The sequence below is a fragment of the Schistocerca serialis genome, chromosome 8 (genome assembly GCF_023864345.2).
Source record: "Schistocerca serialis cubense isolate TAMUIC-IGC-003099 chromosome 8, iqSchSeri2.2, whole genome shotgun sequence".
Classification (NCBI taxonomy): Eukaryota; Metazoa; Arthropoda; class Insecta; order Orthoptera; family Acrididae; genus Schistocerca; species Schistocerca serialis.
Window position 1 is genome coordinate 139126446 of NC_064645.1, and position 288358 is coordinate 139414803.

The 288358-nt window shown below is 42.3% G+C and overlaps 1 protein-coding gene and 1 pseudogene across 1 annotated transcript; one reads left to right on the plus strand and one right to left on the minus strand.

The window, feature by feature from the left end:
* Window positions 1–42450: 42450 nt before the first annotated feature.
* Window positions 42451–192541, minus strand: LOC126416873 (cytochrome P450 4C1-like). Its single transcript, XM_050084756.1, has 6 exons — window positions 192330–192541; window positions 161973–162174; window positions 122110–122337; window positions 67126–67353; window positions 54983–55183; window positions 42451–43965 (listed from the first exon to the last, which is right to left on the minus strand). Exons 1-6 carry the CDS (start codon window positions 192539–192541, stop codon window positions 43525–43527), a joined length of 1512 nt encoding a protein of 503 aa, XP_049940713.1. The 3' UTR covers window positions 42451–43524.
* LOC126417391 (5S ribosomal RNA) lies at window positions 92301–92418 on the plus strand (annotated as a pseudogene).
* Window positions 192542–288358: the final 95817 nt, after the last annotated feature.

Below are 288358 nucleotides of genomic sequence, written 5' to 3' on the forward strand. Positions count from 1 at the left end.
TTCCATAAACAAACAACACCCAGCTGCAGGGGGTGGTAGGATAATGGAGAAAGAAAGAAAGATAGAATAGAAGAAACTATTCATTACCTATAAACTACCAAATCCTAAAGCTATTACATAAAAGAGAAAATAATACATTATAACATTTGCATCACCTTCAAGGGGTGTGTGAAAGGAGGTGCTTACCATTTACCAAATCATGGGTAAATGTAAGTGTCCTTACGTCAAGTCTGTGTAATGTAACATCATGACAGATTCTCTGTTTGTGTTCTGACTATTCATATGACTAAGTGTATTATACATTAACAAATCCTTGCATGAGTAAATCACATAGCTGCTCAGTACTTCCTCGATATCTCCACTTCTTGTGGATACCATCTATAGAAATGGAAAATATATCTCACAAAGATTGTCTCTCTCATAATGTGTATTATATAATAACATATCAAATTTCCTCTCAAGAGTTCAACCATGAACTTTCTTCTACTTTAGTAAAGGTTAAACATCATGTGTGTGGTGTATATATATAATTTCTTTCTATAAAACATAAATAAAGAACATAGTATTATAATTGACAGTAAAATGTCCGTTGCTCGATGTTGCTTGCACAGGTGGTCACTGCTACTTTGCGCTTACCTTGCTTTACCTGAAAAGTCAAATGTTATCTTCAAAGTAGATGTAATTTTGTCATCTGTTCGCTTAAGTGGAGGTGTTGTACGAGTCGAAAAAACGGCCTTAATAACTCTCCTATCTTTTGCTTCCTCAGGGTTTTCTGTTGTGTGTAAGTATAATAAAGGCTAACATGGCACTAAATTTCACTTTAGTAAAAAAAATTTTTTTACAAATTTATTCACATGAGGGCTGTGTGAAAACTATATTTCAACTTAATTTCCTTCAAATATCATTCTCCTGTCTGAACATGAACCATAAATGTAAGCGTAGGCTTCCGCGGCCGTTGTCTTCTTCAATAAAATTCTTCAGGGTATCAGACCGCATCGTCATAATTTAAAATGTGCCAACGTTTCGGCCAGCGTTGCAGCTAGCCTTCATCAGGGCCTTACGTTAACTGCTAAATGGACACACTTGATTCCCTAAATAGCTGCACGAGAAAACCGTGTCGTTGCTTGATTGGCTGTAAAAGGAGGAGGAGGAGGGGTGAAAGGTTTACTTTATTGGTGTTTCCTTTATTATCTTTCATTGGCTGAAATCGCTGTTTTCTATTGGTCTTTATATTAATCTATCCCATTGGAGGAGACGGGCGAATAGCGAACAGGTGATGGCTGTGACGTCACACTGTTTCCATGCTGTCCAGAAGCCGGCTGCGGCGTGCCATTGCTTTGTGTACTCGCGACCACTACTGCGGCTCTCCGCGTGTCTGCATGGGCCGCCACGGCTCTGCCGCCGCTCCGTAGCCCTGCTATTGCAGGCAGCCAAGACCTCGGAAGCTTGTACCCGTCCTCTCTATTCATGTTGGCGGGTCTTTTAGCTATTTCTATCGCCTCTCTAATTTTTCTTTTGAAAGTGAGAGGCTGTTTCGCCAGGACGCGGGCTTCTTGAAAAAATATTGGTTTCCCGCACTCGTCTCGGTGTTCCGCCACTGCTGACTTAGTGTGTTGTTTCAGGCGGATATATCTTTCATGTTCCGAGAGCCTTGTGCTAATCGGACGTCCCGTCCCACCTATGTAGACTAATCCACACGCACAACCAATTTCATACAAGCCAGCTGTGTGTAGTTTGTCAGCTGCATCCTTGGTAGAACCGAGCATGTCTGATATTTTGTTTCTGCTTCGGAAAATTGGTTTGATGTCGGCTTTTCGTAGAATTTTCCCAATACGTTCGGTGACCCCTTGTACATATGGTAACACAGCAATGCTCTGTGCCTCCTTCTCCTCTTCCCTATTAGTCTTCTCCCTTGTCGACATGGTGCTGTCTATCATCTGCTTCCCATAGCCATTAGTTCCGAAGATGGACCTGAGGCGTTCAAGTTCTGTCTTCAGATGTTCTTCGTCGCTTATCCTGTACGCTCTCTTCGTTAGCGTGTGCAGGGCGGACTTCTTCTGCGTGGGGTGATGGTGGGAGGAGGCGTGAAGGTACCTGTCCGTATTGGTTGGTTTCCTGTACACTTTGTGGCCAAGTTTACCATCAGGTTTTCGATAAACTTCCACGTCGAGAAAAGGCAGCACCCCATTCTTCTCTGTTTCCATTGTAAACTGAATTTTCCTATGCTGTTGGTTAAGGTGCTTGTGGAAGTTCTGTAACTCCTCTTCTCCGTGGGGCCAGATGACGAAAGTATCATCGACATAGCGAAGCCAACAATTTGGGCGTAATGGTGCGGACTGGAGGGCTGTTTCCTCAAATGCCTCCATGAAAATTTCTGCTGCGATAGGCGATAGGGGTGAGCCCATAGCTACACCGTCAGTTTGTTCATAAAATTGACCTCTCCACTTGAAATAGGTGGTCGTCAGACAGCGGCGCACAAGCTCACATATATCAGGTGCCACGCGTTCTTCTAGGATGTTCACAGTATCTGACACTGGGACATTTGTGAATAGGGATTTGACGTCGAAACTAACCATCAGATCTTGGTCCGTAACACGCATTTCCTTTAGGAGAGACACGAAGTGAGTGGAATTCTTAACGTAGGACTCGGTTTGGTGCACTAGGTGTCGGAGCCTAGGTGCCAGTTCTTTCGCTAGGTAGTAGGTCGGCGAATTTATACTGTTTACTATGGGCCTTAAGGGGAAGTCGGTTTTGTGTACCTTCGGTACACCATATGTCCTTGGTGCCTGTGTCACTTGCGGGATGAATCTTCTGGCCTTGTCGAAGTTGATTCTAGAGTGCTTGAGCAGTGCCTGCGTCGTTTTGATTACCTTGGCCGTCGGATCTCCCTGAAGTTTCTTGTAGATAGGTTCTGCGAGAATATCTTCCATTCGTTTGTTGTAATCAGTTGTGTCCAAGACTACAGTGGCGTTGCCCTTATCTGCCTGTACCACTACTAAGTGGGGGTTGTCCCTGAGTTCCTTGATGGCATGGTATTCCTCAGCGTTGATGTTTTGCTTCGGTGGCTTTGCTTTATTCAGAACTCTGACCGTTTCCTGCCGGATCTTCTCCGCCTCGGCCTGTGGCAGATGACGTACCGAAGCCTCTACGGATTCTATGATATCTTCTTTTGGAACTCGCTTAGGTGCGACTGCGAAATTCATCCCCTTGGCCAGAATTGCTGTGGTTGCTTCGCTCAAGGTGTGGCTGGAGAGGTTGACCACTGTCCGTCGCCTGTCCAGCGTCAATGTTTCGTCCGTGGCTTTCTGTTGTAGTTTGCCGTACTTTCTCATCTGGTGGTTAGTAATACTATTGCTGGTCCTTGATGCTTGCTGAAAGGTTAACCTGTCGACTTTATCCCAGTCTTCCATCTGAAGTTTTCCGGCCAGAAATAGGTGCAGATCACACAAATTCCTGTTGTGAGCATCGAGACTTATGCGGATGTGGCGGATCCTTTCCCGTAGCAATGCTTTACTGGCTTCAACACAGATATTCCTCGCCTTGTTCGTTTTTATGTGAGACGTCAACCGCAAAGAATACGGCACAACACTCGTGTCTCTGCATCTCTTCAAAAAAGCAAGGTCATTCAGCAGTTTACATCTTTTTAACCGCAGTGCTTCTAACTTCTTGATGTTTCCGTGGATTTCCTGCCCATACAGGTCGGTTAAATGAGGACGGGTACAAGCTCCCGAGGTCTTGGCTGCCTGCAATAGCAGGGCTACGGAGCGGCGGCAGAGCCGTGGCGGCCCATGCAGACACGCGGAGAGCCGCAGTAGTGGTCGCGAGCACACAAAGCAATGACACGCCGCAGCCGGCTTCTGGACAGCATGGACACAGTGTGACGTCACAGCCATCACCTGTTCGCTATTCGCCCGTCTCCTCCAATGGGATAGATTAATATAAAGACCAATAGAAAACAGCGATTTCAGCCAATGAAAGATAATAAAGGAAACACCAATAAAGTAAACCTTTCACCCCTCCTCCTCCTCCTTTTACAGCCAATCAAGCAACGACACTGTTTTCTCGTGCAGCTATTTAGGGAATCAAGTGTGTTCATTTAGCAGTTAACGTAAGGCCCTGATGAAGGCTAGCTGCAACGCTGGCCGAAACGTTGGCACATTTTAAATTATGACGATGCGGTCTGATACCCTGAAGAATTTTATTGAAGATGAACCATAAATGTTTTCATCCACACCGTGGCTTAACAAAATTTAACGAAAGGTTACTAAGTTACACTTCTGAAATAAATTAAAGCTAATGTGTTTCCAAGTTACATTCTTATTACACTTCTTTCCACAGCTGTAATCATCATTATGTTCACTCTGCTTTTCTTGCATTCGTTCATTTACAAGGGCACTGAAAATAGATTCACATTTAACGTCTTGTACTCACGTGTTCTAACTCATCACAAATGTTTTCTTTCAAACTGAAATTCTTATGTAATCTTAAAGATGTAGACTGTTTACTCACTTCTCTATGTAGCACAATATTACCAAAACATTCTCACTCATTCCTTACTCACATATTCATCATAATATATATATCCTTAAACATTAAACTTATTCCTCATCAAACATTAACATATCACATACGTGGGGCCATCTGGCACTTCCATTCTCATAAAACTCCAATAATATTTTCCTCAAATAATCTCTTGTCTCCATCAACTACTTCACAGTAACTTACCTTCTCATATTAACTTAAATATTAACTCATTCATACTGAGCATTCTTTCTTACATCCTCATTCATTCTGCTACATACCTATGTCATTACTGATCTCAATAGCTATTATCTCCTGTCATTAGAGTGCCTTGAAATAACTAACTAATTGTTGATTCACCTTATAATTTACAATTAACAACAAATGTAACCTGTGTAGATCTCATTCCTATATGAATATCTTCTCTCATTCAGTAAGCGTACTCACCTGGGTTTACATTCTCTTCATAATTATGTGTACAAGTGTAATGCAGTATATGATTTCCATAAATTAACGTTTGTGTTCTTAGGCTGTATAACTTAATGTTCATGTATTCAATACAAATATTTATGATCTCGATTTCACAGCGACTTGCTCATGTTCAAATTAGTTGTCATTATATTATGTTGTTTTAGTGCACAAAGGGTTTCAAATGTCTGTGGGGATTCAGCCCCCTCGGCTTGTGAGATAACGGGTATTCTAGGGAGTAACAACCTGGGTGAGGTATGCTTGCTATTCTGATAGGACCTGAGTATAATAGCTGTCATTTTCTGTTCAGTTGTTTTAATTTTGTAGACTTGGGATGTGATCGCAAAAGAACAAGGTCATCAACCTGATAGATTTGTTAATTCCTGTTCTACTGTCAATTTGTCGACGTACCTGAGGAAACAAACCGTCTCAGCCGTTGCGCTCTTACAACACCTCACGACCGAAGCACGAGCGCTTAGCTCGGTCGTCGACTGTTTTCCGTCGTCTGCTGTGTTTGGCCGGGTTCATTGACCAGCTCCAATATGTTTACATTCCGGCCGGTTGGCGCCCACGCGTCAGCTGATGGTGCGCCGCGATTGTTATTGCTACTTCGTGGCGGGGAGTGCATAACTGCACTGGGGAACGGCGGCGGTTTCCGTGGAGGGTCATGATTTGTCATGCGTGAATTTGTGAATTTTGTGTGTTCCACATATTCTGTCGGTGATTGTTATTGTTTTGGTGGTAATTATATCTGTTATATGGCATGTACCTGTCAAAGTAGCCCGGGTTGTACCGGTTTTTCTCACGTCTCCTATTGCGGTTGTTGTTGTACTGTCTGTGATTTTCATTTTGCATGTAGTTACCATTTTGATATGGGTGATAATTATTGTTGTTATTATTATTCCACGAATTTCTGCGGCTGTTCCTACCGTCATACACGTTTCCATTTGAATGTGTTTCTCGCGCAGGCATCGTATTGTGTCGCGGCGTGGACGGATGGTTCCACCAACCACCGTCACTACGGTTCCTTTGGGGTGGGTGCTGATATTGGTTACTAATATGAGTAAAATTCGAATGGCGTGAATCGCCTCTGTAAACTACGTCCATTTGATCTAAGAAGTTTAAGAAAGTCTTAACGTCATTCTCCGGTACTCCTACTAATCTGTCTCGGTAGGGAAAGGGTAAGTGGCTCTTTAAAGTGTCAATTATCGCTGGCAAGTCGGCTGGTTTGGACCAGTACAGTGTCTTGTCTGGGTACCTCTCAAAGTATTGTCTTAATGTTTCTTTTTTAGGGTCATAGGTCTCGGGGTTGCACACTTCTCTCCTTAGACTCTGTTGCTCATTCTCGGACCAGAATTCGTCCAAGAAGGCTCGTTTGAACTGTTCAAACGTAAGGCACCGCCGTTTCATAGCGGCACCCCACTTAGCTGCTCGTCCTCTCATGAGATTGGTGACGTATCTGATTTTATCGACTTCTGACAAACTACGTGGAAAAGCACCGTCAGATGATCTAATAAACACAATAGGGTGGACTTTGTGCTTGTCCTCACTGGAAAATGTCTGGAAATACCCATGCCTTACAAACGTGTCATCGGCCATGCCGGTTGGCGGAACTGTATTGATGTGATTTACGTCACCTGCTACTCTAGGTGTCGTACCGTAATATTGCTCGTTTGGTGGAAAAGAAAGCGGCACATTGTAATTTTGATTGGAAATAGGTGATTCCACAATAGGTGTTCTGTCTGTGTCATTAGCTGTGGTTTTAGCTGTTTTGTCTTTCCCTGACGACGCGTTTGCACCAATCGCCAAACACGACACAACATTCTCTCGTAATTTTGTCACTTCGTCTTCTATGTGTTTTGTCTCGTCTTTAACACGTGTCTTTGTTTTGAAAGTATGTCCTGTGTAATTGTTTCAAGTTTTTTGTCCAGATAGTCGTCACACAATTTGCATTCATGTACAATTCTTTCGGCTATGTTGGTGTCGTTGTTTAGTGACGGGAGGTCCGCTCGATCTTCTAATTTTTCTATCTTTTCTTTGAGGTGGGTTTGTTCAAGAATACCATTGTGAGCTGTTGGGTAATATTTCCCACTTCTTCAGTCAGCTTTTCTTGGGTGAGCTAGTTGAAGTGTGGGCCTGAGCTAGCTCTTCCACACGAGTGTTCACTTCCTGCTGCACATTAACTATTTGAGTTAACTGACTCTCGCATCGGGTGATATTGTTTTTTGTTTTCTGTGTGAATGTAACCAAAGTTTCTTCCTGTTTAGTGACTCGGTCGGACGATGTGTCAAAACGCTGGCTGAGCTGTTGAGTGGTGGTATTTAATTCTGTCATCTGTTTTGTCGCTCGTTCAAACTTTTCGGTCATAGTATGGTTTAATACGTCAATTTTCTGAATAACGTCTCGTTTCATGTCTGCAAGTAACTCTAATAGTCGGTCCAGTTTGTCAGTTTCCTGTGTCCGATTTGTGTCACATTGCTGAATTTGTCTCATACTCGGTTCTGACATTGATGTTAACAATGGCGCTGACGGTCTAGTCTCGCGTCCATTCCACATTTCGTCATTTAAAGTCGCCATCTGTGTATTATCACGAATGTTGCGAGATTGAGGCAAAATCATTGCATTGATCTGTGAACTCGTCCATGGAGGAAACGCGAACTTTCTTGGTGGTTGAACGATGAATCTACTTCACTTAACTCATCTGCCGAAACTATCTCTACCTTACCGCTTTCCATTGTAATAGGATGTATAATCGTAAGTCAAAAAGGGAATAATATAAGTCTGATTAATAAAGATTTGACTCAAATTTAGGTTGAAATATTTTTTCGTCAATGTAAATGATTGCTCTATTGCAAACAATGGTTGAGAAAGATGCAGCAGGGCGGATAAAATTTTTCGTAACAAATGACTGTTTGGCGGTCAAATTCACGATCTTCATATGCTACAACAATACTATAATTACCACAAACTACAACAGAGATAGATAATTTTGAAAAAATCTAGAAGAAAACTAGAGGATGTGTGGAAAGGGAAAAATGGATTCTGCAGTTGGCTATTGAATGCTTGAATGAAACATAATTGTGTGACTCACCATTAAATTTTCTGTCTTGCAGCGTCTGGTCAATCACTTCTGCGTAAATCGTATTCGTCAAAATATGGATTTTCTTAATACATCTCCATTGGATAATCACCAAAAGGTCTCAAAACAACAGTTTTGCATCAATATATGCCATGCAAAGAAAAACAGATTGAATTAGTTACAAAAGTTCTTTACAATATTGTTGTATGATCATTTGCTTAGGTATAATAAAGATGGTCTTTTAGTTACCATTTCAATTTCAGGATTTTTGGTTATTCTCTGTTGGGAAAAAATACAAATTAAAGTTTCAAATTTGCTCAAAAACGACACACCCGAAAATTGCGTCCTGTCGCGGGAGCCAGTTGTAGTGGTTAATAAAAAAAGAAAAAGAGAAGAGAAGAAAAGATTGAAAATGTGGGAAGAAATCGTGAGTAAAAAGGGGTTTTTAAAAATCGTAAATGACCGTGAAAAGGGAAAGAATGAAATGCAAATCGGACTTCGTATTACAGAAAAGTTTTCGGACTTCGTGATTCGGAAAAGCTATTGTTGGGGTGGTCCTTGTGGCGTTTTTGAGCAACAGTTAAACCAGTTTCCACTACAAAAATTATTGAAAAAGAACAGAGAATAACAAAATGTAACTGACAGGGGGAAATGGCGTAGATAAGAGTTCATCCTCTACCATGTTAACATGTCTTCTTCGTGCGGCGTCCAGGTCTTCAAAAATCTGCTACTTCATTTCTGCGTGAAAAGTCTGCTCCGAAATCTTGCAATAAGTTTCATTGTACAGGAATTTCTAATGTACACTAAACCGTCTTGATATTAAAGGCAATTTATTTTACGTTGCTTCCCTCCTCCAAATTTCATAACAACTTCCTCAATATGTCTACACATTAAAATCAGATCAAGACTAGCTAAAAGTTTTTTATGTCTGCATTAAGCTTCCGCTCTCGAGAGACAAAAGAAACGGATAAAAAAAGAGTTACAATTTGAGTAATTTCACTGCCTTCGATCGCTCATACCGCTGCGACGGTATGATTTATGTCTGAGGGAAAGAGTGTAGCGCGGCGAAATTCACACTCCCGCTACATCGCCCCTTCGACTGTCGCGCTAAAACATTTAGCGTGGCAGGCTAGCAAACAATATAATAGATATACCTAAATGTCAATATATACATATTTTCATAGGAAAGGCCACGTGCATTCATAGGGGATAATCTTTGTCAATACTTACTTTCTAAACCTATATACTAAATACAATTGTTACAGTTTTGATCCCTTTTACAAAATTAATATACATATATTTACATAGAGTTTGTTTGAGCAAGCTGCTCGCCAGCGCAGTTCATGTGTTATATATATGGTCGAAGTTCCAGCGTTGGTTTCCCAATGCATCTCTGGCAGCACGTAGTCTTTGCGCATGCGCAATAGCATCACTGAATTTCGCATGCGGCAGTTTCAAAATCGCTGTGTTATGACAGTCTTGAACAGTATTCACTTTCACATAGTGTTCATTACAAGTTGTTATTCCAGCATAAATGGCGTGTTAAGTCCGGTGACACCATAAGATTGAGCGTGTGCGTGATCTGAAGCAATGTCCATGTCGTCTGTTACGACACTACACTCCAGGCCCTTGTGCGTTTTCATGACTATTGTTCCCAGGGCATATGTGGTCGATGTAGTTTTAGCCTCCACATCGCCTACGACAGGTACTGAGTTTTTTTTGTCTCCAAAGCATCTGAAGGCAACCTAGGAACAACGGCGTCGATGTTCGCAAAAGTAGGTGTATCATCACGTTGTTTACACTCGCCAACAAACGTTCATTTGCAGTGTGAAAATCCTCATTATCGTCGAAGTAAATTGCAGTTTATATCGATTTACAAACAGTTATTTGGTTTATGCACCATAAGTTTCACAAATAACACAAAATTCTTCGTTTATAACGTTCACAGTTTAACACAGTTTGCAACACTTTTTTACCATATTTCCATTTTATCAAAGTTCACTGTGTCCTAGCATGTTTACATCGTTAATTACGAAAGCTTACATTTCGTGGTCACATTTCAAAATATGTTGACAATATGCAAAGTTTTAACACATATACAAATACATATAAATTTACAAGAATATGCATGTGAAATATTTACACTAAAGAATTATACTAAGTCCCATTGGCTTTCTTTTATTGGGGTTTATGGTCATTTTGATTTTCTTTATTAAGGTCTGGGCGTGCCAAGGGGTATCAGACTTAATATTTAAAGCACGGGCTTTCCTTCATTTATTATGTATTTCTTTCTTTTGATTCCATATATTGGCTAGTGGTTGACCAGGCTTGTAATGCCATCGATATTCATGTCTTTTCATTCATACCTGAAAGTTTACTGTCACAGAATATATTCTTACACATTCCATAAACAAACAACACCCAGCTGCAGGGGGTGGTAGGATAATGGAGAAAGAAAGAAAGATAGAATAGAAGAAACTATTCATTACCTATAAACTACCAAATCCTAAAGCTATTACATAAAAGAGAAAATAATACATTATAACATTTGCATCACCTTCAAGGGGTGTGTGAAAGGAGGTGCTTACCATTTACCAAATCATGGGTAAATGTAAGTGTCCTTACGACAAGTCTGTGTAATGTAACATCATGACAGATTCTCTGTTTGTGTTCTGACTATTCATATGACTAAGTGTATTATACATTAACAAATCCTTGCATGAGTAAATCACATAGCTGCTCAGTACTTCCTCGATATCTCCACTTCTTGTGGATACCGTCTATACAAATGGAAAATATATCTCAAAGAGATTGTCTCTCTCATAATGTGTATGATATAATAACATATCAAATATCCTCTCAAGAGTTCAACCATGAACTTTCTTCTACTTTAGTAAAGGTTAAACATCATGTGTGTGGTGTATATATATGTAATTTCTTTCTATAAAACATAAATAAAGAACATAGTATTATAATTGACAGTAAAATGTCCGTTGCTCGACGTTGGTTGCACAGGTGGTCACTGCTCCTTTGCGCTTACCTTGCATTACCTGAAAAGTCAAATGTTATCTTCAAAGTAGATGTAATTTGTCATCTGTTCGCTTAAGTGGAGGTGTTGTACGAGTCGAAAAAACGGCCATTATAACTCTCCTTTCTTTTGCTTCATCAGGGTTTTCTGTTGTGTGTAAGTATTATAAAGGCTAACATGGCACTAAATTTCACTTTAGTAAAAAAAATTTTCTTACAACTTTATTCACATGAGGGCTGTGTGAAAACTATATTTCAACTTAAGTTCCTTCAAATATCATTCTCCTGTCTGAACATGAACCATAAATGTTTTCATCCACACCGTGGCTTAACAAAATTTAACGAAAGGTTACTAAGTTACACTTCTGAAATAAATTAAAGCTAATGTGTTTCCAAGTTACATTCTTATTACACTTCTTTCCACAGCTGTAATCGTCATTATGTTCACTCTGCTTTTCTTGCATTCGTTCATTTACAAGGGCACTGAAAATAGATTCACATTTAACGTCTTGTACTCACGTGTTCTAACTCATCACAAATGTTTTCTTTCAAACTGAAATTCTTATGTAATCTTAAAGATGTAGACTGTTTACTCACTTCTCTATGTAGCACAATATTACCAAAACATTCTCACTCATTCCTTACTCACATATTCATCATAATATATATATCCTTAAACATTAAACTTATTCCTCATCAAACATTAACATATCACATACGTGGGGCCATCTGGCACTTCCATTCTCATAAAACTCCAATAATATTTCCTCGAATAATCTCTTGTCTCCATCAACTACTTCACAGTAACTTACCTTCTCATATTAACTTAAATATTAACTCATTCATACTGAGCATTCTTTCCAACATCCTCATTCATTCTGCTACATACCTATGTCATTACTGATCTCAATAGCTATTATCTCCTGCCATTAGAGTGCCTTGAAATAACTAACTAATTGTTGATTCACCTTATAATTTACAATTAAAAACAAATGTAACCTGTGTAGATCTCATTCCTATATGAATATCTTTTCTCATTCAGTAAGCGTACTCACCTGGGTTTACATTCTCTTCATAATTATGTGTACAAGTGTAATGCAGTATATAATTTCCATAAATTAACGTTTGTGTTCTTAGGCTGTATAACTTAATGTTCATGTATTCAATACAAATATTTATGATCTCGATTTCACAGCGACTTGCTCATGTTCAAATTAGTTGTCATTATATTATGTTGTTTTAGTGCACAAAGGGTTTCAAATGTCTGTGGGGATTCAGCCCCCTCGGCTTGTGAGATAACGGGTATTCTAGGGAGTAACAACCTGGGTGAGGTATGCTTGCTATTCTGATAGGACCTGAGTATAATAGCTGTCATTTTCTGTTCAGTTGTTTTAATTTTGTAGATTTGGGATGTGATCGCAAAAGAACAAGGTCATCAACCTGACAGATTTGTTAATTCCTGTTCTACTGTCATTTTGTCGACGTACCTGAGGAAACAAACCGTCTCAGCCGTTGCGCTCTTACAACACCTCACGACCGAAGCACGAGCGCTTAGCTCGGTCGTCGACTGTTTTCCGTCGTCTGCTGTGTTTGGCCGGGTTCATTGACCAGCTGCAGTATGTTTACATTCCGGCCGGTTGGCGCCCACGCGTCAGCTGATGGTGCGCCGCGATTGTTATTGCTACTTCGTGGCGGGGAGTGCATAACTGCACTGGGGAACGGCGGCGGTTTCCGTGGAGGGTCATGATTTGTCATGCGTGAATTTTGTGTGTTCCACTTATTCTGTCGGTGATTGTTGTTGTTTTGGTGGTAATTATGTCTGTTATATGGCATGTTCCTGTCAAAGTAGCCCGGGTTGTACCGGTTATTCTCACGTCTCCTATTGCGGTTGTTGTTGTACTGTCTGTGATTTTCATTTTGCATGTAGTTACCATTTTGATATGGGTGATAATTATTGTTGTTATTATTATTCCACGAATTTCTGCGATTGTTCCTACCGTCATACACGTTTCCATTTGAATGTGTTTCTCGCGCAGGCATCGTATTGTGTCGCGGCGTGGACGGATGGTTCCACCAACCACCGTCACTACGGTTCCTTTGGGGTGGGTGCTGATATTGGTTACTAATATGAGTAAAATTCGAATGGCGTGAATCGCCTCTGTAAACTACGTCCATTTGATCTAAGAAGTTTAAGAAAGTCTTAACGTCATTCTCCGGTACTCCTACTAATCTGTCTCGGTATGGAAAGGGTAAGTGGCTCTTTAAAGTGTCAATTATCGCTGGCAAGTCGACTGGTTTGGACCAGTACAGTGTCTTGTCTGGGTACCTCTCAAAGTATTGTCTTGATGTTTCTTTTTTAGGGTCATAGGTCTCGGGGTTGCACACTTCTCTCCTTAGACTCTGTTGCTCATTCTCGGACCACAATTCGTCCAAGAAGGCTCGTTTGAACTGTTCAAACGTAAGGCACCGCCGTTTCATAGCGGCACCCCACTTAGCTGCTCGTCCTCTCATGAGATTGGTGACGTATCTGATTTTATCGACTTCTGACAAACTACGTGGAAAAGCACCGTCAGATGATCTAATAAACACAATAGGGTGGACTTTGTGCTTGTCCTCACTGGAAAATGTCTGGAAATACCCATGCCTTACAAACGTGTCATCGGCCATGCCGGTTGGCGGAACTGTATTGATGTGATTTACGTCACCTGCTACTCTAGGTGTCGTACCGTAATATTGCTCGTTTGGTGGAAAAGAAAGCGGCACATTGTAATTTTGATTGGAAATAGGTGATTCCACAATAGGTGTTCTGTCTGTGTCATTAGCTGTGGTTTTAGCTGTTTTGTCTTTCCCTGACGACGCGTTTGCACCAATCGCCAAACACGACACAACATTCTCTCGTAATTTTGTCACTTCGTCTTCTATGTGTTTTGTCTCGTCTTTAACATGTGTCTTTGATTTTGAAAGTATGTCCTGTGTAATTGTTTCATGTTTTTTGTCCAGATAGTCGTCACACAATTTGCATTCATGTACAATTCTTTCGGCTATGTTGGTGTCGTTGTTTAGTGACGGGAGGTCCGCTCGATCTTCTAATTTTTCTATCTTTTCTTTGAGGTGGGTTTGTTCAAGAATACCATTGTGAGCTGTTGGGTAATATTTCCCACTTCTTCAGTCAGCTTTTCTTGGGTGAGCTAGTTGAAGTGTGGGCCTGAGCTAGCTCTTCCACACGGGTGTTCACTTCCTGCTGCACATTAACTAGTTGAGTTTACTGACTCTCACATCGGGTGATATTGTTTTTTGTTTCCTGTGTGAATGTAACCAAAGTTTCTTCCTGTTTAGTGACTCGGTCGGACGATGTGTCAAAACGCTGGCTGAGCTGTTGAGTGGTGGTATTTAATTCTGTCATCTGTTTTGTCGTTCGTTCAAACTTTTCGGTCATAGTATGGTTTAATATGTCAATTTTCTGAATAACGTCTCGTTTCATGTCTGCAAGTAACTCTAATAGTCGGTCCAGTTTGTCAGTTTCCTGTGTCCGATTTGTGTCACATTGCTGAATTTGTCTCATACTCGGTTCTGACATTGATGTTAACAATGGCGCTGACGGTCTAGTCTCGCGTCCATTCCACATTTCGTCATTTAAAGTCGCCATCTGTGTATTATCACAAATGTTGCGAGTTTGAGGCAAAATCATTGCATTGATCTGTGAACTCGTCCATGGAGGGAAACGCGAACTTTCTTGGTGGTTGAACGATGAATCTACTTCACTTAACTCATCTGCCGAAACTATCTCTACCTTACCGCTTTCCATTGTAATAGGATGTATAATCGTAAGTCAAAAAGGGAATAATATGTCTGATTAATAAAGATTTGACTCAAATTTAGGTTGAAATATTTTTTCGTCAATGTAAATGATTGCTCTATTGCAAACAATGGTTGAGAAAGATGCAGCACGGCGGATAAAATTTTTCGTAACAAATGACTGTTTGGCGGTCAAATTCACGATCTTCATATGCTACAACAATACTATAATTACCACAAACTACAACAGAGATAGATAATTTTGAAAAAATCTAGAAGAAAACTAGAGGTTGTGTGGAAAGGGAAAAATGGATTCTGCAGTTGGCTATTGAATGCTTGAATGAAACATAATTGTGTGACTCACCATTAAATTTTCTGTCCTGCAGCGTCTGGTCAATCACTTCTGCGTAAATCGTATTCGTCAAAATATGGATTTTCTTAATACATCTCCATCGGATAATCACCAAAAGGTCTCAAAACAACAGTTTTGCATCAATATATGCCATGCAAAGAAAAACAGATTGAATTAGTTACAAAAGTTCTTTACAATATTGTTGTATGATCTTTTGCTTAGGTATAATAAAGATGGTCTTTTAGTTACCATTTCAATTTCAGGATTTTTGGTTATTCTCTGTTGGGAAAAAATACAAATTAAAGTTTCAAATTTGCTCAAAAACGACACATCCGAAAATTGCGTCCTGTCGCGGGGGCCAGTTGTAGTGGTTAATAAAAAAAGAAAAAGAGAAGAGAAGAAAAGATTGAAAATGTGGGAAGAAATCGTGAGTAAAAAGGGGTTTTTAAAAATCGTAAATGACCGTGAAAAGGGAAAGAATGAAATGCAAATCGGACTTCGTATTACAGAAAAGTTTTCGGACTTCGTGATTCGGAAAAGCTATTGTTGGGGTGGTCCTTGTGGCGTTTTTGAGCAACAGTTAAACCAGTTTCCACTACAAAAATTATTGAAAAAGAACAGAGAATAACAAAATGTAACTGACAGGGGGAAATGGCGTAGATAAGAGTTCATCCTCTACCATGTTAACATGTCTTCTTTCGTGCGGCGTCCAGGTCTTCAAAAATCTGCTACTTCATTTCTGCGTGAAAAGTCTGCTCCGAAATCTTGCAATAAGTTTCATTGTACAGGAATTTCTAATGTACACAAAACCGTCTTGATATTAAAGGCAATTTATTTTACGTTGCTTCCCTCCTCCAAATTTCATAACAACTTCCTCAATATGTCTACACATTAAAATCAGATCAAGACTAGCTAAGAGTTTTTTATGTCTGCATTAAGCTTCCGCTCTCGAGAGACAAAAGAAACGGATAAAAAAAGAGTTACAATTTGAGTAATTTCTCTGCCTTCGAGCGCTCATACCGCTGCGACGGTATGATTTATGTCTGAGGGAAAGAGTGTAGCGCGGCGAAATTCACACTCCCGCTACATCGCCCCCTCGACTGTCACGCTAAAACATTTAGCGTGGCAGGCTAGCAAACAATATAATAGATATACCTAAATGTCAATATATACATATTTTCATAGGAAAGGCCACGTGCATTCATAGGGGATAATCTTTGTCAATACTTACTTTCTAAACCTATATACTAAATACAATTGTTACAGTTTTGATCCCTTTTACAAAATTAATATACGTATATTTACATAGAGTTTGTTTGAGCAAGCTGCTCGCCAGCGCAGTTCATGTGTTATATTTATGGTCGAAGTTCCAGCGTTGGTTTCCCAATGCATCTCTGGCAGCACGTAGCCTTTGCGCATGCGCAATAGCATCACTGAATTTCGCATGCGGCAGTTTCAAAATCGCTGTGTTATGACAGTCTTGAACAGTATTCACTTTCACATAGTGTTCATTACAAGTTGTTATTCCAGCATAAATGGCGTGTTAAGTCCGGTGACACCATAAGATTGAGCGTGTGCGTTATCTGAAGCAATGTCCATGTCTTCTGTTACGACACAACAGTCCAGGCCCTTGTGCGTTTTCATGACTATTGTTCCCGGGGCATATGTGGTCGATGTAGTTTTAGCCTCCATATCACCTACGACAGGTACTGAGTTTTTTTTGTCTCCAAAGCATCTGAAGGCCGCCTAGGAACAACGGCGTCGATGTTCGCAAAAGTAGGTGTATCATCACGTTGTTTACACTCGCCAACAAACGTTCATTTGCAGTGTGAAAATCCTCATTATTGTCGAAGTAAATTGCAGTTTATATCGATTTGCAAACAGTTATTTGGTTTATGCACCATAAGTTTCACAAATGACACAAAATTCTTCGTTTATAACGTTCACAGTTTAACACAGTTTGCAACACTTTTTTGCCATATTTACATTTTAACAAAGTTCACTGTGTCCTAGCATGTTTACATCGTTAATTACGAAAGCTTACATTTCGTGGTCACATTTCAAAATATGTTGACAATATGCAAAGTTTTAACACATATACAAATACATATAAATTTACAAGAATATGCATGTGAAATATTTACACTAAAGAATTATACTAAGTCCCATTGGCTTTCTTTTATTGGGGTTTATGGTCATTTTGATTTTCTTTATTAAGGTCTGGGCGTGCCAAGGGGTATCAGACTTAATATTTAAAGCACGGGCTTTCCTTCATTTATTATTTATTTCTTTCTTTTGATTCCATATATTGGCTAGTGGTTGACCAGGCTTGTAATTCCATCAATATTCATGTCTTTTCATACCTGAAAGTTTACTGTCACACAATATATTCTTACACATTCCATAAACAAACAACACCCAGCTGCAGGGGGTGGTAGGATAATGGAGAAAGAAAGAAAGATAGAATAGAAGAAACTATTCATTACCTATAAACTACCAAATCCTAAAGCTATTACATAAAAGAGAAAATAATACATTATAACATTTGCATCACATTCAAGGGGTGTGTGAATGGAGGTGCTTACCATTTACCAAATCATGGGTAAATGTAAGTGTCCTTACGTCAAGTCTGTGTAATGTAACATCATGACAGATTCTCTGTTTGTGTTCTGACTATTCATATGACTAAGTGTGTTATACATTAACAAATCCTTGCATGAGTAAATCACATAGCTGCTCAGTACTTCCTCGATATCTCCACTTCTTGTGGATACCGTCTATACAAATGGAAAATATATCTCACAGAGATTGTCTCTCTCATAATGTGTATTATATAATAACATATCAAATTTCCTCTCAAGAGTTCAACCATGAACTCTCTTCTACTTTAGTAGAGGTTAAACATCATGTGTGTGGTGTATATATATAATTTCTTTCTATAAAACATAAATAAAGAACATAGTATTATAATTGACAGTAAAATGTCCGTTGCTCGACGTTGGTTGCACATGTGGTCACTGCTCCTTTGCGCTTACCTTGCATTACCTGAAAAGTCAAATGTTATCTTCAAAGTAGATGTAATTTTGTCATCTGTTCGCTTAAGTGGAGGTGTTGTACGAGTCGCAAAAACGGCCTTAATAACTCTCCTATCTTTTGCTTCCTCAGGGTTTTCTGTTGTGTGTAAGTATTATAAAGGCTAACATGGCACTAAATTTCACTTTAGTAAAAAAAATTTTTTTACAAATTTATTCACATGAGGGCTGTGTGAAAACTATATTTCAACTTAAGTTCCTTCAAATATCATTCTCCTGTCTGAACATGAACCATAAATGTTTTCATCCACACCGTGGCTTAACAAAATTTAACGAAAGGTTACTAAGTTACACTTCTGAAATAAATTAAAGCTAATGTGTTTCCAAGTTACATTCTTATTGTACTTCTTTCCACAGCTGTTATCATCATTATGTTCACTCTGCTTTTCTTGCATTCGTTCATTTACAAGGGCACTGAAAATAGATTCACATTTAACGTCTTGTACTCACGTGTTCTAACTCATCACAAATGTTTTCTTTCAAACTGAAATTCTTATGTAATCTTAAAGATGTAGACTGTTTACTCACTTCTCTATGTAGCACAATATTACCAAAACATTCTCACTCATTCCTTACTCACATATTCATCATAATATATATATCCTTAAACATTAAACTTATTCCTCATCAAACATTAATATATCACATACGTGGGGCCATCTGGCACTTCCATTCTCATAAAACTCCAATAATATTTTCCTCAAATAATCTCTTGTCTCCATCAACTACTTCACAGTAACTTACCTTCTCATATTAACTTAAATATTAACTCATTCATACTGAGCATTCTTTCTTACATCCTCATTCATTCTGCTACATACCTATGTCATTACTGATCTCAATAGCTATTATCTCCTGTCATTAGAGTGCCTTGAAATAACTAACTAATTGTTGATTCACCTTATAATTTACAATTAACAACAAATGTAACCCGTGTAGATCTCATTCCTACATGAATATCTTTTCTCATTCAGTAAGCGTACTCACCTGGGTTTACATTCTCTTCATAATTATGTGTACAAGTGTAATGCAGTATAAAATTTCCATAAATTAACGTTTGTGCTCTTAGGCTGTATAACTTAATGTTCATGTATTCAATACAAATATTTAAGATCTCGTTTTCATAGCGACTTGCTCATGTTCAAATTAGTTGTCATTATATTATGTTGTTTTAGTGCACAAAGGGTTTCAAATGTCTGTGGGGATTCAGCCCCCTCGGCTTGTGAGATAACGGGTATTCTAGGGAGTAACAACCTGAGTGAGGTATGCTTGCTATTCTGATAGGACCTGAGTATAATAGCTGTCATTTTCTGTTCAGTTGTTTTAATTTTGTAGACTTGGGATGTGATCGCAAAAGAACAAGGTCATCAACCTGACAGATTTGTTAATTCCTGTTCTACTGTCATTTTGTCGACGTACCTGAGGAAACAAACCGTCTCAGCCGTTGCGCTCTTACAACACCTCACGACCGAAGCACGAGCACTTAGCTCGGTCGTCGACTGTTTTCCGTCGTCTGCTGTGTTTGGCCGGGTTCATTGACCAGCTGCAGTATGTTTACATTCCGGCCGGTTGGCGCCCACGCGTCAGCTGATGGTGCGCCGCGATTGTTATTGCTACTTCGTGGCGGGGAGTGCATAACTGCACTGGGGAACGGCGGCGGTTTCCGTGGAGGGTCATGATTTGTCATGCGTGAATTTTGTGTTCCACATATTCTGTCGGTGATTGTTATTGTTTTGGTGGTAATTATGTCTGTTATATGGCATGTTCCTGTCAAAGTAGCCCGGGTTGTACCGGTTATTCTCACGTCTCCTATTGCGGTTGTTGTTGTACTGTCTGTGATTTTCATTTTGCATGTAGTTACCATTTTGATATGGGTGATAATTATTGTTGTTATTATTATTCCACGAATTTCTGCGATTGTTCCTACCGTCATACACGTTTCCATTTGAATGTGTTTCTCGCGCAGGCATCGTATTGTGTCGCGGCGTGGACGGATGGTTCCACCAACCACCGTCACTACGGTTCCTTTGGGGTGGGTGCTGATATTGGTTACTAATATGAGTAAAATTCGAATGGCGTGAATCGCCTCTGTAAACTACGTCCATTTGATCTAAGAAGTTTAAGAAAGTCTTAACGTCATTCTCCGGTACTCCTACTAATCTGTCTCGGTATGGAAAGGGTAAGTGGCTCTTTAAAGTGTCAATTATCGCTGGCAAGTCGGCTGGTTTGGACCAGTACAGTGTCTTGTCTGGGTACCTCTCAAAGTATTGTCTTAATGTTTCTTTTTTAGGGTCATAGGTCTCGGGGTTGCACACTTCTCTCCTTAGACTCTGTTGCTCATTCTCGGACCAGAATTCGTCCAAGAAGGCTCGTTTGAACTGTTCAAACGTAAGGCACCGCCGTTTCATAGCGGCACCCCACTTAGCTGCTCGTCCTCTCATGAGATTGGTGACGTATCTGATTTTATCGACTTCTGACAAACTACGTGGAAAAGCACCGTCAGATGATCTAATAAACACAATAGGGTGGACTTTGTGCTTGTCCTCACTGGAAAATGTCTGGAAATACCCATGCCTTACAAACGTGTCATCGGCCATGCCGGTTGGCGGAACTGTATTGATGTGATTTACGTCACCTGCTACTCTAGGTGTCGTACCGTAATATTGCTCGTTTGGTGGAAAAGAAAGCGGCACATTGTAATTTTGATTGGAAATAGGTGATTCCACAATAGGTGTTCTGTCTGTGTCATTAGCTGTGGTTTTAGCTGTTTTGTCTTTCCCTGACGACGCGTTTGCACCAATCGCCAAACACGACACAACATTCTCTCGTAATTTTGTCACTTCGTCTTCTATGTGTTTTGTCTCGTCTTTAACATGTGTCTTTGATTTTGAAAGTATGTCCTGTGTAATTGTTTCATGTTTTTTGTCCAGATAGTCGTCACACAATTTGCATTCATGTACAATTCTTTCGGCTATGTTGGTGTCGTTGTTTAGTGACGGGAGGTCCGCTCGATCTTCTAATTTTTCTATCTTTTCTTTGAGGTGGGTTTGTTCAAGAATACCATTGTGAGCTGTTGGGTAATATTTCCCACTTCTTCAGTCAGCTTTTCTTGGGTGAGCTAGTTGAAGTGTGGGCCTGAGCTAGCTCTTCCACACGGGTGTTCACTTCCTGCTGGACATTAACTAGTTGAGTTAACTGACTCTCACATCGGGTGATATTGTTTTTTGTTTCCTGTGTGAATGTAACCAAAGTTTCTTCCTGTTTAGTGACTCGGTCGGACGATGTGTCAAAACGCTGGCTGAGCTGTTGAGTGGTGGTATTTAATTCTGTCATCTGTTTTGTCGTTCGTTCAAACTTTTCGGTCATAGTATGGTTTAATATGTCAATTTTCTGAATAACGTCTCGTTTCATGTCTGCAAGTAACTCTAATAGTCGGTCCAGTTTGTCAGTTTCCTGTGTCCGATTTGTGTCACATTGCTGAATTTGTCTCATACTCGGTTCTGACATTGATGTTAACAATGGCGCTGACGGTCTAGTCTCGCGTCCATTCCACATTTCGTCATTTAAAGTCGCCATCTGTGTATTATCACAAATGTTGCGAGTTTGAGGCAAAATCATTGCATTGATCTGTGAACTCGTCCATGGAGGGAAACGCGAACTTTCTTGGTGGTTGAACGATGAATCTACTTCACTTAACTCATCTGCCGAAACTATCTCTACCTTACCGCTTTCCATTGTAATAGGATGTATAATCGTAAGTCAAAAAGGGAATAATATGTCTGATTAATAAAGATTTGACTCAAATTTAGGTTGAAATATTTTTTCGTCAATGTAAATGATTGCTCTATTGCAAACAATGGTTGAGAAAGATGCAGCACGGCGGATAAAATTTTTCGTAACAAATGACTGTTTGGCGGTCAAATTCACGATCTTCATATGCTACAACAATACTATGATTACCACAAACTACAACAGAGATAGATAATTTTGAAAAAATCTAGAAGAAAACTAGAGGTTATGTGGAAAGGGAAAAATGGATTCTGCAGTTGGCTATTGAATGCTTGAATGAAACATAATTGTGTGACTCACCATTAAATTTTCTGTCCTGCAGCGTCTGGTCAATCACTTCTGCGTAAATCGTATTCGTCAAAATATGGATTTTCTTAATACATCTCTATCGGATAATCACCAAAAGGTCTCAAAACAACAGTTTTGCATCAATATATGCCATGCAAAGAAAAACAGATTGAATTAGTTACAAAAGTTCTTTACAATATTGTTGTATGATCATTTGCTTAGGTATAATAAAGATGGTCTTTTAGTTACCATTTCAATTTCAGGATTTTTGGTTATTCTCTGTTGGGAAAAAATACAAATTAAAGTTTCAAATTTGCTCAAAAACGACACATCCGAGAATTGCGTCCTGTCGCGGGAGCCACTTGTAGTGGTTAATAAAAAAAGAAAAAGAGAAGAGAAGAAAAGATTGAAAATGTGGGAAGAAATCGTGAGTAAAAAGGGGTTTCAAAAAATCGTAAATGACCTTGAAAAGGGAAAGAATGAAATGCAAATCGGACTTCGTATTACAGAAAAGTTTTCGGATTTCGTGATTCGGAAAAGCTATTGTTGGGGTGGTCCTTGTGGCGTTTTTGAGCAACGGTTAAACCAGTTTCCACTACAAAAATTATTGAAAAAGAACAGAGAATAACAAAATGTAATTGACAGGGGGAAATGGTATAGATAAGAGTTCATCCTTTACCATGCCAACATGTCTTCTTCTTTCGTGCGGCGTCCAGGTGTTCAAAAATCTGCTACTTCATTTCTGCGTGAAAAATCTGCTCCGAAATCTTGCAATAAGTTTCATTGTACAGGAATTTCTAATGTACACAAAACCGTCTTGATATTAAAGGCAATTTATTTTACGTTGCTTCCCTCCTCCAAATTTCATAACAACTTCCTCAATATGTCTACACATTAAAATCAGATCAAGACTAGCTAAAAGTTTTTTATGTCTGCATTAAGCTTCCGCTCTCGAGAGACAAAAGAAACGGATAAAAAAAAGGTTATAATTTTAGTATTTTCTCTGCCGTCGAGCGCTCATACCAGTGCGATGGTATAATTTATGTCTGATGGAACGGCTGTAGCGCGGAGTAATTCAAACTCCTGCTACAAACCCTCTCACCTTCACATCAACGGTGCAACACAGAAATTGCGTCGCGGTTGAATACTACAGCTCCAAGACGGGATCTCTCCGAGAGACTCACGTCTCTACGGTCACCAAAAGAAACCTACTCTGGGAGACCTTTAGATTGTTCCGATGGAGTCAAAATTGTTTATTGCAACCCTCTCACTTACACATTGACGGTGCAATACCTACATTGAGTTGCGATTGAATACTACAGAGTTTAGACGACTTTCCTAAGAGAAAAACAGTGGGTACGGATACCGCAAATCACCTCTTTCGGTCCATCAGCTTGCTTACGATGGAAACCAACGTTTGTACGGTACCCCTCTCAGCTTCACATTGACGATGTAACACAGAAATTGCGTCGCGGTTGAATACTACAGCTCAAAGGTGGGATCTCTCCGAGAGACTAACGTGTCTACGGTCACCAAATGGTACCTACTCTAGGAGTACTTTAGCTTGATACCGATGCAGTCCAAATTGTTTATTGTAACATCTACACCTTCACATTGATTGTGCAATACCTAAATTTACCCACGATTGAATACAACAGTGTCCATGTCAACTTTTGTTCGAGAAAAGTAGTGACTATTGTAACTGCAAGTCTCCTCTCTTGGAATTCCATTAGCTCACTTCTGAAGGAAACCAACGTGTTTACGGTAACTCTCACACCTTCACATTGACGTTGCAACAAAGAAATTGCTTCGCAGTTGGATATTACAGCCAGAATTAGGCATCTCTCCGAGCCACTAACGAATCTACAGTCCCTAATTTAACCCATTCTGGGAGTCCTTTAGCGTGTTTCAGATGAAGTCGAAAATGTTCATTGTAACCCTCTCACCTTCGCATCGATGGTGCAAAAGTGAAATTGGGTCACGGTTGAATACTACACCTTCCAAGGCGGTATCATTCCGAGGTACTCACCTGTCTACGGTCACCAAATGGAACCTATCCTGGGTGACATTTAATTTGTTTCCGACACAGACCAAATTGTTTATCGTACCCCTCTCACCTTCACATTGACGGTGCAATACTGAAGTTGTGTCGCGATTGAATACTAATGAGTCCATGACAGACTTTCTCCGAAAAAAAGCGGTGGCTAAGGTCACTCCAAGCCACCTGTCCTTGAAGTCCATTAGCACGCTTCTGATGGAAACCGCCGTGTTTACGGTAGCCATCTCAGCTTCACATTGACGATGCAACACAAAAATTGCGTCGCGGTTAATACTACAGCTCCAAGGCGGCATCTCTCCGAGATACTAACGTGTCTACCGTCACCAAATAGAACCTACCCTGGGAGTACTTTAGCTTGATACCGATGCAGTCCAAATTGTTTATGGTAACATCTTCACCTTCACATTGATTGCGCAATACCTAAATTTACCAGCGATTGAATACAACAGAGTCCATGACGACTTTTCTCCGAGAAAAAACGGTGGTTACGTTCACCGCTAATCACCTCTCCAGGACGTCCATTAGCTTGCTTCTGAAGGAAGCCAACGTGTTTATTGTAACTCTCTCACCGTCACATTGACGGTGCAACACAGAAATGGCGTCGCGGTTGAATACTACTGCATCCAAGGCGGCATCTCTCCGAGAGACTAACGTGTCTACGGTCACTATGTTGAAACAATACTGGGAGTCCTTTAGCTTGTTTCCGATGCAGTCCAAATTGGCTATTGTAACTCTCTCCGCTTCACATTGACGGTGCAATACTAAAATTAAGTCGCGATTGAATACTACAGAGTCCATTGCGACTTTACTCCGAGAAAAAGGGTGGCTACAGTCACTGCAAGTCACTTCTCTTGGAAGTCCATTATCTAACATCTGATGGTAACCAACGTGTTAACGGTAACTCCCTCACCTTCACATTGACGGTGCAACAGAGAAATTGCGGCCCTCTTGAATACTACAGCCTCCAAGGCGGCATTTCTCCGAGAGACTAATCTGTCTACGGTCACCATGTGAACCTATCCTGGGAGTCCTTAAGCTGGTTTCTGATGCCGTCCAAATTGTTAATTGTTACTGTCACACCTTCACATTGTCGATGCAACAGAGAAATTGCTTCGCAGTGGAATACTACTGCCTCCAAGGCGGCATTTCTCCGAGAGACTAACGTGTCTACGGGCACCAAATGGCTGGTTCAAATGGTTCAAATGGCTCTGAGCACTATGGGACTTAACATCTGTGGTCATCAGTCCCCTAGAACTTAGAACTACTTAAACCTAACTAACCTAAGGACATCACACACATCCATGCCCGAGGCAGGATTCGAACCTGCGACCGTAGCAGTCGCGCGGTTCCGGACTGAGCGCCTTAACCGCGAGACCACCGCGGCCGGCAGGCACCAAATGAAACCTATCCTTGGAGTCCTTTAGCTTGTTTCCGATGCAGTCCAAATTGTCGATTGTAGCCCTCTCACCTTCACATTGACGATGCAACAGAGATAAATACGTTCTGGTTTGAAAACTACAGCCTCCAAGGTTGCACCTCTCCAAGAGACTAACGTGTTACGGTCACCAATTGGAACCTATCCTGGGAGTCATTAGGTTGTTACCGATGCAGACCATGTTATTTATTGTAATAATTGCACCTACACAATGACGGTGCACTCCGAAATTGAGTCGCGATAGTATTCTACAGAGTCCATGACGACTTTCTCCTCGTAAAGACGGTGGCTACGTTCACCTTGAGTCACTTCTCCTGGAAGTCCATTAACTTGCTTCTGATGGAAACTAACGTGTTTAAGGTAACTCTCTCACCTTCACGTTGACGATGGAACAGAGAAATTTCGTCGTGGTTGAATATTACAGCCTCCAATTCGGTATCTCGCCGAGAGATTAACAAGTCTACGGTCACCCAGTCGATCCCATCCTGCTAGTCCTTTATCTTGTTTCCGATGAAGTCCAAATTGTTTAATGTGGTCCTCCCACCTTCACATTGACGGTGCAATATCGAAATTGAGTCGCTCTTGAATAGTACAGATTCCATGACGACTGTTCTCCATGAAAAGACGGTGGCTCAATTCACCTCTCCTGAGAGTCCATTAGCTTGCTTTTAATGGAAGCCAACGTGTTTACTTTAACTCTCTCACCTTCACATTGCCGATGCAACACATAAATTGCGTCGCGATTGAATAGTACAGCTTCCAAGGCTGCATCTCTCCGAGAGCCTAATATGTCTATGGTCACCAAGTGTAACCTATCCTGGGAGTCCTTTAGCTTGTTTCCGATCGAGACGTGCTTCTGTCCGTCTCGTTTAAACACGCGCCCTAGTTACGCCTTTGCTTTCCCTCCTGCGCTTTTCCGCTTGGCGCCGCAGTCTGTTCTCCTCGTCTCATGCCCCGCCCTCTAGGTCGGTGGAGTGGAGTGACTGAGTCGTGAAGCGTGGCAATACGCCATCGAATCCGGAAGTGTTTGTTTGTGTTACTTGCGGTGGTTTTTGTGGTGTCGGGCGGCTCATTCCACCGTGAGCTTCTACGGCATAGCGTGTCTGACTTGGAGAAGCCGTTAGCTCCGATTATGCTTGTTCTTGTCGGAAGAGAATTGAAATAAGGAGCTGTGATGTTGCTGTTCCGGGGAATAGTAGGAGTCGGCGAGGACGATTGCTCCGGGAATGTTTTAAGCACTGAGGGCGGCAGGTTTTCCTCCGGGACAGAAGTTGAGTATACTTCGCTATTGCCGTTGGTGCCTCGTATTAGAGTGGTGTTTGCGACTTCCTTTATGTTGCTGCCGCCGACCTTGTGTGTTTTCCGTCCACCGGCTTAGCTCGCCGGTTCTGAACTTATGAAGGAAAATGTTGAATGTTAGTTCTGCACTGCGTTTGCGGACTTTGACTTCGAGTGTGTAGTTTGTTCTTGTACTGCAGGGGCTGGTTCCTCGGTTAGGTGTCGACGTGAGCCTGAATTGCTTGGTTAAAATTTGCAGTATGCACTCCGGGCATGGTCGATGCTGTACAACGAGGACAATAGAACATGTTGAATCAAAAGCTGTGAATGTGAACTGTTGCTCTGTCTTGTCACACTAGGAGACCGTCTAATTAGGTACTGATGTTTTGGTGGCTATCTCTTGATTCTTGAGACCAATTTGGTAGTCAGTTCCAAGCCTACGTGTTCTATGTATGTGAGAGAAAGAAAAGAAATTTGTAAAGTACGTGGCTGTGCACACCTCAAAGTTATTGGTGCATGTGTTTATCTGAAAGATTGTTTTTATACCGTATGTTATTATCAGCCCCCTTTAAGACTGAAAATTTAATGGGGTAGAGAATTTTATTTGTATGTTTGCCTATATGAACAGGTTCGATTGAGCTGGTGCTTTTACGCCAGTTTGTGAAATATGACAGCTTTACGCTGCGGTTTAATTATTTGTCAGTGAAGGGCGTCATTTAATTCCTCTTTGGGGCTCGCCTTGTATTTTTCCTGTTTCGTACTACCTGAAGATTGTAAATCATGATATTGGGGCACGATGACTGATTGGTAGCCTTGCAGCTGCTTGTATTTCATACTCAGCAACTGTGGTTAAACTTTTGTAAATTTGCTGGCCATTTTGGTGTGCGATTGTTTGCATTTTAAATTTAGATTTTATGCAAGTTTACCTTTTAGAAGTATATGCATGTATTGTTGTCCCTAGGTTTTAAGCTGGATAGTGTCAATTGATTTATTTAAAGTTGCTAAGTTTTAGGGAATTGCTTGGCTGTACGATAGTTCTTAATGCTTGATGTGGATTCTAAATGTACTGTGGCCCTTAAGGCTCGATTACTGATAAATTTGTTGATTTGCCTTCTATTTTTGAGAACTTGCCTAAACTTAACCATCGGCCAGCCCTTCAGGCTGAGCTGTTTATTAAGTACCTTGATGAATTGGCCATTCAGCCCCCTCCCCCTATTTTGGAAGCTCTACAGCCCTTAAGGCTTTGAAATCCAGTTTTAATGCTAAACCTCCCTTGTTAGTGTACTGGGGCCCTTAAGGCCGGCTTCCTGATAAATTCCTGGCCATTTCTTACTTATTGCAGAATTTGTTTGACTAATTTCATTTGTTACCTGGCCCTTAAGGTCGAGTTGTTAATAAGCACTTGTTATTTTCCAGTTGATATTTTTAAGATTTTCTTATCTTGTTAATTTGGCCCTTCAGGCCCCTTACTTGGAAGTTGCACGGCCCTTGAGGCCTCTTTATTGTTTCGCACTGCCTTGCCTAGACTGTTGGAAAATCTGCTCTTTAACTAAAGTCTAGTTAACTATTTTGGTGGCCCTTCAGGCTCAAACCTTCTGTTTATACGTTTATATTTGCAAATTTACTAGCCCTTCAGGCTGAACACGTTATATGTATTCTTGCTAAATTTGTCCTTCAGGCTTTCTTTGCGATTGCAGCCCTTAGGGCATACGCAGTACTAAGTTGCATGGTACAATATTAAATTGTTGATGAACAAGTTTCTTAAGGTTTGATTCGCCCTATTTTCATTATCTTGGCAGATTGTATATTGTATTTTAGCTAGTTTTAATAAATGCATTAGAAGTAAGGTGTTGTGTTACTTCTACCAGCACTTGGCCCTGCTTCCTCGCCCGATCCTAGTGGCTCCTTACTTCCTTAATTGTTATAATTTTTGCCCGTTATCCACTATTATCGGTTTCACCGATGCAGTCCAATTTGTCTATTGTAACCCTCTCACCTTGACATTGACGATGCAACTCAGAAATTGCGTCGTAGTTGAATACTACAGACTGCAAGGTGGCATATCTCCGAGAGACTAACGTGTCTACGGTCACCAAGTGGAACCTATCCTAGGAGTCATTAGCTTGTTTCCGATGCAGACCAAATTATTTATTGTAACAATATCACTTTCGCAATGACGGTGCAACACCGAAATTGAGTCGCGATAGTATTCTACAGAGTCCATGACGACTTTTCTCCGAGAAAAAACGGTGGCTACGTTCACCGCGAGTCACCTCCCCTGGAATTTCATTACCTTGCTTCTGATGGAAACCAACGTGTTTGAGGTAACTCTCTCACCTTCACATTGACGATGGCAACACATAAATTGCGTCGCGGTTGAATACTACAGCGTCCAAGGCCGCATCTCTCCGAGGGACTAACATGTCTATAGTCACTAAGTGGAACCTATCCAAGGAGTCTTTTAGCTTGATTATGATGCAGTCCAAATTGTTTATTGTAGCCCCTTCATCTTCACATTGACGGAGCAATACCGAAATTTACCCGTGATTGAATACTACAGAGTCCATGACGACTTTTCTCCGAGAAAAATCAGTGGCTACTGTCACCGTAAATCACCTCTCCTGGAGGTCCATTTGCATGATTCTGATGGAAACCAACGTGTTTACGGTAACTCTCACACCTTCACATTGACGTTGCAACAGAGAAATTGCTTCGCGGTTGGATACTACAGCCGGCATTAGGCATCTCTCCGAGAGACTAACGAGTCTACAGTCACCAAATGGAACCCATTCTAGGAGTCCTTTAGCGTGGTTCAGATGAAGTTGAAAATGTTCATTGTAACCCTCTCACCTTCACATTGACGGTGCAACAGAGAAATTGGGTCACGGTTGAATACTACACCTTCCAAGGCGGCATCATTCCGAGCGAATGACATCTCTACGGTCACCAACTGGAACCTATCCTTGGAGTTTCGGATGCAGTCCCAAATGTTAATTCAACCATTTCACCCCCCCCCCCCCCCCCCCCATTGACAGTGCAATACCGAACTTGAGTCGCGATTTAATACTACAGAGCCTATGACTACTATACTCCGAGAAAAGAATAATGTATAAAAAAATAGGAGTGCGGGTTAGCTACTACAAACAGCATAGTGAACGCATTACTGTGGCCAAGATAGACACAAAGCCCATGCCTACTACAGTAGTACAAGTTTATATGCCAACTAGCTCTGCAGATGATGAAGAAATTGATGAAATGTATGACGAGATAAAAGAAATAATTCAGGTAGTGAAGGGAGACGAAAATTTAATAGTCATGGGTGACTGGAATTCGTCAGTAGGAAAAGGGAGAGAAGGAAACATAGTAGGTGAATATGGATTGGGGGGAAGAAATGAAAGAGGAAGCCGCCTTGTAGAATTTTGCACAGAGCATAACTTAATCATAGCTAACACTTGGTTCAAGAATCATAAAAGAAGGTGGTATACATGGAAGAACCCTGGAGATACTAAAAGGTATCAGATAGATTATATAATGGTAAGACAGAGATTTCGGAACCAGGTTTTAAATTGTAAGACATTTCCAGGGGCAGATGTGGATTCTGACCACAATCTATTGGTTATGAACTGCAGATTGAAACTGAAGAAACTGCAAAAAGGTGGGAATTTAAGGAGATGGGACCTGGATAAACTGAAAGAACCAGAGGTTGTAGAGAGGTTCAGGGAGAGCATAAGGGAACAATTGACAGGAATGGGGGAAAGAAATACAGTAGAAGAAGAATGGGTAGCTCTGAGGGATGAAATAGTGAAGGCAGCAGACGATCAAGTAGGTAAAAAGACTAGGGCTAATAGAAATCCTTGGGTAACAGAATAAATATTGAATTTAATTGATGAAAGGAGAAAATATAAAAATGCAGTAAATGAAGCAGGCAAAAAGGAATACAAACGTCTCAAAAATGAGATCGACAGGAAGTGCAAAATGGCTAAGCAGGGATGGCTAGAGGACAAATGTAAGGATATAGAGGCTTATCTCACTAGGGGTAAGATAGATACTGCCTACAGGAAAATTAAAGAGACCTTTGGGGAGAAGAGAACCACTTGTATGAATATCAAGAGCTCAGATGGCAACCCAGTTCTAAGCAAAGAAGGGAAAAGCAGAAAGGTGGAAGGAGTATATAGAGGCTTTATACAAGGGCGATGTACTTGAGGACAATATTACGGAAATGGAAGAGGATGTAGATGTAGACGAAATGGGAGATAAGATGCTGCGTGAAGAGTTTGACAAAGCACTGAAAGACCTGAGTCGAAACAAGGCCCCGGGAGTAGACAACATTCCATTAGAACTACTGATGGCCTTGGGAGAGACAGTCATGACAAAACTCTACCATCTGGTGAGCAAGATGTATGAGACAGGCGAAATACCCTCAGACTTCAAGAAGAATATAATAATTCCAATCCCAAAGAAAGCAGGTGTTGACAGATGTGAAAATTACAGAACTATCAGTTTAATAAGTCACAGCTGCAAAATACTAACGCGAATTCTTTACAGACGAATGGAAAAACTGGTAGAAGCGGACCTCGGGGAAGATCAGTTTGGATTCCGTAGAAATGTTGGAACACGTGAGGCAATACTAACCTTACGACTTACCTTAGAAGAAAGATTAAGATAAGGCAAACCTACGTTTCTAGCATTTGTAGACTTAGAGAAAGCTTTTGACAATGTTAACTGGAATACTCTCTTTCAAATTCTGAAGGTGGCAGGGGTAAAATACAGGGAGCGCAAGGCTATTTACAATTTGTACAGAAATCAGATGGCAGTATAAGAGTCGAGAGACATGAAAGGGAAGCAGTTGTTGGGAAGGGAGTAAGACAGGGTTGTAGCCTCTCCCCGATGTTATTCAATCTGTATATTGAGCAAGCAGTAAGGGAAACAAAAGAAAAATTCGGAGTCGGTATTAAAATTCATGGAGAAGAAGTAAAAACTTTGAGGTTCGCCGATGACATTGTGATTCTGTCAGAGACAGCAAAGGACTTGGAAGAGCAGTTGAACGGAATGGACAGTGTCTTGAAAGGAGGATATAAGATGAACATCAACAAAAGCAAAACGAGGATAATGGAATGTAGTCAAATTAAATCGGGTGATGCTGAGGGAATTAGATTAGGAAATGAGACACTTAAAGTAGTAAAGGAGTTTTGCTGTTTAGGGAGTAAAATAACTGATGATGGTCGAAGTGGAGAGGATATAAAATGTAGACTGGCAATGGCAAGGAAAGCGTTTCTCAAGAAGAGAAATTTGTTAACATCGAGTATAGATTTAAGTGTGAGGAAGTCGTTTCTGAAAGTATTTGTATGGAGTGTAGCCATGTATGGAAGTGAAACATGGACAATAACTAGTTTGGACAAGAAGAGAATAGAAGCTTTCGAAATGTGGTGCTACAGAAGAATGCTGAAGATAAGGTGGGTAGATCACGTAACTAATGAGGAGGTATTGAATAGGATTGGGGAGAAGAGAAGTTTGTGGCACAACTTGACTAGAAGAAGGGATCGGTTGGTAGGACATGTTTTGAGGCAGCAAGGGATCACAAATTTAGCATTGGAGGGCAGCGTGGAGGGTAAAAATCGTAGAGGGAGACCAAGAGATGAATACGCTAAGCAGATTCAGAAGGATGTAGGATGCAGTAGGTACTGGGAGATGAAGAAGCTTGCACAGGATAGAGTAGCATGGAGAGCTGCATCACACCAGTCTCAGGACTGAAGACCACAACAGCAACAACAACATCAATGTGAGGCTGCGAAGTAACAGTAAACGGGTTGTGGGGCGTCGGAAACAAGATACTGGACTGCCAATAGAGGTTCCATGATGTGAACGTAGCCACTTTAGTCTCTCGGAAAGTAGTCGGCATGGAGCCTGTAGTATTCCATCATTACGCAATTTCTGTTTGCATTGTCAATGTGAGGGTGCGAGGCTTACAGCAGACGGGTTGGTGCATTGGAAACAAGCTACTGTAATCCCTGCAGATGTTCCATCTTGTGACTGTAGACACGTTATTCTCTAGGAGATAAGTTGGAGTAGTGACTGCAGTTTTCAATCACAACGCAATTACTGTCTTGCGTCGTCAATGTGAGGGTGTGAAGGTTATAGGAAACAAGTTGTGGTGCATCAGAAACAAGCTACTCGATTCCTTGGAGAGGTTCCACGCAATGACCGTAGCCACGTTTGTCTTTCGCAAGGAAGTTGGCATGGATCCTGTAGCAATGTTTCACGACGCATTTTCTGTGTCGTATCCTCAATGTGAGGATGCGAGTGTTACAGTAAATGGGATGTAATGCATCAGAGACAAGATAATGGACTCCCAGCAGCGGTTCCATGCGGTGACCATATCCGCGTTAGTCTCTCGGAGTGATGTCGGGATGGGGTCTGTAGAATTCAATCACAATTCGAGATCTGGGTGGCATCGTCAATGTGAGGGTGTGAGGGTTAAAGTAAATGGGTTGTGGTGCATCATAATCAAGCTAATTGACTGCCAGCAGGGGTTCCATCTGGTGACCGTAGACATGTTAGTCTCTCAGAGAGAAGTTGTCATGAAGAATGTAGTATTCAATCGCGTCGCAATTTCTGTGTTGCAAGGTTAATGGGAGGGTGCGAGCGTTGCAGTCATTATGCTGTGCTGCATCGGAAACAAGCTAATGCACCACCATACTAGTTTCCATGCGGTGACCGTATACAAGTTGGTCTCTCGAGGTCGACACGTATCCTGCAGTATTCAACCGCGGCGCAACTTCTGATTCACATCGTCAATGTGAAGGTGCAAAGATTATAATTAAATGGGATGAGGTGCATCGGAAACAAGCTACTGGACTCCCAGGAGAAGGTCCATGATGTGCACGTAGCCACCTTTGTCTCTTGGAGAGAACTTGTCATGGACTTTGCAGTAGTCAACCGATACGCAATTTCTGTGTTGCTTCGTCAATGTGAAGGTGCAAGGTTTACAGTAAACGGGATGTAATGCATCGGAGACATGATACTGGACTCCCAGGAGATGCTCCATGCGGTGATCATATCCATGTTACTCTCTCGGAGAGATGTCGGTATGGACCATGTAGTATTCAATCGCGACGAGATTTGTGTGTTCTATCATCAATGTGAGGCTGCGAAGTTACAGTAAATGGGTTGTGGGGCGTCAGAGACAAGATGCTGGACTGAAAGTAGAGGTTCTTTAGTCTCTCGGAAAGAAGTCGGCATGGAGCCTGTAGTATTCCATCATTAAGCAATTTCTGTTTGTATCGTCAATGTGAAGGTGCGAGGCTTACAGAAACCGGCTGCTGCATTGGAAACAAGCTACTGGATTCCCTGCAGCTGTTCCATGTCGTGACTGTAGACACCTTATTCTCTAGGAGATAAGTTGGAGTGGTGCCTGCAGTTTTCAGTCACGACGGAATTTCTCTGTTGCATCGTCAGTGTGAGGTTGCGAAGGGTATAGTAAACAAGTTATGATGCATCAGAAACAAGCTACTGGACACGTTACTCTCTCCGAGAGAAGGTGTCATGGAGCCTATAGTATTCAATCGCGACGCTATTTCTATGTTGCATGTTGCATTGCAATATAAGGGTGCGGTGGTAACAGTAAACGTCTTGTGGTGCGTCGGAAACAGGCTAATGGACTCCCAGGAGTGGTTCCATGTGGTGACTGCCGACACGTTAGTCTCTCCAAGAGAAGTAGTCATGGAGCCTATAGTATTCAATCGCGACGCAGTTTCCGCGCTGCATTGTCGATGTGACAGTGCGAGAATTGCAGTAAACATGTTGTGGTCCACCTTAAACATGTTAATGCACTCCCAGGAGAGGTTCCATGCAGTGACCGTAGCCACGTTAGCCCCTTGGAGAGAAGTCGGCATGGAGCGTGTAGTATTTACTCGCGAACCAAATTCTGTTTTGCATCGTCAATGTGAGCTTGCGAGGGATACAGTAAACGGGAAGTAATGCATCGGAAACAAGCTAATGTACTCCCAGGATAGCTTCCATGTGGTGACCGTAGCCACTTTAGTCTCTCGGAGAGAAATCGGAGTGGTGCATGTAATTTTCAGTCACGATGCAATGTCTTTGTTGCATCGTCAGTGTGAGGGTGGGAGAGTTACAGTAAATGGGTTGTGGTGCAACGGAAACAACCTACTGGACTCCCAGGAGACGTTCTATCCGGTGGCCATAGCCACATTAGTGCTTCGGAGAGAAGTCGTCATGGAGCCTGTAGTATCAATCGCGAACAAAATTCTGTGTTGCATCGTCAATGTGAGGGTGCGAGGGTTACGGTAAACGTCTTTTGGTGCATCGGAAACAAGCTAATGCACTCCCAGGAGAGGTTGGTCTCTCGGAGAGAAGTCGTGATGGATCCTGCAGTATTCAATCGCGACGTTATTTCCGTGTCACATCGCAATGTGAGAGTGCGAGAGTGAAAGTAAACGTGATGTGGTACACCAGAAACTACTAGACTCCCAGGAGAGATATAATACAGTGACCGTAGCCAAGTTTGTCTTTCGGAAAGAAGTTGGAATTGATCCCGTAGTATTCAGTCGCGACGCAATTTCTGTATTGCATCGTCAATATGAGGGTGTGAGGTTTACAGTAAATTGGTAACCTTTGATCTGCACTAAATTCGGTGCCGTATTTCTTTGAAAAAGAAGCTAGAGTGCTACCTTCTACCAACAAAATAGCGATTCTCTAAAATTTACCATATAGGTACGTCCAGTTCCCCTCTCCGTGAAACAGTAAAGCAAATGCTCCCATCTTCACTCAGTTACGCTTCCTACAGTTTTCTTTTCTCCGTCCATCGCACCACTTTCTTCTCTCCTATCGGCATCAATCATTACTTGCTTTTTTATTTTACATCCGTTCCTCCTTCTTCCACTCCTTCTTCCATGTCCATTGCTGCTAGCGCTTGTATTTAAATCTACATGTCTGCAACACGCGCAGATGAGCGCTGTCTACGGCTGCTGTACACTGAACCGGCGAATTTCGTTGACATTCCACACTGGGCAGCCATTGCTGGATTTTGCCCAACGACTTTTCTTCCATCCCACAAACCAGTGAAGTTTCCCTTTGTTACTATCATCTAAGTTTTTACTTTATCCAGTGTCAGTTCTTGCTCTTGCTTCCTGTGCTTTTCATTGCCTTCCAAATGCAAAACACTCCGACGCTCAAGCCACACTATATCAACGTTGTCGTCACCGCACAACACGCAACTACGAGACCGCATTCACTCTTGGCGCAGCACCTCATGCCCTAAATCCCTCCCTCCCCCAGCTAATTATTCATTGTCCACATCTCCTCCCTCACTGAAAAAGACTCTGGCTAGAACAGTCGGAGTCAGCGGTCATGTATGTGTGAGTTTTATGTGTATGATTGCATGAGTATATGTTCGTGCTTTGCTTCCTTCCTGATGAAGCAACGCCCAGAAAGTTGTGTGAACATTCTTTCCACCGTGGCTGCCTGCTGCTCGGCTTGTGATAGCAATGTATCCACTTCACGGCATAGTTATTCCTTCATGAAGTCCGCTGTAAATAATTCACAGTACTTCAACAGGCACAATGATGTACATAGTTAATACCATAAGGAAACAATGACCTTTATTACCACACAATATGGTTGTCTGTAGCACAAACAGGAGTTCACAATGCTGCAACCAAAAGTTTTGATCAGTTACCCAGTAATATAAAATTTGGAACTAAACTGAAAACGTTTCTCTTCGACAACTCCTACTCAGCAGAAGACTATCATTCTAATGTGTAAATGGCGATGGAAAGGAATTACTAATTTAATATCTGTTTGTCTTTAATTTAAAAGCGAAAAGCTAATAAATGATCAGCAAAGAGGCACACACACACACACACAAAGATTGATGTTAATCATAATTGACTCATTCCATATCATTAAGATTTATCATGCAAATGATGCATGGAACATGAAACTAACTTCTAATAATTTCCGGGTATGCAGCCGGATCCCGTCGACATTCTGCCACGATATTAGAACACTTGGAGAAGGTTTTCAAAGAGAATGGCTACACTTCTCGCCAAATAAGGAAGGCCATGCGCAACTATCATAACAAGAAGCAACGCACTGAGGACGCAGATGATGACTTTAAATCAACTGCGTTCCTTCCATACGCCGGGAATGTGTCGTCGAAAATAGGCCGATTACTGAAGAAAAATAAAATCAAGGTTATCTTCCGTCCACCAGCAAAGAACCGGGCCCTGGTTGGATCCGTTAAAGACGATTTACAACTGAAGAAGGCAGGCGTCTACAAAATTCCCTGTGAATGTGGCGCTGCATATATTGGCCAGACGACAAGAACTGTCCATGAACGATGTATAGAACATGAAAGATACACCCGTCTGCGGCAACCGTCAAAATCGGCAGTAGCAGAGCACTGTATTTCTTTGGGACATTCAATGGAATAGAATGTAACAAAAATTTTATCCCCGGTTTCCGGTTTTTGGGATTCCGTAATCAAGGAATCAGTGGAAATACGTCTTGCCAATAATCTTATAAATCGTGACAACGGCTTTCAGCTGGATAAAAATTGGAATCCTGTTATTAAAATTATACAATCACAGCGGAATCGACAGTGTCATTCGATACTCAATGACTAGATGAACCTTTATTTCCACCACCGAGGGCAGCACGTACAACTCGGCTATGCTGCGCATGTCAACACCTGACGCATGCGCTGTAGGATGCCAGTACATTTCACATGCGCGAGATTCGGCATAAATACTGCGACTGCACCTGGGCTCTTCAGTAGTTGTGTACTCATCTGATGATGGCCGGACGTCTCTGAGCCGAAATATCGTGGCAGAATGTCGACGGGATCCGGCTGCATACCCGGAAATTATTAGAAGAAGAAATACGCCGGGAAAATTTCAGAAGTCACATGAAACTAACTGTTGGTATATCACACAGCGTGGGATCGGCTTATTTAATTTGAAAAACTTCGAAAAGAAATTTTAAAGTAAAATAAAGCGAATAACCAAAGTAGACGTACATTCCAATATGATAGGTTTGCTTATTCGTGAGAAACTGACAGTGTTACGGCGGGAAATATTCCGGGGAAATAACTAAATAGGCTACTGCTGGAAAGATAGGCCTACATGTTACACAGGCTAGGCTGTCAATGCTAAGAATGACTTACATACATGTTAAAGCAAAATAGCGATTTTACAGAGTCTAAGCGTTTGAGATAATTCCCATATATATATATCCCTATATGCTGGAACAACTTTTAAAAAATCATATCTTTTTTTACCCTATAAATTGCTAGTATCGGCCACACTCTGGATGTTACATCATAAATTAGGTTTCAAAATGAGATGTGTAAACTACGGTGAGATTAATGTAGTGATAAAACTAGTACAAGTACTCGATTCCGCATGCGGTTCTATGTCTTTGACATTTCAATCATCGTTTACGTCGTTGACATACAGAATATGCTATAGCATGTCCTGCTTCTTTCCTCATTTTGCAAGTTTACGGGCTAAAGCCGTTGCCTCACGGACCGTGCTGCCTGTCGAATTTCATCGTTGAGCGTGCCGTGTTCAACGTGCTGCTGAACGGTCAGGAACGATGCGACTTGCGCATACGATACACTGGCCACATCGTGGATGCGCGATCGCAGCGCCCTCCAGTCACACTTGTCTGCAGTATGCGACTCGTAGATCACACTGTTTACGAAATGGAGGGGCGTAAAATTCCTATATTAGGTCTGTTAAAACGTACTTTTCTCCTTTGTCCATATGCTAGTCAGGTTGTTCTATGTTTAGTATAGGTAAATGAAAACTTCCATACATGTGAGAATTTTATAAGGCAATAAGGAAATTATCTTGTCCAGTCAATGGTTACATTGGCTTATATAAGTTCCATTACAAATAGTGCCATAAAAATTTACAATAGTCCTCCACATCAGATAAAAATTATTTCACCATTCTCCCTTTTTAGTGAAAACCGAAGGACATTCTTATTTTATCACTGTTTCTACTTAGTAGCAGAATCTCTTCATTTGAATTAAAAAACTTTTAAAAAAAGAGCAAAATATCTTACTGCAAGCAGTGCAAGGTGCCCTGTAGATTAAGCCAATCGAATGAACTCACCTCTCAAAAGCGGTCCCTTGTATTTACATTACATCGACTATTATAGTATATACTTATATTAAACTAATAAGAAAGTATCAGAACCTATTAAAAAAGCGAAGATTAGAAGAAAAAATATTTGAGTTTTGTGGGTTGCGAACCACCAACTCATCTAATAGTATAACAATGACACTGGAACGCTACTTTCTTTTTTTGAACAATATCGTAAAACATTATTTCTTGTAACAATGTACAAAGATAACAATGAGGTATAAAATTTATGAATTTCATCTGTTGTTTCAATTTTCCCAAGTAGTAAATTTTCCTTTTACATTTTCCTTTTGTTGTTTGTCTTCATGTCAAAAGTTCATCACATAGCTCCTCCGTGTTATTTGCTTGTATTCAGTTTTAGGTACACAGTTCGCTACAATCAATGTCAATTTTGTTAATTTTGCGGCATGGCAGTAAATACAGTAACAATAGTGGCAAATATATAGTACAAATTATTACAATGAAGGGTTACTATGTTTATCAAAGGTTACATGGGGCTTAAAGCGAAGAGACACAACACATATTAATGTCACAAAAAAGGGGGAAAAGGAAGGAATTTAAATAAGAAAGCACTAAGTCACACACGAAGTAATAAAATTAAATATGAAGGGTTACAGGGGTAGATGGGTTTGGCACGATTTTTATTTTCGCCGAATCGAGTTAAACGGCAGAGAGTGGCACAGATTTGAGATTAGCACTTCAGTACGCTAGCGTAACCTCGTACGTTGACAGGTCATATCTAGCTTGTTACTGTGCACTAAGAGCATTAACTGTAGCAATATTACTAATTGAAGTTTAATTATAACAAATGGTACCAAGAACAATGCATTTTTAATGGATCCTCAACATGCTGTTGATTTCAAATGCCCTACTCTTATAATACGCAAGTTATAATAATTATTTCACCACGAATATGACGTTTCTTGTCATTTTATTACAGCCAATCGCAATAAACGGAGGGTTTTCGAGAGCTCCCCAGTTTTCTAGTGCTCAGAAACGGCATATACACATGCGGACTTCAACTGGAAGCCATTATGGGAGCTTAAAACTCTGCACTGAAGGGAAATGGCGTGAAAGCGACGTAGGTGGCGCACCTCCATCTTATTGGTCAACGTTCAACCGCACGTTCGGAATATCTGACATGCTAGATACTGCTTTGCACGTTCGGAAGGACTTCCCAACGTGCTGTTCCACGATATGACGTCAGAAACTCGGGACGCTCAGTGTCCAACGTTCGAAAGCATGGTCCGTGTGCCCACGGCTTAACAAAGAACTCGCTGCTACGGTATGTTTTCTGCAAATGTGATCGTTAAAAATGTTGTGCATATGAGCCGAATGCTGAAAATGTAACGAACAAGAAGCAGTACTAGTAAGCAAACAAGCATTGTTTTCAGGGTTCCAGTTTGATTTGCTATCGATGGAAATAAAGTTAAAGTGGAATGACATGGATTACGAAAGCATCCTTTTCACAAAACAATCTTCTCTGCTTGGTTTTTCGAAAGAAAGAAAAAAAAGACAAGTTACATTAACGCGGAAAAATGTGTCGTAATACTAGAGCAAATACTCAGTCAGCAACAGCAAAAGTTCGAAATTGCCTCCCTCATACTGTGTTACTCACCATACTGTGCTATTCACGTAAGCAGTGTAGTTTTTAGTAGATATTGCGTGCAGAAATAGTGAACAAAAAGCAATCGTAAACAAGTAGTCTGCTAATGTCTTGGGCTATTTAAGATGGCGGCAGGCGCCACCGTGTCTGCTTCAAAACAACGTAAGTTTGCTGTACCACTTCCCTTCTTTTTTTACCTCCATGTTTATTGAGCTGGACGAATTAAGAATGCAGAAGGTTGACGTCTTCGGCAACTGCCGATGTTTCGACACGTGAACACCCCGTTATTTTCAAGGCACAACTGCAACGAGAGATGGCTGTGCAAGGAAATTTAAACCTTCGTTACGCCGACCAAAAACATAATACAAGACGTTTCAAAAAGAATATACGTATTGCAAACTATTTTGTCGTCAACGCTATCGATCGCTGCGCCGCGGCTCGGCTGTTCTCCATTTCATATTCATTGGCGCTGTATTTTGGTTGTCTTATGTTTCCTTGGTTGCTGTCACACGTTGCAAAATGGCTACTCTGCAGCAGAAAACATATTGTACTCTCGCGTTTACGAAATTTTATTCTTTTCAGGTTGACATAGCAAACAGATCGTTCGAATGGATGAAACATTCGCAGATGGTATCGTCGGTCTGTGTGGTGTGTAGGTAGGGGAAGGAGTCCTAACCGCTCTCGTGTTTCCGACGGAAATGCAGCACGAACTCGTAACGCATTCCAATTTAGTCTTAGGAAATCAACTCGTCGTGCTAGTCGTGAATTGCAGCTGCCTACAATAACAATCTGGCCTGTTTCGAGACGTCGATTGATTATGAAGCCGTGCAAGCTACAAATGTTACAGGCTCTACGTCATGACGACAAACGCAAACGTGTCGCATTTTCTGACGAGCTTCAGAGGTTCAGAATACTATTGTCACTGAGAAGACTTCCTCGCTACACGTCATGTTCATTGATGGAGCGACTTTCCATCTTAGTAGAAAAGTAACACCCATTTACACACTGAACATGTAGGTTAGGAGATTCACCCAAAGCCAATGCGTTTTTTACGAAATCCCACTCATCTGTTTACCGCCCAATTTTCTTTTGTGGAAACACGGTAACGGTCAGGCGTATTGTGGTTTGTTACAAAACTGGTTGTTTCCGAGACTGAACGAGGACAACTACGTTTTTCAACAAGAGGGGTCTCCCCCTCACTGGATCGCAAAGTGTGTGAATATCTGAATGAAACTCTGAGGAGCAGTTGGATTGGTCGTCACACAGATGGTGGCTTACCACTTCTCAGCTGGCCTCCAAGGTGACCGGATTTGAAGTCCTGTGACTTCTTCCTGTGGTGTTTCATTTCAACTGAAACATCAGTGACGATGGAAATGTTTATCCGAGTATGGAAGGAGTTAAATTATCGATGTGAAATGGTTCGTATATCGAACATCTGTAATCTAAACACGAGGGATTCGTAAATATGTAGCTCAAATGTCATAGTTGTATGTCTCACTGTTTAACCAATGGCCTTGCCGCAGTGGTGGCATAGGTTACCGCCAGATCACTGAGTTTGAGTGCTGTCGGGCTTGGATGGCACCTGGATGGGTGACCGTCCAGTCTACCGAACAGTGTTGGCAATCTGGGTGCACTCAGCCGTTGCGAGGCAAATTGAGGAGCTACTTGACTGAGAAGTAGCGGCTCCGGTCTCGTTGACTGTCAATGGCAGGGAGAGAGGTGTGCTGACCACAAGCCCCTTCATATCCGCATCCGACGACGCCTATAGTCTGAGGATGACGCGGCGGTCGGTCAGTACCGTTGGGACCCACGAGGCCTGTTCGGACGGAGTTTAGTTTAGTATGTCTCACAGTTTAGTAAATATATGAATTCGAAATACGTGCTTTCTTTTTGAAACACTCTGTAAAGCATATGCGAATGATTATAACCTCTGTTTTTTGAGCAGGAAGTCGGAAGGGAGCAGGATTCCAAGCAACAGACGGACGGAGTTAACGCTACTTTCTCATTCGTTGTTAATTAATATTTGTTATCGATAATGTCAGACGACGGCCATCTATGTTTGGGTGGTGGCATTACTTTTTACTGTTTATTTTATTTTTGTTTTCTTTTCCTTTCTTTTTTTCTTTTTCTGCGTATGCCATATTACGATTCTATGTTGGCATAGCCAGACTTACCCAGGGTTGAAATTTCACTACACGGCTATCTCGCGACGCGTTTATGTCTTGAAAATGTAAGGATGTTCACCTAGGTCGAAATATCGGTGACTGTCGAAGATGTCATCTGACTGCATACCCACAAGTTGTTTGAATATCTATATCATTGCTAGTTTCTTAAATCTGGAAGTGTATTCCGTCTTTTTGTACCACGGGTGGTACCTCGCAACCTCACTTAAATAGTTGGCCATTGGGCAAAGTGCAGCAACGTTATGTTGCTGCTCCGCTAGTGTAAAAACACCATCCATTCACAGTGACGTCACCATCCGTACAGTTGTTCAGTGTGAACTGACCTTCTAAACTTAAACAGCAGCTGAAATTTTGCAGCTATGCAATTTTCCAGCACAATCCACTCTTACACCGAATTGGAAGGCATGTTGTCTCGTGGGACGCAAGTGACTCTGAAACCAGTGACTGGATGTGCTATTATTGAAAGCACACTCTCTTCCAGCTGCTGCCTGGTCGTTCCGGGCAGTATGCGGAAGCGCCGTAGAACCGTCACCAGGAGGACCTTCATCTGCAGAACGGCATATCGGGCGCCCACGCACTTGCGCGAGCCGACGCCGAAGGGTATGTAGCTGTAGGCTTTCCTGGACGTGGCGCTGCCGCCCTCCAGGAACCGGCCGGGGTCGAACTTGTCCGGCTCCGGGAAGAGGTCGGGGTGGCGGTGCACCAGGTAGTAGGAGATCATCACCGTGCTGCCCTGGGGAACGACGTGCCGGCCACCAGCCAGCGGTGTGTCCTCGGTCACCAGGTACGGCATGAAGGGCACCGTTGTCATCAGCCTCCCACTCTCCTGTCAACAAGACAGCCACATATATCACAGGCGCAGATCCAAGGGCGAAGTGATTCATTAGGGTTGTGAACCTCCGACAATTTTCCACCGTGTACAAACTCAAGGAACTGGTCGATGAGAGGATACGGCACAAGGAAGGTCTAATCAACTTGTGTCTGGAAATGGATGATTACCCTGCTAGAGACCATTTATCCAAGCACCCATTGTAACAGGGGCTGAGGTCTAACACGAGCTGTACCATGCAGCCACAGTTACAGTAGTTGCCTCAACGCATGCGTGTAGGCGCCCTCATACGTCCACATCGGGCAGGCTGCATCCGAACAGTGTCAAAGGCAGCATGAATACATTGCTTCAGTGTCTCCACATTTGGAATGAGATCTGCATATATGATGGTTTTGAACTGGTCCGATAACCAGTAATCGCCCAGGTTGAGATCCAGTGAATGTGTAGGCCATGTAACAGGTTACCCTCGTCCGCTCCATCAACCAGGGAAGACACGACTGAGATGTGTCTAGACGTTAACGGTGAAGCGAGCTGGAGCTCCAGCATGTAGGAGCCACATAACGCTTCGAATCATCAATGGCATTTCTTCCAGTAAGGGAGGGAAACTCACCGGTAGTTCCAGCCTCCCAGGCGACATGGGAGGGAGACGGGTCCCAAAACATGGTTGCCAATTATCCCAGCCCACACATTCTGGCTGCAACGATGCTGATCATTCGCTGTCATAATACCATGGGTGTTCTGCATATCTATCCCACAGATGAGTTTATGAAAGTTGAAGATACCACTCTGCATAAAGGTGGCCTCATCTGTGAATACTATGGTGGACACAAATTCCAGAGCAGTGGTTCCCTCGTGGGAAAAATTGCTCCCGATGAGGAAAGTCTGTCGCTAATAAGCCCTGTGCACGCTGCAAGTGACGAGGTGACGAGGATAGTAACAGCTGTCATGGAGAATAAAACTTCCTGGCAGATTAAAACTGTGTGCCGGACCGAGACTCGAACTCGGGACCTTTGCCTTTCGCGGGCAAGTGCTCTACCATCTGAGCTACCCAAGCACAACTCACGGCCCGACCTCACAGCTTCACTTCAGCCACTACCTCGTCTCCTACTTTCCAAACTTTACAGAAGCTCTCCTGCGCGCAGGAGAAGGAAGTTTCATATCAGCGCACACTCCGCTGCAGAATGAAAATCTCATTCTGGAAACATCCCCAGGCTGCGGCTAAGCCATGTCTCCGCAATATCCTTTCTTTCAGGAGTGCTAGTTCTGCAAGATTCGCAGGAGAGCTCCTGTAAAGTTTGCAAAGTAGGAGACGAGGTATTGGCAGAAGTGAAGCTCTGAGCATGGGGCGTGAGTCGTGCTTGGGTAGCTCAGATGGTAGAGCACTTGCCCGCGAAATGCAAAGGTCCCGAAGTGCAACAGAAAATATAAAATTCTTTCTCCTCTCGCCTCAAATAGTGGAGTATAGTAGTATAAAGTGTTTGTTCTTAGTGAAATCAGTGATACAAAGTGCTTCTCACCAAACAACTGTCATGCTCGCAGCCAAATCAGTGTCAAAAGTATGCCCAGTCGTACTAACAGTGTTTTTTTTCGTTATTTGTACTATATTGTCAAGGATACAAGCATTACTTAGTGTAAAGTGCCAACTACTCACAATTTTTTTTAGTGATTTCCTTTGCTATGTGCCCCATACTCACACTTTCCTCTCTGCTTCTCTTATATAAAATGAGATAATTTTTCTTTCTTCTTCAATCTTATGTATAATCTGTAGTATGTATAAAAAAGTTTTCTTCCACTTCTGCTCCACCTATCATGCTGATGTTTCCCTCATACTGTCCCACCTAACAGTGCAAACTAGAGGAAGAGATCAAACCAGAAGGCACAATTGTGCCTATGGCATCACAACTGAATGACATACAGAAATTTGAACTCAAAATCAATGTTTTACCCAAAAAAAAGATGACAAATTGCCATGTGAAAGGGTTCAAGGAACAACAATTACAGAAAAACGAAAAAGAAAAGAATATACAAACGAAAACCTATAAAATGACAGTAATGTTAACCAACACTAGGAATATAATACGTTAATAGAATGAAATGTTGTTTTCTTAGATGTGTCGTTGTTAATATATTTAAATAAATATATATGGTTACAGAAAAGAAGTTCGAGTCTCGGTCCGGCACACAGTTTTAATCTGCCAGGAAGTTTCATATCAGCGCACACTCCTCTGCAGAGTGAAAATCTCATTCTCGTCATGGAGAATGTTCTACATGGTCGTCTGGCTTACCCTGTACTGGGGAGCCAACTGCCTGGTACTGACATGGCGGTCGCCTTCCACAATGTTAATCACATTTTCCTCTATGTCTTGTGTCCAAACATTTTGGGTACGTCCTTCATGATTTCCTGCTTCCTGAAACGAGCCTATCTCAGACAAAGGGCGAAACACTGATGCAAACATTGAATGCTGTGGTTGTTGTCGGTGGGGATAGGTCTCCTCATACAACCTTGCTGCCCGCCACCTGTTTCCATTTCCCTTTCCGTATGTAAACACCATGGCAGCAAGCTTTTGGTTTGAATACGGAACCATTGTGTACAACGCTGTATTACAACCACTACAAGGTACGTCAGCAAGAGAAGTTAATCAGACCCAACATTACCAATTACTATGCTAGGAGACGGCGTTAGGGCCTCACGTCAGAGGAACAGTATCACCCTCTAGGAGGAAACCATGCATACTGTAACCGTGGCTGCATGGTACAGCGCGTACTGGAGCGCAGTCTTTGTAACGAAGTATGATTGACTAAATGGTCTCTAGCATGCAAACCGTGCATTTGCGGACGTAAGTTCATTAGACCTTTTTTGTTGCGTATCCTATCATCAATCAGTCCCTAAAGTTCGTACGCGGTGGAAAAGATCACCCTCTATATTTACATGTGTGAGTATTAATTTGCAAAACTATATGCTAAATTTCTGATAATATAGCAACGTGACAACTATGCAGCTAACACGACAATAATTAAAAAATATATCAAAAGCTTCGCTTCACGTAAGGCACTCTTCAGCTGCGATCTATATATACGTACATATGGTGAATCATCTAAAACTTTCACCGCAATTATTGCGGAAATCCAAAGGGCTACAGACGTGCCGTTTTCACAGAGTGACTGGTAGTCAGTGGCCCACATTGTTGGACAACAAACGGATTATAATGATACGTAGAAAGTGTAGTTTTTGTGCAAACATACATTTCTTTAAATGGAACAACGCCTATTGACATTAACATACTAAAACTAGGGTAAATTAGAGCGTCCTAAACATTCTCCATCGACATAGATTCCATCCCTGTCACATCTCTCTCCATCAAGAGCTGCGTGCAAACGATTGTGAGACTCGTGTTAACTTCTCTGTACGTGGGTATTAAGACAAGATAATACTGATGTAACATGTGTGTTGTTTAGTGATGAAGCCACATTTCTGGGCGCTAATGACCATTGTAGTTGTGCGCCCTAAAACAAAAAAAAAAAAAACAAAAAAAAGAAGCCACATTCAGAAATCATGGGCAGGTAAACCACCGAAACATGTACTATTGGTCTGTTGACAACCCCCACTGGCTTCTTAAGGCAGGACTTCTGCGTCCATGGGGTGTAAACCTATGGTGTGAAACAGTGAACCTTCAGCTCATAGATCCGTTTTTCATAGAAGGACCATAGAATGCACACAAGTATTGCAGCCTCCTAAGAGATCGTTTTCCATGGATTCATGGAGACTAGTACGAACCTGTGGTACCAACATGATAGCTGTCCAGCTCATAGCACACGAAGTACTGCAGGAAATCTTGACGAATTGTTTCCAGCTCTTTGGGTTGGACCCAGAGGGCCTGTACCACGGCTGGCCTGTTCCCCAAATTTGACGCCTGTAGACTTTTCTTTGTGGTAAGAGCTGAATGAAGTTGTCTACGAGGACATAGCATCTATAGCTGACGATACGTATTACTGCAGCCTGGACATCTCCGCTGAAACGCTAGCAAGTGTGCAGCAGTCGTTCCACACCAGACTGGAAGCGAGTACTGCCGCTGCCAGTGGTCATTTTGAACACAATCTGTCATGATCAACTGTCTTTAGTGATCAGAAGTCACATAACTGGCGTATAAAGTTGTTCTTTAGTGTATGCTATCACAGGTATAATACGAGTGCCGGTGTGGGAACATGCACGTCGCTTGCACTAGAATCCTGCAAGAGACACCACTGACATTCTAATGTAATTTTGGTTTGTTAATGTCAGGGGCATTATTCCATTTACAAATATTTGTACATATATGCTATCACCGTCATCACTGAGCACAGAAGAACTTTGTGATACGAAGTGGTACGTCGCCCAGGTATGACATTAGACCCTGATAACCTGCCCCGCGATCTGGACTACCTACGCAAGGTCTTCAAGAAAAACGACTACAAGGATCTTCAGAGAACTGAACAGATCCCAAGTAAGAAGTAAACGTACATCCACATGATGCCTTTTTTATGTGCAAAATGGAACATGTGCTTACGTTTCAAACAACCGAGCTACGCATGGACATTTGCACAAGCATAATTGCTCAAAATGGAGGACGTATTTAAAAGTATATTGCTTCCCGTGTTTGGTGGGAATCTCTTGCGCTGTTTAGCAGATGACAGGGTGCAGGACCCATGTGTATTTTCTTGTATAGTGTGTTTAGATTATGCTTTAAGGCGATCAAGTGCAATAATATCTGTTGACTCCAAAGAAATCACGTTGAAATTTGTAGGTGATTACAGAGAAAGAGAAGTCATATGGCACGCCGCTTCTGAAGATTATTTTATTATAAATTTGTGACCTTGTGCGCTGAGCGTCAAATATTAGATAAAAAGGCTTCGATCATATCATTGTAAAGAATAAGATGGGTCTCTATGTAGGAAAAGAGAGTAGAAGAAGTCAACAAATTAATGTAAAGTGCATATGCAATATGTAGGTGAATGACAGCAACGTTCCGGCCATATCATAATGTTCAGAGCCAGTCACAATACATCGTGTATGCAACAGTATACGAATTATTAATCATTGCTGGGCCACTGCTCTAATAGTTCGTGTGTGTGTGTGTGTGTGTGTGTGTGTGTGTGTGTGTGTGTGTGTGTTTGTATTATTGAGAAAAACGGTAGTATTATTTATTTTGAATGTTGTGATATTCTCTCCCAGAATAAATATGAATTAAAACTCCTATATATTTGGAGTCGTCAGAATATTTTGCATGCAGTATGAAGTGATACACGTGGTGTAACCTCCCCAAAAAATAATTTACCGTAACCTCCCAACAGAAAATATTAACATAAATAATATTCACGTTTAGTGTAACTTCAAAACAGAAAAATTCCTAAACCTCTCAACAGTAAAAAATTATAATTATGTCATTCACATTCATGTGTAACGTCCCAACAAAAAAATAAATTCACTGACCTGGTAACAATACAATGTAATTAACCTCTCAATTAAATTGTCGCTCACTTATGACTTTTCAATAATTGACTATGAATTTAACCTGGTAAATTTTGGACGTCAGCAGTGCTGCGTCATGGCCCTGAAAGATCATTCTGAATAAAAAAGAGAAAAAAATTCTCGCCTCAATGAAGTCGCCGGATAACGCAAATATATATGCTCTTACAATAAATTTTTCTGACACAGCCCTGTGCAATGATGGCCGATATATTTGTCATTTATGAAAGGGAAACAACTGATTTTTCTTTTGCAATAATCAGGATGATCATGGATTGGAGAAATTAGTAAATTCTTTAAATTGAAATGAATGGTTATTAAAATTACATTATATGAGAAAGATTATTATTATGACATTTTTAAAACATTTACATAGGACTTCAGATAACATTACTAGATATGCGCGAGGCTGCTTTTTACCTTATACAATAATACTCAGGCTCCGGCATCGCTGCACCGCGACCGGCCAGCCAACACGATACACCAGAGCAGACCAGAGCAGACAGCAGACTAGCAACAACTTACTGCTACAGCTACACAGTTCCTACTGCAGTCAACACTGCTCTCTGGTCAGAGATTCTCTTATACCTTGCATATCGCAGGCAGCGCATGAGCAATACATCGTAATTACATCTGCTCGGACCTCTTACAGTGGATCACATATTGACCTTAATGTGGACGAAACTGGGAGAAGTCTGTTGATCACAGGCAGCAACATTTTGTCTACGTGATGGAGAATTTTAAAACCATTTATTCTACATTTAATCTTTTTGCTTTCCAGTTATTCTCTCAGGCAGTATAAATCGTGGGAAATATTCTACTTTCGACCCATATGTAACTGAGTGTTTTGAAGAAGGGTGAACACATATTGGAGAGATAGACGTTTGAAGATGCAGTCAACACAGATAATGCTTCTTATCCCATTGCCACATTGTCGTAAGTTACGTCTCTTCTGTCACGTTGAACGATTCTCTTCAGTCGTCGTTACTCCCGTTCTTGCAGGGTCTTTTTCTGGCCGCAGCGATGTCGGAGAATTGATGTTATACCGGATTTATGATATTGTGCTATTAAATTGCCATAACATGAATATTCGTCCAGATTTCATAAGCACTTTTAATAAATTTTCGAACTACTTCTCCTTTGTTTTCCTACTTCGAGACTTATCTTAGTCTTCACACTGACATGATCGAAGCCTTTTTGTCCAATACTTGACGCTCAGGCTTTCACATTTCAATTTTATAGCCAAGTAATCTTTAGAAGTGGCATTCCATATGATTTCTCTTCGTCTGTAATCATCTATAAATATCAACGTGCTTTCTCTGTAGTCAACAGCCATTACTGCAATGCACAGCGAAATACACATGGGCCCCGCTGCTTGTCATCTGCTGAATATTGGTCGTAAAACCCAGGACAGGCACCCAGAATTCCAATCATTAATCACCATTTCAAATATCCCGCTGTGCCACTACATCCACATCGCACCTTCCATGCATCCTCATGCCTTGTCCGTTCTCTCCTGTTGGTATTTCAACCAGCAACTCGCCAACTTTGAACGGGATATTCACCTCTTTCGAATCCTAATTACATAGCTCGACATCTCGTGACACTTCCACTTTTATTCCTCCTGCTTCCACCACCTTAGTGACTTTTAGTCGCTACCTGCGATCCATAGTCACAATGTCATTTTATCTCCGTCACAAACCTTGATCATTTCATGCCTCATTACACCATAGCATCACTCACATAATGAAAAGTGACCTTATTTTAACTGTAACATAAAGTCATCAATAATGTTTTAAAAGATCGTCAATATTGTCCACCAACGCGGATTTATTTTTTTAATTTCAGTTATCGTATCCGTTTTTACGTAAAATCGTAAATATCTTACACCAGTGTGATCCGTAAAAATCACGTATTTCCTCTCGTGTTTATTTTTAAACATCTTTGAAATTTGTGTAGCCTTTGGCTTGAGAGCAGTTTCATCCGCAGTCAGTCCGCCCCTTTGTGGGGAACTGAAATAACAGAAAAAAGTGGCAGCAGTCATTCCACTTGACAATGGTCGAGGCGAACTTGTTCGAAAGAAAGCTCGTGGCATTTTAACCACTTGACGCGGCATGAAGCGTTAGATCATTTTATTCTATACGTCTTATATTTGTCTAACGAAACCAAATAAAGTAATATTGATCTCATTTAGTAAGTTTGTGCAGGGTGTTGACTCCAGTTTGATAACATCTCTTATTGCCTTATTTGGAAATTCTACATAAATTTACACGGCAAACAGAAGAAGATATTTACTGGCTCCACCACAAAGATTTAAACACGGCTGCTTGTTTCAGTGGACGTTTATGAATTAGTGGTGAAACAAATGAGCCCTCGGTCACAATTTTTGGTCTTATTAACCAGGTTTCAACACTTCTAAGAGTACCTCCATCAGAATTTAAATTTTTAAAGTGGCCTATAACGTAATTACAAATTTATTTTCTCATTAATTTGTAATTATGTTATAGACCACTTTAAACATTTAAATTCTGATGAAGGCACTCTCCCGGCCGGTGTAGCCGAGCGGTTCTAGGCGCTACAGTCTGGAACCGCGCGATCGCTACGGTCGCAGGTTCGAGTCCTTCCTCGGGAATGGATGTGTCTGATGTTGTTAGGTTAGTTAGGTTTAAGTAGTTCTAAGTTCCATGGGACTGATGACCTGAGAAGTCCCATAGTGCTCAGAGCCATTTGAACCATTTGAAGGCACTCTTAGAACTGCTGAAACCTGGTTAATAAGACTAAAAAGTGTGACCGAGGACTCAATTGTTTCAACTTTGGTCTCCACCGCCTATTATGCAATTCTTTTGTTTAACGGCTCATTATTATTATCTTGTTTAGACCTTTGTGCTATCTTTGCTGTATTTCGATCGTTCTTAATACTGCTTCTTAGAATACAATCCGTTTATTACTTCCCAGTAATTCTTACGTTCTTAGAAAAGCAGAGTTATGACAACCTTTGTTATAGAATTTTGCTAATCTTTGACTTCGTTAATTACGTCTCTTCATACAAGCTTGAAATTCTGTGGCTAATATGCTATAGTACCAACGTGCTCTCTCTATATGTGCCTGTTATTCTAGTTTTTTTTTCACAAGGACATCAATCTCATTTTACTGATAATGTCTACATCTTCCTCACATATGCAGAGACAATGAAGATCTTTTTCTTCTCTTGGCTTTCAAGAAAAACAAACGATTGATCAGAGGAAAATTCGTTCGAACAACACCATATTGTCATATTTCATTGCATAATTTTTCTTACGAGAAGCCAGTCGTTGAATTCATATGTACAATATGAAAAGAACGCCGTCCCCCCCCCCCCCCCCCCTACCACCCGAATGGTATTTTTGCAGACAATAACAGTGCTACCCATTAGAGACACAGTGATCATCCAGTCACGGAAAGTGCTAAACAGGAAAAAAGAAACGTATGCAGGTGTTCATTCATTCAGTGCCTCGAAGTTCAAATGTTGTGATAGCAGCAATGGAAGTTTTCACGTTATACAGACTTCTCAAAGTTATACATTGTCAACGGTTGTGTCATAGTGAATACTACTATTCTGCGGTTTAATTAGTGAGTGACGCACAGTTACATGTATCCTTCTTGAAATTGCAATTTTATTTGGTGACGAGATACAATGCATCTGTTAGTTTTATATGCTTCAAATAACATTGGTAAGCTAGAAAGCCATATTCTACTCATTATACTGTATCTCTAATCAATGGAGAAATGTAACAACTGTTCATCTCTTTCAGATCAGGTATTTTTGCTGTATATTGTAGTCTCTGTAAAAGACGGAATGTTGAAACATGTAAAGCGATTTTGGAAATAAGAAAAGGTATGGTCAAGACATCTCAAAGCTTTTAAAATGCATCCAAATGGCCGCTTAGTCTTATAGCGTATTCATGTCAATTCCATATACACTACTGGCCATTAAAATTGCTACACCAAGAATAAATGCAGATGATAAACGGGTATTCATTGGACAAATATACTGGAACTGACATGTGATTACATTTCCACTGAATTTTGGTGCATAGATCCTGAGAAATCAGTACCCAGAACAACCACTTCTGGGCGTAATAACGGCCTTGATACATATGGGCATTGAGCCAAACAGAGCTTGGATGGCGTTTACAGGTACAGCTGCCCATGCAGCTTCAACACGATACCCCAGTTTATCAAGAGTAATGACCGGCGTATTGTGACGAGCTAGTTGCTCGGCCACCATTGACGAGATGTTTTCAGTTGGTGAGAGATCTGGAGAATGTGCTGCCCAGGGCAGCATTCGAAAATTTTCTATATCCAGAAAGGCCCGTACAGGACCTGCAACATGCGGTCGTGCATTATCCTGCTGAAACGTAGGGTAGAGCCACGGGTGGTAACACATAGAAATGTAACGTCCACTGTTCAAAGTGCCGTCAGTGCGAACAAGAGGTGACCGAGGCGTGTAACCAATTAACCAATGGCACCCCATACCATCACGCCGGGTGATACGCCAGTATGGTGATGACGAATACACACTTCCAATGTGCGTTCACCGCGATGTCGCCAAACACGGATGCGACCAACATGATGCTGTAAACAGACCTGGATTCATCCGAAAAAATGACGTTTTGCTATTCGTGCACCCAGGTTCGTCGTTGAGCACACCATCGCAGGCCCTCCTGTCTGTGATGCAGCGTCAACGGGAACTGCAACCATGGTCTCCGAGTTGATAGTCCATGCAGCTGCAATCGTCGTCGAACTGTTCGTGCAGATGGTTGTTGTCTTGTCAACGGCCCCATCTGCTGACTCAGGGATCGAGACGTGGCTGCACGATCCGTTACAGCCATGCGGATAAGATGCCTGTCATCTCGACTGCTAGTGATACGAGGCCGTTGGGATCCAGCACGGCGTTCCGTATTACCCTTCTGAACCCACCGATACCATATTCTGCTAACAGTCATTGGATCTCGACCAACTCGAGCAGCAATGTCGCGATACGATAAACCGTAATCGCGTTAGGCTACAAAGCGACCTTTATCAAAGTCGGAAACGTGATGGTACACATTTCTCCTCCTTACACGAGGCATCACAACAACGTTTGACCAGGCAACGCCGGTCAACTGCTGTTTGTGTATGAGAAATCGGCTGGAAACTTTCCTCATGTCAGCACGTTGTAGGTGTCGCCACCGGCGCCAACCTTGTGTGAATGCTCCGAAGAGCTAATCATTTGCATATCACAGCATCTTCTTCCTGTCGGTTAAATTTCGCGTCTGTAGCACGTCATCTTCGTGGTGTAGCAATTTTAATGGCTAGTAGTTATACTAAATTCCCACACATATTTAGCAATATCGCGAAGCATTGCTGGGTTCGCCAATGAACAACAAAGTGCAGTCGCCACCGCTGCCAGAAACCTACCTCTGAAATAAACTTCTAAACATTATTCAGGGGAAGAATTACTAAAATTAGAGAATCTGAATCGACGAGTACCTTTATAATGGCGTCGATGACTTTAAGCTGGGAAAGATCTGCAGTGGTAACAGGTCGTAAGTAGTCGCCGCCAGTTCCGAAATGCTCGTCCAGTTCCCGCTGCGCCAGGTCTTGCCACTCTGGGTAGAGTCCCAGCAGGCACAGCATGTAGCCCATCGAGCAAGAAGTGGTCTCGACGCCAGAAATGGCTAGTGTTCTTGCCTACGAGGAAAACAATACGAAGATTTGCACTACCACCTAAGTGGGACATCATTTCTTGAGATCGAGTAATGTTACAAACTGACAAATACACTCCTGACTCATGTAACAGTGATACAACTGTCAATACGTGTTAGCCTTCGGAACTCATTTGCTTATATCATATTTAGTAACAAGAAATGTTCAGTTTCCCGTTGTAGACTGTAATAGTAACTGCGTGAGGAGGATACATTGGTAAGCAAGCTGGTCTTCATTTGATGCAGTGCACCTCACAATGGGACCTCTCAAGTATTAGTGACAACTGGGGATAGATTCAAGATTCTAGAATGAAACAAGTCAAAGTAGCTTTTTTTATAAAAATCATCAACTGATCGATAAAATGTTTTCTACTGGCTTACAACATGATCTGTTGGGTTATGGTGAAATTTTCATGCTAAATGTTGTTAATTTTTATAACAGAACATGTGTAATTTTATCACGGTTGATACTGAGATTCAGGCTAGCCAAATACTGTAAAACCGATTTTGTTAACATAGGCCTCTAGATTTGTAAGTTTTACTAAATTTCACTTTGCTTTGTGCCGTTTGTCGAAAAATTCTTTCTTTCACTGTTTTACAGTATGCGAACTGAGCAGTTTGTAATGGTTCTTTATTTATGTGACCATTACGGCACTCCTACCCCAGTTCTCAATACCAGTAATATCGCACCACTTTTCTGCGAAGTAACAGACATATTTTTGTGTCAATATTCACATTTGGTTTTATTAATGTGCAGGTACTCTGATGTATCGATATATTACAGTGATATGGTTCTTGCGTGTATTCATTTCTGTGAGGCTGTCAATAATCTTTGACTTACTTGTAACCGTTTTGCTGCGAATGCGCACAGAGCAGTCTTCGTTTCACTTTGCAGATGTTAAGTTGTTATTTCGCTTTGTAAAAGAACAGTCAAGTCTTGTGTTTGGTTAAAGTGGAAATTAAATCTATGAAGATTGATACAAAACTGTTTTCTTGACGATGTGACAATTAAGAAGAAGTATTATGTGAATTTACAAGAAGTTTAATAAAAATGTGGATCGTGAACACCAAGTCAAAAATTATTTCTACCATACCATTGTTCTGATCTGGGATTGTTTGATCATTAAGAATTTCCAAAAAAACGCATTTCTTAGGTCTTCAAGTATTGCTAAAATACAGATCTGGACTTTATAGCAGCCAAAGTGGAATCTCCCTAGAATCAACAAGATGAGCCACAACAACTTCGACGAAATCTACGTGGGAATTCATTCAAGATAAGTGCCAAAATTAATGACTTTTTTACAGTGACTTTATTATTTCCATTCTGACGATACCATCCACAGTCAATAACTTTGTTGTTGCCCGATAAAGCGAACATATGCTCCGTGAGCAGCATTATTAATCTCATTTCTAACCGACTTTGCAAGTGGTCGTATTGTTAGAAGTTGTTACAAGATTATTCTGTTTGAAACTACCTTATCAAAAGTTTCCACATGGAGGAGGGAGATCGGTCTATGATGAGAGGTCACTTGCTCATCTCCTCTTTTGTATACTCGTGTTACTACCGCACAGCTCAGTCTTTCAGTAAATACACTTACATTCATCGATTGGTTAAAAAGGAAACTCAAGGTCGTCGCTACCGAGTCAGCGCAAAATTCTAGTACTTCGGTTGAGAAACAGTCATAGGCAGAAGAGTTAGTGATGTTTGGAGGTGGAGTGTACAGTATCTGCTAAAGTAAACCTAAAGGCTCAGTTTTTGATGGACGATTTTTGTTCCTTGTGTTTTCAGCTACTACTGAGAAGAATTCATTTAATTTAGTGGCCAATGATTTCAATTTAATAACATCTCCTGCCATTAACGAGTTCATTCATTTGTGCCAAATAATGCTCCAGATTTTTTTCTGACTTGCTTCGGAATTTACAATTTTTTGTTCACGCTACAGAATTCCTACAATTTTGATGAAAAGGTTACGAATTTTGCAGTACTGCGTGTAGTGTATTTTCGTGTATTTTTCACTAGAAGAGGTCATCTGGGTTAAATAAATCTCTTCCTGCCTAACCAAAGCTATTCTGTTTCTCGGTGTCTACTGTAATTTTGTCTTATTTGTTGTAAACAAAAACAGGATTCAGCGTGCCGTAAGAATATTTTAGGAAGTAATCAAATTTTTCATCTTATTTGTGTCCTTGATAAGCTGCTTCTCATTTTTCTCCCTGTAAGTTGTTCCTGAATAGTGCATCCGAGCCAGCAATTCCGGTTCTGTGAAATTTTACCTTTTTCCCCTTAGTTAAACTTGATTAGTGCCATTTTACCATCATGGAGCTTTAAATCGTTCTATAATTTCATGAAGCATAGACGGATTTAGAAATAAATCAAATATCACAGGTGCACTATGGCTTGCTATTCTTGTTGGGATTATTGCTGTGTGGATCAAACCAAAGTTGAACATCAGTGTCGCTCTAAGTATACTCCATCAGAAGTATTCGAGATGGAATCAGTTTTGAAATCTCCTCATACAATGGCTTCCTTGTTGTTTCTACTAAGACTTACTAGTATCCTCTGTAACTGTTTCGGGAAGTTAAAAAACCATTTTATTTTCCGTTTGACGTTTGTAGACTGTCAGAACCACCAGTTCCCAGTTAATTGTAACTTGTAAGTCTTACTAGTACCTCTTCAGGTGCTTTGTGAAGTTTAATATATATCTGCTGCAGTTTTATTAGAAGGGCAAATAGGTTTTAGAAAAGAACGGTCTCACTCTCATGGCATTTTTAGTATAAAACAACTGGTGATGAAAAGGAAAGAATTTAACTGGCAGGAGCACATTGAGATCGTAGGCTACGTAAAGGCTTTCGACAAAATCAGTCGACGCCCACTGCGGAAGATTATTGGAAAAGGAGGCTTCCAAACGCATCTACCTAATGCTGTAAAAGCTCATTAGAAAGAGAAAAACCTGTAATCGAAGATGGAGGCAACTTGTCTGAACAACAAGAACGAAAACAGTGATACAAGTAAACGTTAGTCAATATTTACGTAGATGATCAAGTCAGGGCTTCGAAACAGAATGTCACCTACTGTATAAAAATCACCAGAGAGAAATGTTTTGACACTCTGGTACACGCAGATGGTCAAATAATAATTCAAGAGGGACCGTTGACCTTAGCAGTTTGGTCCCATAAGACCTTACCACAAATTTCCATAAAAAATTAATTCAAGAACGTGAAGATTATCTTCAAGGAGCCGTTTATCACCTTAATTAGTTTATTTCTAAATATAACATTACAAAATCCAGTAATAAAACAACAGGAATGGCATTCAAGAGAAAGTGACGAAACAAAATTACAATAAATAACCTGGTGCTGGAGCCTCTAACCCACTTTCAGTATCTCAGCTGGTGATACAGGACGAAATGTCGACCATGAATTTATTAAAAACGATATTAACGTAACATTTAAAGCAGTCTGTTGAAAAGTTAGAAATATTCTACAAAAAAAAGGTACGAAAGAGATACAGATAAAGTTTTACAATGTAATGGCATACCTACTGTGCAACTGAATCTGAAATCTGTGTTCTCACACAAAAGGATGTAAACAGGATCCAAACTGCGAAAATCAGATTTATCTGTAATGTTAAATGGTGTACCAGAAAGATCGCTTACAGAATGAATACATTAAAAATGAATTGAAAGATTCAAAGCACAAGAAAACAGATCTAAACGGGAACAGATGGTGGGAACATGTGAAGAGAACCTACATCTTCATCTACGTGACTGCTTTGCAGCCAACACTTAAATGCCTGCCAGAGGGTCCATCGAACCACTCCCACACTACTGCTCTACCGATGAACACTCTAACAGCGCGTGGGATAAACGAACAATCGAATCTTTACACTTTCATTTCTCTTATTTTCATTATGATGATCATATCTCTCTATACAGGCGGGCATCAACAAAATATTTTCGCGTTCAGACGACAAAGTAGGAGGTTGACATTTTGTGGAATGATCTCTGCAGAAAAGGAAAAAAATCTTTGTTTTAATGTCCTCCACCCCGGCTCACGTATCATATCCGTGACACGTCTCCCCTATTTCGCGATAATACAAAACGAGCTGTCCTCCTTTGAACTTTCTGGATGTCCTCCATCAATCCTATAAGGTACGGATCCCATATCGCACAGCAGTACTCCAACACAGGACAGGACCTGTGTAGCGTAGGCAGTCTGTTTAGTGAGTTTTTTGCGTTCTTCTTTCAGTTCAGCAGGCTCCGAATATATATGTTATTACTCCCTGAAAATTTGAATACCCTACTCGAAGTGGTTTCTGAGATTTAGGGAAAAATGCAACAGAAAATGTAAATTTTCAAATGGTTCAAATGTCTCTGAGCACTATGGGACTTAACATCTGTGGTCATCAGTCCCCTAGACTTAGAACGACTTAAACCTAACTAACCTAAGGACATCACACGCATCCATGCCCGAGGCAGGATTCGAACCTGCGACCGTAGCAGTCGCGCGGTTCCGGACTGAGCGCCTAGAACCGCTAGACCACCGCGGCCGGCTGTAAATTTTCAGGAATGGCTTCTAAAGTTTCAAGAGACTGCAACTCACTTAATATACGCTTACTTTTTTTTTATTTTTAGTCACTCAGAAGCACTCTGCACCATACTGTATATCATCCCCTTGATGTTTTTCCGAGTGTTTTCTTCTTTTCGTCTTTATGGACTCCCTAGTGGCCAACTGTCCTACTGCACGTTGTTGTTGTTGTGGTCTTCTGTCCAGAGACTGGTTTGATGCAGCTCTCCATGCTACTCTATCCTGTGCAAGCTTCCTCGTCTCCTAGTACCTACTACAACCTGCATCCTTCTGTATCTGTTTAGTGTATTAATATCTTGGTCTCCCTCTACGATTTTTACCCTCCACGCTGCCCTCCAATGCTAAATTTGTGATCCCTTGATGCCTCAGAACATGTCCTACCAACCGGTCCCTTCTTCTTGCCGTGTTGTGACACAAACTCCTCTTCTCCCCAGTTATATTCAATACCTCCTCATTAGTTATGTGATCTACCCATCTAATCTTCAGCATTCTTCTGTAGCACCACATTTCGAGATCTTCTATTCTCTTCTTGTCCAAACTATTTATCGGCCATGTTTCCTTCCATACATGGCTACACTCCATACAGATACTTTCAGAAACGACTTCCTGACACTTAAATTGTTGTGGCGTATCAAGCTAGCTACGCCACATTGAGAAGGGAGCCGAAAGGCACGCGTACACACACGCCGACTGGGGTCAAGTCTGGAACAGGATAACTATTGAATGGTAGCAAGAAAAGTACGTAGCTGCTTTATACTTAACTTTTAATCTTTGTTGGTTTACAACGTTCTTCTTGAGACATTTATACGATAACTCTCAAAGTAGGTAAGGCTAATGGCGCCTTGCGAGGTCGTAGCCATGGACTTAGCAGAAGGCTATTCTAACTGTCTCTCGGCAAATGAGAGGAAGGCTTCGTCCGTACTGTCGCTAGCAATGTCGTCGTACAACTGGGGCGAGTGCTCTTCCGTATCTCGCGACCTGCCTTGTGGTGGCGCTCGGTCTGCGATCACACAGTGGCGACACGCGGGTCCGACATGTACTAAATGGACCGCGGCCGATTTAAGCTACCACCTAGCAAGTGTGGTGTCTGGCGGTGACACCACATAAATCTATACTCGATGTTAACAAATTTCTCTTCTTCAGAAACGCTTTCCTTGCCATTACCAGTCTACATTTTATATCCTCTCTACTTCGACCATCATCAGTTATTTTACTCCCTAAATAGCAAAACTCCTTTACTACTTTAAGTGTCTCATTTCCTAATCTAATCCTCACAGCATCACCCGATTTAATTTGACTACATTCCATTATCCTCGTTTTGCTTTTGTTGATGTTCATCTTATATCCTCCTTTCAAGACACTGTCCATTCCGTTCAACTGCTCTTCCAAGTCCTTTGCTGTCTCTGACAGAATTACAATGTCATCGGCGAACCACAAACTTTTTACTTCTTCTCCATGAATTTTAATACCTACTCCGAATTTTTCTTTTGTTTCCTTTACTGCTTGCTCAATATACAGATTGAATAACATCGGGAAGAGGCTACAACCCTGTCTCACTCCTTTCCCAACCACTGCTTCCCTTTCATGCCCCTCGACTCTTATAACTGCCATCTGGTTTCTGTACAAATTGTAAATAGCCTTTCGCTCCCTGTATTTTACCCCTGCCACCTTCAGAATTTGAAAGAGAGTATTCCAGTCAACATTGTCAAAAGCTTTCTCTAAGTCTATAAATGCTAGAAACGTAGGTTTGCCTTTCCTTAATCTTTTTTCTAAGATGAGTCGTGGGGTCAGTATTGCCTCACGTGTTCCAATATTTCTACGGAATCCAAACTGATCTTCGCCGAGGTCGGCTTCTACCAGTTTTTCCATTCGTCTGTAAAGAATTCGCGTTAGTATTTTGCAGCTGTGACTTATTAAATTGATAGTTCGGTAATTTTCACATTTGTCAACACCTGCTTTCTTTGGGATTGGAATTATTATATTCTTCTTGAAGTCTTAGGGTATTTCACCTGTCTCATACATCTTGCTCACCAGATGGTAGAGTTTTGTCATGACTGGCTCTCCCAAGGCCATCAGTAGTTCTAATGGAATGTTGTCTACTCCCGGGGCCTTGTTTCGACTCAGGTCTTTCAGTGCTCTGTCAAACTCTTCACGCAGTATCCTATCTCCCATTTCATCTTCATCTACATCCTCTTCCATTTCCATAATATTGTCCTCAAGTACATCGCCATTGTATGGACCCTCTATATACTCCTTCCACCTTTCTGCTTTCCCTTCTTTTCATAGAACGAGGTTCCCATCTGAGCTGTTGATATTCATACAAGTGGTTCTCTTTTCTCCAACGGTCTCTTTAATCTTCCTGTAAGCAGTATCTATCTTACCTCTAGTGAGATAAACCTCTACATCCTTACATGTGTCCTCTAGCCATCCCTGCTTAGCCATTTTGCACTTCCTGTCGATCTCATTTTTGAGACTTTTGTATTCCTTTTTGCCTGCTTCATTTACTGCATTTTTATATTTTCTACTTTCATCAATTAAATTCAATATTTCTCCGGTTACCAAAGGATTTCTACTAGCCCTTGTCTTCTTACCTACTTGATCGACTGCTGCCTTCACTACTTTATCCCTCAAAGCTACCCATTCTTCTTGTACTGTACTTCTTTCCCCCCCTTTCTGTCAATTGTTCCCTTATGCTCTCCCTAAAACTCTGTACAACCTCATTTAGTCAGTGTATCCACGTCCCATCTCCTTAAATTCACATCTTTTTGCAGTTTCTTCAGTTTCAATCTACAGTTCATAACCAATAGATTGAAGTCAGAGTCCACATCTGCCCCTGGAAATGTCTTACAATTTAAAACCTGGTTCCTAAATCTCTGTCTTACCATTATATAATCTATATGATACCTTCTAGTATCTCCAGGATTCTTCCACGTATACAACCTTCTTTCATGATTTTTGAACCAAGTGTTAGCTATGATTAAGTTATGCTCCGTGCAAAATTCAACCATACGGCTTCCTCTAATCCTCAATCCATATTCATCTACTATGTTTCCATCTCTCCCTCTTCCTACTCTCGAATTCCAGTCACGCATGACTATTAAATTTTCGTCTCGCCTCACTACTTGAATAATTTCTTTTATCTCATCATACATTTCATCAATTTCTTCATCATCTGCAGAGCTAGTTGGCACATAAACTTGTACTAGTGTAGTAGGCGTGTGCTTTGTGTCTTTCTTGGCCACAATAATGTATTCACTATGCTGTTTGTAGTAGCTTACACACACTCCTATATTTTTTTTATCCATTATTAAACCTACTCCTGCATTACCTCTATTTGATGTTGTATTTATAACCCTGTATTCACCTGACCAAAAGTCTTGTTCCTCCTGCCACCGAACTCCACTAATACCCACTATATCTAACTTTCACCTTTTTTAAATTTTCTAACCTACCTGCCCGATTAAGGGATCTGATATTCCACGCTCCGATCCGTAGAACGCCATTTTTCTTTCTCCTGATAACGACGTCCTCTTGAGTAGTCCCCGGCCGGAGATCCGAAGGGGGGCTATTTTACCTCCAGAATATTTTACCCAAGAGGACGCGATCATCATTTAACCATACAGTAAAGCTGCATGCCCTCGGGAAAAATTAGGGCTGTAGTTTCCCCTTGCTTTCAGCCGTTCGCAGTACCACCACAGCAAGGCCGTTTTGGTTAGCGTTACAAGGCCAGATCAGTCAATCATCCAGACTGTTGCCCCTGCAACTACTGAAAAGGCTGCTGCCCCTCTTCAGTAACCACACGTCCTGGCCTCTCAACAGGTACCCCTCCGTGGTGGTTGCACCTACGGTACGGCCATCTGTATCGCTGAGGCACGCAAGCCTCCCCACCAACGGCAAGGTCCATGGTTCATGGGGGGAGGCTGCATACTCTGCTTTATCGATCCGAATCTTGTCCATGTGTTCAAATTCTCTGATGCAGTTTGCTGTAACACTTTCACCCTACCAATGTTGTCATCATTAAAAGCAATAATAGCATCACTGACCTCCCCACTTTAGTGTCTTCATCCCAACAAAAACGTTTTTTTGGTAAGCGAGTCTACATAAGACTATTGAAGGACTCATTGGGATTTTGTGACTATGCAGACACTTCTTCAGTAATTCAGGATTTGCCAGGTCGCTGTAAATAGGTTTTATGATATCGATGCCTACTGCTCGGATAGAATGTTTATGGCTGTATGAACTGTTTGAGTACTGGGCATTGCGGTAACTGCACCATGAATCAGGTCCAGGCAGGCAATAATGTTGTACTGGTTTTTCATCAGTTGACAGTCTGTGAAAGAAGGTAGCCCATACTGCCTGCTTCATTTTCAACAAATCCTCAGTATTATTTCTAATGGTCATCCCATAATGCTGCTGTAGTTCCTCAATAATTTTGTCTGTCAACCTGCATCTTATGGTTTTAGCATCAGAAAATTTCTTGTCTCTCAAACTTTGTTTCAACTTCCTCAACCTGATGGCCATCCTCTTCTGGACATGAGCAACACTGTTAACCTTTATAACAGATCAATCCACATCCTTCTATATAAAAAATACCGATTCTACTAGATCTTGAAGTAACGCACGAACAGATTTTAACATTTTCAACTGGTGTAGATTATATTTTTAAAAAATAAAATACTTCCCATGTGGGTTTACAAGTGATATGCACGTTATTATTAGGCTTGGTAGTGACTGATAAGAGTTGTTGGATGTCGTAAAAAATTATGTCCAGTTGGCGCCTTCGATCGTCGAAATTCCGAGATGGTTGTAGGGCCCTGCCTGTAATGTTCCAAATGTTCTCAAACAGGGACAGATCTGCCAACCTTGCTGGCCAAGGGAGGGTCTGGCAAGCACGAAGACAAGTAACAGAAGCTCTAGCCATATGTGGGCACGCATTATTTTGCTTAAATGTAAGTCAATGAGGGCTTGCCATGAAGGACAACAAAGCGAGATATAGAATATCGTCGACGTATCGCTGTTCTGCAAGGGACGTCGAGCAAAGATGTCCTGCTATGAAAAGAAATGGCACCCCAGACTATTCCTTCTGGTTGTTGGGCTGTATTGCAGGCGACTGTCAGGCTGGTATCCAACCGCTATGTGGGGCGTCTCCAGACACGTCTTCTCTGATCATCGGGGCACAATTCAAAGTGTACTCATCGCTGAAGAAAATGCTACTCCAGGCAGTGAGATGTCAGGCCAAATTACAAATCTGGTGGAAGTCCCACTGGCTTTCCGTAACACTTGCAGGCAAAATAACACCCCACTGCATTCTTGATGCATAAAGCTGGAGATGGTAAAGACGTCCTCGATCCATCCGTCTTTTGCAGCGACACTTCTGGTGCCACTTGCAGAGGCTGCAGTCGATGTCCTATATGCTGGTTGGTACTGAGCAGTAATGAAGGACTCCTGTAATGACAATTTTGACTGTCGATATAGAAAATAAAATTCAAATACAAGTCCATTCATGAGTGATAACAGATCTAAAGTACACACAAATAGTCTCTCCTCGACGTTGCCTGTGATGCATCTACATGACGAAGCCCTCGATTTGTGGTAGGTGGTGAAGCAGGAAGTGCTGAGGATGAATTGCTTTGAGATTTTACCTGGCCCCCCAGAGTATACACTTTAGTGGCCGATTTATGCAGCAGGCAGATCAGCATCCATCATACTAGTGGTGAGGCAGGTCTGTAGTTCATCACCATATGGGTGGATGCATTAGTATGGCAGGTGGGTACCAGGTGCTGGTCCAATGTTCCATCATGAAAACAGACGTGTTAAATAGACAGTCATGCCAAAAATAATGCCTGTCAGCCCCCAAAGGCACGTGTGGGGCTTGGTTAGCGAAATTTGCTGAAGTAAGGAAGCGGCCTATTCGCACTACCAGCATGCAGTTGCTCCAGGACAGTGGATAGTGAGGTGGGATGTCCAGCACTCCAGAAACAGCACTGAGCATGATACTACAGCACAGTGGACACCGAGAGGCAGCATAGGCAGCCGAGATGACAGGCTCTCAGTGCGAGGTGCACTGAGCTGCTGTCCCCAGTGTAGTCTGTGGTGCCTCAAAGCAGTTACATGTTACCATGCAAGTGATTACAGATAGCAATAGTGTTTACTTCGACAGATGGTGACAGACAGGAAGAGCTGGATGACCTAGTCATGAAATCTAGACACTCAGAGTTGGTAGCTGACCACAGATGGAAGTTAACCAGCAGATGTCCCATCAGTTGGAAGCATTTAGACTCACCTTGGGCAGAAGGACTACAGCTACTGAAGGCAGACTCTGGTGGCAGTAATTTGCTAATGAGTGTTGTTTATAAAATTTGAATGATGGTAATGCTTTTTTAACATACTATAATGGAGCATACTAAAAAAGTGACGAATGAGGCACTTTCATTAAACGTGTTTTTCAGTCTTTGGGCTGAGTAATTCGAATGAAGAGATGAATAACCATATCTGGCCAAACAGGTTAACAGATGTGTGAACACATCCTTACAAAACTTTGCAGAATACAAGGGGAAAGTTCTCGTCCCCCACTCCTCCTCGGTGTGGACACTTAGATGCTAGCCTTCACATGAAGTACTCCACATCTAAGCCCCAAGTAAAGCATTTCAACATTACCTGGGAAAACATACACAAAATTTTGCTTGTGCACATGGAATTGGGGAGTTGTAGGTGACTGTTGTCTAATCTTTTCCATCTGGTTGCCATCTCAATAGCCTTCATGCATACTGACTGGCAACATGCTACTGTCTGCAGCATGCAGATTCATGTATCCTCATCAGAAGCCCATGCATGTTCTTCCATCATAGCCTTTCTACCACTGTTATGTCTGTCCCCAATAACAACAAATAAATCATGAAAAGTGACCCTCAAAGATTTTTATTAACATATTAGGCATAATGTAGTTTTCCTGTTTTAATTGTAGCGATATTTCACAGTTGCATTTTCTAAGGGAAACTGAAAAGCTGTGATCCAGACAGAACATTCTGAGCATAAAAATTACTGTAATGTAATCTCTCAATGAATCAGGCAACTAACACATCTAATCCCTTTAATTATTAAATCATGTGCAAATGGCACACTTACATACTTTTTTAAACTTAAAAACATAATTAAATTTCATATGCATGCTGCCTTAATTTTGCAAACGTTCTGTGATTAGAAACCTATCAAATACAATTTTTGATATCTGATTCTGTTCCCTAGTGGATAAGTACTTTACAATGATGACATCAATACTCAATGGTGTAACAACTGTAACAACTATAGAAAACGTATCTTCATGTCTAGAAAGAGGATACTCACTTCATCATAAATTTCCTTATCAGTAAATAGTGCTTTTGAATTATTTTCTTTAAGACAAGCCAGTAGTGATCTTTCATTGCCCTTTAAGCCACTGAGTTTTTTATTGGCTAAGAGGAAGCCATTGTCAATGATATATCTGCAAACATTATTAAATCTTGTCAGCACCCGACCCTCTGCAGTCATCCACCTCATCACATTGATCATTTTCCATGGATGGTACATCATTTCCTGTCAATGAAGATACAAGAGGTTTAGTATGAGGAAAGATCTATGAAAGTTGGCAACCACATTGTTCATAAGTTATCAATATACAAAAAAGCAAACAATTATAACTTGTGGAGAATTATAGCACTAATGATTTCAACATTGAAATTATTATAAGGAGTATAAAACATAACTGAAAATAATATTCTAATTGCGAGAGAATTATACAGTGATACACAATAAAGAAATATGGGCTTCTGCAAACAAATATATATTACAGAGGTTGTAAAACAGAAGTAATACTGTGAAAGATGACCCTATTTTTCCCCAGATTATAACACTACAGCAGCTTTCATTTTGGTTAGGCATGGATAACAGCAAGCAAGTTGTGATTTCTATTTCAATTAAGTGATATGTAGGCCTTACATCTGTATTTGAGGTGGATTGAAAATCAGTCATATTTACACCAACTGAATAGGTAAATTAAACAAAGTTTTGTATACTTCTGTAATATACCTATAATTATGCATTTGACTGTATTATCTACTTTTTTATATGTAACCATATTCAGTATAGCCTACAGGAATCTTTCTGCAGAATGTCACATAATGTACAATTGTTTTAAATAATTCTTGCTTTGAGTTAGTTGTGGTTGTTGGTTCATGAGTTTCTGTAAATTTTCCTAGTCAATGCTCCAGTCACAAACATAACAAATAATATTTACATCAAACACATGTCTGTAAGTGGGTATGTAAATTTACTGAAACTAGTGAGACTGCTACATATATACAATTTCGATGTTTTTGTGCGTATACAACCAAGATAAACCCAAGTGTAAAACTTTGCTAAAGTGCGTTAGTTACAACATATTTCATTAAAATTTGCCATTAAACTGTTATAATGAAATAAATATAATAACTAAGCCATTGTTATATAAAACTCATCTGAATATGTTTTTTAAAAACAAACTGATTGTAAGATTCTGTTTTGTGTAACATATTTTCTAAACTAATGTAGTAATATATTGATTTCTTATGCTCACTTTGTTGTAAGTTCCATCCTTCAAACAAACTCATCTTGACTGGCTGAAGTAATAATAAACAATGGATTTTGTGAAAAAATTTAAAAAGCAATATATAGGTTTTGTTAGTGTCTATTGACTTAAAACTTCTGCAATATACTTGTTTCTAATAGTTATAACTTACAACATTTGCGTTATGTTTGTCTTCACTTTATTTCATTTTTAATGTACAAATGTTAATTAATGTTACACTTCAGAAAAGAGTTCTAAACAAAAGGTTTACATTCAGAAAAATGTATCTGAGCTCTGTAATATCTTGTTTATCACATGGTTTGCATTGCCCCAAAATGCATATTACAATTTTTTATATAAATCAATCTAATATCTCTCTGTATGTATCACACTATATTTCCATAATGGTTAAATGAAGTATATTTATTGTTTGACATATCATTTTATTGATTCAGTGTTTATCAACACTGAAAATATCACACTTAACTATTTTAAAATCGTCAATGGTCACTTATGTATACAACTGGCTTCCTCTCTTTTTCCAACTATCTACGTTTTAAGCAATGTAATGATTTTAATTTTTAATTTTTATTAATCTACATTCATATATACAGTTCCTGTAAAGGCTTTGCCAATGAGTCTAGAACACCACAAGTAGAAAATTAGAAATGCAGAAATAACGATTTTTGTAGTTATTCGGTTTTTCAATTTCATAGCAGTTTGATTTCATCAGTTGTCAGTTTTGATTACATGATTACTTTTCCACAATTACTACTACAATATTTTACTATTTTCAGTCATCTGCATCTACATCTTTCACCTCGGATTTCTCCTATAGGAAAGCTAACTAGATCCTATACCTCTTTCCATTATACTGTAGCATGTCGCTGAATGGCAGTTACTGTGGACTGGCAGGTAGTATGAGCCATTTGTCGATCCTCGTGTTTCCCACAGAACAGTGGACTCATACACTGCTTGGAATAAAGTGCAGACATCACTCTGCCATTTGCTAGAACTTGTGTGATGCAACTGTAGAGTTTGTGTGACAAGGAAATTTTACTTCTTTTAGACTGTCAAGTTCGTGAACGATATCCTTTCCAACATCAATTCATACTTTTAAATGTAAGAAGTAATACTGTTATGAATATTTAAGCAGTGTAATGTAGATTGTATAGTAATAATTATATTCTGCTCACTCAAGCCTGTTTCTCTTTATGCCATGTTTTAATATGAACTGGCAATCGGGTAGTATGGACCAATCCTAAGTCGAATGGTGTGGCAACATAAGTAACTTTTTTCTCGTTTTTAGGGTATGATGTCAAGGTTCAAGAAAAAGTGTGCCAATACAGGCTGAGGGAAGTGGTCCAAGAATGCAATGACGCATGCAGTTTCAAGTGTTTTGGGAGACGAAATCAGCAGACATCTATGACAGCGCAGTTGAGGTTCTTCAAGTCAGCATTTGAAGAACATTAGGAGGAAAATCTTTTAGCACACTTCAGAGATTTTGGTTAGTGTCATAAGTTAATGTACAGGTTCAAGGATATAACAGAGAAAAGAAATTAGCAGGTAAAAGTTTGTATGGAACCTTTATGAAGGACTATGCAGAACTCTCTTAAGAATAATCCTGAGTCCACAAGTTTAATGCGCTGTCTCAGGTTGATTCGACCACAAGTGGAAAGGCATTTTAAGCAACTGTTTTTTTTCAGTATCTTCTCTCTTTGGTAACTAAAAAGACTAATTTTGTTTGTGAAGCACGAAAATATCTTTTATACTTAATAACCTGCGTTTTTTGTATGGCTCATAATATCCCAAACTTCATAACATATCGAATTGTAAGTTTTACAAAATCTGTTCTTACTGTGTGTTGTTGACGTTAGAAATCTTTTTTTTTTTTCACGTTTTACACTGAAATAAATCTTCAAGCAAAAGTTTTATGCAGCTCTATCTTATTTCAAAACAACAACAAAATTTTTGTACGACTTTTGCTTAAGGGGGCCACACTACCTGCCGTTCCTTTAGTTGAAAAAAAATCATTATGATCTCTCAACTGGAAACAAATATCAGTTTATTCCCCTATTAGCATGTGTAGGATTGGACTGTCTAGAGAGATTTGATAATCAAGAAAGCACTGAAAACCAACGAACAAGTAACATTCTACAAGATTGAGTGTGAGCTTCCAGAAAACAGAAAATGGTAGGGAACCTGGAAAGTGGTCTAGATAGAGAAGGACTCGGTGAAGTGAAATGGAAAGATCGTTAAGATCTCAAGTCAGATGAATATAGGACAAAATCAGGAGCGGCCAATCATGATATACTCACGTTCATCGTGAATGTGGAGGTAGGGGAGAAAGCGAATTACTAGGAAGAGTACAATGTTAGGATTATTCTCATCAGAATCAACAGTAAATCAACCCCAAGGTCATATCGCGAGGTGTTTTATAATCTTATCCATACAAGGTTTTACGTGGTGTGACACGTTTATGGCACATGTTACATGCTGTAAGTAAACTTCCATATTTGCTACATGCCCTTTATTAACGATACTGCCAACTTATGAGAATCAATCCGCCACATTCAGACAGTTGTCAGTCAAAATTACGTTTATGGAAAGGTCTAGTCATAATTACATGAAGTAATCAAAATTAAAATTAATGTCATAACCGTAAAATGTCTGCATGGGAATATAATTAACTTCAGCATGGACAATTGGAGTCATGCGGAAAAGGATAAACTACTGTCCTCCCATTCAGATAGACCACAGTAGCACAATTAACTGTGCCGCGCATTATTCATTGCATTGCACAATTTACTGTGTAGTAAAAATCACATATTGAAAAGTCTGGCCTGTGAGCCTGAAGGCGGGGTATAGATGCGTCTTACGGACACTTTGGACGTATTCCATGAATAGCTAGAAGAAGTACCCTGGTACAAAATTAAATTAGACTACATTTCCTAAAAAAAAAGGTCCCATTCACCTTATCTCTTGAAACAATACTTTGTGTGCAGATGGTGAGGAAATATCCTATCGAAAATCTCGAGCACCGTGTATGCACTGCAGCTTAAGTGGTTTTTGAAGGCCAATTTGCGATATTTTCCCTACTTGATGGGTCACCACTGTTCGTCTCGACTTCCTCTATATCGCTGTGGTACGTTGTAAACCATTGTTGTTCATGCCCCATATATTTTGAAAATGAAATGGAGCCTCATAAGCTTAGGCCTAAATATAGCCTGTGCATGAACTACAACAACCTATTGCAAACCCATGACCAGCAAGTACATTATTGCTAAAGTGAAACTCAAATTCTCATTAGCGGACAAAGAGGTTTACCATAAAGGCTGGTGTGCACGTAAATGAGGTGTTATAGATCCTAAAGCATCGTCAAACCTTATAGATGTCAGTTTGTTCGACAAACCTGAAATTAAACACCTATATGTGGATAGGGATCTGCAGGTCAACACATACCGCAAATATGTCAATACTCTCAGGAAAGATATGTGTAAGACGTCAACCATTCCTAATGCAATGAGGACCTATTTTTACTTATAACCTGACTATATTCTGCAAGAGACAAGGAACCGCAGCCCTGTATAGTTCAAGCAACTATACGCTGAAAATGAAAACACCTAAAGTTGTGGTCGTCGTACCAGACACATACAACACTGGTCAGTTATTATGAATTCGAACGTAAGAAGTTCGTTGGGAAATTGGAGTTGACCATGAACGTACGTAGTGTAAATGCAGTACACTGGCGGCTAAAAAACCGTAATACTAAAAAGTGATTACTGTAAAGCAATGAAATTTAGGGAATACACTTATCTGGGTAACATATTCAGGTGATAAATATTGCGGTATAACAGGTTAATTTAAGAGCGAGATAAGCCATTGCAAATGTGAAATGTTGGTACATTAATAACAGGTGTGACCACCAAAATGTCGAATGCAAACATGGATTGTGTTGTACAGCTGCCAGATGTCAGTTTGTGGGACAGAGTCCCATGTCTGTTGCACTTGGTCGCTTAATACAGGGAAGGTAATGCTGTTGGTCGATGACGCTGGAGTTGTCAAATAACGTCCCATATGTGCTCGACTGACAAGAGGAGGTCGCCAGTCGGGGCACGCCCATTTCGCCCAAATTGCGTGTGTAGAAGGAGGTGGGTCTCCACAGCACGTGCATTAAATATTTCGCCTGAGTGGGCCTTAGGAAAAGAGAAAATGCTCTCAAAAGTATTCCGACAGCACTATATACCTTATTCAGCGTTCTCTTTGTCATCAACGGCGTAGCGTAATAGTCAAGACAATTGCTTTCGAAACAGGCGACCTGAGATCAATACCAGATTTCTTCTCATTGTTATTTTATTTCGTTTCTTCAGATTGTTCAACTATTTACCGTAGAGCTTAAATAAATTCAAGCTTTCGAATCACATGTTTAACAGTCATATCGTAAATGACGTACAGAAAGGTTAGAAAATAAAATATTATTCTTATTATGTATATGACGCTAACAGACGTTACTCTGGCTGACCCCTTGAATCGCAAGCATCGCGTCAGCTATCAGATGGTAATGGATTTCTCACGAGTGTCGCGACTGTACGTATCAGACTGTGCTTCTATTGTCAGTTCACAACGATTCGTGGAGCTGTTGCGTATCGTCGCGCCAAAATCAAACATGGCAACCCAACAAAAAGTGCCTGTAACCTCGTAACGTTTGATGAAGATTCCAAAGCAAACTTCACCAGTGCTCTCTCCTACGCTTTTTCAATTTATGAAGAAAAGGGATGGTCACTGACAATCCTCCTTCGTCCTTCAGTCCTACAGTAACATCCTTTAATGACAAATAGAGTGCTGAATAAGATATATAGTGCTATCCGAAAAACTTTCGAGAGCATTTGGTCCTTTCCTAAGGCCCACTCAGGCGAAATATTTAAGGCACGTGATGTGGAGACCCACCTTCTTCTACACACACAATTTGGGCGGATTCGGCGTGTCCCGATTGGCGACCTCCCCTTGTGAGACAGATCTGTTGATCGCCACTGCAACATGTTGACACTCTGTAGAGCGCACTGGGTCACAACAGTCGTATATGAGCGAGCGTTATCCTGTTGGAAAATACGCCCTGGAATGCTGATCACAAACAACAGCACAACATGTCGGATGAACAGACTGACGTACAATTTTGCAGTCAGGGCGTGAGGGGTAACCACGACAGTGCTCCTGCTGACGTACATCCAGCATGTCGTAGCTCTGTTACACAACCTCGTTCCAACTCAGTGGGGTGTTAGTAATAGCGTCTTCGCCGTCTTAAAGGCATTCTTGACTAACATCGACTCATTAGGTCCTGTCTCAAACGTAACGAAATCACACTTCAGTTACAAAAAAATGGTTCAAATAGCGCTGAGCACTATGGGACTCAACATCTTAGGTCATAAGTCCCCTAGAACTTAGAACTACTTAAACCTAACTAACCTAAGGACATCACACACACTCATGCTCGAGGCAGGATTCGAACATGCGACCGTAGCAGTCCCGCGGTTCCGGACTGCAGCGCCAGAACCGCACGGCCACCCGGCCGGCTCACTTCAGTTACAGCGTGTATTTAAGGTAAACCCTATTTGTATCCTCATAGATCTGCCATTAGCGCCACTCTTATGCGATTGGTGCGAAATCTGAGTAGGCGAAATGTTTCAAATGGAGAAACACGCCTACCAACTTTCGTAAATTTCGCACAACACCATGGTGCTACAATTCTTCTTTTTTCTGTCAGGACATATCGTGGATAAATAGGCGAAGGGGGCATTACTGTTCGGTTAAGCTATTGCCAAAAGTCACTGGGAACAGGAACTGTAAAACGCCTAGGAGCACTGTTCAGAGAGATCTCAAGTCAAATGATCACATTAATGTGAGTGGAGAAAAAGTAAATGTCAGGCTGAAATTCACCCAAGAAGCTCAAGTAAATGCAATTCATCCACGAAAGGTGTTGGACTAAAGATAGTAGACGAGTTTCGTCAGGCGGGATGGCCTAGTAAACATGAGAGCGTTATGGACACACCCAACCAAGTCCAGTGGCACACGAAACGAGAGAGTCGTTGTGTTTCACGAAGAAACTTTCTGTCGAAATTCCGAGAGTACGTTGGAAGAAGAGTCGGAAACACTACTTCCTTCCTCACACGTAGCTCGAAATAATTACGACGATAAAATGAGACAAATTAAAAAAAAAAAAAAAAAAAAAGGGCTCTGAGAACTATGGGACTTAATTTCTGAGGTTATTAGTCTCCTAGAACTTAGAACTACTTCAACCTAACTAACCTAAGGACATCACACACATCCATGCCCGAGGCAGGATTCGAACATGCGACCGTAGCGGTCGCACGGTTCCACACTATTGTGCCTAGAACCGCTCGGCCACGCCGGCCGGCAGAGGAGTTTACAGACAGTCGTTGCTCCAACTGACCATTTGCGAAAGGAACAAGCAAATGAGATGGAAGAGCTTCATGACACACAGTAAGTAGCCCTATGTGTTAATGTAGGATTACATAGTCTTACACCATCCGTACTTGACGTCGGCATAGACGAGAAATCCAACGGCATGAGAGACAGTGGCAGTGCCACATGGGACGTGCAGGGTAACGTGATTTGCGCTCTCAGCACTCTCCAGTGCCTGCTCTCGGCTGTACCTGGTTCGCAAACCACACAGTTTGTTTGCCAAAAGGGTCCCACACAAATTTCGAATGTTGCCTCTGTTAAAACACACAGTTATTTCCTTGTCCATATGCTATACATGTTGTTTGTCTGTAGTCCACGTAAATAGTCCGCGTCCTTAGCTGAGTTAACGATGCGTTTGACTGCCATGCAGAGGGCACGGGTTCGATTTCCAGCCCGACAGGCGACTTTCTAAGCTTGGAGAGTGGGTGTTGTGTTGTCCTCATTATCGTTTCATTATGATCGACACGCAAGCTGTCCAGTGTAGCGTCAACTGAAAAGTCTTGCTACTCGGCGGCCAAACTACCCCAGGTGGGAACTCACGGCCATCAATGCCATACGATCATTTCATTTCTACATGAAGAACAGAATACCTAGAACGACTGGAGATAGGACATTCATAACCACAGGAGATGTTCATTACTACGTTCTGCAGAAAGAGTTAACATTTCAGTCACGTTGGTTCAGCATGCATCCTGTTTCCTAGTAGACATGGGGTCCATGTTCCATAGGTTTATGCCATCGAAGCGTGTAAGGCGCGATTGGCGTCCCGTGGCGTAGCCATACGTACTGCATTCACCTGGTTCCAAAGTTCATCTGTCGTGGTTGGTGGTGGCGGTGGTGGTGGTTAGTGTTTAACGTCCCGTCGACAACGAGGTCATTAGAGACGGAGCGCAAGCTCGGGTTACGGAAGGATGGGGAAGGAAATCGGCCGTGCCCTTTCAAAGGAACCATCCCAGCATTTGCCTGAAACGATTTAGGGAAATCACGGAAAACCTAAATCAGGATGGCCGGAGACGGGATTGAACCGTCGTCCTCCCGAATGCGAGTCCAGTGTGCTAACCACTGCGCCACCTCGCTCGGTGTCATGGTTGGCATCGGGTCACAGTACTGCACCTGTCATTCCACCATATCTCACCCATTTTCGATTGGCGAAAAGTCTGGTGATCTGGCGGCTAACGGCAAAAGGCTGACATACTGTGACACCAAGAAGCCTCGTTTCCGTGCAGCAACATGTGGTTGTGCATTGCCATGCTGAAAAATGGATCCTGGGATGTTGTACAGAAAGGATACGTCTAGGGGTCGCAGGATGTCATTCACGTAGATCACACTGGTCGTAGTGCCTTGCACACGCACCATCTGTGATTTGCAGCTGTATGCATTAGCCACCCCGCACCACAAGGCCTTGAGCTCACGCTGAATGTTTTGTGCGAATGACGTCACTGAGATGCTGCTCCCCCTGCCTGCGGCAACCAAAATGTGGTCATAATTTTCAATCATACAGAACGTGTATTCGTCTAAAGACACTATCTGATGCAATCCCTCCACCCAGTGATGTAGTTCCATACACCATTGCCGCCTCGCATGTTTCTACACATTTCTCAAAATAACTGCGAATTCCTAAGGGACCAAACTGCTGATGTCACCGGTCCCTAGACTTACACACTACTTTAAACTAACTTAAAATTACTTACGCTAAGGACAATATGCGCGCAGGAAGACTCGAGCCTCCGGTGAAAGAGGCCACGCAACCAGTGACATGGCGCCTCAAACCGCGTGACCACTCTGTGCAGCTGCACATTTGGCAAAGGTAGGTGGAGAAAGAACAACGTGCACATAACCCTTGCTGTAATAAACGGCGACGGACTATCACCCCTGATTGTGTATGATATGTTACACTGTCGCACCAGAGCCGAGGAGGACGCAATTCAGAATTTAGACCGGGGGGGGGGGGGGGGGGCAGCCTGACCAACCTCATCATTTTCTACTGTCTCCCATGAACATCGTGCACACACCCGTTGCACTGCCCAAACACTTCGTCCCACACGAGCAGCAATTTCCCAGAATAATGATCACATTCTCTCATGCTAAAATTGAACATCTTTCAAACTCACTGATTTAACGATATAGTTCGTGCATACGTCTGCGAGACATCCTGCTCATCTGCTCAAGTCACTTTTTTTCTCCTTTATTATAATTTCCATTCCCCATCAGGGGCGGGCTGGCAGCAGCATTAGCGCTGTTCTTCAGCCGAGAGACATAAATACACATGAAGACATTTAAAACAATATAAAGAAGAAAACATGGAGGAATATAGAAACAAAAAAGGCGGAACTTAGGAAAAGGAAGCATATAAACTGGTGACTAAATCGGAGACAAAAATCTAAAAAAGTATGTTACACAAAAAACATACACTAGATTAAAAGATACCAGGCAAAGTACGACCGGAGCATAAAAAGTCGTAGAACGATTAAAGCAGCCACGTGACAACAGTGTAGCACGAAACAATCGAGAACGATAAACAGATCTAGCACACAATTAAAACCACATCACTAGACGACACTGTATTACGGCACCGAAACACAACACTAACGCAGCACGAATAAAAACCTGGGAGGATCTGCCAGAGGGGGAGAGGGGGACAAGGGAAAATGGAAAGGGAAGCGAGGAGGAGGGCAGAGAAAGGGGGATGAGGTGGCGGGAGCGCCGAATGAGGGCTGGGGAGGGAAGGGACAGGAGAGGAAAACAGCCGAGGAGGGGGTGCTGGGACTCAGGGAGGGAAGGGGGAAAATCCGCTCTGGGAGAAGGTGCTCAAGTCACCTTCGATTTATAGCGACAAAGAGAGTCGCAGGCACATTTTATCGGTATGTGGTATTGCGTCGCGATATCGATGTCGACCTTGAACTGGCGTGCCGACGTGGCTCAAATTCTAGTCATTTCTGCAGAAGAAACTAGTGTACATGCCCAATGAATATGAACGTCCTATCTCTAGTCATTTAATGTGTTCTGTTTTTTTCTGGACATGAGTGTAAAAATTTCAGTACCCGTGTACAAGTTGTAAGACAAAAAGTAATACCAGTATTCCGCGCACAGCCAGTAAGGACATCAGATTGTAAAAGTTCATGAAATAAAACAAACTCATTCCTGAACGAAAACGCACTTACAGAAAATATTTCTACCAAAATAAGAAGAAAGACTTAAATTCTCATAGCAAATGCGAAGGTGGATAAAAGAAATTGCCTACAGAAAGACATGAACACACTGCGTATTACTTCGCATCTTGGCACCTGTGTCCACTATGCTACCCTGACTCTGTATGACATAGGATCTTGTATTTTATGTTACTATCTCCAGAAGGCTTTAACCAGTGGTATGTTATTAACTGACAATTAATTATAACGAATCCCACAAAGAAAAATGCGTTGTAGATGATTCTCCAGTGTGCAGTTGCCTTACGGCGGCATTCTTTCATTACACGCAATTTACAACACGAAAAGCCGGCCGAAGTGGCCGTGCGGTTAAAGGCGCTGCAGTCTGGAACCGCAAGACCGCTACGGTCGCAGGTTCGTATCCTGCCTCGGGCATGGATGTTTGTGATGTCCTTAGTTTAGTTAGGTTTAGCTAGTTCTAAGTTCTAAGGAACTAATGACCTCAGCAGTTGAGTTCCATAGTGCTCAGAGCCATTTGACCCATTTTTTGACAACACGAAAACAGCTAAACATGAAAAAATTTTAACCAACCTATGACGTTTCCTGTCATTTTATTACAACAAATCGTTCCAATAAGGACGTGTTTACGAGGAATCGTCAATGTGCTATTGCTCTGAATCAGTATATATTCATAAGACGTAAGTTACAATTTAAAACCAACCTAGTATGGGCTTTAGTGTTGTAAGAGGTCCATGACTGAGGAATTTATTGTTAGCACACTCGAGCAGATGTAATTTCGATGGATTGCTCACGTGCTGACTGCAATATGTAAGCTGTAAGGGAATCTCAGACCAGAGAGCAGTGTTGGCTGCAGTAAGATCAGTGTCAGTAGGAGTAAGTAGTAGCTAGCAGTCTGGTGTATGGAGTTGGCTGGGCCGGTCGTGGGGAGCGATGGCGGTGCCTCAGGCTGAGGTGTACAAATTCCCCTTGCAGCCTGCTTGCCCCTAGCACCTCTGCAACCATTCATGCAGGTCAGCCTGCCGCGATGTAAACACAAGAGTGCGCGTGTACTGAGGCATAGTGGGCAATGCGGGCGATACGGGCTCCCGCAAGCCCGGGCTACCTGGGTTCCCGCAAGCCTGCCAAGCTTCACGGGACCCGCTCAGCTTGCTGCGCCTGACAACAGGTTGCGCTGTCAAGCTACCGTGACTAGAGTAGCCAGGTAGTTAGCCTGCAGTTCATTTATCGCAACGGTGGAGGCAGCACAATGAATAGGTCGAACTTTAGTGAGATTGAAAAAAAATTGACAACTGGCGAATACATGCTGGTAACGAAACAGAGCACAAGTGCCGCATGGGAAACGTTTTCGTGTGTTTATGAGGCCGCTTCAAATAAATCGGTAGGTGTGTCTCAATGCAAACTATGTAAAAAGCTCTTAAGTACTTATTTGGGAACCTCGAGTATGTTACGACATGTGTGCAAATTTGACAAGCAGTTCCCTCATTCCGTAAATATCTTGAAAGAGGACAAAGATTTAGTGGCCGAAAAGTGCGTCGAAATGTGTGCTAAGGACCTGAGACCATTTAGCAGTATAGAGGGAGAAGGATTTCTTAATTTAGGGCAGACACTGATCGACATAGGTAAAAAATATGGCTAAGTTGATATTAAAAATGTTATGCCTTCCCGAGTGACAGTAGCTAGGAAAGTTCAAACCTTAGCTGATAAAGTGCGCAGCAAAATGCTCCCAGATATAGTGCATGCGATTCGTTCTGGTATATGTGCCAGTACAATTGATCTATGGACAGACAATTACAAAGGGGTGCATTACATGTCCGTGACAATGCATTACATAAATTCAGACTGGCGTTTGAATAAATATGTACTAATGTGCTCTGCGTTTCCTGACTGCCCAAAAACTGGCTCGAATATTCGAAACGAGTTGGAAGATGGCTTAGAAACTATGGGTGTTTCTCGTGAAGACATTGCCAAAATTACGTTTGTCACAGACCAGGGCAGTAACATTGTCAAAGCTCTCGAAGTATATCAGCGTCTTCCATGCATGGCTCATAGTACAAACACAGTCTTGAAACATGTTCTGAGCGAACAGTTTTTGAAAGAAAATGTTCCAAATATATTAGCCATTCTTAATACAGTGCGGGCTACGGTTTCGTACTTCAAGAGAAGAGGTCTCTGTGTGAGACTGAACTCATCTTTAAAGCAGTGGGTTTCAACTCGTTGCAATAGTTATTTTGACATGCTTGTATCAGTCCATTCTCAGATTGATTCAGTGAAGACTGTTTTACATAATGAAGGTGCCTCTGATAAGATGCTGGGTTATGACCACCATATAACTGGCCAGCTTATAGAATTTCTTAAGCCGTTTAAAGAAGCCACAGTTGATCTAGAGAGTGACAAGGATCCAACCCTACATTTAGTTCTACCGTGGTTTTACGCCTTAAAAACTCACTGTACCGTACGGGATAACGATGAAGAGGTTTGTAATTTTATTCCATCTGAATATTATAGAACCACTTGTGAAATATGTATGTTGAGAAAATGTATTTTCAGGACATGAAACCTTTGAAACAAGCCGCTGATGCCTTCCTAGAACAGAAAATGTGCGTTAGTATGTTGCATAAAATTGCAACGTTTATGGTGGCTAACTACCGCACATTAAGAAAGTTAACCGAGGATGAAAAAATTGAAGTTTACCAAGCAGCACGACAGGTGTGTGCTGAAGGTAAGCTCCTAAGATAATGCATATATTCTTCATCTACATGTACATGGTTACTCTGCAAGACACACGCAAGTGCTTAGTTGAGGGTTCATCGAACCACTTTCAACTTATTTGTCTCCTTTTCTCGAATTTCGCGCGGGATAGAACACCTACAGCTCTCCGTCTGAGCGCTGCTTTTTTGTATTTTATTCTGATGATCATTTCTTCGCCGGCCGCGGTGGTCTAGCGGTTCAGGCGCTCAGTCCGGAACTGCACGACTGCTACGGTCGCAGGTTCGAATCCTGCCTCGGGCATGGATGTGTGTGATGTCCTTAGGTTAGTTAGGTTTAACTAGTTCTAAGTTCTAGGGGACTAATGACCTCAGCAGTTGAGTCCCATAGTGCTCAGAGCCATTTGAACCATTTGATCATTTCTTCCAATGTATATGGGACTCAACAATATCTCTTCGAATTCGGAGGTGTAAGTTGGTGATCGAAATTTCATATATAGATCGCGCCACGTCAAAAAACGCCATTGTTGAAATGATTACCACCCCAACTCTTGTGTAATTTCCGCGACACTCTTTCCCCTGTTTTACGATAATACCAAACCAGCTGCCCTTATTTAGACTCTTTCGACCTCTTCCGTCAATAGTAAGGCTCTCCAACTTCGTAGCAATGCTCCAAAAGAGTGTTTGTCATTAAAACGCCTACAGCATTTTCTGTGTGTCCATTCCTATTTAAGTAGGTCGTAATTGTAATCAGAGGTATTAAGTAGAATCTACAGTCTTTAGATTTGACTGGTTGATCTTGTAAACGAAGTTTAACGGACTTAGTTTAGTACACACAGGGATAACCTCGCTCTTGTCGTTATTTATTGCCAACTGCTGATTTTCACACCAAAAATATATACCTTATTTAAATCGTCCTGCAGTTAGTTTTGATCTTCTGGTGACTTTACAGGACGATAAATGATAGCATCATCTAAAACCTATTATAATTACAACTACGTGTAGTACATTATTCTGCAAATATTAATTGGAACCTGTACAGTTTCAGTACAAGTGCCCAATCACAGCAACCAAGAAACAAATCCAGGGCCGTACAAAATGGCGAAATTTGAGGACTGGGCAGAAGAGCCTCCTCTCCTACATGATGAAGTCAGCAGATACTTGCAAGAACACTGTGTGAACGAGGGAGATATTCTACAGTGGTGGAAAAATAACTCCCAACGACTTCCTCGACTTGCGTGTGTGGCAAGAAAAATATTAAATATACCAGCCACTAGTGCGTCTAGTGAGAGAATTTTTAGTTGCGCTGGAAACCTAATTAGCGAAAAACGATCACGTCTTAATGCAGACAGACTTAACGATCTCGTCATAATTAATTCAAACACTAATCAGCAGACACATTGAAAATACAGTAGAACATTAAACGGGAAACAATGAGTTTGAGCGCAAATTTACTAATTAAGAGTGCAGATTTCTTTCTTGTGCTTTCTGGGCGTCAATTTCTAAGATAGAAATTTTGTAATGCATACAGATCATTTTTATTTTAGACTAAAATTTTTTATTTCAATCCTTCCAAGTGACATTAATTATTGTTTGTAAACCATTTTCTGTTACTTGGATTTGCAAAAGTAGCCAAATATTTTTAGGAGTATCTGGTTTGGCCTAAATAATACTTTCAGGGGAACTGAAGGAAAATTTGTAAAGATTTTATGTTGCAAAGTGTTCTGTAAAATAAAATATTCATTTGTGGAGTAAGGCAATACACATTATGAGTTTAAATTACAATTTATTTTGTTGAGTTCCACACACATTGCAAAATGTAATTTTATTCTTGTATTTCTATATTAAGGGGAATCCCACATGCAGAGTCAAGATGCTGAAAACCTAGACACTACAAATACTCCTAAAATGAAGAGCGTCTTTTTCCATGAATGTATTGTAGTAGGAATATAATGGAAACTCTGAGCCACTCTCCACAGCGTCTATATCTGCGTCATGAGGATTCAGACTCGTCGTTTAGGTCTGTGTTATGAGGGTCTAGAGTCGTCGTTTAGATTTGCATCATGCAATTAAACACTCGTCGTCTTAGTCTGCATCATGATGGTCCGAAATATGGTCCCTCATGATGCAGACCTAGACTACAAGTGTGGACTCTCATGACGCAAACGTAGGAGCCGCGAAAAATGGCTCAGGGTCGCCATTGTATTCCCAGTACTATAGTTTTTAGACGAACTGGATACGAAACAAGTCCTTCGATTTTGTTAAAATGCATTTTGGCAATTTAGAATGATTTTTCCAACTTCGAATGAATTCACAGAACCAGTAAAATACATCCTGGAAACGTAGTTAAATATTTATATAATTGGTGTCATACTTGGCTGAAACATACTAAAGTTAAAGAATCTAGACTTCCAAAATCTTAATTTGGTTCTCATTGCAGTACAGTGGTTAATAGGGGCGTAGAAAATTTATTCTTCTGGGGAGGTGACCAAACTTCTTTTTGGGGGGTGGAGGTTCACTTCTTTAGTACAAATATCCATCCGTTTCGGTGTTGAAAAGTGCAGCACAGACTGCATTGCGTTGCCTGGGCATTTATTTATTCCATACTCTCGTAGTCCATCTTCCCTCCCGTATTTTCTCTCTATCCATTTAGTCCTCTCCCACTATCTCTTTGATCACCTCCACCCCCCCCCCCCCACTCCCCATCCCTTGGCCGGCCGAAGTCGCCAAGCAGTTCTAGGCGCTACAGTCTGGAACCGCACGACCGCTACGGTTGCAGGTTCGAATCCTGCCTCGGGCATGGATGTGTGTGATGTCCTTAGGTTAGTTAGGTTTAAGTAGTTCTAAGTTCTAGGGGACTGATGACCTCAGAAGTTAAGTCCCATATTGCTCAGGGCCATTTGAACCATTTTTGAACCCATCCCTTGGCCCATCTCCCCCCACCCTCTATCCTTCTCTTCGTCCTCTCTCTGTTGGATTCCGCCACCTCAGTTCATCTCCTCTTCACCTATCTATGAAAACTCGTATATATCTGTCAACTTTTGTGGTGATCAGTGAATCAGTGTCAAAGTTTATTGCTAGGTAGCATTTATTGTAATACTTTTTGATAAGCAGCATTGATAGTTTTGTTTTCTGGTGCGTAAACAAATGAAGTTGAAGGTGTCCCGACAGGGCAATATGCGACATACAAATAGCCATGTGAAAAACATGATTTTCAAGATTGATGCCACAAACATATAACAACTGCCCCTGCGATTTATCTATCGACATGGCAAATGTAAGCTGCACTGGAAATTATAACCGTTTAAAGTCGAATGGCATGTCGGTCGGAATCTTAGTGATATTGGAATCAAACTGTCCTCACCTTTGTACTTTCCTTTTAAAATTGTGGCTTCGATTACGTTGTTCTTTAACTTCTTCCCCGCAAGCCGGGTGCCATTACAAAGACGTGGCTGGTTTACCTTTCGCAACATGATTGCCGATCCGACTTAATTACAGATTGGGAGGCGGTAATCCGGGGAAATCCAGCGAATTTAAAAATTCCGTAGGGTAGTTGACTACATCATCTTGGTTAGTAACGGAATAAACCGACTTGTATGTCAGCAATTCGCCAGGTGTCATATTTTGAATCTGAAAATTCATTTCGTTAACATCAAGGTTTTTTGCAGCCAATATAACACGTTCACTCAACCAAAAATGGTTTGCAACTGTTAAACGACATTTGCTGTGCGCGAATTGTCCAACACGATGACTGTGAATGTGTCAGACAGCTCTCAAATTTCAAAAAGATCATAGACATTTCGTTTAAAAGAAATGTATATATATATATATATATATATATATATATATATATATATATATATATATTTCTTTTAAACGAAATGTCTATGATCTTGAAGAGAGTACCTTACAAAAGATTTTGACATCGTTTGCGGGTTACCATGAAAGTTCACTATGTACGCATGTTTCCATGGAGAAGGTTTTTGAATATTTACATGTGCATGTATATATATATATATATATATATATATATATATATATATATATATATATATGTGTGTGTGTGTGTGTGTGTGTGTGTGTGTATATATATATATGTATATGTATATGCATATATATATGTGTGTATATATGTATGTATATGTATATATACATATTTTTCTATGAATATATATATATATACTCATAGACATATACATATATATATATATATATATATATATATATATACATGTAAATACTCAAAAACCTTCTCCATGGAAACATGCGTACATAGTGAACTTTCATGGTAACCCGCAAACGATGTCAAAATCTTTTGTAAGGTACTCTCTTCAATGTACTGTCCGAAATATTATGTAGACAGTGATGTTCCTCTTGATGGTCAAGTGTGCAAAATTTCTTCAAGATCGGAATAAAATTGTAGGTTGGTGTAGAAGTGTGTACGTAAAGTACCCTCCGCCATGCACCATTAAGAATTTTAAGCAGGCAACGCCCTTCATCCTGCTTTGAATATCAAGTGTGCCAAATTTCATCAAGATCGGGATAAATACGTACAATTTGTCGAGTTCCGTTTTGTAAAGGAACCTCTGCCATGCACCATACGAAATTTTATGTAGACTGTGACCTTCCTCTTGGTTTCAAGGTATAGTGTGCAAAATTTCATCAAGATTGTATGCAATACAAACACACGGACACAATGAAAACGCACTTTCAGTTTTTGTCAAATTTTCCAATTTTTCGGTCAATTTTCGAAAAATTTTATTTCATAAAAACCTTGTCCTGAGAATTATGAACACAGCAAAAAAAATTTAGCCGAACTGGTCCAGGCGTTCTCGAGTTTTACGCTTATCAACACATTTGGCAATTGATTTTTATTTATATAGATAAGAAGCCCGAAATATACGCGTAAAGGAAGAATATACAAGTAAAACCAATATTTTTTTTACCTGAAATTAATACATATATATATATAATGTTGAGGTTTGTCTTTTGGTGCTCAGGTAAAATAAAAACTTTTGGTTAACGTTCATAATACGATAATGACGCGCGCAGACTAAACGGCTGCGTAGCGCAGCTCAGCAGTAATATGGGCAGGCAAGCAAGTTTCCCGCAGCCTGCCCGGGTTGGGTTCTGCTTGGCTTGGCTGGGAGTGAAGCAGCCTGCCCGTTCTGTTGACAACGAGCGGCGGCCTGCCCGCCTGGCCACCGGGCAAGCATGGGCGGGTTAAAAGCGGGACATGTACACCTCTAGCCTCAGCGATGTAGTATAAGGTAAAAGCAGCCGCACGTGCATGTAGTTTGTTACAACAAAATTTGTACTATTATTATATCAAGTCCCATGTAAATGTTTCAAAAAATCATTTAATAATAATCCTTTTATAAAACTGACTTTTTGACAATCATTCATCTGAATTTAAAGAATTTACTACTTTCTGCAATCCATGGTCATCCCGATTATCGTAAAGAAAAATCAGTCGTTTCCTTTTATGCATGACAAATCTAGCGGCCAGCATTGCACTGGGCTGTGCCAGAAAAATTTCTTGTAGGAGCAGATATATATGCGTTGTCCGGCGACTTCATTGAGGTAAGAATTTTCAATTTATTCAGAATGATCTTTCAGCGCCATGACGCAGCACTGCTGACGTTCAAATTTACCACTTTAAATTCACAGTCAGTTATTGAAAGGTTATAAGTGAGCCACAATTTTATTGAGAGATTAGTCACATTTTTTATTGGGAGATTAGTCACACGTTATTATCGGGAGGTTACGAAATAATATTTTTTTCTGTTGGGAGGTTACAGTGTAAACGAAGCAATCCAATATGGCATATTCCAAGATCTATTTGTCACCAAGAGGTCATACTTGCCTGTTTCGTAGCATTTTTTCACAATATTAATGACTTTATTTTGTAGTTCGCGTGCGGCAACGCCTCCTCAACGTGAAATCAAAGGAAATGTTGTTGTTGTGGTCTTCAGCCCTGAGACTGGTTTGATGCAGCTCTCCATGCTACTCTATCCTGTGCAAGCTTCTTCATCTCCCAGTACCTACTGCAACCTACATCCTTCTGAATCTGCTTAGTGTATTGATCTCTTGGTCTCCCTCTACGATTTTTACCCTCCGCGTTGCCCTCCAATGCTAAATTTGTGATCCCTTGATGCCTCAAAACATGTCCTACCAACCGATCACTTCTTCTAGTCAAGTTGTGCCACAAACTTCTCTTCTCCCCAATCCTATTCAATACCTCCTCATTAGTTACGTGATCTACCCACCTTATCTTCAGCATTCTTCTGTAGCACCACATTTCGAAAGCTTCTATTCTCTTCTTGTCCAAACTGGTTATCGTCCATGTTTCACTTCCATACATGGCTACACTCCATACAAATACTTTTAGAAACGACTTCCTGACACTTAAATCTATACTCGATGTTAACAAATTTCTCTTCTTCAGAAACGATTTCCTTGCCATTGCCAGTCTACATTTTATATCCTCTCTACTTCGACCATCATCAGTTATTTTACTCCCTAAATAGCAAAACTCCTTTACTACTTTAAGTGTCTCATTTCCTAATCTAATCCCCTCAGCATCGCCCGATTTAATTTGACTACATTCCATTATCCTCGTTTTGCTTTTGTTGATGTTCATCTTATATCCTCCTTTCAAGACACTGTCCATTCCGTTCAACTGCTCTTCCAAGTCTTTTGCTGTCTCTGACAGAATTACAATGTCATCGGCGAACCTCAAACTTTTTACTTCTTCTCCATGAATTTTAATACCTACTCCGAATTTTTCTTTTGTTTCCTTTACTGCTTGCTCAATATACAGATTGAATAACATCGCGAAGAGGCTACAACCCTGTCTCACTCCTTTCCCAACCACTGCTTCCCTTTCATGCCCCTCGACTCTTATAACTGCCATCTGGTTTCTGTACAAATTGTAAATAGCCTTTCGCTCCCTGTATTTTACCCCTGCCACCTTCAGAATTTGAAAGAGATTATTCCAGTTAACGTTGTCAAAAGCTTTCTCTAAGTCTACAAATGCTAGAAACGTAGGTTTGCCTTTTCTTAATCTTTCTTCTAAGATAAGTCGTAAGGTTAGTATTGCCTCACGTGTTCCAACATTTCTACAGAATCCAAACTGATCTTCCCCGACGGGCGCTTCTACCAGTTTTTCCATTCGTCTGTAAAGAATTCGTGTTAGTATTTTGCAGCTGTGACTTATTAAACTGATAGTTCGGTAATTTTCACATCTGTCAACACCTGCTTTCTTTGGGATTGGAATTATTATATTCTTCTTGAAGTCTGTGGGTATTTCGCCTGTCTCATACATCTTGCTCGCCAGATGGTAGAGTTTTGTCATGACTGGCTCTCCCAAGGCCATCAGTAGTTCTAATGGAATGTTGTCTACTCCCGGGGCCTTGTTTCGACTCAGGTCTTTCAGTGCTCTGTCAAACTCTTCACGCAGTATCTTATCTCCCATTTCATCTTCATCTACATCCTCTTCCATTTCCATAATATTGTCCTCAAGTTTGTCGCCCTTGTATGGACCCTCTATATACTCCTTCCACCTTTCTGCTTTCCCTTCTTTTCATAGAACTAGGTTCCCATCTGAGCTGTTGATATTCATACAAGTGGTTCTCTTTTCTTCAACGGTCTCTTTAATTTTCGTGTAGGCAGTATCTATCTTACCCCTAGTGAGACAAGCCTCTACATCCTTACATTTGTCCTCTAGCCATCCCTGCTTAGCCATTTTGCACTTCCTGTCGATCTCATTTTTGAGACGTTTGTATTCCTTTTTGCCTGCTTCATTTACTACATTTTTATATTTTCTCCTTTCATCAATTAAATTTAATATTTCTTCTGTTACCCAGGGATTTCTATTAGCCCTCGTCCTTTTACCTACTTGATCCTCTGCTGCCTTCACTACTTCATCCCTCAGAGCTACCCATTCTTCTTCTACTGTATTTCTTTCCCCCATTCCTGTCAATTGTTCCCTTATGCTCTCCCTGAAACTCTGTACAACCTCTGGTGCTTTCAGTTTATCCAGGTCCCATCTCCTTATATCCCCGCCTTTTTGCAGTTTCTTCAGTTTCAAACTGCAGTTCATAACCAATAGATTGTGGTCAGAATCCACATCTGCCCCAGGATATGTCTTACAATTTAAAACCTGGTTCGTAAATCTCTGTCTTACCATTATGTAATCTGTCTGATACCTTTTAGTATCTCCAGGATTCTTCCAGGTATACAACCTTCTTTCATGATTCTTGAACCAAGTGTTAGCTATGATTAAGTTATGCTCTGTGCAAAATTCTACAAGGCGGCTTCCTCTTTCATTTCGTAGCTCCAATCCATATTCACCTACTATGTTTCCTTCTCTCCCTTTTCCTACTGACGAATTCCAGTCACCCATGACTATTAAATTTTCGTCTCCCTTCACTACCTGAATAATTTCTTTTATCTCATCATACATTTCATCAATTTCATCATCATCTGCAGAGCTAGTTGGCATATAAACTTGTACTACTGTAGTAGGCATGGGCTTTGTGTCTATCTTGGCCACAATAATGCGTTCACTATGCTGTTTGTAGTAGCTAACCCGCACTCCTATTTTTTTATTCATTATTAAACCTACTCCTGCATTACCCCTATTTGATTTTGTATTTATAACCCTGTAATCACCTGACCAAAAGTCTTGTTCCTCCTGCCACCGAACTTCACTAATTCCCACTATATCTAACTTTAACCTATCCATTGCCTTTTTTAAATTTTCTAACCTACCTGCCCGATTAAGGGATCTGATATTCCACGCTCCGATCCGTAGAATGCCAGTTTTCTTTCTCCTGATAACGACGTCCTCTTGAGTAGTCCCCGCTCGGAGATCCGAATGGGGGTCTATTTTACCTCCGGAATATTTTACCCAAGAGGATGCCATCATCATTTAATCATACAGTAAAGCTGCATGTCCTCGGGAGAAATTACGGCTGTAGTTTCCCCTTGCTTTCAGCCATTCGCAGTACCAGCACAGCAAGGCCGTTTTGGTTAATGTTACAAGTCCAGATCAGTCAATCATCCAGACTGTTGCCCCTGCAACTACTGAAAAGGCTGCTGCCCCTCTTCAGGAACCACATGTTTGTCTGGCCTCTTAACGGATACCCCTCCATTGTGGTTGCACCTATGGTACGGCCATCTGTATCGCTGAGGCACGCAAGCCTCCCCACCAACGGCAAGGTCCATGGTTCATGGGGGGCATTAGATATGGTCTCCAAACGCAAAATCATCATTTGTGGAGATCTGAAAATTAACACGATGAACCCAGATATGTCGTGCAATAGTTTTCTGAACATTATGTACACCTATGGTATATAACCATTAATTAACACTGCCACTAGGATAACCAGACATTCAGCATTACGTGCTGACCATATGCTAACGGACATAGAGAAAGATAGGTGTGACATTGTCATAGATGACCTTGGCATCTCAGACCATTCCAGTCAGTTATTAAAATTAGGCATAGAATTAGATAATAACACTAAAATACACAACTACAGTAGGGTTTTCTCTAAGTCAAAAAGAGCTCTAGTTGCCTCAATAATTAAGGAAGGATGTTACAAAATTCGTACAGCTCTAAGGCATCAGCTAATTCGTCCCGCACAAGGACGGCTTTACTAGCGGCTCAATTACACTATCAGACTGGCATGCATACAATTTCGTCAACGGAAAATTTTGGTCAAAACATACAGAAGGTTAATCTTCTGACGAATTTAACGATTTAAACTGTGGTGCAAAGAGAGAATGCTTATCTACAAGTACATCCAAAGTGTCATGGTTTTTGGCACATGGTAACTTAGGAAATATTCGTTTGTAATTAACTGTTCCTACGGTAACGGAAATGGAAAGTGTTACACCATGTAGCACCTGTCCGATATTTATCAAATTTATTGGCAGCGTTTATCACATAATGGGTATAAGATCATTTAACGTTCATTACACTCGGAAATGACATCCATAAACACTGTGATCCACACAGAACGAACACACTCTTGTAAGCGTTGTGCCCGGGAAGCTACCAGCCTCCGAATCTCTTACTGAGGAATTTCGCACCATGCTTGAAACATATGCGGTTTCAGTTCATAAAGATTGCTGGCTCGAGGTTGGTATGAATGTATATGTCTCCTCGTCGCTCCCCGAATATGATACCCTGTGGTGATAAATCTGGGGATCACGCAAGACGGTACTGAATCCATACATTACTCAAGACATATGTGAAGTTAGCTCCAGTTTAGAGTCTTGCATGAACCTGCTGGACTACGCCATTTCGTAACCTGGTAATGAGGAGGATGAGAACAAGATTGGAATCCTCATACTGACGGGAATTCAGCTTCCCATCAACAGTTACAAAACCAATCCCGCTGCCACATCCAATAGCTTCCCACAATATGAATTAGGCTTTTGAAGAAGTTTGGGTTTCGAGAATTGTTCCTTCCTGTGGCCTTTCGTCAGGTGGTACGGACACGTTGGCGCCAATTTGACTGCGACAGGCAGCAGCTAGACCCACGCTGAACACCGCAGAATGCAGTGTCCCAGTCGATTCTGCAAATGCGAATCTCTGTGTCTGTGCTGTGGTCCCAACGGTAAACGGCGCATGGCAATTGGAGATCTCAACCCACCCATTAGTCTGCTTGTAACGGTTCGTGGAAATACCCTGTCCCTGGGCTTCAGTTGTTGTCAGCTGTTAGAGCCAATCGAACAGTCTTACAATCTACTCTTTCAGTCTGTACGTACTCTTCATGTTGCTGTGAGGCCATCTCGTCAGTTACCACACTTACATTTCCCCAGCAACAGCTTGCATGTGCCGATCAGCACCAGACGGTGGCCTGCAGAGGAAACGCCCAGCACAATGGCTTGGAACAGAACAGCCTAGAATCTTTGTTCTCGGACATACACTCCCTAGTTTTTTGAAAAATACCATATGTAGGGGACTACCCGCTGCTACTGCTAATGTGACAGATGATAATATCGCTTATATCTTGTAAAACCTGCGAACGGAACAGAAACTTACCACTCTTAGCATATAAGATACCCATCAAGAAACATGACGTTGGTACTTGGCTGTAACAGTGTCTCTTCAATTGGTCGGCTTCTCCGTACCAAGTACACTGGTGGTATGACTCTCTTCCATTGGATGACCAAAATGTTGGAACAAAAGCATTCGTTTTTCTGAGGTTGGCTCTATACCACGATGGCATCTCGACATTTCATGTTCGTGCAGAAAAGACAAAAAAGTCGCACTCAATTATTCTCTGGGAACAACAGTTGCAGCGTGTCAATGGTTTTGCTCACAAAAGCCTGAAGCAGGTCTTACCCTCACTTCGATGGAAACCGCCCATCTCCCTTGGGAGGTTTTCCTCTCCCAATAAGATTCACTGTCTGCCTTCTGCCAACAACGCTGAGACCACTCCTGGAGTGCGCCTTCCCAGGGTGAAAAACGCAGTACCTCCTTCGAAGCCCAAAAGGTCAGTATTCCCAATAAAATAAGCACAAATAGCAGCAGCAAGCGAAAGAATATGACTTAGCAATATGTACAGTGGCAACGGCCTTGCCGCTGTGGACACACCGGTTCCCGTCAGATCACCGAAGCTGAGCACTGACGGGTGTGGCCGGCACTTGGATGGGTGACCATCTGGGCCACCATGCGCTGTTGCCATTTTTTGGGGTGCACTCAGCCTCGTGATGCCAATTGAGGAGCTACTCGACGGCATAGAAAACCTTCAGAACGACCAGGAGAGCAGTGTGCTGACCACACAGCCCTCCTATCTGCATCCTCAGCTGAGGATGACACGGCGGTCGGATGGTCCCGATGGGCGACTTGTGGCCTGAAGACGGAGTGCTGAACTTAATATGTACAGTAATGTCACACTATCCCTTCATCCCTCTTTCAAAAAGAAAAAAAGATCCCAAAAATTGCAATAATCATTCATAATCTGCCTTAGGCATCACAGAAATTAACTGTTTAAAGTAACAATTGGAACCCAAAAAATTCTCTTAAAATTCTAATTTCAGGATAAACAAAATAGCTTGTTTTATTCATGACAGAAAACATGACATGAGGATTTATATGATACCTCGTGTTTTTACACAAATAAAATACATTAGCAAAATCAGACTATAATACACAGAACTTCTGTTGCATGTAACATATATCTGCTATCCATAACAATTACTATTCGTCTTGGTTCACGATGAAGAATTGATGCTTAACTGAGTTAGTCAAATTCTTCTTATGTTACATAATAAGAAATTTGTGTATAACAAGTGGTTCAAATGGCTCTGAGCACTATGGGACTTAACTTCTAAGGTCATCAGTCCCCTAGAACTTAAAACTACTTAAACCTAACTAACCTAAGGACATCACACACATCCATGCCCGAGGCAGGATTCCAACCTGCGACTGTAGCGGTCGCGCGGTTCCAGACTGTAGCGCCTGGAACCGTTCTGCCACTTCGGCCGGCTGTGTATAACAAATCTGTATATTGAGCAAGCAGTAAAGGAAACAAAAGAAAAATTTGGAGTAGGAATTAAAATCCATTGAGTAGAAATAAAAACTTTGAGGTTTGCCAATGATATTGTAACTCTGTCGGAGACAGCAAAGGACCTGAAAGAGCAGTTGATCGGAATGCTCTTGAATGTCTTGAATGTCTTGAAAGGTGGATATAAGATGAGCATCAACAAAAGCAACACCAGGATAATGGTAAGTAGTCAAATTTAATTAGGTGATACTGAGGGAATTAGATTAGGAAATGTGCCACTTAAAGTAGTAAATGAGTTTTGCTCTTTGGGAAACAAAATTACTACTGATGGTCGAAGTAGAGAGGATATAAAATATAGACTGGCAATGGCAAGGAAACCGTTACTGAAATAGAGAAATTTTTTAACATCGAGTATAGATTTAAATGTTTGGAAGTCTTTTCTGGAAATATTTGTGTGGAGAGTGCCCATGTATGGAAGTGAAACATTGACGATAAATAGTTTAGACAAGAAGAGAACAGAAGCTTTCGAAATGAGGTGCTACAGAAGAATGCTGAAGATTAGATGGGTAGATCACATAACTAATGAGGAGGTACTGAACAGAATTGGGGAGAAGAGGAATTTGTGGTACAACTAGACCAGAAGAAGGGATCGGTTGGTTGGACATGTTCTGAGGCATCAAGGGATCACCAATTTAGTATTGGAGGGCAGCTTGGAGGGTAAAAGTCGTAGAGGGGGACCAAGAGATGAATACACTAAGCACATTCAGAAGGATGTAGGTTTCAGTAGTTACTAGGAGATGAAGAAGCTTGCACAGGATAGAGTGGCGTGAAGAGATACATCAAACCAGTCTCTGGACTGATGACTACAACAACAACAACAACATTTCGTGGAGCTACGTTGACCAATTTCTGCTTGTGATACACGATTACTATGACAAAACGAGGATTAGATGTCACACAAAAATTTTCTCCCGCACACGGATGCCAAAATTAAAGTCATAAAACAGCTTTTTTCGTGAATGACTCACAAGGAAATTCAATTTCTAGAAAATTTGGAGTGAAAAGGGCGTGTTGTAAACATTGCAAATTAGTAAGAACACAACAGCATTTAAAACAAAAAAATGGCTCTGAGCACTATGGGACTTATCTTCTGAGGTCATCAGTCCCCTAGAACTTAGAACTAGTTAAACCTAACTAACCTAAGGACATCACACACATCCATGCCCGAGGCAGGATTCGAACCTGCGACCGTAGCGGTCACGCGGTTCCAGACTGCATTTAAAACAACATCAGATATCCTTCATAGTAGAGAAAGTCTACTTATTTGTCCTTACCACTTACAGGTTAAATAATTTATTAATCTGTGTTGCAAATGGCACGAAACTAATGATCAGTTAATTTGAAAATAAACTCTTTTTCCACCTCCTGTCGTTATTTAATAAATATGACCTAGAGAGTAGTAGATATGGGAGTGAGCTGAATCACTAAATGGTGGCATCTGCCACTTGTTTACATAAAAAAATTAATAGTTATGATAAATTATTAACAGTACTAAGAAATTACTTGTGTTTGTAGATCAAAACGTTCTGCACAAAATGTAGTGCTTTTATATGGGCTTGATTTACAGAGTACCATCAAAACTTTGCTTCCTCTGGGACACAGCAGAGACTGCATGAGGCTATATTCGTTTTAAAGAAGAGTCACCTTGGTGGCTTAGAGTTAACACAGTGTCAACACGAACCACGAGTGAACGGTTCCTTTGTGGCTTACCAAGTGAGCCTGTCGCTAACCTCAACAGTCCTTGGGGCAGGAGGGAGGGGAACCTTCTGATTTACCGTCTGCACAAGTCCCTTCTCACATCTGCCAGTAGCTAATCTGCTCCTGCAGCAGCTGTAAGATTCAGTTAGCGAATTTTGCAATTGTACAAAAGCCATACACTGTTCCTAATGTTACTCATTTCCATGAGGGACTCTAGTGTGAATGTGAATGCGAAACTATAGGAAAAAATTTAGTGACAGAGAACTTTAGTTTAATGTTTACTGTTAATTTACATGATGGATCACGCCAAAGAAAGCATAATATCATAGAAAAAGTTGGGTGCAAAGTCTGACTCAGGAAACACCACTTTATTCAAAGCTCGTTACCCCAAAATTTTAACTTCAACCAACTGCTAGTGCTCTGCTATAGGCTTGTCTGTCTGATGAGTTAACTGAGATGTGCTCTGTGCGTAGCACGTCCAAAGAGAACTGTGTAATACAAACTAGACAACATTCTAGTAGTGGAGACTGGTGAATGTACAAAGATGTTATAGAGGAAGATATAATTACTAACTTACGAGGAGCGTTCAGAAACGAATGCAACACTTTTTTCACGGCCAATTTCGGCTGAAAAAAATGTGGAATTTATTGGGACATAGTGGCGTATTTCCTCTTCAGTCCGCGTAGTTTCATGAAATTCCGAAAGAAGCGGCTCTGTATGTAGCCTTCGAAAGGGCGTCTGTAATGGACGTGCGTTCCAAGGAAAGAGCAGTTACTGAGTTTCAATTGGCAAAAACCAGAGTATCGCAGATATTCCTAAGTGCTTGCAGAATGTCTAAGGAGTCCTGGCAGTGAACAAAAGCACGTTGAGCCGTTGGACGAGTTGTTTGTCATCGCCGCAACAAGGTCGCACAAAGCCTGTCCGATTTCCCGCGTGCGGGCCGGCCGCGCAGCTGTGACTCCTTCAGTGTTGGAACGTGTGGAGCCGGCCGCTGTGGCCGAACTGTTCTAGGCGCTTCAGTCCGGAACCGCGCGACCGCTACGGTCGCAGGTTCGAATCTTGCCTCAGGCATGGATGTGTGTGATGTCCTTAGATTATTTAGGTTTAAGTAGTTCCAAGTCTAGGGGACTGATGACCTCAGATGTTAAGTCCCATAGTGCTTAGAGCCATTTGAACCTTCTGGAACGTTTGGACACTCTCACTCTAGGTGATCGGCGGATCGCAATCAAACACATCGCTGCACAACTGGACATACCTTTTGGTAGAGCTGATACCCGAGAGGAGCTCACAAAACTTCATTCGACTGTTCTTCTTCATCAACCCTACAACCCACATCACGCACGTTCAGACTTCCTTCTGTTTGGCCCAATGAAGGATGCACTCCGCGGGAAGAAGTACGAGGATGTTGCAAGACGTTAGCCCCAATGTCTACCAAGACAATGGTACAATGCAGAAATATTCTCAGTACGATGACGTAAGGCCGTCGAATGTTGATAGACACTCTTTTGTATCCGAAAGAGTGGGCAATAATGTAATGTACTGGAACCCTTAAGTAGTTCTAAGTCTAGGGGACTGATGACCTCAGATGTTAAGTCCCATAGTGCTTAGAGCCATTTGAACCTTCTGGAACGTTTGGACACTCTCACTCTAGGTGATCGGCGGATCGCAATCAAACACATCGCTGCACAACTGGACATATCTTTTGGCAGAGCTGATACCCGAGAGGAGCTCACAAAACTTCATTCGACTGTTCTTCTTCATCAATCCTACAACCCACATCACGCACGTTCAGACTTCCTTCTGTTTGGCCCAATGAAGGATGCACTCCGCGTTAAGAAGTACGAGGACGTTGCAAGTCGTTAGCCCCAATGTCTACCAAGACAATGGTACAATGCAGAAATATTCTCAGTAAGATGACGTAAGGCCGTCGAATGTTGATAGACACTCTTTTGTATCCGAAAGAGTGGGCAATAATGTAATGTACTGGAACCCTTAAGTAGTTCTAAGTCTAGGGGACTGATGACCTCAGATGTTAAGTCCCATAGTGCTTAGAGCCATTTGAACCTTCTGGAACGTTTGGACACTCTCACTCTAGGTGATCGGCGGATCGCAATCAAACACATCGCTGCACAACTGGACATATCTTTTGGTAGAGCTGATACCCGAGAGGAGCTCACAAAACTTCATTCGACTGTTCTTCTTCATCAACCCTACAACCCACATCACGCACGTTCAGACTTCCTTCTGTTTGGCCCAATGAAGGATGCACTCCGCGTTAAGAAGTACGAGGACGTTGCAAGTCGTTAGCCCCAATGTCTACCAAGACAATGGTACAATGCAGAAATATTCTCAGTACGATGACGTAAGGCCGTCGAATGTTGATAGACACTCTTTTGTATCCGAAAGAGTGGGCAATAATGTAATGTACTGGAACCCTGAATACGACCAAACTTCTTTCAGAAAAAAATTTGTTCCAATTTTTATTGAACGCTCCTCGTAAATATCGTCAAGATCGCTCAAGCACGCTATTGACAAAAGCGAACACTGACAAATCCTCAGAACATCTGGGCTAGGGCAACACGGCATAACTCGCAGCTGGCGGTAGGCCAAAAACTCATAATAAGATCTCCTGTGTGTTCTATGACCGTGCAGAATATAAAATCCATAAATTATTCTCGTGTTACACACAAGAAAATCACCTCTCACCTCTAAATACTGCTGCCTAAATCCATCGAAACTCTAATAAGAGTGGCAGAAACTAATGGTTTCCCCAAAGAAAGCTTTACCGTCTCACAACAGAACTTATTTCACACAACAAGTGAACTGAGCGTCAACGGAAAATGAGGTGAGGTGCCGCCGATGATTCTTGATGATTATAGCAGCACTTCACTATCAAAAACTTCTGTAAAACAGTCATTACACTCATATAATGTGGGATTATAGCTTCATGTGTTCGAGACTGGTAAATATGGGCCTGCAGACAAGAATGCCAAACACACACAAAACAAAACGAAAAAAATGATTTGCGAAGTGCGTCTAGCTTCACCCCTTCACTCCTTACTTACAACAAGTTTGTGCAAACATATACATAAATTGAAGCAACCACAAGTTTCATAAAAAGAAATTCCATAAATACTTACTGCTAAACACATACAAGAATGTAAGGGTGAGGAGCACATAACTAACCAAGTTACCTAACTGTAACGAGTTACATACTACCCTACAGCACAAATGTTTTGAGATTTGACAAATTATGTGTTTGTATCACCCTCTTCATCTGTAACATCTCCAAACGGCCTCAATTAGCTGAAATCGTGCGTGTTATCCAGAATGGCCCAAAGCACAGAAGAACAAGTAGTGCGAATAATTCTTCACTTTTCAGGAGAGGCACTGGTTTTTCACCCTATTCAGCTGTCAATGAGGTTTCCTGGGTTTCCACACGAGCCAAACTAGCGTATGCTGCTGATGTAGATTAGTTAGTGTGCAAGCTACAAAATAGAATAAAACTGGTTGCTACAACTTTTTGCACCAAGATGAATCTCACTGTGCTGTTCCGCTGCAGGGTATCAAAGAAAACCATAAGTAATATCTTGGATAAGGGTCGCTGTGGAAGTTTCTTAATGACTGACTGTAGTGTACAATGTTCCTGTTTATCACGTCTGAATACTGCAAAGTTGTTAGCCAAATGGCCGGCCGGTGTGACCGTGCGGTTCTATGCGCTTCAGTCCGGAACCGCGCGACCGCTACGGTCGCACGTTCGAATCCTGCCTCGGGCATGGATGTGTGTGATGTCCTTAGGTTAGTTAGGTTTAAGTAGTTCTAAGTTCTAGGGGACTGATGACCACAGATGTTAAGTCCCATGGTGCTCAGAGCCATTTGAACCATTTGTTAGCCAAATGACCATGAAACAACACACAGAAAATTTATAATCCTAGGGAAAATCGGTGAACTCTTCCTTGTCAGTAAACTGATCTATAATCAAACAAGACAAGCGACTACAATACTCATTACCTTCACTTGATAGTAAGTAATTATCGGTGTGTTTGGGCACTGCATACATCAATAATTCTGTCACAACGAGAACCATGCTACATTTATTACATTTATCAATGGCTTGCTTAATCGTGCAGAAATCGAACAATTTAAAAGCTCCTGGAATTTAAATCAAGACTGAGATAAACAGATATTTATTTGGTCTGACTGACAGTAACGTACTAAGGTACTGTCTGGCGCATTTTGTTTGCATTTGTGATCTAAGTCAATGACCTTGCCTAGATTCTGGCGCTATTTGTTTTTATTTATGACAGGTGATGACCTGTCCCTACAATACTGTACACTTCTTTAAAATCTGTGATCCAGGCAACTGACCTTGGGATGAAATAGTTGACCTTTCATAGAAAAACGGTAAATGAATAAAAAAGCAATTAAAGATGGCGATGAACAGAAAATTTAAAAACAAACACAGACCTCCCTCTCCCCTTCTCTCCTTCAATCAGTGTCTTGTATTTTAGGGACCATGAAAATGAAAGAGCCAATTACATTGTATCACCATCTCGTCTGTGTTAAAAAGTATCCGAACGACATGAAATATTTGTGAAAAAAGTATGTCACACACATGAAAACATTTCAGAATTAGGTACATAAAATGATGAAGACATTGTCAACTACATTTCCATTACTGACTTAAAAAAAAGGTTCAAATGGCTCTCAGCACTATGGGACTTAACATCTGTGGTCATTAGTCCCCTAGCACTTAGAACTACTTAAACCTAACTAACCTAAGGACATCACACACATCCACGCCCGAGGCAGGATTCGAACCTGCGACCGTAGCGGTCGCGCGGTTCCGGACTGAAGCGTCTAGAACCGCTCGGCCACACCGGCCGGCTTACTGACTTCAAAATGTCGTTTGTGGACAGGCTAAACAGCAACATCGGTAAATTGCATTGGAACGTATGTGTCGTTCACTACAGAATACCATAATGGGTGTAAAATGTACTCTCCTTGACTAGTTAAAAATAAAAGTTTGGTTAACGAATTATTAAAACGTAGCTGTCAAAGATGATTTTTACTTTAACCAATATTCCGCCAAATGTCAAAAACGAGAAATGATCTACTTGTTTAAGCTCCTGCTGCTGATCATCATCATTACAGGGCGGTATTCATAATTTTACCTGACTACCATATATGGTTTAAGGCACAACAGAGCCTCACATCAGTTGTTTTGCGCATCTGTTATGCTTGTCACAATATTCTTCCCAAGTCTAAAATATCTGAAAAAATATGTCAGCAATGCAAAAAAATGCAATGTTTACACCAAGTTTCGGAATGTTAAATGTTATTTTCTACACATACAGAGTCCACCAGAAAAATGTACACACACTTAGTCAGGCTCTATCGATGTATCGATAATGTCGTTCGATTTGAGTACTAGTGTGTTGTAGTATGGTCTTTGGATCTACAGTTGTTAGTACTTTCATCTCGGTATTGAGAAAACAAGTTGGCTGGAGCACGCTTGACATTCGAGCAACGAAAATGTATTGTGAAGTGGTCTTTCAAATTTGCTAATGCCGCTGAAGTGCAGCGTCAGTGGATGCGGGAGTCTGAAACAGAAACCACAACCCACCAAACAATTAAACGCATCATTGACAAGTTTCAGTTGGATGGGACGATTTGTGATATCCACAAAGGAAGATCAGGAAGACAACGTACAGCTACATGTCCTGCTTCGTCAGCTCTCGTGTTGGAAACATTTGTTAATTCTCCACAGAAGTTTTCTACGCAATGTGCACGTGAAGTTGGGGGTTAGCAGTACAAGCGTACGAAGAATTCTGAAAGCTGCAAGGTGTAAAGTGTACATTCCACGATTACTGAACGCGATTAATCAAGACGATCCTGATTGCTGAATGCAATTTTGCAAATGGTATCAGCAAATTGTAACTGATGACGAACAATTTGTGTCGAAGGGAGTGTGGAGTGACGATAGACAATTTAAACTTAATGGGACCGTGAATCGGCAGAACAGTATGTACTGGGCACCGAAAAATCCGCATGTTTACGTGTATAAAGCCGTCAATCTACCAGGGGTTCCTGTGTGGTGTAGACTATCATCTAGGGTCTTAGTAGGACAGTTTTTTTTATGCTACTGTCACTGGAGAAGTGTACCTGGAAATGTTATGCACATCAGTTTTGACAGGTGTACATGCGCTTTATGGACCTGATGAAGAGGTCTTCTACCAACAGGACAGGGCGTCACCTATCTATCACCTACCTGTACGATCTCTCCTGGATGACAATTTTCTGGGGCATTGGATTGGACGAAGAGGACCCATTGAGTTCCCTCCACGGTCGCCAGATCTAACTCCTATGGACTTTTACTTTTGGGAACTGTGAAAGATAACATTTATTGAAGTAAGCGACCCATGCTGCAGGAATTTCGCCAGGAGATTACAGCGACATGTGCAGCAATCTCCACTGTAACATTGACTGACGTAGTTGCGGCGATCGCTCGTCGTTCTGTTATGTGTGTAGCCGCCAGCGGTGAACATTTTGATTATTAAAAAGGAACCAGGTGCTAAACTGAAGGTTGTACAACATGTGTGGTCAATTATTAAATGTAAAATACACACCTAAGTAATACTTTTTTTTCCCTTAAAGTGTGTATACATTTTTCTGGCGGACTCTGTATACATATTCGCCAAATTACTGCCTAAAAATTATTATCAAAGCAAAACTAAGTACTACAATGCTATTCCCTTGCCTAAATACTTACAAATAATATGTTAAACTAACAGTTGACATCAGAGCTAGTACTAAGAGATCAGTTTCGTGAAACTACCCTGACCAGGTTTGAACCAGTACAAAATATATACTATGGTAAGCTGGAAAGCACACAAACAAACAGGCAGTCTGATTTACTGGAAGAATGCAATTAATTAGACTTCCTCTTGATGTAAGTCAGAATACAGCTCCAAATTAAGTATTCCACTGTCTAAGTTGTTCTCAAACACCAGTTTAGCAGGGACAAAGACAAAGCTTCAGGTTACATATTAGAAAAATATAATCGATGGCACTGATTGGAAATTATTGCTTTTAATAAAACTGTCTAAAGCCTACTAGAGTACAATAACAGCTTTCGACGAAGGTTGCCATGTTCCTCAATCGGAACTACGGTACCAAGGTTTTCTAAACCTTTATCGACTGCTTTTCCTCGAAACAACCATTAAATAACACCAAAATCTAAAAAAGAAACCAAGTGTTTTTTGACAGTAATGTCACATGTTACACTAGTGTGAAAATATTGGAGTAATGGTTCGGTAGCATTTGATCAAAGTACTCATGGCATAACATATTCATTCCCCATCGTTGTATGTTGTTTACTGAAATATTATGGTTATGGAGTAGCGAACAGGTCGGTAGGGCAGAGAGTGTGTTACTGTAAACAGTTCAGTGATAGCGTTGTTCTCATTAGAGTCGACAGCAAACCAACACCGACAACAGTACTTCAGATATACATGCCGACGCCGCAAGCTGAACGTAAAGAGATAGAGGAAGTACATGAGGATACAGAACGGGTAATTCAGTACGTAAAGGGAGATGAAAATCTAGTAATCGTGGCGGACTCAAATGTAGTTATTGGGGAAGGAGTAGAAGAAAGGGCTACTGGAGGATATGGGCTTGCTAGTACGAATGAGATAGGAGAAAAATTTGTTGAGTTCGGCAGTAAATTCATCTGGTAATATAGAATACTCTGTTCAAGAATTACAAGAGGAGGAGGAGTACGTGGAAAAGGCAGGGAGGTATAGAAAGATTTCAGTTAGATTACATCACGGTCAGGCAGATATTCCGAAATCAGATACTGGATTGTAAGGCGTACCCAGGGGCACTTATAGACTCAGACCACAATTTATTAGTGATGAAGAGTAGGGTGAAATTTGAGACTAGTCTGGAAGATCAATACCAAAAGAAGTGGAACACGGAATACTAAAGAATAAAGAAATACGCTTGAAGTGCACTAAGGCCATAGATACGGCGATAAGAAATAACTCAGCACGCAGCTCAATTTAAGAGGTACGAACATCTCTGGAAAGGGTTATCACAGAAATTTGAAAGAAAAACATCTGTACGAAGAAGGTAACTGCAAAGTTCCAAATTAACAATATAAGTGTAGATCAGATGTGACTTGAATTCAAATAAATAGTATCGGCAGTAATTGAGAGATTTATGCCAAATAAATTAACAAACAACGGAGCCGATCCTCCTTGGTACACAAAAATGGTCAGAACGCTGTTGCAGAAACAACAAAGCAAACATGACAAATTTAAACAGACACAAAATCACCAAGATTGGCGATCTTTTACGGAAGCTCGAAATTTAGCGCAGACTTCAATGCGAGATGATTATAACAGTTTCCACAACGAAGCGTTGTCTGGAAACCTAGCAGAAAATCCAAAGAGATTCTGGTCATATGTGAAGTATGCTAGTGGCAAGACACAATCAATGCCTTCTCTGCGCAATAGCAATGGAGAAACTATCGAAAACAGTGCTGCCAAAGCAGAGTTACTAAACACAGCCTTCCGAAATCCTTCACAAAAGAAGATGAGGTAATTCCAGAATTCGAATCAAGAACAGCTGCCAACGTGAGTAACGTAGAAGTAAATATCCTCAGAGGGTGAAGCAACTTAAATCACTTAATAAAAGCAAGTCTTCTTGTCCAAACAGTATACCAATTAGGTTCCTTTCAGAGTGCGCTGATGCAATAGCTCCATACTTAACAATCATATACAACCATTCGGTCGGCGAATGATCCATGCCCAAAGATTGGAAAGTTGCACAGGTCACACCAGTATTCAAGAATGGAAGTAGTAGTAATCCACTAAATTACAGGTCCATATTGTTAACGTCGATATGCAGAAGGATTTTAGATGATCTACAGGGTGTCCCATTTATCTTGACCATTCTAAATAACTGCTTGTCCAGATTCAAATTACAAAATGTTTCAAGCAAATGTTCTTTAGCCATCTGGGTGACATCAATCAGCATGATTGCCTTCGTTGTAGCTTTGTTTTTTTACAAAGATATGAACATCGGTATGACTTTTTTAAATGGCACCCTGTATTTTTTATTCGGTGATTTATTTCCTCTCCTGAAGACCTATTCAAAAATGTATCGCAGTGTACCATTCACTGAAACGCAACGTTATTAATTACATAACTCAACAGTGACGTTGACGCTCCCAGAGCCTAGGGCAGGTACTCGGGGTAATGGAACACATCCACGTGCTGACTTTGACAGAGAACAAATGTAAACATAAGCAGAATGCACACCCGTCATTCCGTCAACCTTCGTCAGTTGGAAATTTGTGTGAATAGAATGTACACAAACGAAGGGGAGGTAGAAATGCTACTCATCTATGGGGAGTGTAAGTTAACAGAACGGTAATCGCAATACTGTTTTCTTATGTACGGAAACATTTAGTACAATTGTTTAGTCCCTTATATACTGTTGTGTACAGTAGGCATACAGTAAAGGCTGTCCTTTCTTCAATCTGCATCAACATAACGTTTGAAACTTCCTGGCAGATTAAAACTGTGTGCCCGACCGAGACTCGAACTCGGGACCTTTGCCTTTCGCGGGCAAGTGCTCTACCATCTGAGCTACCGAAGCACGACTCACGCCCGGTACTCACAGCATTACTTCTGCCAGTATCTCGTCTCCTACCTTCCAAACTTTACAGAAGCTCTCCTGCGATCCTTGCAGAACTAGCACTCCTGAAAGAAAGGATATTGCGGAGACATGGCTTAGCCACAGCCTGGGGGATGTTTCCAGAATGAGATTTTCACTCTGCAGCGGAGTGTGCGCTGATATGAAACTTCCTGGCAGATTAAAACTGTGTGCCCGACCGAGACTCGAACTCGGGACCTTTTCCTTTCGCGGGCAAGTGTTCTACCATCTGAGCTACCGAAGCACGACTCACGCCCGGTGCTCACAGATTTACTTCTACCAGTATCTCATTCTGGAAATATCCCCCAGGCTGTGGCTAAGCCATGTCTCCGCAATATCCTTTCTTTCAGGAGTGCTAGTTCTGCATGGTTCGCAGGAGAACTTCTGTAATGTTTGGAAGGTAGGAGACGAGATACTGGCAGAAGTAAAGCTGTGAGTACCTGCCGTGAGTCGTGCTTCGGTAGCTCAGATGGTAGAGCACTTGCCCGCGAAAAGCAAAGGTCCCGAGTTCGAGTCTCGGTCGGGCACACAGTTTTAATCTGCCAGGAAGTTTCGTATCAGCGCACACTCCGCTGCAGAGTGAAAAATCTCATTCTGGGAACATAACGTTTCTTTTATTGCTGTTGTAGATAGGCGAAAAGCTACGCAAGCAGCGGAACCGTACAGAGAGGGATATCCTGACAAGAACCCACCTTCTCGACGGATGTTTTCTCGTCTTGTTGCGCCGCTTCAGGAAACGGGAAGTTTCGACCCATGACAACGCAACCGTCGTTGCACTCGCACGGACGAAGCTGCCGAAGTTACCGTTCTCGCTTCCGTTGCTATGAATCCACATGTGAGCACACTACAGCTTGAACACGAGACTGGCATTCCTTAAACCAGTGTACATCGTATTCTTACACGTCACCGATTCCATCTTTACCATGTACAACTGCATCAAGAATTGCATGGGAATGATTTTCAGAATCGAACTGTACAGTGGGCGCTGCAGCGAATCCTAGCCAACCCGAACTTCTTCTCCAATGTTCTATTTACCGATAAATGTTCCTTCTGAAACAAAGGACAGGTAAATACAAGGAACACACATTCTTAATCCAGCGACAACCCACGATGGCTTAGACAGGTGGGACAGCAGCGTCAATGGAGAGTTAACGTCTGGTGTGTGTTGCTTGGTACTACAATTATTTGCCCTTGTTTCATCAATGGTAGTCTAAACGGTACAGTGTATGCCATCTTCCTCAGACGGATTCTTCCTCCTCTCCTGGATGAACTGCCGCTTAGAACCAGAATGCTTATGTGGTATCAACACGATGGATGTCCAGCACATAATGCCTTGCGTGCACGTCGTGTTCTGAACCAAAGGTATCGTGCCATATGGATTGGTCGAGGATGGACAGTTAGTTACTTGGCCTGCTAGGTCTCCTGATTTAAATCCTCTGGACTTTTTTCTTTGGGGATGCATTAAAGACGTTGTCTATCGCGATATCCCAACAACTCCAGAGGACATGCAGGAACGTATCGTGCTTGCTTGTAATTCTCTTCAGCAGGCAACACTGGAAGCAGTAAATAATTCTTTCATTCAACGAGTGCACCAGTGTATCGGTGTCCAGGGTCCCCACTTTGAGCACCTTTGTATGTTCTACTCCTGCGCAATGGTACAGGAGAGTCAAAGTCAATTTTGTGTTATGTTTTTACTTGGTTTCCATTTTTTTCTGACAACTCCAGCAAATGGACGAGTTTGTGATCCTGGGCTCAAAGTCAATGTTGTGTTATGTAATTAATAACGTTGTGTTTCAGTAAATGGTACACTGTGATACATTTTTGAATAGGTCTTTAGGAGAGAAAATGAATTACCGAATAAGAAATACAGGGTGCCATTTAAAAAAGTCATAAAGCTGTTCATATCTTTGTACAAAAAACAAAGCTACAACGATGGCAATCATGCTGATTGATGTTAACCTAATGGTTAAAGAACATTTGCTTGAAACATTTTCTAATTTGTATCTGGACAAACAGTTATTTAGGGTGGTCAATATAAATGGGACACCATCTATTGTGTTCGAACATTATGAATTACCTCGAAGAAAATCGTCGATTGACACACAGTCAAATGGATTTAGAAAACACCGTCCTTGAGAAACACAACTCGCTATTTACTCGCATGAAGTGTTGATTGCTATTGACAAGGGATTTCAAATTGATTCCGTATTTCTGGATTTCCGGAAGTCTTTTGACAACGTACCACACAAGCAGCCTGTAGTGAAATTACATGCTTATGGAATATCGTCTCAGTTATATGACTAGATTTGTGATTTCCTGTTAGAAAGGTCATTGTTCGTCGTAAGTGATGGAAAGTCATCGAGTAAAACTGAAGTGATTTCTGGCGTTCTCCACGGAAGTGCTATAGGCCAATTGCTGTACCTTATCTATATAAATGGTTTGTGAGACAATCTAAGTCTCCGTCTTGGATTGTTTGCAGATGACGCTGTCGCTTATCGACTAATAAAGTCATCAGAAGATGGAAACAAACTGCAAAACGATTTAGAAAAGAGATCTATATGGTGCGAAAATTGGCAATTAACCCTAAATAACGAAAAGTGTGACGTCATCCACATGAGTGCTAAATGTAATCGGTTACACAATAAATCAGTCAAATCTATAGGCCATAAAATCAACTAAAAACCTAGGAATTACAATTACGAACAACTTACATTGAAAGGAACACATAAAAAATGTTGTGGGGGAGGATAACCAAAGACTGTGTTATACTGGCAGAACATTTAGAAAATGTAACAGATCTACTAAGGAGACTGCCTACACTACGCTTATCCGTCCTCTTTTAGAATACTGCTTCGACGTGTGGGATCCTTACCAGTTAGAATTGACGGAGTACATCAAAAAAGTTCAAAGAAGGGCAGCACGTTTTGTATTATCACGAAATAGGGGGGAGAGTGTCATTGAAATACTACAGGATTTGGAGTTGACATCTTTAAAACAAAGGCGTTTATCGTTGCTCCGGAATCTTCTCACGAAATTTCGATCACCAACTTTCTCCTCCGAATGCGAAAATATTTTGTTGACACCGACCTACGTAGGGAGAAACGATCACCATGATAAAATAAGGGAAATCAGAGCTCGTACAGAAAGATATAGGAGTTCCTTCCTTCCTTCCGCGCGCTAAACGGGATTGGAATAATAGGGAATTGTGAAGGTGGTTCGATGAACCCATCTGCCAGGCACTTAAATATGATTTGCAGACTATCCATGTGGATTTAGATGTAGAAAACATGGGTAACAGAAGGAATACTCCAGTGACCGACGAATGAAGTAAGCACAAAAATGTTCAAAGAAAATCAGGAACACCGAGATACAAGTCACTTACAAATAAACGAAAGCGGGAGTGCAGGGGCGCTAAGGCGAAATAGCTGAATGAAAAATGTGAACAAACTGAAAAAGAAATGATTATCTGAAAGACTGACTCAAGCTGTACAAAAGTCAAAACAACTTCCTTGATATTAAAACATGACCAGTAACAATAAGAGTGCAATGGGCATTCCAGTGTTAAATGCAGAGGAGCGAGCGGATAGGTGGAAAAAGTACATTCAAGGCCTCTATGAGGGGAAGATTTGTCTGGTACGATAGAAGAAGAAACAGTAGCCAATATAGAAGAGATAAGGGATCCAGTACTACAATGAGAATTTAAAAGAGCTTTGGAAGACTTAAGATCAAATAAATCAGAAAGGTTAGATAATATTCCACCAGAATTTCTAAAGTCATTGAGAAAAGTGGCAACAAAACGACTATTCACGTTGATGTGTAGAATGTATGAATCTGGCGATATACCAATTGATTTACGGAAGAACATCCTCCACACAATTCCGAAGATAGCAAGAGCCTGCAAGTGCGAGAATTATTGAACAAACTGCTTAACACCTCGTGGATTCAAGTTGCTGACAAGAATAATATACAGAAAAATGGAAAGAAAAAACAAGGATGTGTTAGACGACGATCAGTTTGGTTTTAGGAAAGGTAAGGTCAACAAAGAGGTAGTTCAAACGCTGCGGTTGATAATGGAAGCAAGACAAAAGAAAAGTCAGGATAAGTTCATAGGATTTTTCGATCTGGAAAGAGCGTTCGAAAGTATCAAATGGGCAAGATGTTCGAAATTCAGAGGAAAATAGAGATAAGATATTGGGAGGTGCGGGTAACATACAACACGTACTACAGCCAAGAAGGAATAGTAAGAGTGGAAGACCAAGAACGAAACGCTCGGTTTATAAAGGGTGAAATGCAGCGATGTAGTCTTCCGCCACTACTTTTCAATCTACACATCGAAGAAGCAATGATGGGAATCAAAGAAAGGTTCAAGAGCGGAACTGAAATTGAAGGTGAAAGGATGTCAGTGATAAGATTCGCTGATGACAGTGCTGTCCTGAGTGAAAGTGAATAAGAATTCCGTGATCCGGTGAACGAAATGAACAGTGTAATGAGATAGTACGTGGAGTGAGAGTAAATTTAAGGCAGACAAAAGGAATGAGAAATAGTGGAAATGAGAACAGCGGGAAACTTAACGTCGGTATTGATGATTACGAAGTTGACGCAGTTAACGGATCTGTTATCTAGCCTAGCAAAATAACCCATAACGAACAGAGGAAGAAGTACATCAAAAACAGACTAACACGGGCAAAAAGGGCATTCCCCGCCAAGAAAGTCCACTTAATTTGAGGAAGAAATTTCTGAAAATGTACGTTTAGAGTACAGCATTGTACAGTAGTGAAACATGGAGTGTGTGAAAACCGGAACAGAAGAGAAACCAGGCATTTCAGATGTGGTGCTACAGACCAATGTTGAAAATTAGATGGGCTGATAAGGTGAGGAATGTGGAGATTCTCTACAGAGCCGGGGAGGAAGCCGGCCGCGGTGGCCGTGCGGCTTTAGGCGCTGCAGTCTGGAACCGCGGGACTGCTACGGTCGCAGGTTCGAATCCTGCCTCGGGCATGGATGTGTGTGATGTCCTTAGGTTAGTTGGGTTTAAGTAGTTCTATGTTCTAGGGGACTGATGACCTAAGATGTTAAGTCCCATAGTGCTCAGAGCCATTTGAACCGGGGAGGAAAGGAATATATGGAAACACTGACAAGAAGAAGGGAGAGGATGATAGGACATCTTTTGAGACATCAGGGAATAACTCCCGTGGTACTAGAGGAAACTGTAGAGGTTTAAAACTATAGAGGAAGATAGAAACTGGAATACATCCAGCAAGTAATTGAGGTCGTAGGTTGCAAGTGCAATTAGTAAAATAAAATAAAATAAATATAAAAAATGAAAATGGAGACAGTTATTTGACGTTAACAGTTGGCCAAAGTAAAACTGTGGGTTGAGAGCTAATTCTTTTCCATGCCCCTGTCAAATTTTCTCTTTTCTTCTTCTTCTTCTTTTTCTTGTGGCTTTGTCGTATATCAAAACGGGGTGGCATGACTACCGTTGAATTTGTCATCGTTAGTTTGAAGGCGCGGCTGTAAACCCCTCCTGTTGCCACCCCGTTACCCCTTGGTAACTGTCTGTGAGTAGTGTAATCCATGGGAAAGAGTAAAATGTTTTGTAAATGTTTTTGAACCCTGTAACAGATGTGACTTGGGTACCAGCCCAGAATTCACCTATATGGATGTGGGAAACAGCTAGGCTAGCTGGCAGATCTGCCCTCGTCTTTCATCTACATGTAAACCTACACACGTACTATGCAAGTCACTGTACAGTATGTCTTACCACGTCGCCCAACATTTTCCTCGTGACATCTATCACATTCACGCGTTTTCTGCGGGAAACCGTGACGAAATCTGATGGTATTTCTCGGATCTTCTTTAAATCTTCTCTTAATACCATCTGGTAAAGTGTCCAGGATGGCGAACAGTAATCGACATTTGGCCGATTTATCTGTTGCGTGAGACCACTAGAGAAGCAGGTGGTCTAATCATGCATTACCCTCTTCCTACAATAGCATCTAAAATACGTTGACATCTAACTCTCTAATGGCTCCACACATATCTCTGTCCACATTAGAACCACTAGCCACTAACAGTAACAACATTTCAACAGCTGCCATCCCTTCCACATCCAAAAATCCTTCCCGTACAACCTGGCCACCAACAAATGATGTATCCACAGTAATGAGAACTCTGTTGCCTAATATGCTGTAGGCCTCACAAGGGCCTTCACAAATGGCCACAGCGCCAACCTGTTGCCATGGGTATCACATCCCTGTAGCAGACCGAGAAGCATTCCTGCCCAATCCAGTCACCCAACACTTCCTACTCCAGTCTTACCACAGGCTTATGCTACTCCATCAGAGCCTGGTTCAGATGTGAAAGCAACCATGTCATATACCAACTCTGCTGCAAACACTGCACAGCCTTTTATGCTGCTATGGCTACCAACCAGCTGTCCTCCATGATAAATGGCCACCACCAAACTGTTGTCAAGAACAAAGTTGACCACCCAGTGGCACAAGATGCAGCTGAATGCAACACACTCAATTTCAATTGCTACTTTACAATTCAGGCCACCTGGAAATTTCTCCCCAACAGCTTCTCTGAACTATATAGGTGGGAGTGATCTTTGCAACACATCCTCCACCCCCCACAATCGCCCTGGCCTCAGTATCAGGTAAACAAGAGACCCTGCATCCTACACACAACAGTTTCCCCCTACCTTCATACTGTCATACCATCCAAATTCATGTCTCCACATCACCTCCAGTATGTGCCATTTACAACCAGCTGTTAGAATCGTGCCAACCCATGTACCTTTCAACTTCCCCTCTCGCATTCCTAACCACAACCTGGCCTCCTCCCTCCAAACAGCAAGCTGCCCACCTCCATTCCCTCTCCCTTCCTCCCGACTCCTTCTCCTCGATCCACCTCACCAAACACTACCCCCATCACAACCAGTCCACCTGCTGCAAAGGAGCATTGGCAGTATCAGTCCAGCGGCACCATGTAGGGGCATAGGCGTGTGTCTGTATGTGAGTATGCATGTATTTTATTTTGCTGTAGCTCGTCAAAGGGTAAAATCCGAATGGAACGTTTTCTTTCTCTTGTGTGTGCCTATCGACAAGTCAACACTTCTGCTTTTCCATCAGTGTTCTCCTTTAATCAAAAATGGTTCAAATGGCTCTGAGCACTATGGGACTTAACATCTGAGATCATCAGTCCCCTAGAATTTAGAACTACTTAAACCTAACTAACCTAAGGACACCACGCACATCCATGCTCGAGGCAGGATTCGAACCTGCGACCGTAGCGGTCGCGCGGCTCCAGACTGTAGCGCCTAGAACCGCTCGGCCACACCGGCCGGACTCTCCTTTAATCCCAAAGTATTTACATAAGTAATGTTTTAAAAGAAATATGTATCTTCTGTGATGCAAACACCACTGACGATGAGCAACACTTGAAATTAGCCAGTAATTCGAACTACTACCACCTAAGATCTTATGTAAAAAAATTAATTATTAATATGACACAGTTAGAATTTCTGCAAGCTGCAAAGCACTTGTACAAGATTTTCTCATTCTGTATAGGAGTTAAATTTTACAAAACATTTATTCGGCCACTGGGAGGCGAAAATTTTTTCTGTAGATTATAGGGTAACTTTGTGACAGCACACATATCTGTGGAAACGAGTATCAAAACCGGATTGTAGAAAACAAATCTCATTATTGAAATCAGGCCTGTGAATGGTTTATGAGAAAAGAAAAGATCTGTTTTGTATTACAACTTTGTTTCTAAATATGGCGTATAGTTTTTCAGAATATTGTATTAAATATGCCATGGTTTTTCTTCCTCATACCACTGAACTCGTACGTAAGTGTGTAACAGTTTGAATAAATTATCTTGCTTGTAGGATATCGTGTTGAATGTAAGAGTTGTGGCATGGTTTTTACGCACACTGTTGCACTGAACAGATAAGTAAATATGTGGGTAATGGTTTTGTTTAATTACCATGTTTAATGAAGTTAAGTACCTTCTTTTGTATTGGGCCCATAATTATTTGGATTTTAAGGAAAGTAGAAAGGTAAATGTCATCAAATTGGATAACTTTATGGCAAATTCTTTTCTGTGTACTGACAAAACAAAACTCATAAAATGGTTCAAATGGCTCTGAGCACTATGGAACTTAACATCTGAGGTCATCAGTCCCCTAGAATTTAAAACTACTTGAACGTAACTAACCTAAGGACATCACACACAACCATGCACGAGGAAGGATTCGAACCTGCGACCGTATCAGTCGCGCGGTTCCGGAACTGAAGCGCCTAGAACCCCTCGTCCACAACGGTCGGCCAAAACACATACAACTGAGCATATTTATAATAATGTTATTAGTGTATATCTTAAAGAAAAAGCAGTAGCATGGGGATAACTACTTGTGCAGGTTATTTTAGCCTATGTGAACACCATATGTCCACGAGTTGTAACTGACACCACCCTCCAGCAAGAAGCCTGAGGTGTGGGAGCAAATGTGTCGTGGGTGAATGCATTCCGCAACTGGCAGCTCACCAGATGTACGCAATAAATGTATACGCCCACCAGTCGCATACTGACATAGCCTACTTTCATCAACGAAGACAACAGAGCGCCATTCCATTCTCCAGTCGACGTTTTCAAGACACCAATGTAACTGTGCTTTCTGATGTCGTGGTGTCAATGGTAGCTTGGCCAGAGGCACACGTGATTTTAGTGCAGCTGCAAGAGGGAGGTTTCCAAACGTCGCTGGTGACGCAGCAGGAGCAACATGTGCCCGGTTTTCGTCCTCGGATGATGTTCTGTCGACCACCGCTGCTCGCAAAATGCGCATAACGTGAATCGCATTTTTACTACGTGGATGTCCCGAACATGGTCTTTAGGAGTGGGAGTGTTCTACAGATCACTGCTGAAAGCAACGACGCGCGACTGATATACTGCGCCCAATGTGTGCAGCAATCCGTTGAGACGTCCAACCAGCTTACCACAGGAGCACAAAGCTAGCTCTTTCAAATGACATAAGGGGGGCAGGACATCAAGAATTTAAAAAAAAAATCGATTTTTCGAAAATATGACTTCCTGAATAGTTTTATGTATAAAAATATATATTTGCGAGATTATAAGGCACGTTCTTTGGTCTTAAGTGTACCAAGACGCAGCGCCAAAACCCTTTGCACAGCTTTCTTCTGTCATACGTAAGTGCATTTCGCTTTGCTCGAGGTTCAAAATTGTGCTCCATATGGAGATGAGACTATTGTGCAGAAGTTAGAATGTCTGGGAGATGCAAAGAAAAGACTTGTCACTAGGCTTAGAAGGCTGAGACAAGATATGTCAGGAAAAAAATTATCTGTTGGGAAGGGAATAAAAGGGTTAGGGCAACTGACGGACGCAGAATTGACAAGCTACAGACACTTAATGGCTTGGCAATAAGGAAGAAGGGGGACCTGCAAAATATGAAGCAAGCAGTTGGGACCCTACTTCCACAAAATGTCCACAGACAATAACCCTATCCACAACTTGTGTCCAAAAGGAAGTGAACCGTGGTGTGGCTACCAAAGGTCAATTGCTGGCGGTGAAGAATATCATCACAGGAATTCTGTACCAACTGCTGTAATGGAAGCCATCAGACCTATATTCAGAGAGCTTGCAAATGAAAACCTATCGAAGAAATGTCTTCATGGCGGCACCCAAAACCCAAATGAAATTTTTAACCAATGTGTATGGGAAAGATTGCCAAAAATCATTTTTGTAGGAAGAAATGCACTTGCTATTGGTGTTTACGATGCAGTCTCATGTTTTAATGATTGTGTGCAAACCAGGAAATATGTTTTAGAGAAAATGGAAATTAATCCCGGAGTGAACTGCAACAGAGCTTTGAATGCGATAGACGGATAGCGCGTAATTAAAGCAGATAAATCATTTTTGGAGGTGATAAAATCAAGAAGAGTGCATCATAGGAATGTGAATAGGAAGAAAACTGATTTATAAAATGAAAAAGAACTAGCTTATGGTTCTTGACAGTTCTAAAAGAATGCCAAATTCAAGCAGAAACTTTAACGGCCGTTCTCCACAAAACACAAATTTCTATGCTTACGTACATGTAACATCGAAAATAAATATCGTATTGTTTTTAAACTGGTATGCTTATTAAACACAGACTCCTTAATGCAAAACTCTAGAATTTTCCAAATCTATTAAAAACTACGGTAAAAATTGAGTTAATTACCTGTAAAATTTAAATTTTTTCTAAACATGAAGTTTAAAATTTAACAGCTCATTCATTTTTTCATAATCTCAATAAATTCTACAGTTTCATACACCTGTAAATATGGTTGTATGCTCTGCAAAATTTATCAAAGTATCTCTCTTACTTATGAAGAAGAGTGTTCCTATAGCAACAAATACAGCCAATAGTAAGTGAAAAAATGATGAAATTTCACACGTAAAAAAATCAGTTTGTTATGTTTTTGAACTTCCACTTCTATTATTGTGAATCCTGAGACCTTCCTGGTCATGCTGACGAAGTTTTATGCATTTATTTATAAAAGTATAAACAGTGGAAATTAAAATGTCTTGTGGTGTCTCTCCTGCTCCAACTCGGCCGGTTTGACGTCGTACCCGCTTAAGTTGTTACAAACGGTTACGTACCCGTCGGAGTGGCATCGTTATACACTAGACTGAATGCTGCAGACACTGTTCGCCTCTAAGCTCATCACAGTTACTGCCTGCAGAGTCGAAACAGCAGGTGCACAGACAGGCCTCTTGAGGATCATCTGATCGCCGATGACTGCGACAAACAAATCGCTAACATTACAACCCCTCAGTATTCACATACTATGCCACTCGACAGAGTCCTTGAGTGCATTACATTTTCTTTACGGCAGTGTATGGCTTTATTTACAACACCGTTTCGGCTACTACCATCGCCAGATCAAAACCTAGAAATAGTAAACCGCTCAGTAACAAAGTAAATAAAAATTACTCCACTTTAATCACAAAAAAGAAATAACTGATAATACGGACACGTTCTTAGACATTTAAGGAATAGTTAATTTGGTTACGGAGGGGATTTTGTGTGTGTATGAGGAGGAGGGGGGGGGGGGGGGTTGAGAGTCGGGTAAAATTAGAGATGGTTCAAATGGCTCTGAGCACTATGGGACTTAACATCTGAGGTCATCAGTCCCCTAGAACTTAGAACTACTTAAACCTAACTAACCTACGGACATCACACACATCCATGCCCGAGGCAGGATTCGAACCTGCGACAGTAGCGGTCGCGTGGTTCCAGACTGATAAAATTGGAGAGGGGAGCCAAAGTTTGACTACACGATGTGAGTTCGAATGGGTATAAGTTGGAGCTGTTATGGACAGTCACGCAAGATAAATAAAGAAGAAGAGCTGAATCAAATAAGTGTTCGTACTGAAGTGAAGAACAGCAACGTTATGTGAATTTGGCAATTATCTGCATTATGAAGTGCTTTTGGTACTTGCTATTGTCGTGTTATTACGATATCGTTTTATCGTGACATAGTAACGTTTATTCCCAGTAGTAACATTTCATAACTGGCACGAGCGTGTAAGGATTGTAGAGGGGCACGCGAATGGTCGGCTTCGGTTATTGGACAGAATTTTAGGTAATTTTGGAAATTGGTGGTAAGTTCTATGGAACCAAACTGCTGAGGTCATCGGTCCCTAAGCTTACACACTACTTAAACTAACTTACGCTAAGGACAATACACACACCCATGCCCGAGTGAGGACTCGAACCTCCGACGGGGGTGCTGTGCGAACTGTGACAAGGCGCCCCAGACCGCGCGGCTGGGAAAGTTTGGTTCACCTGCAAAGGAGACCGAATGTAGCACACTAGTGCGACATATTCTTGAGTACTGGTAGAGTGTTTGGGATCCTCACCATCTCGGACTAAAGGTAGACTTTGAAGCAACACAGCAACAGGCTGCTATATTTCTTACCGGTGGGTTCGAAAAACGCGCAAGTGATACGGAGATGCTTCGGAGACTCAAATGGGGATCCCTGGAGGAAAGGCAACGTTCTTTCCGAGAAACACTGCTGAGAAAATTTAGAGAAGCGGCATTTGAAGCTGACTCCACAACGATTCTGCTGCCCTCGACGTATATTTAGCTTAAGGACACGAAGGTAAGATACGAGATATCAGGGCTCATACAGAGGCATATAGAAAGTCAATCTTCTCTTTCACTATTTGCCAGAGTAACAGGAAGGGAAACGACTAATAGTGGTACACGGTAATCTCCGCCATGCGACATACCGTGGTTTGGAGAGTGTGTATTTAGATGCAAAAGTAGATTACAAGAAGTATGTGATGAACCAAGGTGCTCAATGAGCCAGTGGAATGCTAGAAACTTCGACAGATGATACGAAAGTTCACAAAAGTTTCAGATTTAAACAAATCACAGTACTGAGAGAATTAACTTGCCTGAGACTGCAAGCAAATGATCTTAACTATTGTTTTAACATGATCAGTTTACGGGATTTCAGCCTCATCTTCATATGTACCTGTCCACAGTAAGGAATTACAATAAGCCTGTGCATACATAAAACAACTGCGTTACTTACTTATTATGTGTTAGAGACTTTCTTTATCCCTTCCGTTCTTGAAATTGATTAGTTACTTCATGTCCAAGTCAGAGGTGTACAAAATATTAAAGTTCGATATACTCATACGTAAGAAATATTTATACACTCCTGGAAATGGAAAAAAGAACACATTGACACCGGTGTGTCAGACCCACCATACTTGCTCCGGACACTGCGAGAGGGCTGTACAAGCAATGATCACACGCACGGCACAGCGGACACACCAGGAACCGCGGTGTTGGCCGTCGAATGGCGCTAGCTGCGCAGCATTTGTGCACCGCCGCCGTCAGTGTCAGCCTGTTTGCCGTGGCATACGGAGCTCCATCGCAGTCTTTAACACTGGTAGCATGCCGCGACAGCGTGGACGTGAACCGTATGTGCAGTTGACGGACTTTGAGCGAGGGCGTATAGTGGGCATGCGGGAGGCCGGGTGGACGTACCGCCGAATTGCTCAACACGTGGGGCGTGAGGTCTCCACAGTACATCGATGTTGTCGCCAGTGGTCGGCGGAAGGTGCCCGTGCCCGTCGACCTAGGACCGGACCGCAGCGACGCACGGATGCACGCCAAGACCGTAGGATCCTACGCAGTGCCGTAGGGGACCGCACCGCCACTTCCCAGCAAATTAGGGACACTGTTGCTCCTGGGGTATCGGCGAGGACCATTCGCAACCGTCTCCATGAAGCTGGGCTACGGTCCCGCACACCGTTAGGCCGTCTTCCACTCACGCCCCAACATCGTGCAGCCCGCCTCCAGTGGTGTCGCGACAGGCGTGAATGGAGGGACGAATGGAGACGTGTCGTCTTCAGCGATGAGAGTCGCTTTTGCCTTGGTGCCAATGATGGTCGTATGCGTGTTTGGCGCCGTGCAGGTGAGCGCCACAATCAGGACTGCATACGACCGAGGCACACAGGGCCAACACCCAGCATCATGGTGTGGGGAGCGATCTCCTACACTGGCCGTACACCACTGGTGATCGTCGAGGGGACACTGAATGGTGCACGGTACATCCAAACCGTCATCGAACCCATCGTTCTACCATTCCTAGACCGGCAAGGGAACTTGCTGTTCCAACACTACAATGCACGTCCGCATGTACCCCGTGCCACCCAACGTGCTCTAGAAGGTGTAAGTCAACTACCCTGGCCAGCAAGATCTCCGGATCTGTCCCCCATTGAGCATGTTTGGGACTGGATGGAGCGTCGTCTCACGCGGTCTGCACGTCCAGCACGAACGCTGGTCCAACTAAGGCGCCAGGTGGAAATGGCATGGCAAGCCGTTCCACAGGACTACATCCAGCATCTCTACGATCGTCTCCATGGGAGAATAGCAGCCTGCATTGCTGCGAAAGGTGGATATACACTGTACTAGTGCCGACATTGTGCATGCTCTGTTGCCTGTGTCTATGTGCCTGTGGTTCTGTCAGTGTGATCATGTGATGTATCTGACCCCAGGAATGTGTCAATAAAGTTTCCCCTTCCTGGGACAATGAATTCATGGTGTTCTTATTTCAATTTCCAGGAGTGTACAATGGTACTGTCCAGTTTACGCATGTTGAGTATCATCTAAAACTGTCAGAAACTACTTGATGTCTTAAATTAACGAACGTATAGAATGACAGCGTGTGTATCGCACTCCAGTGTCGTTGCGAATTTCTGCGACAGAAAAATGTCAAAACATTTTGATTAAAGAAGGTAACATCTTATTCTAAAAGGCACAGTTTTTAACACATAGCCAATAAATTTTATTTAATAAAATTGCAGCCAAACAGCAATATACAGTTACTTTGCTTTACACTTCCCATTTACATTTACATTTCTGCATATTCATTTATAGATTTCACTCCTTTACTGCACATTTCTACGTGATATCATTCACAGTCTTCGTTACACGTTGCACACACACATGTTGTGGTTGGGTCGTGATAAGTTTTTATTTTGCAAATTAGATGATGAAAGCCGTGAATATGGTTCAAATGGCTCCGAGCACTATGGGACTTAACTTCTGAGGTCATCAGTCCCCTAGAACTTAGAACTACTTAATCCTAACTAACCTAAGGACATCACACGCATCCATGCCGGAGACAGGATTCGAACCTGCTACCGTAGCGGAAAGCCGTGAATAGATAATCTAGTTACGACATGTCGCAGGTCGAAGTTTGGTGCTGACCATGGTTCAAATGGCTCTGAGCACAATGGAACTTAACATCTGTGGTCATCAGTCCCCTAGAACATAGAACTACTTAAACCTAACTAACCTAAGGACACCACGCACATCCATGCCCGAGGCAGGATACGAAACTGCGCCCGTAGCGGTCACGTGGTTCCAGACTGAAGCGCCTAGAACCGCACGACTTTACCGGCCGGCCTGCTGTCCATGAGCGGCTGGTCATTGCTTCGGTGCCATAGAACTCCGCCCATACTTTTTCTCACTTATCCTCCGTGATCTTCAGTTGATTTCCGGAAGCCTTGTAGCCAATCAGTAATCAAATTTAGATCAAATTCTTGTCGTGTCATCTGTTGGATCGAACTGTCATCTGCACACAATGTTTCCGCGATCCCCCTGGTCGCCATCATCAGGTGCGAAAAGCTAACCTGCTCACGCCGATAACTAATTCAAACAGTGACCGACGGTACCTTTACATGAAGCGACAAAATGAAAGCGAATGCGCAATGGCTTAATCATTGCTGCTGCCAAATAGTGCAAGAAAAGTTGCAGCGCCTCCAGTGGCGAATACTGTCGAAAAGTGATATATCGTTAAAGATTATTACTCATAGCCAGCCGATTGAGATGCCGTTGTTTCTTCATATCTTAGCTTTTCTCAGCTGGAGCTGGCGGCCAGGTGAACCACGGATTGAGATGCCGTTGTTTCTTCATTGTTGTTGTTGTGGTCTTCAGTCCTGAGACTGGTTTGATGCAGCTCTCCATGCTACTCTAACCTGTACAAGCTTCTTCATCTCCCAGTACCTACTGCAACCTACATCCTTTTCAATCTGCTTAGTGTATTCAACTCTTGGTCTCCCTCTACGATTTTTATCCTCCACGCTGCCCTCCAATACTAAATTGGTGATCCTTGATGCTTCAGAACATGTCCTACCAACCGATTCCTTCTTCTAGTCAAATTGTGCCACAAACTTCTCTTCTCCCCAATCCTATTCAATACCTCCTCATTAGTTATACGATCCACCCATCTAATCTTCAGCATTCTCCTGTAGCACCACATTTCGAAAGCTTCTATTCTCTTCTTGTCCAAACTAGTTATCGTCCATGTTTCACTTCCATACATGACTACACTCCATACAAATACTTTCAGAAACGACTTCCTAACACTGAAATCTATACTAGATGTAAACAAATTTCTCTTCTTCAGAAACGCTTTCCTTGCCATTGCCAGTCTACATTTTATATCCTCTCTACTTCGACCATCGTCAGTTATTTTGCTCCCCCAATAGCAAAATACCTTTACTACTTTAAGTGTCTCATTTTCTAATCTGATACCCTCAGCATCACCCGACTTAATTCGACTACATTCCATTATCTTCGTTTTGCTTTTGTTAATGTTCATCTTATACACTCCTTTCAAGACACTATCCATTCCGTTCAACTGCTCTTCTAAGTCCTTTGCTGTCTTGACAGAATTACAATGTGATCGGAGAACCTCAAAGTTTTTATTTCTTCTCCATGGATTCTAATACCTACTCCGAATTTTTCTTTTGTTTCTTTCAATGCTTGCTCAATATACAGACTGAATAACATCGGGGAGAGGCTACAACCCTGTCGTACTCCCTTCCAAACCACTGCTTCCCTTTCATACCCCTGGACTCTTATTACTGCCATCTGGTTTCTGTACAAATTGTAAATAGCCTTTCGCTTCCTGTATTTTACCCCTGCCACCTTCAGAATTTGAAAGAGAGTATTCCAGTCAACATTGCCAAAAGCTTTCTCTAAGTCTACAAATGCTATAAATGTAATTGTGCCTTTCCTTAATCTAGCTTCTAAGATAAGTCGTAGGGTCAGTATTGCCTCACGTTTTCCTATATTTCTACGGAATCCAAACTGATCTTCCCCGAGGTTGGCTTCTACCAGTTTTTCCATTCGTCTGTAACGAATTCGCATTAGTATTTTGCATCCATGACTTATTAAACTGATTGTTGGGTAATTTTCACATCTGTCAGCACCTGCATTCTTTGGGATTGGAATTATTATATTCTTCTTGAAGTCTGAGGGTATTTCGCATGTCTCATACATCTTGCTCACCAGATGGTAGCGTTTTGGCAGGACAGGCTCTTCCAAGGCCGTCAGTAGTTCTAAGGGAATGTTGTCTACTCCCGGGACCTTGTTTCGACTCAGGTCTTTCAGTGCTCTGTCAAACTCTTCTTCATATCTTAGCTTTTCTCAGCTGGAGATGGCGGCCATGTGAACCACGGAAAGATTGTGCGCAGGTGACAGTTTGATCCGACTGAAGCTCCGACAAGAACCTGATCTGTTAATACGCCGGGAGAGTCTACATAGCCACAAGCAGTAATGAAATTGTATTACGTGTGTAGTGGGTTGTTATATTTGTGGAATGTGAACTGGTTCATGTGAAGATGAGGCTAGAGGTCTCGTAATAGATCTTGTTAAAAAAATTAAAGATAATTTAACAACAGTCGGAGGCTAACTCATTCTTACTCTCAGTTTATCACACGATTGCGTTCTCGCTGTTCTGTCAATAACGGAAATTTTAAATATAAGTTACAGGATATTTCAACAACTTACCGATATAGCTTTTCCGAAATCAGTGAATAGATCAACCACCTCATCCTGTCCACGCCTATCTGGGAAGATGCTTTCCAGGTCGATGTCGTAAATAGTGGCGAACACTGCGCGTACGGTACTCAGCACGAGTGGATGGTATACGTCCACCTCTTCTCCTTTCCTTTCTGCCAGCCGCTCGCCCAACAAGTATGCAATGTGGTTGAATTTCCCCATGAATTTCTCCAGCTCCTGTGGAGAGAGATAGCCAGCGTCAGAGATTCTAATGGAATACTGCTTTCAGGCGATTCATAGACAGTTAGAAACCAGCGGTAAAATGCTCCTATCGGAGCACAAAAAAATGCGAATATGTTCCTGTTTATTTAAAAGATTCTGACTGAAAAATGGAACACCAGATGCCTCATTCTACCTTCCTCAGCACCTTTAAAAATTTTCCCAAAAATTTCGACGTGCGAACATTTTCTCGCTTTTTTTTAACATGAAACTCACTTCAAACTCCGACAAGCTCCCCTAATTGTAACAAACTCACACACGTTAGTTCATCGCTTTTAAGTCGCTCATACACATCTACTCCCAGGTCCTCTATTTCACTCACTCAATCACTCCAAGTCATTGTCATTATCTCTATGTGCTTTCTCTGTCATTGTCTCCTGTGTCACACCCACAATTCCGTTCGTTCTGTCCTGCTACTGCAGTCTGCTCTCACTGTCAGTCTCGTTCTTGCTCTCTCTTACTTCTAAATCTCTTCCTTCCTCCCTACTACCGCTATCTCTTTTCACTAGCAATCTCTCCCTCTTCCTCGTTGTCATTGTCATATACTCTGTCTCTCATTATCGTTGGCTCTCACCCTCTTCCACCTTCTGTTATTCTTTATTACTGTCCCTCTCCCCCCCCCCCCCCCCAGCTCCCCACTAGCACTGTCAGCTTTACTGTTTTCCTTGCACTGTTCTGTAGGTGTATCAACAATGTTACACTGTCACTGTGTTCCTCTCTTTCCCTCGCGCTACTGTTGTCTTCTTCCCTCTTTCTGTAATATAGCCGCATTCCATTATTTCCAATATTTATTACTTCTCCATTTCTTTTGCCACTGCCACTGTCTTCTTATCTCTCAGCATAAAAAAGCATAAATATGTTTGCATGCCAAATTTTTTGGAGAAGGTTTTAAAAGTCCTGAGGAAGGTAGAAAGAGGTGAAAAGAAATGTATTGGTCAGTAACATTTAGACAGTTTACCTATGTGAAACTGATATAACGCAAAACTAATTTTAACATCTCAGATCGGATTTTACGTAAAAAAAAGTATGTGCTTCAGGACTACAAACATGAGGTTAGCAGATGATAATGGAGACACTTTACAGCATACTACTTCGTGCTACGTTACTTTATAAGCTACGTTTTCGACTCACACCGGATTATAAGCGAGTATTTTACTTGTAAAATTAGGATAAATTTGAACCTCCGTGTCCCGGAAATCTGATATGAAGAAAATTTTCGAAGTTTGTAAGTGGCTGTTTATGTTTTTTTGTTGGTAACGCCACCTCTGTATGAAAATCACTGGCTGTGCTGTGTGCAGTCTGTGGCTGTTGTAATACTCGCCATTGTAGTGTTAGGCAGCTGGATGCGAACAGCGCGTAGTGTTGCGCAGTTGGAGGTGAGCCGCCAGCAGTGGTGGATGTGGAGAGAGATGGCTGAGTTTTGAAATATCATGAACTGCTATAGATATTATGACTATTAAGGTAATACATTGTTTGTTCTCTATTAAAATCTTTCATTTTGCTAACTATGCCTATCAGTAGTTAGAGCCTTCCGTAATTGGAATCTTTTATTTAGCTGGCAGTAGTGGCGTTCGCTGTATTGCAGTAGTTCGAGTAACGAAGATTTTTGTGATGTAACTGATTTGTGAAAGGTATAGGTTAATGTCAGTCAGGGCCATTCTTTTGTAGGGTTATTGAAAGTCAGATTGCGTTGCGCTAAAAAAAAAAAATATTGTGTGTCAGTTAAAACAAAGTCATGTATAAATTGTTCAAAGGGGACGTTTCATATGTCGACCCTTAGCCGAGGATACCTCACGGGAATCTTCTGATTTTTTCTTGTAGTTTGTGTAATTACTGTAGCTTTTGTTTATTGCTAGCGCGTAATTATAGAGAGCATCTCCTTTGTAGTTGCAGTCTTTCATTGCTGTACAGTAAAACAATTGTGGCATGCATGTAGATTTGCAGCAAGTATTTCGCAGCTGCGCTTGCAATTAACTAGATATTATTTTCAGTGCTATGTTAATGTGTTCCCCTATTTTTGCTCTTCAAATTGTGTTTTTCTGTGTTGTCGTGTGAAATATTGTGACAATAATGGCGTGTGAAAAACGTAACACTAAGCTCCAAAGTAAACTGAGAAACGACAGCGAAGACGAAAGCAGTGTGTTAGCGCCACTGTGTAATGAATTAACTAATGTTCAACATAGTAACTTGGTAATTGTGCATAGGGAAATGGAGCGGGCGGCAAACAATGGCGTAGGCAGTGAAACAATTAGTGAACAGGGAAGCATTATCGATCGATCGCTCGGCAGCAGCTCGCCTCAGGAATCCGAAATGACAGGACACAATTTTGCAAATACTGTAGATTCAGGATTTGCGTCCTCACCGTTTTCTCAAATAAGTCAAGACACATTTTCTGCTTGTCAAAATGTGAATGTTGCCGGTGCAAATGCACTGCCGAAAAGCGTAGAGGAACAGATTCCAGACACTAATGCGTTGTCATTACAGCTAATGCAACAAATGGAACAACACCAGAGACAAACACAGCAAAAGCTTCAAAAGTTAGACCTAATGGAACAAAATCTTCAAAAGTTAGACACAGTGGAACAAAATCTTAAAAAGTTAGACACAATGGAACAAAATCAGAGACAAACACAGCAACAGTTAGACACAATGGAACAATACCAGAGACAAACACAGCAACAGTTAGACGCAATGGAACAAAATCTTCACACCACACTTGAACAAACACATGAAGATTTAACTACTGAGTTACATAACATTGAATCGAAATGTCAAAAAGTCTGTAATGACGTAAAAACACAATTTTGTGAGCATTTCCAACCTATTTTTTCGCGGCATGAAAATGCATTACAGAATCATGAAGCAGCCATAAAAGAACTGCAAACTATTGTTCATGAAAATCATGAGAGCTTGCAAGCTAAAGTTGACTCAGTTGCATCTACCGATTCGGTTACGCAACTTGCAAAAACTCAAGAAAACTTAAAGGACACAGTAGACGCGATTTCAACACAAATGGACACTCTGAAACTTGGTTCAGAAAAACACACTGAGGAAATAAGTACACTATCGGAGAAAGTAGCCGAACTTTCGAATCAGTTCACTAACTTATCTGCAAAGGTAGATGATGATCTGAATGACACAAGACCTGTAGCCATCACTGACACAGAAGAGTATGAACAAATTAAGAAATTCAAACAAAATCAGAATCAAATTAATGTGCAATAAAAAAGAGAAATCCGGGAAGTACAAGATCAGTTGGCACAAGTAACACAAAAATTTCATATTTCAGAGGATACTCGCGCTCCAACACGGGAAGAGGGACTTAGAAATACGGAACACCCACAAAATAATAACACAGGACACTTCGGAAATTATGAAAGAAATTGGCAAGGTGCACCGAATTTTGAGATGGAACCGCCGACACGACGTAACAATGACCGATATGCTACTCGCCGACACGATGCTTTTGACTGTAAGCTGTTTATTAGTACACGTAAATTCAAAACATTTAAGAATTCTGCCAACGACATTCATCCACAAGCGTGGCTCCATCAATTCTCTCATTGTTTTCCTCCCAACTGGTCACTGGAGCACAGGTTAGAATTTATGTGTGGCTACTTAGAGAATGAACCAGCTGTAAGAATGCGATCGGTCATTCACGATTGTCACAGTGAAGGACAATTTTATCATGCCTTCCTCTCAGCATATTGGTCTCAAGCTACACAAGACCGAGTAAAACATAGCATCATAATGATGAAACATTTCGAACAATCTGAATTTTCCAGTCTTGTGAAATATTTTGAAGACATGTTGCACAAGAAGCAGTATCTGTCAAACCCATAGAGCCCCTCAGAACTCATCCGCATTTGCTTAATCAAACTGCCTGAATTACGACATATTATTTTGGCAGGACGTTGCAAAGACGATATTGAAGCTTTTCAGGGACTCTTACAAGAATTAGAAATTGACACAGACAGTCGCGGGATGCGAAAACAGGAAAACAATCAGTACAGGTCACATCCGTCACAATTCTGTGACGACAGAAACAATAACTGGACACGACAAGGATATTCTTACAACGTAAATCGTGACCAAAACAGACACCACACATATGACAACCGTTGGCAGAGTAAAAATAATTACAGAGAAAGATCGCATTTCCATAGTAATGACTATCACAGAGACTACCATAGAAACAGACAATATGGCAACCAGAACTATTATTATCAAGGGAGACAGAATAACTTCAGACGCAACAGTTCTGTGCGCAGTTACGATTCAGGGAGAAATTCTCCACCACATGACCGACAAACAAGAAACTATGTAAACTACCGACAAAACGACAGACCTAAATTCCATCAGAACTGGCGTGGCTCAAACAGGGCAGGGGCCTCTCGGCAAGGTGAATTTGTAGAAGTTAGGTCTCCTAAGCCCAATAACGACGCACGCCAACAAAGAGATAGCAGACAATGACTTGCACCGCAGGTAGCCGCGTGCACCGGCTGGCTCAGAGAAAAATAACATAGACGCTAACCTTAGGAAAAATTCTAGTATTATTTACCGATGTATACCGCATGATAACTGAGTTGATGTTGAAACTCTGAGTACTATGAAGAGTAAGAGATTGTACCACTTTTCAAATGTAAAACCGTTTATTGAAAGATAATCTGCTTTTTAACTTAGTCTTTACCATAAAATTTTTCACTTCACGCTACTAGTACGCTTTGTCACACTTAGAAACTGTTAACATGCAACAATGTTTTGAAGGTAACTATCCAGTCTAGAACCTAGGGAACATACACTCCTGGAAATGGAAAAAAGAACACATTGACACCGGTGTGTCAGACCCACCATACTTGCTCCGGACAATGCGAGAGGGCTGTACAAGCAATGATCACACGCACGGCACAGCGGACACACCAGGAACCGCGGTGTTGGCCGTCGAATGGCGCTAGCTGCGCAGCATTTGTGAACCGCCGCCGTCAGTGTCAGCCAGTTTGCCGTGGCATACGGAGCTCCATCGCAGTCTTTAACACTGGTAGCATGCCGCAACAGCGTGGACGTGAACCGTATGTGCAGTTGACGGACTTTGAGCGAGGGCATATAGTGGGCATGCGGGAGGCCGGGTGGACGTACCGCCGAATTGCTCAACACGTGGGGCGTGAAGTCTCCACAGTACATCGATGTTGTCGCCAGTGGTCGGCGGAAGGTGCACGTGCCCGTCGACCTGGGACCGGACCGCAGCGACGCACGGATGCACGCCAAGACCGTAGGATCCTACGCAGTGCCGTAGGGGACCGCACCGCCACTTCCCAGCAAATTAGGGACACTGTTGCTCCTGGGGTATCGGCGAGGACCATTCGCAACCGTCTCCATGAAGCTGGGCTACGGTCCCGCACACCGTTAGGCCATCTTCCGCTCACGCCCCAACATCGTGCAGCCCGCCTCCAGTGGTGTCGCGACAGGCGTGAATGGAGGGACGAATGGAGACGTGTCGTCTTCAGCGATGAGAGTCGCTTCTGCCTTGGTGCTAATGATGGTCGTATGAGTGTTTGGCGCCGTGCAGGTGAGCGCCACAATCAGGACTGCATACGACCGAGGCACACAGGGCCAACACCCGGCATCATGGTGTGGGGAGCGATCTCCTACACTGGCCGTACACCACTGGTGATCGTCGAGGGGACACTGAATAGTGCACGGTACATCCAAACCGCCATCGAACCCATCGTTCTACCATTCCTAGACCGGCAAGGGAACTTACTGTTCCAACAGGACAATGCACGTCCGCATGTATCCCGTGCCACCCAACGTGCTCTAGAAGGTGTAAGTCAACTACCCTGGCCAGCAAGATCTCCGGATCTGTCCCCCATTGAGCATGTTTGGGACTGGATGAAGCGTCGTCTCACGCGGTCTGCACGTCCAGCACGAACGCTGGTCCAACTGAGGCGCCAGGTGGAAATGGCATGGCAAGCCGTTCCACAGGACTACATCCAGCATCTCTACGATCGTCTCCATGGGAGAATAGCAGCCTGCATTGCTGCAAAAGGTGGATATACACTGTACTAGTGCCGACATTGTGCATGCTCTGTTGCCTGTGTCTATGTGCCTGTGGTTCTGTCAGTGTGATCATGTGATGTATCTGACCCCAGGAATGTGTCAATAAAGTTTCCTCTTCCTGGGACAATGAATTCACGGTGTTCTTATTTCAATTTCCAGGAGTGTATTTAGACAGTAATTACGAATACATTGTTATAGTGAACAGATGACACAATGTTATAGTGTGTGTACATTCCTGCTTGTTAGTTGCACGATTATGTAACGACTATAAGGCTTACATATTTAGAACATATACCGGTACTGCTAATGACATTGTAATGCAGCATTTTGGTTTACTTGAAACTACATTCTGGATTTAAAGTACTTTCTGTGAGATACCAGACGACAGTGGTTAGTTTATGTGACAACTACACGGTTTTATCACGACGCTACTAATGAGTGACAATTTACAATGTTGCTTTTTCAGTGTTTCTGTTTTATATCTGCACAGTTTTTCTGTGTTGTTCTGGAAAGTAAAACATGTTTTAGTAGTAACTTTTATGGTATAGCTACAAGGAGACAGCCTTTTCCGTAGGACAACAATACGTTACAGCACAGTACTTTCTTCATCACAGCAATAAGCGTAATAACTAAGATATCTATACGCAAAGCATTTCACTTTTGTGTATCATGAGGTAAGTACATTGACTTCTGCAGAACTTAGCTTTCGGAGGACGATAACTACGACATTTCCACAGAGATTATCTTACAACAAGACGCACAGTTTAGCGCTACAGTACACGTATTTGAGTGATTAATTTTGTACTTAAATCACATATTTTTAAAGATATTTGAAGTACAATGATACAAAGGTTTTCCGTGATACATTTCATTCCACTGCTGTAATCCGTAACACCTGAAGGTATAATTACATTAATCCTCAGGGGGGTACATGCTTACTTTGTGTACCATGTGTTTGGCAATTACAAGGAGCCCTAGCTAATATGGTATTTGCTTATACAACTTTACACATCGGTACCATATTTCTCTAACACATAAAGTACACAGCTATCTGATCATTTAATTGAGAGAGACAAACATTTATTTTACTACATCAGTGACAGATGTTTACGCAATTACACAGTTGGATAACTTCACACTTATGAAACTGTATTTTGTATTTACTTTGTGAACTGTTCATATTTTTTCAGAACCATTGTGATACTATGAGAGCTTTGAATGAGGTATTTGGTATGGGATCATGATTTTTAAAGTACGTTTGAGGTAGATGACACTTTTGACATGAGCAGAGAATTTTTGTAGGTTTTGAAATTATTGGAGGAAGCTACGACGTTTTTGAGATTTGACTGAGGTGTTATGATGTTATTATTGCGATGACTATGTGTATTATGCTGTTGAGGTATGTTTATGATCAATAAGCTGATGCTATATGAGGAATTTGATGATGCTACGTATTTATTATGATGAAATATTGAAGAAGTGTCGACGAATATGTATATGTATAATAAAGCAAGGAATGATGAGTAGTGATTAGGGACTTTGGTTTGTGAAAAAGGATGTTGGAAACCGAGAATCGTACTTTAAGACTTATGAAATGTGCGTAAATGCATGAATGTACCACAATGCCGACGAAAATTTTTTGGACACTGTTATATTTACAGGATTTTGTTTCTACAGATTTGTAACGCAAATTTCAGACCTGTGAAATTTTTTATATGAGACTGTCACTGTAGTGCAAACTGGTGTCATAAATATTTCAGTAAGAAAGGTAAGTGACCTTGGCGTAATGCGTTTTGGGCACCCGGCTGAGAGGTAGACGTCTGACAAAAGAAAGCCATTAGGTGCAAAAAAAAAAAAGAGGCCATTATCCTGGCTATTGACATTCCTTTGTAGAAAGCAACGCAAATACGACACACTCAAACTTGAAAACATATGATTATACTGTGGAGCTCTTAATTTATGATATTTACTAAAATGCCTAATGAAACGATGAGAAACATTTTACATCTATTGTCTTTCTAGTTGAGAGATTGCTGTGTTCCAACATTGGTTTTATAAAATAAAATTAATCGCATTTGCTAATATGAACACTTTCTGTCAACAGATCTATTAAATAATTATTTTGTGATCCACATTCTTCGAAAAAGGAGCTCTCGGAATGGAAAGAACAATAAGAAGGGACTAATAACACTAACTGCATATATAATTTTCTTTTCAAGTACTTGGTAATTTGTTGTAGAATTAGTTTTTGTGGTGCACCACTTTAATGACATAGATATTAAGATGTGAATATACATTTCCCTTATCTGTGTTGTTGTCTTTAGTGTACTATTTTTTCTGCTTGTGGGTTTGTCATGTTTAGGTATAAGTTATTTCATTTGCTGCTGCTGTTTGCCAGGCATAGTCCTACTGTATTTTACATTGTATTAACTTAGTTTTACTACTGATGTATTTTTCTTGTTTGCTGCGCATTGCCTTATATTAGTTGTAATATTGATGCTCGAATTGCCAATTTGAATATTTTGTCATCGCTGTTTGTGTTAATTGTTTTGTGCTGCTGCATTGCCTCATCCCTTAGTTTAGCATCTGAGCTCAGTAGATTTAAGTTAGCTTAAGATGGGGTAGGCTATATAAGAGAACGAGTTGTGATGACTTGGAAGAAATGCATTGAGAAGTTATATGACAAAGATTTGGGCCTGAATGAGTATTGTACATTGAGAAATAATTATTTTGAAAGAAATATGAATAGAATACAGAAAGGAGATATAGGTAGGACTTTTTGGGAATAATGAAGAACGAAGGGAGATCTCCAAGAAGTAAAAAATGTTCTTTTTTGCCAAATACTGCAGTAAAACAATTCCTTTCCTTTCCCCTTGTGTTATTACACTATGTGAATTTGTGTTTTTGTTGTCTTTATGTGTTTAGCTGATAAGATTTACGTCGTAGAATTTTTCTGATAATATGTTATTGACTTTGTAAAGATGCTTAGACATTATTTATTCTGTTCTGTTTTAATGCTTATGTGTGAAGTTGATGTTTCAAAAGTTATTCTGATCTTTTATGTAGGTACTTATAATTCCTGTAACACTAATGTATATGTTATTTCGATTCTGTGTTACTACAAATGTTATCTGTATTATTATGTTTTTAATGATGTTTTCTGTATCTTTGTAATTGTATTCTCATGTTATAAAATTGTAATTGTCACCATTCATCATATTATTAACTTGTAAGTTACATTTCACTGCACATGTTTCTGTTGGTCATAGTATATGGACAATACGTGAGAAGTAGGGACTGATAGTGTTTGTACTTTTGTTAATAATTCAGCAAGGGACTGGATAACAGCATTGCTGGTTCTAACGACATTTAAAACAAATTTTTTGTTAGTGCACAAGTGGTGGTTTATGGACTTGCTATATTCTCCGCAAGACTCTTCGATGGTGATTGTGCACCTGCCTAGTCGCAACAGATGGCTGCTGGCCGTCTCTACAAGGACTACAGTGGGTCTGCATCTTTGATGGCCCACCAATACCATTATTTCTACAAGGACTGCAGTGGGTCTGCACCTCTGGTGGCCCACCAATACCGTAATCTCTACCAGGACTACAGTGGCTCTACTCTGTGATGACCTACCTACCAATATTCTTCAAAACTTCGACTGACTCTGCGGTGGGTTTGCTCTGTTGTGGCCCACTACCTGTCTGCATGTCAAGAGTCAGCACTGTCTTTTCGTTGGAAGGACAACACTACTTCTTCAAGACTGCATGGAAATCCACTACTTCCGTGTGCATTTTCTTTTACAGCTCAGACTTTGAGAAAAACACTGCTATTTTATTGTGATGAAGGATCAGGACTGTCTTTATGGACTGTGAGAAAATTTTAGCTTTTGACCAGCATTGTATCAATAAGTGTGTGCATTTGATATCTTTGTTATTGTAATTATGAAAAATTTTATCAAATCATTATTGGCCACTGCCCAAAACAATTTGTAAATTTTTTTGTGGGGAGCATGGGGGCTATGTAAGTAGGCTGTTTATGTTTTTTTATTGGTAACGCCACCTCTGTATGAAAATCACTGGCTATGCTGTGTGCAGTCTGTGGCTGCTTGGCATTGTTTTAATACTCGCCATTGTAGTGTTAGGCAGCTGGATGCGAACAGCGCGTAGCGTTGCGCAGTTGGAGGTGAGCCGCCAGCAGTGGTGGATGTGGAGAGAGATGGCGGAGTTTTGAAATGTCATGAACTGCTATAGATATTATGACTATTAAGGTAAATACATTATTTGTTCTCTATTAAAATCTTTCATTTTGCTAACTATGACTATCATTAGTTAGAGTCTTCCGTAGTTTGAATCTTTTATTTAGCTGGCAGCAGTGGCGCTCGCTGTATTGCAGTAGTTCGAGTAACGAAGGTTTTTGTGATGTAAGTGATTTGTGAAAGGTATAGGTTAATGTTAGTCAGGGCCATTCTTTTGTAGGGTTATTGAAAGTCAGACTGCGTCGCGCTAAAAAAAAAAAAAAAAAATATTGTGTGTCAGATGAAACAAAGTCATGTATAAATTGTTCAAAGGCGACGTTTCAAGTTTTCTGAGATCCAGATCTTAGGAATACGTCGTAAAAATTACAGATTTTTCTGTGGATATTTGTCTTGGAATCCGTGGCTGTGTTTTCCTACCAAAAAAAACAAGTTTTTGCGTTTCTCGATAACTGTTAAAGATTTCTCATAATGGCTCTTCCAGATAAGGGCTAGAGAATCTACCGTTAAAGTATGAGCTATTTGCTGTGGTTATTGATTGTTTGGATTTCACCTCAACCAGATTTTACGTGTTGAAGTAGCGTAAATTTGAAGCTCAGTATCTTGGGAACCGATAAAGAAATTTACAAGATTATCGAGATCGAGATCTTAAGAATATATTGTCAGTATTTCAGCCATTTGCTGTGTATAGCTGTCTTGGAATCCTCGGCTGGGGTTTGGCCCGCTGGTGACTGGGAAAATGTTGTAAAAAATACCCTTTTTGTGAGATTTTCCAAGAAAGCACCTATGAACTAATGGTTCATCCAAAGTTCTCATCATCCTCACCGTAGTTCACATCAAATGTAAAAGGAACCAACCGGTTTTCTCCACTTGCCTAAGCAGGAGAAAATGTGTAATATTGTAAGTTTGATCCAGTACTACAGGAGTGACAGTAGGATGATCACAAAAATGTCCGTTAGCTCAAGGGCTATCCAAAACACTTGACCCTACCTTTCTACCATCAATAGAACCCGAGGTATGAGCTCTGGAAAATCCCGTTTTTATGCGTGACGTTTTGGAACGTATTGACTAGTTACGCTGTCGCTTGTATACCACCTTCTAGTCTTTCCATGAAGGTCTGTCATTACTCTGTTTCACACATTTTTCCAATTAATATTTATTTCATGTTGTATGGGTAGCATAGTAAACATACTAGACCAGTTTCGTAGACTTTTGACGCACAGGCACTACAATACACAGCAATGCGTAACGACTGTTGGGATGAAGTTTATTTACAAAAAAAAGAGCTCAGTATTTGTCACGAATGTACATGTGAAGCACGCCACATATAGAACAAGACTGTGCTGGATTGATATAAGGAATACGCGTACATAGCTTGTAATTTAAGAATGGGTACTAGAACGAAAGTTATATTACATTTTCGATACTGCTCATCCAAAAAAATTATAAACGTATATTGGAATAAATATAAAGGCAATTTTGGGTTTCTTAGATAGGTAGGGTATAAAATGGTTTGTCTGTTTTTGTATTCATCAGAGCTTTGTGCATTTCGGACAGATAGTGAGAGTGTAGTAGAAGCGAGTAGGGGAGATTGAAACAGGAAAATCATCTTAATAAATTTAGGTGTGGAAACGAATGGTTTCCATGATACGATGCACGCACAAGTCATGCCAATGATACAACAATGTTGATGTTAAAGAATGTTAAATATTAATTTATATTCCTTATAGTGAAAGGATAAGTATGTGAGGCATACATTATGGTGCACTGGCACACATCCATGTGACTCTTTGGGAATATCTAGCACGATTCTTCAACAACAGATGTATCAGTTGTGACTCGGCAATACCATGGCCATCCAGGTCTATTTAGGTTGCTTGTGTTGAGACATTTAAAGGCTTTAGAGTATTCCAGCCCTGTTGATAGTGTCAAGGAACTCCTAGAATGCATTGTGAACTATTTTCAATGCACATAGAACACGCGTGGCATTTCTGAACATATACAGGCATCGACAAGGAGTCAGCCTTCACAAAAATGGTGGCCATGTGGAATACTTGTAACGCGTTCGTTCTCAGGTGCACATCTGTAGTTTGTATACTCGAGGACTCTGTTATAAGGGGTTAATGCACTCAGTCATAATATATATGAAACGTATTCGCAGTTGCAAATATAGACAACCATCAGCTGTATAATGGAATGACGAGAGTGAAAATTTATGTTGGACCTGGTTTCGAACCCCGATTTTCCTCTCATCGCGAGCGGCCTTCTCACCATTCGGTTATCCAAGCACGACTGACGAGCAGACCAAAACTTCCATATGTCGTGAACCACCTGTCCACAACCTGTTCTCGTACATAAACTGTGTACCTTCCCGCACAGCGGAGACACTTTTAACTGAAAGTCACTTGCCGGGTATCGGCGAATAAATGCAACATTGCAGTGCCTATGTTGTTCATAATTACGACCCGCAGTTCCTTCTGACATGCATGCACGTATGCATTGCTGATATTTGGATTGTTTATTAGTTGGAATCCGATTTTGTTCTGGTTTATTGTACTCGTGGGCCTGCGCAGAATTCTCACGTGGGGAAGAGTGGTTTCTGCTTGCGTTACGGACTTGTTTGTGGATTGCATTGAGCTCGTGAGGTAGGCTCAAGTGCTGAGTATAGTTTTAGCAGGCGCCAGTTAATCAATTATGAAACTTGAGATTTGTCGTATAGCGTAATGTGCGCTTAATTTGACCAAGATCCTTAACGGCTTACACGAGACTCTGTCCTACCTGATGGAATCATTACTTTGAACTACGTTCAGTGTTATCATATTCCGTGTTATCACACATTTGAAGCATAAACTGCAACGAGTGACCTTAATATGTAACGGGAAGAGTGACAGTTAGCAAAAAAAGACGGACAAATGTGTGTGAAATCTTATGGGACATAACTGCTAAGGTCATCAGTCCCTAAGCTTACACGCTATCTAACCTAATTTATCCTAAGGACAAACACACACACCCATGCCCGAGGGAGGACTCGAACCTCCACCGGACAGTTAGCAGCCAACGCCTAAACAGGAAGAGCCTTGCTTAAATATTTTAATGTTGCGGCAAAAGTGGTTTGGCAGTAGTTGTTTTCTGTTACCCGTCAGATTCCATGTTGGTCAGTGGTCACATTGGCACTCGCTCTCGAACAACGATATTTGTGTGAATAAAAGTTTAAATTAAAGTCAAAATCAAGCTCCCGACTCTTCATTCTCTACAATTATCTAATCCCATGGGTTTAAGACCAATATTAAAGAGAGATTCGTAGCTGTATAAAGAGAGAAGAAATACGCCGAAAAGGAAAACGGTGAAGTTCATTAGTTCAAATGGCTCTGAGCACTATGGGACTTAACATCTATGGTCATCAGTCCCGTAGAACTTAGAACTACTGAAACCTAACGAACCTAAGGACAGCACACAACACCCAGTCATCACGAGGCAGAGAAAATCCCTGACCCAGCCGGGAATCGAACCCGGGAACCCGGGCGTGGGAAGCGTGAACGCTACCGCACGACCACGAGCTGCGAACTTCAATAGTTCCATTATTACATCAAGTGTTTAGGAAGAGAAATATTTCCAGTCTCCGCAGATAGCGGCGATAGCACAGGATGCATCGAAGACTGAATTTCACTTTACAGTCGAGTTAACAAATACTGGCCTAATTCTCATTGAAAAGACTGTTAAAAGAAGACAAATAGTCAATAGTTTGCACTTTTACCCTAGAACACAGATAATTATAAAAATAATTAAGCGAAAAAAGAAGGGAACATAAAGGAAATATATTTTTCGTACATAATAATATTAACAGAACACCACGGAGGCACAATAAGCGGAGGTGAGGCTATAGATTTACGCTGTACGTTACTCTGATGCCGACGTTATCATGTTAGATACCTCAAAACATTAGCAGACTAGCGTTTTCGATTGCTTATTGTTTTCAATTTCTGTCGTGTGGCCACAGCAGTTTGTTTAAATAGTAAATGTTACAGCGCTTTCGTGGATAACACAGTATCAGGAGGTCATTTTCAGACAGTTCTCTGGTTTTACACGCATATTTGACGTAGATGTACGACACATTGGGCCTCGTTAACGTAACTTCCATGTTGTTATGTGTTTACAATAACCAAGAAGAGAAGCATGGGATGTGAAAAGGCTGCTTGTGTAATTCAGCATTTTGCTAACGAAGCTGATGTCTGGCCTATGTCCTCTTCCCGAAACTGCCGAGAACACATTTTGCTCTGTTGGTCGGTTCCAAATTTTCCCTTCTACACCGTTCACCTAGAGAGCTTTCCGAGTCCAACTAGTAGTATATCCAAAGTCAAATGAAGAAATGAAACCTCTACACTAAAAGCAAACAGGGCAACGAAATTTCGTATACGGTATATAAAAGAAAATATCCCTTGAATGAGTCAACTTACGAATGAAATGTGCCTCCGTTACACTTTAGACTATAATCAGAACGATTAGTCACCCATAAATGACGCAGCTGGCATTTTTGAAACAATTCCACGAGAAGCTACGTTTGATGCAACTAGCATGGAGGCTTCTAGTTTGTGACGTCACGACAATTCCTCTCGTTGGCCGTGAACTCCCCTTGTTATACCTTCATGCAGAGTATTGATATTATATCGCTGACTTTGCAGTTAGATAACTCTTTGCTTTCTTGAGAGTAACACTGCAGTACAAAAGGTAGAGAATAATACGTTTTAATGTACATAAGTGATAAAAGTTTTAACGAGATAATTACTATATCAGATTTCTGTTTATGATAACAGTTTCATTTGGAAATAAATTTATAAAACGTTTAGCGCGGAAAGATGCAGAAAAATGTAAATATGAGTTAAGTTCAAAAATATAATTATAGTATTGCTTACACTTAAGTGACGTAATCTGTTGACTTTACGGGCTGTAAACGATCTATAACAGGCGCGTCTCGTAATTAAAGGCCCTGAGACGGAGCCGCGCCAAAATATGTATAAAAATAAATTTTCAATAACGTATTACAGAATTTAAAATATCAGAACACATTTCACATATTTCCCACTTCCATGTAACGAATGTGAGTCACCGTTTTTGGAACTCTTGGTGTGTCATATCATGCTACGTTTTTCGAACCGCGTAAGGATATCCTACCAACTTGCACACAATTTTCGCGTTCCACTGCGTACATCAAAAGGGAAAGAACAGAGTTTCTGAAACCTTGCTATCGAATATGAATCTCGTATATCTCTATTACATTTGATGCGTCATTAATGGTCGTTGTATTATTGTTATGAGAGTGTTATAGATTTTTTTTTTGCCATTGGCTATTTTATACACGTTGGAATAAGTTTGCAAATCTCTCACCAGAGAGCAGTAGAGAACGCTGACAAGTATCAGCAACTAGCGAGAGTTTCACGAATGAATGAAAGAAAATGCATGTGAAATATGTCCCGTATGCGGAATGTGTCCTGTTACTTTAGTTTCACTGTTTGCTGACTGCGTTTGCGGTTAACGAGCGTTATTAGTAAGTTTATGTTTGTGAGTGTATTATGCCGGAATTTAGTGAGTTTTACTGTCTTGCCAATAATTGCAGCATACCGCGAGTTGGAAAGCAACACAATATGAATTCTGCATGTAATTTATCAGATAAAATTTTGGAATATGCGGTTAGGATGAAAGTGAAGGAACTTGGTTCGCTCAGACCCGATCTAAACCTCAACCAAGAACAAAATTGTGTCAATCCAGGCAGGTTATACACACATTTTTAACTGAGAAATGTATAGTACAGCTGAGTGGTTGTGAAGTGAAAAAAAGCATTTTTCTGTTTCACCTGTCTTGTGACATATAGTAATGACACAGTCGAACTGAGAATATAATCACAGACTTAAAAAATTTTCACGGACACACGAAACAACACAATTCCACTGAAAAACATTTGAATAGTTTTATTGAAATCTCAGTGCTTGGGAAAGTGTACAGTATGTGCCCATCAGATAGTGCTTACCGCCTCAATGCGAACACATATAATGAAAATGTCTCAAAAAGCAGATAGTTATCGAGTAAACCGATGACTATTACATTTTGCAGCAAATTCTAGCTAGTATTGTAGGGTCATAACGAAACAGAAAATTCCAAGAACCCAGGAATTTTTCGAGTTTTAGTTTATCTGATGGCAGAAATGGACGGCGTCTTCAAGTAGCATACTGATGAATCAGAAAACCGTTCTTACGCCTGTTCAAAACATTCAAAATGAACTGCTGGAAACAGTTTGTAAAGTATGCCTTAATCTAATCACGAGTGAATTGTCGAAGACAAATCTCCTCGCAATCGAAGTTGACAAACCACTGATTGTGCTGTTTTGTCACAACTGATCGTAATAATTCGATATGAGTTACTTGGGAACAATAAACGAGAAATTTATTTCCTTCTGTTCAATCAACTACAGCAAAGAAATGTTGATGCAGTGAGAACTGCTGAATGTGTATCTCACATTGCAGCTTCTGCCCAGCATGTTTGGGGCTCACTTGACACTGACGATCACTGGGAACAGGAAGAACCAACTGCAAAACTGCAAAACCTGGACGTTTCACTGAATCAAGAATGTTTTGTGAACGAGACGCCTGCGACTGCATCATTACAGATCAGTGACCGATTCAGTTTTAATAATAACTTGGCGATAGCACAACTGTTTGGACCGTCGTTGTTTTCGAAACATAAAACTATGTTCCCAGAAAGAGAACTATTAATTTGTTTAAATTAGTCTTCAGACTTACGTCATGAACTGAATGCATCATACAGCCGAAAGAACTTCATGAAAGCGTCAGATGCTTTTATCTTGTGGAACATTGTTTATGAAAACAATTTGGCAAAAGCCTTTCCTGCTTCTCTTAGTTAAAGCGAGTTGAAACATTCACGCGTAATACTATGAACGAGGACAGACTCTGTAAGCTTGCAACGTGTCTCTCGAAGAAGAACCACCGAATCAGCCAAATTTCATTGCTATGGTCACATACCAGTCGATTTCATTTATATACACTCCTGGAAATGGAAAAAAGAACACATTGACACTGGTGTGTCAGACCCACCATACTTGCTCCGGACACTGCGAGAGGGCTGTACAAGCAATGATCACACGCACGGCACAGAGGACACACCAGGAACCGCGGTGTTGGCCGTCGAATGGCGCTAGCTGCGCAGCATTTGTGCACCGCTGCCGTCAGTGTCAGCCAGTTTGCCGTGGCATACGGAGCTCCATCGCAGTCTTTAACACTGGTAGCATGCCGCGACAGCGTGGACGTGAACCGTATGTGCAGTTGACGGACTTTGAGCGAGGGCGTATAGTGGGCATGCGGGAGGCCGGGTGGACGTACCGCCGAATTGCTCAACACGTGGGGCGTGAGGTCTCCACAGTACATCGATGTTGTCGCCAGTGGTCGGCGGAAGGTGCACGTGCCCGTCGACCTGGGACCGGACCGCAGCGACGCACGGATGCACGCCAAGACCGTAGGATCCTACGCAGTGCCGTAGGGGACCGCACCGCCACTTCCCAGCAAATTAGGGACACTGTTGCTCCTGGGGTATCGGCGAGGACCATTCGCAACCGTCTCCATGAAGCTGGGCTACGGTCCCGCACACCGTTAGGCCGTCTTCCGCTCACGCCCCAACATCGTGCAGCCCGCCTCCAGTGGTGTCGCGACAGGCGTGAATGGAGGGACGAATGGAGACGTGTCGTCTTCAGCGATGGCAAGCCGTTCCACAGGACTACATCCAGCATCTCTACGATCGTCTCCATGGGAGAATAGCAGCCTGCATTGCTGCGAAAGGTGGATATACACTGTACTAGTGCCGACATTGTGCATGCTCTGTTGCCTGTGTCTATGTGCCTGTGGTTCTGTCAGTGTGATCATGTGATGTATCTGACCCCAGGAATGTGTCAATAAAGTTTCCCCTTCCTGGGACAATGAATTCACGGTGTTCTTATTTCAATTTCCAGGAGTGTACATATGAATTAAGGTAAGCAAAAGCGCATTTATAGGTGATAAGAAAGAATTCCTTTGTTGTAACTATCAGTTTAGCTTATTTAGCATTTTTCTACACTTCATCACAAGTAACCACGTTACAGACGACACGTTTTGGGGAAATCTGTAATATGACTTAAAATGCGTGTTTTTGAACACATAACCATAACTACAACAAATACGGTATGTAAATCGGCATGGCGCGTGCTCGGGTTGCTCATGTCAGCCAGTCAGAGCATAAGAGGAGGAGGAGGATATTGGTGTTTAACGTCCCGTCGACAACGAGGTCATTAGAGACGGAGCACAAGCTCGGATTAGGGAAGGATAGGGAAGGAAGTCGGCCGTGCCCTATGAAAGGAACCATCCCGGGATTTGCCTGGAGTGATCTAGGGAAATCACGGAAAACCTAAATCAGGATGGCCGGACGCGGGATTGAACCGTCGTCCTCCCGAATGCGAGTCCAGTGTGCTAACCACTGCGCCACCTCGCTCGGTCAGAGCATAAGATCCGTGACGTCATGGAAACATCACTGTTTCGTCACGCGAAACTATAAACGCCCCAGTTTAAGCAAACAAATCATTAAACATATGAAGTTTAGAAATGAAAACACCAAACACATTAAGAATGGAGTGAAGTTAACATGTTGTTGTTGTTGTTGTTGTGGTCTTCAGTCCTGAGACTGGTTTGATGCAGCTCTCCATGCTATTCTATCCTGTGCAAGCTTTTTCAGCTCCCAGTACCTACTGCAACCTACATCCTTCTGAATCTGCTTAGTGTATTCATCTCTTGGTCTCCCTCTACGATTTTTACCCTCCACGCTGCCCTCCAATACTAAATTGGTGATCCCTTGATGCCTCAGAACATGTCCTACCAACCGATCCCTTCTTCTGGTCAAGTTGTGCCGCAAACTTCTCTTCTCACCAATCCTATTCAATACTTCCTCATTAGTTATGTGATCTACCCATCTAATCTTCAGCATTCTTCTGTAGCACCACATTTCGAAAGCTTCTATTCTCTTCTTGTCCAAACTATTTATCGTCCATGTTTCACTTCCATACATGGCTACACTCCATACGAATACTTTCAGAAATGACTTCCTGACACTTAAATCAATACTGGATGTTAACAAATTTCTCTTCTTCAGAAACGCTTTCCTTGCCATTGCCAGCCTACATTTTATATCCTCTCTACTTCGACCATCATCAGTTATTTTGCTCCCCAAATAGCAAAACTCCTTTACTACTTTAAGTGCCTCATTTCCTAATCTAATTCCCTCAGCATCACCTGACTTAATTAGACTACATTCCATTATCCTTGTTTTGCTTTTGTTGGAAGTTAACATATGCCACATTAAAGATCTCTCCCAAACGCGCCTTTTAGTGCGATTTGTTATGGTTAACAGTCGGAAAATGCGACGTTTGGGGACAAAAAAGCTACTTATGGATTTTACCCTGAAGTTTGCTTTTGATGTTATTTAATACATGATTACGAAACGGAACGAAGATGTAGTACACAAGTGTTTGGCTAGAGTGTGATATTGCCACCTCCGCCCCCCCCCATCCGCCCCCCTCCCCCCCAAACACATATCTCTTCAACTTTTGGAAGCGTTGACCGTAATATAGCCAGAGGTCTACGTTAGTTCCGACCGATAAATGTCGCAGCCTTCCCCAGTATGTCCGCAGCTCGTGGTCGTGCGGTAGCGTTCTCGCTTCCCACGCCCGGGTTCCCGGGTTCGATTCCCGGCGGGGTCAGGGATTTTCTCTGCCTCGTGATGACTGGGCGTTGTGTGCTGTCCTTAGGTTAGTTAGGTTTATGTAGTTCTAAGTTCTAGGGGACTGATGACCATAGCTGTTAAGTCCCATAGTGCTCAGAGCCATTTGAACCTTCCCCAGTATGAAAACTCCGATCTACGCCCTGATCCACAAAAATATTCGTTTGTGCGTTACGTGGGTGGATTAGAGCTCCAGGCTGAGGGTGGTGCATGAGTAACAGTAAATCATCTTGATTAGCACTTTGATACAAAGAGTGCAGCGATCAAGTAAGAGTTGTGATCTCTTGAACTACGTAGACGTTTGTACACCGTATTCCAGAGTTCCTATAATCTACTGACTCATTGTACTTATTATTCAGTATAGCTAATGCCACAGTACTAACAAATAAATTTCAGTGAATGTTATTATATGCATTATATGCTCTTACGGTTTACACATTTATTTAAAATGTGTTAGCCAATATTACAACGCAGTACAGAGTAGACAGAAAATCTACACACTTAGAAGTTAATTTATGTTTAGTGCAACTAGGTAAACTAATATACATACAGCAATCTCTCAAAAGTAACCTGAATTTTTTTTCCCATACAGTTATAAGTCAGACGTTATTGCTTTTAAGACTGCCTGCATGTGCGGTAAATAAAATTTGCACTGTGAAGAAGAGAATTAGTTTCCAATAGAAACAGAAACCTTCAACACAGTGCAGTTGCCAGCGAGTCCATGGGTATACGTCTACCTTCTAGCGCCACCATCTGAGCGTCAGCTTGTTCCACGAAGCACTGGGCAAAATAGGAGGATTTTACTGCCACCGAATGGCTTTTGTCTCATCCCGATCCACCATCTTCCACAAGAGCACACCTGGACTCTCTACAAGCGGTGCGAAAAGTACTTGCGTAGACTGCAATGGTGGTTTGACGTTCGTAGCAGCAAGTGGCAGCAATGGTTACAACATCGGGAAAACACAGGTAAAAACCGACTTCAAGTTATGTAAGGGCCTTTCTGGTTATTTTCTTCTCGTTTCTTTGCACTTGGATACATTGCTACTTCATAATTTCTGGTGGTAATAGACAGCAATCAAAAAGCATTGGGTGAAAAGTTTTCAGCTCAGAAGGCGACTCATCATGTGGTGTATCGGGCTACTCAACTGTGAGTCATAATTTAAAATTACGTAGAGAGCTGAAGGGAGAGCAGGGGTCCTCTGCTAGCGTGTCCCTGTCTGGGCCTCGGTGGTGACTCCTTTTTCAAGTAGAATCGGGTGAAGACATTTTTACTTCTGTAGATAATTCACTGACAGTTGAAAAATTGCGGGGATGGAATGGTGAGCAGTCGCTACAGGAACGTGATGAAAGATAACGCCTCCGAATTTTTTACGTGAAAATTCTTAAAATTTTTTACATAAAACATTCTTTATTAAGATTCTAGATGTTTATTCTCCACGTATACATTTTTGCAGCCCACTGCCACTAGACCAGGGGCGGGCAAACGTTGCACGCGGCTCATGAGCGCACAGCGCTGCACGTGTGCTGCTCGCGCTCAACCGTCGTCCGGGTCAGTGGCGACAGCCGGCAGGTTGCGGCAATGTAGTGCCAGGCTAAGCTGCGGACGTTGATGCGTAGCGATCACTACGTAGTGAACTTTGTATTTCAAGAACCGGAAAATGCAGAGTGAAACAAGGAAACGGAGAATTGGAGATTTGCTGTCTTTTAAAAAGTAATGGGAGAATCATTTTTTCTCTGTGCAAAAACGTGAAAATTCGAAATGTTTAATATGTGGCAGTATTCTCGCTGGTCAGCGGAAGTTTAGTATTGAAGGCCATTACAACAAATTTCACAACGACGAGTACAATTGTCGGATTCTGAGCGGATGGGGAAACTGACTGAGCTTAAGAAGAGCGATCTGACGATACTAGATGAATCTGTCGTAGTTGCTGTGGTCACGAGAGATCTGCGACTTCCTTTCGTCATGTGTCTCGTCTAACTGATTTAACATTTTATGGAGCACTGTTTTCAATTTTTCAGGACGACAACAACAATAGCCCAGCGGTACGAGCAAGTTATAAGATTGCGCTTAATATAGCGAGAGCTGGAAAACCATTTGCTGAATTAGTAAGTGTCGGTTAACAGCAAACATCAGTGATGAAAATTTAAGTAACTGTTTGTGTTTGTCTGTATGTAGAAATTTTGTTCCACTCCACCTATGATAATTAAATAAACCGTATCGTAGGTAATAGGTACTCTTTCAAACCACGATATCTTTCAAGCACTCCTAATCTTATTCCTTCATGCATTAAAGCAAGCTAGGAAAAAAACGCATTGCAGAGGAAGGAGCGGACAGAAGGTATGGTGGGGAGGGGAGATAAGCGGGTGGCCAACTTGCCCCTGTGTGCACGCTGAACACCTGTTAACTGCACACGTGCAAGTGCACCGCACACGTGCAGGATTCCTGCCCGCCCCTGCACTAGACGGATCCGAATTGTAACGCGTAACGTGGCGCTGTATAACATAACTAAATTGATGCATGAGAAAAAACATGCTATAATCAATTTTGAATCCGAAGAGTTCGTCCACCTTCTCCTTCAGGATGACAGTGACAGATCACACACTAGCGCTGTGACATCTGCCACAATCCGACGCCTTTGATTCACTGTCAACGATTAACCTCCATACTGTTCCGACTTGGCCCCATCCGATTTTCATCTGCTTTCCAAACTTACAGAACATCTTCGACAATTTCTCTTTGACGGTGATGAAGCGACACAAGCAGAGTTGAGGGTGTGGCTCCGTCAACGAAGTCGAACATTCTACAGTAATGGTACCAACAAACTGCTCTCTTGTTGGGAGGAATGTGTTCATCGCGATGGTGACTACGGTGAGAAATAAATACGTATGCGCGAAAAATGCAGTTTTGTAACGTTAATAATATTTGGCTTATTTAAGAAGCTTTAAAAGTTTTCACATAAAAAAAATTTGGAGGCATTACTTTCCAGCATGCTCTCGTAAGTATGACTTGGTATACAACTCACAGGGAATCAGACGGCGTATGTAATGTGCCACGAGAAGTTATATTTGTAACATCAGTCTTCTCAGGATCTACAGGAGGAGTTGGTGGAAGACTGCAGAAGGAAAAATAGCGCTATTTTTTTACAGGGAGTAGCTTACTGATTTAGCGCAAAGTCTGGTAGAGTCTACATAAAGCTTTGCCGATAGAATTAGAGAACAGAGCAATAATACTTATGAGTTAACGGATGACTCCAAGGTGTGTGACCCTAAACAACTCTGTAACGACAGCAATATTGTTACCAGAGACACATACAGTGACCAGAACAATGGAAAAATTTTGTCTTTAATGCTGAAGTCGTGTGGTATCATTGTAGTCAGCAAGGTCATATGTGGCAGAATTGTAGGAAACCTCTGTGAGTAGAGTCTACAAAATTTTATATGTGGCGTTTGTTCCTTCAGCTAACGGCCTTGCCACAGTGGTAACACCGGTTCCCGTCAGGTTACCAAAGTTAAGCGCTGTCGTGTTGGGCTAGCACTTGGATGGGTGACCATCCGGTCTGCCGAGCCCTGTTGGCAAAAGAGGTGCACTCAGCCCTTGTGAGGCAAACTGAGGAGCTACTTGATTGAGAAATAGCGGCCTCGGTCTCGGAAATTTACATACGGCTGGGAGAGCGACGTGCTGACAACATGCCCCGCCATACCCGCATCCAGCGACGCCTGTGCACTGAGGACGACGCGGCGGTCGGTCGGTACCGCTGGGCCTTCGTGGTCTGTTCGGGAGGAGTTTTAGCTTTTTTTTGTTATTTGAGACACGTCCAAATAACAGACACCACATATAATTAAGGCGAGAATGGTCAATGATCCCTTCATTGCGGATGCACAACAAGCTTGAACTCTTACGGGAATCGGCGAAATGTTACGAGTAATGAGGATAATGGGCAAGGACCACTGCATCAGCAGTGTGTGGATAAATTGAGAATTTGGGTCTGACGGGAGGTGTGCTAGGGCAATACCTGCAGTTACAATAACCATTGTGTCTGGATGGCGCACAGGTCAGAGAATCTGTCTAGTAATTGGGAGACCAGAGTTCGAATCGCCGGCAGGCGCAAGTTTTCAACCTTCCTCATTGTTTTAAATCAATGCTCAATGGCAGCTAACGTCTTTAACTCCTTTGCGAGTTGATTCATAGTAGCTACAGGATCAAATGGCGTCTTTGTTTGACGATCCCTTCTATGCAGATGTACACCAAGCTCAAACTCTTACGGGAACTGGCAAAATGCCATGAGTATTGAGGGTAATGGGCGAAGAGCACTGCGCCAGTAGTGTGTGTGGTCAAGGTGAGGTTTTGGTCTGACAGGAGCCTTACTAGGGTAGTCCTGTCAGACCAAAACCTCAACTTGGCCACACTTACTGGGGTAGTCCTTGCAGTTACAATAATCACTTTGTCTGGATGATGCAGTGGTCAGTGCATCAGCCTAGTAAGCAGGAGACCCGATTCAAATCCCAGTCTGGCACAAATTTTCAATTTCCCTCATTGACTTAAATCACTACCCAATGACAGATGATGTCTTTAATTCCCTTGTGTCTTGGAGTCTACGAAAGCTGGAAATGCTGAATGAAATTGTCTGCAAAGGTTCCTGCAGCCACAAGGAAGACCATCACAACCTAGAGCTCACACTCTAGCGTTACAGGGTAAAGGGAACGATGTCACCACTGCACAGCATTTCCAGTGAATGTGAGGGCAGGATACCTATCTGCTGAGTCAGTCGCGGACCATTGTTTAACCGGCTTTGGAGGAAGTTCGTGGAAGGGGATCACAGGCATCTGGAGCAAGTTAAGGTATACTTGAGATGAAAAAGTATAATCCACCTAATTAGAGGTTAAGTGAGATGTGTGGCGGCAGTACTCATTCGCTCACTTCGGCATGGATGAACTTCTGAGTGGTAGAGAAAAATTTATGGGTTTGAGAGGACGTATTTCCCTGTGTTGGCGAAAGCTATGATGCCACACTTGGACTGAATTTCCTGTATAAGCATCACATCAAATTCGATGTGGGATGGCATATAGTAGAACTGAAGTTTATGCGACGAAGTTTTAAGGCAGACTCATAAGTCTATCATACTTGGCCACGAAGGCCACTGTTTTCCTGAGAAACACGTAGGAGAAAATTATTAATGGTAAATACACAGCTGAAGACTTAGAACAATATATGAAAAATTGCAGTCCCTGTGTGCAGAGAGCTGAGTTCAACCATCAGCTAATTGTGTTGCAAGGATTGCCAGAGCCAACAGATGGTTCCAGATGATAGATATGGATATCTGTGGACCAATTGGACACAGAGTAACTGGTATGACGTAACTATAATACGTAATTACATGTTCCTGGAGACCTATTCTGTCTCAACTTTATTTTCAATAAGGACAGAAGCTGAAGTAATGGATTAAAATTTGTGCTAAGGCTGGGACTTGGACACAGATCTCCTCGTGACTAGGCACATGTGCTAACCACTACGCCAATCCTTGTATTGTGGCTAACATAGCTGCGCAGAATACTGTAGTCCAGTGTCTTCCCTAACAAAAACTTCGATTCACACCTCAGCCCATTTTGATTTTCTGCATCTTAAACGATCAATATTGACACAGCTCTCCAATATTGAAATCGCACCCGTGCCTGAACCTCAGGTGGAGGTGATCTATTTATCTGACATAATCACGTTTTTCTGGAGACGTACTGAGTCTCAACTTCATCTTCGATAAGAATAGAGGATGAAAAAATAAATTAAAATTTTTGTGAAGGACGGGACATGAAGCCAGGTCTCCTGCTTACCAGATAGATATGCACCCCCCTGCACCACCCTCGTATTCTGGAAAATTCCGCTGATTCGAATACTGTATTCAAATGCCCTCCCTAACACAGACTTCAGTTCACACCTCAGCCCATCTTGATTTTGCCCTTCTTAAATCATCAGTCTGTCAAGGCTCTCTGATACTGGAACAGAACACCAGCTTTGTACGTAATGGAGAAATCCTGCCTGCACCTCAGGAATAAATGATCTATTGATCTGATACAATTACATTTACCTGCAGACATATTGAGTGTCGAGGTGGGCTGAGGTGTGAATTGAACATTGTGTTAGGAAGGGCATTGGACTATGGTATTCCATGGGGCTTTGTTACCCACAATGCCAGGTTGGTGTAGTGGATAAGATGCAGTACACCCACAAGCGATGGGAGAACGGAATGAATGCATGCAACTGTAAGAAAAAAGTTACTACATGAATCGTCACCATAGTGACTGGGGCACTTTGCTACTGTATATAGTAGCAGCCTATAGCTCGAAGGTGCAATAAAGAGCTGGGTTATCAATGTCTGAGGTCAATTATGGTCAGAAGATGCCCTCGCCTTTGAATTATATAACCACCACCTGCAGAAGATGTATCAACGGTGCGGAATTCTGGGAGGAGATTGAGCGAAATTTGCCAGCAGTTTAAAAGAACAATCATGAAATTCCTGGAGCGATAGGAACGGACGTTAAAAAGGAAGGGTAAGGTGCTTAAGCGCTGTACTGGTATCTGCAGATTTTTCCAGGGCCTTCAAGAATGTAGACATCTAAAGGAACTTTTTAGTAATAAAAGAAGTGTGTAAACTCATTTTCCTATATTCTGAAAATATGGAGTACAGATGGCCATGCCCATGGTACAATGAAAGACGGCTGCTGAGTGGAGATGGACATGGTAAGATGTCGTTTTCTTGGAACAAAGTCTGAAAACAATCTAGAGAATGAGAGGAGAGTGTGCATCATGTCTAGCTAGAGGCCAGAACTAGAGAGAGCAACCAATGCTCTCGCTGCATTCTGCAGCCAACACGTGAACTCTCTCATAGTACCAGCCAATAGCACTATGTAAAACGTGAGATACATCGGACCTCAGAATCGATGCCTTATTTAGTTTTCTTCAAAGAGGGAAGGGAGCTGGGGGTGAAGGAAGATAAGACCCGCAAAAAGTAGAGGGACATTCCTGCCTTCACTTCAGTTTATCCCCATGCTCTAAGTTATCACAGGGCTAACAAGTTAAATGAGAAATTCCCTCAAGGGCGTAATATATGTGTGAATTTCATCTGGTTTTTTTACTGATCACTTATAAATGTTATGGCTGTGTTAATGTTTGTTTGTATTAAGAAGTACTGAGATTCAGGTCATAGAAGGTGTTTCATTTACGCAAGAGATTTACGAATGAACGTGAAGGAGACCTGTCGTTGTACTTAAAGTATCTGTTTAGGCAGTATGTGAATGGTGGGATTTCTATTTATGAGGAATATATAATGTTGTAGATGACAGTGGAAACTTAGTGCTTCTGGTTTAGTTTCGTTTAGTTTCGTAGTGCAATATGCTGATTACTTTGTGAAGTGTGTGCCTATCATAGCATCGGTTGTCTGTGCATAAGTGAACGTGCAGGCTTGTCATTGAGCATGGATGTTGTACCTATGTACTTTAGTCTTTGGAATTTAGATCAAAGGTTAAATTTTCTTTTTAGTAGGTTATTTGTTGTGACAATTTATTTATTAAGATCATGAGACTCAAAATAAGTTAATGTAGCTGAAGGTGTACGATGTACCACTGGTCATGTCTGGCAGGAAGTATCATGCGTTACTCTCCACTATGGAGTTATTTCAACGTTGGACCGACTGAGTCACAATATGCCCTACGAAGTTGGTACATACAGCCCATGGTCAGGCGAGCTCGACTTACATGGAGAAAATGTGTATGTTTTTTCTCAGGAAATGATTATGGATACACGTGAATGTTTTCAAAGGGCCGGTGCACACTGTCTCGTTTCAGTGGCACATCTGAGAGCTTTTATCTTCATATGTTATGACCAGGGTCAGATAAATAACGCACAATGATTGCAACTGCATGAGAAGCATCTGGTAATCAATGGCCTCTGTTGTGACGTCTTTGGACCATCTCCCTAGCTATCATTTTTTCTGGAGCCACCTCATTAAACACCACACAAATCATGCTCTACCTATGTGACATTCAGTTCGAAATTCTACCTAGCGAAAATTTGAACTACCTGAATTCGACACTCCTAGCCTCTGTGGACCAAATGTTCGCCACCCAGAGTGATCAAATTTCGATGGAGCAGTTGTTGGATGTATACGACAGCATCAGTGTATGTGGAATCTCAACTTCAGTCACACTCAAGATTTTACTAATAGTAAACACTGTCTGCTAGTATCTAAGACATGAGTCACATATATTCCAGCCCTACCAACCTTCCACCTGCAGGCTTATACCAATAGTGTCAGCACCTGTGAGGAAGGCCCTTTACTGTTGAAATGTTGCAGTAAGCCTCCTATTCAGATTGTTAATAAAGACTAAGTGATGTGTCCCAAATTAACTGTAGAGAATTAGCTAGTTCCAGGTATGACTACAAGGAGAAATCAGAGGACAAGTTTTTCAGAGAGTAGAGGAGTGTAATGGCATGAGCCTTGGCAGGAGGGCATGTCGCCACAAAGAGGGCCACCTGCAGCAATACACTGACATAGCATTGCTCTATGACACATGCTTGGCGCCACTATTCGCTTGCTGGTCACTGTCAAAAAACTGTTTAAATGTGTGTGAAATCTTATGGGACTTAACTGCTAAGGTCATCAGTTCCTAAGCTTACACACTACCTGACCTAAATTATCCTAAGGGCAAACACACACACCCATGCCCGAGGGAGGACTCGAACCTCTGATGGGACCAGCCGCACAGCCCATGACTGCAGCGCCTTAGACCGCTCAGCTAACCTTGCACGGTGGTCACTGTACCAGCAGTTTCTGAAATCAGGGACACCTCGGCACATGGCGTACATGACAGCAGTTAGGCAGCAGTGACCAACCGATACAGACACAGCAACAGGGTAGCAACGGATTTTGTGACTTTCACGAGTTCCTAACTAGGAGTGAATTGTATAATTTCATCTGTGTGTTTAGTTTCTTGAGTTTTGCTTGTTAATTTAATATCTAACAGACAAGTTCTCGCGTTTTCGTTTGTGTCGGAAAGTAAACGGATTTTGTGACATATTACAAGCTCATAATGAAGGGCGAATTATTTAGTCTCACCTGAGTGCTTCGGTAGCTCGGATTTTGAATTCATGCATATTAACCCAATTTATTAGACAGAGTTCCTGCGTTTTCGTCAGTGTCTACATTAAAGTTTTGCAGCAGGTACCGATAGTCCGTTTGTCTTGTTAGTGTAGTTTTCCACGGTTTTTAGTATGGATAGGGAATGTGATTGTTATGTGCAGATGCGAGCCGAGGTGGTGACTGCTCTCAGCTCCAGGCTGTGATGACTTTGGTTACACAGCTTGAAGCTGCAGTGGATGGGCACTACAGCTGTGGACCAGCCGTGCGGATCCAACAAACGTCCAGCTTGTCCGAGTCTTCCGATCGGCCCTTATCGATGGTCACCCCAGTTATTTCTCGCACTGAGGTTGACCCCTCACCTGTGATCGAGTGGGAGATAGTCTCGAGTCGTGGAAGGCGGTGAAACACTTCCCAGGGGGCCGCATGTAAGGCCTCCTCAGTTAATCTGACAAACAGCTTCCATGTGCTGCCTGTGGCTGACACTGTCGCTCAGTCACATGCAGTCGCCTGTCCTGTTTCAGAGGAAACCTCTCACCCTGCAAGATCTGGGCAGTCGCAGAGAGGGATTATTGATATTTGGGAGCTCCAGCGTTAGGTGAGGTATGGGGCCCCCTAGGGACCTGGCTGCCAAGAAGGGGATAAAAGCCAATTTTCACTCCGTGTGCATACCAGGTGGAGTCATTCAAGACGTGTGAAGGGTTCTTGCGGATGCCATGAAGAGTAAAGAGTGCAGCCAACTGCAGGTGGTGACGCACGTCATTACCAGTGATGTGTGTCATTTTGCATTGGAAGAGATTCTCTCTGGTTCTGAGCGGCTAACAGAAGTGGTAAATGATGCCAGCCTTGCTTTCGAGATGAAAGCTAAGCTGACCAATTGCAACATAGTGGACAGGACCGACTGCGGACCTCTGGTACAGAGCCGAGTGGCGGGTCTCAATCAGAGGCTTTTATGAAAAGCCAATGAAAATATTCTTAGAACCTCTACCATCTACAGCCCATCACGAAAGCTGAAGTAGCCACTCACGGGCGATAGGGACCACATTGACTACCGCAGGTCTACAGTACGCTGAAACAGTTGTGTACTGGTGCACCACCTTTTAAGCAGGAATTCCTGGAAGTATCATTTACATCTACTGTCATTCAGCTTTCTAGTTTTATCTATCAGGAGGAAGCTGTACCGTGTGTGATTCCAGAAATCCTCACGTATTGTTTTAATAGAGTCACTGAATGTCATGTCATCTCCTATACCATCTTGTTAAATAATTTTTAAATCTATATTGTCTTGTTTGAATGCTATAATAAGACTTGTGTTATCCCTTTCCTACTGCTTTTGAATGCTGGAAAATGTTTTACTCAAATAAAAGACAGCAGCTTTCATGTAATAGCTAAAACATAAATATTTGTGTATGAGTTCCGGGGTTTCCACTATGATGTCATCAAATACGAATACACTATTTAATTTCACTGTCAGGTGGCGGAATACCACTGATTTTACTGAATGTCCGGTAACTTACCTCATCAGTGCCATGAAAAATTTCCTGCAATAGTTGATATTTGGGTTGAAATAGGACTCCTGAAAACATATATGAATTATCGAAGCAAATCCCCTCGGAATGTGCTAACAGCGACAGAACACAATAGATCTCCCTATAATCAGTGGAGCTGACTATCAAAGCATGTTTCTTTTTATTATTAGGGACTAATGAATAATTTTATATGGAAATAAATAACACACATATAGCTCTTAAACTTTTTTATTTATGAACATTTACATATTATCGGGTATATTAACAAACTTAAATAATAGTTCTGTGCCTACATACGACAAAACTGCTTCACGTATTTCCACCTTCATCGAAGCACAGCATGCATTGTAGAGTTGAGCTATGGTTTCTTCCCATGGGAGGAGAGTTTGGCGAACAAATTCCAGCAGACTACAACAAATGTCTCATAGAATCAGAGGACATATAACTGCCACCTTAGCTGACACTCAGAATCATGCTGCACTGCATAGCTGGTGTACATTAATTGTTAAAATTCTTCTCCTATAGATGTATGCCCTCTCTGTTGCTGAATATTTTAACTGTTCCAGGGAAGTCATCTTCAGAGATCTTATGATTACCCAGTATCACCGACAGAGAGTTCAAATGATTCAAATGGCTCTGAGCACTATGGGACTTAACTTCTGAGGTCATCAGTCCCCTAGGGCTTAGAACTACTTAAACCTAACTAACCTAAGGACAGCACACACATCCATGCCCGAGGCAGGATTCGAACCTGCGACCGTAGCGGTTGCGCGGTTCGAGACTGTAGCGCCTAGAACCACTCGGCCATCCCGGCCGGCCCGACAGAGAGTGAACTTTTCTGTGAAACTAGGCTCATATCTGCCTTGACACACCACATAGTAGGCATCTCTAATTCACAGATAATATTACTTTGATATCACTAAACCGAGGGTTTTAGAATACCGCCAGTGGGTAAAGCTACCGATCTCATATCATACCAATACTAACATACTTATCCATTGATGTTTAAACTCTAGGTTAGATTCGATTAAAAACTTTATTTCCAAGTCAGATGGCTCCTGCTGCAATGGCTTTATTTCACCGGCAAGGCAAAGAAAGAAGAGAATTTAGTTTAATCATGCTTGTTTTTTCGTTGACATGTTTATTATTAGCCATCCGCACTAATACTTACACTACCTTGTGGCAGGGAATGTTGATACATGTTTCAGCATCTTTACAATTTGATGGTTCTCTCATGAGTAGGCTAATTATTTTTCGATCACTGTAAATTTATACTATCACGACTTTTATTTTTTTTTAAGTATCATCTTTGGAATTTTTAACATGTTGCAGCTCCGTCAAAACTGTGGTAAATTAATATGTCAAAAATCTGCCCCAGTTGCGAAATGTTACTGGTCTTTAACCAGGTTTCAGCTAGAGTAATCTAGCCTTCTCAAGAAGCATAAAATAAACTAATACATGCTAGAATAAGACACAGTCAAACATAAAAAGCTAAAGTACCGTGGTACCATGTCAAGCTACGATACTTACAAGCGAACCTCCCCATCGCACCCCCCTCAGATTTAGTTATAAGTTGCACAGTGGATAGGCTTTGAAAAACTGAACACAGATCAATCAAGAAAACAGGAAGAAGTTGTGTGGAACTACGAAAAAATAAGCAAAATATACAAACTGATTAGTCCATGCACAAGATATGCAACATTAAGGAGTAAGAAAGCGCAGGCCGCGTGGTTAGCGTGAGCAGCTGTGGAACCAAAGGTCCTTGGTTCAAGCCTGCCCTCTAGTGAAAAATTTTAATTTTTTATTCACAGACAATTATTATCTGTCCGTCCGTTACGTTTTCATCACTTTTTTGGGAGTGATTATCACATCCACAAGAAATCCTAAATCGGAGAAGGTAGAAGAATCTTTTTACCCATTCGCCATTCGCCAACATATTCCTGTCATGTGACGCACATGCCGTCACCAGTGTCGTATAGAATATATCAGACGTGTTTTCCTGTGGAGGAATCGGTTGACCTATGACCTTGCGATCAAATGTTTTCGGTTCCCATTGGAGAGGCACGTCCTTTCGTCTACTAATCGCACGGTTTTGCGGTGCGGTCGCAAAACAGTCACTAAACTGATTACAGTGAACAGAGACGTCAATGAACGAACGGACAGATCATAACTTTGCGAAAATAAATAAAGTTATCGCTTGAGGAAAGACTTGAATCAAGGACCTATTGTTCCTCACGCTAACCACGGGACCACGGCGTTCCTGGCCTCAGACTATCCTGAATGTTGCCTATCTTGCGCATGGGCTACTCAGTTTGTATATTTTGCTTATTTTTTTCATAGTTCCACACAACTTCTTCCAGTTTTCTCGATTGATCTGTGTTCCGTTTTTCAAGGCCTATCCACTGTGCCAGCTTATAACTAAATCTGACGGGGGTGCGATGGGGAGGTTCCCTTGTTAGCTGAGAAACAGTCCCGGCCCCACTTCGTGGAAAGCAGTCGGTTAGCCGCGGACGCCACATTGGAACTGACTCAGTTTATTTTATGCTTCTGAAGAAGGCTAGATTACTCTAGCTGAAACCTGGGTAAAGGCCACTAACATTTGGCAACTGAGGCGGATTTTGGACGCAGTTTATCACAGCTGCTGACAGGGCTGCAACACGTAAAAAATTCTCAAACAGAAGAATACGTCGTAAACGTTTTCGATTCCTCTAATTGGCACTCCATTTTCCAGCGTCCAGCAGCTCCTCTCACTACCATCAGATGACAAAAGGACAAGATGTAAGCCGGCCGCGGTGGTCTCGCGGTTCTAGGCGCGCAGTCCGGAACCGCGCGACTGCTACGGTCGCAGGTTCGAATCCTGCCTCGGGCATGAATGTGTGTGATGTCCTTAGGTTCGTTAGGTTTAACTAGTTCTAAGTTCTAGGGGACTGATGTCCTAAGATGTTAAGTCCCATAGTGCTCAGAGCCATTTGAACCAATTTGAACAAGATGTAAACTCAGATAGGAACAGTGAACCACAAATAAATAGTGACAACTGGATAAATAAACGTACAGCAACCAGAGAAGCAAAAGCTAGGAACCTAATAGGTGTTGAAGTGACTTTACCGAAAGTTGGAAAAATTTTCTTTCCTAGAGTCAAGCAGTTAAAACGGTGAGATGGGTCTGTGTAGCCTGTGACCATCTGGCGCCCTCTGTGCGGCACACGCCTTCTGCGACCTCTTGCCGCTGCTAGCGAGTGCAGCGCGGTCCGCAGAAGGCGCCGGTGAAGGCCGGCGGGACTCTGGTAAACACCGTGCAGGCAGGGCCACACGTTCCCATCACTTAGCACCCCTCGCCAATTAGCACGCGCTCGCTGCATAGTTTTTGCTGCAGAAATGGCCGTCGCAATGTGTACACACTGCTCGCTGCAGGCAAGCCTCTCGCCTTGTGAGATTTTACTCTGCGGCAGAAGCTTCACTCAGGTACAGTGGCGGTCGTTTCCAGCGTCCCACTTACCAGCCTATTCGTCTCCGTAATGAAGATAGTACGGTATTGTTGCACTTACAAGGAGACCACTTGGCAATCGAATTTTTGTATTTTTACTATACAGAACGAATATTAATAAAACCGACGAACTGCATGGACGGATTCCTGACTGGGAACGCAGGAAAAAAGGTTCAATGACATGTGCCCAGAAATGCTTCATCGCCACGATAGCCGGCGCTGACGAATGGAAGTTCCTCTGCCGAAGAGCCGTTTGTTTCTTGTGTGTTGCAGGCTGTGTGATTGCCGAAATGTACTGTAAGCAGCAGGATGGTCCGGTATTCATGTCAGGAACAAGCCCAGATGGTGTTTGTGTCGGCCAGCAAATACAAACCGTCGAGAAGCAGCATGGCTAAACCGAAACAATTACCGTCACACACACCAATCACATCACACAATATTTCAAGCTCTTTGTGACACTCGAACGTGCATAGAGGTGGCGGACTGTGCGTACACCAGATTTGGAGAACCAGTTCTTGCATGACAATAGTACAATCTTCATGCGAATGGCCCGCATACATGGTGTAACCCAAAGTACGATTATATGTATCCTGCATGAGAACTGCTGTTATACCTATCACCTACAACGAGTGGAAGGATTATCATCAGCCACTTTCTCTCTGCGGGAAAAATTTTGTCGGTTGTTTCCTTTCCAGATGACCACAGTTGTGGGATTTCTGTCATCAGTCCTCCTTTCCGACGAAGCAGCCTTTACCAGAACTGGCAGCATCAATCTGCATAATTGTCATCTGTGGGCTACAGACGATCCTCAGGGAATGGTTGAGGCGTCTCCTCAGCATCGATTCAGCATCGATGTGTGGGCAAAGACTCTTGGCGACCATTTACTTGGAACAGTTATTATTCCACAACGCCTTGACGATGGAACATAATTGATTATCTTGCGGAATACTCTGCCTTTGACCATGCAAGAGTTGTTTCTGTATGATGGAGCATCACACCATTTCCGCATAATGTTTTTTTTTTCAACCTTATGTACTTTCACCTTCGCGTGAATGTTTGTAAGAAATGCACTTTTGTTCAAAAATTTGTATCGGCCACAAATCGAACGCATGGCCCCTACGTGGCAGGCGAGCATTCTACCACACAGCCATGCTGGTACTCGGAAATGTCGACCTTACTTAGACAGGAGTGGGCAATTGTTGCAGCTTGGGGGCGCTTTATGGAAGCACAGGCTGATGGGGGCCGCACCTTTTAAAAAGTTTGCATTCTTTAGTTAACTCTGTATTTCAGAAAACGTCGATTCTTCATTGTACACAAGACATTCATCACTTACCTTACTTTTTTTCTAAGGATGATGGTTTCACTAAAGTTGGACATTTGTATTCTTAGCGTTAGCATTGGAAACAAACCAGATTAACCGGAAAAGCGGCGCGCATCGCAAATCTGCTTCTCTACAGTTTTTCCCTCTACAGCTCCTTCTAGTACCATGGAAGTCATTCCCTCATGTCTTAACAGATGTCCTATCATCCTGTCCCTTCTTCTATCGGTGTTTTCCACATATCCCTTTCCTCCCCGATCCTGCGAAGAGCCTCCTCATTTCTTACCTTATCAGTCCATCTAATTTTCAACATTCTTCTATATCACCACCCAGCTTTCCCACAGTCTATGTCTCACAACCATACAATGATGTGCTCCAAACGTACATTCTCCGAAATTTCTCCCTCAACTTAAGGCCTGTGTTTGATATTAGTCGACTTCTCTTGGCCAGGAATGCCCAGTTTGCAAGTGATAGTCAGCTTTTTACATCCTCCTCGTTCCATCTGACATGACTTATTTGCTGCCTAGGTACCAGAATTCCTTAATTTCAACTACTTCGTGAGCATCAGTCCTAATGTTGAGTTTCTCCTTGTTCTTATGTCTGCTACTTCTCATTACTTTGGTCTTTCTTCCACTTGCTCTCCGTCCATGTTCTGTATTCATTAGATTGTTCATTCCATTCAGCAGATCCTATGATTCTTCTTCACTTTCACTGAGAATAGCAGAGTCTTCAGCGAATATTATCATCAATGTCCTTTTATCTTGAGCCGGCAGCCGTGGCAGAACGGTTCTAGGCGCTTCAGTCTGGAACTGCGAGACCGCTACGGTCGTAGGTTCGAATCCTGCCTCGGACATGGATGTGTGTGATGTCCTTAGGTTAGTTAGGTTTAAGTAGGTCTAAGTCTAGGGGACTGATGACCTCAGATGTTGTCCCATAGTGCTTAGAGCCATTTGAACAATTTGGTTTGCCTACACACATTACTCGACATGAATTCCATCGAACGCTTAACTTTTACAAGAAGTAGTGGCAGCTAATTTTCATGAGTGTAAAAATTGTCTAGTCTTGAATGTTCAGATGAGTCTAAAATCAGCAAAGAAACTCTCGAAACAAACTATAATCAGCGCAACGCATGACGAAATGCGTGCTAGATTCGTGAATATAGTTAGGAATCAGTTCCTGTTTCATTTAAACGCGTCAGTTATAATTTATTTCTCGTCTAAGAGGAATTTTGATAATTGGATTGTGCCTTTGCTACTAATAGCGGCACATGTTGATCTGAGAACTTTATTATTATTCGTTGAAATTAATATGAAACGGAATACACCTTTAAATACATTTTCCAGTTAGTGCCGACACTGAAGTTCCAGCGCAGCCCCAAGCTCTTTCTCGGCTTATCTGACGCCACACATCTGTCACTACAGTCCAGCCGCTTGGAGTGCTATCGTCGCTGCAGGTGTCAAAGGGTTGTATTATTTTGGCCCACACAGTTTCGGTACTCTTAGACAGAATGTTCCTGGTACCGGCGATTCCCGTTTCATTTGATTCTAGGATTGAAGTTATTAGTATCGGAAGTAGAAAATCGGATAACCGCACAAGTGCAGTAATTACATTTTATTTAGTTATATTTGGTTAGTCACACATCATTAATTTCTAAACTCAGAAACACTGTGCCTGTTTGTCCCCCTAAAAAGTCACCAGAAGTCGCTAAAATGGTTTTCCCCTCTAAAATCAGAATTTTGTCAGATAAAAGTTCATAAAATTGGCTAGAACAGCAACCCTGTCTCACGTGCGCGCAGCCCCGTCAGACAGTTTTCAGTCTCGTGGTGGGCAGTGGCCACAAAATTTTAACGAAGTGGTGTGCTCCACGGCTGCTTATGTTTCCCGACAGACAAATTTATACATGCTTCACTAGGGAATTTCCTGTATTTTACAGTGTCTCTATAGTTCGATGCAATGTTCCTTAGCATATGCAAGCATGTCCGACAGACAGATTTATATGTGAGACCTTAACTTTTCCCGGCGAATTGAATGTTCATATAACTCACGGGTTTTCTGCCGGATGACGTCGTCGACCTTCCTTGATGTGTTGGTCAGAAGGAAGATTGATGGTACGTAGGGACATTCTGTTTATAGGAAGCCTACTCACACTGAATTGTATCTGCGAGCTGATAGTTGTCACCATCCAGCTCAGCGCGAAGGAATACTTCGTACCTTGGTTCACAGGGCCCACATTATCTCAGACCCTGAAAGTTTGGCAGCTGACTACCACATCTCGAAGTCACCTTTCGTCAGAATAGTTATAGTGAGAGGCAGATCAAACGTGCGTTGCGCTATCGGCCTTGTGTGCAACGGGTGAGTAACGATAGCAACGAAGTGCCACCTAAGTCTACGGCCTTTTTGTCTTACGCAGGCAGCATTTCCAACAGGATTGGCCGTATTTTGCGGTAATATGATGTGAAATGTGTTTTTCGACCATATTCTAAAATTAAGGCGCTGTTGGCGTCCGTAAAGGTTGATCTTGGTTTGGGTAAGGCTGGCGTCTATCGTATTACTTGCAGCTTGCAGTTATGGCACGTCATACATTGGTCAGACATTCAGGACTGTGGAAGACCGGTGTTTTGAACATAAGCGTCACACACGCTTACATCAGCCGAGAAAATCCGCTATTTCAGAACATTGCCTTGACACCGGTCATCCTATAGAATACAACAACACGGAGACACTATTGGGATAGTGTTATTAAGGAAGCTGTTGGAATCAGACAACCTTATAAACAGAGATGGTGGATTTTGTTTAAATGCTGCTTGGAATCCGGCGCTGTTTCTCGTCAAAAAACAAAGGGGCAGATTTAGTGCTACCTCACCTGTTGATTAATAGTCACTATCGATATTTCTGATGTTGTGTGTTGACTCTACGGTTACTTGTTCTGTGTGTGGTATCTTCCTTGTTTCTCCTCTGTGAACCGAGGTATTAAATTCCCTTGCACCTTGTTTCTTCCTTGCAGTTGGGCCTTGAGAATGGCAGGGTGTGCTCCTGTCGAAATATCGGCGGCGGTCGACGACGTCTCCCGGCAGCAAACCGGTGAGTTATCTGAATATTTATATGTGCTTTACTAGGCCAATGTATGAATTTTACAGTGTCTCTGTATTTCGATAGAATGTTCCTTTGCACATGCACGCACGTCCGAAGGAACATTGCATCGAACTACAGACACACTATAAAATACAGACACTGCCCTACTGCCAAAGCAGGGTAGTCTCAAGAGCAAAACAATGTCTCTCCCTGTGCAGGAATCACCCGGTTTGTATGTGAGCACTATGGGGCGGTGAAGTTCGAATCGGTCCTGGGGGGACGGTAAGGATAGCCGAGATGGTTAAGGAGACGCTCGCGTAAAGCGGGAAATCTAAAGAACAAAAAAGCACTACGGCAGTTCATTTCCTGATGCAAACATCAGAGGTTATTAATGATACGTAGCAACAATACTGATACTCGGATCTGTAGTTTAAAATTAAGGCAAAAATTTGTAGTTCATCAGAAAGGACAAAGCAACAACGAATTGTTTGACCAGTTCCATTAAATGATCCATGTAAATGATCGAAACTCGTAGCAACTTCAAACTGTTTTTGACAACAGCTGATGGTGTAACTGTACAAATGCGTCTTTCATAAACTAGTGAATGGTGATTGGTGAATGGATATTTCACTTTACTCAATACCGAATATGTACTCTTACTGAGTCCGATACTCATCTGAGACTTCGCCCAGACTGGCTTCAGCTTACGGAATAATTCGAAGTAGCCGACTTGAGCCCAACTGAACCAGCAGCTACGACCACAATAAGGAAACAGCTGTCCCAACACGCGCATCGCCAGGTTGGCGAGGAGAGGATATTCAGTGTGACAAGGCACAGGTGCCCTCACGCTGCCGTACTTTCCGACCAAGTAATCACGGCTGAGAAGACTTAGCATTACTATATTTGTTTTTGGATAAAAGAAACCTTCGCCGAATCTGACTTACTTCTGTATGAAAGGCCGGTTCGATTTTCTTTCTGTGCCTTTTCCACTTGTCGCCGTTGACGCAGAGCAGCCCTTCTCCCATGAACGTGCGTAAGAACTGTGCGGCGTGCGGATCGCGTACTTGCGGTTTGCTGGTCACCTGCACCTTCTGCACGTCTTCCGGCTGTGTCAGCACGATCAGCAGCTTCGGGCCCAAGTACAACCTGCAACACGGTGTTCTGCAAATAAGGAATCAAAGTGAATTGGCGAACTGTAATGCATCGTTGTCGACCATACCCAGCAGACACAAATAACAACTTGGAAATGTTAATTACCACTAGTAACCTGATTGCTAGTGTTCCTCTAACCCGCAGATTTGAACAGGATAACAGAAGACTAGTAGACAACATATCTATACGTGAACAGTTCATCTAATGGTTCAAATGGCTCTGAGCACTATGGGACTCAACTTCTGAGGTCATTAGTCCCAAGAACTTAGAACTAGTTAAACCTAACTAACCTAAGGACGTCACAAACATCCATGCCCGAGGCAGGATTCGAACCTGCGACCGTAGCGGTCTTGCGGCTCCAGACTGCAGCGCCTTTAACCGCACGGCCACTTCGGCCGGCAACAGTTCATCAACGATGTAAATAATTTACGTAAAAAGAAAACCACTGGACCAGTTAAATTGTTTTTCATGCACAGCGTGTCGCAGGTGTAAAATGTATTTCCATTTTCAGGAGCTAATTGGATCCGAGTTCTTGTTACAGGTATTATGCGTCTTTCATTATGGAAAATTTGACACACATGCAGAAATCCACACACTTTGTTTCTTAACGTAAGATCATAACCTGGGTCAAAGAGTTTGCGACAGATTTGCTTGCCAGAGAGTTTTGGTACCGTCACAGCTGTTCTGTTTTTGTGGATATTCTTCTTCTTTCGTTTCACCCTCTTTGGGGTGCGCTGGATCAATCATTTCTTTGTGCATTGTTCTTTTTTTAGGGTCCAGTATTTCTTCATTCTTTCTGATCTTCTTTTCGTCTCTTCTTTCGAGATGAAGGGTTTGGACTTTTTGTGTACATTTGTCTTGGAACCTTATGTTTTCATCGTTAGTAATTAATTTTGCTGTTCGATCAATAAGTGAATTTTCTGAAATCTTTAATTCTACTAGGTCCTTCTCAGTTTCTTTAAACCAGTTGCGTTTCATTTTGCGGTTACGGAAAAAGTCAAAGATTTGGAATTTCTTCTGAGAAGATGACCATAAAAATTTATTCTCCTTTTTCGCGTAGTATCTGAAAGTTTTTCAATTTTCTTGTAGAGAGTCTCATTTCTGATGCATATAATCTTATTGTCTTGAAATTTTGGCCCTATGATTTTTCTTAAAATTTTTCGTTACTTTAGCTCAAGTTTCTCCATTTGGCCTTTGAAATTCGTGTTTAGTGTTTCTGCTGCATACAGTGCTTCTGGCTTAATCACTGTCTTGTAATGTGTAATTTTGGACCCCTATGAAAGGTATTTTTTGTTTTATGTATTTGTTTGTTAGTTGGAAGGCCAATTCAAGTTTATTTTTTCTGGATTCCATTGCTTTGCTTTCCCCAGCATTCCAACTAATCGATTCTCCGAGATATTTGAATTCTTTTACTATTTCAATCTTCTGTTCCTGAACTTTGAGGCAGTTGCATGAGTGCTTGATGTTTATAAATGTCTTAGTTTTTTCAAAGGAGATGTGAACACCTATTTTAGCTGCTTGTTTCTTTAGTTCAAGGATTTGCTCCCGTGCTTAGTCCATTGTTTCAGCAAGCAAGGCCATATCATCTGTGGATATCATTTGTGGATATTATTGTTATTATTATTATTAGTAGTAGTAGTGGTGGTGGTGGTGGTGGTGGTGGTGGTGGTGGTGTTAGTAACTGTTATTGTTACAATAATCTGTTAGTTACACATGACTGAACCACAAACATTAACAGAAACTGAGAACGTTATGTAATATTTTCAATATCGGTTGTTTCTGGTCAGATGTAAGAGAGCACCTTAAAGCGCTAATCTCGTCAGGTTACGATACATAAATAAATAATTTACATTAAACTGTCATTTACTATGGACAATAATGGCTATTTAAATTAGCAATTTTGCTTTGCATTCTGTTTCTGTACTGCGTTGTGACAGATGCTGAGACGAATGTATAACGGAATGAAAATATTTATGGACTCACCGTAGTTATTATACGCAAGGGAAACATTCGAAGAAATTAGTCGATACATTATGTAGCTTCTCATTGAAGTTTTTTTCTACCGATTCCTTTTGGTGTACAAAAATTTCTGTCCTCCATTTATCCATTGCATGTGATACCTGTAAGCGATGGTGTCGATGGTACATCTTAAGATCTTCTCTTGGCACAGATTCAAGCTTTAGAAAAACGTCGATTATGATAAACGAAACGCAAAAGATTCACTTTAAGTCAACTACAGAAAAAGAAAAAAGACTCACCATAACTGAATTCTCCGAAATGGAGGGAAATCAGTAGATGTGATGTACATGTACAGAGAAACAATGTCAGAAAAATTGCATGATTTGTTCAGGAAAAAGAACTAGACAAATTGAGCAAGTCAATAGCGCCTCGTTTCATCTCTGGGCCTTATGCAAGCCGTTATTCGGCTTTGCATTGACTGACGAAGTTGCCGGATGTCCTCGTGACAAATATTGTGCCGCATTCTAGATCATCAGAATCCAGAGATGGTTGGAAGGCCCCGCCCATAATGCTCCAGATGTTCTCTAGTTGATGGAGAGAGATCCGCCGTCCTTGCTGGCCAAGATTTGGCAAACACGAAGACAAGCAGTAGAAACTGTCGATGTGTGCGAGCAGGCATTATCTCGCTGAACTGTAAGACCAGGATGACATGCCAAGAAGGGTAACAAAGTGAGGCGTGCGATATCGTTGAGGTACTTCTGTGCTGTAAGAGTGCAGTACATGGCACGAATGGGCTCCTGCTACGAAATGAAATATCACTCCAGACTATCAGCCCCTGTTGTCGGATCTTATGGCGGGCGACAATACCACTGTTGTCTGGGCGTCTCGTGACACGTCTTTAGCCTGGAATCTCGAATGCCTTCATTGACTACTCCCTGTTAGAACAGAACGTCGACCAGCAGTGTAGGCGTATCCGCAGAGGCGCAGACAGCAGTGGGACACCGACCTGTCTGTCACCCGCCATACGGCGGCACTACATCCAGGAGTGATGGCCTCGGGCGCAATTTCGTTTCGTGCCAGGAACCCTTTGGTTGTCACCTGCTGCACATTTAGAACACATTGGTACGTCGAGGATATTCTACGCCCCGTTTTGTTGTCCTTCATGGCAAGCCATCCTAGGCTTACATTTCAGCAAGATAATGCACGCCCGCACATGGCAGGAGTTTCTACTCCACGTCTTCGTGCTTTGCAAAACTACCTTGACCAGGAAGGTCTCCGGATCTCTCCCCAATTGAGTGTTTGGAGCATTACGGTCAGGACCCTTCAACCATCACTCGATTTTAAAGATCTAATGCGCCAATTGCACGGAATTTAGTAAGATTTCCGTCAGGAGAACATTCAGACACACCATTAACCAATACCAAATCGAATAACTGCCTCCACAAGGGCCAGAGTTTGCCCAATGCGTCACTGTCTTGCTCAATTTGTGAAACTTTTTCTCCTGATTAAATCATCGAAATGTTCTGAAATTTTAATCATCTGTTTGTCTGTACAAGCACACCACATCTACCGATTTCCGTCCCATTCGGATAAATCGTTCGTGGTGCATCCTTTTTTTTATTTTGTCTCAGAGTGTGCAAATGATTCCCTAGACGTGAATAGCCCCTTTCATAATTTCTCCGTCGCACGAGGACCGTTGTGGTGGGATGCTCATTTTGTCTACACAGTCGTTGGGAGGGAATTCCTGCGCGGCATCCATCTGTGCATCGTGGAAACTTTGATCTGTGTATTACCGTATTTTAACTGTTTGCACTTCTTTATTTTCTGAGGCAGAAGTTGGGGAAAACTTCAACAGTTGTCTAACGGAGGGTGGGAAACCGTCTAAAAATCACCCCTCTACCTGGCCGGTGAACCACACCAAAGGTTGTTAATCGATTCGAACCTGGCTCACCTCGCATTCTCGTTATCCGGAGCGCTGACCATCAAGCTATACGAGGAGGTCAACCAAGATAAACGAGTAGCAGTAGTTAACAACTAGTTGAAAAGACTCGTTTCACTTGGTAATTGCTTTCATTTGTTTTCTAAATTGGAAAAAAATGTGCAATTAATGCTCTCATTTGTGAACCGAACTTATTTAAAATGTAGTCTTATAAACCACATTCGGTGTTTCGTTTTCTGATGAGAAGACTAATACGTTTTCTTGGTGCACAACATATCAACAAGCTACGCATAGTTGCTCTTGCTAGTAATTCGATCCTTTCATGTTCATTTCGCAGCACTGAAATATTTGCCTTTATAATTTACCAGTAGTTGTGTCGCCAAAACACACGGAACTTTTACTTTTCTGATGTTGTTGATCATCTGGAACCCTGCAACGGGGCAATTATTATGTTTACTGTCCACGTGATACACTGAACGCTTGACTACGTCACGGTATGTTTTTGCGGGGCCTGTAACTGGACAATTTATTTGCATTATTGCCCATGAAACGAATTTATCGGATGAAACTATATGGACCCAGAGACTTCTCCGAGTCCCAAACATCTGAATAGACAAAAGACATGGGCACGAGTGGCCTACCGGAACCATCCGACCGCCGTGTTATCCTGCGAGGAGGATGCGGATAGGAGGGACGTGGGGTCAGCACACCGCTCTCCCGGTCGTTATGATGGTATTCTTGACCGAAGCCGCTACTATTCGGCCGAGTAGCTCCTCAATTGGCATCACGAGGCTGAGCGCACCCCGAAAAATGGTAACAGCGCATGTCGGCAGGATTGTCACCCATCCAAGTGCCGGCCACGCCCAACAGGGCTTAACTTCGGTGGTCTCATGGGAACCGGTGTATCCACTGCGGCAAGGCAGTTGCCCAAAAGACATGGTGCACCTCCAAATAACGTGTCAGGCCACCTTTTCCATGGCGTAGAGGAGCAGCTAGACGTGGCATGGACTCAACAAGTCGCTGGAAGTCCTCTGCGAAAATACTGAGCCATGCTGCCTCTACAGTCGTCAATAATTGCGAAACAGTTCCCAGTAAAGGATTTTGTGTACAAACTGACCTCTCGATTACGGTCCATAAATGGAGCGATCCGAGAGGCCAAATCATTCATTCGAATTGTTCAGAATGTTTTTCAAACCAACTGTGAACAGTTGTTGCCTGGTGACATGTTTGGGAACACGAATTACATTAATAGCTGCAATCGGTTTCCAAGTAACCTAAAATAACCATTTCCAGTCAACGGTCGGTTCAGCTGGACCAGAGGACCCAGTCCATTCCATTTAAAAATAGATCACACTATCGTGGAACCACCACCAGGTTCCACAGTCCCTTGTTGACAATTGCGTCCATGGCTTTAGGGGTCTAACCCCACTATCAGCTCTTACCAACTGAAATCGGGACTAATCCGACCAGATTGCACTTACCAGTCGTATAGGGTCCAAACGATATGGTCACCAGATCAGAAGAGGCACTGCAGGCGACATCGTGATGTTAGCAAAGTCTCTGGTCTCGGTCGTTTACTGCGACAGTACATTAACGCCACTTTTCACTGCACTGTCCTAAACGATACTTCCATTGTACATCTCACATTGATTTCTGCGATTATTTCACGTAGTGTTGCATATCTGTTAGTAAGGACAACTCTACGCAAACGCCGCTGCTATCGGTGTCTGATGTTTAGGAAGAGAGTTTTTTGAGATTGCTCATCGCTTTTTCCCCGAAACCTCTTTAATGCTAAGGAATGCGGCATTAATACACTTCTCACGAAAAACCCTGTACGAAGTGCACTTTGACTACCAATGACTCAGCACCACAGACAACTGGGTTTAACCCAGAGAAACTTGGATGTTGGGCGGTATGCGAAGTAGAGTGATTGCCTCACGTGGTTTCATCCCACAGTGGACGACACCGTAGCAGAAGTTGGATATAACTTCAGCTAAATGGCTGATGGAAAATGACCACCAGCATATGAGGGTCACTCCAAAAGAAATGCACACTATTTTTGTAAAAATACAGCTTTCATTCAGCATGTGTGATAGTTTTACAGAGTGTAGATACATCCTTCCCGCTTGTTTTCAAACTCAGTTCAACTTGTTCCCGTGAGTGGTGCCGTCACAGCATGTCTTCAAGATGGTTGCTACACTTGACATTCGTCAGAAGTAACGTGCTGTCATAGAATTCCTGTGCTAGAAAACGAGGCAGTGGGAAAGATCCACAGGAGGTTGAAAAAGGTGTATGGAGATGCTGCTGTCGATCGAATACAGTTAGTCGGTGGGCAAGCAGGTTACGTGATGAAAGCAGGCACGGCAATGTTGAGGACTGTCCTCGCAATGTGCACAGAGTTATCGACTTTGTGACTGCTGACAGACGCATCACAGTGAACGAATTGTCACGCTACGCTGGGATAGGGGAAGGAAGTGTTTGCAGAATACTGAAAGTGTTGGCGTTAAAAAAGGTTTTTGCCAGGTAGTTTCCCAGGATGTTGACAGTGGCTCACAAAGAAACAAGAAAAACGGAATGTAGCGAATTTTGGAAAAGTACGAGAATAGTAGAGCTGAATTTCTTGGAAGAATTGTGACAGGTGATGAAACATGGCTCCATATTTTTCACCAGAGACGAAGAGGCAATCAATGGAGTGCCATCATGCAAATTCACCCAAGGAAAAAAATTCAAAACCACACCTTCTGCTGGAAAAGTTATGGCTACGGTGTCTTTAAATTCCGAAGGACTCTTGCTTGTGGACATCATGTCAAGTGGAACCACCATAAATTCTGATGCATATGTGACGACACTGAAGAAACTTCAGCTCGACTGAGTCGTGTTCGACCACATCGGCAAAAGCAGGATGTTTTGCTGTTGCACTACAAAGCATGGCCACATGTCAGTCAAAAAACCATGGAAGCGATCACAAAACTCGGATAGACAACACTGAAACACCCACCTTAAAGTCCTGACCTGGCTTCATGTGACTATCATCTCTTTGGGAAACTGAAAGACTCTCTTCGTGGAACAAGGTTTGAAGATTATGACTCCCTTGTGCACACTGCCAAACAGTGGCTCCAACAGGTTGGTCCATAATTTTACTGTGAGGGTATACAGGCGCTGGTTCCAAGATGGCGTAAGGCAGTTGAGAGGGACGGAAATTATGTGGAGAAATGAAAATATTGTTCCTAAAGGCTGTATCTACACACTGTAAAACTTTCAAACATGTAGGATAAAAGATGGATTTTAAAAAATAGTGTGCATTTCTTTTGGAGTGACCCTCGTAGTATGGTCTCAACTGGTGCCCCATCAGTGGTTCCACGTGAGTCTCGAGTGTTCCTGAAGGCTTTGGAGAAAGTTATGTGGATTAAAGTCTTATTATCATAATATGGCGTGCATAATATTGAGAACAGGGGTTACCTCTCATTTTTCGCACCCCAGTGGAGAATGGCTATTGATAATTATGAAACAGTAACTGGAGAGTTAAATGCAAAGTCGTTGGAAAACGAAGAAAGACGATTAGGGTTTAAAGTCTAATCTACTAAAGCTGTTGGCGAAATGGTGATATGACTGTCATTTTCGAGGTTTCGCAGATGACATCAATGTGCAGAATGGACAGTGCTAGTAAACAGTGAGAGAAATGCAATTTGTTTTTATGTCGAAATTTATATCTTGAAGCTAATAAGCAAAAAAAATGAACCTTGTTGTTGATGTTGAAAAATTAAATGTAATGCTTTGTTACAATAAAATTTATATGTAGAATTTTTTGCCGTTCCTTCTGTAATACATATTTTATTTTGGAGCAGTCCTGCTAGATGCAGCAGTCAGTATGTGGACACAAACGGATGAGGAGCTGCCTTGAAATACAAAATTCTTTCACTGTGTTGTTGGTGTGCCTTGTAACTACGCTCTTTGACTTCAGTAGCAGACGCATTATCATTTACGTTAAATGTTAACAATGTTACAATGTGTGCCCACTTCGAATAATGCGACTATTGGTTCAGGAGAAAAGTGCAATATTTGACTCAAACATCTATCATGTTAGGAATATAGTTATACACTCAGTAAACTGGGAGAAACAAATAAATACATAACAATTCAGTTGTAAAGTCAACTGTATCATTCGGCGCAAAAAAAAGAAAACATGGTACCACTGTTTAACAACTGTAAATTCTCTGCACTCAGCTCCGAAAATCTCGATAGAGGAAACATCTGTTCAACTTGTAGCTGCACCTGTATCGCCTCTCCATAAGGCATAGTTACTTTCCTAGCCTTGATTACCGGAAACTTTTGATTTATAGACAGCATCGAAACGTCTGCGAGATGCTTCACATATATGGCTGCACTGCCAATGCTGTTGAGTTTGCATAAGGAACGACTCCTATATTAAAATACAAATTTTATTCTCTCACAGCAATGTTAGTACGTAACTGCATTTAAAATAAATAAAAACTGCGTAAGCTCAGATTTCGTCGTCATCCTCCGAGCAGCAGTACATCAAGCTCCGCGACTGTAGAATAATGGTGATAACGCAACTGCCAGCTTGAGCATATCACTAATCTACCCACGTGTGTGTGTCCTAACAGGTCTGATCCTGCAAAGAAAGTACGACGACGCGGTGATACAAAAGGAACCATCCTGCACTTGCGTAATTTCGGGAACTCGAATCACGCCAACAGCGTTCTCCTTCCGTCAGCTTGTCTATGCGTTGTTTTGGTAACTCGAATCATGCCACTAGCGTTCTTCTTCCATCATCTTGCACCTATCACATATTCCATCTTCTCCACACGTCCTGCGACGAAGAAAGTACGACTGCACTATTCGATGGAAAGCAGCCTGCCCGCATATGTGTAATTTCTGGAACTCGATTCACCCCAGTAGCGCAGTGTTGGGAGCGCGGATTGTTCGGTATTGGCAGCTGCGCGCACATGAATAATTTTGGGGTACTCAGTCACGTCGGGGAACTCCACACGGCACGTGCATTCTCGCAACACAAGCGCTATTGGTTTGAGGCAGGCAGCTCTTGTCCGTTGGCGATCAGTCAGCCTTCAGCGCGTTAACACAAACCACATCGCGCCTGCCAGCGCAGAGCATCTTCTGCATAAACGCTTCTCATTAGTGTCGGAAAGTGTTCTGATTTCAAGACATTTTACAAGTTGCTAACGAGAAACGAATTATCTAGTCTCACCTGTGTGCTTTGGTAGTTAGCTTTTTGAATCTTTGTGCGTTAAGTTATTCTATTAGACACAGTTCTTGCGTTAACGTCAGTGTCTACAGTAGAGTTCTGCAGCGGGTATCGATAGCCCTTGTAATGCAGGAAATGCATATCCTTCTATTTCCATCTATTGTACTATAAATTTTTTTCCTTACTTTGTTACCTGAAGATATGACGTTTCTGTGTCTTTATATATTGTAATCGTTTTACTATTTATATATATATATATATATGCATTTATGTCGATGTATAATTGGTTGTTTTGTAAATGTTATTTGTATTTTTACGCTGGGTCTTGCCTAGGGAAAACTATGCTATCGAACGAATACATCGATAGGCCGTGTGGAGAACCAAAGTGTTTAGGATCTTTGGTAGTGGGAACTCTGCCGCGTGGAGCGCGGGCAGAGGGGGTCTGGCGGGAGTAGTGCAGTGGAGCAGGTGTGTTGTGTGACGCTCCCGCGAGTTGTCGCGCGTTCGGGGTTTGGCAGCATGTAATTGCGCTCGACTTGCTATGATAGTTTCTGACATGGTGTCGCGGACGGGAAGCATTAGCTGGCGCACATCAAGAGCCCGTTTCGCCTGGTGACCGTGTCGAGATGAAGGCGCGCCATCATCCAGCTTCTGCAACAGCGACGGCCGACAATGAGTGACTGTCGCCACCTCCTCGATCGACGGCTTCAAACCTTCAATCAACCAACAAGGAAGACTGAAAGCACGTAAAGTTTTAGAACTGTATGGCAGACCTCAGCTTTTAAAACTGTTCAAATCACAAAATTACAGCAACGTAGCATGAACGTTTGTTGCTCATTGTCCCAATTGCATTACCAAGCAGGGCCCCTTCCTTTTCCGGAATGAACTCGAGTGTCGTTGAAATTCATACGCCAGTATTAAAGTAATATTCCATTTCACTGCTTTAAATTCAAAGTTCAGTTAAAGTATTCATAGCTGGCTACAATATTTAGATTACACAAGCACAAATTAAGAGTGCGAGTTTTGTTACCATATTTTAGCTTACCTGTGACTGCAGCTCAGCTTGGTACGTACTAAATTTTACTATTGTTAATTGTTCAGAAACATTTAATTCAAGCTCAAAGTTAAATCTCTTATTTCTAAATTGCGTAGATTCAAGTAGCTTTTGAAATGATTGTTGAGGTAGTCCAAGACTAACCGTATTTTACTGAATTTCGATGTGCTTCAGAAAGAAAGCTCACTATTAACTTCAGTCACTAAATTAACTTTCGATTTTCCGGTTTTGTTAATTCTTTTGCCAAATTAAGCCAGAGTGTAGCGAAATTTATTACTTCTGACAAACTTTCAGTTTTCACACTACACGTGTCAACCTTCAGTTGCCACGCTTCTAGTGCTAATTATATGTGTAATAACCTTTCTTTTTCAGTTACTATAGTAATTGTCCATAGGACTGGCGACAGTAATTTCCCCCAAATGTCAAATATCTAATTACCGCTAGTTAATTGTTAACGTAACGGCCGCACATTTACTTTCTTTATTAACTTTACCCTTTTTTAAAAATTAATTTCCACCAGTTTCATTTGCATTTTTCCTTTCATTTAGATGTAACCCTTTTCTCCCCCTTTACCGACAGATTAACTTCGGTGACGATTGCTTTTCCCAAATTTCCATTAGGTACACGCGGTTTAATTTTTCACTGTCATTAAGGTCGATAAGTGAGGGGTAGGTTACATCCTTTGTCTGTGTAGTGCAATTTTCCACAATTTTTAGTATGGATACGGGCTGTGACTGCTGTGAGCTGAGTTGGCGATAACTTCACGCTCAGCTCTAGGCTCTGTGTAAGTATCCTGTCTGTATGTTGCCAGCGCTATAGACTGCGTTTATATCGCTGTCAGTGTTGTGCGCCCTCAGCAGGAGATTCTGTGGTTGGACGGACTAGTTGTTAGCGAGTGGATAGATGTCTACGGAAATGTTTTTCTTAGTGTAGACTCTGTATTGTAGGATATGCAATGCAAAGTGAGATGAAATTTCTTGTAAGAAAACATGCAAGGAAAGGTGTGATAATGGATGTATAGTTGATAATGTTTGGTTCAAAATAATGGTTCAAATGGCTCTGAGCATTATGGGACTAAACTTCTGAGGTCATTAGTCCCCCAGAACTTAGAACTACTTAAACCTAACTAACCTAAGGACATCACACACATCCATGCCCGAGGCAGGATTCGAACCTGCGACCGTAGCGGTCGCGCGGTTCCGGACTGAGCGCCTAGAACCGCTAGACCACTGCGGCCGGCTAATGTTTGGTAGTGGAATTACTGATAACTATATAATTTATGGAACTGGATGTCATATGAATAAGGTAAAATTTCCTTTAGACATCAAAATTCGGGAACAAGCAGGTTGGTACTGGGTAAAGAAAGGGAACAACGCGAAAACAGAGAACACCATGGGAATACTGGTAATAGATAAGAGAGAAATACGTAGAAGGGGCGAGGACCTGTGGCAACAGTCTTGGGAAATGGAAGAAACTGGCAGAAGAACCTTTGAGTTCTTGCCAGACGTAAAAGAAAGGCTAGGGATGAAGTACTTTGAGCCAACGCGGGGACTAATACACTTTCTCACTGGTCATGGGCCCTACCCGACATACTTGTGTCGGTTTGGGAAAAAAGCTACACCCGAGTGTGACTGTGGTGCTTCGGAGGGCACTCCCGACCATGTGGTTTACGAGTGCCCCCTTTTCGATGATGTAGCAATGACACTAAGACAACAACTTCCACACAATAACACATATGACCTATTAAGACACAAAGGAACCTTCGACACTTTAAACAAATTGGCAGACGAGGTGTCACGAAAAGTATTGACGGCATATTGACTGACTTTCACGATTAAGACATATACCAAATGTGTCCCATTACGAGATACATGAGGGTCGTTCACGATTAGTGACATTTACCGAATGTGTCCGATTATCCTCATCCTATACCGCCTACGCGTGGACAGGTCGACTTCTTAGTTGCAATCCGCCACGTGCAGGACTAGGAGGATCAGGGTACACCAATGATGACTAAAAAGCACCGGAATTGACGTAGGTTAGTAGTAGTTGTAGCTTTAGATATAGATATTAAGTTAGGAACCTGCAGCGACAAACAGTCTTGGCCAGCCCAGTGTCAGGGGCACGCTCATCGGGATTAGCTCGATGAGCAGGGCCTAAAGCAGTAGGTTTATATCTATGCTGACACACCTGTAACGCTGCAGGCAGTTAGGAATTAACTAGTAGGAAGATATTAACAATTAGTAAGTAGATTTTAGCTGTAGTCTGCCTATTGTCTTCTAGTATTCTGTCTGTAGCTTACAATAATTAACATAGCATAATATAATAACAATAATAAACAGAAATAGCTGCTGAACATCATGTATGTAGATCAGTTAAGACCCACTAATCACTAAGGTAGTGGGTTCTATTGTATAAATATTAATTAATGCTGAATAAAGAATTTTTTTTTAATACATTTTTTGCTCTTCAACAAAATCTTTCTTTTGCTAACCATATGCCACCTAGTAGTTAGAGTATATAGTAGTTAGAACCTTTTTATTTAGCTGGCTGTAATTGTTGTAGTTCGTGTTATGTACATTTTCTATGAGGTAAGTGACTCATAAAAAAATGCGGTTTCCACTATCGGGAATCATGACTGAAATGAGTTTAGGCAATTAATCGAGTTGGGGGTAGTTTTATATTTTTTTAATTTCATATTTTTTGGATTTGTATCATTATTAGGTTTTATTGCAATTCAGGGCCATTCTTGTGAGTTAATGATTGGAAGTCATGATGTAAATGTACAGCAGTCGGATTTCGTTGGGCTTGTATATTGTGGATATCAAATGAATAGGTTAAATTTTAGTTGCCTTTGTCAGGGAAAATTCTGTAGGTCAGTGTTTAAATATAAAAATAGGTAAAGAGATAGTTTCATGTGCTGTCTTCGAGTACACAGCTTGAAGCTGCAGTAGATAGGTATCAATGTTGTGGGCCGGCCGTGGGGAATCAATAGACGTGTACTCCCCCCATGACCGCTGATCGGCACGAGCCGGTGGCCAGCCCAGTAACTGCTCACCCGTGGTCTAGTAGGAGGTTGCCTCGTGGCATGGCAGGTTGCGAAAGACTTCCCATGGGCCCGAATATGGGGCCTCCCAGGTCAGTCTTACAAACAGGCTCCAGATGTCGTCTGTGGATGACACTGTCCCTCTCCTGGATGCAGTCACTTTCCCTTCTTCAGGGGAAGCCCCTCAGCCTGCAACATCCGGGAGTCACTGAGGGTGGGAATATTGGTAGCTGGGACCTCCAATGTTAGGCGCATTGTGGGGCGCCTTAGGGGTATGGCTGCCTAGGAGGGGAAGGAAGCCAGTGTGCAATCCATGTGCATATCTAGTAGAGTCATTCCAGGAGTAAAACGGGTCCTTCCGGATGCCATGAAGAGTACAGGTTGCAGCCAACTGTAGGTGATGGCTCAAGAGTGTCGCTTTGAAATGGAAGAGATTCTCTCTGTTTTCAAGCGGCTATCTGAAGCGGTAAAGGCTGCTAGTCTTGCTTCCGAGATGGATCTTACCATCTACATCTACATGTCTACTCTGCAATTCACATTTAAGTGCTTGGCAGAGGGTTCATCGAACCACAATCATACTATCTCTCTACCATTCCACTCCCGAACAGCGCGCGGGAAAAACGAACATCTAAACCTTTCTGTTCGGGCTCTGATTTCTCTTATTTTATTTTGATGATCATTCCTACCTATGTAGGTTGGGTTCAACAAAATATTTTCGCATTCCGAAGAGAAAGTTGGGGACTGAAACTTCGTAAATAGATCTCGCCGCGACGAAAAACGTCTTTGCTTTAATGACTTCCATCCCAGCTCGCGTATCATATCTGCCACACTCTCTCCCCTATTACGTGATAATACAAAACGAGCTGCCCTTTTTTGCACCCTTTCGATGTCCTCCGTCAATCCCACCTGGTAAGGATCCCACACCGCACAGCAATATTCTAACAGAGGACGAACGAGTGTAGTGTAAGCTGTCTTTTTAGTAGACTTGTTGCATCTTCTAAGTGTCCTGCCAATGAAACGCAACCTTTGGCTCGCCTTCCCCGCAATATTATCTATGTGGTCTTTCCAACTGAAGTTGTTCGTAATTTTAACACGCAGGTACTTAGTTGAATTGACAGCCTTGAGAATTGTACTATTTATCGAGTAATCGAATTCCAACGGATTTCTTTTGGAACTCATGTGGATCACCTCACACTTTTCGTTATTTAGCGTCAACTGCCACCTGCCACACCATACAGCAATCTTTTCTAAATCGCTTTGCAACTGATACTGGTCTTCGGATGACCTTACTAGACGGTAAATTACAGCATCGTCTGCGAACAACCTAAGAGAACTGCTCAGATTGTCACCCAGGTCATTTATATAGATCAGTTGCAGCATAGTCGATAGGACCGATAGTGAAGCTTTGGTACAGAGCAGAATGTAGGGTCTGGATCAGAGGCTCACACGTTTCTGAGACCATGTAGGCTGCAGACTCCTCGACTAGTGCCGTAGGGTGGTGGAGTTCCGGGTTCCGCAAAATAGGTCAGGAGTTCGTTACGCGCAGGAGGCGGCTATACATGTAGTGGGGCCTATGTGGCGTGGACTGGGCGGTATTTTAGGTTAGAGGGTCTCTAGGAAACATAAAAAGGGCCTCAGTGTCAAAGGATGCAGGTTGAACACGGTGCCAGGTCATCCTCATCACTGCTAAAAGGAAATCTTAAGCTTCGGTTACACGATAAATCAATCAAATCTGATGGCTGTAAATTCAACGAAATCCTTGAAATTAAAATTACAAACAACTTAAATTGGAAGGAACACATGAAAGATGTTGGGGGAAGGACACTTTTTTGTAGTACTGCTGCATGACGTGGGATCCATACCCTATAGGATTAACGGAGTACATCGAGAAAGTTCAAATAAGGGCAGCACGTTTTGTATTATCGAGAAATATAGGAGAGAGTGTCGCGGACATGATACAGGATCTGGGGTGAAAGTCATTCAAATAAAAGCCTTTCTCGTTTCGGCGGGACCTTCTCACAAAATTTCAATCACCAACTTTCTCCTCCGAACGCGAAAATATATTTTGACGCCGATCTAACTAGGGAGAAGCGATCATCACAATAAAATAAGGGAAATCAGAGCTCACAGCTGAAGATATAAGTGTGTGTTTCTTCCGAGCGATGTTCGAAAATGGAATAATGGAGAATTATTGTGAAAGTGGTTCAATGAACCCTCTGCCAGGTACTTAAGTGTAATTTGCAGGGAAGCCTTATAGATGGAGATATATATGTAGCCTGCTTTTTCTGTGAACATGGTAAAGGAGTCCAGTGTGTACACATACAACAATCAGACTCAAATGCTAGCTAATTCTGCATACATGATACAGATTCTAGATGATTAATGTGAGTTGTGGTGCAGTGCTATCACAATACTACGAACTACTGTTTTGTACTTTGAATGCGTATCTAAGGTTTCTGATTCAAGGCACAGATTACCTTTTCATACGATATGTACTTTTAGTTTATGTGATTTGACTATCTTTAAATTGGAATGAGAACACACTGCGTCGAGACACTATTGGCCATACGTGCTATGTGAAACTCCTCGTCAAGACTAGCGCCATCTCTGTATGCTTACAGCACAGCTGGTGAACCAAGGGCGTAGCGCCTCGTGAAATGCATGATATCTCTCTTTGTTAGCTTACAGGTATGCGTTGAGATGTGGTTCTGACACTTATATGTGTACAGGGTATTCCACATTATGTTATTTCTTATCCATCCGAGTATCTCAACTGGTAGTTTTGCCAGGCGAGGTGAGTATGATATCAACAACGTGAGTCCCATGCATTTCTTGGGAGTGTTTTGTGACAGGATGAATCACGCTGTAGTAACATGGAACTTTTTTGAAAGTTTTCTTCATTTATCGCTTTACTGTGCGGGATTGTAGAACAGGGTGGTGACTGTTGTTATAGACAACGCAGCAACTATTTGGCGAGTAATAAAAGTTTGTCTCTCATTATAGAGGAGGCAGTGCTCCTAATTGTGTTATCTTAACGTCAGGCTGCTAATTCAACCCTTTTTTTACACTTGATTTTTTGTCTATTCCACCACTATCTTACTGCTTGTTACATATGACAAGCGTGGCATAACATGAACGTGGAAGGCTTTCCGATGAAATCACTTTTATGCACAGCTGTACTCACAGATTTCACTGCCCCACAACAGCAGTATGATTGTGGATAATGGTAAGGTAGTTGGTACTGCCTGTCTAACATGAAACTCCAATCGAAGAGTAAAAGTATAAAATAAATTTGTATGTTCAGTTTGTGAGGTAACAGGCGAGTTGTGGTGCCCTGGAAATATTGTAAGTTCGGAACTGGCGTGGCCACACAGGCTGCTCAGTGGGTGCAGCCCACTCGGTAGGCCGACCACGTGGTGCCAGATGTTGGCGGAAGCGACAGGGGTCCAGCCGAAGCGCGTGGCTGGAAATTCAATGGTGGCGCTGTGTCGATGAAAGAAACTTGCATGCCGAGAGTTCCAAAGATGGCGGACTCTGTGAAACCATCATGGCAGGCATTTCACAGTTCGCATAGAAATTAATTGTAGCCAGATGAATCATGGTAGCTCAAAAAGAAACATGTAAATTACCATTATTTGCACAACGATTCTGATGGTGTAATCAGGTTTTCAATACCTCTATTAGTTTAAAGTTTAGTATCTGACGGTAAATTATACAAGTAACACCCAGCAACGAGTTCCAAAATCTAAGCGGTTCATCCGATTTCGTCGATCGATGTGTCTTTAGAATGCTATTGGTGTACACCTAAATTGGTATGAATTACAGGCATGTAACTTGAATAGTACATCAGTTGTTGGAGGTCAAAGTGGCCAAATACTATCGATCGCGTCAGGCCATAAGTACTCCACAGTTACACGAAAAAACGGTAGCAGCAAGCTTATTCATCTATATCTTTGTTTATATCCGATATATACTATTCACGAAGAAACTGCTCAAATATTTACTGTGTTTTAGAAAGCACAGAGACATTAGGCTACTGGCCTAATTTTCCTTGCTATTCCTTTGATACACTCCTGGAAATGGAAAAAAGAACACATTGACACCGGTGTGTCAGACCCACCATACTTGCTCCGGACACTGCGAGAGGGCTGTACAAGCAATGATCACACGCACGGCACAGCGGACACACCAGGAACCGCGGTGTTGGCCGTCGAATGGCGCTAGCTGCGCAGCATTTGTGCACCGCCGCCGTCAGTGTCAGCCAGTTTGCCGTGGCATACGGACCTCCATCGCAGTCTTTAACACTGGTAGCATGCCGCGACAGCGTGGACGTGAACCGTATGTGCAGTTGACGGACTTTGAGCGAGGGCGTATAGTGGGCATGCGGGAGGCCGGGTGGACGTACCGCCGAATCGCTCAACACGTGGGGCGTGAGGTCTCCACAGTACATCGATGTTGTCGCCAGTGGTCGGCGGAAGGTGCACGTGCCCGTCGACCTGGGACCGGACCGCAGCGACGCACGGATGCACGCCAAGACCGTAGGATCCTACGCAGTGCCGTAGGGGTCCGCACCGCCACTTCCCAGCAAATTAGGGACACTGTTGCTCCTGGGGTATCGGCGAGGACCATTCGCAACCGTCTCCATGAAGCTGGGCTACGGTCCCGCACACCGTTAGGCCGTCTTCCGCTCACGCCCCAACATCGTGCAGCCCGCCTCCAGTGGTGTCGCGACACGCGTGAATGGAGGGACGAATGGAGACGTGTCGTCTTCAGCGATGAGAGTCGCTTCTGCCTTGGTGCCAATGATGGTCGTATGCGTGTTTGGCGCCGTGCAGATGAGCGCCACAATCAGGACTGCATACGACCGAGGCACACAGGGCCAACACCCGGCATCATGGTGTGGGGAGCGATTTCCTGCACTGGCCGTACACCACTGGTGATCGTCGAGGGGACACTGAATAGTGCACGGTACATCCAAACCGTCATCGAACCCATCGTTCTACCATCCCTAGACCGGCAAGGGAACTTGCTGTTCCAATAGGACAATGCACGTCCGCATGTATCCCGTGCCACCCAACGTGCTCTAGAAGGTGTAAGTCAACTACCCTGGCCAGCAAGATCTCCGGATCTGTCCCCCATTGAGCATGTTTGGGACTGGATGAAGCGTCGTCTCACGCGGTCTGCACGTCCAGCACGAACGCTGGTCCAACTGAGGCGCCAGGTGGAAATGGCATGGCAAGCCGTTCCACAGGACTACATCCAGCATCTCTACGATCATCTCCATGGGAGAATAGCAGCCTGCATTGCAGCGAAAGGTGGATATACACTGTACTAGTGCCGACATTGTGCATGCTCTGTTGCCTGTGTCTATGTGCCTGTGGTTCTGTCAGTGTGATCATGTGATGTATCTGACCCCAGGAATGTGTCAATAAAGTTTCCCCTTCCTGGGACAATGAATTCACGGTGTTCTTATTTCAATTTCCAGGAGTGTATATGTTTATTTAATTTGTTTGTGTATTTAATAACGTGTGTTAGAGCGTGTTTATGGTCCAGCCGTAGGAATATTTATTTAATTTCAAGTTATTTAAATGTAAATCCAGTATTTCGAATGTGTTTTAATATGTTTGTGAGTGCATATTGGCTTGAAGACATTTCGGAAGCGCTCTAGCCAATCCCAGTGTTCGATTGAGAGAATGTATGGAAGTGGCGGAGAAGCATGGAGTACAGGAGAGGTCGGAGGGGAGTTCGGAATGGTGCGGCACACTGGGGAGTCGCAAGGACGTGACGGACTCACAGTCACGGTTGAGACTTGGAGAGTGTGGAGCGGTTCGCACCTGGTCGCGGCAGATAGAAATACTTCTTATTGCCGACTTGTGCACTTCTGAGAGTTCCGTGGCTTCTACAGTGAAGACGTAGTGTGCGTTTAGAAGTGAATATCTCATGAGCTCGGTCTAAGGCGCTGCAGTCATGGACTGAGCGGCCGGTCCCGGCGGAGGTTCGAGTCCTCCCTCGCGCATGGGTGTGTGTGTTCGTCCTTAGAATAATTTAGGTTAATTAGTGTGTAAGCTTAGGGACTGATGACCTTAGCAGTTAGGTCCCATAAGATTTCATACAGATTTGAACTTTTTTTTTCTCATGAACTATGTTTTTGTTCATAACTAATTACGTGCAGTAGGAATCTATTGTTTCCCTGTTATTCAACTTATGTTTTATTTAATTGCTGGACCATCGAAACCAATAAGTGTTTTGCAGAAATATACCATATTCCCAAAAGTACTTCTACTATCATACTCATGATTTGAAGTCGTTAAGATAGTACCTGCAGATTCTATTTAATTGCAAATCTTTCATTTATAAATTTCTACATTACATTCGCAATTGTCGAGTGATAGAAACCTTCGACCATTCGATTCATGTGTATATTCATATTGCATACTCTGGATTCGGCAGTATCTGTCTTGTAATGTGGCAACTATGTATCCCAGCCCCTAGACAACGAAACCAGCCAAAACTTTTAATATTTCAACACTGATCAGGGAGTACATAGCTGAGGGCCACCACCAGTATATATTTATTGTGAAAGCCCGCAAGTTACAATCCCAGGAATGAACAAAACTATCGGTAGTCACGTTTTTTACCCTGTACTAGAGTGTGTACATGTTTCTGTAAATGCTAACAAACGATATTTACAACATGGTGTCAGCTTTCGAATAACTCACATAACAACTACTGTGTGTAGTTTAACAACGCTCTGCAGTTTGCCTACTGGTGTACCGGTAAACTGTCATCCAATCATGATTAATATTGTTAACTGTGTTCTGTCTGCATTTATGTTTAACATGCCACATTGACTCCTACAAAAACGACATACATGTGCAGTATTAAAGCGGAAAAAATATTTTCTACTTACGACAATATCTGCAAGAAATATTATTCCGGCAATGTTGCCGTTCTTATGCACATCATTTAGTATTTCACCATCTCGACAAGCCCTCATTACTTTTAGTAATCACCAACTCGGTATAAATGCTTGTGCAGAAGGGGACAAGCTGAGACTTGCAGAAATGCGAGTTAACACAAATATTTAATTTAGATTAACACATAGGGCATTGCAAGACGTAGCAATGGTATCGACCCTGATATCCACAATGCCATTCTCGCAACACAGACGGCAGACTTTGAACGGAGCAACAGCGCTTGGCTGAGAAATAATTCAGGTGCAAAAAAGGGCAGCTCGTTTTGTATTATCACGTAATAGGGGAGAGAGTGTGGCAGATATGATACGCGAGTTGGGATGGCAGTCATTAAAGCAAAGACGTTTTTCGTCGCGACGAGATCTATTTACGAAATTTCAGTCCCCTACTTTCTCTTCCGATTGCGAAAATATTTTGTTGAGCCCAACCTACATAGGTAGGAATGATCATCAAAATAAAATAAGAGAAATCAGAGCTCGAACAGAAAGGTTTAGGTGTTCGTTTTTCCCGCGCGCTGTACGGGAGTGGAATGGTAGAGAGAGTATGATTGTGGTTCGATGAACCCTCTGCCAAGCACTTAAATGTGAATCATGTAGATGTAGATGTAGATGTACTCTTGATTGCAGGCTACTCAGTGAAATGACGATTAGCTCTTCCTCGAGAGCTGTTCGGACGTAGACCTACACCTAACCTCTGGCAGCTAGTCATTTACACTGAACGAATCTTGTTCTCCATTTACATAATAGCCATATACACATACATATACATACACGTCTGCATAAAGAGCTATACTTGTTGACGAGTACATCTGCGTTTCGTCGTATCCTATCAGTTTTACCGTTTTACGGATTTGGCATCCTACCAATGTATTTGTACACCCTATGCTACCAATTTCCAGATTTAGTGTCACCCATTTAACATTTGGCAGGTATGCTATGATATTATTATTTTACACTCCTGGAAATGGAAAAAAGAACACATTGACACCGGTGTGTCAGACCCACCATACTTGCTCCGGACACTGCGAGAGGGCTGTACAAGCAATGATCACACGCACGGCACAGCGGACACACCAGGAACCGCGGTGTTGGCCGTCGAATGGCGCTAGCTGTGCAGCATTTGTGCACCGCCGCCGTCAGTGTTAGCCAGTTTGCCGTGGCATACGGAGCTCCATCGCAGTCTTTAACACTGGTAGCATGCCGCGACAGCGTGGACGTGAACCGTATGTGCAGTTGACGGACTTTGAGCGAGGGCGTATAGTGGGCATGCGGGAGGCCGGGTGGACGTACCGCCGAATTGCTCAACACGTGGGGCGTGAGGTCTCCACAGTACATCGATGTTGTCGCCAGTGGTCGGCGGAAGGTGCACGTGCCCGTCGACCTGGAACCGGACCGCAGCGACGCACGGATGCACGCCAAGACCGTAGGATCCTACGCAGTGCCGTAGGGGACCGCACCGCCACTTCCCAGCAAATTAGGGACACTGTTGCTCCTGGGGTATCGGCGAGGACCATTCGCAACCGTCTCCATGAAGCTGGGCTGCGGTCCCGCACACCGTTAGGCCGTCCTCCGCTCACGCCCCAACATCGTGCAGCCCGCCTCCAGTGGTGTCGCGACAGGCGTGAATGGAGGGACGAATGGAGACGTGTCGTCTTCAGCGATGAGAGTCGCTTCTGCCTTGGTGCCAATGATGGTTGTATGCGTGTTTGGCGCCGTGCAGGTGAGCGCCACAATCAGGACTGCATACGACCGAGGCACACAGGGCCAACACCCGGCATCATGGTGTGGGGAGCGATCTCAGACACTGGCCGTACACCACTGGTGATCGTCGAGGGGACACTGAATAGTGCACGGTACATCCAAACCGTCATCGAACCCATCGTTCTACCATTCCTAGACCGGCAAGGGAACTTGCTGTTCCAACAGGACAATGCACGTCCGCATGTATCCCGTGCCACCCAAAGTGCTCTAGAAGGTGTAAGTCAACTACCCTGGCCAGCAAGATCTCCGGATCTGTCCCCCATTGAGCATGTTTGGGACTGGATGAAGCGTCGTCTCACGCGGTCTGCGCGTCCAGCACGAACGCTGGTCCAACTGAGGCGCCAGGTGGAAATGGCATGGCAAGCCGTTCCACAGGACTACATCCAGCATCACTACGATCGTCTCCATGGGAGAATAGCAGCCTGCATTGCTGCGAAAGGTGGATATACACTGTACTAGTGCCGACATTGTGCATGCTCTGTTGCCTGTGTCTATGTGCCTGTGGTTCTGTCAGTGTGATCATGTGATGTATCTGACCCCATGAATGTGTCAATAAAGTTTCCCCTTCCTGGGACAATGAATTCACGGTGTTCTTATTTCAATTTCCAGGAGTGTATATTGTCGAAGTACCTTACTCAGCTTTTTTTTTTTTTTTTTTTTTTTTTGCTCTGATGATCTTTATGCAATGATCGATCCGAAAAGATCGATCAAGTGAAACCTAATTTGTGCCTTTCTCGCATGAGATCATCAAATCCATAGATTAGGATAGTCTGGTTGATGCAGTATGTCTTGACTTCCGAAAACCGTTTCACTCAGTATCACACGAAAAGCACTTTCACATCGTTTATCAAACAAATTTGCGGCTGGATTGAAGATTTCTTGGTAGTGAGGATACAGCGTTTTACCTTGGACGCTGTGTCATTGATGGAAATAGAAGTAGGTTCAGGTACCAGGGAATTGTGCCGGGACCCTTTTCATTCATTGTGTATGGGCCATTTTTGTTAACTGTATATTATAACGATCTGTCAGAAAATATTAATATTAACATCAGAGTTTTTACATATGATGCAGTTATCTAAGTGAACAAATGCGCAAATAATCTGCTAGATCTTCATAAGAATTCAATGTGGTACAAAGAGTGGTAACTTGTTTTATATTTTCAAGAAAGTTAGGCTGTACACTTCAGAAAACGTAGAAAAGTCGTGTGTTGTAACTACAACATTATCGAATTGTGAATGCAAACGATCGACCCGTACCAACACCTGATTGTCAGCAGCTGGTGGTCCTCTGATTTAGCATTGCTGACTCTCGATCTCAGGGCCGCGCGTTCGATTCCCAGGCCGGGTAGAGGATTTTCGTCGCTCGGTACTGGTTGTGTGTGTTTTCCTCATCATCGTTTCATCATCATCGACTCGCAAGACACCGCAGTAGCGTCAACTTAAAAAAAAGGACTCGCACCAGGAGACAGAATTCTCCAGAGGGGTGATCCCGGTCATAAATGCCCTATCTACACCTCATTTCAGTACCTGGGTGTTGCATTTTGTAGCGAAATGAAATGGAATATCACAAAGGTTCAATCATTGGTAAGGCAGCTGGGAAAATGCAGTCGTTCTACAAAACGAGACCGCTGACATACGACTTGTGGGTCCCATCTTAGAATACTGCTGAAGTATGTGGGAACCACACCAAAGAGGAGTGACAGCGGATACTGTATGTAGTCAATGAAGGACGACACGAATGCTCACAAGTGTGTCTAACTAGTGGGAGAGTGTCACAGAGATGCTGTGAAATCAGATCTGGTACACGCTTGAGGATAGAAGGCTACAACCCCGTGAAAATCTTGTAACAAAATTAAGTGAAGACTCTAAAAATATTATCCGTACCTCAAAGCTCATCGTTCCCGTAGCGAGTGTGAACATAAACTTAGACTAATTACAGCAAGCAGAGAGACATACAGTCATTCGTCCAGCGCGCCGCGCGTGATGTGAACCGGAGGAAACCGCAGAAAATGATTCAGATGGCTCTGAGCACTATGGGACTTAACATCTGTGGTCATCAGTCGCATAGAACTTAGAACTACTTAAGCCTAACTAACCTAAGGACATGACACACCCATGCCCGAGGCAGGATTCGAACCTGCGACTATAGCGGTCGCGCGGTTCCAGACTGAAGCGCCTAGAACCGCTCGGCCACCTCGGCCGGCGAAACCGCAGAATGTGCTATCGTGCTAAGCAACCTTTAACACGTACCTCACAGTGGTTTGCAGAGTATGTGCACAAGAGGAATCGTATACGATTTTGAGCAGCATCTTCTTGACTGTGGTACTGCCTGCGTCCGACGTATGATGATATTTCGGCAGCAGTTTCCCTGAAGCTACACTCGTGGTCTAGGAGTAGCAACTTTGATCAATAATCAAACCATCCTCAGGGACGAGTTCAGACCCCCAAACTGCTTAACCTTTAAATAGAAATCGTCCGTAGTGGTGGCTGCAGACTTGTCGCATAAGAAGTCACCCTAATTCAGCCAACGACCTTGTCAAAGAAGACGGAGAAGCAGACAAACGTTGAGATCAGTCCTTGGCCTGTGGGTAGGAAACTGCCCTAAAGGCGGAATAATCAGCAATGATCAACGGCATTAGGATGCAGAAGGCAATGGGAACCACTGAATTACAGACACATAATGTGTATCCATGTGACATGTGGACTGTAATTAAAAAAAGTGTTGTGATGATCTCTCCATTGGCAAAACATTCCGGAACAGACACCCATTCGGATCTCCGGGAGTAGACTGCCAAGGAGATGGTGACCATGAGAAAAAGACTGGATAATCAAAGAAAGGGATAACGTTCTACGAGTGGGGCGTGGAATGCCAGAATTTTCAACAAGGTAGCGAAGCTAGAAAATCTGAAAAGGCTCAATCTGGGTTTACTTGGCGTCAGTGAACTGGAAAGGATACAAGGATTTCTGGTCAGATGATTATAGAACAATAGCAGCAGAAAATGGTACAATGGGCGTAAGACTCGTTTTCAAAAAATGGTTCAAATGGCCCTAAGCACTATGGGACTTAACGCCTGAGGCCATCAGTCCCCTAGACTTAGAAGTACTGGTTCCTGACTGACCTAAGGACATCACACACATTCATGCCCGAGGCAGGATTCGAACTGCGACCGTAGCAGCAGCGCGGTTCCGGACTGAAGCGCATAGAACCGCTCGGCCACAGCGGCCGGCGACTCGTTATCAGTAGGATTCCCGTCAGAATCAACAGCAAATTAACACCGACTACGATAGTTCAGGTACACACGCCGAAATCGCAAGCGGAAGATGAAAAGTATACGAGGCTATTGAACGGGGAATTCAATACATAAAGGGAGGTGAAAGTCTAATAGTCATGGAGGACTGGAATGCAGTTAAGGGCAAGGAGTAGAAAAAAGAGTTACAGTGGAATGTAATGTGGGCTTGGTTCTATGAATGAGAGAGGAGAAAGACTAATTGATATCTGCAGTAATTTCAGCTAGTAATAGCACAAACTCTGTTCAAGAATAACAAGAGAAGGAGATATACTTGGAATAGGTGGGGGGTACGGTAATATTCCAGTTTGAATACTTCATGGTCAGGCAGAGATTCCAAAATCAGATACTGGATTGTAATGCCTACCCAAGAGAATATATAAAGCTCACGATTTAGTAATGGTGATCAGTAGTCAATACTTTAGCTGATCGGTAAAAGAAGGAAGTTAAAAAAGTTTAGGGAAATTCAGGGATACAGAAATACAAGTCATTTAGGAAATAAATAAATAGCAAATGCAGGAAAGCAAAGACGGAATGGCTACATGAAAAATGAGAAGAAATCGGAAAAGAAATGTTGTAGGAAGCACTGACTTAGCATATATAAAAGTCCATACAACCTCTGATGAAATTTAAAGCATGGGTGGTAACATTAAGAGTGCAATGGGAATTCCACTGCTACATGCAGAGAAGAGAGCGGATGGGTGGAAAGGCTACATTGAAGACCTCTATGAGGGGGAAGATTTGTTTGATGTGATAGAACAAGAAACAGGAATCGATATAGAAGAGATAAGGGATCTAGAATTTAAAAGAGTTTAGGAAGGGATAGATAATGTTCTATCAGAATTTCTGAAGGCATTGAGGGAGTTGCAATAAAACGACTATTCCTTTGGTATGTAGAATGTATGAGTCTTGCGATATATCATCTCACTTGCGGAAAAACATACTCCACACAATTCCGAAGGTTCCAAGAGCTGAAAAGCGTGAGAATTATCGCATAATCAGCTCAACAGCACATGCATCCAAGTTGCTAACAAGAATAATACACAGAATAATGGAAAGAAAATTGAGGAGGTATTAGATGATGATTAGTTTGGTTTTAGGAAAGGTAAAGGCACCATAGAGGCAGTTCTGACGTTGCACTTGATAATGGAAGCAAGAATAAATAAAAATCACAACACCCTCATAGGATCTATCGGCCTGGAAAAACCGTTCGACAGTGTCAAATGATGCAACATGTTCGAAATTCTGAGAAAAGTAGGGGTAAGCTACAAGGAAAGATGGGTAATATATAGCATGTATAAGAGCTAAGAGGGAACAATAAAAGTGCGGCTGTAGTCTTTCGCCCCCACTGCTCAATCTGTGCACTAGAGAAGCAATGACGGAAATAAAAGAAACATTCAAGAGTGGAATTAAAATCCAACATAAAACGATGTCAGTGACACGGTTTGCTGATGTCATTGCTATCCTCAGTGAAAGTGAAGAAGAATAACAGGATGTGGTGAATGGAGTGAACAGTCTACTGACAGTACACCATACAGATTGAAGGTAAATTGAAGAAAGACGAAGGTAACGAGAAGTAGCAGAAATGAGAACAGTGAGAAACGTAAAATCAGGATTGATGGTCACGAAGTAGATGAAGTTAAGGAATTGTGATACCTAGGCAGCAGAATAACCAATGACGGACGGAGGAAGGAGGACATCAAAAGCAGACTAGCGATGGCAAAAAGAGCGTTCCTGACCAAGAGAAGTCTGTTAGTATCAAACACAGGCCTTAAGTGTAGAAGAAATTGCTGGAATTGTACGAATGGAATAGATCGTCGCATGATAGTGAAACGTGGATTGTGGAAAAACCGTAACAGGAGAGAATCGAAGCATTTGAGATGTGGTGCGGGAAATTAATGTTAAAACTTAGGCGGACTGATAAGGTCTTGAATTTTAATTCCACTCTTGAATGTTTTAAATTTAGCGTTTGAGAAATCTTTCACGCAGGAGGATCGTACAAACATACCACCGTTTCAGTCTCGTACAGATTCCCGTATGGAGGACACAGTCATAGACATCCCTGAGGTTGTGAAGCAGCTGAATGGGTTGAAAATAAATAAATCGCCAGGTCCTGATGGGATTCCAATTCGGTTTTACAGAGAGTACTCTACTGTATTGGCTCCTTACTTAGCTTGCATTTATCGCGAATCTCTTGCTCAACGTAAAGTCCCGAGCGACTGAAAAAAAGCGCAGGTGACGCCTGTATATAAGAAGGGTAGAAGCACGGATCCTCAAAATTACAGACCAATATCCTCAACATCGGTTTGTTGCAGGATTCTCGAACGTATTCTCAGTTCGAATATAATGAATTTCCTTGAGACAGAGAAGTTGCTGTCCATGCATCTGCACTGCTTTAGAAAGCATCGCTCCTGCGAAACGCAACTCGCCCTTTTTTCACATGATATTTTGCGAACCATGGATGAAAGGTATCAGACGGATGCCATATTCCTTGACTTCCGGAAAGCGTTTGACTCGGTGCCCCACTGCAGACTCCTAACTAAGGTACGAGCATATGGGATTGGTTCTCAAGTATGTGAGTGGCTCGAAGACTTCTTAAGTAATAGAACCCAGTACGTTGTCCTCGATGGTGAGTGTTCATCGGAGGTGAGGGTATCATCTGGAGTGTCCCAGGGGAGTGTGGTAGGTCCGCTGTTGTTTTCTATCTACATAAATGATCTTTTGTATAGGGTGGATAGCAATGTGCGGCTGTTTGCTGATGATGCTGTGGTGTACGGGAAGGTGTCGTCGTTGAGTGACTGTAGAAGGATACAAGATGACTTGGACAGGATTTGTGATTGGTGTAAAGAAAGGCAGCTAACTCTAAATATGGATAAATGAAAATTAATGCAGATGAATAGGAAAAAGAATCCTGTAATGTTTGAATACTCCATTAGTAGTGTAGCGCTTGACACAGTCACGATGATTAAATATTTGGGCGTAACATTGCAGAGCGATATGAGGTAGGACAAGCATGTAATGGCAGTTGTGGGGAAGGCGGATAGTTGTCTTCGGTTCATTGGTAGAATTTTGGGAAGATGTGGTTCATCTGTAAAGGAGACCGCTTGTAAAACACTAATACGACCTATTCTTGAGTACTGTTCGAGCGTATGGGATCCCTATCATGTCGGATTGAGGGAGGACATAGAAGCAATTCAGAGGCGGGCTGCTGGATCTGTTACTGGTAGATTTCATCATCACGCGAGTGTTACAGGAATGCTTCAGGAACTCGGGTGGGAGTCTCTAGAGGAAAGGAGGCGTTCTTTTCGTGAATCGCTACTGAGGAAATTTAGAGAACTAGCATTTGAGACTGACTGCAGTACAATTTTACTGCCGCCAACTTACATTTCGCGGAAAGACCACAAAGATAAGATAAGAGTGATTAGGGCTCGTACAGGGGCATGTAGGCAGCCAATTTTCCCTCGTTCTGTTTGGGAATGGAACCGGGAGAGAAGATGCTAGTTGTGGTACGAGGTACCCTCCGCCACGCACCGTATGGTGGATTGCGGAGTATGTATGTAGATGTAGATGTAGATGTAAGGAATGAGGGGATCCTACGCAGAATCCACATGGAAAACACTGACAGGAAGAAGGTAGAGAATGATGGGACATGTGTTAAGGACATCAGGGGATAATTTCCGTGGTAATAGAGGGAGTTGCAGAAGGGCAAAAGCTATAGAGGAGGACAGAGATTGGAATACATCCAACAAATAATTGAGGACATAGGGTGAAACTGTTACTCTGAGACGAAGAGGTTGGCACAGTAGAGGAATTCGTTGCAGGCCGCATCAGACCAGTCGGGATACTGATGGTTCAAAAAAAAAATAAAAAAGGTATGTAGCACTTCAAAAATGGTTCAAATAGCTCTGAGCACTATGGGACTTAACATCTGTGGTCATCAGTCCCCTAGAACTTAGAACTACTTAAACCTAACTAACCTAAGGACATCACACACATCCATGCCCGAGGCAGGACTCGAACCTCCGACCTTAGAGGTCACGCGGTTCAGGACTGAAGCGCCTAGAGCCGCACGGCCACACCGGCCGGCTATGTAGCACTAATTATGTAAAATTTTCTTTGTATGTCAGAGATTTCACTTACACCCTTTATTTCATACATTTATTGGTGGAAAGACTATATTACGTTGAAGAGTTGCGTCACAATATTATAAGCAGTGAGCACACTGGTTGCAGCTTTCTTGCCTCCCTCCTCCCCTTTTCCCTTTTTTCCCACAACACTATTTTCTCACAAGAAGCGACTTCTATGTTAGACATATTTCATTTCATATGCAAGCAACAGAAAACGCCTAATGATGAGCAAACCCTGCACAAAACACGCAGCAAAGTATCAAATTAAAACGTTAAGAAATAGTGTTCTTGGTATCAGAACAAACATAACAATCACGATACCCACGCTTAGCGACTACGAGCATAATCAGTCAGCATGAAGAAACAGTGAAAACATGTCAACTGCATTCTGATGAATCCTGAGTACTATTGTGAACCCATGTCCACTTTCTAAACGGCCGAGCGAGGTGGCGCAGTGGTTAGAGCACTGGACTCCCATTCTGGAGGACGAAGGTTCAGTCCCGCGTCCGGCCATCCTGATTTAGGTTTTCCGTGATTTCCCTAAATCGCTCCAGGCAAATGCTGGGATGGTTCCTTTGAAAGTGCACTGCCGAATTCCTTTCGCATCCTTTCCTAATCAGACGAGACCGATGACCTCGCTGTTTTAGTCTCTTCCCCCAAACAACGCAACGCAACTTTCTAAACGCGCAACGGAATCTGTAGGAACCGACTTTACAACGCCGCAACGCTGGTGGTCTTTTGCTAATACAGCAGTGGTTCACAGCAGTGGGCTAGACTCACCTGAAGATGTCTCCGTAGCGACTGTGCAGTTCCGTGAGGCGGCCCACCAGCACGGGCATCTTGTAGAAGCTGAGCGCGTTTCCCAGCAGCGGCAGAGTCGGGGGTCCTGGGATCGACGTCCGGCGGCGGGTGGCCCACAGCCAGGCTGCGACTGCCAACAGCCCGGCACACAGCGAGACCAGCAGCACACAGACGGCGAACACAGCACTCATGGTTCAGCGCGGAAGAGAGCTGCGCCACAACTCCCTCCTCTATTTATACGCCGTCAATGCGGTCACCCCTCCCCCTGCCGCTGTCCTTTGAACTGTCCTTGCAGGACGTCTCCGGCCGCTGACTGCATACAAGTGCAAAACCGGTTGCAACTAAATAACATTACTTCCGTCTCAGGGACGTTTCAGCCAGTTAAGCGCGGGAAAAACTTTGTACGAAACTGGACTAACTCCTAACCGGAGAAGAAACTCGGATAACTTATCCGGTAATTTCTGCCCGGTTAGCGAACTTAACCGGGCAATGACTTTTCAAGATGGCAGGCATAGTGACAGATGCAGACAGCTATGACGATATTTTGGCGCAAGTGTTCGTGAGAATATGAGGAAGGAGAAGAAAATGAGACGACGCCGATTCCGAATTTATATCCAGTTATCGCTTATCAAAGGAAACCGTGCTCCGTGTTTTCAGATTTGTATATAAGAAACTGGAGCATATGACGGACAAGCGAGACTATTTTTCCGTTTTCTTCAATAATGCTTTTCATTTATAGTAATATGCATTTGATTTCAGTACATCGTTAATTCCGTCGTGTTATTTATGTAAGTCAGGCATATTAAAACGACGATTCGTAGGAAAATAATCTTGTTTATCTGGTGTGTGTTAACTTAGAGAAAGCTTTTGACAATGTTGACTGGAATACTCTCTGTCAAATTCTGAAGGTGGCAGGGGTAAAATACAGGGAGCGAAAGGCTATTTACAATTTGTGCAGAAAACAGATGGCAGTTATAAGAGTCGAGGGACATGAAAGGGAAGCAGTGGTTGGGAATGGAGTGAGACAGGGTTGTAGCCTCTCCCCGATGTTATTCAATCTGTATATTGAGCAAGCAGTAAAGGAAACAAAAGAAAAGTTCGGAGTAGGCATTAAAATCCATGGAGAAGAAATAAAAACTTTGAGGTTTGCCGATGACATTGTCAGAGACAGCAAAGGACTTGGAAGAGCAGTTGAACGGAATGGACAGTGTCTTGAAAGGAGGGTATAAGATGAACCTCAACAAAAGCAAAACGAGGATCATGGAATGTAGTCGAATTAAGTCGGGTGATGCTGAGGAAATTAGATTAAGAAATGAGACACTTAAAGTAGTAAAGGAGTTTTGCTATTTTGGGAGCAAAATAACTGATGATGGTCGAAGTAGAGAGGATATAAAATGTAGACTGGCAATGGGAAGGCTAGCGCTTCTGAAGAAGAGAAATTTGTTAACATCGAGTATTGATTTAAGTGTCAGGAAGTCGTTTCTGAAAGTATTTGTATGGAGTGTGGTCATGTATGTAAGTGAAACATGGACGATAAATAGTTTGGACACGGAGAGAATAGAAGCTTTCGAAACGTGGTGCTACAGAAGAATACTGAAGATTAGATGGATAGATCACATAACTAATGAGGAGGTATTGAATAAGATTGGGGAGAAGAGAAGTTTGTGGCACAACATGACTAGAAGAAGGAATCGGTTGTTAGGGCATATTCTGAGGCATCAAGCCCGAGGCTGTTCCAGCTCGTCGGCTCCGTCGTGAGCCGCGGAGCGCTCCCTGCTCCAGGGAGCCGTGTCGCTCGCTGTGGCCATTCAAGTGGGCCGGCACGCCGGCACGTGGCACGGCTGGCTCAGGCAGGCGGCAAGGCGAGCGTTTTGATGTGCCAACTGCGTCTTACAACCTCATTCTCTTAGCTGCTAAGACGTGGTGACATGCTACACCAGGATATATGATGTTCAGGAAATAAATAAGAAACAACTATTATACAAGAAATTGCATACTAAATTTATTGGGCCTCTGTAGCTTGAAATTTCCTTTTCATTACAAGATCGGAAATATCAGGCGTCAAAGTGTTCCAGAGTTAATGTGGAGGATGGCCTTCATTGTTGCATCCCGAAGAAACTATCGTTCCTTAGTTTTTACTCTTTTCATTGCTGAGAAAAGCTGCTCACAACAACATCTAGATCCAAACACGCACATGATCTGAGCGGCATTGTTCTGAAGCTTGGGAAATGTTTTTTGCTGTAATGAATGATACCATTGTGTTGTAGTACCTCTCTTTCAACAAAGTTGAAATCAATAATGTCAAATGGAAGTGACGATGACAAGTCATCAGGGGAAACTGGAAAAGGAGCGCTGAACACCTTAAGTTCCATTTCCAAACTAGTGAGGTCTCGGAATCGTGATCAAACGACGCGATGAGCAGCTTTAACTTTGCTTGGTAATCGCTGAAAGTAGTACCCTCAGGTAATTTTAAAGAAGCAAAGACGATTGAAGAACGTTAAATGTCCATTACTCATCTGCCTCTCAAATAAACGTAACTTTTCCATGAACGCTTGATCTGGTCGTGCATGTCAGCTATTAGCTGCCCTTTGCCCTGCATTGACAGATTTATATTATTGAGATGCATGGTTATGTCAGCTAGGAACGCCAGGTCTGATATCCATTTTATATCTTTCAGACAACGCATTTCTTCCCCTTTCATTTCGAGAAAAAGGGATATTTCCTCACGAATGGCAAAGAGAACATCAAGAACTTTTCCCCGACTCAGCCAACGAACTGTACTGTGGTAATGTATATCCCCATACTCCGCTTCCATATCTTTCAGGAATCCTTTGAATTGGCGATGATTCATACCGTGACGACGCAAAAAAATTCACACACTTCACGACATCTTTCATTACGCCACCTAGCTCTACTGTTTCAGCACACAGTGCCTGTTGGTGAATAAAACAATGAAGAGTCAAAATGTCTTTCCCGAATTCGTCCCTGAGTTTATTTTTCAAACGAGAAGTAAAACCTTGGTGACGCCCGATCATTTGTGGTGCACCGTCTGTCGCTACAGAATGGAGCTTATCCCACTGCAAATTCATATTGTCCACTCATTCACAAACAGCTTAAAAAATCTCACATCCTGTTGCGGTGTAATCGAGTGGTACCACATCCAAGAGTTCTTCAGTTACTTCCAGCTCCATGTCGACACCACGCACAAAGACTGCAAGCTGAGCACAGTCCGATATGTCGGTGCTTTCGTCAGGCGCTAGTGAAAATGCAACAAAGCTTTCCACCTTTTTCATGAGCTGTGTCTCTAAATCCGCTGCCATGTCCAGAATTCGACGAGTCATTGTTTGCTTCGACAGGCAAACCCCTTCAATTGCCAGCACCTCCCTTGGAAACAAACATTCTGCAACTGCTGCCATGCACGATTTTACGAGTGGTCCCACCGAAAACGGCTTGCCACTCGTCCCAATGATGTGAGCGACCCTGTAGCTTGCTCGAATTGCAGATTCAGTAGTGTTTTCTCCACTCTCATTCACCCGAATATTATAAACGCATTACAGAACACGAACTATGTTGCATGTCTTGATACCCTCCGTATTACGAAACCGTTTTTAAACTTACGTCTCCTGGTTTGTCGTTCTTAAGCCTGGCTACCAGTTCTCTGCGTGCAATGCCTTCTACCTGTGCGCTGCATGAAGACGTGTATAATGTCGTTGTATACTGTAGCTCTTCCCAGAATTAAATACTTTATGACATACAAGACACTGCGGACGACCATCCCTCTCAATGAACAGAAAAGTATCACCCTCCACTAGAGATACAGGGCTCCCGCCTCTAGTCATAGCTGTCATCGAACACGGATTATTGCGTCAGTTGCGGCTGCATGCAGCCAGGGGGCAGTGAGTTCGCTTTCCCCCTCCACGCGGGCTCCGAGCTGCCGCAGTGAGCGCTCCGGAGCGCTCCGGCTCCCTGGAGCTCGATTGGAACAGCCTGCACCAATTTAGGGATCACCAATTTAGTATTGGAGGGCAGCGTGGAGGGTAAAAATCGTAGAGGGAGACCAAGAGACGAATATACTAGGCAGATTCAGAAGGATGTAGGCTGCAGTAGGTACTGAGAGATGAAGAAGCTTGCGCAGGATAAAATAGCATGGAGACCTGCATCAAACCAGTCTCAGGACTGAAGACCACAACAGCGGAAAGGACTATCTCATCTTATTTAGCGGATAGTGCCATAATAGTCTTGAGCAAATCGAAATACCACACCAATTATGTGCGCAATTTGCATTAAAAACTTTTTCTGTTTTTGACGAAACATAGATTTTTCGCGTAGCAAAAAGTTTTGACGAAACAGTAGTGTCCCAATCTCATCAATGGCTGAAAGTATTGTTCCACTTTGTTTTCTATTAGAAATTCCCTCTTTTGTTAACACCACAGCTGTGTCAAAACAACTTTCCACCTTTTATTTAAAATATTAGGATTAAGGGCCCATTAATGCTTCAGAGCAAGAGTATTATCTCCCACCTACCATTATTCACTGAAGCCAGTGAACTGTTTGTTCTTACTTAGGCTAAGTTTAACACGTAAGATTAAGAGGAAAGTAAGATTTTTTTCTTAAAAAAAGTGATGCTTCCCCAAATATAGGACGTAGCTGTTGTTTCTTTGTTATTAGTATTATCCAAATAAGCCTACCCATATTTGTTATAAAATAATAGCTGTATTTGTATGCTATAAGAACAGAACAGGAATCTAGTTACCCATAGTTGTAGCATGTGGAGGAAGTGCCTGGAATGCTATGTTTTTAAATTTCCTTGAATAACAAGTTATTTTCGGTGTTCTCCACTATGTCAAGCTGTTGCTAGTTGGAAGTAACTTAAACTGAAATACATTGTAGTTGTAGAAGCACCATTTTTCTGAAATTGATGGCTTACTGTGATTGTTGAATGTATCAAAAAGTTTGATAGCAAACTAATGTCCCTAGTTCACTCAGCCAAATCTATAGCAGAAAATATTGTTCACTCTTATATCCCTTTGGGACAATAGCTTTCCATCTTTTACTGAATGGTTCAGAGCAATACAGTAGTCCACCACCTAACGTTATTTCCACAAACATGTGAATTATTTGTGTTTATTCAAGCTAGATTTAACGTAGTAAAATTAATAGGAAAGTATTTTTTTAAGAATGCTATTGTTGTTGTTGTTGTGGTCTTCAGTCCTGAGACTGGTTTGATGCAGCTCTCCATGCTACTCTATCCTGTGCAAGCTTTTTCATCTCCCAGTACCTACTGCAACCTACATCCTTCTGAATCTGCTTAGTGTATTCATCTCTTGGTCTCCCTCTACGATTTTTACCCTCCACGCTGCCCTCCAATACTAAATTGGTGATCCCTTGATGCCTCAGAACATGTCCCACCAACCGATCCCTTCTTCTGGTCAAGTTGTGCCACAAACTTCTCTTCTCCCCAATCCTATTCAATACTTCCTCATTAGTTATGTGATCTACCCATCTAATCTTCAGCATTCTTCTGTAGCACCACATTTCTAAAGCTTCTATTCTCTTCTTGTCCAAACTATTTATCGTCCATGTTTCACTTCCATACATGGCTACACTCCATACGAATACTTTCAGAAATGACTTCCTGACACTTAAATCAATACTGGATGTTAACAAATTTCTCTTCTTCAGAAACGCTTTCCTTGCCATTGCCAGCCTACATTTTATATCCTCTCTACTTCGACCATCATCAGTTATTTTGCTCCCCAAATAGCAAAACTCCTTTACTACTTTAAGTGCCTCATTTCCTAATCTAATTCCCTCAGCATCACCCGACTTAATTAGACTACATTCCATTATCCTTGTTTTGCTTTTGTTGATGTTCATCTTATATCCTCCTTTCAAGACACTGTCCATTCCATTCAACTGCTCTTCCAAGTCCTTTGCTGTCTCTGACAGAATTACAATGTCATCGGCGAACCTCAAAGTTTTTATTTCTTCTCCATGAATTTTAATACCTACTCCGAATTTTTCTTTTGTTTCCTTTACTGCTTGCTCCATATACAGATTGAACAACATCGGGGAGAGGCTACAACCCTGTCTTACTCCCTTCCCAACCACTGCTTCCCTTTCATGTCCCTCGACTCTTATAACTGCCATCTGGTTTCCGTACAAATTGTAAATAGCCTTTCGCTCCCTGTATTTTACCCCTGCCACCTTTAGAATTTGAAAGAGAGTATTCCAGTCAACATTGTCAAAAGCTTTCTCTAAGTCTACAAATGCTAGAAACGTAGGTTTGCCTTTCCTTAATCTTTCTTCTAAGATAAGTCGTAAGGTCAGTGTTGCCTCACGTGTTCCAGTGTTTTTACGGAATCCAAACTGATCTTCCCCGAGGTTGGCTTCTACTAGTTTTTCCATTCGTCTGTAAAGAATTCGTGTTAGTATTTTGCAGCTGTGACTTATTAAGCTGATAGTTCGGTAATTTTCACATCTGTCAACACCTGCTTTCTTTGGGATTGGAATTATTATATTCTTCTTGAAGTCTGAGGGTATTTCGCCTGTTTCATACATCTTGCTCACCTGTAGTCACCTGACCAGAAGTCTTGTTCCTCCTGCCACCGAACTTCACTAATTCCCACTATATCTAACTTCAACCTATCCATTTCCCTTTTTAAATTTTCTAACCTACCTGCCCGATTAAGGGATCTGACATTCCACGCTCCGATCCGTAGAACGCCAGTTTTCTTCCTCCTGATAACGACATCCTCTTGAGTAGTCCCTGCCCGGAGATCCGAATGGGGGACTATTTTACCTCCGGAATATTTTACCCAAGAGGACGCCATCATCATTTAATCATACAGTAAAGCTGCATGCCCTCGGGAAAAATTACGGCTGTAGTTTCCCCTTGCTTTCAGCCGTTCGCAGTACCAGCACAGCAAGGCCGTTTTGGTTATTGTTACAAGGCCAGATCAGTCAATCATCCAGACTGTTGCCCTTGCAACTACTGAAAAGGCTGCTGCCCCTCTTCAGGAACCACACGTTTGTCTGGCCTCTCAACAGATACCCCTCCGTTGTGGTTGCACCTACGGTACGGCTATCTGTATCGCTGAGGCACGCAAGCCTCCCCACCAACGGCAAGGTCCATGGTTCATGGTTCATGCTATAGCACTCTTTAAATAATAATAATAACAATAATAATAATAATCGCGGGTCTCCTGTAGCTGCTCTGACGAAGTATGTGAAGTTTTTTGTGAATGGAAACTGTTGCATATTTTTTCGAATACTTTATTTGGAAATCTAGAAAGATCTCTTACTGGTCAATTAAAAAATACCTGATCATTTAAGTAAATTCAAGATAGGAGGATATACATCTATGTACCCTAACAATTTAATTAAATATTTTGCACTAATATTTTCACTGAATGAGACCGAAAGAGTGTTCGTGTTTTCTACTATACTCTTGAACTCATTCACAGTATCTACCAGCCTCTAGATACGCTCAAGGCAGAAGTTTTGCGATGTGGAACGTTCATCACTCATGTCTGACACACTATTTCCCCAGCCGACGACTACGTAAATATGAAATGACGTACGCGAAAATAGCCGGAGTGCTCTTAAGTTACTACCAGCTTTACTCGACATGAACGTTATTTCGGGAATAACCAACCGAGGAATAAAATGGCGACATACAACGCGCACTCCAAGTTAACCAGTGATTAGTCTATTCCTCGGATAGCTAGCCTTGGATTTATCCCGAGATTTTACGACTGGCCCTTAGTGCTGAAGTTGTGTAATTCACCTTTTCGCGACGACGTGAACGGGGAACACAGATTAAGGAGATCAGCAAGGCGAATTTACCGAATGCGCAACCAGACGCGACAAGCCACTTCTTTCGTGGGTGAGTTATGTTTCCTGTTGAAAAACCAGTTTGGTTTCCAGAAAGGTTTTTCAACAGAAAATGCCATATATGCTTTCACCAGTCAAATTTTGAATGATCTGAATAACCGAACACCACCCATTGGGATTTTTTGTGATCTCTCAAAGGCTTTTGATTGTGTAAATCATGAAATTCTGCTAGACAAGCTCAAGTATTGTGGCATGAGTGGGACAGTGCACAAATGGTTTAATTCGTACCTAACTGGAAGAGTGCAGAAAGTTGAAATAAGTAGTTCTCGTAACATGCAAAGATCAGCACATTCCTCAAACTGGGGAACTATCAAGAATGGGGTTCCACAAGGGTCAGTCTTGGGTCCTTTGTTGTTCTTATTGTATATTAATGACTTGCCATTCTATATTCATGAAGAGGCAAAGTTAGTTCTCTTCGCTGATGATACAAGTATAGTAATCACACCTGAGAAACAAGAATTAACTGATGAAATTGTCAATACTGTCTTTCAGAAAATTACTAAGTGGTTCCTTGTAAACGGACTCTCACTGAATTTTGATAAGACACAGTACATACAGTTCCGTACAGTGAATGGTATGACGCCATTAATAAATATAGACCTTAATCAGAAGCATATAGCTAAGGTAGAATATTCCAAATTTTTAGGTATGTCCATTGATGAGAGATTAAATTGGAAGAAACACATTGATGATCTGCTGAAACGTTTGAGTTCAGCTACTTATGCAATAAGGGTCATTGCAAATTTTGGTGATAAACATCTTAGTAAATTAGCTTACTACGCCTATTTTCACTCATTGCTTTCATATGGCATCATATTTTGGGGTAATTCATCACTGAGGAATAAAGTATTTATTGCACAAAAGCGTGTAATCAGAATAATAGCTGGAGTCCACCCAAGATCATCCTGCAGACATTTATTTAAGGATCTAGGGATATTCACAGTAGCTTCTCAGTATATATACTCTCTTATGAAATTTGTTATTAACAACCAAACCCAATTCAAAAGTAATAGCAGTGTGCATAACTACAATACTAGGAGAAAGGACGATCTTCACTATTCAAGATTAAATCTAACTTTGGCACATAAAATGGTGAATTATACTGGCACTAAAGTCTTTGGTCACTTACCAAATAGTATCAAAAGTCTGACAGATACCAACGAATATTTAAGAAGAAATTAAAAGAATTTCTGAATGACAACTCCTTCTACTCCACAGAGGAATTTTTAGATATAAATTAAGAAAAAAAAGAAAAAAAATAAATAAAATAAAAAATAAAGAAAAACAAAAAAACACAAAAAATAAAGTTGTTATATTAACTTAAGTATGTTGTTAAATTAACCTAATTATGTCGTGTATTAGAAAATTCGACTCATTCCACATCATTACGAAATATCGTATTCATGATCCATGGAACTAGTATTAATCTAATCTAATCTAATCTAATCTTAAGATTCTTGCTACGGAAGGAACATGGCGTCTGCTCTTCCAACAGTTTAAGTCCTTGTGGATGGTTACTCGTACTTTTTTATCTCGGTGATTATTATTTTCAGTGATTTGTTGTCAACAGTGTAATCGAACAGTAGAGGATTTCTTCGCCTATTCAGGCGTAATATGTCACATTTAGTCACGTTCAGTCTGCCAGTCTTTAATCCATCTGTCGATCTTCTGCATGTCTTTACCGATTCGCTACGGACTCATGGCGTTGCTACAGACTGGTGTATCATCAGCAAACAGTATCGTAGAGGTTTCGACATTATCCACTACAAGATATACAGGGTGACGACAAAATGCCGCACTTGGGGCTCGGCATCTGATTCCCCAGATTCAAGGCAAAAGTTTGTCAAGCAAAATCAGTGAGTGCGTTTAGAAAACATGCATGAAAAAGAGGAGCTGACAACGTTCTCACAGCTTGCAACGCCTTGGAATGCACGTAGGAACGTGTACCACCCCTCAGTACTGTACCAGCCGTTGCAGCTCACCGAGTAGAGTGGTAAGATACCAAACCCACGATCACCGTGGGACTATGTTTGGAATTCTCATCCGGCTACTTTTTTTTTATTTTTTAGACGTGTTTTCCTTAGTTGTCGTCGTTTATAAGCAAGGTACTATTTTGTCACATGGCAATATCCTATCACATAGCAGTATGATCCATTAAACTGCATGCACGCGTCTACTAACTGCGCAGTGCACAAACGTAACTGGGCCTCTCTCACTATCCGAAAAATACCTCGAGCAATTAAACAGAGAACCGACTCTTGGAGATTGTCGGTATGCCTCTGTGTGGGCTCTAATCTCTCTGATTTTATCCTCATGGTCTCTTCGCGAGATATACGTAGGAGGGAGCTTGACTCCTCGGTGAAGGTATGTTCTCGAAACTTCAACAAAAGCCCGTACCGAGCTACTGAGCGTCTCTCCTGCAGAGTCTTCCATCTCCGTAACGCTTTCGCGATTACTAAATGATCCTGTAACGAATAGCGCTGCTCTCCGTTGGATCTTCTCTATCTCTTCTATCAACCCTGTCTGGTACGGATCCCACACTGGTGAGCAATATTCAAGCAGTGGGCGAACAAGTGTACTGTAACCTACTTCCTTTGTTTTCGGATTGCATTTCCTTAGGATTCCTCGAACGAATCTGTCTGGCATCTGCTTAACCGACGATCAACTTTATATGATCATTCCATTTCAAATCACACCTAGTGCCTACTCCCAGATAATTGATGGAATTAACTGCTTCCAGTTGCTGACCTGCTATATTGTAGCTAAATGATAAAGGATCTTTCTTTCTATGTATTCGCAGCACATTACACTTGTCTACATTGAGATTCAATTGCCATTCCCTGCACCATGTGCCAATTCGTTGCAGATCCTCCTGCATTTCAGTACAATTTTCCATTGTTACAACCTCTCGATATACCCTGTAGTTCTCCACGCACGCGACTCAGCAGTTAGTGTGCATGTCACTTTGGCAGTAGTGGTTGCACATGTGTTGCGTGTGATCCAGCAAAAGATGACCCAGCGAGTCACTGTTTGCAAATGCAAGGTGGTCGCTTTGAACATCTTCTCTAAAGTGAACATTGCTCATACGTTTATGTACCGGCTGTGTGAAAATACGCCTACACGTCAAACGTAATTATGGAATTATTGTATGTTGCATAATGTGCAGTCTAGTGTAACCTACCAGCTGTGCATTTTTGCTTCATCCACAACAGACTATGTTACTGGATCTACTATTACCTTCTATTGGCCTCATAAATAAAGTAGGAAGGGGTTCATATTATGTCTCGATGGTTCAATAGAGGTAACAGTTGCGGAAAGAAATACACAAGAGACTCCATTTTGGAGGTGTAAATCGTGCACAATTTTATGCTTTAACTGAAAAAAAATATTTCGGGCAAACGCGGTTAGAAAATCGACGAGTCTGCGAAGTATTCCTCACGACATTGTCTCTTTTCACTGAACTAATGAAACGGCTGCGGCACAGAGCAGAGTTCATATAACCTGTTCTTGGCCACGCTGCACGTGCTTGCAGCCTTGCCGTAGCTTCGTATTTGAAATCGCATTGCTATTAAGCCTGTTGGTGGTACTAGGTTTAGCTAGATACACTTTTTCTTGCATTGGAATGGACAATCGCATGCTGACCGCCAAATGCGGCATTTATTTCTTCACCCTGTACATACGGGGTGAGTCAGACGGAAAGATACAATAAAAGCATCACATAACTGTATCTGACATTCAGCTGTTCGAAAGTCACGGGCATCAGTCGCATGTGCTTCTTCACCAGCAAGCAAGTGAGAATACAACCAAAACTGACAGGCTACGTAGTGTTGCTTGTCACAGGCAAAACCAAGTTTCACCCAAACAGTGAAGCGACATGCGACTACAAAGCTAGCAGTGCAGTCATTTCTCGGGATCACCCAATCTTACTCCATTATTTTATGTTTGTGGGGTTGGCTTAAGAACAAAGTCTACAAGTGCAAAGTGGACACAGAGGAGAAACTTCTAGCCCGTATTTTATACGCCTATGCTCGAGTAAAGGACGGTACGAATGAGTTCAGATCTGCAACACAGCATCGGTCAACAAGAACTGCAGAAGGCGGTACAGTTGATGGTAGACTTTTTGAACGTATTTTGCGAGGAAATGTACACAATTAAAGAAGACATTAGATCACAGTGTTTCAGTTACAATCATCTGCGTTTGTGTTGTTCCCCATACATTTCATTAGTTACCTCGAAAGTGTTGAGAAAAGGACGATAGTTCAATGGCGTATTTTTGTTCAGAATGGCTAATACTATCCCCCCTCAAAGATTGTACTTCTCCTCCTGACTCAGCCATTTTTCTGTGAACAGTAATGCCCTATAACAGTTCCTTGAGGTGCTCCAAAAATTACCTTTACATCTGTTGATTTTATTTCATTAAGAGAATCATGTTGAGATGTTTCTGCAGGGAAGTCCTGAACCAAACCACAAATCTGGTCCGATGCTCGGTTAGCTCGTATTTTGTTCCCTAAACGGCAGTGTAGAACTGTATCGGATGCCTTCTGGAACTCAAGGAACACAATATCAAGCTGGGTGCCTTTGCCTAAGGAGATGTGGATCTTGTGAACAAACAGAGAGAACTGAGTTTTACACGCTATGTAAGGTTTTCATATGTTTTCTGCTATTGTAAATAAATCACCTTTACTGTACTGGGTGTGGCCGAGAGGCTCTAGGCGCTACAGTCTGGAAGCGCGCGAGCGCTACGGTCACAGGTTCGAATCCTGCCTCGGGCATGGATGTGTGTGATGTCCTTAGGTTAGTTAGGTTTAAGTAGTTTGAAAGGTGGCTACACTGAGCCACGGCGCCAGAGATTGCGCCAAAGAGTATTATTCAGCCGCCTCCACTGGCAGTGCCTGTCGAGGACTCGTAGTAGTCAGTGCTTGGGGAGAACTCGTGGGAGTCAGTGCTTGCTGAGATGTGATACTGAAAAGTTCTTGTTGAGATGTGATAGTAGGGAGTCGGTGTGGAGAGATTGTAATGTCTAGAGTGCTTTTCCTCAATATAAACGAAGGTAAAAAAAAAAAAAGTTTCTTTTCTCTCTCATTATTTCAGTGTCCTGAATAATGCGTCATTACAGGTTCAGTCAACAAGCATCTGGCGTGTGTTCTTGTATTAGAGTGTAATTCTTGGTTTCTTGCGCAATTATAGTATTTCTAATTTTTTTTATCACGTCAGTATAGGCGATATTTAAAATTTCTTGTCTTATTGAAGAAGAACCGTGCCAGATGTGTACGTTGAGTCGCACTCCCACACACAGAACAATTATACTTGTGCTTTGGTTTCGTAGGTTTTATAGTTGCTGGGGACTTAATTAATTAATTGTATTAACTGAAATTTTCATTTCATTCTTTGTTGTTGTTCCATGCAGTCAGATTGCGTAATAACACTAGTCAGGGCCAACCGTTTACGAGACACAGCGTAATCGGATATACAGTTACAGCTACGAACGAAAAATAAAAAATTATTTTCAAAGCTATTTAATTAAGCCCCCATGCACGTGGCGACCGCTGCCAGGATCGTCCCTTGGAATTCTTCTGATTGTAAAAATAGTAGACAGTAGTATTGTTGTAGTAATTTGCAGTTTAGTAATTGTAGTCTATTTTGCATGTGTAGATTTGGTAATTGTCATTCTTCTAATGGTATTTTTTCTCAGAATTTGAGTTGTTGTCTTGTATACGCGTTTGACAATTTAGTGCAATTATTTCAATTGTTCGTTAATCGTGTTTGAAGGAAACATTTCGTGTTAATGGTATTGTTGGAGATAAAGTGTCATTGTGTGCAATTTTCATATAGTGACGAGTTTTGTATATTTTGTAAATGATTACGCGATCAATGAAAAAGGCAAAAATGATGAATAGTGAGAATGACGAAATTGTTAACATGGCGAACTCGTCAACACAGGAGAACAGTGTGTTGAATAATGAAGTGGAAAACAATTTAATAAGTCGGGAAAATAGTCCGGAACCATTTCAAAATTTTTCTCAATCAGAAAATTCACAGAATACGAGGTTAACGACAGAAGAAATGGAGCAGTTAATGAGTGCAATATTAAATTTGGGATCACAAATAGGAACAATTAAAACTGAGATGGGAACTTTGAGATCTGAATTAAAAACAGATAGGGGAACAATGGAGCAATTTCGATCTGAATTTAAAACAGAGATTGGAACAATTAAAACAGAGATGGGAACTTTGGAAACACGGTTAGACTCACGAATAGGGACATGTTTCAAAAATATGAAAGATGAATTAAAGAAAGAAATCAGAGAAGAAGTACAACCGATTTTGAATTCTCACAATAATAGATTAATTGCAGTAGAGATTAGACAACGGGAACAGGATAGAGAACAGGAAGAAAGAGATCGCGTGATAGTACAGAAATTTTCAGAGTTAAATTTACAACGTGCAAAAGATAAGGAAGAAATATTTGAGAGAATCGAGGAATCCGTACCAAATGACAGATTAAACAACCTAACACAACAGTATGAACAGTTAACTACTGAATGTGTTAATACTGAAACCCGAGTCGCGACACTTACGGAAGACGTAAATAAACAGAAAGAACAAATAGGTGATTTATCGGAAAGAGTTGAGGAGATTTCAGGTAAACTGACAAGTCTTAGTGGGGACAGAGATTCAGATGATACAGCACCATTGCCATTTGCAGAAACCGAAGAGTATCAGAACATAAATAAGCATGTTGAAAATCAGGGAAAATTTAATGAACGCGTGAAAAGGGAAGTTGAGGCATTACGAAAGCAAGTCAAACAAATCGAAGGCGAAATTGTAGGAAAAGACAGTAGAAGAAATTTAGAATCACAGATAGCAGAAGGGTTTGAAGAAATTAATTTGTTTCATGTACGGGATGCAACAAGAGAGCGCCAGGCGCGTGAATTTAATAATAATCGTCATTGTGACTGGGACAGACGCGGTAGGTCTTTGTCGCCACGAGGCGAAAACTTTGACTATAAACACTTTTTGACTGTTCGGAAATTTAAGATTTTCCGCAATTCTAAGAATGACATACATCCATGTGCATGGTTAGATCAATTTACGTACGCACTTCCGCCAAGTTTGCCACTAAGTCACAAACTGGAAATTATGTGCGGCTATTAATGTCCTCAGGGGATTCACTACTCTAAGTGAATATGTGCCGTAGCGAGCATAGGGCCCCGAGCTGGAGTGGTGCTATTTCCCTTTTAGTTTTCTGCACCGCTGCCTACTCTTTCACTATTCTTTGCATCTGTCAAACCAACTCTTCGACTATCAATCTATCTAGAGAGTAAGTAAACAATAACCGGATATGACTATTTACCCAAAAGTGATTTCGGAAATTACCATTTGGACTTACTGTATCTTCAGCAGCATTCATTCGTAGCTTAAACGAAATTTTACCTGTTTATCTTCGTGACAATATTACTTCATATGTTGACGATATTCTTATTGCTAAACGTTCTTGGAGTGAGCACAACAAAATTTTGGATTCATTATTACGTATCTTTGCAAGAGTTGGCATTACAGTGAACTTAGAAAAATCTGAATTTGGTCGTTCTCAGGTGAAATTTCTCGGTCACATTATTTCTACAGAAGGTATTCTTTCTGATCCAGAGAAACTAGACGCTATTCGTAATTATGCTGTTCCTACCACAAAACGTGATGTTCGTAGTTTTCTTGGTGTCTGTAATTTTCTTAGACGCTTTGTTAGATTGGACAATTTGGCCACACCTCGTTTATGCGAACTATCTGGAAAGAAATCTGATTGGTGTTGGGATGAGGAAGCTCAGTCAGAATTTGAACAACTTCGTGATGCTTTAGTTGCTGCTCCACTTCTTTCACATCCGGATTTATCTAAAGATTTTTGTTTGGCGACGGACTCATCATACAAGTGCCTAGGGGCACACTTATTTCAAGAGATAGAAGAAGACGGCGTTGTAGTATAGAAAACTATTGCATTTGGAAGTCGTCTTCTTTCTAAATCAGAAAAGAATTATTCGATTACGGAACTTGAAGCTTTGGCTGTTGTTTGGGCTTTCAGAAAATTTCGGACATTTTTGTTTGGCAGACATACTAAGGTTTACACCGATCATCGAGCTCTGGAATTTCTTATGCCAACAAAATTAACTCACGGCAGATTGTCACGATGGGCGTTGTACCTACAGGAATTTGATTTTAGTATTGTTTACATACAGGGTTCTTCAAATATTGTTGCCGATGCTTTATCACATGCACCTATGGGTTTGAAACAAAGTGCTGAAGAGGACTGCATAGAAAACAATTATTGTTTGATGTATATTCAAGGTGTTGCGTTTGAGAACTTTATTTCGTCTTCGCTCCAGGACATCGCTAAGGAGCAAAATAAGGATCCAATCTGGAAGGACATTAAGGAGAAGTGGAGGAGAAAGGAAAGCGTAGCGATTAGACAGCGTTATTTAGTTCGCAATGACATTCTTTTTAAACGAAAATCGGTCGACAACTCTGTTTGGTTAGTTTGTATTCCTGATGAGTGGGTCAATAAATTGATTTGGTACACACATTTCAGTTATGCACACTTTGGTCCCAGAAAATGCTTTCATAAATTACGAGAAAATTGCTACTTCAGTAATATGGAAAAACGTATTCGATCTGTTCTGGCTAAATGCAAATTATGTCAAAAGGCTAAGCCGCCAACAATTTCTCACAGAGCACCGTTGTTTCCTATCATTCCAGCGAAATTGAAGGACATGGCTGCAGTCGATTTGTTCGGTCCAGTGGTTCGTTCTACTAATGGTTTTGCGTACATGTTCGTAGCAGTGGAGTTGACATCAAAATATGTGTGTTTTACACCTTTACGCAAAGCAACAGCTCGTTCAGTATCTAATGCTTTCATCAAACATTTTCTTAAAGAAGTGGGTCATGTTGATAAGGTTATATCAGATAATGGATCACAGTTTCGTTCTAAAATTTGGCTTCGTACTCTACGGCGTCGTAAAATTAAACCAATTTTCATTTCACTTTTTCACCCTCAATCTAACGCTTCAGAGAGATGGATGAAGGAAATCAATAAATTGTGTCGTCTTTATTGTCATCAGAATCACAGAACTTGGGATCAGTATCTTCATATTTTTCAAAACATTCTGAATGAACTTCCTAATGACTCAACTTCTTTACCGCCAATACTGATATTAAAAAACAAAGCACCGACAAATCGCATTTCTAAAATCGTTCCTTTTGCGCCTTCATGGAAACTGCGGCATTCTGAAGTTGTGAACATGGCTCTACGAAATATTGCATCTGCGGCTGCTAGAAGAGAGAAATCAGCTAAGCGTCCTGGTCGTTTAAAAATTTTGTCAGTTGGTCAGAAAGTGTTAATTAAGTCTCATCGTTTGTCTCACAAAGGAAAAGGCTTGTGTCGCAAATTTTTTCTGCTTTATAACGGTCCATATAGAATTTGCAAAATTATACATGATATCACTGTTGAAGTAGAAACTCTTAAATCACGACGCTCTAAGGGAATACATCATATATCTAACGTTAAAATTTTTGTGGAATGATATACTTTTGAAAAATTTTTGTGGAATGACATACTTGAGAGAAACTAACAGCTACATGTAAACACGCAGAGAGTACAAGGATACCGCCCTGTGTTTTGGCGGCGGCACATACTCAAAGCAACAGTCAAGTCTGCGCGCCGCACAAGGCAGTCGTTGACCGCAAACAATTACTTCCTACGTCACGCGCCTACAGCTGATCGAGCGCTCAGTGCGAATGCACTGACAGCCGTAAACAAATACACAGTCTTAAAATTTCTCCGACTAAATTCAGTATAAAGCTATAGTGACTTAATGAATTATGTTATTAACGTTCAGGATTTTTCAGGATACGGTTGTATAAGATATTTAAGAACTTCAGGTAAATTCTGTGCGTGTCCGACGTTAAGACGACTTGCTATCGAGAAATTTTCAGGAAGAATGTAATTTCCAAGAGGAAACTAATAAACTAAAAAGGTAACTATTAATTGAGTTTATTTTTTCATGTAACATATTTCCACTTAGATACGTACTTTAGACGTAATTTGCTGCTCGCGATTACGTGATTCATACTTTGTGCTAATTTCATGTTCTATGAATTTACTTGTGAAGCAACGTGCTTGCGTACGTTAGCTGATTTTGACAATGATTATTATGGAACTGGGTTGTAACTTGTGTATATTATGCATCGCTTGGCTGCACTGCTTTTTCACTGATGTCATTTTTTTTTATTATGTGCCTGCTGTGCTTATTTATTTAAATTATAATTGTAACCTGATTAGTTGTGCTGATATGTATGTAAGTTATACTTTGTAATTTATCTGCTTGCGCCTTCATGTTTACTTATTAAGATGACATATGAACATTTATTTGCTTATGCTGATATGATGCTAATGACCTGTTTATTACGTAAGATATATGTTTACTGCTATGCGTATGGATTGCATATTTATACATTTCTGTTTGTCGTCACAACTACTCTTTAATTTGGTATATAGCAATGCTGATGTACAGTGTACGAACATAGAGTTTAGGTTACACTATGGTATTAGTTACAGATTGTTCGCTTGGCAGAGCCTCGTTGTAGGATTTGTGCTGCATCCACTTGTTGACATTCTGTTCTCTACTGGTATATTTACTCGCTATTGCATGTTTTGCTTACGCTTAGTGCCTTATATTTTTAAGATAAGAAAATGAACTGCTATAATTCGACATAAACGACATTAGTACAAGAAACTTCATAGAAGTCACATGAGCTGGAGGTTTTATGGAAGCTGTAGAAATTTATGCTAATAGGAAGGAAGCTAACGACATGACATACCAAAACTAGGTTTAGACCATTGACAGTTATTACACTGCATTTTTCGTGAGCAATTGAAATAGGAAGTGACACTTGACACAAGAAATACTCCACATGTTTGCTTCTGTTTGCCATAATTCTTGAAGTGGTGTACACACTGTGAAATATTATGATCATTCGCACTCCGTAATCGTACTTAATTACTGAGAGTTATTCGAACTAAGTCTGTTAGAGGTCATGTATGCATTTCTTTTGTTTATAATTCATAATGAGTAGAAAATTTGGGTCAGATGGATTACACAGAGGTTGTGTGTTGACAATGTGTCTTCGGATTGTATGGGATGATGAGGTTTGCATTAGAATTTTATCTGTACTTTATCGAGGAGACTGACTAGAGGAAAGAGTTGTTACGGAAGTGAAATGATATTGGCGATAAGGTTTATATGTGTCGACGTATTGAAGAGATATTATTGAGGTATTGAGATTATATGAAGTTGATGATTATTGGAGTTTTGTGGACAAGAGGTAAGGTAAATGATATTGATGATAAGATTTATATGTATCGACGTAAGAGGTATTATTGAAGTATTGAGATAATGTGATGCTGATGATTATTGGAGTTTTGGTGGATAAGAGGTAAAGTAAGTGAGGTGCATATCTTTTTTTTTGTTGGTCTATATGGAACAAGGAGGATGAGGATAGCAGACTAGAACACACAAGTAGAAGGAAGATTGTCTACACACACTTTGTTAAATCAATAAGCAGTACATACTTTTTTTTTTTTTTTTTTTTTGGAGAGAGGAAGTATTTGCATATCTTGGCTCACTGACAGTTGTTCAGCAACCGTACATTTTGATCTGGCTTGGCAAACATTGGTCTTGACATGATGACTATGACATTGACTTAACTATTATTGACTGTTATACATTGCTGCCACTACTACTTGATACACATGATGAACATCAAATTTTGACAGAATTGCATTTACGCAGTTAACACTATTCAATTACACAGTAGTACTTAATATGGATGAAAGATGAGTGAGTGTGTTTTGTGTGTTTTCCTTTGCTAATCCTACCCACCTGTCTCCTAAATATTATTTGTTTGTAGTGGCTTGCACTCACACCCATAAATATTATAGGTTTACTGATATTTGAGTATTTGTAATAGTTAATATTACAATTATCTGATATCATTTGTGTGTTTATTAGAATTTATATGTTTAGTGTGTAAAAGCATTTGTATGTGTATTCAAACTATTGTTCATGCCTGAACTGTCTGATTAGTGATGGTGAATATTATGAACTGTTACCTGCACTTTTTCAACATAATGGGTGACACTTAGAAATGATTAATTTCTGCTGATGAACTGTGTGATTAGGATAGTGAATATTATGGACTGTTACTTGTACTTTTTCTACATGATTGGTGCCACTAGGACATGTTTAATTTCTGCTTATAAACTCTGATGAACAGTGTGATCAGTGATAGTGAATATTATGAACTGCTCTCTGGACCTGCTCGTCATTACTAGGTGCAACTGATGGACTGCTTGTACTGAAATAATGTCACTTGTTGGTTTCTGCACCTGTTCAACATTGCTGGGTGCCACTGATGAACTGCTTCTACTGAAATAATGTCACTTGTTGGTGTCTGCACCTGTTCAACATTGCTGGGTACCACTGATAGACTGCTTATACTGAAATAATGTCACTTGTTGGTGTCTGCACCTGTCAACATTACTGGGTGCCACTAATGGAACTGCTTCTACTGAAAAGAAGTCACTTGTTGGTGTCTGCACCTGTCAACATTACTGGGTGCCACTAATGGAACTGCTTCTACTGAAATAATGTCACTTGTTGGTGTCTGCACCTGCTCATCATTACTGGGTGCCACTGATGGACTGCTTCAACTGAAATGATGTCACGTGTTAGTGTCTGCACCTGTTCAACATTACTGGGTGCCACTGATGAACTGCTTCTACTGAAATAATGTCACTTGTTGGGTCTGCACCTGTTCAACAATGCTGGATGTCACTAATGGAACCGCTTCTGCTGAGAAAAGTGACTTGTTGCTGTGTGTACCTGTTCATCATTGCTAGGTGCAACTGATGGACTGCTTCTACTGAAATAATGACTTGTTGGTGTCTGTACCTGTTCAACATTGCTGGATGCCACTGATGGACTGTTTTTTTACTGAGAAATGTGACTTGTTGCTGTGTGTACCTCTTCAACATTGCTGGGTGCCACAGATGGAACAGCCTCTACTGACATAATATCACTTGTTGGTGTCTGCACCTGCTCAACATTGCTGGGTGCCACTGATGGAACTGCTTCTACTGAAATAATGTCACTTGTTGGTGTCTGCACCTGTCAACGTTACTGGGTGCCATTGATGAACTGCTTCTACTGAAATAATGTCACTTGTTGCTGTCTGCACCTGCTCAACATTGCTGGGTGCCACTGATGAACTGCTTCTACTGAAATGAAGTCACTTGTTGGTGTCTGCACCTGTTCAACATGGCTGGGTGCCACTGATGAAACTGCTTTTACTAAAATGATGTCACTTGTTGGTGTTTGCACCTGTTGACCATCGCTGGGTGCTACTGCTGGAACTAATCATTGAAAGCATTTTATGTGAACATTTGTATGAACTGATTTTTTGTGTATTGTGTGAACAATTATGTAAGTCACATGTGTGAAAGAAGTTGTATTGTTTACTGTATTTCATATATTAGGTTATTGAAAGGTCAGTGCAAACCCAAAATTTTAGCTAATTATGTGATATTTAGGTATTAATATTATCTTTTATTTTTGTCTGTATTTTTGTGGACGAATTTGGTGGTATTTTCACCACCAATGCTGGCAAAAATACCATCAAATTCTGGCCCGTGGAGGAGGGGCATATGAAAGGTGGCTACACTGAGCCACGGCGCCAGAGATTGCGTCAAAGAGTATTATCCAGCCGCCTCCACTGGCAGTGCCTGTCGAGGACTCGTAGTAGTCAGTGCTTGGGGAGAACTCGTGGGAGTCAGTGCTTGCTGAGATGTGATACTGAAAAGTTATTGTTGAGATGTGATAGTAGGGAGTCGGTGTGGAGAGATTGTAATGTCTAGAGTGCTTTTCATCAATATAAACGAAGGTAAAAAAAATTTTTTTCTTTTCTCTCTCATTATTTCACTGTCCTGAATAATGCGTCATTACAGGTTCAGTCAACAAGCATCTGGCGTGTGTTCTTGTATTAGAGTGTAATTCTGGGTTTCTTGCGCAATTATAGTATTTCTAATTTTTTTTTATCACGTCAGTATAAATGATATTTAAAATTTCTTGTCTTATTGAAGAAGAACCGTGCCAGATGTGTACGTTGAGTCACACTCCCACACACAGAACAATTATACTTGTGCTTTGGTTTCGTAGGTTTTATAGTTGCTGGGGACTTAATTAATTAATTGTATTAACTGAAATTTTCATTTCATTCTTTGTTGTTGTTCCATGCAGTCAGATTGCGTAATAATACTAGTCAGGGCCAACCGTTTACGGGACACAGCGTAATCGGATATGCAGTTACAGCTACGAACGAAAAATAAAAAATTATTTTCAAAGCTATTTAATTAAGCCCCCATGCAAGTTCTAAGTTTTAGGGGACTGATGTTCTCATAAGCTAAGTCCCATAGTGCTCAGAGCTATTAGAACTTTTTTTTTCTTTTTACTGTACTGGGATAAATGAGCGCACAGCATGCGTATCGAATAGGATCTTTGACTCTGTGGTTAGTTTTATCTGCGGTTGACTTGCTAGTCAGTCAGTTGTGCAGCGTTGCGACATTCTTATTGGAGGCGTACTAGCGAGCAGTTGAGTTTTTCAGAGAAAGACATCTGTTATTTGTGAATCCTGGAGAAACTATTTGGAATACTTCATTGCAGAGATGAAAACTCATTTGTAGTGGTTTCTTGTTCTTTATATTAAGCGAGAAGATTTTCGAGAAATTTTAAAGGTCGTTTAGTAATTTTTGTAACGAGTTAATTTTGTAATTGTTAGAGTCTTCTTATGTTGTGCTGTCTTTTTCTCAATAATCTGAGTTTGATTTCTCAAGAGCGATTTACTTTGGAGTAAAACCAACCTTTATGATTCATACTTGTAAAGATTCAAGATGTCGCGTGTGCAATACATCTTACAGCACACAAAGTTGATTGTTTCTCACAAACAAATTTGAGTAAATTATGTATATTGAGCAGCAACATCTGCCGATTTGTATTTGCTTTCGGGAATGTCAGTATTCCAGACACAGAACAGTTTGCTGAACAGGAGGTAGGTCATTTTTATTGCAGGGCAGATCTCACCTTGCAGTATGCAGTCAGCGTTGGGAATGCAGGAGGACGGCGTAGGTTATCTTCAGTCTGAAAGATTCCTAACAATTAGCAATAAAATGATATTTATTAAATATGAAGAAATACTCAACTTATATGATATTTCTTCTTGTGAAATGTCCAGCAGGATTAGAAATTTGAAATCATTATATGTCCTCTAAAATATTAAAGTCCTGTGACTGTGCCTCTGAATGGTACCTAGGTAAAGTGCAGAACTTGCCTACAATGCCTGCGGAGCCTAAGTCTGGGAGATGACGGACGAACACTGCAGTTTGCACATTCGGCGGTTACTGGAAACTGTACTCAACTTGGCGCATTGAAGACCACTGTCTGCCGTAGCTCAGTGCTCCGGTATGTAACTTGGCATGAAGCAATCACTATCCACCCACGTAATGCCCATGGGTTGGCAGCTGCATTCACTGGCGGACTTCAATATAGTTCGTACTGCCATCCCAAAGAGTTGCTGTGCAAATTATCTGGAAGACTCGGAATAAAGCCCCAGGCAACAACTTCATAAGCAACACCGATTTGAAACAGTTGCCCAGGAAGCCAACTGTGCTCCTTAAACGAATTTTCAACAGCAGTCTCCTGCAGGGATATTTTCCTACGGCATGGAAGACCTCTCGAATAGTTCCAATCCCAAAGCCAGGTAAAGACCTAGCAGAACCCAGTAGTTACCGGTCAATTAGCCTCTTGCCGACCCTTGGCAAGGTGCTCGAGAGGGTGCTGTTGAATAGGCTCCATGACACACTTAAAGCGCATGATGTTATATGACCGAAACAATTCGGTTTCAAGGACAAGTTATCTGCCGAACTTCAACTTCCGCGGATCACCGAACGGACACAAGAAGGATACAACAAGCAGCACTTCACAGTTGGCGTACTCCTTGACATCGAAAAAGCATACGATAAGGTGTGGCGGCCCAACTTTGTTGTCAAACTACATCGCACTACCCCTATTGCGGATTGTTACATTCGACTCATAGAAAACTTTCTGCAGGACAGGAAACAGTATGTCCGAGTCGACGATAAAAATTCCGAAATGAAACTGGTCTCCGCAGAAATTCCGCAGGGCTCTGTCATTTCACCTCTGCTTTTCAATTTATGTGTAAATGACATCTCAACAGTCCCCCTTGTTAAGGCGAGTTTTTATGACGTCTGGACGACGCGTGGACCAGCTGATCGCTAGATGCAACGGCAACTTGATGTAATGGAACGCTGGGCGCTGCAAAATAAGATAACAATCAATTCGACGAAGACGGCAGCCGTTATGTTCACACTGAGGAATCCAGTTCTGAACGACAAATAGCTGATCAATTTATCCCATGGTCGCCGGGAGTGAAGTACCTTGGTGTCTACCTTGACAAAACATTGCTCTTTACCGAGCATATTTACGACAAGAAGACGGCAGCCCAGAAGATGGCCTGGTCATTGATGCCGTTCCTGAACAGTAGGGATCTCAACCCTAAGACTAAACTCCAATTGCATAAGGCAACGGTGAAACCCACAATGTTATATGGCTCCAAATCGTGGGGAACTACGTGCGTCTCGAACTACAACAAACTCCAAGCGCTGCAAAACATTTGCTACCGATGGATCACAGGAGCACCATGGTGGACACGAAACGTCGCCATGCTCATCGCACTCCACGAGACCACTGTACAAGAGAAAGTCCATGACAAGGCTCTACGAGTTTTTGAGAAAATCGATGCCCTTAGGGACGAAGTTCGACAATTAGAATCGGTACGAACGGCAAACCCTGCAAGATGGCACAATTATCGAGTACCGAAGTCTGTAACTTTTCACCTCCCATAGGCGATCTGTCATAACACGAGGAAGCAGTCACACAAAACAGCCTAGACACATCTCACCCTCCACAGGAGATAGATATCACCAAAGACAGCAGGCTAAAGAATCCATTGAGTGCCCAAGCCTAACTGAATGTGTAATAAATAAAGTGTTTTCCTTTTATCCTCACATCCCATCCTAGAAGAATAAGTCATCAAGGATGATCTCTTCAGCGCACGCTAATATATATATATATATAAGCTGCTGTGCTACGAGTGATTCGAGGGCGTCTTATCGACTGTGGTGCGTTAATCTCTGGAGTCGTGAGTACCGCCACAACAGTCACGATTGTCAGGTGCCGAGCTAGCAAGTACGAGCGTTGCCCAGAAAGTAATTCACCGCATTTTTAATCTTCAACAATTTTCTACTTAACATAATGAGAATTGCACACACAAAAGAATGGTGTTTTATCTACACACCTTATTTTTCCACGTAATCTCCACTGCGTTATATGGCCTTCCTCCATGGTGAAAGAAGGGCGTGTATGCCCTGTCGGCACCAATACTTCTCCTGGTGGCGGAGCCAGTGTTTCACTGCGTGAATCACCTTCTCGTCGTCCTCAAAACCTCTTCCACGAATGGCATCCTTTAATGGCCCAATCAAGTGGCAGTCCGAGGGGGCTAGATCAGAGCTTTAGGGTGGATGGGGTAACACTGTCCAACCCTGTTTTGCGATGTGTTCAGCAGTTCTCCGACTTGAGTGGGGCCGAGCGTTATCGAGTTCTGTGGTGTCAAAGTCGCCGGAAGCGCGTCTTGAGTTCTGTTAATGTGTTGACATATGCTTCTGAATCTGATGCCTCTTGGCATCACATCACCTTCACAATCCCAGAACACGGTGATCATGACCTTACCGGTGGAAGCAGTTGCTTTGAATTTTTATTCTCTGGGGAGTGGGAATGGCGCCATTCCATCACTGTCGGTTTGTTTCGGCCTCAAAATGGCGAACGCAGGTTTCATCACCTAAGACTGTCTGGGACAGGAAGGCCTCCCCCTCAGCTTCAGAACGTTGCAACAAATCAAGACAACTGTGCTTTTTTCTTTCTGTGCGATTTGTGACCACCGTCAGGCACTGTGGGACCCATCTTGCACACATTTTTGAATATCCAAGAGTGTGGATAATTTCATCCAGACTTTCTTTGCTGATTGACAGATGCAGCGCCAACTGCCGAGTCGTAAAGCGTCTGTCCTCGCGAATGACATCAGCTCGCTGCAACATGTCTGGTATGACAGTCGTGGATGGTCTCCCGACCGCTGTAAATCGTGGAGCTCTGCCGAGCCGCCTTCTGAAAACCTCACCCTCTGTGATGCGATGGGGCGGTAAATAAAGAAGTGCAGTTGCAGAGTTCTCACACGAAATGTTCATATACATATGTTGGCTAAAAATTTTTATTGCAGATTCTGGCTCACACGTAAGTCTCATGGGATGATTGTTGCATTAGTACACTTCCACACCAGCGCATTTGTTATAATTTTTGAATTTATTATTTACTCAGACGTAACTAGGCCTACAGTTTATGCTAGGAAACAAGAATTAGGCGATTATTATACTAAAATCAGTTTTTCACGACACAGTTCAATCACTATTTATTGGCGTTGTCCTTTTCTTTCAAACAATGAAATTAGCACTGGTGAGACGGTTTACAGTTTTACTTTAATAATAATTTCACTCCGAGCCCCCAACAGCAGTAATGCAGGCTGCTATAAACGAAAATTACTCAATCAGTTCGAACAGAACCACAAGTCCCACTGTCCTCTTTCTTCCAACAGTTTTGGCGCGAAATCACAGTTCGCCACACGTTCACTTACGACGATGTATACCTCGTAAATTGTACTCACACAAATAATCGTAGCATATATGCTTGCACACTTGCACTATTAAACAATACTCTTTGTCGAAATAAATCGGCGCGAAAAAGAATTCTCAAACGACTACATGGACCACCTTCAAGTGGGCTTGCTCGCCACCCACCCTCCAAAACGACTGACCAACGACTGACCCCTGGCCAATTTATTTAAGGATCGGGCCCCTCCACGCCCACACCAACGTGGTGACCAAACCAAAAGTTCTACTGTCACCTCCGTATAACACGTTAGTTTTCGAATCAGGAGTCACAGGATGCGGGCTGTGATGTTATCCATGCGTCTGGGTAAGATTACTCATTAACGTGGTCCATCAGGAGATAGGAAGTGGACCAAAGCGATCGACGGGTAGCGGTTGTAAGGACAGAGAAAAAAAAGTGCCAAGGCAAGCGCCAAGGGACAAAATCCTCTGCGACAGTAGGACGGGTAGTAAGGGCAGTAGCGGCTTGCTATCTGCGACAGTGCATGCAAGGTGTGGTTATGTTAGTTCGAGGTATCGTGCATCGTTACCTTTGTCGTTGTTGGAGCTCGTTGCGGTGGTTGCTGCAGTTGCTGCGTCCCTGCAACAGTTCAAGGTCGTTGTAGATTAGTGGGCGATCGGTCATAGATCTGCTCACAGACGGTGTAGGGGTTGTGTGTGGCTGGTTTGCGTGCTGTGTACAGTACGGTTTCCCTGCGGTTGCCCGTTTTTCGGCTGGTCGACCATCTGGGGTTTCCAGTAATTACTGCGTTGCAGGGGCTCGCCAGTACTGTCGTGTTAGCGTTCTATGGACCATAGATATTTAGTTCCTAGCCAGTAGTGTTTTTGGTCTGTTATGCTTCCATCTATAGTTGTGGTCGTAGTTACCCAGAGAGAGGATAAACGGGTTGCGCGAGTGTCTCGTGTTATTGTACAGTCGTGTGGAGAGTTTTGGGAATACCTGCAAGATAGTATATAGCCGGTATTCCCGGTGAAGGTCCGCGATGCGTGTGTAGCGCGGAGCGTTGCTTGTGATTTTGAGTACTTTGTTCTGTATGAGCTGCAGACGGCGCAGGCGAGTTGGCGCAGCGTATCCCCAGACAGGGGCTGCGTACGTCATCAGGGGTCGAATAAGTGTCATGTACATGGACCTAGACACCCTTCTGTTCAGTGTGCTACGCCTGTTAAGCATAGGGTAGAGTTGTTTGAACCTCGCGTTAGCTTTGTTGATCACGTGTTGAATATGGTCCCCCCAGAGTAGTTTCCTGTCCAGCCAGACACCGAGGTATTTGAGCTTCTCGCGGAAACGTGTTGGGCGTGTGTGTAGTATTATTGGGTTGCAGTGCTCATGTTTGCGCAGTTGCTTCGGTCTTCTAGTGAACAGAACGGCCTCGCACGTGTCGACGTTTACTCTAACACGTCATTTCACCAGCCAAGACTCCGCCGTTCTGAGTGCAGCCTGTAGTCGTGAATTAATGTTAGACGGCTTCCAATCTTGCGCAAGGATGGCGGTGTCATCCGCGTAGATTGCTACCGTCGTTTTGTGTGTAGCTGGAAGGTCGTTAATGTAGAGGTTAAACAGTAAGGGCCCCAGGATGCTTCCTTGGGTACTCCTGCCTGGATACCATGTCGTGTCGATTGTTTGCCCTGCACGTTGGTGTTGAAACTCCTGTCCGTGAGATATGAGTGTAGGAGACGTAGGAGCCCGTCGGGGAACCCTGCGTCACTAAGTTCGCGTATTAGGTCGTTGTGCCATTGACGATCGAAAGCCTTGTCGACGTCCAGGAACACCGCCCCAGTTGCTTTGTTTGTGTTGCATCCGTGTGTTATGTATTCATCGACGCGGAGGAGTTGTTGTGTTGTTGAGTGGTGATTCCTGAAACCGAATTGCTCCGGTCTCAGGGTGTCGTTTGTGATACAGTGCCTGGTGAGTCGTTTTAATATTACCTTCTGGCCAAGATGGCCGCTCGCTTATATAGGCTCGGATGTCTAACCCCCTAGTTATTTAAGTACCAATCTCACCAGTTAAGGTTTCAAATTTTGATGCATACATCCCTCGACAGAAATAAGTACACCATCGGAATCGCGCTAAAAAGTACATCTGATTTACTATTCTACATTAATTTCTAGGATTATTCTATCGCCCATAAATCAAGTTTTAGTTATTGCAAAATTTCGACACTTCGCGCAGATTTGTTTGTTTACACCTGTGCTGCAAAGTCTTAACATGGAACTGCATATTGCACTGTTTTTAGACGTAATCTATAGCGAACTACACATTGCGCTGCTCAAAATCTTCATATCTATAATAATTAATTAATTATGGGCGATAAATGTTAATAATAATTTGCAAACAATGAAAACTATTGCAAGTTACATGTATATTATAACTTAACGAGTTTAAAATACGTGTGTTGTCACCCAAAATATTATATACTGCCGTTTTTTACGTCATGAATTTTCTATTCAATTTTATAAACAATTTCCTCTCAAACTTTGTTTATTGCTCTTTCCGGGCTTGATCATTTAAGAATCTTAACATATGACTACGGCACTCGATCTGCTATGACGAGACGTTTTTAATGAGTGCTCGCTCATCCCTGTAAGTTGTTATTTACTATTTTTATTAATCTTTCAGTATTCATGATATTAACCAGTTTTGAGGTTACTATAACTTTTGCGTATCGTGCCTTGAAATAAAGATCAATCTTTCAGAAGGTGCATATTGCTGACGACAATCCAATGCCGCATCGCTCTTCACCGTAAGTTACATTGTTTTCGTGAATCACGCAGTATGTATCGCGCTCGCTCTCCACAAAGCAATCCTTGCATACTAGATATATTCATCTAGTAACAGGGGTTTGTACCGTCACAGTGCCCAGCGACTAACTGCAGTTCTACCGACAGCAGATTCTCCATAGACTTTGCACAAGCGTTTGTGAATATTCTCCACACTTCCTTTCTCCGCCGTGAGAAATTCAATGATGGCACGTTGCTTATAACGGACGTCACCTACAGACGCCATTTTGAAACTGTCCTGCAGCTACGCTATCTGCCGGAAGTGACGGAAACTTGCCGCGCTCACTCAGGAGACTTCAGATAACACATACGTACGTTTCCCATTCAGCATTCTTTTCGGCTGAGGAAAAAAAAAATACAGTGCATTACTTTCTGGACAACCCTCGTACATTAATTTTCAGTGAGCAGTTTTGGTAGTTTAAGACGGCCATTTTCTTCTCAGTAGGCGGTAATTTATTTTTGTGGATATTCTTATTCAAACATTGCACTTCATATCACCCAACGTTCATAACGTGCTTCGGTACTGAGTTTTAGTTATATAGTTTTCATTGTGCACATAATTAATTTCTTTTGGCATTTAATCAGATTCATTTTCTTTATTTCAGCCTTTGCATTTCATGAAGTTTTAAGCTTTATTTCACGACGCTGTCCATGTACGTAGCCAATCAACTGTCAGTTTTGCTCAGCAATTGAATACATTATGTAAAGTACTTGTTACATGAGGAGAACGTTTTCGAAATCAAAATATTCGTTTTTCCCACATACAGACAAAATTTTATAGAAAGCTTACATATGAAGGGCTTATTTCAATAGTGGTACAAGTCCATTTTTGTTCATATTGAGATACAGAGTCCTAAAGTTAGATGAGCGCTGAAAAATCTGCAGTTGAGATACCAGAACTATTCAAGCATATGGCTTCTTGCTAGAGATGAACCTTTCTTTTTTTTGTGGCTCATTAGTTTCAGAAACATTATAGACAGAAAAGTGGAGGTAATGGACTTGTACCACTATTGAAATAAGTCTTTAATGTAAGCTATTTGTTGCTTTTGAAGAGGAGATTTTTGTTCTCCAAACACACCATAAGATAGATAGGGGCGGAGCCTCGCTATTGTTACAGCTTCTGCAGTACTTGTTAGCAGCAGACACAGTGGCTGCGCCAAAGACTGAGACGGCGCGGAGTTTTACAATTATTTATTGAACTTTCTCTACAATTTCTCCCTCGTCGTCGCTGCCCAGCCCTGCGGATCCCTCCGCCTGGCTGTTGCTGTGTGGATTCTCCGACAATGCGCGCAGCACGCGCCACTGTTCGCACTCAGAAGCTTCAGGCCACCAGTGCTCCGCTGAAGGCAGGATGCCCTGTGGTTGAGATGAACTCGTCGCCGAGCCGCGTCGCCGTGAGGTCAGCTGCCGACGCCTGCTGCACCGGCGACTGGGAAGCCGTCAGTCGCGATGTCCGCGAGGTCCCGTCATGGACGGTCCACGCACCGTGGGGTCAGCTCGCCGTGAAGTCCGGGCGTCAGTCCCCGGCGGCGCCTGTGACCGAGACCGCTCTGCGACCGGTCCTGCTGGAAGTTCTCGCTGTAGTTAGTCAGCCATGGTGCCGACCGAACCCGGGCCAACCTCCAGAGCTGAAGTTGACATCTGGCAGCGAACGGACGACTCCTGCGAGCTGCAATAGACTTCCGGAATCGTCACCTACGAAGAGTGAACATTCGGACATGGACCACGTCCGTCCTCAGATCCGAACTGCTTCCTAATGGCTTCTGACTGTTGCTGCCTGCGCTCCACTATTTATATCCGGCAGGAGGACGTTTTTTACCCTCGGTGGTAGCTTTTTGTTCTTACTCCCGCAGTATATTGCAGCGTAACTTAGTGTGCTGGCCTCACTTCCCCATACTCTGCACTCTCCAGGCTTCGTTCGGCGCTCGGTCTGTGTGCGTCCTTGCATCAGTCTGTTTGTAGACTGCTGCTGTCAGTAAGGCTATCTGTGCCTGCATATTTCGCAGCGCCTCGGTCGCCGGCGTGCCTCTGCTTTGCCGTTCTCTACAGTGTGAAGCAACGCTTACTACATGTGGCCGCAACACTATTTTCACTTTTTCTAATGTTGTGGGGTGTAAGGATTAGATTTTCCCGCGATTTTTGATTGAAGTCATAGATTGGTTTGTTACCTATAACCCAACCAAATTCCACCTATGTCTCATTATCAATTACAGATAAATTTAAAATTTAGCAAAAAAACTCCGGTATTTGTTCCTTTGAGATAAAAATGGATAAAAAAGGATGCCCGCTTAATTTGAAATAATCTTTTGTAACATTGCTGTATTGTAGCCAACTCGATATTGAACTGAAGTGTCTCGTAAATTTGACATAAACTTTAAAAATTCTTGGGAAAAAATAATACCTTCTTCACAAAAGGAGGATTAGAAGGATGACGTGAAAAAGTTCAGTTAGTGGAGCTAAGCTATCTCGGTACCTTGCAGATAGCCTGCTTTTACAGGTCCTCTGAAAAAGGTATTGCATTATGCAGCTGTGCTGTGTTTACCCATGTGGATTTCGACAGTTTCTCTTCTTCTGTCACAGGAAATTTTTTGACTCCTGGAAGTTATCTTTTTTTTTAAAAAAAGAAAAGAGAACTTCATTGCCTTCCTATTGGTGTACTAAAAATATCTTGGCCAGAAGGAGCTGGAATGAATGTTCGGCTTTTGCATGCACTTCTACTACACCGAAGTCACTGTCTGACAGGGAAATCCGATTCTTCCTTGGAGTCTCAGGCTCTTTTTCTTCTTCGTCTTGTTCTTCGGATACTTCTTCGCCAAACAGTAAACCTGTATTTGTATCTGAGCTGCTGTCATGACATGACAAAACTGAATCGGACTCTGAAGAATAATGAACTAACTGTTTGATCTGTTTTCTTCATTTTTTGGCATTGATGTAATGACATATCTTACGTCAATTTGTTTCTATAGCTCGCTCTTTTCTTTCTCTGGCACGTCTTTCCTTGTGAGCAGCAAGCTTTTCCTTTCCGCTGAATTCTTCTTCAATTCTTTCTTTACTGGGTCTCGAAGTAAGAAATAAAGATTTCAATACTTTGACAGAAAGTTTCCACTAAATCTTTATCTTAGACAGCGGGATTATATCTTCAGGCGTGATAATATCACGCAGAGCGTGTTGAATGTCATCTTTTGCGATGTTGTCATTGAGGCGAAGTTATCACATTGTTGAAGCTGCGGGGATTTACTACAAACAAACCTGGTGGGATTTGCTGTATTTTGCCATTTACTGTCAAATGAGCCACTGTTGATTTTGGGGACCAACTGGAACAATTATTTCGAGGTGAAAGTGAAACTTAAACGCAATAGTATCGACGAGTAATTTTTTGATTCTTTCTTTCAAACCCTACATTACACAAAATTCAAGTAATGTAAGTTCAAGTAAAATATCAGAAAAGTTATATGTAAGTAATAAAAAAAGGCGTACCTCATTTTCTCACTTCTGGAACAAACTTCCGGGACGAATTTTCATGGAACATTAAGTTACAATAAGAGGAACCCGTAAACTTGTGGTAAACTCCTGAATCGATGGCAGTGAATTTAAAAACTCGGTTCGGGTTTTTTTTTTTTTATCCCACGCGTGGCTTTAGCCCCGCCTACTTTAATATGCGAGCATAAAGCAGCTGCCACAATTCTACAAGACACTGTCGTCATCGATATTGGCCCATTATTATGACCATCTGTTTTAACGAACCTTCTTGAAAACTGGAGCGGCATTTTTGTTACACGCAAGGTAAATTCATTGCTCTCGCGACCTAGAGTTTCCTACTGTCAGAAGGATGTCTGTAGAACCTCACAGGCACCTCAGCTGCTCCAGATGTCTTTCCACTACGAGTGATTTCAGTTCATTCCCAATTCCTCAATCACTTATCTCAATTTCTGCCATCTTAGATTTCGCGCGATGATCCAGAGGAGGAACTACTACGATCCTCCGCGGTGAAACAGACATGGAAGACCAGATCCATTATTTTGGCGTTTTCTCTGTCATTTTAAGTTGTGTTGCCAGTATGGTCACTGAGCGATCCTTTTACTGACTTTACGTAGGGCCATCTCAGCATTTTTACTTACACTGATAGCAAAATTTCACTTTCATATTCTATTGTCACTGTTATGCTCTTTTTGACTTCGTTCAGCTTTTGCATCTTCACCAGACTTAGATTTAATCTACATACTCTGGTAATAAGAACAATTCATTCGATGCCGTACAGAGGGACATACATTAATGAGACAACATTACGTACATACAAGGTTAGCACAAGAGACGTTTACAATTTCAAAAATTAACGCAAATGACGAGGTGCATTTTACTCACTTCTAGCCTTAACTTGTTAAGCGAGTATCATTTGAAGTTTTATTTACGAATGGACTCATTGATTTTGCTGCAGGCGTCTGCTGCCGTGGAGTGGCAGCGTAGAAAATGGCAAATACGTCAGGACTGAGGAGCTGGTGTGACCTTCATTTAGCAATAAGGCAGTTGGAAACTGCTCTTCAGAGAGTATTTCGCGATTACCTTCACCACGAGCCGCCAGGCAAAGTCTCAGTTTATGCCTGGTGCAATAATTTGAAAAGAAAGGCACCATTTGCAGTAACAGAAATCCAGGTGGACCTCCTGTATCGCAGCAAAATGTCGATCGCCTTCGAGAAAAATTCCAGCAAAAACCAGAAAAATCAACAAGCCAAACAATCCGTGGGCTCCAGAACCCATAAACAATCGCTTAAAAACTCATGCGCAACTGCACTACTGGCCATTAAAATTGCTACACCAAGAAGAAATGCAGATGATAAACGGGTATTCATTGGACAAATATACTATACTAGAACTGACATGTTATTACATTTTCACGCAATTTGGAACAACCACCTCTGCCCATAATAAGTGCCTTGATACGCCTTGGCATTGAGTCAAACAGAGCTAGGATGGCGTGTACAGGTACAGCTGCCCACGCAGCCTTAACACGATACCACAGTTCATCAAGAGTAGTGACTGGCTTATTGTGACGAGCCAGTTGCTCGGCCGCCATTGACCAGACGTTTTCAATTGGTGAGAGATCTGGAGAATGTGCTCACCAGGGCAGCAGTCGAACATTTACTGTATCCAGAAAGGCCCGTACAGGACCTGCAACATGAGGTCGTGCATAATCCTGCTGAAATGTAGGGTTTCGCAAGGATCGAATGAAGGGTAGAGCCACGGGTCGTAACACATCTGAAATATAACGTCCACTGTTCAAAGTGCCGTCAATGCGAACAATAGGTGACCGAGACGGGTAACCAATGACAGCCCATATCATTACGCCAGGTGATATGCTAGTATGGCGATGACGAATACGCGCTTCCAATGTGCGTTCACTGCGATGTCGCCAAACACGGATGCGACCATCATCATCCTGTAAACAGAACCTGGATTCATCCCAAAAAATTATGTTTTTCCATTCGTGCTCCCAGGTTCGTCGTTGAGTACACCATCGCTGGCGCTCCTGTCTGTGATGCAGCGTCAGGAGTAACCGCAGCCATGGTCTCCGAGCTGATAGTCCATACTGGTGCAAACGTCGTCGACCTGTTCCTGCAGATGGTTGTTGTCTTGCAAACGTCCCCATCTGTTGACTCAGGGATCGAGACGTGGCTGCACGATCCGTTGCAGCCATGCGGATAAGATGCCTGTCACCTCGACTGCTAGTAATACGAGGCCGTTGGGATCCAGCACGGCGTCCCGTACTACCCTTCTGAACCCACTGATTCCATATTCTGCTAACAGTCATTGGATTTCGACCAACGTGAGCAGCAATGTCGCTATACGATAAACCGCAATCGCGATTGGCTACAATCTGACCTTTGTCAAAGTCGGAAACTTGACGGTACGCATTTCTCCTCCTTACACGAGACATCACAACAACGTTTCACCAGGCAAAGCCGGTCAACAGGATTCAAGGGACCAGCAGCAAAGCAATAACAGGACATACAACGGGCAATGTCGATGGAATGACCAATGTACCGAATATGTGGAATTGAGGCCACCTAACCCATCGCAGGTGTCAAGCAGAGAAAATTCAATAAGGAATTGATACACAACCCCTGCGGACTCAGCTCAAAATAATGTCGCAGAAACTATCGAAACGAGCGGTATTAACCTGTTAGAGTACGAAGACAAAAGAGAACTGCCACTGGAAGAGAAGATGCAATATGTAAATAGTCTCCATGGATGAGCAGTTTAACGTAATTTAATGTTGATATTGTGTTGCTTAGCGCAATTTTCCATTTGTTGTATTTCAGTGTTATTTTGATTGTTTGTCATTTCCATTACTTTTCAGCACGAGTCCTTGTTGAACGTGGTCAAATGAGTTACGTATGTGTGACATCTTCACGTCAACATTTACTGGAAGGTGCCAGACTGAATTAAAATTCCGTTGCCAGTTATATGTAATCAGCAGATGGCATTTTTTGTGGCATACCAAACCAGGCACGTTGCAATACTGAGTATTCCAAACAATTGAAAACTGCTGTTATTTCTTTTGGCCTCACAATTGTTGTCCGATTTCCGCAATTGAGCGTCGTACTCAGTCATGGCATTCTCGTAGAAGAGCCTTCACAGTTATCACCATGATCAATGAAATTGTTTCTGTTTGCTTTCTGTGGTTTCTTGTGCACTGTCCAAGGTACGTATGTACGTCAATTTATATTTTTCGTGGTGTCTAGGCTATAAATCGTGCCATAGAGCAAGTGCGACTCGATTTTCGGATGTGTTTCGTATGGTGTTAGCGGTCCACGCTTTGGGTGCGTATCGACGTTAAGACTCCCTGTGATACGAACCATCGCCTTTCGTGCGATGTAGCCTGTCTCGTGGTGGAATTTTGCCAGTGCCATGTGAGCGCCGTCAGCGAAACACTGTGTATGGGAAATTAGCATGGACAAGTGCAAGTCATGGTTGAGTGGTGAACCCCAGACCTGTATATAGGAAGCAGAAATGAAATGATGGACCATGGATGAGACTTGAATTAGAAAAATGTTTATCTGTATATAAGGCAGATGCTTCTGTTTCATATCAGCAGTAGCGATCCTGACAGAGGAGACAGGAGGCATCATTGTAATATGTACAATTACGAGTACAGTGTCATATAATACCATTTCAAAGTTTTGACGCAAATCACCAGCACCTGAGTGAGTAGACGCACTTCCTGGTCACTTTAGCATCAGCAGACAACACCGACGGACATCGAAAAATAAAAAAGGAGTATACAAGGAATAAAATGCATGAAAATCCGCTTTGGTAGTATTAGCAAAGGGGTAGAGTAGCACAGTAAGTTAGTATTTAGTATTGGGAGAAGTCTGCACGTTTGGTGGAGGTATAGACGTAGCGCGAGCGTAAAAAATTAGTGTGCATGACAGGAGTGGAACTAACCAAAAACTAAAAAGAAACACATGCACACACAAACAAAGACACCTCACACCACATAATATACGTCCATACAACGTTAACAGGGCCCTGCAGTCTTTAATTTTTTTTATTTGCATCCCTAGTAATAAAATAAATAAATTAATAAATAAATAAGTAATTATATTAAATACAGAAAATTTTTTGTATTTACTGTTTTTTCTCTTTTAATATAAACGTTTTATATCAGTGTAATGACATTTGTGAGAGAATATGGCACTTTATCACTTGTACAGACTCCGACACTGGACGTCATGGCCCATGCCAGCCAGCGAGGGCGAAGCGAGTGGCAAGGCATAATGACTCTCAGCTGTGGCAGCCCAGGTGCAGGGGACCCCCCACAGTGACAGAACCAGGCAGACCACGGCCCGCTGATGCGCCTACATAACGCAGCCTCAGTGGAGGCTGCACATCACAAGTCGGCTCAGACAGCTGGACGCCACCATGCACCAGCAGCCATCTCCTAGCGGGTGACGACCAAACAGACTGCTATTTGAAGGACAAGCGAGTCATGTGGCACCGACTCAGTGGGGTGCCAAGAGGGACGTGTCCCGTCGACAAAAGGTGAGCTAATCTGATGTCACGTGCCGGCAGGCATGTTCCAATGCTGAGGTGAATGGGGAGAGCAGGGCTGCCCCACGTCCTGCTAATGCTGAATATATATCTACACCAGGGTGTGGGTTGCATGTCAAATGCAATGATGTCACACCAGTCACTGATGGCTAACTGCAACCTAACAGGGATGACAGCCGGCCGCGGTGGCCGAGCGGTTCTAGGCACTTCAGTGCAGAACCGTGCGACTGCTACAGTTGCAGGTTTGAATCCTGCCTTGGGCATGGATGTGTGTGATGTCCTTAGGATAGTTAGGTTTAAGTAGTTCTTAGTTGTAGGGGACTGATGGCCTCCGATGTTGAGTCCCATAGTGCTCAGAGCCATTTGAACCATTTTGAATCGGGATGACGCCAAGGGTCCAGCTGCATTCCATAAGCTGCAAAGATGCCGGTTGCTACCCAGACACCAGATGCTGCGAGACCGCAGTGAATGCCAGAGACATCTGCTGCCACATCTGCCATGTCGTGTGCTGAATGAGAAACCGTTCCACTCAGGTGCAAATTGCTGTTCTTCAGTCCTACCAGTCACAATTTGTGCAAGTGCATAAGTGCTATGTTTTCAATTCGTGTGACATTTTCAATTGTAAAATTTGTCTCCCAGGGACCGTCATGGAGGGGGGGGGGGGGAGGGGGCATAGGATACCTTCCTTTAATATCAGTCAGACAACAGTAGCCGACGAGACACCACACAGCAACAGGGAAGTAACCGCTTTTGTGACATTTTCGAATTCCGAACCAGGAGAGAATTTTATTGTATCGTCTGTGTGCTTTAATAGTTTAGTTTCTTGAGCTTCTGCGTGTAAATTTAATATCTAATGGCCACATTGTCGCGTTTTCGTTTGCGTCGGAAAGTAAACCGATTTTGTGACATATTACAAGTTCGTATTCAGGGGTAAATTATTTAGTATCACCTGAGTGCTTCGGTAATTAGGTTTTTGAATATCTGCGTATATAGACACAGTTCATGCGTTTTCGTCAGGGTCTACAGTAGAGATGCGCAGCACGAGCCGATAGTCTGTTTATCTGCATAGTTTAGTTTTCCATGATCATCAGTATGGACAGGCACTGCGATTCTTGTGTGCGGATACGAGCCGAGTTGATGACACTTCGTTCTCAGCTTCAGGCCGTGATGGCTTCGGTTACACAGCTTGAGGCTGCAGTGGATGGGCACCACTGTTGTGGGCCGGCCGTGGGGATCCAACGGACGTCCAGCACGTCCAAGTCCTCCGATCGATCCTCACTGGTGGCCAACCCAGTTACTGCTCCCACTGAGGTTGAGCCCTCACCTGTGGTCGAGTGAGAGGTCGCCCCGGGGCGAAGCAGGCTGCACGTAGGGCCTCCTCGGTTTGTCTGACAAACAGGTTCCAGGTGCTGTCTGTGGCTGACACTGTCGCTGAGCCAGACGCTGTCGCCTGTCCTGTTTCAGAGGAAACCACTCAGCCTGCAAGGTCTGGGCAATCGCAGAGGGTGGGATTATTGGTAGTTGGGAGCTCCAACGTTAGACGCGTTAGACGGCCGAAGTGGCCGAGCGGTTCTAGGCGCTACAGTCTGGAACCGAGCGACCTCTAAGGTCGCAGGTTCGAATCCTGCCTCGGGCATGGATGTGTGTAATGTCCTTAGTTTAGGTAGGTTTAAGTAGTTCTAAGTTATAGGGGACTGATGACCTCAGAAGTTAAGTCCCATAGTGCTCAGAGCCATTTGAAACATTTTTGTTAGGCGCGTTATGGGGCCCCTTAGGGACTTGGCCAACAAAAAGGATAAGAAAACCAATGTGCACTCCGTGTGCATACCGGGTGGAGTCATTCCAGATGTGGAAAGGGTCCTCCTGGATGCCATGAGAAGCACAGGGTGCAGCCAACTGCAGGTGGTTGCTCACGTCGGTACCAATGATGTGTGTCACTTTGGATCAGAAGAGATCCTCTCTGGTTTCGAGCGGTTAACAGAAGTGGTAAAGGCCGCCAGTCTTGCTTGCAAGATGAAAGCAGAGCTGACCATTTACAGCATAGTCGACAGGACCGATTGCGGACCTCTGGTATAGAGCCGAGTGGAGGGTCTGAATCAGTGGCTCAGACGGTTCTGCGACCGTGTAGGCTACAGATTCCTCGACTTGTGCCAAAGGGTGTTTGGGTTTCGGGTTCCGCTGAATAGGTCAGGTGTCCATTATACGCAGGAGACGGCTACACGGGTATCAGCGGCTGTGTGTCGTGGATTGGGCGGTTTTTTAGGTTAGAGGGTCTCGGGAAAACACAAGAAGGGTTTCAGTCACAAAGGTTGCAGGCTGAACACAGGAAGAACGTAGATACAGGAATCATTGGTATAACAGCTGTAAATTGTCGTAGCTGTGTTGGGAAAGTACCAGAGCTCCAAGCGCTAATAGAAAGCACTGATGCTCAAATCGTTATAGGCACTGAAAGCTGGCTAAGGCCGTATATAAGCTCAGTCAAAAGTTTTGCGAAGAACCTAACGGTTTTCCGAAAGGATACGCTAAACACGGTTGGCGGTGGCGTGTTTGTTGCTGTCAGAAGTGGTTTAACCTGTCGCGAAATTGAAGTAGATACTTCCTGTGAGTTAGTATGGGCACAGATCATTGTTGGCAACCAGAATAAAATAATAATGGGATCATTTTACCGACCTCCCAGTTCAGATGATACAGTTGCTGTAAGGTTCAAAGAAAACTTGACTTTGTTTTCAAACACGTACCCGACTCATACGATAATAATTGGTGGTGACTTTAATTTACCCTCGGTACGATTGCGAAAATACATATTTAATTCCGGAGGTACGGATAAAATATCATCCGAAATTGTAGTAAACGCATTCACTGAAAAGTATTTCGAGCAGTTAGTTCATGAGCCCACGCGAATAGTAAACGGTTGTGAAAACACACATGACCTCTTAGCAACAAATAATCCTAAGTTAATAACGAGCATCAAAACCGATTCAGGGATTAGTGAACACAGGGTTGTCGTAGCGAGATTGAATATTGTAATCCCCAAATCCTCGAAAAATAAGCGAAAAATATACCTATTCAAAAAGGCAGATAAAAATTCACTTGACGCCTTCCTCAGAGACAATCTCCACTCATTCCAAATTAATAACATAAGTGTAGACCAGATGTGGCTTAAATTCAAAGAAATAGTATCGGGAGCAATTGAGAGATTTATACAATTAATAAAAGACGGAGCTGACCCTCCTTGGTACACAAAACGGGTTAGAACACTGTCGCAGAAACAACGAAACAAACATTCGAAATTTAAACAGACGCAAAATTCCCAAGATTGGCGATCTTTTACAGAAGCTCGAAATGTAGCGCGGACTTCAATGCGAGATGCCTATAACAGTTTCCACAACGTAACTTTGTCTCGAAACCTTGCACAAAATCCAAGAGATTGTGGTCGTATATGAAGTATGTTAGGAGCAAGACACAATCAATGCCTTCTCAGCGCGATAGCAATGGAGATACTATAGAAGACAATGCAGCGAAAGCAGAGTTACTACACACAGCCTTCCGAAATGCCTTCACAAAAGAAGACGAAGTAAATATTCCAGAATTCGAATCGAGAACAGCTACCAACATGAGTAACGTAGAAGTAAATATCCTCGGAGTAGTGAAGTGACTTGAATCACTTAATAAAAGCAAGTCTTCTGGTCCACACTGTATACCAATTACGCTCCTTTCGGAGTATGCTGATGCAGTAGTTCCGTGCTTAACAATCATATACAACCGTTAGCTCGACGAAAAATCCGTACCCAAAGACGGGAAAGTTGCACAGGTTACACCGATATTCAAGAAAGGTAGTAGGAGTAATCAACTAAATTACAGGCCCATATCGTTTACGTCGATATGCAGCAAGATTTTAGAACATATATTGTGCTGGAACATTATGAATTACCTCGAAGAAAATGGTCTATTGACACACAGTCAACATGGGTTTAAAAAACATCGTTCCTGTGAAACACAACTAGCTTTTTATTCACATGAAGTGTTGAGTGCTATTGACAAGGGATTTCATATCTATTCCGTATTTCTGGATTTCCGGAAGGCTGTACCACATAAGCAGCTCGTAGTGAAATTGCTTGCTTGTGGAATATCGTCTCAGATATGTGACTGGATTTGTGATTTCCTGTCAGAGAGGTCACAGTTCTTAGTAACTGACGGAAAGTCATCGAGTGCAACAAAAGTGATTTCTGGCGTTCCCCAAGGTAGTGTTATATGCCCTTTGCTGTTCCTTATCTATACAAACGATTTAGGAGACAATCTGAGCAGCCGTCTTCGGTTGTTTACAGATGACGCTGTCGTTTATCGACTAATAAAGTCATCAGAAGATCAAAACGAACTGCAAAACGATTTAGAACAAATATCGGAATGGTGCGAAAATTGGCAGTTGACCCTAAATAACGAAAAGTGTGAGGTCATCCACATGAGTACTAAAAGGAACTCTTTAAACTTCGGTTGCGCGATAAATCAGGCTAATCTAAAAGTCATAAATTCAACTAAATACCTAGGTATTATAATTACGAACAACTTAAATTGGAAGGAACACATAGAAAATATTGTGGAGAAGGCTAACCAAAGATAGGACACTTAGAAAATGTAACTGACCTACTAAGGAGACTGCCAACACTACGCTTGTCCGTCCTCTTTTAGAATACTGCTGCGTGGTATGGGATCCTTACAAGATAGGACTGACTGGGTACATCGAAGAAGTTCAAAGAAAGGGAGCACGTTTTGTATTATCGCGAAATATGGGGGAGAGCCACAGAAATGATACAGGATTTGAGCTGGAAATCATCAAAAGAAAGACGTTTTTCGTTGCGACGGAATTTTCTCACGAAATTCCAATCACCAACTTTATCCTCCGAATGCGAAAATATTTTGTTGACACCACCCTACATAGGGAGGAACGATCACCACGATAAAATTAGGGAAATCAGAGCTCGTACGGAGATTGGAATAATAGAGAATTGTGAAAGTGGTTCGATGAACCCTCTGCCAGGTAGTTAAATGCGATTTGGGGAGTATCCATGTAGATGTAAATGTAAATCTTTTTTGTTTTTGTATGTATCAATTGAACTGTCTTAATTGTGTTTTTTATGTTGTTCTGGACATTTATTAATGCTCTAATTATGTGCCTGTATTTGTTTTTATGTCGTAGAAAATAATACACAAACCACACAACTTAGGTAATAAGACAACCGGATTACACATGTGTTTTCCTTGTACATTGAGAATTTGAGAATGTATGTGTCTGATGATTGAGATCAAATGGGTGATAGAGCAGGGGTAAATCAATGAGCAGAGATCAGTTCATACTCCAGGACATTGTAAATGATTAGGGACATTAGACATCTCTGACCTCAGGATATGGTGTGAATGGGTATATTTCTTTGCTGCAAGGCCTTTTAATCGCCTATCAAATTTTTATTGGAAGTTTGTGATGTAGCAACGACCCCCGGGTCTATCATAATTCATGCTACTCACAGCAACCTTCTCATGTACTCTTGCTGGCTTGCAGCTTCATATGAGTTAATCACCCCTGGAATGAATGTGGTCAAGCTAAGATGTGTTTTAGCCATGGGCAGTCCTGATTGGCAAAGTTACCTTTTCTCACACATACATATATATCGGTTATAAGGATGAGATTCTCCTATTATTTTCAATGATTTCGACTGGTTCGTTTTACACTTACCAATATTGAAGTGAGACACTACCCATGCAGAAATCGATGGCAGGTAGAGGGTAGTGAGAGGGAACAAATTATTCTCTCACCTATTTTTTAAAGATTTTGTTACCACGTTACGCAACTTGAGCGAGACTCCAGAAAGTTAACGGTCTAAGCAGGTGTTGATGGATCCTGGTATGGCACTAAAAGCATGAGGTATTTTTATGGTTCTTAGCTCATAGGAACGGCGTGTTGGAGGTTCAAAGTAAGTGGCGGTGAGCCCATCCCTCAGTAAATCTTGTCCGACAGGCCCACGGACATACAGGGCAGACAGATCACCCACTAGTCGAGACAGGTCTCCAGGAGGACAATGCTTTGCTTTACCTGCTTTGGCGCCAGCCGAAGGCTGGACTGGGGGCGACGGACTGAAGGGACGTGCCTACACAGTGGAGTCGTAGACCAGGCATTGTGTGCTGTGCCACGCATAAGAAAAATTTACAAGTTTTCGTATTCGCTGATACTGCAAATAGGCCTGTGACCCACTTCCATTGGCCGCCTCGGTCATAGAAGAAACTCTGGCATCTGAGAAACGTTGAGAGACAGAATCTTTATTAAAGCTCATAGCTAGGACTAACATGCTGCAAGGTACAGGCGATTTAGGTAAAGATCTTTAAGATTGTATCTGTTTGCTTGTTGCTGTGGGAAGCAATGCGACTTTGGAGAAAAATGTATTCTCCCTCCACGAAAATCCAAAAACGCCAGGAATTTGCAGTTTTTTTTTTTTTTTATCCTGGAAGGATAACTTTCATTGTGTATGACACTGCCAAGATAACTCACATTGTGTACGACCCTGCCAGGTTCTCAATCAATCATTTTTATACAGCCCACAAACAGGTTAACTTTCAGCCTTTATAAGCGTTTTCAGAGGTAGCGAGTTGTTCATCAAACTGGTCGCCCCCAGTCGACAACAGAAATTTATCCTCTGGCGATTTTTTTTTTGGTCAAATGAAAGACCAAATGTTTCTCCCAGCTCTGCCACAATCCTTGACCCACCTACCGCAGCGAACTGCAGCTGCTGCCTGTGGTATTATCTACTACTACTATTCTACAACAGACACTTAACTGCCTGGTAGAGCATTCACTGACACACCTTCACACTAACGTTCTAGTTTTCCACTCTCGAACAGCGTGTGGAAGATACAAATACCTATATCTTTCCATGCAAGCTCTGGTTTCCCATAATTTACGAGTATTATGATGATCGTTTCTCCCTATGCAGGTCGACGTCAACAAAATATTTTCGCGTTCGGAGGAGAAAGTTGGTGATTGAAATTTTCTGAGAAGATCCCACCGTAACGAGAAACGCCTTTATTTTAATTATTTCCGCCCCAAATCCTGTATCATGACCGTAATACTCTCTCCCCTATTTCTCGATAGTACAAAATGTGATGCCCTTCTTTGAACATTCTCGATGTACTCCGTTAATCCTATCTGGTAAGGATCCCACACCATGCTGCAGTACCCCAAAAGATGACGGACAAGCGTAGGGTAGGCAGTATTTGGTTCGCATCCCCCACAACATTTTCTATGTGTTCTTTCCAATTTATGTTGCTCGCAATTGTATTTCCTAGGTGTTTAGATGAAATAATGGCATTTAGATTTGACTGATTTATCGTGTAACCAAAGTTAACGGATTCCTTTTACCACTCACGTGGATGACTTCACACTTTTAACTATTTAGTGCCAATCGCCAAGCTTCACACCATACAGATATCTTATATAAATCGTTTTAAATTGACTTTGAACTTCGGATGATTTTACTAGGCTATAAATGATAGCATCATCTGCGGACAACCTGAGATGGCTGCTCAAATTGTCTCGTAATCGTTTATATAGATTAGAAACAAAACAGGGCCTATAACGTTACATTTGGGAGCGGCAGAAATCACTTCTTTTTTATTCCACGAATTTTCGTCATTTACTACTAATTGTGATCTCTGTGATAGGAAATCGCGAATCCAGATACATAACTGTGACGACATTCCGTAAGCACGCAATTTGATTAAAAGCCACTCGTGAAGCACAGTGTCGAAAGCCTTCTGGAAGTCTAGAAACACGGGATCAAATTGAAATCCCTTATCAATGGAACTCAACATTTCGTGTGAGTAACGAGCTAGTTGTGTTTCACAAGAACGATGTTTTCTAAATCCTTATTGACTAAGTGTCAACAGACTGTTCTCTTCTTGCTATTTTACAACTTTCGAACACAATATATGTTCCAAAATCCTGCTGCATATCGACGTTAATGATATGGACCTGTAATTTAGTGGATTACTCCTATTACTTTTCTTGAATATTGGTGTGACCTAGGCAACTTCCCAGGTCATGTGTACGGATCGAGCGAGCGGCTGTATGTTATTGTTAAGTATGGAACTATTATATCAGCATACTCTGAAAGAAACCTAACTGGGCCGGCCGGTATAGCCGAGCGGTTCTAGGCGCTTCAGTCTGGAACCGCGCGACCGCTGCGCTCGCATGTTCGAATCCTGCCTGGGGCATGGATGTGTGTGATGTCCTTAGGTTAGTTAGGTTTAAGTAGTGGTAAGTTCTGGGGGACTGATGACCTCAGATGTTAAATCCCATAGTGCTCATAGCCATTTGAACCATCTGAAACCTAACTGGTATACAGTCTGGACTAGAAGAGATACTTTTATTAATTGATTTAAGTTGCTTCACTACTCCAAGGATATCTACGTCTAATTCACTCATAGTGGCAGCTGTTCCTGATTCCAATTCCTGAATATTTACTCCCTCTTCTGTGGTAAAGGAATTTTGGGTGACTGTGTTTAGTAACTCTACTTTAGCAGCACCGTCATCAATGGTTTTTCCATTGCTATCCGCAGAGAGGATATTGATTGTGATTTGAAGTTAGCATACTTTACATATAGCCAGAGTCTCTTTGGATTTTCTGTCAGGTTTCGAGGCAAAGTTTCGTAGTGCAAACTACGCACTGAAGTCCGTGCTAAATTTCGAGCTTCTGTAAAGGATCGCCGATATTGGGAATTTTGCGTTCGTTTAAATTTAGCATGCTTTCTTCGTTATTTCTGTAGTAATGATCTGACCTATTTTGTGTACCATGGGGGATCAGTTTCGTATTTTGATATTTTATTTGACATAAATCTCTCAATTGCTGTCAATACTGTTTCTCTGAATTCAAGCCACATCTGGTCGGCACTTATATTGTTAATTTGAAACGACTGGAGATTTTCTCTCAGGAAGGCGTCAAGCGAATTTTCTTCTGCTTTTTTAAATAGATATATTTTTCGCTTATTTTTGGTTGGATTGTCACAGTATTCAGACTCGTTACGACAATCTTGTGTTCACTAACCTCTGTACACGTTTTGATGCTTGTTATTAGCTCAGAATTATTTGTTGCTAAGAGGTCAAGTGTGTTTTCAAATGGTTCAAACGGCTCTGAGCACTATGGGACTTAATATCTGAGGTCATCAGTCCCCTAGAACTTAGAACTAATTAAACCTAACTAACCTAAGGACATCACACACATCCATGCCCGAGACAGGATTCGAACCTGCTACCGTAGCAGTCGCGCGGTTCCAGACTGAAGAGCCTAGAACCGCTCGGCCACCGCGGCCGGCTAATATGTTTTCACAACCGTTTATTATTCTAATGGGCTCATGAACTAAATGCTCGAAATAATTTTGAGCGAATGCGTTAGCACAATTTTGAATGCTGTCTGTGCTTTCCTCCGGATTTAAACATGTATTTTCACCAACACATCGAGGTTAAAGTAGAGTCACCATCAACTATAACGTATGAGTAGGGTACGTGCTTGAAATTAGACTAAACTTTTCTGAGAACTTACCAGAAATTGTATAATCTGAGTTGGGAGGTCGCTAAAAGGATAAAATTATTATTTTATTCCACTTCTCAAGAATGACCTCTACCATTACTAAATCACAGGAACTATCTACTTCAATTTCGCTACAAGATAAATAACAGCAACAAACACGCCACCGCTCACTGCATTTAGCCTATCCTTTCTGAACACCGTTAGGTCCTTCGCATAAATTTCGGTTGAACTTATCTCTGACTTTAGCTAGCTTTCAATACCTATAACGATTTGAGCATTAGTGGTTTCTATTAGCACTTGGACCTCTGGCACTTTCCGAACACAGCTACGACAATTTACAGCTGTTATACCGATGGTTGCTAGATCTACGTTCTTCCTGTGTTCGACCTGTACGCTTTACACGGAGACCCTTTTTATGTTACCCCGCAATAAACGTAATAAACAGTCCAGTTCACGCCCGCTACCCATGTAGCCACATCCTGCGCGTAACGTACTGCTGACGGAAACCCTACCACCCTATGGCGCAAGTCAAGAAATCTTCAACCTACGCGGTCGCAGAACCGTCTGTGCCTCTGATTCAGACACTCCTCTCGACTCTGTACCTGAGGTCCACAATCGGTCCTGTCGACTATTCTGCAAATGATGAATCCTGCTTTCATGTCGCAAGCAAAACTAGCAGCCTTTACCGCTTCAGATAGCCGCTAAAAATAGAGAGAATCTCTTCCAATCCAAAGCGACACACATCATTGGTGCCGACGCGAGCCACCACCTGCAGTTGGCTGCACCCTACAATATTCAAGGCATCTGGAAGGACCCTTTCCACTTCTGGAATCACTCCACCTGGTGTGCACAAGGAGTGCACACTGACTTTCTTCTCCTCCCTGGCAGCTATATCCTTAAGCAGGCCCATAATGCGCTTATCATTGGAGCTCCCAACTCCTAAAAATCACACCCTCTCTGATTGCTTGGATCTTGCAGGCTGAGAGGTTTCCTCTGAAACAGGATAAGCAACTGCGTCATACTGAGGGACATTGTGAGGCACAGATAACACCTAGAACATGTTTGTCAGACTAACCAGGTAACCAGATAGGCATCACCCCCCCCCCCCCCCCCCCCCGGGAAGTCCTTTACAGCCTGCCATATCCCGAGGCGACAGGAGAGAGGTCAGTCTCAATATGAGCAATAACTGGGATGTCCAAGGGTACGGACGGATCCTATGACTCGTGCGTCGTGCGTTTGCTGGATCCCAATTGCTTGTCCACAACAGTGCTGCTCAATCATGCAGCCTCATGTTATGTAACTGAAGCTAAAACAGCATGGAGCTTGGAGTTAAGTGTCGCCAAGTCAGGGCACACCTGCACACAGCAATTACAGTTCCTATCTATACTAAAAACGGTGGAAATCTACACTACACAGACAAAGAATGGGCCATCAACACACGCTGCAAACTCTCCTGTAACACTAAAGAAAACGTAAGAACTACATCTAGTAAATTACACTCCTGGAAATGGAAGAAAGAACACATTGACACCGGTGTGTCAGACCCACCATACTTGCTCCGGACACTGCGAGAGGGCTGTACAAGCAATGATCACACGCACGGCACAGCGGACACACCAGGAACCGCGGTGTTGGCCGTCGAATGGCGCTAGCTGCGCAGCATTTGTGCACCGCCGCCGTCAGTGTCAGCCAGTTTGCCGTGGCATACGGAGCTCCATCGCAGTCTTTAACACTGGTAGCATGCCGCGACAGCGTGGACGTGAACCGTATGTGCAGTTGACGGACTTTGAGCGAGGGCGTATAGTGGGCATGCGGGAGGCCGGGTGGACGTACCGCCGAATTGCTCAACACGTGGGGCGTGAGGTCTCCACAATACATCGATGTTGTCGCCAGTGGTCGGCGGAAGGTGCACGTGCCCGTCGACCAGGGACCGGACCGCAGCGACGCACGGATGCACGCCAAGACCGTAGGATCCTACGCAGTGCCGTAGGGGACCGCACCGCCACTTCCCAGCAAATTAGGGACACTGTTGCTCCTGGGGTATCGGCGAGGACCATTCGCAACCGTCTCCATGAAGCTGGGCTACGGTCCCGCACACCGTTAGGCCGTCTTCCGCTCACGCCCCAACATCGTGCAGCCCGCCTCCAGTGGTGTCGCGACAGGCGTGAATGGAGGGACGAATGGAGACGTGTCGTCTTCAGCGATGAGAGTCGCTTCTGCCTTGGTGCCAATGATGGTCGTATGCGTGTTTGGCGCCGTGCAGGTGAGCGCCACAATCAGGACTGCATACGACCGAGGCACACAGGGCCAACACCCGACATCATGGTGTGGGGAGCGATCTCCAACACTGGCCGTACACCACTGGTGATCGTCGAGGGGACACTGAATAGTGCACGGTACATCCAAACCGTCATCGAACCCATCGTTCTACCATTCCTAGACCGGCAAGGGAACTTGCTGTTCCAACAGGACAATGCACGTCCGCATGTATCCCGTGCCACCCAACGTGCTCTAGAAGGTGTAAGTCAACTGCCCTGGCCAGCAAGATCTCCGGATCTGTCCCCCATTGAGCATGTTTGGGACTGGATGAAGCGTCGTCTCACGCGGTCTGCACGTCCAGCACGAACGCTGGCCCAACTGAGGCGCCAGGTGGAAATGGCATGGCAAGCCGTTCCACAGGACTACATCCAGCATCTCTACGATCGTCTCCATGGGAGAATAGCAGCCTGCATTGCTGCGAAAGGTGGATATACACTGTACTAGTGCCGACATTGTGCATGCTCTGTTGCCTGTGTCTATGTGCCTGTGGTTCTGTCAGTGTGATCATGTGATGTATCTGACCCCAGGAATGTGTCAATAAAGTTTCCCCTTCCTGGGACAATGAATTCACGGTGATCTTATTTCAATTTCCAGGAGTGTAGATTAACACGCAGAGATTCAAAAACTAAATTATCGAAGTACTCAGATGAGACTAAATAATTCGCTCCTGATTAGGAATTACACTGTTGGCCACCGTAAATTCAACACCCTGAAGGAAGCATCCGAATCAAGTGAAATTTACACCATGGGTTTGCTGCGATGAGATATGCAACTGATTAGAATTTCAGCGCAGACGCACATCACGCGCGCCTGTGGCGCCACCTCCTAGCGCCATTTACGGCTTGGCGATTTCGACGAGTGTACGTTCGGCACGTGTGTTTACCTTGTGGTTGTTTCACAAGACGATCAGTTATGCCTCGTAGACAACAGCGAACATTGTTTGATCAAGTATCCGAGTTCGACAGAGGAAGAATAGTGGCTTACCGAGATTGTGGATTATCATACAGAGAAATCGCTAGTCGTGTTGGACGAAACCAAACAACTGTAATGCGGATATGTGACCGTTGGATGCAAGAGGTTACGACGGACCGACGTGGTCGATCGCATTCACCTCGGTGCACCACTGCACGTGCTGATAGGCAAATTGTGCGCATGGCAGTGACGGATCGCTCAGAGACATCCCGAACCATAGCACAGCACATTGCGCCTGTAACGCATCATCCAGTGTCTGCGCGTACCATTCGAAGCCGTTTACAGCAGAGTGGTCTGTCCGCAAGACGTCCATTGCTTCGTCTACCATTGACGCAGAACCACAGCCGTCTCCGTCGCCAATGGTGTGATGACAGACGGATGTGGACGGCAGAATGGAATGACATTGTCTTTACTGACGAGGCACGCTTCTGTCTGCAGCACCACGATGGTCGGATTCGAGTGTGGAGACACCGTGGAGAGAGGATGCTGGACAGCTGCATTATGCACCGCCACACTGGTCTTGCACCGGGTATTATGGTATGGGGCGGTATTGGATATTACTCTCGCACGCCTCTAGTACGCATTGCCGGTACTTTAAATAGCCGGCGCTACATATCCGAGGTGCTGGAGCCAGTTGTCCTTCCTTACCTTCAGGGCTCGGCCACAGCCATATTTCAACAGGATAATGCGCGACCACACCTGGCACGCATTGTCCAAAGTTTCGTCGTCAATAACCAGATTGAAGTGCTTCCCTGGCCGGCTCGCTCTCCGGATCTTTCGCCGATAGAAAACATGTGGTCCATGGTTGCTCAACGAGTGACTCAGATTACATCCCCAGCTGCCACACCAGATGATCTTTGGCAACGTGTGGAAGCTGCTTGGGCTGCTGTGCCCCAGGAACACATCCAATGTCTCTTTGACTCAATGCCGAGACGTGTGGCAGCGGTGATCTCCAACAATGGCGGCTACTCTGGCTACTGATTCTGGCAGGAACCACATGTCACAGACGTCTGTAAACGTAATCATTTGATACATGGTCAACATGTTATCTACAAAATAAATTTTGTTGTGCTACCTCTTGTCTTTCTTGGTGTTGCATTTACGGTGGCCAGCAGTGTAGTAATATGTCACAAAATCGGTTTACTTTCCGATACAAACGAGCAAGCGACAACTGTGTCTATTGAATATAAAATTAACATACAGATATTCAAAACTGAACTATCAAAGCACACAGAGTAAACTATATAATTCGCTCATGGTTATGAACTCGTAAAATCTCACAAAATTGGTTACTTCCCTGATGCTACTGTTTTTCAACAGTGGCTGCTGAATATGATTTTTCCCTAGTTTGCCCCACATATCTAAAAGCATTTTATGCTACCGCTCACCGGCCGCCATGTGTCCTTGTGCGAGCGAGAAAGCAGTGCTACACTTTTGGCGCCAAAGTCTGTTCAACAGTGGAATCCGCCTTTACTGTATAACAGCATGTTTGCTCGGCACTAGAACGATCGCTAACGGACTCTCTCTCGTGCACGCATTATAATGTTTGATGGACCGCATTTTCCGGGGTTGCTAGCACCGAAAACGGTGATCCCGTACTTGTGTGCAAAAATGACCAATCACTAGAAATGGAATGCAGAGTTATAAACTATTCGGTCACTGCGACATATGAGTTTAAATGTAGAGGTGGTCAATCACTTTCGAGGGAAGTCGCCACAACGCCACCAGGCTCTTCTAGTTTCCTTGTGTTGTGGCTGTCCTTTATTTAAAATCATTCAATGTTATGCTATCGACTGTAAGAATATGATTTACAAGGTGCAAGGTATAGTTTCCTGTGACAAGCCGTGCATCAGTCCGTGTTAATATCCATTTAGAATCAGACACTGACTTCGAAGTTGCGGCAGAAATATGAAATGTTAGGCAGTGTGCATAAGTGTGTTAGAAAACACTGCTTGAACAAGGGTCAGAGGTAGTTTTTCATTCGCTTAGAGTATGATTGATCAAACTTTAAAGTGGTCTGTGCAGAGTCTGTATATTTAATATGATCTTGTCCATATAGGCAGCTGCAGTTTGAGGTGTCTGACTTGGTGAGCTGTTAGGAATTCTTGGATGGTCGCACTCTGAGTTATTCAGGAGAGTATTGTGAATTCCGTTTGTCTGCACTGGAGGTGGATCGCATTGGTGCCTTTGTGGCTTGTAAATATGATGAGCTTTTATAGATGGTAATTTTTTTTCACTGTTTGATGGTAGAGGATAAATATAATAGGGTGTTGAGGATCTGTTGTACTTGTATCTAGTTTGGGATGTACAACATTGCGGTCATTTCCGGCGAATTGTCAAAACAAGGTCCTGTTGCAGTAACTGAGGTCGTCCTGTTTCTATACAGGCTGCAGAAGGTAATAGATATGTCTTTCTCTGACTTAAATTGCAGAGATCAGATGGGTGAAGATAAATGCATACTCATCTATGCTTAGAAAAGGGAGAATGCTTTTTTATTATTAAGTGAGTATTGGCAGAAGTGAATATCGTTTTATATATGCGAGTGTTTAAGATTTGTGAGTGGAAATTGTCAGCGAAGGCTGAATGACGTCGGGTTCACTGGCTGGGGGAGACACTGTTTACAAGACCTGTTGGAGATGCAAGGGGAGCGGGGAGAGATCTCCACTATTCACGAATCCATTTGTGCACTGTATGTCGTTAGACAACAGCTGGAGAGCAGGTATAGAGAGAGCCCAATTCAGCATGCTGGTCCTGGGGCTGAGTGGATGGCTGTTTAGATGGACAGATATGTTGCTTTGACATGCCGCCGGCGGCGCTCGGACGCTCGCTTTGTAAGGCGCTATGGGATTAGTTTGAGCATTTAGTACTTGTTTTGGTGGTTATTGGATTAAGAACTGTAATATTGAAGGTCATGTCCTCAGCGGGACCGCTGTGTTATTGAGTAAGAGTGTTTACGTATTTGATGATATGTTTCGTGAATGGTGATGTTAAGTTGATGGCGCAATTTAGCTACAACTGTAAAAACTAGCTATCTGCTGCTGAAAGAAAGAAAGAAAGAAAGAAAGGAGTGACCTTGCCCCCAGACGTGAAGGATGAGTTGTTAGATAAGAGCAAGTGATAGTTGTTGAACGATGCTATGTATTCGGATATAGGAGTCTCTAAACAGCGGCGCGAGATTTTTTTTTATGTGGAAATTTATAGAATCTATAGATAGTGATATTCGACTGCTAGTGACAACAGTTAAGAGCGGAAAAATAGGCCCAAATCGAGCGCTGGCAGAAATCTGTGGCAATAGTAATAATATTTAATTCCAGTTTGAGGTGGTAAATATGGACCAAGCTTTGAATATTGGTGTGAGTGTCGCATGTGCTTGATGCTCTGTATAAAAGTTTGACTCTTTAATTGCGTTTGGTATTTCTGGGTGTGTGTAAAATTAATTTTACTGTTGAAAGTGCAAGAAAGATGAGTTGATTAGTGTTTAGATAGAGGCTACGTTCGTAATTCGAAAAGAGGGCATGAGAATGGTAAATCGATTGATGGACATGATTTGTGGGGTGAAATACAAGCGTCAAGATAGTGTTGAGGCCGTTTGTGTATGTTGATGGTAGGACGGGTGTGAGGTTAGGTGCGGTTGGTTCAAAATGATTCAAATGGCTTTGAGCACTGTGGGACTTAACATCTGAGCTCATCAGTCCCCTAGAACTTAGAACTACTCAAACCTAACTAACCTAAGGACATCACACACATCCATGCCTGAGGCAGGATTCGAACCTGCGTCGCACGGTTCTGGACTGCAGCGACTAGAACCGCTGAGCCACCGTGGCCGGCGGTGCAGTGGGAGGAGTAAATTATATCTTATTTTTAAAAAATGTTGTAAAGTAAGAATAATATTGAGTCGGTTTTAGATGGCTGGTCATGTGACAAGGCGAGAGCAGGGATGTGTAGTTATATTTAATTAAAGGGCCGTGTAATGTCGTGTCAGGAGCAATGCGCAGTGTGCTACTGTGTCATAGCAGGTAAAGACACGTGCTGTTATGATGTGTCTAGCGTATGGAGGCTGCGCTTTGGAATTATGCTACGTTGATATATAGTTGACTTTCACCTGCGTTTGGTGGTCACGGCTCGGGGTTGTGATGGATCGCGGTCCAGGACAGATGTATGTGTGTGCTTTGACCGCTGACGAGCGCGTTGACCGCGCCAACTCATGCTTGCGGAAGCCGAGCAGGGGCTGTGCAAGGACTGAAATCGGATGGATGGGTGACTTCACGATCCTGTGGGCAGGGTGCAGAGGGGGGGTACCTGCGCACGTCTGCTGAGTCATTTTGCGAGCGGATCTGCAGGCTCTGCTACGCGTTATTCGGATAGTTTACGAGTACTGAGCGTATCTACACATCTGCGTGAAGAATTATTTAGTAGCAGTTTGCTATAGCGTGTACTGAAATTATGATTGGGTGCATGTCTGTGGGCTGTGCAGCATGGCCCAGGGCACATCTGGGTGGGTGTTTTGTGATAGCGTGATAGATATACTGTATGGTTAAAGAAAACTGTTCGAAAAAATAAATAGAATGTTCTCAATGATTGCACGCGCCTGCAGCGCAGATCATAGTGATTATTTTTCCGTCACCATCTCAGTTGCATGCGAGTAGTAAATGTTTTCCCGGCCGCATTAATCGTGTGTGTCAATGAGCTATGGGCTATTCTGACAATAGACGTTAAGGCAGGTCCAGATCTGAGACGACGGCGGAGTACACGAGAAGAACAATGCAGCTTTCACATGTGTCAGAGGAGAGTGCCCTTGCTGGTTGGCTGTCACGAGCGATTGGAAGCTGAACTTGGCTGGAGGCTCAGGAACCCCCTCCCCCCGCGCGCAGCCAGCCTTGGAGCGTAATCTAACGCGCATAGGCAATATCAGTTTCTCCGGTGCTAGGCGCGAATGCGACTATGTTGAGGTCATGTTTGGCAGAGACCGAGCAGAGACTTTTGGTCGGTTTGAGAGCTGGGGGTGTCTGGACGCGTCTGTTGCACTATTTTGCGATCATGTCTGTGCACTGTGCTGTGCTTTATATGGAGAGTTTAAGAGTACAGAGGTCGTCTGCTGATATTGTGTACTGCATTTTTTAAGAGCTGTTTGCTATTGTGTGGTGAAATTAGGACTTGTTTACGTGTTTGTGGCCTGTGTCAGATGACCACAGTCGGATCAGTGCGGGTGTTTTGTGACAAATATACTCCACGACTAAATAAAAGGGCTCCAAATAAATAGAGTACAGTCCTTCCTTACTTCCCCGAGCAACACAGCGCAGCCTGATCGGTTTTTGCGCCAATACTGCAATCTGGTCAGTCTGTGAGTGAGTCAACAAATAACTAGACAAATTTATCTGTAGACGAGTTAGAGGTCTGGATTGGAATGAATATCTTGATGGGTGTGGTTGTGTTGCCACATGTAGTGCACTACTGGAGTTCAGAACCTGCTTTATTTCAACCTTACATATCGAAACCTATGAGATGCAAAAGTTTCAGAAAGATATGTCCCAAATAAATGAAGTACACTCCTTCCTCCTTCCATCAGCCTATGGACTGAAATTATTTCCGAAAATTAGGAGTTCTTTGGCTATTTGAACGTATATGTTTTGCATTATTTACGAGTGGTTCGCATGTCTGTAGGCTGTGCTATGCATTATTTTTAACTGTTTCCAATTAGCAAGCGTGTGTCTAGAGCATTATAAATGAGTTATGTAGGAGTGTTTTGCAGGTCTCTATGGTGTGGAACATGTCGGTGTGACACATATACTCTATTTCTAAATAAAGTAAATTCGTTCCTCCATCCATGTGCCTAGTGCAGGGTGAGTCCTTTTACCCAAAACTTGTAGGAAGTGGTTGAGTGCTGCTGGCTTAGTTTAGTGGTGATGAGCTTCGTTTGCAACAATTTTATTAGGTTGGTGGCGGAAGCGCAAGTGAGGTTCGTTTACTGGCAGATTTCAAACTTGGCGCTGGTTCCTAGGAGGAGGTTAGTACAAGTGCCCTTTCTTTCTGACAATTTTGTTAGGTTGGTAGAGAAAGCGGAAGTGACCTTTCTTTACTGCCAGAATTCAAACTTGGCGCTGGTTCCTAGGAAGAGGTGGCTGTCTGGTCCTCGAAAAGTAGTTGAAATTAGGTAGTTGAACACCTTTGCATACATATATGAAATTATAAATTGAATTATTTAATATGATTAAAACTGAAATGGAATTAAGTACTTAGGTAATTCATAGGTTACATGAGCGCTGTGGGAGTTAACATATTTACAGAAGACTATGTCCATTACGTGTACGGAGGGTGTGTGATGTAAGCAGGGCAGTGGCACAGCGGTTGTCCAGTTATAACGGGCGCGAGAGAGAGATTCGATTAGTAAGTGTTCTAGTGCCGACTAAATGTGCTGTTATACAGTCACGGCGGATTCCACTGTCGAGCAAACTTTGGCGCCAAAAGTGTAGCACTGCTTTCTCACTCGCACAAGGACATATGGTGGCCAGTGAATGGTCAGCATCGACAGGTTTGAACATGCCCAGGAAAACAACCTTGGCGCCAAAAGTGTGGCAGGGAACGGCTGACCGTTGTGTGATTCAGCTCTGAGGCAAACAATTTTGGTGGGAAACGTGCGGAGGCGACGAATACATGTGGAGAGTGGACAAGGGACCGCTGTGACGTCAGACTCGGCAAGTTCCAGCGTGTCCAGAGAAAACATGTTAACGACATGGGAGCGATTACTGGGCTCGCCCCCAGCGCACTGCAGTCCAGCGTGAGCGGCCGCCTCACGTGACAGGTGTTGGCAGTGGCTGTGCGCGCTGGCCGGCGGGGACGGGGGGAGGCGAGGATTTGAAGTCATTCAGTTGGAGCGCGGACGTCGTGCCGACTGCACTGCGATATCAAAGATGTGTGCTGGTTGTTTTGGAGAACTAGTCTTCAGTCCCTTCCCCCCTGCAAAATCAAAGGACGTGACTTAGGTTACTATAAGTGCAGTTTATTATTTGACGCGATTCCAATAGGTTACCATTGAAAAAAGATAAGTGACGGAGACAGATCGTACATGTGATCGATTATGGTGTTGGGATTCGAACTTTTGATAGATTGTTGTTATGGATGTAAGGAAAATGGCTTTCTCGCCGAGAAAATCGGACATCTTGAATAAATAATAAATGATAATAATAAATAGAAGTACAGTTTTCGAGACATTATCGTGTTGGAATTTGAATTTGGGGCAATTTTCTAGTGGAGGTAGGCCTATAATAATAAATAATAATAATAATAAATGATAATAAATGATAATGAATGATAATAAGTGACAATGAATGATAATGAATGTTAATAAATGGTAATGAATAATAATGAATAATAATAAACAAAAGTAAGGTTTTGGAGCCATTATCGTGTTGGAATTTGAATTTGTAGGGAATTTTCTAGTGGAGGCAGGTCAATGATAATAAATTATAATAAATGATAATGAATGATAATAAATGATAACAAAAGACAACCTCGGTTTTGCATGCATTATCCTGTTGGAATTCAAACTTCCCATCATTTTTTTCTTCTGGAGGCTTAGGTTAGTGGACGTAGCCCAATTGGTCTATTTTGCCGCCAACATTCAAAATTCCCGCCATTTTTTCTGGAGGTTAGGTTAGTGGACATAGCACAATTGGCCTATTTTCCCACCAAAATCCGCCATTTGTGAATGACGTCATGCACTGTTGCCAAGTCTACATGCCACCAGCTTGGATGACGTCATCGCCGCCATCTTGAATAAATTTGGCAAAAATGGAGACTGGGGCGACACATACTTAGTCCCACTATTGGCGTTGTAGACTGCAGTGCAATATTTTGCCTTTTTACATCTCTCTGTATTTGAATAGGCATGTCTGAATCAGTTTGTTTGGCGCTTCAGTGTATTTCAAACGAGTTTCATAATTCTTGACTGCACCTTTAAATGTATCCACGCTCTGGACAGCACACAATGAAGTTAAGACCTTTAGTGGGTACATTATCGATTACCTACAATTTCCCATTGGTCCTGCACGGAGCCGGGCGTTTTCGAAGTGTGGCCGACAAGTCGACTAGAGTAACGTCACAGGTTCATTGATGGGCCCGTATTCCTCGTAACGAATTTCTGATGTCACACTAGCCACCATACGCCCACTCTACTTTTTGAACCCTCAGTTCCGTGCAGGGTATACAGGAAATCAATACGTCAATGAAAAAGTACCCACTACAGATCTTAATTTTGTGGGGCGTAAACGAGAGTTTGCACTTGTGTATGGGCGCAGTTACCTGTCACGTCCTACGGCGCACTCCAACAGTGCTCGTGCCTGCGATAACGTCCGGCACGACAACGTGCGAAGGTCCGTTGCATATTTACGCATCCAGTGGACACCTAGGACGAGTTTTGTTAGCCAATTTGAGGTTGTTTCCCGGTCTGACAGACCAAAATTTCCTTGATCAAATTCTTCTTCTTCACCGCCTACGCCACTGTGTTACTTTGTAAACAGTTGTTTTATGTCCATTATAATTATCCAGGCTGTTATGCCGTGGTCGGTTGATGAATTCTGTGTCGATTCCCAACGTTTCGTCTCCGACTGCGGGAGACATCTTCAAGGGGGTCCATAGCTCAATGGAAGGTCCAACACACCCACTGGCTCGCTACTGACAGTAGCGAGCCAGTGGGTGTGTTGGACCTTCCATTGAGCTATGGACCCCCTTGAAGATGTCTCCCGCAGTCGGAGACGAAACGTTGGGAATCGACACAGAATTCATCAACCGACCACAGCATAGCAGCCCGGATAATTATAATGGACATGATATTTCCGGCCGTGAAAGTCTACATTTTAATATCAAACAGTTATTTACAGATACGAGCGGTCTTTCCTGTCGGATCAGCAGCTCGTGGTGTCGCGGTCGCGTTCTCACTTCCCGAGCACGGGGTCCCTGGTTCGATTCCCGGCGGGGTCAGGGATTTTCACCTGCCTCGAGATGACTGGGTGTTTGTGTTGTCCTCATCATTTCGTCATCATTCATGAAAGTGGCGAAGATTGGACTGAGACAAGGTTGGGAATTTGTACAGGCTCTGATAACCACGCAGTTGAGCGCCCCACACACCAAAAGTCATCATGAACATCATCATCATTTTCTGTCGGACCTCACCTCTCTGATGAAAAAGTTCCAGTGCGGATGCGCAACCAACATCCGGGTTCCTACGGTATCAGAAAACTGCGAGTAGGTAGTTAATGGGTGGGGTCGTTACGGTGCAGCGAGCGAGAAGTTGGGAATTTAATTTGAGGAAAAATGTGTCCAGACGGACGAGGCAGTTAAGGTAACTGTCCTAAAGTAGCGGAACATCCGGCTTCGAGTCCTGGTCCGCCACAAATTTTTGATTCTCGCCGCTGCATTGCAGCAATGCCATGTCCTGATGGAGGCTATAAGTTCCTTCCTATCTCTTTCCCATTCCGTTCCCTTTCCATTCCCTTCACCTCAGTTATTCAAATTATCGTTTACACCCTGTTCTTACAGTTACAGTTGAATAATTACCATATGAACATTGTGATAGCGTAAAGAAACCAAAGAAACCATTAGTGTGAAATTGCCAGAGACTAAATTAAGATCAATGCTCAGTGAATGAGGCGCTGTTACCCTGCCTGACAGCTTTGAATGACGTTAGTCGTGGTGCACTCATTCTAGCGCTAATGACCTAAGTAAAGTTAGCGTGGCGGGCATCATCACATCTTATGAGCAACAGTTCCGATTGAGCACTGTCAGTTTCATCCTGCTCCCCAATCTATGTGATCAAAAGTATCCGGACACCTGGCTGAAAATGACTTATAAGTTCGTTTCGCCCTCCATCGGCAATTCTGGAATTCAGTATGGTGTTGGCCCACCCTTAGCCTTGATGACAGCTTCTACTCTCGCAGTTATACGTTCAGTCAGGCGCTCGAAGATTTCTTGAGGAATATCCGACCATTCTTCACGGAGTGCTGCACTAAGGAGAGTCGTTTGGGAACGCCTGGACGAAGTCGGCGTTCCAAAACATCCCAGAGGTGTTCTATAGGATTCAGGTCAGGACTGTGTGCAGACCAGTGCATTACAGGGATATTACTTTCGCGTAACCACTCCGCCACATGCCGTGCATTATGAACAGGTGCCTGTGGTAAGCAAGGACGTTCAAATGGTTCAAATGGCTCTGAGCACTATGGGACTCAACTGCTGAGGTCATTAGTCCCCTAGAACTTAGAACTAGTTAAACCTAACTAACCTAAGGACATCACAAACATCCATGCCCGAGGCAGGATTCGAACCTGCGACCGTAGCGGTCTTGCGGTTCTTGACTGCAGCGCCTTTAACCGCACGGCCACTTCGGCCGGCTGAAGCAAGGAGGTGCTTAAAACATCAATGTAGGCCTGTGCTATGATAGTGCCACTCGAAACAACAAGGGGTGCAAGCCCCCTCCATGAAAAACATGAACACACCATAACACCACCACCTCCGATTTTTACTGTTGGCACTATGCACGCTGACAGATGACATTCACGGGGCATTCGCCACACACACGCCCTGCCATCGGATCGCCATATTGTGTACCGTAATTCGTCACTCCACACAACATTATTCAACTGTTCAGTTGTCCAATGTTTATGCAACTTACACCAAGCGAGGCGTCGTTTGGCATTTACCGGCTTGATGTGTGGCCTATGAGCAGCCACTCGACCATGAAATACAAGTTTTCTCACCTCCCGCCTAACTGTTTAGTACTTGCAGTGGATCCTGATGCAGTTTGGAATTCCTGTGTGATAGTCTGGATAGATGTCTTCCTATTACACATTACGACCCTCTTCAACTGTCGGCGGTCTCTGTCTGTCAACAGACGAGGTCGGCCTGTACGCTTTTGTGCTGTACCTGTCCCTTCAAGTTTCCACTTCACTATCACATCGGAAAAGTGGACCTAGGGATGTTTAGCAGTGTGAAAATCTCGCGTACAGACGTACGACACAAGTGGCACCCGATCACCTGACCACGTTCGAAGTCCGTGAATTCCATTCTGTTCTCTCACGATGTCTAATGACTACTGAGGTTACTGATATGGAGTACCTGGCAGTATGTGGCAGCACAAAGCTCCTAGTATGAAAAAACGTATGTTTTTTGGGGTGTCCGGATACTTTTGATCACATAGTGTAGCATCCGCTACGCACCTACTCTGCCACACGGCTACTGAATTGAATGACTGTGCGTGTCGAACTTCGTCCGTGAGACGAACGAAATATTTTGAGTACTGTATATTGAATTAATTCGATCACAAGGATGCTGAGCCAAGACATGTATCGGAATTAAATAATGAGGGTTTAGTATTGTAACGTAATACAAGAAAAGTTAAGACTTTAATTTCATCGGATATGTGGTGGCTTTCTAGTGCGCTAAGCTACAGTTCTCAGATAGCAGATAAAAATATATCTATGATAATCCTTTGGAAAAATGTGGTTGTACTTCCAGCATTATCCACTGGGAGGCTAGAGTTACTACCGATACACGAAAGAGTGACTGACTACATCAAACCAAAATCATCTAGGTAGTACACTCTCTCGCTGTGTAATCATACGGGAAAATATTGCACCAACTGATACTGTGTGAATTACTCTTGTGCAATATCTTTTCGGTTCACCTACTTGGTGAATATATGTTGTGCCGCGCTTCTTTCTGATAACAAGTGCCGTATAACCGGTCCAGTGGGATCCGATTCGCAATAGCTCACATTCGTCTCCAGCAACACTATTTTGTAATTATTTTGCTATTTAAACCAAATGACTGTAATTAAATTTTTCAAAGAAAGAAACCGCCTGTAAAATGACTAATGAAAGGAAAGAAATAATCATTTACATTGTATTGAACATTCCAATAATCAAACATTCGTTATTTACATTCTGTCGGAAGTTTTTCAATGTTCAGTGGTCTTGGTTTCCTAAAATCTTGCAGCAAAACCCTTTTTTGTGCCAATACTTTCACGGGAGACAGCATATTTCATTCATCCACTCAAGAAAAACGAGGACATTCTTAAAAAAGAAATTAATACATCGTCATATCAAAAAATAATGATTATAGTTACATCTATGACGCTCATTTTAAAGCCCGTTGGCACTGTTTGGAGCGTCCCTTTCGATAACACATGTCCTCTCTATCGAGTCCTCCTTAATCCCAAGATGGAAATACTCTCCGTCTTCCAAGATTGTCTCTGTCACTTTCTCAAGCGCCTGCGGCATTATGAACAAATAAAACCCATTTTAAATACTATCTCCTCTTTAACTACATAATAATGTTTCACTTCATAATTGGTGAATGACGCAACTATCCAAATTTCAGTCATATGTTTACTGTTTTCCTTTTTGACTGTTATATCCATGGAGCTAATTTGGTTATTCTGTTCTCTTTCCATTGCGATTTTTCTTTCTTTTTATGTTCCTTGTTGATGTCAGTATGTAATTTTTGTTTGAAATTTGCCGTAAACCTACAGCAACTAACATTATTCCCCAACCCTCAGACCACCCAAACTCACAAAAATAAGCAGCACTTCGACACCAGCTCCATAGACTGAATACAGTCCCACTCAACAAAGAAAACTGCCAAAAAGAACTGGACATAAACATATAGCCCAAAACAATGGGTACAATACTAACATAGCTAAAAAAGTTAAACAACATAATTAAAAGAAAATAAAAGCAGAAAGCTCAGAACCATTGACAACATTACAACAACACCAAACACAATCACAAACACTCAGTACCATAACAACTACACAGAAAAATCAGGAAAATATAAGAGAAAATTGGAGATGGTACACAATGACAAACACAAACTCACACATAAAATTATCGATGTTTTCAAAAGACAGGGAGTAAACTAGCATGCGCAACTGACAGTTCTGTCCAAAATTACACGCCAAAACTGACAAAAACAGAGATACATTCGAGAAAGCAGGTATACATCAATTACAAGTGTAACACTTGTGATGGCAGATACATAAGACAAGCAAGCAGAAGAACATCTAATGTCAAATGCAAAGAACACGTGATAGCCTGAAACTATGGAACGAATCACTCCACATCTGCAACCATCCAACAGAACACAATCACAAAACAACCACTAGAGAAGAAGACATGAAAGTAATTAGAATCAACAATAAGAAACACTACCTAGCCCTGCAAGAAAATTACCACATACAGGAATCCAAAGTAGAAAAGAAGATACTACTGAATCATCAAGTATACGTGCCAGATAATGCATTGTTTAAACTAATAGATAAAATAATAGAGTAAAACTACAACAGAACACTTTTTCTATAATAATAATAACAATAGTAATAATAATACCACCCAGTCCCCTTTCCTCTCACTTCTGCATAAAGCGTTTAAACCAAAACTCAAATCAGCTAAACACCAACACTTTTGACCATTTTCTGACAGTTATTAATTCATATTCAACATTCTTCAACTCGTACTAAATAACCACCAACAAGAGAGAAATAAAAAGTGTCATATATATCTCCCCCCCCCCTCTCTCTCTCTCTCTCTCTCTCTCTCTCTCTCTCCCTCTTTCTCTCTCTCTCTCTCACACACACACACCCATACACGCACACGCACACACACACACACACACACACCCATCCACACTGGTTTAAACATAACAAAAATGAATAAACGTTACTTGTCAGCAAATACTTCATCAGGTTGGCAACATTTACGTAAACAAACCAAGAAGGGTGAGACAGATAGTGAACTCAGAGCAGTACATCTTGAAGTCACGGTTTTCTATCAAACACCTTTAATTAGTAACAGAAAACTGATAGTTCACCATAACAATAAGTGCAAACAAGATGGAAAGTTGGAACATAAAAGTTCCGACCGTAAATCATGCTTATGTTTCGTGTACAGAGCTGCAGTACGATCTCCAGCATGCAACCCGATGAGAGGAAATGCAGATTTCAACTAAAAAGAGAACAACTGTAAGTAAATATTTATTTACAAAAAAATGATTCTTGAACTATTTTATGAGATACAAATAATACGTATCAAAACAAAATTGTATTATTCTGGATACCACTGATGATGATTTCAAGTGAGAGAATGCGAACGCGTCAGGGAGAAATATAATACAGTGCAGCAAGAGAAGGTGATTTTTATTTACATAACAAATATTTCTGTTGTTTTCCTTAAAGATATAACCTCTATTTGCTACACAACAGGTTTATTTCACAATCCAGATTTCAGCCTTGGGCCATTTTCAAGTGTTGCAAGTATCATCAATCATTAGACTTGAGTAGAATCAAAGTCATCGTCAAAATATGTAGCTTCGGTTATATAAATCAATCTTGCCAAAACAAATGCGAGAATATTTGTGCCACAGTGTTCGCTTAGTCACATTGTAGCAAATTTTAAAACGTGTGATTTTTCTATTACCATATCAACTGAATCATAATAATTGCCAGTAAATTAGCACATTACACAAATATCATCGCATTTATTTTTGACAAGATTGGTTTGTATAACCAAAGATACATGTTTTGATGGTGGTTTTCGATCAAATACCTTTGATTATTAATATAAAACTGATAGTTCATCACAACAATAAGTGAAAACAAGATGAAAAGTTGACTTGCGTTCTCGTCAAGTCTAATGATTCATTATACTTGTAATACTCGATACTGGCCTAAGGCCGAAATCTAGATTGTGAAATAAATACTGTTCTACACTCAAATGGCGGTTATATCTTTTAGAAAGTTTTATATGGTTGTGGCTCCATAGAAAGGTAAAATCATTAAATATTTCTGTGCTTGTTGCGGAAGATGGCCACGCAAACAAACTCGTCATTGTAGATGAAATTTTTCATGAAATACCAGCAAGTAATTATTGTAAATAATACTGTTCGCTGCAGCTTGCTTTAAGCTTTACACCATCTGTTTTAGTACAATTTTTGCACATCTAATGATTCTTCATGCAGCTCGTTTCATATGTAATATAGTATGTATTATATGACATATTCAACATTGCCCACCGCAGCACCATTGTTTTCGAAATATACCGCAAGAGAAATTTTAAAACGATGTCTATTACACAGAGCGTCAGTTTCAATCATTTGGTTTAACGAACACAGTCCTCAATTTGTGAGCTGCTTTTCATGCAGAAATGACACTAGATCCCATTGTTTGGAATAACATTAATTATTCAGATAACTGCTTAACAAATATTACGATCCACCATGCAACTGCAACAACAGTGACTACACATATTCTGTATGTAACATTTAGTTAAGTAATCAACTCGCTACAATCATAAATCGACTGTTCTGAAATCTATATATATATAGGGTGGTCCATTGATCGTGACAGGGCCAAATATCTCACGAAATAAGCGTCAAACGAAAAATCTACAAAGAACGAAACTTGTCTAGCTTGAAGGGGGAAACCAGATGGCGCTATGGTTGGCCCGCTACATGGCGCTGCCATAGGTCAAACGGATATCGACTGCGTTTTTTTTTAAATAGGAACCCCCATTTTTATTACATATTCGTGTAGTACGTAAAGAAATATCGTACTATAGAGTTTCCCAGACCGCAGCACCATCTGTTGTTGAAAATTGTAACTACTGTAATTTCGAACCACTTTTTTCGCTTTGTGATAGATGGCGTTGTAATAGTCACAAACATATGGCTCACAATTTTAGACGATCATCTGTGTAGGTTTTTAAATTAAAATACAGAACGTAGGTACGTTTGAACATTGTATTTCGGTTGTTCCAATGTGATACATGTACCTTTGTGAACTTATCATTTCTGAGAACGCATGCTGTTACAGTGTGATTACCTGTAAATACCACATTAATGCAATAAATGCTCAAAATGATGTCCGTCAACCTCAATGCATTTGGCAACACGTGTAACGACATTCCTCTCAACAGCGAGTAGTTCGGCTTCTGCTATGTTCGCACATGCATTGACGATGCGCTGGCGCATGTTGTCAGGCGTTGTCGATGGATCACGATCGCAAATATCCTTCAACTTTACCCACAGAAAGAAATCCGGGGACGTCAGATCCGGTGAACGTGCGGGCCGACGACCAATCCACCTGTCATGAAATATGCTCTTCAGTACCGCTTCAACCGCACGCGAGCTATGTGCCAGACATCAAATGGTTCAAATGGCTCTGAGCAGTATGGGACTCAACTGCTGTGGTTATCAGTCCCCTAGAACTTAGAACTACTTAAACCTAACTAACCTAAGGACATCACACACATCCATGCCCGAGGCAGGATTCGAACCTGCGACCGTAGCAGTCGCACGGTTCCGGACTGCGCGCCTAGAACCGCGAGACCACCGCGGCCGGCTGCCAGACATCCATCATGTTGGAAGTACATCTTCATTCTGCCATGCAGTGGAACTTCTTGTAGTAACATCGGTAGAACATTACGTAGGAAATCAGCATACATTGCACCATTTAGATTCCCATCGATAAAATGGGGGCCAATTATCCTTCCTCCCATAATGCCGCACCATACATTAACCTGCCAAGGTCGCTGATGTTCCACTTGTCGCAACCTTCGTGGATTTTCCGTTGCCCAGTAGTGCACATAATGTCGGTTTACGTTACTGCTGTTGGTGAATGACTCTTCGTCGCTAAATAGAACGCGTGCAAAACATCTGTCATCGTCCCGTAATATCTCTTGTGCCGAGTGGCAGAACTATACACGACGCTCAAAGTCGTCGCCATCCAATTTCTCGTGCATAGAAATATGGTACGGGTGCAATCGATGTTGATGTAGCATTCTCAACACCGACATTTTTGAGATTCCGATTCTCGCACAATTTGTCTGCTACTGATGTGCGGATTAGCCGCGACAGCAGCTAAAACACCTACTTGGGCATCATCATTTCTTGCAGGTCGTGGTTGACGCTTCACATGTGGCTGAACTCTTCCTGTTTCCTTAAATAACGTAACTATCCGGCGAACAGTCCGGACACTTGGATGGTGTCATCCAGGATACCGAGCATCATATATAGCACACGCCCGTTGGGCAATTTGATCACAATAGCCATACATCAACACGATAACGACCTTTTCCCCAATTGGTAAACGGTCCATTTTAACACAGGTAATGTATCACGAAGCTAATACCGTCCGCACTGGCGGAATGTTACGTGACAACACGTACTTATACGTTTGTGACTATTACAGCGGCGTCTATCACAAAGCGAAAAAAGTGGTCCAACTAAAACGTTCATATTTCTTTACGTACACACACACCTACATATATACAGGGCTTTTACAAATGATTGAAGCGATTTCATAAATTCACTGTAGCTCCATTCATTGACATATGGTCACGACACACTACAGATACGTAGAAAAACTCATAAAGTTTTGTTCGGCTGAAGCCGCATTTCAGGTTTCTGCCCCCAGAGCGCTCGAGAGCGCAGTGAGATAAAATGGCGACAGGAGCCCAGAAAGCGTATGTCGTGCTTGAAATGCACTCACATCAGTCAGTCATAACAGTGCAACGACACTTCAGGACGAAGTTCAACAAAGATCCACCAACTGCTAACTCCATTCGGCGATGGTATGCGCAGTTTAAAGCTTCTGGATGCCTCTGTAAGGGGAAATCAACAGGTCGGCCTGCAGTGAGCGAAGAAACGGTTGAACGCGCGGGCAAGTTTCACGTGTAGCCCGCGGAAGTCGACGAATAAAGCAAGCAGGGAGCTAAACGTACCACAGCCGACGTTTTGGAAAATCTTACGGAAAAGGCTACAGCAGAAGCCTTACCGTTTACAATTGCTACAAGCCCTGACACCCGATGACATAGTCAAACGCTTTGAATTTTCGGCGCGGTTGCAACAGCTCATGGAAGAGGATGCGTTCAGTGCGAAACTTGTTTTCAGTGATGAAGCAACATTTTTTCTTAATGGTGAAGTGAACAGACACAATGTGCGAATCTGCGCGGTAGAGAATCCTCACGCATTCGTGCAGCAAATTCGCAATTCACCAAAAGTTAACGTGCTTTGTGCAATCTCACGGTTTAAAGTTTACGGCCCCTTTTTCTTCTGTGAAAAAAACGTTACAGGACACGTGTATCTGGACATGCTGGAAAATTGGCTCATGCCACAACTGGAGACTGACAGCGCCGACTTCATCTTTCAACAGGATGGTGCTCCACCGCACTTCCATCATGATGTTCGGCATTTCTTAAACAGGAGATTGGAAAACCGATGAATCGGTCGTGGTGCAGATCATGATCAGCAATTCACGTCATGGCCTCCACGCTCTCCCGACTTAACCCCATGCGATTTCTTTCTGTGGGGTATGTGAAAGATTCAGTGTTTAAACCTCCTCTACCAAGAAACGTGCCAGAACTGCGAGCTGGCATCAACGATGCTTTCGAACTCATTGATGGGGATATGCTGCGCCGAGTGTGGGAGGAACTTGATTATCGGCTTGATGTCTGCCGAATCACTAAAGGGGCACATATCGAACATTTGTGAATGCCTAAAAAAACTTTTTGAGTTTTTGTACGTGTGTGCAAAGCATTGTGAAAATATCTCAAATAATAAAGTTATTGCAGAGCTGTGAAATCGCTTCAATCGTTTGTAATAACCCTATATATATATATATCTATGTGTGTGTGTGTGTGTGTGTGTGTGTGTGTGTGTGTGTGTGATGTCTGTTCTTTCGGACACGTCAGAAAGAATAGATACCACTTTGATCCTGCAGCCACTATGAATCAAGATACGAAGGAATTAAAGGCATTACATACCAGCAGTCATTTATTTATATCAACAGGGAACGTTGAAAATTCTTGCCAGACCAAAATTTGTACCTGGGACTCCTGTTTACTAGGCAGATGCGCTGACCACTAGGCCATCCAGACACAGAGGTAGCACAACCGCTTAGACTACCTTAACAAGCCTCCTCTTGGACCCAAATGCTCAACTTATACCACAGATTATTAATGTAGTGCCGGCCGCGGTTTTAGGCGCTTCAGTCCGGAAACGCGCGACTGCTACGGACGCAGGTTCGAATCCTGCCTCGGGAATGGATGTGTGTGATGTCCTTAGGTTAGTTAGGTTTAAGTATTTCTACGTTCTAGGGGACTGATGATCTCAGATTTAAGTCCCATAGTGCTCAGAGCCATTTTTGAACTAATGTAGTTTACCTGATCATTTTCCTCAATATTCACGGTATCTCGCCGATTCCGTGAGAGTTACAGCTTGGTGTTATCTACAGTGAAGGAATCATTGGCCGTCTTCTCCTTATTCATGTTATGAACAATTCACGCCACACTCAGTGCTGTTGCAGAAGCATCGAAAAAAGCATGCCAAATTTAAAAGAACTCAAAATCCACATGAATGGAAAATTTTGATGAAGTTTGAAATATAGCTCGTTATTCAATGCGAGATGCTTTTAAAAATTCCGAGAACGAAACTCTGTCCTGGAAACTGGCAGAAAACCGAAAGAGATTCTGGTCATACATAAAGCACACCAATGGCAAGACGCAAACAGTACCTTCCCTGGGCGATAACAACGGTAGAGTCAATGATGACAGTGCCACTAAAGCAGAGTTATATAATCGCGGTTTTCCGAAACTCCTTCACCAAAGAAGACGAAGTGAATATTCCTAAATTCCTATCAAGAACAACTGCCAAGATGTGAAACATAGAAGTAGATATCCTTTGTAGCAAAGCAGCTTAAATCACTTAATAAAGGCAAGGCCTCGGGTCCAGATTGTATATCAGTCAGGTTTCTTTCAAAGTAAACTGATGCAATAGCTCCAGATTTAGCGATTATATACAACCGCTCGCTCACAGGAAGATCCCTACCTAAAGACTGGAAAATTACTCAAGTCACACCAATACTCAAAAACGGAAGTAGGAGTAATAAGCTGAATTATAGGACCAAATCACTAGCGTCGATTTGCAGTAGGGTTTTGGAACATATGCTGTGTTCGAACATTATGAATTACCTCGAATCACAAAGCACGGATTCAGAAAACATCGTTCTTGTGAAACACGATAAGCATTTGATACTCATGAAGCAACGAGAGCTATCGACAGGGGATGTCAAATTGATTGCACATTTTTGTGATTTCCAGAAGGCTTTCGACACCGTTCCTCATAAGCACATTCTAACTAAACTGCGTGCCTATGTAATGCCGCCTCAGTTGTGCGACTGGATTCATAATTTCCTGTCAGAAAGGTTACAGTTTGTAGTAATAGACGGAAGCTCATCGATTAAAACAGAAGTAATATATGGCGCTCCCCAAGGAAGTGTTGTAGGCCCTCTATTGTTCCTGATCTATATTAAGGACATGGGAGAAGATCTCAGTAGCCGTGTTAGATTGTTTGCAGATGATGCTGTCATTTACCATCTTGTAAAGTCATCAGGTAACCAAAACGAATTGCCGAATGATTTAGGTAAGATATCTAGTATGGTACCAAAAGTGGCAATTGACCCTGAATAAAGAAAACAGTTAAGTTATTCAGATGAGTACTAAAAGGATCCGCTAAGTTTCGGTTACGCGGTAAGACACAAATCTGAAGACTGTAAATTCAATTAAATACGTATGGATTACAATAACAAATAACCTAAATTGCAACGATCACGTAGATAATGTTGTGGCTAGAGCAACCCAAAGACTGCGATTCACTGACAGAACACTTAGAAGGTTCAACAGGTCTACTAAAAAGACCGCTTATACCACGCTTGTTCGCCCTATTCGTGAGTATTGATGTGCTGTGTGGGATCCGCATTAGGTGGGACTAATGGATGACATCGCTAAAGTTCAAAGAAGGGCATCTAGTTTTGTATTATTGCGAAATAGGGGAGATAGTGTCACAGACACGAAACGTGAATTGGAGCGGCAGTCATTAAAACAAAGGCGTGTTTAGTTGCGACGGGATCTTCTCATGAAATTACGATCATCAATTTTCTCCTCCGACTGTGAAAACATTCTGTTGGCACCAATCTACATAGGGAGAAATGATCATCACGATAAAATGAGAGAAATCAGAGCTCGCACAGAACAATTTAAGTGTTCGTTTTCCCCGCGCGCAGGTCGAGAGTGGATCGGTAGAGAGACATCTTGAAGGATGTTTATTGAACCCTCTGCCAGGCACTTTATTGTAAATAGTAGAGTAATCACGTAGATGATGTAGATGTAGACATGTTTCGTTTATACATCTTCTTACAGCTACACGACTCCCACACTGCTGTGGACAATCAATAAATATGTACAATCTCATGATGAATCGCTACACGATTCGAAACCGATAATAAGAAAATAAAAACTGAAAGACAAAACAAAAGGCGACTGGTTCCAGTAATTTCAAGAAACCTTTATTCATCACGGATAAGCGGCCTTGCCACAGTGGTGACACCAGTTCTCGTCAGAACACCGAAGTTATGCGCTGTCGGGCGCCATGCGCTGTTGACATTTTTCGGGGCGCACTCAGCCTCGTGATGCCAATTGAGGAGCTACTCGACTGAATAGTAGCGGCTCCGGTCAAAGAAAACCGTCATAACGACCGGGAGAGCAGTGTGCTGACCACACGCCCCTCCTATCCACATCCTCAGCTGAGGAGGACACGGCGGTCGGATGGTCCCGGTGGTCGACTTGTGACCTGCAGACGGAGTGCTTTTATTCATCACAGTGGCAGTGACCCTCGTCCACAAGGGATGAAATTTGCATTACAGAATGTCACGGCAGACAAATGCATGGACCTAAATGAGCAGAAATTTATTTATCACGTGCCTTTCAGCGCCGGGAGTCTCCAAAGAGATGATGGGCTCTCATGCGATACAGCTCTTTTCATTTAAGCAGATGGGTTGCATCTTTAAGGGAACTGGAACCTTTCAGGAAAAAAAGGGCACTTTGAAGGAACTGACTGCGGCCTGTAATAAGGAACCAACCCCAACATTTGGCTAACTGAAAATGGGAATCCACAGAAAGCAATTTTCAAGGTCGTTGGCGAATGGAGTCAAACCAACTCGCCTCGGGAATCCATGGATCTGTATCTCACAGGTCCAACGCGCAGAGCCTCCCGAAGTCAGCGGGAAACTTGGAAAAACTGGTTGTTGAACACTGTTTTAAAATAAAATCAAGTGCATCACAAGAAAATATTGAATTCTGACATTGCACGTTTTTCCTTTAATTATACATGTTTAATAGTTTGATAGTGCATGAATGCATGCATATTTTAGGATTTAATTCTGCAGGGAATTGCTGGCTTCAGTTCCGTATAGGAACTGGCTTTGATAATTGATATCAACCAGGTAACCAAATTGGGTGATATTTTGCCATTTCAGATACTAATGATAGAATATTGAGCAAATTTTTTAAAGAAATGCAGCCATCGCCGTTTGGGCGATATTGTTACTGATCAAGGTCGATTTTTAAGCGACACAGACAAATTCAAGTGTTTTTATGCACTGGTTTTAATTTAAAGTTATTGTAATGATACTTATCGTTCCGCAGCATCGTGAAGTACTGAAATATTGCAACCTCAAAGTTCTACCAGCCTCCAAATAACGAATCCACCACTGGCATTAAACTGCTATAGATAGGTAATCAGCCTATAGTGCGTACATATTTTTGACTTACCGTAACGCTAGCGGATGAATCAGAATCCATTTTTCTCTTCTTTCTTATTACAGACTTATCCATAATTAGAAACGATCATAGCAGCATACAGCACGAAAACAATAAATGGTTGCATTTACATTAAATTCAAATTCATGTAAGAACTGAACAGATCAACATAACGACAACTGAGGTCAACCAAGACGAACAAATGATCTTGGCTAAAATTGGGACAAGCGATAGGCGATAGCGCTAAGGATGTATAGATAGTTTAAATCTATCTTGGCTTTACTTACTACTGTCAATAGTGCGCATTCCTTTTTCGTCGTATGATTTAAAATCAAACCATCTTTCTGTGGTGTCACCGCCAGACACCACACTTGCTAGGTGGTAGCCTTTAAATCGGCCGCGGTCCGTTAGTATACGTCGGTCCCGCGTGTCGCCACTGTCAGTGATTGCAGACCGAGCGCCGCCACACGGCAGGTCTAGAGAGACTTCCTTGCACTCGCCCCAGTTGTACAGCCGACTTTGCTAGCGATGGTTCACTGACAAATTACGCTCTCATTTGCCGAGACGATAGTTAGCATAGCCTTCAGCTACGTCATTTGCTACGATCTAGCAAGGCGTCATTATCATTTGCTATTTATCTTGTGATGCATGTACCGTCAGACTGATGTTCACCAATTATGGTTTAAAGTTAAGTATTCCAGAAGGTACGTACTTTTTTTACTAGACTCAAATCCTTTAACTGTTCCAGACCTCACGCCAGCCTGCGTGAGCTTAAATGCGTGCCTTTCGGCTTCCTCTCATAGTGGCTTGGCTGTCTTGCCAAGTCACAACACTTTCAATTACACGCGGCAGCCAGATCACGTGTAATTTCATGTAGATGGCAGGTGAAATCCCCTTTGGCCACGGCCTTGTTTATGCAAACACTGGAGTAGAACGCTATCGGATCGTTGCTCCAGTAACCATTTATTTCATTTTTCTCACTGTAGCCATCAGAAAATTTAGGGAAAGGGAACAGTAAATTTCATTTACATTCTCGATTCTTAATTGGCCACTTGGAAAAGAAAGTCGTAACAAAAATTACATTGCTCAGCTATGTACTTAACAAAAACTTGGAAGCATTCATAGACAGTAGATGAATCATCTAAACTGCAGATAGAATGACTGTTACTTCCGGATCGGAATCTAAAATCTTTCCATCTAAAATCATCTGTTTTGTGTCTTTAGCAAATTTGTGAGGTATATGCTTAGGATATTCTTCGGAATCGTAGGAGGAGGCGATGATAACACCAAAATCTGGATCTACATCAACTGGTTAAGCGTTGGCTGGTTCACTAATATTATAGATATTGCGGTGACGGATTCACTTACAGGCCAATTGGCCTTACTATCTGTTTAACCATAATCATCTGGATTGGGCATGATATAGTCCTCGTCGTCACTTTGGCTTAGAAGACTCAGCAGCTTATTTTCTGTAAATGACGGGTAACGTCATGTCATTCTATTCTATAAAGCTAAAAATGCAGCACACAAACTAGGTATGTTAAGATGCCAGTGACCTCTAAAGAGAATTCAGCATTCAGTAAGTCGTCCGGGTAGTTCTCAGTATTCCAATAAGAAGACCGCATACTTCTGGAACAGTCATCTCGGACTCGCTTGCCAGCTAGTAGAAATTATACACAAAAGCGCCAAAGAAACTGCTGTAGGCATGCGTATTCAAATACAGAGATATGTAAACCGGCAGAATACGGCGCTGCGGTCGGAAACGCCTATATAAGACAACAAGTGCCTGGTGCAGCTGCAAGATCGATTACTGCTGCTACAATGGCAGGTTATCAAGATTTAAGTGAGTTTGAACGTTGTGCTATATTCGGCGCACGAGCGATGGGACACAGCATCTCCGAAGAAGTGATGAAGTGGGTATTGTTCCGTACCACCATTCCACGATTGTACCGTGAATATCAGGAATCCGGTAAAACATCAAATCTCCAACATCACTGAGGCCGGAGAAAAGTCCCGCAAGAACAGAACCAACGAGGACTGAAGAGAATCGTTCATTGTGACAGAAGTGCAACCCTTCCGCATACTGCTACAGATTTCAGTGCTGGGCCATCAACAAGTGTCAGCGTGCGAACTATTGAACGAAATAACATCAATACGGGCTTTCGGAGCCGAAAGCCCGCTCTTGAGCCCTTGATGACTGCACAACACAAAGTTTTACGTCTCGGCTGGGCCCGTCAACACCGACACTGGGCTGTTGATGGTAGGAAACATGTTGCCTGGTCGCACGAGTCTCGTTTCAAATTGTATCGAGCGAATGGACATGTGCGGGTATGGAGATAACCTCATGAATCCATGGACCCTGCATGTCAGCACGGGACTGTTCCAGCTGGTGGAGGCTCGGTAATGCTGTGGGGCGTGTGCAGTTGGAGTGATATGAGACCACTGATACGTCTGGACACCACTCTGACAGGTGATACACACATAAGCATCCTGTCTGATCACCTGCAACCATTCATGCACGTCGTGCATTCCGACGGACATGGGCAATTCCAGCGGGAGAACGCGACACCCCACACGTCCAGAATTGCTACAGAGAGGCTCCAGGAACACTCTTATGAGTTTAAAGACTTTGGCTGGCCATCATAATCCCCATAAACGAACATTATTGAGTATATCTGGGATGCCTTGTGACGTGCTGTACAGAAGACATCTCCACCTCCTCGTACTCTTACGGATTTATGGACAGCCCTGCAGGATTCATGGTGTCATTTCCCTCCAGCACTACTTCAGACATTAGTCGATCCCATGCCACGGCTTGTTTCGGCACTTCTGCGTGCCCTTTGGGCCCTATACGATATTAGACAGGAATACCAGTTTCTTTAGTTCTTCAGTTACGTACCTATACTACTCTAGCAGGAAACAGCTGTAAATACACTCCTGGAAATTGAAATAAGAACACCGTGAATTCATTGTCCCAGGAAGGGGAAACTTTATTGACACATTCCTGGGGTCAGATACATCACATGATCACACTGACAGAACCACAGGCACATAGACACAGGCAACAGAGCATGCACAATGTCGGCACTAGTACAGTGTATATCCACCTTTCGCAGCAATGCAGGCTGCTGTTCTCCCATGGAGACGATCGTAGAGATGCTGGATGTAGTCCTGTGGAACAGCTTGCCATGCCATTTCCACCTGGCGCCTCAGTTGGACCAGCGTTCGTGCTGGACGTGCAGACCGCGTGAGACGACGCTTCATCCAGTCCCAAACATGCTCAATGGGGGACAGATCCGGAGATCTTGCTGGCCAGGGTAGTTGACTTACACCTTCTAGAGCACGTTGGGTGACACGGGATACATGCTGACGTGCATTGTCCTGTTGGAACAGCAAGTTCCCTTGCCGGTCTAGGAATGGTAGAACGATGGGTTCGATGACGGTTTGGATGTACCGTGCACTATTCAGTGTCCCCTCGACGATCACCAGTGGTGTACGGCCAGTGTAGGAGATCGCTCCCCACACCATGATGCCGGGTGTTGGCCCTGTGTGCCTCGGTCGTATGCAGTCCTGATTGTGGCGCTCACCTGCACGGCGCCAAACACGCATACGACCATCATTGGCACCAAGGCAGAAGCGACTCTCATCGCTGAAGACGACACGTCTCCATTCGTCCCTCCATTCACGCCTGTCGCGACACCACTGGAGGCGGGCTGCACGATGTTGGGGCGTGAGCGGAAGACGGCCTAACGGTGTGCGGGACCGTAGCCCAGCTTCATGGAGACGGTTGCGAATGGTCCTCGCCGATACCCCAGGAGCAACAGTGTCCCTAATTTGCTGGGAAGTGGCGGTGCGGTCCCCTACGGCACTGCGTAGGATCCTACGGTCTTGGCGTGCATCCGTGCGTCGCTGCGGTCCGGTCCCAGGTCGACGGGCACGTGCACCTTCCGCCGACCACTGGCGACAACATCGATGTACTGTGGAGACCTCACGCCCCACGTGTTGAGCAATTCGGCGGTACGTCCACCCGGCCTCCCGCATGCCCACTATACGCCCTCGCTCAAAGTCCGTCAACTGCACATACGGTTCACGTCCACGCTGTCGCGGCATGCTACCAGTGTTAAAGACTGCGATGGAGCTCCGTATGCCACGGCAAACTGGCTGACACTGACGGCGGCGGTGCACAAATGCTGCGCAGCTAGCGCCATTCGACGGCCAACACCGCGGTTCCTGGTGTGTCCGCTGTGCCGTGCGTGTGATCATTGCTTGTACAGCCCTCTCGCAGTGTCCGGAGCAAGTATGGTGGGTCTGACACACCGGTGTCAATGTGTTCTTTTTTCCATTTCCAGGAGTGTATTTTTCATAGCAAGCTGTTTATAAACGCCAGGAACACTGAAACGATTAGCGTAAGTATACGTTTGGAGCAGTCAAAGCGTCAACTATGCAGTTACAGCCCTTTATTCTAACCGGGTATATATTACATAAGCAGTCTTTCAGATTACTTAACTACCGTGACGAACGTACTTAATTGATATTTGTCGCAACTCAGTACTCTTGTTGTGTGTTTACGTCCTGTTACTCTTGTTGGCATTACAGAGACAGTTTGGTGGACTTGTTCCTGATTTCTGTCCCAGTGAAGTGCTATCCTCTCTCCTCATCTCGAGTATTCGTTGGCCTGGTACTGCTTACTCTATTGCTTCAAAAATCTTCCTCACTTCTGCGTTCTTGTTAATTTCTTCTGTTTCATCCACCCACTCACTTGTAGACGTTGCTTTCGGTTGTTGTCACTATGTTCTCGGAAGCATTGGCCTCTTTACGAAGATCGGGGCCAATGCGTTACTTAATTTTAATTACCTACTGGTTGGACTTAAGTTGGTGACAATTTCTTCTCGTTGAAATACTTTTCTTGCAGTCGTTATCAAGTTATCATTATTAGATGTTTGCTCGATCTGTTTCTTTCCGAAACTTTTGTCTTTCTCGCGTAGCTGTTTGGTCAGCGTCTTGTTGGGCTGTACTCTACTACTTTTTCTTTGGAGATCAACTCTCTGTTATATTAGCTTAGCGCCCTTTCCTTCGCATGCCCGCATCTCGTGGTCGTGCGGTAGCGTTCTCGCTTCCCGCGCCCGTGTTCCCGGGTTCGATTCCCGGCGGGGTCAGGGATTTTCTCTGCCTCGTGATGGCTGGGTGTTGTGTGATGTCCTTAGGTTAGTTAGGTTTAAGTAGTTCTAAGTTCTAGGGGACTGATGACCATAGATGTTAAGTCCCATAGTGCTCAGAGCCATCTGAACCTTCGCATGCCTCAACTGTGGTCTGAGCATATTTCTTTTCGTTTCCCTTTAATCAACTTTTTTATTGTTCAGGAACTAAAAACCTTCTAAACTTTTCACGCTAATTAATGGTTATCATGCATTTTTCGTACTTGTGGAGATATTCCCATGGAAACTTTCAACCCAACACATATTTCTTTATATCTAACCGAGAAGTGTACTACCAGTTTTCATAGAATTAGTTTAAAAATTTTTAATGTAACTAAATATTTTCTTAAAGATTTTTTTATCCTCCATTTCACTCACTTAAGGATTGAATTAACAGAAACAGTGAAACACTGTTCTTTTTATTTCTAACAGAGAAGTCAAACACAAATTTTCATTGATTTAGCTTTGAAACAGTATTCATAATGAAATAATTTCATAGAACTTTTATCTCTTATTTCACTTCCTTAGGTTGTTGAATTTCCAAAAATATTGGGACATATATTTTTTATTTGCAACAGAGAAGTCAAATAACAGTTTTCACATATGTAGCTTTAAACATGCATTATTAGTTCCTTAATAATGACTTATTTCCAAAACAACTTGCACCCGTTATTTCATCCCTTAGTGATTTAATTTCCAAAAATGATGAAACACGTATTTTTTGTTTATGACGGAGAAACCAGATACAAATTTTCGTAGTTCTAGCTTCAAAACTGCCTTAATAGGGATAATTTTCAAAAAGTTTTTCATCCCGTTTTTCACCCCCTTATGAGTGGAATTTCGAACAGTACCTTCTTAAGCGATGTTTACGGTATAAGTTTCACACCCTCTCCGAACTTCAACTATCCATACCGGTTTGGGCTGAGCGATGATGAGTCTGAATCAGTCTGACCGCTTTCCACCACATTAGGAGCTGAATTTCCAAAAACGGTGAAATATGTATTTTCTCACTTCCAACGGAGAAGCGAAATGACAATTTTCGACGATTTAGCTTCGAACATGCTTTCACAATAAAATATTTTCATAAAAAATTTCACCGTCTATTTATCCACCTTGAGCGCTGGATTTCCAAAAACAGTGAAATGCGTATTTTTTTTATTTCTAACAGATAAACCAAATACAAATCTTCGTAGTCTTATTTTTAAAAATGCTTTCATAATGAAATACTTTCATACAACATTTCATCCCCTATTTCACTCCCTTACGGGTTGAGTTTCCAAAAACACTGAAACACATTTTTTGGTTTGTAACCAAGAAGTCAAATATCAATTTCTATAGATGCAGCTTTAAAAATACTTTCGTAATTCTTAAATAATAGTTTATTTTTAAAAAAAAGAAAGGAACTTTCACGCGCTATTTCACCCCCACAGGGTTTACATTTCCAATAATTGTGAAACGTGTATTTCTTTTTTTTCTGGCCGACAAACGGAATACAAGTTTTCGTAGGTCTAGCTTCAAAACTGCCCTTCGAAAAACGTTTCATCTTCTATTTGATCCCCTAAGGGTGGAATTTCGAAAAATCCATCCTTAAACACCTACAGTACAAACATTGCGATCTTCATCAAAGACAGTATCGGATTCTTTCTTTTTTTCTGCGCCCTGTTGCTCTTCTGTGGCTATATCTGTATCTTGCTTCTTAGAAGGTGCTGCCTCTTCAGGATCGCTAGTTTTCATGAATATGCGCGAACATGGCCGGTTGAACCACATATATGTATAATGGGGCGTGGGATGTGGTTCAGCAATCCTACTTTGAGCTGCCTGTCCCTATTCGAAATTGAAACTTTGTGGGCGGACAACCACTTTTCAGCATATATACAGGGTTATTACAAATGACTGAAGCGATTTCACAGCTCTACAATAACTTTATTATTTGAGATATTTTCACAATGCTTTGCACACACATACAAATACTCAAAAAGTTTTTAGGCATTCACCAATGTTCGATATGTGCCCCTTTAGTGATTCGGCAGACATCAAGCCGATAATCAAGTTCCTCCCACACTCGGCGCAGCATGTCCCCATCAATGAGTTCGAAAGCATCGTTGATGCGAGCTCGCAGTTCTGGCACATTTCTTGGTAGAGGAGGTTTAAACACTGAATCTTTCACATAACCCCACAGAAAGAAATCGCGTGGGGTTAAGTCAGGAGAACGTGGAGGCCATGACATGAATTGCTGATCATGATCTCCACCACGACCGATCCATCGGTTTTCCAATCTCCTGTTTAAGAAATACCAAACATCATGATGGAAGTGCGGTGGAGCACCATCCTGTTGAAAGCTGAAGTCGGCGCTGTTGGTCTCCAGTTGTGGAGTGAGCCAATTTCCCAGCATGTCCAGATACACTTGTCCTGTAACGTTTTTGTCACAGAAGAAAAAGGGGCCGTAAACTTTAAACCGTGAGATTGCACAAAACACGCGAACTTTTGGTGAATTGCGAATTTGCTTCACGAATGCGTGAGGATTCTCTACCGCCCAGATTCGCACATTGTGTCTGTTCACTTCACCATTAAGAAAAAATGTTGCTTCATCACTGAAAACAAGTTTCACACTGAACGCATCCTGTTGCAACCGCGCCGAAAATTCAAAGCGTTTGACTTTGTCATCGGGTGTCAGGGCTTGTAGCAATTGTACACGGTAAGGCTTCTGCTTTAGCCTTTTCCGTAAGATTTTCCAAAACGTCGGCTGTGGTACATTTAGCTCCCTGCTTGCTTTATTCGTCGACTTCCGCGGGCTACGCGTGAAACTTGCCCGCACGCGTTCAACCGTTTCTTCGCTCACTGCAGGCCGACCCGTGATTTCCCCTTACAGAGGCATCCAGAAGCTTTAAACTGCGCATACCATCGCCGAATGGAGTTAGCAGTTGGTGGATCTTTGTTGAACTTCGTCCTGAAGTGTCGTTGCACTGTTATGACTGACTGATGTGAGTGCATTTCAAGCACGACATACGCTTTCTGGGCTCCTGTCGCCATTTTGTCTCACTGCGCTCTCGAGCGCTCTGGCGGCAGAAACCTGAAGTGCAGCTTCGGCCGAACAAAACTTTATGAGTTTTTCTACGTATCTGTAGTGTGTCGTGACCATATGTCAATGAATGGAGCTACAGTGAATTTATGAAATCGCTTCAATCATTTGTTATAGCCCTGTACATGCAATATAGAGAAACCACTGCATTTAATTGCTCAGCTGTCATTTAGAATGGAAGTTTAAAAATTATGATAGTGCGAAGGCCAAGGCAGTAACTTCACTCACGTTTCCATCGCTATGTTTGAATTTCATCATCCCGCCACAACGCTACTATTTAATCACAAAGCTCAGTACTGTTCAGCTCTATTTACAAAATACACTTCGCATGTGAAACATAGATACCTGTTATGCCTTCAAAGGCGATTATCATTGATTCCGGAAGTCACGATTGAAAGTCGAAGTAGTTCGGTCATGTAAAGTTATGGTCGAACATTAATTTCAAGGTGTCTTTTCTTGTGCTGTTTGAGGCATTCCGGACGTAATGACTGCCGCTCGCCATCTTCACGTGCTTACTGACGTGTTGGTGCGGTGGCTCACCAATATATGCGATGGCTCGCTAGAAAAGCACATGCGTCAAGGACTAGGGCTGTAACGTCATCGTAGACGGATCATAGAGCACAGCAATGTCCAGTGCCCCCTGCCGGAGAAACAGGCCACGGTCTTCGCAGGCACGACGTGGCAAACATGTGGCGGCAAATCGTGGCCCAGCACGCACGCGGGCTGGGTGTTGGTGCCCAGTTTAAGAGTCCGGACTCCGATTCCGCGTCTGTGTTGACTCTTTTTTCGTTCGTCCCCAGCCAACAATTCCTAATGTCGACAATGCCGATTCCCAGTCCTTACCAAGCTAAAATCCTGTGTCTCTATTAATCAGCTCGTTACTAAAACGTGATTTGACTGCGTCTTTAATGATGGAGTCCCAGTACGTGGAGGCAGACGAAAGGGTCCTTGTCTCTCCATAGTTCGTGCTATGTCCTGTGTCAAGACAGTGTTCACCAACAGCAGACTTATCTGGCTGATCGAATCTGGTGTGACGTCTGTGTTCAGCGCATCTCCGTGTCTTTAACAGTGCAACAAGTCTATCCAATGTATGATTTCCCACAATGGCACAGGGTTCTCTGTTTCCCTGGTGTCCTTTGACTTAGGTTATGTTTAACAGAAACAAACATTGTTTGTACTCGCGCTGGAGGGCGGAAGACACATTTTGTTTGATGTTTCATGAACAGCCTACCGATCTTAAGGGACAGACCACCAACATACAGTACAAAAACCATCCTCCTGGAGTTCTCCGCTTCTTGTGGGCGTTCTTTAGGCTTAGTACGTGCAGGTTGAAATGTGTTACATATTTGTTTATCAGAGTACCCTTTTTGTATAAACACAGAGCTAAGATGGCTAAGCTCGGCTAATAAGCTCCCTGCATCTGAAGTAACTCTAGCCTTATGAACAAGAGTCCGTAATACGCCACTGCATAGAGATGAATGATGTCAGCTTGTAGCTCATAGATATAGGTCAGTATAAGTTGGTTTACGGAACACACTGTGAGCCAAGGAACCATCTTCTTTTCTGTGGACCAAAATATCTAAGAATGGGAGGTCTCCAATTTTCTCCACTTCCATGGTGAAGCAAATGCCCACAGGAGGGAGTTCAGGTGTTCCAGAGATGCAGGAAACGTTGCTGTCCCATGTGACCATACTACATAGGCGTCATCGACGTATCTCCAGAAACATTTGGGTTTTAACACTACCAACTGAAGTGCTTTCTCCTCGAAGTCTTCCATGAAAAGGTTGGCTGGTATGGGAGACAAAAGGATACCCATAGCAGCACCGTCAGATTGTTCAAAATACTGTTCATTAAATAAAAAGTAAGTTGAGGTAAGCACGTGTTTGAATGGATGTAAGATCTCTTCCTCCAACTTAGCTCCTACAAATTGCAGTAAATCCACCAGAAGTACTTACGTGAACAAAGAAACCACATCGATACTAATATGTCAGCTGGTTCGAGACGCAATGTCTTCAGTTTCTGTATAAAACCTATTGCGTTTGGAATGTAATATTCACATTTTCCTACCAAAGGGCTCATAAGAGAGCTAGGGTAATACGTTGGTGCTCCTATATTTCTCACAACAGGGCGAAGCAGAAACCCTTCTTTACGTATCTGAGGCAGCCCATAAAGTTGTGGTGGAAGTGGCGCTTGTATTCTTAAGCTCTTGTGAAGATGTTTAGAAGAATGGCTGGACTTGATGAAGGCACACGTCTTCCGTTGTACTGCATCAGTTGGATCCTTCTGGATGCGGTAAATCCGTCATCTTGCCGAAGTGAACTGCATCTAGCGAAAGAACAGTAGAGTTCCCTTGTCAGCAGGTAAAGTAACTATTTCTGTGTCTTCACTTCACGAACAGAGTGCTTTTCTTTCTTCAGTGTAGACGTTCCGCTTGGTTGCACACAGCCCAGTTACAGCCGTGCAAGCCTTTCGCCTTATTTCTTCAGCAGTCTCACTGGGAATTTTCAAGACACAGCACTGATACAACCCTTGATGGGCAAGGTCTATAGAGTGGGTTCAAAATTTAGTCTCGCTTCCAACTGTACATATATTTAATTTGGCCAGATATGGACTGCGTACAACTTAAGACCTATGGTGTTTCTTTTTCTTCCGTTCTTCCAAGTACTTCTTCATTTTCTCGTCAACTGCTCGTCTCTGCTCATCTGTCCACACTCTCTTGGGTCGACGTTTTGGCTCATCTTCTTCATAGTTTGCGTTTTCTATCAGTAGCCTGAAGTGATTCCTGTCACGTATTATTTTTTCTGTAACACCTATTTTCTTGGCGTCTTTCTTTACTGCTTCTATCCATCCTACAGTTTTTTTCAGCTTATTAACGTAATTAAAATTTTTCTTTCTAATCCGTGTTTCTTCCATTCTTTTTAAATGTCCATAAAATGTTAGCCGTCTCTTCCTCATTGTGTCTGTGATCTTTTCTGTATTTTTGTATAAGTCTTCATTTCTCCTTTTAATCCACCTATTTTCCTTGTTTTTCTCAGGACCTAGAATTTTTCTTAGTATTTTTCTCTCTCTTTTTTCTAGTTCTCTTAATTCGACTTTCTTATTCAATGTTAGGCACTCTGATCCATACGTTGCTTGTGTCCTAATAACTGAATTATAATGTTTAATCTTCGCTTGTGTGGATATTGATTTCTTATTGTAGCAGTTTTGTGTTAAATTATATGCAAATTTTAACTTTTTTATTCTTTCTTTATTTGTTGTCTTATCCAGTCCATTGGCTTGGATCCAACCCCCCCAGGTATTTGAATCTATCAACTCTTTTAATTTTCCCATACTTTGTTTTCATAAACTTTTCTGTATTATGTTTGTGTTCTATATACTCGGTTTTCTCGTAGGATATTTTTAGCCCAGTCTTTTCAGCAATCTCGTGTAACAGATCAAGCATAACTGTTGCGTCTGTTCGGTTTTCAGTTATCAATGCCACATCATCGGCAAATGCTAAACATTCACTTCAAATTTGTTCTTTCCTTGCCCCATGCTGATACCCTTTGTGCCCCTGTTTTTTAATGTGCTTTCCCATATATATATATATATATATATATATATATATATATATATATATATATATATATATACTCCTGGAAATGGAAAAAAGAACACATTGACACCGGTGTGTCAGACCCACCATACTTGCTCCGGACACTGCGAGAGGGCTGTACAAGCAATGATCACACACACGGCACAGCGGACACACCAGGAACCGCGGTGTTGGCCGTCGAATGGCGCTAGCTGCGCAGCATTTGTGCACCGCCGCCGTCAGTGTCAGCCAGTTTGCCGTGGCATACGGAGCTCCATCGCAGTCTTTAACACTGGTAGCATGCCGCGACAGCGTGGACGTGAACCGTATGTGCAGTTGACGGACTTTGAGCGAGGGCGTATAGTGGGCATGCGGGAGGCCGGGTGGACGTACCGCCGAATTGCTCAACACGTGGGGCGTGAGGTCTCCACAGTACATCGATGTTGTCGCCAGTGTTCGGCGGAAGATGCACGTGCTCGTCGATCTGGGACCGGACCGCAGCGACGCACGGATGCACGCCAAGACCGTAGGATCCTACGCAGTGCCGTAGGGGACCGCACCGCCACTTCCCAGCAAATTAGGGACACTGTTGCTCCTGGGGTATCGGCGAGGACCATTCGCAACCGTCTCCATGAAGCTGGGCTACGGTCCCGCACACCGTTAGGCCGTCTTCCGCTCACGCCCCAACATCGTGCAGCCCGCCTCCAGTGGTGTCGCGACAGGCGTGAATGGAGGGACGAATGGAGACGTGTCGTCTTCAGCGATGAGAGTCGCTTCTGCCTTGGTGCCAATGATGGTCGTATGCGTGTTTGGCGCCGTGCAGGTGAGCGCCACAATCAGGACTGCATACGACCGAGGCACACAGGGCCAACACCCGGCATCATGGTGTGGGGAGCGATCTCCTACACTGGCCGTACACCACTGGTGATCGTCGAGGGGACACTGAATAGTGCACGGTACATCCAAACCGTCATCGAACCCATCGTTCTACCATTCCTAGACCGGCAAGGGAACTTGCTGTTCCAACAGGACAATGCACGTCCGCATGTATCCCGTGCCACCCACGTGCTCTAGAAGGTGTAAGTCAACTACCCTGTCCAGCAAGATCTCCGGATCTGTCCCGCATTGAGCATGTTTGGGACTGGATGAAGCGTCGTCTCACGCGTTCTGCACGTCCAGCACGAACGCTGGTCCAACTGAGGCGCCAGGTGGAAATGGCATGGCAAGCTGTTCCACAGGACTACATCCAGCATCTCTACGATCGTCTCCATGGGAGAATAGCAGCCTGCATTGCTGCGAAAGGTGGATATACACTGTACTAGTGCCGACATTGTGCATGCTCTGTTGCCTGTGTCTATGTGCCTGTGGTTCTGTCAGTGTGATCATGTGATGTATCTGACCCCAGGAATGTGTCAATAAAGTTTCCCCTTGCTGGGACAATGAATTCACGGTGTTCTTATTTCAATTTCCAGGAGTATATATATATATATATATATATATATATATATATATATATATATATATATATATATATATATATATATAACAGAGGCAAAACAGTACGAGTATTTGCTGTAAGTTCTTAATTTGCAAAACTACATATCAGATAAAAAAAGTTGTATTCCCAATATGTTTGTTCCAATGACATCACACTCGACCTCCCACACCGTGGGTGGGTAGTGGGGAGCAACTTTGAAATCTATAATCAGAACCCCCGTTTCATGTTGCAGCTTATGAATTTAACGTAAAATCTATATACATTGTGTCTGAAGCATTTTCTTGGTTCCACCACAAAAAAAATGGCTCTGAGCACTATGGGACATAACATCTCTGGTCATCAGTCCTCTAGAACTACTTAAACCTAACTAACCTAAGGACATCACACAACACCCAGTCATGACGAGGCAGAGAAAGTTGAAAGTTCCACCACATATAGCACTGTATTCAGATGAATGGAAATGCGTACACGATCGTAATTTACTACGTGCTACTCAATGGCCCTTGAATATGCAATGGCAAGTGGGACCCCACCCCCATGCTGCGAGGCTATGACAGATTTCCGATTGGAAACCTCATTCGCAATGTTTCTGACATATCGAACAAGGGACTACTCAACGCAGCACCGTAGCCGTGCTCGAGGCGAAAGCTGCACTACTCTTCCAGTTAAAGTAAGTGTTCAAACGTAGTACCGCCAACTTCAATACACTTAGTGGTCCACTGTTCAAATGACTGCACATAGGACAGAAGCATATCAGTGGGAATGTCAGCACATTCCTGTTGACACTTGCTGTTACATCTTATCTTTTAAATACCCCACAGAATGGAACGCGGCGACCGTGAGGGCCAATAATAGGGACACCTCTGCTGATCATTCGACCAGTATAAACGCTGTCTAATATCTCCCGCATTTCAATTGCGTAATGCGCTGGGCAACCGTCACGCTGAAACTACGTACATCCAGGACTGCAGTAGTACCGGTAGTTCCTGTCCGAAAAACGTTCAGTGTTTGCGTCTATTCAATGTTCCGTCGATAGAATATGGACCAATGAGTTTGTTCCCTATGATGCCATTCCATATGCTAACCGACCATGTACGTTGATGGTCAACATGCGTTAACCAGACGTCATTTTATACGCTACAGTAATGCACGTTATGCCGGTTAACGCTACCATGAATGTAGACTCATTGGAAAAAAGTACCTCGATAAAGAACATGGGGGGCGTTTGAATTTGTTGACGCGACCATTCACAAAACACTAACCGGTTATGGAAATCAGGGCCATCAAGTTCTTGATGCATTGACAGGTGGTATGGATGATACTTATGATGCAGTATTGTGACAATACTACCTACATGGAAATGTCGTGTGGCTAGGGCCTCCCGTCGGGTAGACCGTTCGCCTGGAGCAGGTCTTTCAATTTGACGCCACTTCGGCGACCTGCGCGTCGATGGGGATGAAATGATGATGATTAGGACACCACAACACCCGGCCCCTGAGCGGAGAAAAATCTCCAACCCAGCCGGGAATCGAACCCGGGCCCTTAGGATTGACAGTCTGTCACGCTGACCACTCAGCTACTGGGGCGGACAATACTACCTACAGAAAAACTCGAATCGTGGTGTAATTGCCAGGTGCTTATCTGTGGGTTGTAGTACACTCCCGCTAGCACTGTTGTTTCATTAGACTCTAAGGCGCTGCAGTCATGGACTGTGCGGCTGGTCCCGGCGGAGGTTCGCCGGCCGGAGTGGCCGTGCGGTTCTAGGCACTACAGTCTGGAGCCGAGCGACCGCTACGGTCGCAGGTTCGAGTCCTGCCTCGGGCATGGATGTGTGTGATGTCCTTAGGTTAGTTAGGTTTAAGTAGTTCTAAGTTCTAGGGGACTGATGACCTCAGAAGTTAAGTCGCATAGTGCTCAGAGGCATTTTGAACCGGCGGAGGTTCGAGTCCTCCCTCGGGCATGGGTGTGTGTTTTTGTCATTAGGATAATTTAGGTTAAGTAGCGTGTAAGCTTAGGGACAGATGACCTTAGCAGTTAAGTCCCGTAAGATTTCACATCCATTTGAACATTTGAACATTTCATTAGCTTCTGCTGTAACACATTTGCTTCGTTTCCTTTTGCCGATCTGTACGCTGCCAGCAAACATAAAGACGTTAACAGCCTTGTAAAAGAACCAACGAGAGCGACCTTTGTCTGGAAAACGCTCTGCATACAGGGCAACAGCAGCCTCAACATTTCTCGTATGTTTTCTCTAATTCAGGCTTATTTCAACTTTTTCGTCTTCCACCGGTACGTCTGTTCTCCAAGTGATAAGTAGGCGTGCAGGCAATAAACACTGCACAAGTATTTTAATGTTTAGAGCCACTATCTGGTCTATGTCTTCACAATACTTGAGCTTCGATCGCAATGCCTGCCTGTTATGATATGTCATAGTTCACTACACCGCCACGGTGGTGAGTTTAGTCTCCTGTTCGATATGTTGGAGGCATATAATGTTGCGAATGCCGTTTCCAATTATAAATTATCAAATAATGGTGTGTCATACCCTTGCAGCGTGGAGGTGTGGCCCCACATGCCACTGGATATTCAAGGGCTACTCAGTAGCATGTCGTAAACTACGATGTGTACCCATTTCTATTCCTCCGATTACACCGCCATCTGGAGCGGAAGAAAGAAAATCTTTCAGACAGAACATATGTAGATTTCTGCCGTAGAATCATAAAAAAAAACATAAAAAGTGTTCCCATTGAAGATTTCAAAGTTGATCCCCTACACCCGCGCACTGGGTGAGGTGGGGTGTCGAGTGCGTTATCATTAAATGTCCGTCTTAAAGACAAGCAAATTGGAATGATAACGTTTTTTTGATCCGATGTGCAGTTTCCGAAACATTTCAATGTCTTCAGTAAAAATGGACACGTTGTATATTAAGAGAAGTTTATGGAAGAAACTTTAGCGCTTTGAAATAGAGATAGGTGCTTGGCAATGTCATAGCCTCACCCCAATTCTTTTTAATTGTGTTCCACAAAAAAAAAAAAAAAAAAAAAAAAAAAAAAAAAAAAAAAAAAAAAAGTGAGAATTTGGAATAAAGAACTGAATGAATGTAAGATTTCACCAATAACAATGGGAAGAGGAAACAAAAGTATGGAACATACTGTCTCACATTTGCAGATGACTTTGCTGTATCTTCTCAAAACGTGGCATCTGCAAACTAATTCTTTATAAGTACTAGCCAGTAGGACTGACTTAGGAATTTCTCCACAAAAAATTAACAAACATGAAAAATGCACTGAAATTTGTCGAAACAGATATTGACCAAATAGAGAAAGTTAATAAATTTAATATCCTGAGGAGATAATCCAGGAAAACGGTTTGGACGAAGCTGATATAAAAGAAAAGATACATAAAACGGGAAAGGCTATACTATATAGTATAGCGAAAAATCTTTGAATAAAAAAAGTGCCTGTCTAAAAATGAAAAATTAAGGCATCACATTACAGTAGTGGAACCAGAATGTTTCCATACAAGCTAATGTCTAGTATTAAACAATAATGTAGATAAATTGTAAATGCTATAAAGGGGAATTGTTAGGAAAATATTAGGCCTATGAAATACTATGGATGAGTGGAAATTATGAAGAAATAATGAAATTACTCCAAATACAGGAAACATATCAGAAATAATGAGAAAAACATAACTGGTATAATTGGATATTTAGGCAGCATATTAACCACAAACATCTTGAAATATTTGTGGAGTAGTACGTCAACAACAAGTTGGATCCACAAGCAAAAATATAGAAAAACTAATAAAATGCTGAAGAAAGGACTGACAGAAGTGTTTAATGAAAAAGCATTGAATATGAAAAAATTCCAAGTAGGAGAGTGAATAAAAAAAAGTGAAAATACAGGAAGAAAAAAAAGCAAACAGGTGAACAAATATTGGAAGGAAAGAAAATAACCAGGAATAAGGAACAGAAATTGGTATGTGGTCCTTTGTTATCCCATCGAGGTAGAATAATAACAATAATAATAATAATAACAATAGTAATAATAAAAACTAAGCAAATGCAAAAGCACAAAATCTACCACTATTACATAAGTGAGTGCAACGAAAGTAGGTTAACTTCCAATGTTAGCAAATGGTGTCACCATTCCCCCTGTTAATATAAATGTCAAAACTTTCTTTTTTCAGTGTTACACATGAAACCATGGAAAAAAAGCCAGTCCACCACAAGTTGTCTAGAAATCCATATATAAGTGGCATGTACTCTATAAGGTGATTTTTCCACAGTGTACAAACTCTGGGGATTCATCAATGAGAGGTTATCGAAGAAAAATGGTATAATTAACTCATGTCCGGAAATGTATGGTTTCCATGCTAGATATCATTTATTCAGTCACACATTGTTTCAGAGACTGCAGTCTAATATGTGCTGTACCATGCAGCCACAGTTACAGTATGTGTTGAAAATGGTTTCCATGTTCCTCAACGCATGCATGTAGACACTGTAAAATGTTCTGTCTCTCACATTTACAATGGCCAGGCTGCATGGGAACAGTGTCAAAGGCAGCATGAATACCCTGCTCCAGTGTCTCCTTGTCTGGAATGGGCTCTGCATACATGATACTGATACCAGAAAACACATGGGTTGAGATTCGATGAACAAGCAGGACATGCAACTGGACCACCTCGTCTGATCAATCATTGAGGAAAGACGTGACTGAGAGGCATCTGGACAATAACGGCAAAGTGGGTTGAAGCACCATCATGTAGCAGCCACATAACCCTTCAAATCACCAATGGCACTTCTTCCAAGAGGGGAGGCAAAGTCACCAAAGAAATGCCAATACTTCCAGCCAATTAGGTGACGTGGAAGGAAGACTGGCCCCAGAATATGGTCGCCAATGATCCCGCCCCACACATTTAGGCTGCACTGATACTGCTGTTTCTCTGTCACCGTACCATGAAAGTTCCACATACTGTATCACAGATGGCTGTTATGAAAGTTTAAGATACCACTCCATGTAAAGGTGGCCTCATCTGTGAATAGTATGGATGAGAAAATCCCAGAATCATTGTTGCCTGGTGAAGAAACCAGTGGCAAAACTGCTCCCAATGGGGTAAGTCTGTCGCTAGTAAGCTCTGCGCACACTGTAAGTGTTAAGAGTAGTAACAACTGTCATGGAGAATGTTCCACACGGTCGTTTGGCTTACTCTATACTGGTGGGCCAACTGCCTGGTACTTTCATGGTCACCTTCCACAGTGTTAATCACGTTTTCCTCCAAGTCTGCTGTCTGTACATTTTGGGTATGTCCTTCATGATTTCCTGCTTCCTGAAATGACCCTGTCTCAGACAAACGGCGAAACTCTGTAAAAACATTGAATTCTGTGGTCATTGTTGGTGGGGATAGGTCTCCTGATACAACCTTGCTGCCTGCCGCCCATTGCCATTTGCCTTTCTGTAAGTAAACACCATGTCATCAAGCTCTCAATTCGAATATGGAACCATTGTGTGCAATGCTGTGTCACATCCACTATGAGGTAAGTCGGCAAGAGAAGTGAATTGGACACAACATTGCCAGTTACTATGGCAGGAGAGGACACTAGGGCTGACATATGAGGAACAGTACCATCATGTACGAGGAAACTGTGGTCTCTAGCATGGAAGCTATGCATTTACAGACATAAGTTCATTAGACCTTTTTTGTTCCGTATCCTCTCATCATTCAGTCCCTCAAGTTTGTACACAATGGAAAAAAATCACCATGTGTAAGCTAATTTAGTAGATGAAAACATATCAGAAAACAGAAAATTATTGCCACATGTAAAACCATTCGTCAAAAATTACTGTTCTCCTTGACCTTGGCCAGATTTCAAGTACACTGAAAGAAGGAAAGAAGCTAAAATTTGTGCCCTGGGGCAGAGAGTTACTAGAAAGTTGCTGTTAATGTAGGACAATAGGCATAAACAGTAAACTTGGCAACAGTTCTTGTGTATTGTTTTACAATAAACAATAGAATGCCAGTGACCTGTGCCTGCAGTTGGAAGTCAGATTTTGTGTTAGTAACTATGAATAATACACAGGATCCTCTACTAAAATGGTGTAGGAGTGACTGCATCTGTAGGTGGCATATAGCATTGAACTCACAACTAGCCCATTAGTGGTGGATGATATGAGGTAGGGTTTTTTTCCTTGTGTGTTTCTGATATCCAAAAGGAATGACACCCAAGTAATGCGTGCATTTTCCCATTAAATACAACTAAAAGTAGATGAAGTAAAAGTGGTGGAAGATTTTAGCCTGCATCTCATCTGGCATGGTGTAATGAAATAAGAAAAAACTCAAAACCCAATGAAAAACGAAGTGAGGCTTACAGACATCTAAAAGCATTGTTGCAGAGAACTGATGACACATAAGCTTGGTATCCACTTCTTATATTTCTGGAAACATTGAGCTGTCAGTAGTGTGAGGCACCCTCCACCAAATGCAGGAAGATGGATTGCCTAGAACTGATGTGGATGCAGGTAGATGTAGATCATTAATGTGATTAGGACACCTCCATATTTGCTTCATATGTTAAAGAGAAGTACATGGAAAATGTCAAGTATTGGACATATTGTAACAGGTTTCACACAGGTATTAATGTCAACATGAAACCAGCAAGGCTGCATCACACAATTAAGCACGATGACAGATGTGAAAATTACTGAACTATCAGTTTAATAAGTCACAGCTGCAAAATACTAACGTGAATTCTTTGCAGATGAATAGAAAAACTGGTAAAAGTCAACCTCAGGGAAAATCAGTTTGGATTCTGTAGAAATATTGGAACACGTGAGGCAATACTGACCCTACGACTTATCTTAGAAGAAAGATTAAGGAAAGGCAAACTTACGTTTCTAGCATTTGTAGACTTAGAGAAATCTTTTAAAAATGTTGACTGGAATACTCTCTTTCAAATTATGAAGGTGGAAGGGGTAAAATACAGGAAGCGAAAGGCTATTTACAATTTGTACAGAAACCAGATGGCAGTTATAAGAGTCGAGGGGCATGAAAGAGAAGAAGTGGTTTGGAAGGGAGTGAGACGGGATTGTAGCCTATCCCCAATGTTATTCAATCTGTATATTGAGCAAGCAGTATAGGAAACAAAAGAAAAATTTGGAGTAGGAATTAAAATCCATGGAGAAGAAATAAAAACTTTGAGGTTTGCCGATGACATTGTAATTCTCTCAGAGGCAGTAAAGGACCTGGAAGAGCAACTGAACAGGGTGGACAGTGTCTTGAAAGTAGGATATAAGATGAACATCAACAAAAGCAAAACGAGGATAGTGGAATGTAGTCGAATTAAATCCGGTGATGCTAAGGGTATTAGATTAGGAAATCAGACGCTTAAAGTAGTAAATACGTTTCGCTGTCTGGGGAGCAAAATAACTGATTATGGTCGAAGTAGAGAGGATATAAAATGTAGACTAGCAATGGCAAGGAAAGGGCTTCTGAAGAAGAGAAATTTGTTTACAGTGAGTATAGATTTAAGTGTCAGGAAGTCGTTTCTGAAAGTATTTGTATGGAGTGTAGCCATGTATGGAAGTGAAACATGCACGATAAATAGTTTGAACAAGAAGAGAATAGAAGCCACAGAAGAATGCTGAAGATTAGATGGATAGATCACATAACTAATGAGGAGGTACTGCATAGAATTGGGGAGAAGAGGAGATTGTGGCACAACTTGACTAGAAGGGGGATCAGTTGGTAGGGCATGTTCTGAGGCACCAAGGGATCAGCAATTGAGTATTGGAGTACAGTGTGGAGGGTAAAAATCGTAGAGGGAGACCAAGAGATGAATACACTAAGCAGATTCAGAAAGATGTAGGTTGCAGTATGTACTGGGAGATGAAGAAGCTTGTACAGGATAGAGTAGCAAAGAGCTGCGTCAAACCAGTCTCAGGGCTGAAGACCACAACAACAACATCTTCATAGTAAAAGAGTGAAATGATTAGAGGAAGCACTATTTGCAATGAGGTGGTTTGTAAAAGACAAAATGCTGACAGGCTGACTGTGACAGGTAGGGAAGACTCACAAGCAAAATAAGGAGTAACCTATCTACAAAAGGCACAAAGTGAGTTTGGTGATGAACAAGGCACTTTTTCTTAAGGAAGGATGTATGTAAAAAGTGGTATTAGGATCACAAAACATATGAGATATATTTTTTACAAGTGAACAATGAGCACTGCAAACAAAGGGCAAAGTGCAGTGAGTGTAACACGTGCATCCACAAGCATTATGCAACTACATAGATTCTGCCATTAGATGGCATGTACACAGCATGTGTCAGTTTGAAACCAAATATGAACATCATGTCCAAAACCAAGGATGTACTGACAAACTGATCAACATTGAAGAGGCTTTTGTTGTGCATGAGAGAAAATACTGGCACAGGTAAGCACCAACATTACTTGATAAAGTTACCTTCCCATGTGAGAATGGAAGAGAAAAGCTGTTGAAATTTTCTGGTGTTTTAATAAGATTTCATCAGTTACTGAATGTAAAGTAAATTAACTAAAAAAAGACTGTTTTTGCCTTGTTTCACAAATTTTATTATGGTTACTTCACAACCTATGTTTTGGGTTATAGGCCCATTTCCAAGTAGATTACTAATTCCAAAGATCATGAAGCAAAGTAAACATGACGGTAAGGCAAAGATAGTCATCCCAACTTCTTAATGTATTGAAACGTGATGTAAAATAAAATTACTTCAGTGCCTTTTTTTGACAAATAACATATGGAATTACATGAACTTTTTATCTGCTGATAGACTGCTGCTCAAAGTTTTACTTCTCTCCTGGAGTTGTGATATTATCGAAAAAAAAGTGATTGAAGTAATTTTAAATTAAGCCAAGAATTTATACATTAAGAAACTGAGATGACTATCTTTGCCTTTTCATAATGATTAACTTGCATTATGATCACTGTAACCAGTAATGTACTTGAAAATGGCCTTATAAGCTGAAACCTAGGTTGTGCAGCCACCATAATAAAATTTGTGAAAACAGGCAAAAACAGTGTTTGTTTAGCTAGTTAACAATGTTTCACCAAGAACAAAAAGTTGATTGAATAGACATGTTTCATCATTAAATGCCTCAGTGACAGCGAAATTCTGTGCATCAGTAGTTGAATTATTTGTCAACAGGAAAATAATTCCTCAGAAAAGACGTTTTTCAACAAAGGAGAATAAAAGTTTTTGTAAGCAGATTCACAAAACTGAGGATTCAGAGGTTGTCGCAGTTAGAAGAGGCAACACAGGTTAATATCAAAAGAGGTGTGTATATGGGGACTCAATTACTGCATAGTCGTTGCATGGAAAGCTCAATTATAATATTGGTAGACATGGCACTATAAAGACAAGTAATGTAAAGATGAACACAGTATTTCAGTCAACTATCAAGTTTATGTAAGTTTCAGTAAAATATGCTGCTAGAAGCAGAAGTAGCTGGTATTTGATGTTTGAATAATATTGCAGCTCTCTTCTCAACTAAAACTCAGTACT

Excerpts from the sequence above, each read along its gene's own strand:
- LOC126416873 (XM_050084756.1), bottom strand. The coding sequence starts at position 192,541 with ATGAGTGCTGTGTTCGCCGTCTGTGTGCTGCTGGTCTCGCTGTGTGCC. Across the intron at positions 162,175-192,329 it reads CGCTACGGAGACATCTTCAG|GTTGTACTTGGGCCCGAAGC; the intron begins GTGAGTCTAGCC and ends ACCGTGTTGCAG. Across the intron at positions 67,354-122,109 it reads ATTTCGGAAAAGCTATATCG|GAAATGATGTACCATCCATG; the intron begins GTAAGTTGTTGA and ends CTTCATTGACAG.